This window comes from Hemicordylus capensis, chromosome 15, assembly GCF_027244095.1.
Source record: "Hemicordylus capensis ecotype Gifberg chromosome 15, rHemCap1.1.pri, whole genome shotgun sequence".
NCBI lineage: Eukaryota > Metazoa > Chordata > Lepidosauria > Squamata > Cordylidae > Hemicordylus > Hemicordylus capensis.
In genome coordinates this window covers 4,561,197-4,840,923 of record NC_069671.1, presented here as the reverse complement: position 1 = coordinate 4,840,923, position 279,727 = coordinate 4,561,197, and the positions used below count along the sequence as shown (strand labels likewise).

Here is a 279,727-nt window from a genome sequence, read left to right as displayed (position 1 = left end):
TGGAATAAGGACTGCTGGCAGGAGCTTCGAGTCTTATCATGGCTGTAAATCTTTGCAAGGCTCTATGATGTTAAATACAGCATGAAGTTTATTGTTGACATGCATGCCTTTATGTATCACGTTTGTTTTCTGTATCCGCCATTCCCAAAATATTAAAGCAAATCAATCCAGTGTTTACTAATTTGCCTCTGATCAATGAATCAACCAGCTGAAAAGTCTTTAATCTGTTGATGGGCCAAGGTGTTAGCAATGTTTTTTAAGAGGTTGAAATGTTCTTGCCCAGGGTTCAAAGGATGTTTCCTTTTTTTCTAGGTCCACCCCCTGGAACCGGGTTAAAAATGGTTACCCACTGCAGCCCATGAGCCAGCGTGGTGTAGTGGTTAGAGTGCTGGACTAGGACCAGGGAGACCCGAGTTCAAATCCTCATTCAGCCATGAAGCTAGCTGGGTGACTCTGGGCCAGTCACTTCTCTCTCAGCCTAGTCTACTTCACAGGGTTGTTGTGAAAGAGAAACTCAAGTATGTAGTACACCGCTCTGGGCTCCTTGGAGGAAGAGCAGGATATAAATGTAATAATAATAATAATGATGATGATGATGATGATGATGATCTGTCAACTTGGATGCCCTGTGTATACAAGCACCCATCTGACACCGGCGTTACTACAGATCACAGATTTGATTGCAAAACACAAAAGCACACAGACCAGGCTGAAGGCAGTCAAGAAATACCCCCATTTTCTTGGCGAGGAGCTCTGAGTGGAGAGAGAAGTGTTGACTGCAAGGTGGCCGCCATGACAGTAGACCTGTCATGGTGATTCTGGGTTTTTATTCACCTGCAATTTTACTTGTACCTGGGAGTCAGCAGTGGCAACTCAAGGCCTCGGTATACCTGAGGCTGGGTGCCAAATGTACCCAATCCCCTTGAACATAACTTCCTCCTTGTCCATCTTCTCCTTTAAAATATAGATATATAATGGCTGGCACCCCAAGACCTGAGGCCACTACAACCCGCCTCGCACCGCCTCCTAGCCTGGGAGTCAGGAACCTTTATTGATCTAGGGCAACTCAGCCATGGTCTTGTGGTCACAAGCATGACTGGTCCCCTCAGCTAAGCAGGGTCTGCCCTGGTTGCATATGAATGGGAGACCAGAAGTGTGAGCACTGGGACATTCTGCTTAGGGGATGGAGCCACTCTGGGAAGAGCATCTAGGTTCCAAGTTCCCTCCTTGGCAGCTTCTCCAAGATCGGGCTGAGACTGAGATTCCTGCCCGCAACCTTGGAGAAGCCGCTGCCAGTCTGTGAAGACAACGCTGAGCTAGATGGACCAAGGGTCTGACTCAGTATATGGCAGCTTCCTACGTTCCTATGGATGCTCTTAGGTGCTAAGCTGCCGCATGCAGCTCACTGGTCCCGAGCAAGAGGGAAGCAAAACATTGAGGGTACCTTGGAGCATCTTTCTCTGCAGGCCCCCAACTTTGGGTCCCCGGATGTTGGACCACAACTCCCATCAGCCGGATGGCTGTTGTGGCAGGGGGCGATGGGGGCTGTAGTCCCGGGGGGGGGCCCAACGCTAGGGACGACGGTTCTAAGTAGCCCCGTTCCTCACTTGAACTATGCCTGCTCATCCTATTAAAGCAAAGAGGGGACGATCCACTGGAAGCTATTTCCAAATGGGCTTCCCAAGGAGGATTTTCTCTTCTTGGTGAGGCCTGGGCGTCCATCTCGATTAGGAGAGGGAGATTGATCTGTCAGGTGGCTGGTATAAAGCAAATACCTTGACAAAGCCCCTCGGAAACAGGGCGGGCTGTCTGAGCTGCTTAAGGAGATTGGGGGCATGTATTTCTGGCCTAGAGGCTGGATGTGGTCTGAGCCTTTTGAGCCAGCCCTGCTGGAGGGCGCTGAGCAGGCTGCTGCTTGGGGACTGGATGCCAGGGTGGGCCCTTCCCCGAGGCCGGGTGATGTGTTTCAAAGGCAACATGGCGTGGGGGCGAGCGAGAGACATTTCCCTTCCAACTCCCATAACACTAAGCTTTGGGTCATCCCAAGCAATGGGTGGGCAGTACGTTCTGGGCAGACAAAAGACCAGACTTCTTCATGCAGTGCAAAATGGATCTGTGGGACTCCCGGCCACAAGATGTGGTGATAGCCACAGGCTTAGATGCCTTTGAAAAGGGGATTAGACAAATCCGTGGTCTGTGATGGGCTGTTCGAGTGGCTTACGGGGCATCTCCATGTCCAGAAGCTGAATAACAGCCTCTGAATAACAGAATAACAGTTACATAGGGACATAGGAAGCTGCCGTATACTGAGTCAGACCATTGGTCTATCTAGCTCAGTATTGTCTTCACAGACTGGCAGCGGCTTCTCCAAGGTTGCAAGCAGGAGTCTCTCTCAGCCCTATCTTGGAGATGCTGCCAGGGAGGGAACTTGAAACCTTCTGCTCTTCCCAGAGCGGCTCCATCCCCTAAGAAGGGGAATATCTTGCAGTGCTCACACATCAAGTCTCCCATTCTTATGCGACCAGGGTGGACCCTGCTTAGCTAAGGGGACAAGTCATGCTTGCTGCCACAAGACCAGTTCTCCTCTAGCAACAGCCATTGGAGGCATAATTTGCTGGGGACGGATAGGGCCAGTTGCCCCCCCCCCCCCGCGCTAAATGAAAGATCCACCCCTTGTAAATCTTTCTAAATGTAAGATCCGCACTTGGACCACTCTGCAGAGGTAATTCCCCATATGTGTGCCCTCAGAGGACCTGAAGATGGTTCCCTGTGCAAAGGGGCTCCCCATCTAAGAAGAAATACAAAGAAGAGCCATCATCTAAGGGCAGAAACTCCACGCTGAGCTGGGCTGAACAGAGACCCGGGCGCAAATCACCTTAAGAAACAAACCAGACCCATATTGGACATCTATCAAATAAAACCATTGGGAGGTTTGGCTTGCAAAATCAGATGACCCCCCCATGAAAACAACCCCTTAACTCAACTCTAATATGTGTATTTGTCCAAGGGTCAAATTGGAAGTTGTTGACAGGCTGTTAGCAACTCCTGGCAACATCCGGGGTCTCAGGGTATCCTCCCCTTTCATCCCCAGATAAGTGATCATGTGCAAACAGTTTCAGGGTTTCAGAGCTTGCTGCTTCAGGGTGGATCAAGCAGATCAAAGAGCCAACTTGTCCCGTTACGTGTTCCCAACAGTGGCTATCAGGTGCCCCCAGGAAGCCCCCCCCCAGCAGGACATGAATGCAATAGGCTTTTCCTGTAATTTGTGTCTGATATTGAGATATGCTGCCTTTAAACATGGAGGCTCTGTTTAGCTTTCTTGGTTATGACTAGATGTTGAAAATCATTTGCTACTTCGGGATAATAAGCAACTCCCTGCACCCGGCTTATTCTCAGATACAAAGGAGGCAAAGCTGGAGAAATTTTATCCCTGTCACATTTAGGATTCTACAAAACCGCAGAGAAAGGCTGCTGGTCTTATCAAGATGTCCCTCAAAATGCCCCAGATATTTAGCTAGAGGAGAAAACCCCAACTCACTTTGTTACATTCAGGTATACCCCACTTGTAAAAATATCAAAGGAGTTTTATGTTTTTCAGCAAAACAGCAGTATTACAATGAGTAGGCAGCAATAAAAACACACAGCAGAAGTTCAGTTTTTAACTTCAAACTGGCTGCTTTGGGGATGTGCGATCCCCTCTCCCTGAAATACTCGCTAAATTGAAAATTTCCATGCTTCTCTTACAACTCCTCAAATGGGTTACCCTCTTCCCTTTTCAGTTCCGGTGGCTACTCTAATCTCAAGAGTAATCTCAAGGGAGCCAGCATGGTGTAGTGGTTAGAGTTCTGGACTAGGACCGGGGAGACCCGAGTTCAAATCCCCACTCAGCCATAAAACTAGCTGGGTGACTCTGGGCCAGTCACTTCTCTCTCCGCCTAACCTACTTCACAGGGTTGTTGTGAAAGAGAAACTCAAGTATGTAGTACACTGCTCTGGGCTCCTTCGAGGAAGAGCAGGATATAAAAATTAAAAATTAAATTAAAATTTAAAAAGACACAGGGGGGAAAGCAAGAGCTGTTTCCTGACGTATGCGTGCATAATGCATCTTGCCCACATTACAAAATACATGGGTGTTCACTGATGTGCGCAGATGTGCCTCTGTGGACCAAAAGGAGGCAGACACTGGAACTATAAATGAATAAGCATAAACTCAGCCCCTTAACTCCAAAGTGGGACCTGAAGAGCCGGGAGTGGGGGTCTACCCCGTGGCCCACCACCCTGTTGCCAGGAATGAGGAGAGCTGGTCTTAGGAGAGCTGGTCTGGTGGTAGCAAGCATGACTTGTCCCCTTAGCTAAGCGGGGTCTGCCCTGGTTGCATATGAAAGGGAGACTAGAAGTGTGAGCACTGCAAGAGATTCCCCTTAGGGGATGGGGCTGCTCTGGGAATGGCATCTAGGCTCCAAGTTCCCTCCCTGGCAGCATCTCCAAGATAGGGCTGAGAGAGACTCCTGCTGCCTGCAACCTTGGAGAAGCCGCTGCCAGTCTGTGAAGACAATACTGAGCTAGATAGACCAAGGGTCTGACTCAGTATATGGCAGCTTCCTCAGTTCCTATGAGATGTGTCAAGTAGGACCTTGTGCAGCAGGACCTGCCTCGCTTTCTTTCCTGACTGGAAGTCTGGAGAGTGAATCAACAAAGCTGAGATCCAATCCAGGCTCTTCTTTAAGGCTGTGACAAGCATGGAAGACGCGAAGGGCAGTGGCTCTTGCAGAAGGGCATGCCAGTGGGCCGGCAGGCGCTTCCGGCCATGCTCCTGCACGCTTCTGAAAAAGGACTTGCTCACTTGGCGTTGGCCAGGACACAGGCTGATCTCCAAGGCAGTGTGCTTGCCCAGCCTCCCATGTGATGGAAACTGACCAGGAGCACCGGACCGAAAGGATCATTCCGGGAAGAATGACAAAGAATGGCGGAAAAAACCCCCAGAGGCAGAGGCTACTGGCAGCCACATCCCCGAGATGAATTCCTCTTTCAACGCCCTTTGCTGTACAAGCAGATACATCACGTCTCAGAGAGTTCCAGAGGGGAAATGGCAAAACAACAACAAACCCCTGCCTCCCTGCATGTCAAACAGCAGCGTACCAGGGCTGAACAAGGACTCTTCCCCCTGTTATGTTAGCTCTCTATGGGCATGGAGAGATTCCATTGTGTGGACCATACCCAAGGCCCACCTGCAGCCTGAAACGGCAGTATCTCAAGCTCTACCATGAACATATCGCACATCAGGTCCAACTAGCTCAGTATTGCCTACACTGACCATCCAGACTGTGGAGCGGGGAATCTTTCATGGTCCTAACGTGGAGATGAACCTCAGGACTAAACCGAAGACCGCCAGTGTGCCAAGCGGGCACTCTATGACCCCTGAGTCTCATGCCCTCCTTGGTTTGGCTTCAGTCGAGGAGAGCAGGAGAATATTAGGCTTGTCCCAAGCAGTGTTACCGTTTGCTTGGGTAGGGCTTGTGCAGGGCATAGGGACATAGGAAGCTGCCACATACTGAGTCAGACCATTGGTCCACCTAGCTCAGTATTGCCTGCCCAGACTGGCAGCGGCTTCTCCAAGGCTGCAGGCTGGGGTCTCTCTCAGCCCTCTCTTGGAGATGCTGCCAGGGAGGGGACTTGGAAGCTTCCGCATGCAAGCAGGCAGGTGCTCCTCCCAGAGCGGCCCCAACCCATCCCCTACGGGGAGTCTCTTCCAGTGCTCACACACATCGCCTCCCATCCAAATGCAAACCAGGACGGACCCTGCTTAGCAAAGGGGGGCGTTCATGCTGGGGGCCACCAGGCCAGCTCTCCTCACTTGTGCCCATGGCAGAGAGACTGTGCTCCACCACGGGTCGGATCTTGGGGACGGGGCGCAGTTCTGCGGAAGCGCATCTGCTTGGCGTGCAGGAGGGCCTGGCAGCATCTCCAGGCAGGTGCGGCCGCCAGTCAGTGTGGAGAAGGAGCCAAGGTCAGACTCAGTCGCTTCCCGCCTCTATAACCACCGCCTGCTCGGCTGCTGCCCCTTACGGGAGCATCGCAGGGGGGCCAAGTGTCTCCCCGCCGCGCGCCATGAATGCTTGTGCAGAACTCCCGCGGGCCACCCGTCGCCAGTCATGGGCACCGCCCGCTCCCTGCCTTGACGCTCCCGGGCATGATCCCCCCCGCCGCCGCCGCCGCCCCCCCCAGTGCTCAGGCCCACCTCTGGGCCCGCACTCCACACAGCCTGGGCTGGGGATGGCGCAGGCCTCTCCGGAGAGAGAGAGAGAGGCTTCGTGGGGAAGCAGAGCCAGAGGAGGGAGGGGGGCGCAGCTGCTGTGTCAGGCTGCCGGGAAGGGGGCGCGGAGGGGGGGGCGCGCGCGCGGGGCCATGATCATGTTTAAAGAGCCCCCCCCCCGCTCCCAGCGTGCCGGTTCCCCCTGGGGCGGGCGACGCTCCGCCATGTCACATGCGGGCTTATTGTTGCCGGTTGGGTGGCTGTTAACCCTTGCGAGCGCAGGCGCTCCCTGCCAGCCTGGGACCAGTCAGTGGGCAGCAGCAGCAGCAGCAGCCATGAGGTGCCAGGTGGTGGGCCCAGGAGGAGCAGGAGCAGGGAGGCCCGCCGCTGCCGCGTCGCCGCGCCCCTGACTATGGAGGCCTCCTTGAGCAGGTAGAGCGCAAGGCGCGGGCGGCGGCCCCAGGAGCGCTTCTGGAGAGGCGAGGCGCTCCCCGGCAGCCGCGGGGCGGCCGAGCGCGCGCCTGTCCGCCGCCTTCTTCTCGGCTGCCCGGCCGCCGCCACCGCAGGAGGCTCTCCTCCTCCTCCTCCGCCGCCGCCGCCGCCCCGAGGTGCTGCCGGGGCCTGAGCTGCAGCCTGCGCGCCCCGCGCCCGGCAGGGCTCCTCGGCCGAGGGCCCCTCGCCAGCCGCTCCAGGCGGCCCCCTTTGTTTCCCGGCGCGCCGCGAGAGCAGCCGAGGCTGCTGGCCCCGGGAGCGTCGGGAGACGGCGAGGAGGCGCCCTTGGGCCGGCAGGCCACGCCGGCGCCGGGTCGGTGCCTGGCCTCGTTGCCTCCGAGGGTCTCCCGCGCAGCGGCAGCCAGGCAGCCCCGGTGGCGCGCTCGCCGGCAGGCCGCCTTTTATGCTCACGCCGGCCGCCCGCCTGCCGGGGGTGGGAGGAGCCGGGCAGGTTGTCCCCGCCGGGCCCGGCCCTCCCCCCGCTGCTGCCGCCGCCACCTCCTCCTCCTCCTCCTCCCTCCTCTCCCCTCCTCCTCCTCCCCGCCTGGCTGAGAGGGGTCGGGGGAGGGGGCAGCATGGCCTGGCCGTCCGGCCCCTTTTCCAACGCTCAGCTGCCCCGGGAGTGTGGCTCTGCTCCTCGCAGGGAGAAGAGGTCCGAATGGAGACAGAAGCCAGCCAGCCCGGCCTCGCCTCCCCGGACTCTCCCCACGATCCCTGGTACTCGGCCCGCCCGGTCCCCGCTGGCTCGCCTGCCCGCCCAGCTCCGGTTCGGGAGCCGGCAAGGTCCCCGCCTCCCCGCGATGCCCGGCAGCTTCTGGCTGGCTGGCTGGGGGGGAACCGCCGCCAACATGGCCGATCCCCGCGCCGGGCTCCTCTTCGCCGCCTCCTCCTCCTCCTCCTCCTCTCCAGCGCCGCCTGCGCGCCGAGCCGGGCCGCCTGTCCCCGCCGCCTCATCCCGGGGGGCCCTCGCCCGCTTCCTCCGCCCCCGATCGGGCATTCCGAGCGCTCCGGGGCCGCACACGGCGCCTTTCCCCCTCTCGCCCCGCGCCCCCAGCCTCCCTCGCTGCGCCCCCGGCCCTGCCTGCTGCGCCCTGGCCACCTCCTCGCCTCCTCCTCCTCCGCTGCTCTCCTTTCTCGGCAGATCGAGGGTTAGGATCGATCGCCTTCTCTTTTTTTCACGCGCGTTTTGTTTTGTGTCTTCTTCTCCTTCCTAGCAAAATGTTCATCGGGGGACTGAGCTGGCAGACCACGCAAGGTGAGCGGGGCGAGAAAGCGGGGAGGCGGCGGCGGCGGCCGGGTCCCCCCGTCGGCCGGGTTCGGTTCTGGCCAAGCGGCACCTGCAGCCCAAACTTTCCCAACTCCTCCTCCTCCTCCCGCTGCTTGGCTTGGGTGGGAGCCTCGCGCGCGGGGGCGCCGGAGGGGGGGCTGCGAACCCCCCCCATGTGGGTCTTTGTGATCTGCTTTGGGGAAGCTGTTGTTCCTTCCTACTCGCTCGGGTGGGTTTTTATTTTTTGTTGGGGGGGGGAGGTCTGCTCTCAGCAGATCTTTATGGGAATGTATCTCCCCCCCCCCCCACAGCAGGGAGTGCTGTAGGATCTACTCCAGTGTTTGCCAGCAGAGGTCGAAGGATCCTCCCCCCCCACTCTCACACCTCCCCTCTCCCTCCCCCCCACAAGGCTTTGCAGAGGGAGGGAGGGAGGGAAGGATGGGGGCGGCGTGGGTGCCACCACCACCACCTGCCTGAGGACCCACGGGTGCCCTTGTCTTGTGCTTGCAGAAGGCTTACGGGAGTATTTCTGCCAGTTTGGTGAGGTGAAGGAGTGCCTGGTTATGCGGGACCCACTGACAAAGCGATCGAGGTGAGATGCCGCCAGCACCTTCTTCCTGGGGTTTCAGCCTTCCCGGCAGCCGCCTAACCCATTCTCTCTCTCTCCCCCCCCCCCCGTGCCTTCTCCCTGCCCCTCTCGTCTCCTCTCTGGGGGGCCCACAGGGGCTTCGGATTTGTCACCTTCATGGACCAAGCCGGTGTGGACAAAGTGCTGGCCCAATCCAGGCATGAGCTGGACTCCAAGACGGTGAGTCTGCTTCTCGGTGGAAGGCAAAGGGGTGGCCGGTGGTCTCTCGGGAAGTGCCGGCCAGTTGTCGGGGCTTCATCGGCTATTGATCCACTCTGGTGATCCACTTGGAAACGGGCTGCTTGGCCCTGACGGATGAGTTGCTCTCGGTTCCGGAGCGGTGATTTCTCTAAACTTTCTCGGGGCTGTCTTTGCAAAGCGGCTTTTGGGGAAATGTTGAGCTGGGAACTGGAGAGTTGGGTGGGGGTGGGTGGGGGGGTGGGTGGGTGGAGGCAGGGGTTCTGCTGGTGGATATTTGAAGGATGGAGTGGTTTTTCAGGGGAGGGGCCCCTCATGCCTTGGGAGGAAATGTGGCATCATCGGAGCAGCTTGGGCCAGATAGGAACCATCTTGGGAGATGCTAGGCCTCATCTCTCGGCCCTCGGATAGGCCTCGGCCTCGTGTATCCCACTCTTGAGCGGCTATTAGGAAGAGATGGCAGGGGCTTGACTCGGATTTTTCGTTCGGATTTTTCACCTTGGCCGGAAGTTGGGGCTTTGCCTGAAAACCGTTGGGACCCTTTCCCTCTGCAATGTACCCAAACGTATTGTTAAGGAAAAGAGCTCTTTGGGACATTTGCCGGTGTGGAATCCCTCCCCCAATCCCCTCAAGTTCTCCTCTGTAACCCCAGACCCTAGGATCTTCCGTGGCTTTTCAGCAGAGGCACGCGGTATGTGCTCAGAGGCATGCTTCAGATGTCCCAGGGTTCTTTGGACTCATTTCGTGTTCCAGAAAGAATGGTTGCTCTAGCAGTGATGGTCTGAGAGTCTGTTTTGAACAGGGACTCTTTGGTTAATCAACAGGTGTCTGTCCAGATGTGATTCTCCCTCTCAGGAATGCCCAGGGCTACCCTTCAAGCTCTAAGGGGGTCCACGCAAGCCATCGTTTTGGGTTTCAAAATGATTTTATAAAACTGGAAGCTTATTTCATGCCAGACACGTATCTCTTGCGAGTCTGGTGCTTACCTTTCACTCCTGCCTCTCTTTGCTGGCATTTATAGGCTTTGGTCAGAAAGTCAAGAGGAAGGTATTAATTTATATTGGGCAACCTCCCACCTGGAAGAGAGCTTTCCCAAATGCCCCCCACCTCTAGGGACAGCATAAACAATTTTATGGAGCCATCTGTGCATTTCTGGCCTCAGAGGCGATTGCACCAATCTCCAACTGCCCCTCAGCCCTATTTGCATGGCTAGCAAGCAACATGCCTTGCACTCAAGGATGGGTGGAAACACTGCCCTGCTTAACAGGCCTGGAAGCAAGGGTTCCACAATGAATGGAGGAATACAGAGGTCATTAACAACCAAAAGGGCTGGCCTGTTCATCTTCCCACCGTACAGCGGGCGTACCATACTAATGAGGCAACTGAAGCTGATCCAACTGATGGCCAACTCATCATTTTAGAGCCTCAAGTGGAAACCCAGATAAACCCCAATCGGAACCCCCCCTCCCATAATGCGATTGGGGAAGGCACTAAAACTAGTTGAATCTTTCCCTCCGATCTGGCAGCCTAAGCCATGACTGGAGCAAGAACTGAATTTGCAGACCTGCCGGGAATCTCTTCTTGTTTTGCTGGCCAGGTGCTTTTGTGTGTGAATCAGGGTATGTGTCTCAGTGGGTAGATGTCATTGATGTCCAAGCAAGGGGAGTTTTTTTTGTTTTTAAAGCTCCAGAGCAGGAGTTCCAATTCTTGGGTCCCCAGACGTGCCTGGACTACAACTCCCATCATCGCCTGCCACGGTGGCTGATGGCCAAGGATGATGGGAGTTGTAGACCAACGGCATCTGGGGACCAGGGTGCAGAACCCCTGATCTGCAGAATGAATGAATGAAATGGCCAACTGGGAAATTTTCTTGTGCATTGAGATGAATGGGAGTGTCCATTCAGTTCCACGGGACTTGCTCAGAAGGGTTGTTCTCAGTTGCTGAAATGGGGTTTGTGCAAGAGAAACTCCTGGCGGCTTCTGCTCTATTGGGTATAACTGAAGTCAGTTTCAGATTCAGGCTCCTAAGGTGAACGGAAGGAACCTAAGTGAGACCTTCTCCTTGTGGGAGTTGCTTGAAAGTCAGATCCGTTGTTGTTTAACTCTGCGGATCGTTGCCTTTGATGAGGACAGGATCTTCTCTTCTGTCCTCATAGGAAGCTGTAATTAAACTCATTCCAGCCTTTTCGAACACAGATGCCTTTGGGTTTTTTTAAGCAAGCAAGCAAGCAAGCAAGCAAGCAAGCAAGCAAACAAACAAACAAACAAACAACCTGCCCCACTTATTCTGAAAGTTGTGCACAATGCATGGTTTGTTTGTTTTTAAATTTAGTGCTGTGAAGCTTTTCTGCTTTTTAAGAGTCAAGTTGCTGTGTTAATATGTCTGCATCTGACGCTAACAAAGCGTGTGCCTCGTTTATTGTGTGAAAGGTGCGGTGGTTTTGGATACAGGCGGTGGAGACTGCTGTCTTCTGCCTGCTTTCTTGCGAGTAAGACCCACTGAAGATAGCGGGGACGGAGTTCAGAGTAAACATGCAGATGACTGAGCGCTAATGCTGCAATCTTAAACTCATGTACTAGGGGCAGAGCCTAGAATGGCCTGGGCCTCGTGGCACAACCCCTACGCATGTTTACTCAGAAGTAAGGCTGTAGTTGTCTAAATCTTTGGCCTGAGAGGCAACCCGGCTTGCTCTGGCGACTTCGGGGTAAACAATCCTAGGATCTGGCTGCTAAAATGGAAAAATCTCCCTTGTGATTTATACCTTTTTAGTTTTTGCCCCTGTAGGGCTGGCTGGATTCCGACCCCCCCCCCCCGCCCCCCGCCACTAAACTTTGCTAGAGTGCCTGATTGGCTCCCACCGTCTAGGATCTCTCTGGGAGCAAGGTCACCCCCACCCCAGCCTTTGAAAAGGAATGAGAGGTTTATGCCCATGGTGGCTCTCTTAATCCTGGGAGTGTTTCTGGGGGACACTGGAGAGAAATGAAGGACATGCGGTCTCCGGACGCCCGCCCGCCCCCTCCTCGCCCAGTTTCCCCTTTATCTCTTGTCTCTTTTTGAAAACCACGCCGTGGGCCTCCCCTGCGAGGACGGGGTGGGGGAGGGGTTAAGTGAACCGCGGGGAGAACAGAAGGGGTCTCATGCTATACAGAGCGGGGAGGGGCTGGCTGGCGATTGAAATCCCCTGATGCGTCTGGATTGCCGGATTGGGGGGTGGGGGGGGAGAGAAGGAAGTGGAGGCAATTTGGGCCGAGGGGAAAGCCGGCTTCTCTTTGTCTGGAGCTGAAATTGGTCTCCTCGCCCACCCCGTGGCCACCAGCCCAAGATATCGGGGTGCCTGGGGTCCGAAATGCAGGTGGTGTCTCCGGCACTTGCCGATGGACCCGGCGCGCGATCCGGGAGGAAGTTCTCCTGCCCGAGCCCCGTTGAAATGAATGGGAGCCGCAGGAGAGTTCGTTTCAAGGGCGCTTGCGCAGGAGAACGTCCCGCGGCCGGGATCCGGCTGCCTCGATCCCACCCCGCCACCCAGCAGTCCCAATTTTCCGCTTCCCCGCCAACCATTTTTAAAATTTGCTTGAAAACTTAGGATGTGGATTTACAACCTAAGTTGGCTCCTGTGGAGTTCCTGGTTTAATATGCCTATTTCTTTGTTCCTTATGGCGTTTTCCTAACTTGCTGTCATCCCGAAGGCATGGGGCCATAAACAGCAGTTGGGACTAGCGGTCCGTTGAGACCTGTGGAACATCAGCCCTCATGAAAATATCGAATCGTGCCCGCTGAATCCCGATCGAAACGGCCCTTGAAACTTCTCAGGCCTGCCCAATGAAAGGTCACGATGCTTGTGAGGAAATGCTTTTCAGGGCTGTTGCTGTGTCTCCTGGTAGGCGATTGGCCGGGGTCTTCGTAATACTCCAGTAGGACTTTGCCCAGACACAGCTACTCTCTACGTATGTTCACCTGCACAAAATTCAGGGAGAATAGAGCTATCGACGGCTACCAGCCGTGGAAGCGATCCGATTCCATCCGGATCAGAGGTTGCATGCCCTTGAATGCCAGGTGCCGGGGATCACCAAGGAAGGGGCAGTTGCCCAGTTTCTCTCATCACTTGCAGGTTTCCTGAGGGCCCCTGGCTGGCCAGTTTGGGAGGTAGGCTGCTGGGCTGGAGGGGCCTTGGCCTGATCCAGCAGGCCTGCTTTTAGGTCCTCTTCGGCGGTGTCTGGAAGAGCCACCAGCTACATGCCGAAGTCGTCTTGGTGTGTGTGTGTCCGGTGACACTTGCCCAGGAACATCTGAAATCGCTCCCGGGCTAGAACACTGGTGAATGTCCAGGGAGAGGAGGTTTCACAAGAGCCTCTGAGGACTGTCTTTGACTGCCTGCCACTTTAGTGTGGTTTACTTTGGCCTGGTTTGACCCTTCTTAAATGGAAAGGCTCCCTTTGAGGTGCATGTCTTGGGGTCCAGGAGGAGGAGCTGGTCTTGTGGTAGCAAGCATGACTTGTCCCCTTTGCTAAATAGGAGCCACCCTGGTTTGCATTTGAATGGGAGACGTGTGAGCTCTGTAACATATTCCCCTCTGGGGATGGGGCCGCTCTGGGAAGAGCAGAAGGTCCCCAGTCCCCTTCCTGGCAGTGTCCTCCAAGACAGGGCTGAGAGAGATTCCTGCCGGCAACCTTGCAGAAGCTGCTGCCAGTCTGTGAAGACAATCCTGAGCTAGACGGGCCAATGGCCGGACTCTGTATGTAGCAGCTTCCTAGGTTCCTGTTTCATGCATTCCTTTCATGCACTGGTCTTCAACTGGCCTGGGAGTGAGTAGTGGCCCGCGTCAACCCGACGTTTGGCCCCCACAGTGTTCCCTCTCGCAGGGATTCCCAGATGTTGTTGACTACAACTCCCACAATCCCCAAGCCAAAGCCTTTGCCGCTGGGGATTCTGGGAGTTGTAGTCCACAACATCTGAGAATCCCTGTTAGAGGGAACGCTGCCTCCTGACCAACTGTCTATTGGGCCTGTGTGAAGCTTTGACTGACTCCAAACCCTCTCCCCTGGCCCCATGTGGAGGCGGCCATCCCCACTGTGCAGTGCTGCCCTTTGCCCAGTCCTGGGGGGAAACGGAGCCCTCTTGAGCCCCGGCGCCATCTTGGGAGGCCTGCACGGACTGCTGGGAAATGTCGTCCTTCCCACAGAGCACTTAAGGGAAGGTTCCATCTCTCTTCAGTGGCCCTCCCAACGCTGAGGAAAGCACGGCACGGCACGGTGCGGAGGCCGGCCCAGTCGGGAGTGGCTCCTGCGTGGAAGGCTCCTTGCCAGAGTGGGCCCCGCCACTTGAAAAAGAGTGAAGACCACTGGTGTAGTGCTTGAAGAGGAGGGCTTTGCAGAACGTCGTGGGGGTAGAAGTAGGCCACAGGATGTCCGTGCTTTTCTCAGCCTTGATGTGACAGGAACATGTGAAGCTGGACAGGAGGAGAGCTGGTCTTGTGGCAGCAAGCATGCATGGCCCCCCCTTTGCTAAGCAGGGTCTGCCCTGGTTTGCATCTGCATGGGAGACTACATGTGAGCACCGTCAGATATTTCCCTTAGGGGATGGGGCCGCTCTGGGAAGAGCAGAAGGTTCCAAGTCCCCTCCCTGGCAGCATCTCCAAGACAGGGCCGAGAGAGACTCCTGCCTGTAATCTTGGAGAAGCCGCTGCCAGTCTGGGTAGACAATCTGGATTTAGGTGGACCAATGGTCTGACTCAGTAGAAGGCAGCATCCTATGTTTCTATGTAACAGTCTTCATACTGTTAGATTTGGTCACTGGGGAGGAGAGCTGATCTTCTGGCAGCAAGCATGACTTGTCCCCTTTGCTAAGCAGGGTCTGCCCTGGTTTGCATCTGAATGGGAGATGTGTGAACATTGTAAGATGTTCCCTTCAGGGCATGGTGCTGCTCTGTGAAGAGCACCTGCCTGCTTGCATGCAAGAAGTCCCAAGTTCCCTCCCTGGCAGCATCTCGAAGACAGGGCTGAGAGAGACTCCTGCCTGCAACCTTGGAGAAGCCGCTGCCAGTCTGGGTAGACAATCCTGAGTTGGATGGACCCATGGTCTCACTCCGTAGAAGGCAGCTTCCTACAGACTATTAGATTTGTTAGATGGGGATGATGGGAGTTGTAGTCCACAAACATCTGGAGACCAAGGCTGGGGTTCTCTGGGCTAAGCCAGTACTGTTTTTCCTGCAGCTCTCCTGGGTCTCTGACAAATACCCAAGACCCTTTAACTGGAGACGCCAGGATGGGGTCCAGAGACGATCTATGCTATAAGCAGGTGCTCTGTCATTGAGCTCTGGACCTTCCCAAGAAAAAGGCCCCCAGATTGAGGCAGCGTGGTGCAGTGGTTGGAGCGGGACTGGGGAGAGCCGAGTTCAAATCCCTGTCCAGCCACGAAACTCACTGGGTGACTCTCGGCCAGTCACTCCTCTTGAAGCCTGGCCTACTGCACAGGCTGGTTGTGCGGATCAACAGAACCATCTACACTTCTCTGGCTTCCTTGGAGGAAGAGCCGGATACCAATGTCGCCAATAAAGAAATATCCCTGCTGACGGAAGGGGTCTCCCGATGACGCCGGGCTGCTTCACCCGGCTTGTGGCCTGCTTGGTTTCCACAGGCTGGATGGCTCTTCTGAACCTGCGAGCCGACTCCGCGGACGGGCAGCAGGCTTGAAAGCACCGGCGCGGCGTTAGATCTGTGACGTCCCGTTCGCACGTGCAAGCGGTCAGTGGAGCCGAGAAGGGACGAAAGTGCCTTTGGGAAGCAGTCCTGCGGCTTGCTGACCCCTGCCCCTTCCCCCCCCTCCTCGGAGCGGGGAGAAGCTTAAGTGCCTTTCCAGAGACGTTCCGTATCTGTGAGCAAGATATCGGCAGGCCGGGCGGTCTGTTTATGGCCGCGGTTGCTTAATGGGCACTCTTCACTCGGCCAGGAGACGTCTTGTAGTGCTCCGGGAGCTGCAGGCCTTGAAAGGATTTTGCTCGCCCCCGGCAGGAGGGAGGGAGGGAAAGGGGGCACTTCGGATTGGGTCGGGCGCGACGGGCAGCTCAGCCGGGCACTGGATATCTGCCGGCGTGTCTTCCGTGGGTCTCGTTGGCGACGGCATGCATTTGGCAAGAGATGCCTTGAAGATTGATGCCCGCGGGTTTCAGTCTATGCGGTGGTGCTGATTGCGTGGTGGGCGGAGGGATATTTCAAGGCAGCGGTCTGTCTCCTTGGTTCCCCCACGAAGGTCACTAGGCCTCGTGAGCCGAACTGAAAGCAGAGGGTGTTGTCTCCAAGGCACCGTCACTGGTTTTATCGGGGATTCGCATACATTTATAGCCCATCTATCTATTGCACTTCTATCCAGCTTTTTCTCCGATGAGCCCAGAGCAGCGTGCATGGTCATGCTTGCCCTCACAACAACCCTGCGAGGCAGGCTAGGCTGGGAGCGAGAAGCAACCGGCCCAGAGTCACTCAGTGAGTTCCGTGGCTGAGTGGTGATTTGAACTCGGGTCTCCCCGGTCCTCGTCCAACACTCTTAACCACTACTCTATGGCACTTGAAGGCGTTTGGAGCAATTCATTTGTGTGACTCCTACGCCAACCTTATAAGGCAGGACAGGGTTGTCTTCAGTGTTTCCTCTAACAGGGATTCCCAGATGTTGTTGACTACAACTCCCAGGATCCCCAGCCAAAGGCCATTGCAGCTGGGGATGCTGGGAGTTGTAGTCAACAACATCTAGGAATCCCTGTGAGAGGGAACACTCGTTCCGATGGTCCTTCTGCTGCGCTCCAGTCCCTGACCCAGCTTTGGCTGATCGCGGTTGTTGGACAATTTAATGGGCAAACTGTTGCCGGTGACGCAAGTTGCAACCGAACAACAGCAGAAGAGCCACCCCTGGGCAAAACCACGAGCTCACTGGGAGGTCCGTAACATGCGGCGAATGGCGTGGTTGCCAGGATGACCGAGAGAAGATCTGCGAAGGCCTCTGAGCGTGTGCGGAAGCTGCCGTCCCGAAGCCCTCTTCAGACATGATGTGGTGCATGTGAGCGGATGTCCGTATACTTGTTGATTGTTCTAAAAGTGGACCAGGGTACAGATAGGAAGTGTCCCGCTCTACCCACATTCAGCATAACGTGTGAATCGCTGTACCCGTGTGCAGATTTGTACCTGAGTGCTCTGTACGAGTGTTGCATTTCAGATGTGAACAGGGCTAAATAGTTATTATTTGGGTTGTTAGCCTGGAGGATTTGAACGTCCCCCCTGCTGGGTTGCAGGAGGTGGCCTTTTGGGTGTTGGGGTGGGGGCAGGAGGGCAGGGGGAGGACTGTGGAGTGGGGTGTGTCTTGACCGAAGCGAATGCATCATTGAAGAGTGTGCACTGAACCTGTGGGATTCACTGCCACAAGGTGCGGGGATCAGGGTTCCCTATAACTGGGATTCCCAGATCTTTGTTGACTACAACTCCCAGAATCCCCAGCCAAAGGCCATTGCAGCTGGGGATTCTGGGAGTTGTCGTCAGCAACATCTGAGAATCCCAGTTATAGGGGACACCGGTGGCGATTGTCACTGGTGTGGCCCCCTTTGGAAAGGGACTAGTCTAGGGCTTCTCAGACTTGGGTCCCTAGATGTTGTTGGAGGACAGCTTTCCTCAAGTGACCCAAGGCCGTCGTAGCTGGGGGTGTTGGGAGTGGTAGTCCAACGCCATCTGGGGACTCAGGTTTGAGAAGCCCTGGAGTAGGCAAATCCATTTGGAGGAGAGGTCTAGCAGCGCTTGTTGGCTATAAGGGATAACCAGAACCTCCCTAGTCAAGGGCAGTATAGCAGCTGGTGGGGACAAAGAGGAGGCCTTCTGTTTAACCCACTTCTTGGCAGCTTCTTGGAGTTGTCTTTCTGCCGTTCCTCCAGTCCTGGCACTGGCTTCCTTTCCTCTCCAAATCCTGCTCAAGTGGCTTCAGAATCAGATTTGAACCCGGGTTGCGTTCGTGAACTCCGTGGCCGCGTTCCTGGCATCTCCCCTCTCTTCTGTCCAGTGTTCCCTCTAACAGGAATCCCCAGAGGCAGACGTTGTTGACTACAACTCCCATAACCCCCAGCCAAAGGACAGGGTCATTTCCCTCTGAACATGCAGTGCCGTACAGCAGCTTGAGTTCCAGTCTTGTCTCAGACACAGGGCTGGTTGAGTTGTTTTGGCCAAGTTTTGCTCTCTGGCCTTATTTTAATTTACCATGTAGACAAAGTGCCATTTCGAGATTCTGAACCTTGGGGCCAGTGTGTCCTCTAACAAGGATTCCCATACGTTGTTGACTCCAACTCCCAGCATCCCCAGCTGCAGTGGCCTTTGGCTGGGGATTCTGGGAGTTGTAGTCAACAACATCTGGGAGTTCCTATTAGAGGAAGCACTGCTTGGGGTCCCAGAGGTTGATGGACTACAACTCCCATAACCCCCCAGCCACAATGGCCCAAAGCTGGGGATTCTGGGAGTTGTAGTCCAACAACGTCTGGGGGCCCCAAGGTTCCGAACCCTTGCTGTAAGACATTTCGGGAGCAGGGGCTATAGGACGCTCTCCGGTGGCAAGGCCTGCTCCTGGATGTATTCAGGACGAAGCTTGTAGTCCTCTGAATATGTTGTTGGGACTTTGCTTCCAAATAAATAATAGGATTGTGCTGCACATTGTATGAAAAACAACAACAATGCCCCATAGGTGCTGTGGTTATGCCATCACACTTCTCGGTAGCCAGAGATGCAGAGGCTGCTGCTACGGTGTAACCACTCCTGGTCTGGATCCTGCCCTCTCTAAATGGCACCCCTGATAAGGCATTAATGCAGGGGTCTTCCACCTTAAGGTCCTGGTTGTTGTTGGACTAGAACTCTCATCATCTCCCTTTGGCTGTTGTGACTTGGGATGGGGAGCATCATCATCATCATCATCATCATCATCATTATTATTATTACATTTATATCCCACTCTTCCTCCAAGGAGCCCAGAGCGGTGTACTACATACTTGAGTTTCTCTTTCACAACAACCCTGTGAAGTAGGCTAGGCTGAGAGAGAAGTGACTGGCCCAGAGTCACCCAGCAAGTCTCATGGCTGAATGGGGATTTGAACTCGGGTCTCCCCGGTCTTAGTCCAGCACTCTAACCACTACACCACGCATCTGCTTTGCATACAGAAGGACCCAGGTTCAATCCCTGGCAGCATCTCCAGGTAGGGCTGGGAGAGGCTCCTGTCTGAATCCTTGGAGGAGCTGCTGCCAGTCAGTGCAGACAATACTGAGCTAGATGGATCAAGGGCCTGACTCTTGGCCAATTGACAAATGAGGCAGAGCTTCCTATGGTCCTATGTATGCCCTGCCTTAAAGCAGGGATGTGCAAATAGATTCGAACAGAATCAGAATCAGAATCTGATTCTGATAGATTCGAACCGATTCAGTTTGAATCTGGGCGATTCGAGTGATTCGAATTCGAATCAAATCACCCCCTAAAAGAGCAATTCGATTCAAATTCAAATCAGTTTTTCAAAAATCAATTCAGATCCAATTTGAGAGCCATTTGGCGCCTTTTAAAAATCATTCAGGTCCCCCGAGTGGTTAAAAAGGGCGCCCAAAGAGGGTCAAATCAATTCGAATTTGATTCAAATCCAAATTGAATTTTCAGACCGGATTCAAATTTGATTCGGATTTGGAAGAATTTCCAGAATTCGATTTGGATTCGAAATGAGTCGAGAACTTGGTTGCCTGCGCATTTCTACATTAAAGCGTTGTGACGCGCTTTGCAAGCTGAAGCCACGGAGAAAGCTTGCCGTCCGTGTTTGGGACGCTGCCGCTCTCAAGCAGCTCTGGATGACTTTGCCAAAGGAGTTTGCCTGTGGCTCTGGCCTTCTCCCAGGGTTCCTTCATGCCAGCCCGTAAGCAGAGGGGCCGTCGGGGCTGCCGCCGATTCCCGACTCTCTTGCTTCTAGTTGCCGCCTCTTGCTAGCCCTCAGTTGCCCGCGGTGTGGAAGCATTTCTTTGTGACCAGGGCTTCCGCTGCCCCTGTACGTTGGACAGTGCTGAGGGTGATTAGGAAGCAAGGCCTGGGTTGGCTTTTGCTGAAATATGGAAGGATCGTCTTGGCAGGAGCTGAAAGCCGCTGGCTGGGGATGGAAGAGAGAAGACAGGCGGGCAATTGTTCGGTGCTGATTATCTTCCATCAGCCTCCTGGGCTCCTGCTGTCCCACGTCCTCAGGATTCGCTTCCGATTCCTGCCAGAATGCAAGAGGGGTGTGTGTGTGAGAGACTAAATGCCAAGGTATGGGGAGCAGAGGTTGCCACTGTGAAGGGCAATATTGGAGGTCTGCCGACTGAGTCAGACCTTTGGGCCATCCAGCTCAAGACCGTCTACTCAGGCAGGCAGCAGCTCTCCAAGGGCTTAGAGCCGGGCTCTCCAGCCTTAAGTCTCCAGGTGCTGCTGGACTACAATTCCTATCCCTCCTATCGTGGGCAAAGGATGATGGGAGTTGTGGTCCAACGACGTCTGGGAACCCAGGATTGGGAACCTCGGTCTTTTCGAGTCCTGCCTAGGAGTGCTGTAAGGGATGGCCCCAGTGTTCTCTCTAACAGGGATCCCCAGATGTTGTGGACTACAACTCCCACAATCCCCAGCCAAAGGCCATTGCAGCTGGGGATGCTGGGAGTTTTAGTCCACAACATCTGGGAATCCCTGTTAGAGGGAACAGTGCATGCGAGGCTTGTCAGCAGGAGGTTTGGGGCTGAAAAAAGAAAGCACTTTTCTTTTTTTAATATGACGTGTATTTGGTGGGACTCATTGCCACAAGGTGTGGCTTTGGCTGCGAGCCTAGTTGGCTCGAACAAGCTAGGTGTATTCATAATGGCTGTTAGTCATGGTAGCTGAATACAGCCTCTACGGACAGAAGCGCTGGGCCTCCTAATACTTGATGACGGAGACGGAGAGCAAGGAGAAAGCAGTGCCTTTGAAGCCTGACTTGTGAGTCCCAGAAGCAGACAAAATGCTGGGCCCACAGAGGAAGGGGCCTTCTACCGAGCCTGACCCTTGGTCCATCTAGCTCCGTACACTGCATGGCAGCAGTTTCCAGAGTTTCAGAAAGGAGACCTTCCCAGCACCAAGTGGAGTTTGCACCCAGAACCTACTGCATGCAGAGCAGATGGTTCATCCGAGGAACATAGGAAGGTGCCATATACTGAGTCGGACCATTGGTCCATCTAGCTCAGCATTGTCTTCACAGACTGGCAGCGGCTTCTCCAAGGCTGCAGGCAGGAGTCTCTCTCAGCCCTATCTTGGAGATGTTGCCAGGGAGGGAATTTGGAAACTTCTGCTCTTCCCAGAGCAGCTCCATCCCCTGAGGGGAATCTCTTACAGCACTCACACTTCTAGTCTCCCACTGATATGCAACCAGGGCAGACCCTGCTTAGCTAAGGGGACAAGTCATGCTTGCTGCCACAAGAACAGCTCTCCTCTCCATCACTGAGCGATAGCCCCATCTGCAAAGAAGACAGTGAAATTCCATCGTGGCCTAGTGGTTAGAGTGCTGGACTAGGGCCGGGGAGACCCGAGTTCAAATCCCCCATTCAGCCATGAAACTTGCAGGGTGTCTCTGGGCCAGCCACTTCTCTCTCTGCCTAACCTACCTTACAGGGTTGTTGTGAGGAGAGACCTAACTAGGTAACCTAACTTCCTAACTTGTAGGAACCTAACTATGTAAACCTAACTTCCTCCCTGGAGGAAGAGCGGGATATAAAGGTAATAAATAAATAAACAAAACAAATACAGTAAGTCAGATCATTGATTCGTGCCGCTCATTATGGCCTGCTCGGACAGTCAGTGGCTCCCCAGAGTTTCAGAAAGGAGTTGGGAGACATCAGGGATTGAACCGGGGACCTTTGACGTGCCAAGGAGATGCTCTGCTTCTCAATTCTGGCTCCATCCTGTGTGGGCTTCTGACCTTGAGGGCACAATCCCCTGGGAAGATCTCCTGCACAAGCCCTGTTGAAATGAATGGGACATGTGCTAGAGCATGGCAGCATATTGGCGCTATTTTGGGTTCTACTCTGGGTACCGACTCGAAACACTGAGGGACGGGAAACGTGTTCTTGAGCTTGCTTCTCCTCGCTGTCTCTTCTGTGTGACTCGCTTTCACTTGACTTGTACACGTTGACACCTGCTTTTCCAGACAGCAGCCGGTCACTCCCTGAGCGCTTCACTTCTGTATGGTTCATCTCGCTTTTGCCGGCGGAGAATGGATTCCACTCTGTACCAAAAGAAGACTTGGCTGTTTCTCTTAGGGCTGCCATCTCTGATGCTATCCCTGGATATTGCTTTGCTCCCAACATCCCCCCCGCTCAGTATTTTTCACAATATTAAGCCATTCCAATCTCCAAGATCACGGGAGACTTCGGGGCAATTCTGGAGGGTTGCCAACTCTGGCCCCAAATGAGAGAAGACAAAACTTCTCATCTCTCCACACAGGTCTTTCGCTGCTGGTTTCCCACAGAGTGCTTTGAAACAGCCGTAACTCCCATACCATAGTATATATGAATGTGATGAATAGTTATATACCACTTTCCAACAAAAAGATCCCATAGCAGTTTACATAGAAATAAATAAATACATAAAATGGCTCCCTATCCCCAAAGGGCTCACAGTCTAAAAAAGAAACATAAGATAGACACCAGCAACAAGCACTGCAGGGATGCTGTGCTGGGGACGGATAGGGCCAGTTGCTCTCCTCCTGGTCAATATAAGAGAATCACCACTTTAAAAAGGTGCCTCTGTAGTACTGTAGATGTGACTTTTAGCTGTGCCTCTGAATGTGAATCAGAGCAATATTTGGGAAGCTAGGCATGGCTTCCTAAACTTTGCTGAAACTCAGTGCAGCCCTGAGCTCCGAGTTCTGGACAATAAAGGAAAGGAAGGGAGATGATTCAAGGTGGGAAGCAGAACAGCACTGAAGCGAAGGGTTGTTTTTCTCATCTTCTTGAGCTGGCTATTAGGGATGTGTGAATTTATTTGAATTCAAATTGATTCTACTCAAATCTGGGTGATTCAAATTTGACTCGAATCACACCTTAAAAGTGCAATTCAATTTGAATTCAAATTGAATTTTCAAAATTTGATTCAAATTTGATTCGAGAGTCATTTGGCACCTTTAAAAAAACCATTCAGGTCCCCCGATTGACTAAAAAGGATGCCAAAAGAAGGTCAAATTGATTCGAATCCGATTTGAATTCAAATAGAATTTTCAGACCGGATTCGTATTTGATTCAAATTCGAAATAAATTTTCGGAGTTCGTATTGAATTCAACATGAATCGAGAAATTCATTTTGTGCACATCTCTACTGGCTAAGCCGGTGGTCCGATGTGGGAGAAGGAGCCCAAGGGTTTCCCAAAAGGATTTCCCCAGAAGCCACTACAACAAGGTGGCCCACCTGAGGCTCTCTAGCTGGAGTTGGACTACGACCACCCATCATCTCCAGCCACAAGTAGAGAAAGATGAAACAAAACACTTATTCATACATTGCAGAATTAATTTGTGGGCTCTGCTACCGCAGTATCTGGTGATAACTTGCTGGCTTTAACAGAACACTTAGATCTCCTGCTCTATGCCTGTGTCTAAATGGAGCCTCCATGGACAGAGGAAGATAGGAAGCTGCCCTCTGCCGAGTCAGACCATTGGTCCATCTTGCTCAGTATTGTCTACCCAGACTGGCAGTGGCTTCTCCAACGTTGCAGGCAGGAATCTCTCTCAGCCCTCTCTTGGAGAAGCCAGGGCGGGAACTTGGAACCTTCTGCATGCAAGCAGGCAGATGCTCTTCCCAGAGCGGCCCCATCCCCTAAGCGGAAGATCTGACAGTGCTCACACATGTAGTCTCCCATACAAATGCAAACCAGGGCCGACCCTGCTTAGCAAAGGGGACCATTCATACTTGCTGCCACAAGACCAGCTCTCCTCCCTTAGAAGTGGCGTGTATCTGGGGACGAACAAGGAGGCACCGTTTTCTCATCATCTGTTTATGAGCTTCTTGGAGGCATCTGGCGAGCTGATGGTGGGGATATGTGCTTTTACGAGATAGACCTTGCTCTGGTTTGGCACGGCACTGCATCACTGCAGACAGTGCGGGGTCTGAGGAGGAGCAGGGGCTGACTGCGGGCTGGAAGTTGGGGCTTTCTAGCTGCAAATGTGTGCCTGGCAAGTGGATTTGTGAAGTCGTTGAGAGAGGAGAGCTGGCCCGGTGGTAGCAAGCATGACTTGTCCTCTTAGCTAAGCAGGGTCTGCCCTGGTTGCATCTGAATGGGAGACGAGAAGCGTGAGCACTGCAAGAGATTCCCCTTAGTAGGGGATGGAGCCGCTCTGGGAAGAGGAGAAGGTTCCAAGTTCCCTCCCTGACAGCATCTCCAAGATAGGGCTGGGAGAGACTCCTGCCTGCAGCCTTGGAGAAGCCGCTGCCAGTCTGAGAAGACAATCCTGAGCTAGATAGACCAAGGGTCTGACTCAGTATATGGCAGCTTCCTGTGTTCCAGATGTGGGCCACCACTCTCATCATCCCCAGCCACAGTGGCCTTTTGGTCCTTGTGACAGGGGATGATAGGAATTGTAGTCCCAACAACATCTGGGGATCCAAGTTTATGACCCCCGTGGCCTCAAGATCTCCAGCAATGGATTTTCCACATCCTCCAAAGACAACAGTTCTCAGGGGTCCTTGCGGGAAGTCAGGATGGTTTATGTTGATCTGAGCCCAGTTTGGATTTCTAGCCCAAACGCACTTCCACTCAAGCCTTCAACACAGGCTCAGTGTCTTGAGTGCGAGCTTCGTTGTTTTTCTGCTCTGGGTTTTTCTCCTCCTGTTGCCTTGGCTAAAACCTCTCCTGCATCTCAACAAAACCGGAGTGAAGGGACAAGCATTTCTCTCCCCCTCCGTTGAACATTTTAAAAATCGAATGTGCCCCAGTTGAGTGAAGAGAAGGTCCTCTCCCTGCAGTTTGTGTAGGAGAACTTCCCCATGGCTTATGCCTGCCGTTTGGGCAGACACGAAGGATGTCCCTTAGAGTGTTCCTGTGCAATTGGCCATAGAGCAGCTCTTGTGAATCATTTTGCGCCGGTTATAACCTGTCCATCTTCTGCTTTCAGATTGACCCGAAAGTAGCATTTCCTCGCCGAGCACAGCCCAAGGTAGGTACTTGGTACTTTTGTGTCTCCGAGAAATGGTTAATGTCTAGTCTTACAGACTTCAAGCTTCAGAACCCCGTTTCCGTAGCTAGCAGGGCACGCATGGAGTGATGGAGCTCCTCATCCTGCGAAGGTGGGGGTCAATTATGTCCCCCACTCGATCTTCCGGGTTGCTTCCAGCTGATACATATCGAGGCCATCCACACAATCAAAAGCTGAGTTCTACCCAGGTTTGGGAGCTGTGTGTACTCCCAGTTTTCGGTTGTGGGGAAGCAAGGTAGGAGGGAAACCTGTGAGGAAGTGATGGTGTGGAAGCAAGGTAGGAGGAGAACCTGGATGGAAGTGATGGTGTGGAAGCAAGGTAGGAGGAGAACCTGGATGGAAGTGATGGTGTGGAAGCAAGGTAGGAGGAGAAACTTGGTGGAAGTGATTGTGGGGAAGCAAGGTAGGAGGAGAGCCTGGGTGAAAGTGATGGTGTGGAAGCAAGGTAGGAGGAGAACCTGGGTGGAAGTGATTGTGTGGAAGCAAGGTAGGAGGAGAAACTGGATGGAAGTGATGGTGTGGAAGCAAGGTAGGAGGAGAAACTGAGTGGAAGTGATGGTGGGGAAGCAAGGTAGGAGAAGAACCTGGGTGGAAGTGATTGTGGGGAAGCAAAGTAGGAGGAGAACCTGGGTGGAAGTGATTGTGGGGAAGCAAAGTAGGAGGAGAGCCTGGGTGGAAGTGATGGTGTGGAAGCAAGGTAGGAGGAGAAAATGGGTGGAAGTGATTGTGGGGAAGCAAGGTAGGAGGAGAACCTGGGTGGAAGTGATTGTGTGGAAGCAAGGTAGGAGGAGAACCTGGGTGGAAGTGATGGTGTGGAAACAAGGTAGGAGGGAAATCTGGGCAAAAGTGATTGTGGGGAAGCAAGGTAGGAGGAGAACCTGGGTGGAAGTGATTGTGTGGAAGCAAGGTAGGAGGGAAACCTGGGCGGAAGTGATTGTGGGGAAGCAAGGTAGGAGGAGAACCTGGGTGGAAGTGATTGTGTGGAAGCAAGGTAGGAGGAGAACCTGGGTGGAAGTGAATCCCAGTTGCAGGGGAGCAACAGCAAGAGAGAGGGCATGCCCTCACCTCTTGCCTGTGGGCTTCTCGGAGGCACCTGGGGGGCCGCTGTGTGAGACAGGATGCTGGTCTACATGGGCCTTGGGCCTGATCCAGCAGGGCTGTTCTTATGTTCTCAACCATTCAGTCTCTTTTGCTGTCTAATTTCAACTGACATGGAAATAGCGTATTGAAAGGATAGCATCAAGGGTCTGTGTGCCGGTGTTTTGGCTTCCATATAAAAAAAACAAAAAACAAACCAAGCTTCTGGTCTTTGTGGTTGCGGGAAAGAAAGTTTGGATGTGCATGGACAGGTTCAGAACCTAGAGGTGAGCTGGCAAGAGCTTTCAGAACTTGGAGAACTCAACGGGTCACCTTCACATTTCCTCTGTCTTCTCTTGGGCTAATCTCCCCTGATCACCCACTGCCACTGAACTAACACTGCTTTGCATGTCCCTCCTCTCTGTTCCCCTCAATTTGACGATACGGCGCTCCAAATTCTTTGAAAACCACCAAGACTTGGTGGCAACTTTGCAAAGGAAATCCAGTTGCATCCACTTCTCTGTTTCGCAAATCCATTCTTCCAAATGTGTCCGGATCTGTAATGCGAACCGGATCATTCAGACTGGGGCTTCCTCAGTGCAGGAATTGGGTTCCTCGGTGAGGAACAGATACAGCCCTTCTTGGTCTATGTGCGAGCACTGTCAGATCTTCCCTTAGGGGATGGGGCCGCTCTGGGAAGAGCATCTAGGTTCCAAGTTCCCTCCCTGGCAGGTTCTTCAAGATAGGGCTGGGAGAGACTCCTGCTTGCAACCTTGGAGAAGCCGCTGCCAGTCTGTGAAGACAATACTGAGCTAGATAGACCCATGGTCTGTCTCGGTATATGGCAGCTTCCTATATTCCTATAATCGTGGTAGGACTTCTGCTGATGGATGGTCTCTAATGGACCGAGATGGGCTGTGTCTGTCTGTTCCTCACTGAAGAATCCAAATTCTGTGCAAACCTGTCAGGCACAGGTTGTAGCGAGGACTTAAGTCTACGGCTTATCTCGGCTTCTGCCTGACAGAAGGCAAATTGTGCAATAATTAGTTCTACTTTGGGAGTAGAGCCAAGGTGTTTAGGATGCATCCTCCCTCTTTTGAATTTCTTTCACATTTTAAAAGGAAGGTAATATAAAGAAAGGAGAGAGCGAAGGAGATGGGTGGGTATGAAGGGATGGATGTCCCTGGTGACAAAAATCAATTTATGCCACCACGTTGCAATTTGGGCCCAGGTCTGAAAAGACTGAGGATTCTAGGGTGGCCAGAGGCACAGAAAGAGAAGGATCCTGGTGTGTGTGTGTGTGTAGAAGAAAAGATGGGTTGATTTATTACTTAGTGCTTTTGCACCGTGTAGAAGAACAGGTCTCTGCCTGCAAGGGCATTGCAGTCTCTACAGCCTGATGACGTTACTGGAGGCAAGGGAAGAATATGCAGTTTGGTTGTAAGTTGAATTTCAGCGGGTGCAGCATTTCTGCCCTGGACTCAACGGTGGGGGGGGGGTCACCTGCTGAGACATCCGCATGCAAATGAAGCTGGGGGCGAGGCAGAGCAGGACGTGGGCCGGCAGCAAAGGGGATCAGGAGCTGAGAACAGCCAGTGCTCAGGTATCCCAAGTAACCAGAGCCCGGAAGCGCATGGTTGGAATTGGGTTAATTCCGTTAAGCAGTTTGGTGACAGAAGGTGCTTTAGTGTTCAGGCGGGCTGTTGTCCAAGGAGGAGAATTGCTGTGGATTAGCCCCGCGCTCCTTGGGGTTATTAAGAACACGAGTTCCTTGCAGATCAGGGCCACGGGGCGGAGTGGGCGGGGGGCAGGCGAGGATGAGCCGGTTGAAAGAGCATCCAGCCCTGGGACCCTTTCTGGATCGGTTAAGAACATAAGAACAGCCCTGCTGGATCAGGCCCAAGGAAGCCCATCTAGTCCAGCATCCTGTTTCGCACAGTGGCCCACCAGATGCCTCTGAGAAGCCCACAGGCAAGAGGTGTGTGCATGCCCTCTCTCCTGCTGTTGTTCCCCTGCAACTGGGATTTAGAGGCATCTTGCCTCTGAGACTGGAGCAGGCCTGTCGCCCTCAGAATAGTAGCTGTTGATAGACTTGTCCTCCATGAATTTATCTAAAAGCCATCCAGGCTGTTGGCTGCCACCACTTCTTGTGGCCGAGAATCCCATAGGTTAATTATGCAGGATGCTTCAGGTGGCTCTGTGGTTGGGCAGCTGTGAGACTTCTTGGAACCTGATTTTTTGCTCATGGACATTTCATTTGTTTGCTATTTATTTGTTTGTTATTTCTCTATGTAAGCTGCTTTGGAAACTTTTGTTGAAAAGTGGTATATAAATATTTTTTGTTGTTTCTTTCATGCACAGGGAAAAAAGATCTGTGCCTAGATTTTGCGTCAGAATTCTGTAAACTGTATGCATTATGCTGATTAAGCCCACTTACATAATTTCTCTTCGTGCATAACTGTGCGTAATGAATTCTGCATAGTTCAGGCCTGGCGGAGCTATGCAGGTGACCGAGACTCATGTGCATTGCCTATTTTTCTTTGGCTAACAAAGTTAAAGGGTTTTGTAGCTGTGGGGATGAGTCCTATGCTGCTGCCAACCATCACCCTTTCTGCGTGTTCTGTCTTCTAGATGGTGACGCGGACTAAAAAGATATTTGTGGGTGGTCTGTCTGTGAACACCACTGTGGAGGATGTGAAACAGTATTTTGAGCAATTTGGCAAGGTAAGTGCTCTGAGTGTGGTTGAATCCCTAGTGGTGTTTTTCCTGGGAGATTTTGGGCATTATAGACTTTAGAATGTAACAGCCATTTCCTCTTCCCAGGCAAACCTGGGAAACGTAGTCCTGGGAGGGTCTAAGACAGGCCTGCTCAACTTTGGCCCTCCTGCAGATGTTGGCCTGCAACTCCCATAATCCCTGGCTATTGGCTACTGTGGCTGGGGATTATAGGAATTGTAGTCCAAAGACAGCTGGGGGGGCCTATATTGAGTAGGCCTGGTCTAAGAACACCTGATGAAGTTCTCAGCCCCTGACTAAACTACAGTTCCCAGACTTCTTTGTGGGAAGCCATGACGATTACACTGGTAGAAAGCCTATATAAAAAGGGCCCTTTTTAGATTTCCAGAAGAAAAGGTATCAGGACAGGGCTTGCGCAACTGGCCCTCCAGCTGTTTCTGGACTACAACTCCCATCGTCAGGGATGATGGGAGTTGTAGTCCAACATCTTCAGGAGTGCTGCAGTTGTTCAGCCCCGGATTTGGCGATGGGCTGTCTCTTGGTAAGACTCTTGGGTTTCTGCCAACTGTCCAGAAAAAAGTAGTCCGGCCTGCTCTTCTGCCGGTAGCAGCGATTCAGAGTGCATCAACCAGCTGCGGAAGCTTTTCTTAGGAAGTGATGCGGCGATGAGGTGGCGGGAATGCTGCTGTTTGAGGCGTAGCGACTGTGGCTGGTTGACAATTCTAGCCTGCACGGAGGCTTTGAAAGGTGTTTTGTCTCTTGCCAGCAGCATGCGGGGCCTGCAGAAACCGGAGCTCCTGTTTCTGTCAGCGGCTTCTCCCGAGATGCGCTTTCAGCCGCCTAACAAGGGCCCCATTCATAAGGTTGCGTTTAAAGGCGGCTCCTGCATTTAATCAGGGTTCACCCAAGCCTGAAGTGGCGCAGCCCGTGACTACGTTGGATGTTCTGATCCAGATGCAAATCGTTCCTAACTCTTAGTTCTCAGCCTCATTCTTTGCACTGGATTCCTCTTCTCCAGCTAGTTAACATGGGGACCAATCCACCAGGAATCGAGCACTTACACACGCCCCATTCAGCAGCATCCCTCTTCTCTGCATCCCTCTTCTTTCCATCCCTTTGCCCCCCTCTTCTCACTCTGCATCCCTCTTCCCCTGCTGGTTAACATGGGGCCCAACCCACCAGGAGTTCCACCAAGAATCCGCCACCTGCACATGCTCCATCAAAGCAGAGGGGCGCTGCTCTTGTTGTGAATTATGCTCCGGGAAAGGGGGAATCGCCCTCTCCCCGCCTCTGCCCACCTTGACGACACCCATAGCTTCCTCCTGAGGTAGCCACCTTCCCCTTTGTTTGAGGTAGGACCTCCTCTGCCCCCCTGGTTCCTTGGATGCCTCCTAAACTGGATTCTGCATCGTTGGATGGCCTCGACTCAATCCCGAGGCCTTCCGTGAAACGGGCCCACCTTTTCGTGGGTTGGAATTGAATCTGGGGGCAGCATACTGAGGCCACAAGCGGTCTCATTCTTAGCTATTTGCCTTTGGAGAATCTGTCCACCTGTTGGCGGCATCTGGATAACCAATGTTTCTCAGCATGCAGGATGGGAGAACACTCTGTGGGCTTAACCTGGGAATCCTGGCGGGGTATCTTGGGCTCTTCTATAGCCAACACACAGGCCGCCCTGCGTGACAACATTGTCTTATTTTTAATTTATTTTTACACTTCTGTCTTCCTCCAAGGCGCCCAGAGTGTAGTCCTTTGAGTACATGGTTATGTTTCTCCTCCCAACAACCCTGTGAGGTAGGTTAGGGTGAGAGTTAACTGATTGGCCCAGAGTCACCCAGTGAGTTTCATGGCTGAATGGGGATTTAAAAACAAACAAACAAACGTTTTTTATACCGCCCAAAACGTACGTCTCTGGGCCGTTTACAACAAAATAAGAACAGAAAGTAAAATACTAGTTAAAACAAAAACAAAAAGTTTAAAACATTACAACAATTTAAATTTTTAAAAGCAATATTTTAAAACAGCATTAAAACAGTATTAGTTAGAAGCCTGGGTGAACAGATGTGTCTTTACAGACTAAAATTTTTAAAAGCTGTCAGAGATGGGGAGGCTCTTATTTCTCTAGGGAGCGCAGTCCAAAGCCTCGGGGCAACAACGGAGAAGGCCCGTCCCTGAGTAGCCACTAGATGAACTACAAATGCAAATGCAGACGGACCTCTCCAGATGATCTCAATGGGTGGTGGGGTTGATGACGAAGACGATGTTCTCTTCAATACCCAGGGCCCAAGCTGTTTAGGGCTTTATAGGTTACTAGTAGACATGAAGCCCGTTGGTTAACGGGCGCTAGTGGAGCTCTGCGCTCCAGACGTTCGCCGCCATTCCCTCTCCCGCCACCCCCCGGCGCCCGCGGCTCCGGCCGGGCCCGCCACCCACCGCGGCTCCGGCCTGGCCCACCGCTGCCCGGGCCCACCGCCGCATTGTTTTGTCGGCCGCCTCATTCGGCGGCCATCCTGGGCGGCCAGAAGCGGCCGCCCCGAAGAAGCCAGGTAAGCGGCGGCACGGCCAGGCCTCGGCCATGGCTCTGCCGCCTCCTCGGCCGCGCTGCCTCCTCTGGCCGCCGGGTGCTGGCGGTCCTGCCAAGATGGCCGCCGGGTGCTGGCGGTCCTGCCTCCCTGGCTCCTTCTGGCCATGCGCTTCGCGCATGCCCAGAAGAGGCCAGGGAGGCACGGACACACGCTTGGTGTCCGTCCACGGACGGACACCAAGCCTTTTATTAGATAGGATAACCAACACCTTGTACTTTGCCAGGAGACTTATTGGCAGCCAGTGTAGCTCCTTCAATACTGGAGCTATATGATTTGAACTCGGGTCTCCCCGGTTCCAGTTTAACATTCTTAGAACTCCACTATGCTGGCTCTCTAGAAAACAGCCATTGTCTGGAACCCCTTTTAGGGTTTTTAGGGAGGGAAGGCAGTAATTTGTAAGAATGGCGAGGGTGGGGGAATGCCCCCCTTTGAAACTAGCCCTTTTTACATGATATGGTCAATGCACATACAATCCGTGTACAGTTACAGAATACGCAGGTGCTGTTATTAATACGTTCTGCTGAATGCAGGAGCGGCAATCGGCGTCCTGTCTAAACCCATTTGAGAGGGTCTGTACCCAGGTTCACTTTGAATGAACACGTCATGTCACTCACACAAAGCCGTGTACATGTGTTCAGATGTCTGAACGCAGCGCAGTGGCAGGTCTCTTTAGCCAAGAGAGCAGCTGTAATCTTGAGCACGCTTACTTGGAAATAAAGCTCCTTCGGATCAGTGGGGCTGACCCCCGAGTAGTTGTTTTCAGGCCTTTGTGTTCAATTCTGAGATCTTTTTTGTTTCGCAAGGTTCAGAAAAAGATTGTGCCCCCTCGGAACACACTACTTCCCCCCTTCTTGCCCCCCTGACAAATATTTGTTTCCGGTATCACTACTTCCCCGATAACTGATCAAAGAGGCACCTTTTAAAAGTGGCGAGTCTCTTTTATCTAGCAGGAGGAGAGCAACTGGCCCTCTCCATCCCCTGCACAGCATCCCTCCAGTGGCTGCTGCTATCTTAGGTTTCTTTTTTAAGACTGTGAGCCCTTTGGGGACAGGGAGCCATCTTATTTATTTATTTTGGTGCAAACCGCTTTGAGAACTTCTGTTGAAAAGCGGTATATAAATATTCATCGTAAAAGAGATTGTGCCCCCTTTGGAAACGACTTTGCCCCATGGCAAATATTTGCTTCTGGCATCACTACTTTTGTTTAGGGGAGGGGTATGCGTGCATGCTGCTGTAATTCATTTAGATAGTTTAGAATTGTTCAACCTTGTATTCAAAATGGCCAGAAAATTAGTTCATTAGTTAGTGAGTTGCATTTCTATTCCTCCCTTCTTCCAAGCATCCCAGAGTCGTGGATGCATGGTTAAGTTTCTCCTCACAACAACCCTGTGAGGTAGGTTAGGCTGAGAGAGACATGTCTGGCCCAGAGTCACCCGGTGAGTTGCATGGCTGAACAGGGATTTGAACTCGGGTCTCCCCGGCCCTGGTCCAACTCTCTAACCCCTGCGCCTCGCTGACTCTAAAATGAGAGGTTCCGATACATTGGCGCGCTCTTTGTGTCGAAGCTGCAGATCAAGGGATGCAGAAGGAGCCCCTGCCTGCATCTGACGACAAGAACATGGGTAGGTATTAGGTAGCCAGTGGCCAGCTGGGAAGCCATGGCGTTGGAGCCATTGGCTCAGAGTGGAGGGCTGCCGCGTGGGCACGATCCACCAGAAATGCCTTGTCTGCGAGTGCTCCTGGCTGGGGATGCAGGTCACCCGAGGGTGCCAGCTTTGCACAGCTTCCGCTCCTTTGGGTGGAGTTGCCCGTGCAGGAGACGGTCTCCTCAGTGGCACACCTAGGCAGAACTGGTGCCCGCACTGCCCCACCTCTAGCCACGAGGCCGCCCCCCCTGCATTTTTTTGGAGGGCCCTCTGCTGCCACCCCATGCCCACCACAAACCGCCAAAATTAACCTTACTTTAGCTGCCAATGAGCGCGACCTGGGGGGTGTGCCGAGCAGGACTCCCCCTTCCACGCCAGACAGGCAGGCCCAGCGGCTGCTAATCCTGCCGTCGCCGCCACAGGGTGTGTGTGTGTGTAGGCCTGCTCAGCTCACCTCCGGCTACGCAGATTGGTGGCTAACCTTTTCGTGGTTCGGCGCAGCGCGGGGTGGTGGCAGAAGGCCCCTTGGAGCCCCCCCCCAGACCTTGGAGGCCACGGGCCGGGTCCCCAAGGTCCGGGGGTTAGAGCGCCTCTGGGTCTCCTTGCTGGGCTGCCTCCAGCGCCCTTGGGGTTCCCCTCTACCTTGACGAGCGGTTTCTGGCGGCTTCCTGGGAGGACGACTCGGGTGTCGAATGCTGGGTGGTCTTTGCCGCTGCGGCCTCCCGGCGTCTGCTCGGCCCGCACGAGCCGCTTGCTTTTTTTTGCCTGACTCGGCGTGTTGTGTGCCTAAGTTCTTTTCTATGACGTTGCTTCCACAGAGCCCCTCCCTAGGACTTAGGAGCCGGGCCAAGGATGCTCTTTGAGCTGTAGTTGGCCGTGAAGGGGGCACCTCGTGTCCCGGCATTCGATAGAGCAAAGGTACAAAAAACAACCGTGTGTAGTTCCTCCCCCTTCTGTCTTCCGGCGCGAGAATCACAACACCAGCCTCACCTTCTTCTTCTCTCTTCACTGTAGTGTGCCCAGGAGATTTCTCTAGCTAGACGATCATTCTCTGTATAGTTAGACTTCTTAGATGTAGGAACAATACATCTCAGCTGTTTAGTGGTTGTTTTATTTTATTTCCCCCCTCCTCCCCACCACCCCTACTCACTGTCGTGTTTAATCTTTCTCGTCCGTAGTTTTCGGAGGTTGCAGAGTAGAAGGTCTCGGTAGCAACTGTGTTTAGCCTCGCTCCATTTGCGTACCCCAAACTGTATGCCTCGCGCACTTGAACGTGGGACGTGCCCCATGGGGCTGGTGGGCCGACACTGGGAGAACTCCGGGAGACTTTCTCCCCATGAATTGGGTCTTGGCCTCAGCACCGTGGGAAGGGGAGTGCTGGGACACCCCAGGGGTGGGGGACGGAATCCAAAGCCCAGCTTGGATGGCCCAGAACTGGATTCATTTAGTTGTAGGCCGGGCTTGGCTGTGCCCACAAACACACCGTGGCGTCCTCTAGTCCAGAGCTTTTTTTAAAAATGTGCAACCGCACACAGAAGGGTCACAGAGCATAGACCAGGCCTGCTCAACTTTGCTGTTTTTGGACTACAACTGTGTTTGGACTACAACTCCCATAATCCCCAGCCACAGTGGCCAATAACCAGGGATTATGGGAGTTGTAGGCCAACATCTGCAGGAGGGCCGAAGTTGAGCAGCCCTGGCATAGACTAAAGGCACGAGTACAGCCCCCTTGCTGAAGTGAAGGGTGGGTAGGTGGTGGTCGGTGGCTGGATGCGAGGCCCACGTATGCCACTTTTGGGGATTAGGCCGTAGCTCAGGGTATGTAGGAGGAGGTCCCAAGTCCAGTCCTGGCAGTATCACCAGGTAGGGCTGGAGCAGAGTCCTTCCTGAAACCTTGGAGAAGCTGCTGCCGGTCAGTGTAGACAGGACCAGGCTAGATACTGGAGCAGAGTTGGCCTGATTCCGTATAAGGCTGCTTCCTGTGCTCCCAATACATTTATTTATTTAACATTTTATATCCCGCTCTTCCTCCAAGGAGCCCAGAGTGGTGTCCTACATACTTGAGTTTCTCCTCACAACAACCCTGTGAAGTAGGTTAGGCGGAGAGAGAAACGACTGGCCCAGAGTCACCCAGCAAGTCTCAGGGCTGAATGGGGGATTTGAACTCGGGTTTTCCCGGTCCTAGTCCAGCGCTCTATAACCGCTACACCACGTTGGCTGGTGCAGTTCCAGAATGGGTCTAGTTCCAAAACGTTACGATGTCGGATGTCGTAAAAGGTGATGGATAACGACGAGAAAAGATAGCCACGGGGAGAGCAGCCCAGGCTCCCCTCGAACTCAGACCCGGGTCAAGGGCCCCGGCCTCTCCTCCTGACAAAAGACCACTTCCCACAGACTCCCCTGCTGCTCCTCAAAGAGGCTCCGCCAGCGAATAGAACACGGTTCTGCCACAGTGCTTTCCAGTTCCCAGGCCTGAGGATTTTCTCCCACTCTATGGAGGCATGTCAAGAATGTGCCTCAAGGCCACAAGATATGTGGACGCGGGCAAGGACGGAGCACAGGGGTGTGTGGCAGTGATGCAGGCGGCATGCGCGAATGACACTCGGGCTGCCAGGGCTCCTCAGATCTGGGTCCCCAGCCGTGTTCCTTCAAACAGGGATTCCCAGATGCTGTGGACTACAATTCCCAGCATCCTCAGCTGCAATGGCCTTCGTTTGGGGATTATGGGAGTTGTAGTCAACAACATCTGGGATTCCCTGTTCGAGGGAACACTGCTCCCCAGATGTTGTGAGCCCACAACTCCGATCTTTCCCCACCACAGTTGTGGGGAACCCAGGTTGCACTGTTCAGGTCTGAATTATTCTTTTAAAAAGCCCTGCTCCAGTCTTTTTTTTTTCTTTTTTCTTTCTTTCTTTCTTTTTCTTTCTTTCTTTTTTTGCGTCTAGGGCATGCCTGCTCAACTTTGGCCCCCCAGCTGTGTTTGGACTACATCTCCCATAATCCCCAGTCACAGTAGCCAAGAGAGGAGAGGAGAGCTGGTCTTGTGGTAGCAAGCATGACTTGTCCTCTTAGCTAAGCAGGGTCTGCCCTGGTTGCATATGAATGGGAGACTAGAAATGTGAGCACTGGAAGATATTCCCCTCAGGGGATGGAGCCATTCTGGGAAGAGCATCTAGGCTCCAAGTTCCCTCCCTGGCAGCATCTCCAAGATAGGGCTGAGAGAGATTCCTGCCTGCAACCTTGAAGAAGCTGCTGCCAGTCTGTGAAGACAGTACTGAGCTAGATGGACCAATGGTCTGACTCAGTATATGGCAGCTTCCTATGTTCCTAGTAGCCAGGGATTATGGGAGTTGTAGGCCAGCATCTTCAGGAGGGCTGGAGTTGAGCAGGCCTGGTCTAGGGTCAGGAAATCTAGATGCTCAGTTAGCCCTTCCTTGCAGAATACAACCTGATGGCCCCCAACCAACACTTCCTAAGAGCTAGCTCAGCTGCAGTGAATCTACTTATAATGCCAGAAGCCATCTGATTGGCTGTCTCACTTGGGGCCTTGCCCAATCCATGAATAGGAATGGGTAACCACGCCTCCATCTCCGGCATAAGGGGCCTTGCGGGTGATTCATTTGTTCCTTGATCTTACCTGCCCGCCCTTTGGGAAATGGGACAGAGTCCATGATGGTTCTGTTCTTCCTAAACGGCCCAAAGACCCACAATGCACTGCTGCAGTTGAGCAGGCCAAGCCCTCTATCCTACCTGGATAGAAGCTCTCTAAGCTCCTTGGCAAAAAAGTAGGGTATAACGAATAAACCAAATAGGCATTGAGCTGCTGAGAGTAGGGATGTGCATGGAACTGGTTCGGAGGCCATTTATGGGCCTCCGAACCGGTTCGAACAGCTTCCGGTTCTGCCGGTTCGATGGCGGGGGGGTGCTGCTTTAAGAGCCGGGGTGGGTGCACTTACCCCTCTCTCTGATCTTCCCCTGCTGGCACTCCTTTTTTCTCAAGTCCATCGGGGCGGCATCATACCTCCCCGCCACCCCGATGCCCCCGTTTACCAGATACAACCGGAAGTATCCGATGCACCTACACAGGGAGGTACGCTGCCGCCCTGATGGACTTTAGAAAAAAGGGAGTGCCCACAGGGGAAGAGCGGAGGGAGTGGTCAGTGCACCCTCCTCTGCTCTTAAAGCAGCATGCCCCCTGCCATTGAACTACCCCCTCCCAGTTCTGTGCACATCCCTAGCCGAGAGCGCCAGTAAACTTGTAGCAACCCCCCAGCGGCAGTTCCCAACAACCACCCGACAACGTCCCCTTGCTTTTGCCCAGAAAAAATGCAGACCGCAGTGGGCAAGAAGTAGGTATGTTGGAGAAAGATGCGGACTCAGTAAGTGGCTTCATATTACTCGGGTGAGTGAGCCAGGCCGCATATTGCAAGGGATAATAAGCACATAGCAGGGCTTTGCAAATCCCAGGCGCCAGGGAGCCATGGGGCCTAGGAATTTAGCGGTAGTGCCTAGACTGGGATATTCAGAGGTAGAGTTCTTTAATCAGATCTTTATTTGTCCCAGGCAGCCTCGTGTCTGTTCTAAGCATGTTACTTATAAAGGGCATAAAGAGAAACCCTTTACTCTCCCATCCCATCATGTCCATCACTCAGTCTGGAACTACCACCACGGATATTTATATACCGGTCACAAAGCAGTTAAGATAGGGGGGGAAACACACACACAAATAACGTGGTAATTTTATCCATTGTCCATCGTCCAGCAGCCAAGATTTTGGGCTGGCTCCGAGATCCGTAGGAAATTTGTCAAGGTCTGGCTTACAAGCCGTGCGAAGTGAAGGATTCCGCCGCAGTCGCTCAGGCTTGTAAGAAAGTGCAAAACCGAGCTGCGGGAGACGCCCAGTTCTGGGGCAGCAGAGCGAGGCGCGCGGCGCGCCCATCCCCAGGATGTGCCCGCGGCATTCTGCCGTCATGACGGTGAGAGGGCGGCGTGGCCGCTTCCTCTCACGCGGGCGGGCGAGGGGACGGCCCATCTGCCCGCCTGGTGATGTCGATGCACCGCCCGGTGGGTAGACGGGACTCTTTCCTCTCTCGCTCGGACGCAGGACGAAACAGGCCAGCCAACCTCTTGCCGCCACAAGATGGCAGCCGCTGGCGGTAGGAAGCGGCAGCGGCAGCAAGGTAGCCGGCAGAGTGGAAGGGCAAGTTCCAGCCCCCACGTGACAATGGAGGCGCGAGGGGTTCGGTTGAGCAGCAGGGGGCTCCAGTGCTGTGGGGGGCCCCACTGGGGGATGCAGAACGTGGGCCGCCACAGGGCTTGGCGGGCCGTGGTTCATGTCTGCTAACCCCTGCTCACTTGACAAAGCGGCACCTTTTAACGTGGCGGTTCTCTTTTATTGAGCAGGGGGAGAGCAACTGGCCCTCTCCACCCCCAGCACAGCATCCCTCCAGTGTCTGTTGCTGGTGTCTGTCTTGTGTTTCTTTTTAGATTGCGAGCCCTTCGGGGACAGGGATCCAACTTATTTGTTTTATTATTTCTCTGTGTAAACCCGCCCTGAGCCATTTTGGGGAGGGCGGTCTAGAAATGAAATGAATAATGAATAATAATAAATAATAGCATCTCTGGAAAGGAGCTGATGAGGCGGGAAAGCTGTTTCTGGGGTGTGCCACTTGGAGCTCTAGCGGGGGTGTGTGTGTGTGTGTTTGCATTTAACCTAGGGGTTTCTAATCTTGGGGTCACCTGATATTGTTGGACTACAACGCCCAGCCACAAGGGAGCTGTAGTCCAACAACCTCTAGGCACCCAAGGCTGAGAGCCCCTGACATAACTGGGTGCTTCTTAAAGAAAAAGGCGGGGGCCTTGTGTCTGGGCAATGGCTGTGCTCGGACCCTTCTCCCTCCCCTCTAGCTTTCCATGCAGCATTTAAATTTTTGGACACATTTGGGTGGCACCAGGCTCCGCTCCCCGTCTGAGGTGGCACAGTCCAGAAACAGGTTTGCTTCCTAATCTCTTGTTTTTTTGAGGGCTAGGCCTTAATTACCCGGCGACTGCGGGTGGAGCTGGTCCCTCTGGGCATTGCTTTGAGCCTGCAGCTGGGCCCGGGGGTGGATGACGTGGTTGCAGGTGCTTAATTGTTCAAGCCGGCTGCTTCTCCCCCCCCCCACCGCCCTGCAAATCACCCCCTTTTCAGCAGAAAAGTGGTGGCCCACGTGCACAGATCTGCACATGCTTCTGGGTCTTTCTGGGATTGCCCCCCCACCGCCCCCCCCAGCCTGGAACATGTACACAAATGAGAGGTGGATGCATTCCGGGAATTCAGAGTTTTGTGCATCTTTTGCGCATCTCTTAAAAGGTACAGGGAGTCCTGTCTTCTTTCCCACATGGCTGCTCTATACACTGGGGTCAATAAACCTCTTCTGGAGCTAAACTGTTTCAGGCGGCACATTGGGGGCTCTCTTGATTGAAAGCAAACATTCTCTTGATGTAGGAAAGTTCCCATTTCGGGGCAAAGGTTTATAGCGGAGCCTTCCCCTGATACGTTACTTTTCTATGCACAGGGCAGGGTTGATAAAAATGGATGATTAAAAAAAAAAAAAAAGAATCGGATTTTTAAAAATTTAAATTGGTTTTTATTTTTAAAAAAGGAATTCATAAAAAAGAACCTAGGTCCAATATATCATCATGAATGTTAATCATAGCTTCTAATTATATTCTGTGAACATGTGAACAGCAGTATATCGGGATGAGAGATAACAGAACTGATCAGTCCTATTCTGCAGGTGGTGTACATGCAGCGTACACACACAGTCAAGCCTTTGCCCTCTCCTCTCTACAAGTGCAAAGACATTAGGTCCATTCACACATTATGTTCAACACTTGTACGAATGTACAGTATACACAAGTACAGATCTGTACACTGGTACAGACATTCACATGTTATGCTGAACACCGGTACAGAAGCATACTTCCAATCTGTACGATGCACTTGAAGGGCCTGTATCCAGGTTCACTTTTAAAATGCACCCAGGTACAGTCATTCACACAAACATGTGTACAAGTGTACAGACAGCATAATGTCTGAAACGGGCTGAAGAAGGTCAAAGAATGAACAGAGGATTTGGAGAGATGGAATAGATCTGAGCAAGGAGGAGAAGTCTGTCTGGAAATAAATGCAAGAGATAGGGGAGGAGAATAAAAAGTGAAACTGAAAATGAACAGAACAGATTCTTGCAGTTCTGAGGAAACATTTTCCGAGTGTATTCTCCATTGTGGAAGGGAAACACCCATCATGGCAGTGGGCTGCAAGAGAGACCCTATTTTGGAACATTTTAATGAAGTTCCTGTACCTGTGGGTACGACAAGGCACGCAAGTGAATTGCAGACCGTGAAATGTGGGGCCTGGTTGCCCGAACGAAGCAGCATTATGAGATGTGTGCACCTACTATAGTGTGTACCTACCTCCTATAAAATTAAATCTAAATCTATTAGATTTAGAAATTAAATCTAAATCCGTTCGATATTAGACGAGAATGCACTTTCCCTAGAAAATGATGATTCAATAGAATCTCCCTGACCAGCGATTTAAATTGTGATTTAAAGAATTAAAACAGAGTCCTCCGGTGATGCAATTTCAATCTTGATTTTGAATCACGATTTAAATCGATTTGATTTGAATCAAATCAACCCTGGCACGGGCGGGAGGGAGAGAGAGAGAGAGATTTTGGAATGGAAGAACATTCAGCCACGGAAACTTGCACCGGTACAGCCCAGAAAGAAGCCCGTGCCGCTGATTTCTCTCTCTGTGCTTAAAAACCGGCTGTATACCAGTTCTCTTCCCTGGTTGGCTCTCTTGCTGACTCCGGCGTCCGCCTCCGGATAGGATGTCTGCCGGTAGAGAGGAAGCGAGTGACGGGGAGGGAGCCGGCTATTTATACCCTCTGTCTCTAAATGAAGGCCTCGATGAATATGTGTGTGTGTGTGTGCCCACGCTCCTGAGCAGAAGCGTTCAGCTGGTGCTGCCTACGCCCCGGAGTGGCAGAGGTGGATTATTTGGGAGAGACGGCGCGTCACTGTTAGTCCACGGCTTCCTTCTCCTCCCTGCCCGCCCTCCCCAAACGTTGCATCATCTAATGACTGCACGACGCCCAGGCTTCAGATGTCAGCTGCAAAGGCAGCCTGAGACAGATGGCCGTTTCTGCATCACGGGATTTCTGCCTGGGCCGCGCCTGCTTATTTCCGTGGGGCGGATGTCCAGCCGGCTGGTACTCCGAGGGTCCGGCACCCTCCTTCTGAGGTTGGAGGTGGCTTATAGGAATCAGACCGGTGGCCATTGATAGACCTGTCCTCCGTGAATTTGTCTGAGCCCCTTTTAACGCCATCCAAGCTGGTGGCCATCCTCGCATCCTGCGGCAGAGAATTCCGTAGATTAATTCGGCCCTGTGTGGAAAAGTACTTCCTTTTGTCAGTCCATGTGATGTATAGGACCACCTAATGGCGCAGCGGGGAAATGCTGGACTAACAAGCAGAAGGTTGCTGGTTCTAATCCCCACTGGTACTATATTGGGCAGCGCAGCAGTGATCTAGGAAGATGCTGAAAGGCATCAGCTCAGACTGCGTGGGAGGAGGCAATGGTCAACCCCTCCTGTATTCTACCAAAAGAAAAACATAGGGCTCTGTGGGCGCCAGGAGTCAGAATCGACTTGATGGCACACCTTTACCTTTATGATGTATAGGGACTGCCCCACTTCAATTGGGGGGGAATGCTGCTGGACAGTATTGCCTAGAGGGCAACCTCTTCTCTTTCTCCTGCCTTTGCCATCCCATTTGCCACTTGCTGGAGAGGTGACCGTTCCCCTCTCTTGGCCGTGTTTTCTGACAGTTGTGCTCGTGTGCATTGCCCCTCAAGAGGCGTCACCAGGTGGGTTCCCCGGGGACAGGAGAGCCCAGGTGGGCTGGGCTGGCTCACACGTTTAAGGGAAAGGAGGAGGAGGTTCTTTCAGCCCAGCCAACCACTGGCCCTTCTTGGCTGGCACTTCTGATCGGCAGCATCTCCGGATAGGCCTGGGAAAGAACCCCCCGAGTCTGGGACTCTGGAGCGCTGCTGCCAGCCAGGGTAGGCAAACCTGTGCTGGACGGGCCAAGGGTCTGATTTGATTTGATCTAAGGCAGCTTCCTATGTTCCTGTTGGGGAAGGACCAGCGCTCCGTGGAAGAGCACCGGCTTTGCACGCAGGAGGGCAAAGGCAGCCAAGTAGGGCTGGGAGATCCCGGTCTGAAATCCGGAGAGAGTCGCTGCCGGTCAGTGAGGCGCTACCCGGGCAGGGCAGTGCTAGCCCTGGTGGGTCTGGTCGCGAGAGCCACCGGAATCCTTCCCTGGCACACCTCTGCCAGGTAGCCTGGGTTTGAAACCCAGCAGGGGGACCTGCGTTTGCCTCCCACCTCACTGCCCGGTCACGTGGCTGCCGGCAGCCATACTCACCATAGAGCCAGGGGGAAGGAGTGGCCCGGCAGCCGGGGGATATCTCAATGCACCGTGCTGCTTGTGCGGTGCATTGTGGGATATCTGCTCGCCAGGCTTCGCTCCCCACCTCTCGTTCACCTTGCCACTCCTGTGAGCATGTCAGCATTGGAGCCTTAGCCAGGCTCAGGCAGATGTGGGGGAAAGGAGGTGGTATTCTGCCTCCCTCCCAACCCCAGTTCCAACCCCAGTGGCCGAGTGAACACCCCTCGTGTCTTTGACAGACCCTGAAGCTGCTCTCCTTGGGGGGAGAAGCTCCTGCCTCGTCTTGAGCATTTGGTGTTGGTGGTGTTGGTGTTCCATGCTTACACACACACACACACGGCCAGGAAGAGCTCAGCTCTGTGACCTGCATACAGTACATCATGCAAATTTGTATGTTTTCTTTTCTTTTTGCATACTTGATTCTGCCTTTTCCTTTCCTTTCCTTTCCTGCATTGTTCATCATCTTGGGTCAACCAGCAGGGCCATCTGAGGCACTGGCACTGCACCCCTAACCCCGGAGGAGCCCCCTTAGACCCCGCTCTGCATTCTGAGATTTCAGCAGGCCCATCGCGGCCTGTATGCTCTGCACCATTAAGGACTAGACCCTTGATTTCCCTTTCCTGAATGGTGGCTGAGGTCCTGGGGAGCAGAATTCTCCACCCTGTGCGGCTTTCTCTAAAAGAGAGAAGCCCAGCACGTCTTTCTCTTTGGAGAATAAATGCAACCAGGTGCATTTCAAAAACCTGTGGGTTTGTTTTTCCCCCTAACTGTGACTGAAACTTTGAAGGCATGGGCAAGGTATAGAGGGTTTGCTGAGTGCTTTAGTTACTTCTTTCCTTCCTTCCTTCCTGGAAGAGATGGAGACCAGAAAGGAGTCGTGGTATTTGAGTGGCTGTGGCATGCTATTTTTTTCATATAGGAAGCTGTAGGGGGAATTGGATCATCTCCGCACCTTCCCTGTTTCAGGGTGTTGATCTTGCTGGCAGGCGAATGCCTCCTGAAGGACAGGATCATCTGGCAGGGCTCTGGGGGAGTGATTTGAGATGGGTATCCCTTCTCCCTCTCGAGCCCTTCTTAGCACAGGGGTCAGGTTTCCCTGTTTGTGTTCCCAAGAGCCATGGGAGGGCAGTGCCTTGAGGTGGAACCTTGGAGTTGCCAAAGGGGTGGCAGGCTTGGAGGAGGAGGAGGAGGAGGAGGAGGGGAAAAAGAACTGGATGGGAGGAGAGGGGACAAGGAGAAATGGAGCCACCTGGAAAACAAAAGGAAAACACCTGGGAAGCAAAGAAAACAAATCCTGCAGGTCTCGTGGTAGCAACTGACTCTCTGCAGGCCTTTCAAGATGGTGCAGGGGTTCAAAAGGGCTCTGTTTCCCTTAAAGGAGCCCCCCCCTCCGGTTGCTGGGCATAGGGAATTAGAGCTTCCCCTTCTCGGAATGTTTTTATGAAGGATCTAACAAAACATCCCTGTTTTGTCAGGCTTTTGGTTTATAGGCACAAACCTAAAACAACAACAAAAACATTTTTGGCTGTAGGCACAACCTAAAAAAAACATACCTGTTTTGTCAGACTTTGGGTTTATAGTTCATAAACCAAATGTTTTTGTTGTTGTTTATAGTTTATGGTTTTAAAGCTCCGGTTTTCGAGTTCTGACTGTATTTTAAATGGCTTTAATTATATTAATGTTCTAATGGCTTCTTACGGTGAACCGCCCAGGGACTTTTTTTGGTACAGGGCAGTATATAAATGTACGGAACCAACAGATAAGTAGCGCAGCCCTGCATGGGACCCACGGCCGCCTCCACATGGTGCTAGGAGGGCGGTGGGGGGGGGGGACTTGTTGCAGAGTATCCAGCTTGAGCTGAAGCCCCACACAGGCCCCACAAATCAGGGAACCACCCTTAGGTTGTTGGAGGCCGCCCCTGCTCCTTTGGGCCTCACAAGGGAAGAACCTGGGTGCGACTCGGAGCTCGAACCGGATCCGATACAGAGCTCAAACCGGGTCCGACTCGGTATAAGGCAGCTTCCTCTGTTCCTCTGGGGGACATGGCTGTGAGAGTGGCTCAGAGGGGCTCGGGGGAGACCGAGCGCCGCTTTGACCTTGCGGCTGCGCCGGTGGGACACGAGGGCCCCCCGCCGCCTCCCTCCAAGGGCGCGGCCTCGCTGCCTCCTCCTTTGGAGGCCTGCGAGGGCCGGCCGGCGCTGGAGAGAGGCAGGGAGCAAGGCTCCCCCCAGCAGGCCGCCTTTTGTGCGTCTGTGCCGAGGAGCGCATTAGAGCTGGTGCTAATCGGATCCAGCAGCTGGGATTGGAGGGGCCTGGGTTGCCAGGGCAACCCGGCCCCAAGAGAAGCCGTCCCCGGCAGCCTCTTTTGTTTGGGCCTAACTCGGGCCTTGGCAACGCCGGGGCGGCCTCTGGAGAAGAAAGGCTCCGGAGAGAATGGTCCCAAGAGCAGTGGGGACCCCCGGCAGGGGCTCGGCCCAGAGAGGCACCCAGTAGCCAGCTGTGACAATAGGCGCCCGCCGAGGGCTGCCACTCACACTTAGCGCTCAGCCGCCTGAACGCCGTGGCCGTGGCCGGCCGGCCCCACTAATCCCGCCTCCCCTGCCCTGGGTTTCCATGGACACGGGAGCCTATTGAGGACACACGTTTCCCGGGTGCGAGTTGAATGCCTGCCCGGCTGTCGAGAAGGGCCTCGGCCATCGGGGACGTGCTTGGCGCGCCCTGGGAGAGGCCGGCTGGCCGGCGGTTCCCACGAAAGCCCTCGCCACCAGGCTATTCTTCCCGGCTTTGCCGTCACCTTGAAGGGGTCAAGCCGGGTGGCGGGCGCCGGTTCTCATTGTTCGGCCTCAGTTTCCGCACACTCATGGCCCTCCTTGTGGGAGGCTTTCTTCCTGGTTTGGGCGGGTAGGAATAGCGTCTTTCCACGGCGCTTCAGCCCCCCCAGCGTCGCCCCTTGAACACAGCCCAGTCTTCATTTTGTCAGTCCCGATTTGCCTACAAAATGGCGCCTGCTTGACAGATCTGGAGCTGGGGCCATATTTCGGGGTGGGTGGGCTGGGGCTCCTTCTCCTTCATCCTTTTGGGTTAGTTGGGAGGAGAGCTGGTCTGGTGGTAGCAAGCACGACTTGTCCCCTTAGCTAAGCAGGGTCCGCCCTGGTTGGCTATGAAAGGGAGACTAAAAGTGTGAGCACTGGAAGAGATTCCCCTAAGAGCCGCTCTGGGAAGAGCATCTAGGCTCCAAGTTCCCTCCCTGGAAGCATCTCCAAGATCGGGCTGAGAGAGATTCCTGCCTGCAACCTTGGAGAAGCCGCTGCCAGTCTGGGTAGACAATACTGAGCTAGATGGACCAAGGGTCTGACTCAGTATATGGCAGCTTCCTATATTCCTATGTTCCTAGTTGTCTTTCTTTCCAGACAGTTGCAGACAGTCTTGTTCCCTTGTGGTGGCTTTTAATTTAGAAGGGTGGGGTTTGGGTTGAACCAGGGCCACATCCCACTTCTGCCCTCCTGCAGAGGTCGGACTACAACGCCCATCATCCTGACTATTGGTCACTGTGTCTGAGGATGCTGGGAGTTGTCCGGGATCAGCTGGTAGGCTGACGTCGGGCCCCCCTGGGTTAAACTCTGACAAGAGTGCTTTCTCTGTGTTCCTTCGGATGGCCTGCCAGGGCACTGACTTGCATTTTGTTGCCTGAACTGAACTTTTAATGGGTTTCCGGGGAAGCAAGAAGGTGGGGCCCTCGGCAAGCCACCCCACATTTAAGAAAGACTCTGTTTTTGCCTTCATGGGAGGAGCAGTAAGGGGCGTAATCCACAGAGCTGCAAGGGAGGAAACGCCTGCAGACGAGTGAGGTCTGATGTGTGTGAAGCCAGCAGAGAACGGAGCAAATTGTATTTTATTGTGTTTGTTTTAACACATTTGTATGCCGCCCCAAACTAACGTCTCTGGGCGGCTTACCACATAACAAACGAAGGAAGTAACTGCTAATGCCAAATGCTACAAGTTAGATTTTTACCCCTATGCTGAAATGTTATCGTAAAACAGATGAAAAGTCGGTCCAAGCAGTTATACTTCACTGAAGTGGTTTAAAAAATACACCTTGGTTGCCTGCTTGCCTCCATTCAAGTTCAGTGGGCATAGGAACATAGGAAGCTGCTGTATACGGAGTCAGACCATTGGTCTATCTAGCTCAGTATTGTCTTCACAGACTGGCAGCGGCTTCTCCAAGGTTGCAGGCAGGAGTCTCTCTCAGCCCTGTCTGGGAGATGCTGCCAGGGAGGGAACTGGGAACCTAGATGTTCTTCTCAGAGCAGCTCCATCCCCTGAGGGGAATATCTTCCCATGCTCACACTTCTGGTCTCCCATTCAGATGCAACCAGGGCAGACCCTGCTTAGCTGAGGGGACAAGTCATGCTTGCTGCCACCAGACCAGCTCTCCTCTTCCTTCATGCATGTGCCACACCTTGAGAACAAATCACGGCATCAAGGTAAAACCTCCCCGAGCCGACCGAGTTCCGGCGTTGCGTTCAGGAATTCCCCGTGAACTGGCATTTCCAGACAGGGCTGAGAAAGGATTCCTGCCTGGAACCCCAGAGATTTTGGAAACCCTGCCCGTCAGTGTAGGCTGTACAGTGCAAGATGGACCAAAGGTCTGACTCAGTAGACGGCAGACTCATATAGGTTTATGAGGATACAAGTGCAGCTTGGTGTCATTGTGTCTGCTGTGCATGTCGAAGGCCTCAGACTTGATCACCTAGGCAGGGGTGGGAGAGACTCCAGCCTGAACGGCAGCTTCTGGTGTTTTGGGGCAACCTGCAGCCAGAGTTAGTTGGTTGCTTGTAGCCTTTCCGTTAGTCCAGAGAGATTCCCCTGAGGGGTTGGGGCTGCTCTGGGATAAACATCTACAACTTGCTAACTTGGCCAAGAGGCAGCTTTTTCATGTGGTGATTCTCTTTCTTTATCAGGGGGAGAGTAACTGGCCCTCTCCACCCCCAGCACAGGACCTCCAGTGACTGTGGCTGGTGTCTATCTTGTGTTTCTTTTTAGATTGTGAGCCCTTCAAGGACAAGGAGCCACCTAATTTTTTGTTATTCCTCTGTGTAAACTGCCCTGAGCCATTTTTGGAAGGGCGGTATAGAAATTGAATAAATAATAATAATAATAATAATACATGCTTGCATTCAGAAGGCAGGTTCCCTCCCTGGCAACATCTCCAAGAGAGGGCCGAGAGAGACTCCTGCCTGCAACCTTGGAGAAGCCGCTGCCAGTCTGTGCAGACAATCCTGAGCTAGATGGACCGAGGGTCTGACTCAGTATATGGCAGCTGCCTCTGTTCCTAAGTTGTAATTGGAACTGAGAGAGCTTGCTGATGCCCCCCCTCCCCTTGTGCATTTTCATGCAAGATGGAGAGAGAAAGCTGCTTAATGCCTCTAGCCCCCTAATGGTGCAGCGGGGAAGTAACCTGCCTAGAGAGCAGGAGGCTGTGGGTTCGAATCCCCGCGGGTGTGTTCCCCAGACTATGGGAAACACCTCTCTCGGGCAGCAGCGATCTAAGAAGATGCTGAAAGGCATCGTCTCCTACTGTGCGGGAGGAGGCCATGGCAAACCCCTCCTGTATTCTCCCCAAAACAGCTGCTCTCTGTGGTCGCCACGAGTCGACGCTGACCCGACGGCACCACTTTACTTGACTCGCTGCCCTGGGAGGCGCTTGAAAGCCTCCGTCCCTCTGCCAGACGTCCCACCCCAGGCTCCTGCTAGTTCAGTGGATAATCTGCTTTTTCTTTCTTGCCGGGCATCGCCCAGCACATCTCAGTCCTGCAGCCCCACAGGCTGGGCTTGGCCAGGCCTGCCACTTCACGCTGGCCTTGACCTGGAGACAGAAAGCCCATTGTAAGCGCTTCCACACACACCCCCCCCCGCTTCGGTCTGCTGGGCTGCCACGATTCAAGCGTTCCCTTTTTTTGGCACTCTGCGCGAAGGAGTGTTGCGACCGGTCCAGCTGAGGTCCTCCTTGGCTCCCTTAACCCCCCTCGCCAACAGATGTGTGGGCTGAAGTTGGGCATTTGGTTTGTGGCTCACAGAGAGGGCCCCGTGCACTCCTGTCACCCTGCTAACGGAGCAAAGAGGCACCCTTTTAAAGCGGCAATTTTTTTTTTTTTTTGCAGGGGGAGAGCAACTGGCCTTTTCCGTCCCCAGCACAGCATCCCTCCAGTGGCGGCTGCTGGTGTCTCGCTTATGTTTGTTTTTTTAGACGACGAGCCCTTGGGGGACAGGGAGCCATATTGTTTTATTTATTGATATCGATGCAAACCGCTTTGGGGACTTTGGCTGACAAAGCGGTATATAAATATTTGCCGTTTCCGCCGCCGCCGTTCCCTGGCTGGGGCCAAGAGCCTCCACACTGCAGTCACCTCACAGTGGCGGCGTGCTTCCTACCCCTGGCCTTCGCCCAAAGCAGGCCCTGTTCTTTGCTCAGTCGAGTCAGTTTTCATAATAAATGCACGTATACACACACACACACACACACACACACACACACACACACACACACACACTTTCTCATCAAGCCTGTTGCATGAAGACAGGGTGAGTGTAGATAGCCATTTGCAAATGATAATGTAATAAGAACGGCTGTAGGATTTGAGCTTGTCTACTAGGGATGTGCACGAACCTGGAGGTGGGGAGTGTCCTTTAAGGGGTAGGGGGGGTGCTCTTACCTCCCCCAACGCTCTCCTCAACGGTTTTGGGGAGGGACACCCTTCCTGCCCCTTAAAGGACTCCCCCCCGGCCTCCAAACTGACTCGAATGCTGGACATCCGAACTGGTTTGGCACTCCACAAAAGGAATGCCGGACTTCCGAATCGGTTCGGCGCTCCACAAAAGGAGCGCCGAACCAGTTCATGCACATCGCCGTTGTCTGCCACTGATCTGGTTCCTCTCTGAACCGTCCTCCTTGAAATGTGCATCTGACCACTTAGAGAGGAGAGCTGGTCTTGTGGTAGCAAGCCTGAATTGTCCCCTTTGCTGAGCAGGGTCTGTCCTGGTTTGCATTTGAATGGGAGACTAAACATGTGAGCACTGTAAGATATCCCCCTTAGGGGAGGGGGCCACTCTGGGAAGAGCACCTGCTGGCTTGCATGCAGAAAGCCCCAGGTTCCCTCCCTGGCATCTCCAGATGGGGCTGAGAGAGACTCCGCCTGCAACTTTGGAGAAGCCGCTGCCAGTCTGGGTAGACAATACTGAGCTAGACGGACCAAAGGTCTGACTCAGTAAAAGGCAGCTCCCTATGTTCCCCTCTGGTTGCCTTGTGTTTTTTTGGCTAAGCTACGAGGAGATGTATCTTTCCTCTGCTGGTTCCCGGAGTTTTTATTCAGGTGCAGAGAGGCGTGGGAAGATTCTGCTCACGGCTTGGCAGGATGTTACAGATGATCCATGCATCGTGGTGGTTGTGGCCGTTGGGGGTGGGTGGGTTGGCCACCACTGGACCAAAGGCCACCCACATATACCCAGCGTGCCAGGCCTGTGAGATTTGTCCGGGTTCAGGCCTAGTGCAAGACCTGCATTTCTGGAGTGATGGATGTAAACTGAAGTCTGCTCGGCCAGTTGGGATTGCGATGACTTTGATAGCCAGCAGGAGGCAGTTCAGCGCCCCGTCCTGGTGGGAAGGGAGGGAGAGGCTGTGTAGCCATTTGGAGGCTGGCCCGAGAGACCTTGGCCTGGGCAGTGGAAGTCCTGCCTGCCCTCCTCCCTGTTGAACATACACAGTCATATTGAATGAAGTGGCTCAGGGGTTCTCAGACTGGGGTCCCCAGAGGTCGCAGGACTACAAAGCCCACCATCCCCAGCTGGGAGTTGCAGTCCAACAACATCTGGCGGTGGGGGGGGGGGACTAGTTTCTGAGACAGCGGCACTCTTTGGACCAGACTTCGGGGACGAAGTCTTTGGATCGGAATCCGAAGTTCGGGGACGAAGTCTTTGGATCGGACTCCGAAGTCTTTGGATTGGACTCCTCAGCACCAGGAGGGGCCACCCTGCAGCCCCTGCCACCCTGCCGCCACGCCTCTCCCTTTCCTTGGTACCGCCACGTGTGGGGCTGGGGGTGGGCGGATGGGAGCTGAGTGGGCCTCCGCCATGCTCAAGAGCGTGGCACAAAGGAAAGAAAGCAGCGTGGCAGTGGGGGACATGGTGGGGGACTTCTGGGGAGGCCCCCCCAGGAGCGCTACAGGCCCATGGTGCGCGCCATGCGAAATGCAGGGTTTTCCTTCTTCTTAAAAAGGAGTCTCAAGCTTCCCCTAAAGAAGGGCGGGGCGCTGTGCGGGGAGATGGGGGCCTCCAAAGCCCTTTACCTCCAGGCTTCCCAAATGCCTAGGTGTGCGCCGCTGGTTTTGAGAACCCCCGATCTGTGCCCGACACAGCCGCCTTGCTGTGCGTCGGAAGCGGCCTGCCTGCCGTTTTCGCCTGACCCAAACTAGCTCTCCTGCCCCCCACCCCGCCCCGTTCTCCGTCCAGCCCCTCACCCCAATCTTTTGTCTCCTGCAGGTGGACGATGCCATGCTCATGTTTGACAAGACGACTAACCGGCACCGAGGTGAGACCCCGAAATGTCGATGTGGAGGGCTGCCGCTCTGGGTGTCTGTGTTGACGGGGCACCTTGTGGGAGCCGAGCACCTCCGTCCCCCTGGGGCATGCCTGGGTCGGCCCTCCTCTCGGTCTCTCTCCCTCCCTCCTTCACCAGCCGTGTCCTTTGACGGTGTGTCCCCCCCGCCCTCGCACAGAGGGCTTTTGTCCACCGGCTTCCTGTGCCGCCCAAGACGGCCTCTTCCTTTCAGCAGCCTGTGTGTCTCTTACCTTGGCCGGGGTAATTTGAGCCCGGGGAAGCCGCCCGGAGAGTCGGGAGGCTTCCTCAACCCACTGCCGCGCCCCAGGGGCCGGCTGGTGCTCCCGGGTCTCCTTTTCCCAGAGTCCCCTTCTGGGCGTTTGGATGCCGACAGAGCAGGAGCTGGCTGGCCTCCGCAGGCTGAGGGGGCAAGGCGGGGGGAGGGAAGGCACATCCTTGGCAAAGCCTGACTGATCTGCTGCCGACCCCGATCCCAGGGGCTCTGCCGCCTCTGAATACCGTGAGCACTTGGGCTGTCCCGAATCCGCTTCGGACCCATCTTCCGGTCCCTGTTACGGTCCTGCCCCCTCACAGGCCCACCGACTTGTCCCAGGGCTCATCTTCCTGCTCTGGCGTTGCCCCATTTTCCAGTTGGCTTTGGTGCCCCCGGCAGCCACGGCACCCTGCAGCTCTCGGTCAGGTGATACGACGCCGGTTGCCTTCCGGCAGAAGCGTCACCTGATGCTTTGGGCACAAGAGCAGAGTAGGCATCCCCCTCCCTGGGTCAGTTGGCAACTCTGCCCTGCACTTCGGCAGCGGGCGTTTTGTGCCAAAGGTTAGTCTCGAAGCTTGGCCTTTGGCCTTGTACTGAGTCCGACTCTTGGGCCATCTAGCCCCATATTTCCTGCACTGACTGGCAGCAGCTCTCCAGGGTTTCAGGCAGGAGCCTCTCCCAGCCCTACCTGGAGATGCTGCCAGGGATTGAACCGGGGACCTTCTGCATGCCAAGCAGATTCTCTGCCACTGAGCTGTGGCCCCATCCCCAAAGGTGTCATGCCTGGGTCCCCATCCAGGCACTGATCATACCAAGACCCACTTAGCTTCAGCAAGGTGGCCGTATCATGTGCCTTTAGACCAGGCCTGCTCAACTGAGGCCCCCCCCCAGCTGTCTTTGGACTACAACTCCCACAATCCACAGCCACAGTGGCCAAAAGCCAGGGATTATGGGAGTTGCAGGCCAACAACTTGCAGACCAAGTTGCCAACCCCTGGTAACTTGGCAAAGAGGCACCTTTTAACGTGGTGATTCTCTTTATTTAGCAGAGGGAGAGTAACTGGCCCTGTCCACCCCCAGCACAGAATGCCTCCAGTGACTGTGGCTGGTGTCTGTCTTATGTTTCTTTTTAGATTGCGAGCCCTTTGGGGACAGGGAGCCATCTTATATGTGTTTGTTATTTCTTTGTGTAAACCGCCCTGAGCCATTTTTGGAAGGGCGGTACAGAAATCAAATCAAATCAAATCAATCAATCAAACGAACAAACATCTGCAGGAGGGCCAAAGTTGAGCAGCCCTGGCTTAAACTATGCTCTGGGACACTTCCCCATGTCCCCCCCGCTGTGCATTCAGAGGAGACTGGTTTTCTACGTGGAGCAGGATTATTATTATTATTTACCCCTTACTGCAGGGGTACTCACACTTGGGTCAAAGGCCCTTGTGGCTGGGGATGATGGGAGTTGTAGTCCAACAAGAACTGGAGAACCCCTGCCATGCTGAGTTGCACTCAGGAAACAGATCCTGCCCTTTCCCTCTTCTTCCTCTGAACTTCCTCTGGGCTTGTGGGTGGAAGAGATGTGGAAGGGAAGCTGGCCTGCATTCTGAGGTGGTAGAGGCCTTCCGGAAGGGCTGTGCCACATGCCCTTCCTGAATACTTGGACTGGTGCGAGAATGGTTTTTACTAGACTGGGCCAGCTATTTCAAATAGTTGTTGTGGCGTGGAGCCATCCCCACTTGTGCTGCCTTATGGGCTCCCCGATCCCAGCCTTCCTGCCCCCCGGAACGAGGGGCCTTGCTGCCCCCCAGGTCTTGTACAAGTGTCTGTACACATGCACGTGTTTTTTTAAAAAACCTGAGCATAGCCCCCCTGAAAATCAGGATGTGAAGAGGGAGAGACTGCTCTGCGTGTGTTCAGCCTGCAGAGAGGGCAAGGGTGTCCTTGCTGAATATGGTATCTGAGAGTTTGCAAGGGAAATGGGGCAGTGCATGTTTTGGGGTGCTCATTCTCATCCAGGGGCCTAGTTCTCATTGAGGTAGTCAGCCTGTGCCGCTTTAAGGACGGGCGAGAGCTCCCTTGGTTAGGTGCTTCTTCATACAAGGAAATGTGTATTCCATGCATATAGATGGGGTTGCCATATTCTGGCTCTCCAGATCCGGGTGCCTAATTTGCATATTATGTAAATTGCCTTGAAAATAATGTTTCAGCAAAACAGTGGCTGCACTTTTTGCTCCAGAACGCCGCTTCTACAAGGGAATTTAGAACTTAGCTTAAAAGAAAAGAAAAGAAAGCAAGCTGAAATCCGGGCGAATCTGGGTGGGCTAAGCAATCTGGGTGAGGTGCTTAAAATCCGGGTGAAACCCGGAATTCCAGGGAGGATGGCGACTCTACATATAGAAAACCAACATGTCAAGGTGCAGGCGGAAACACTTCTCTGTGCAGGGTGTGTAGAAGCAGTCAGGCAGACACTGATTTAGGCCTGTACTTTTGGTCTTATGCCAGGGCCCGGGGCGCAGGGCGGGAATCCGGGATGGCCACCTGGCGGCTTTGTGGCCTGCGGCCTTCCTGAGGCCCGACTTAACCTGGCCGGGCCCCTCTTTTCTCTCTCAGGGTTCGGCTTTGTCACATTTGAAAGCGAAGACATTGTGGAGAAAGTCTGTGAGATCCACTTCCATGAGATCAACAACAAAATGGTGAGAGCGAGCGGGGAAAGTCGAGGGGGGTGGGGTGGGGCGGGGGAGCAAGTGGCACAAGTAGGCTGTGGGGACAGAAGGTAGGGATGTGCTCGAACCTGTTCGGAGGCCCTTTTACGGGCTTCCGAACTGTTCGAACACGGGCGGTTCAAAGGGTTGAAGGGTTCGAAGGTGGGGTGGGACAACTTTAAGGGCAGAGGAGGGTGCACTTACCCCTCCCTCCACTTCCCCCCCACTGGCGCTCACTTGGAAACCAGTTCGGCGAGGTGGCAGCATACCTCCCTGCCGCCCCATCCACTCTTCGGACCGGAAGTAGGTGGAAGTAGCTTGCACGCGTGCACATGTCTCCTGGAGGACAGCGATGTGCACACGAGCTACCTACCTCTGCTTACTTCTGGAAGCATCTAGGTTCAAAGTTCCCTCCCTGGCAGCATTTCCAAGATAGGGCTGGGAGAGAGACTCCTGCCTGCAACCTTGGAGAAGCCACTGCCAGTCTGTGAAGACAATACTGAGCTAGATAGAGCAATGGTCTGACTCAGTAGATGGCAGCTTCCTGTGCTTATGCCACAAGACCAGCTCTCCTCTCCTCCACAAACCCCACAGGATCTGTGTGGGGCTGGGTGTCCTGCATGCCAGAAGGCTAGGTGCCTGCTCCGAACATGGCAGCACAACCCTGGGCAAAAGCGTGAGGGAAGGCCTGTGCTTCTTTCTGTCCTGGGGGAAGGAGGCGGGGAAATGTTGGGAGCAAAATGCACCCAGATCCGGGCAAGGGACCTTTTGTGAACGGAGTTTGGCTCAATTGGCCCGTTTCTCCACCGGGACCTCCGTCTCCTGGGGCTTTGCCTTGCATGTTAGCGCAGAGATCTGATGCCTTGTTTTGCATCCCCTGGCAGGTGGAATGTAAGAAAGCACAGCCAAAGGAAGTCATGTCCCCCACGGGCTCTGCAAGAGGTCGGTCCCGGGTGATGCCTTACGGGATGGACGCCTTCATGCTTGGGATCGGCATGTTGGGTAAGGATGGCGGCCCTCCCCTTTCTCTCTGCCCTCCCCCAGCCTGCCCGGAGACAAAACAAGCCCGCCACCTGGCCTCTGCCAAGTTGCATAAGGGTAGGATCCGATCCGTGATGTCAGCGGTCTCATGATAGGGAATCCATTGGCAGAAAAGCGGGGGCTGTTTCTCATCCTTCACTGCCCTCTTCTGGTAGAATGGGAACGCTGCAGAAATGCCGCCGCTGGAGCCGGGTTTTATTTATTTCACACATGTAAACCCTGCCTGTCCAATTCTCAGGGAAGCTCAAGGCTGTTGGCGAGAGTTAAAAACACTCCACTGAATGCAACTGAAAGCAGAAGGGGTGTGGGGGAAACTACTCAAACTACGCAGAGCAATAGAAAAAAAACCAAGGCAAAACAGCCAGAGTTTCCCCATGCATCTGATAGCTTGAAACTGAAAATGCCTCTCTTTACCTGAAAGTGTGTGTGTGTGTGTGTGTGTGTGTGTGTGTGTGTGTGTGTGTGAGAGAGAGAGAGAGAGAGAGAGAGAGAGAGAGAGAGAGAGATATTCTGATCAGGTCTGTTAAGGAGCTTAACCCATATGTCTAGCTGAAGATATAATTTGGCCCTGAGACCTATTTTTTATTTTTATTTTTCTGAATTAAAATGGGCTACATGTGTCACACTTACCCCTGAAAAGGATTCTGCTATAGCTTCACAGGAACATTACCAGGAACATTAACATATTCAGTCATACCTGATGCAGGGACGGAACGAAACAGCCTTTTCCCCAGAAGCCGTTGATTGGAAGAGGAGGCAATTCTGGAGCAGGCTATCACGCAGAGGTGCAGTGGTGGACGCTTTGCCCTCAGAGGAGCCTTTTAATTAGTGAACTAATTAGTGAATTAGTATTGCTTGCGGTTCCCTCCGAGCGTATGGTTTCATAGTTACTGGCTGGCATCCAGGCTAAATTTCTGCTTCTACCCAGGAGATGCTCTGGAGGATTACTAAATTTCAACAGGACTTCTCGTAGATTTAGTCAGGATGTCAGCTCTGCTCTAGCCCACTCTGTGGTACTCCGGGGACACAGACCCCACAGGAATTGTTATGGGAGCTTAATTAAGTCCATTGATTTTGGCTAGGTCCAAACCTGGACCCCGATTTTTTTGTGCATCTGTCGCCTGAATTCCATGAAGCGCCCAGAGACTTGTATTTTGGGCGGTATACAAATATGTCAAAGAAAGAAAGAAAGAAAGAGGAAGGAAGGAAGGAAGGAACGAAGGAAGGAAGGAAGGGAAGAGAGAGGTTCTTGGAGGGAACGGAGAGAATCCACCCACTCCCATCCAGAGTACCTTTCATAACCCCTGCTAACTGGGCAAAGAGACACCTTTTTAACGTGGTGATTGTCTTGATTTAGCAGGGGGAGAGTAACTGGCCCTCTCCACCCCCAGCACAGGACCTCCAGGGACTGTGGCTGGTGTCTATCTGATGTTTCTTTTTAGATTGTGAGCCCCTTGGGGACAGGGAGCCATCTTATTTATTTATTATTTCTCTGTGTAAACCGCCCTGAGCCATTTTTGGAAGGGCGGTATAGATAAATAATAAAATAATAATAAAACGCAAAGTGCTGCAGTCAAGACATGAGGGGCGGGGGGCTCACTTTCTGCTCTGGAGGAAGAGCCACTCTTGAATCATTCTACGAGTAGGAGGACAGGCTGCAGTGGCCCAGCGGTGAGGGGAGAAGCACTCTGTACATGCTCAGGGGACCTTTTCCTTGTTTGGGAAATATCAAGACAGGATAAGGGGGCTCTGTACGGGCTGGAGGAGGAGGGTGTAGGGACTTCGAGGCCAAGGCCCTACATCAACTGCATGTGGCCTGCTGCTTAAAGTGCTGGTGGTGTAGTGCAGGGTCTCCCAGTTTGCCAGATGTTGCTGGACTACAACACCCATCATCCCCGGCCACAGTGGTCAAAGAGAGTTGTAGTCCAACGTCAGATGGCCCCAAACGGAGCTCTCTTACCATAAGACTTATTGTATTCTTATTCTTTTTTCTTTTCTTTTTTTTGCGGTGTGTGTGTGTGTGTGTGTGTGTTTCTATCAATAGGCTACCCAGGTTTCCAGGCCGCCACCTACGCCAGTCGGAGTTACACGGGCATCGCGCCTGGCTACACTTACCAGTTCCCCGGTACGTCCATCTTTCTCCCTTGGCATGTTGCCTTGGTGCCATTGGGTGGGTTCCTGGCATGTCCTATGACAGTCCACGTCCGCCCCCGTTAACCTGCACCTGTTGGATTTCCCCGCTGCCCCTGAGGGATTTGGAATGGCTGAGAGGAGCTTAGATGAGGGAGAAGCTGCAAGTCTCAGCAACGCTTTCCCTTCCGGGGGCCAAGGAAAGCGGGTGCATCTCTGAATTAGACGACCCCCCCCTTGTCCCTAGAAAGATCCCTCTTGCAACCTCGTCTGCCTTGCTGCCTCTGGGCGTGTGCCGTGTGCACATCTGTCTGTTTCTTTCCCTCCTTTGCCTTTTGCTGAGCCGCCTCCCTGGAGCTGCCACTTTTCTGAAGACGGATGCATAACAAACCCCGAAATGGTGCCCTGGGAACGAAAGGTTTCTTGTCAGCAAGGCAAAGCCTGCTTAGCAAAGGGGACCATTCTTGGAAGCCTGGGTCTTCATCCTGACCGGCCTTTACAAACCGCCCGAATCCACGAAAACATCATAAAAGTAGAAACAAAATCAAACAACACAGAAGCTAACTTTCCAGTGGGGCCATTAGCCACCCCATAACAGATTGTTCTCTGGGCAGCTCACAAGAGAGGAGTAACGCCTACAATAAAAACACATCACACATGAAATCATAACAGGCCAGAACAAAACAAAACACCAAAAACAAAAACCCACCAACGGTACAAAGAAAATACAATACAAAACAGCTTAAAAATTCTCTTTAAAATTAGTTAAGTGGCAGCTGCCGGGCGCCCCTGCCTCTCGCCCTCTCCACAGTGTCTGTCTGTGTTTGCTGTTGCATCTCTGCTCTTCGCTGGCTCCTCCCTCCCGGGGAGGAATTGACCGAGTGTCCTAAGTTGTCTTGCCTTTCGTTTTTAGAATTCCGTGTAGAGCGGACCCCTCTCCCGAGTGCCCCTGTCCTCCCTGAGCTCACAGGTCAGTCCTGCTGATTTCCGAAAACCTTGCAGAAGCCGGAAGGGGGGAATTGGGCGGTTCCCGTGCCGTCACCGCTTTGCAGCCTTTTGGGGGGTGGCGGGGGTGGGGATGAAGGCTGGGGCCCTCATTAAAACTGGGAGGTGGGAGGAGAGGGGCGCAGAAGTGGTGCAGTGTCTTGTCTCAAATGTGGCCTTGCCCCACGCCCCTGTTGGGGGCCATCCCCGTTTTGAAACTGACCCAGTTTCTCCGCTTATTCTGCTTCACTCGTGCTGTGGCCCCTCACACAGTGAGCTTTGTGGCTGAGTGGGGGGTTTGAACATGCGTCTCCTCACTCCTACTCCCGTAGGAGTAACCATTGCACCACACTGCTTTCTCTTTCGCAGTAGAATGGTGTAGAGCAGGGGTTCCCAGCCACGGGGCCCTGGACATCGTTGGACTACAACTCCCATCACCCCTGCTATAGTGGCCGGGGATGATGGGAGCTGTAGTCCGACCGTGTCTGGGGACCCATGGTGTCGAAAACCTGGGTACTTGGGTGTGATGCCCATCCAGGATATGGCCAGGGATATGGGGGGGGGCTTAAGTTCTCTCCCCACTTTCCCTTTCCCTCCTCTCTCTGCCATGTCTAAGTGCTTGCTTCTCCCTGCTGACACCAGCCCTGCGGCCTTACTCTCGAGAGCGCTTTGTCGAGGTCACGGTGTCCCGAGCTTCCCTCTCTCTAAGTGAATCGACTGACCTGCTCCTGGCCCTGCCACCCCGCCCTCCCGTAACACCCTCTCGCTCTCGCCGCTTCCGTCCTTTCCTTCTGAGATCTGCAGGGGGTCTCTCGAAGCCTCAGGAGAGAAGTAGGGTCTTCCCTCTTCCCACCCTTCCTTCCCTTAGGGGCTCTCAGGGGAGGGGATGCTTATGGCGGAAGCAGAACCGGGGCGGGGGTCAGTCTTACCTGCCAGGAAATGGGTTCAAAGACTGTGGTTTACAAGAGTCCCCCAGTTGGCCCTTTTTTGGGGAGCAGGGTGGGCTTCCTCCAAAGCGCGCAGGCGTCCGGGGTCTGAAGAGGAGAGGAGGGCTTGTCCGTGGGCCGTTTCTGCCCACTTCCCCTACCCTAGTTGCCAGCCCAAGGCAGTATCCCCTCCCAACAGGATTCCCAGATGTGGTTGACTTCAACTCCCAGAATCCCCAGCTGCAGTGGCTTTTGTTTGGCGATTCTGGGATTTGTAGTCAACCACATCTGGGAATCCCTGTCCGAGGGTACACGACTCTGGGGCCAAAGAGAGGTGAGGAGGGAGCAATGGAGCTGTGAGAGCTGGACATTCGGGGGTCACCCCACACTCCCTTCTCAGAGGGCCTGTCTAGCCAAAGTAGGGCCCTGAAGGAAGATGGGAAGCCAGGCCCTCCCTCTGGGCCCTGCCCGGAAGTCCATCTACTTGTCTCTGGCCTTGCCCTCTAGGGATGGGAGGGACGGGCCCGAAAGAGGAAACGGGGCCACGGATGCCCTTGGGGACGTGGCTGGCTCAGGGCCGCTGCACTCAGCTGGGAGGGCAGAAAGCCGGCCTTTCAGAGAGGGGCAGGGGGCCCTGCATTTCGGGCGACCCCATCCCTGTCCTCGGGGGAAGTCGGAACCAGTCCCCTGCGGGAAAGCGCCTGGAAGCTAGCCAAAGCGCCTGGAAGCTAGCTAGGGCATCTCCGAGGTGCTAGTCAGGCCCGAAAGGGGAACTAGCTGGACCCAGAAACCGAGGGAGGGATCGGGGGTACTTCGTGTGACTGGATGCACACTCCGATGCATGCCGAAGAGGTGCGCTTCCAACCAGAAGGGCCTCTGTTTCCATCCCCAAACAGTTGTGTGTGGAGGTTTGAGGACTGTCCACCCAAAGCCACTGTTGTGCTCCCAGAGTAGCCCTTATACAGCTTCCGGGGGGCAGGGAGGGTGATTTGCCCTAGGAAAACGGCACAAGGCCAAAGAGTGACTTAAGCTCGGGACGTTGACGTCCCGTTGAGTTGCTGTCCGCGCGGGACGTCCTGCTCAGGATGAGGCCCGGCAACTGTTTTGGGTGAGAGAGGCACTGTCGGTTGGAAGTCTGTGGCCGGCTTCACACACTCCTTCGAATCTTGGCTCATTAATGTGGGCTACTGACATTAGCCCGATTGTCTGAACCCACGCCCAGGTGGGAATCTCAGATTCATCTTGGGCCGCAAGCTGCCTTGGCCTGCGTTCACACAATCGCGCGGATGCCAGTGACCCAAATTTAAACCTAGATTCGAATGGGTGTGTGAAGCAGGCCTGTTTCTTCCGTGGGCATTTGGCCGGAGCTGCTGTTCTCTGTGCGGGCCAGAGCAGAGTGGACGCACACGGCCTGAATTCCCCACCAGAGGTTCTTAGAATTGCGTCGCTGGTTCGAGACCCCCTATGAAGGTGTGGCCAAGCAGGGGCTCCCCACCTCACAGTAGCGGCTAGGGATGATGGGAGTTGTAGTCCAACAACAGCCCTACGACAAGCGCACCCTCCTGACGCCTCTCCTTTCCTTCTAGCCATCCCCCTCACTGCGTACGGACCAATGGCGGCAGCGGCGGCGGCGGCGGCCGTGGTGCGAGGGACAGGTAACTGCGGCCCAGCCAGCCTCCGAGAGAGTGTTGCCCTGGGATTGGGGGGGCGGGGGGAGGAGGGGCTGCCATTTTGGCACCTTCACTGGCTAGTCTTGCTTCCTCCGGTAGGTTCCACCCCGAGCCGCACTGGCGGTTTCCTGGGCACCACCAGTCCCGGGCCGATGGCGGAGCTCTACGGGGCAGCCAACCAGGATTCAGGAGTCAGCAGTTACATCAGCGCAGCGAGCCCGGCCCCCAGTACCGGCTTTGGCCACAGCCTAGGGGTGAGTGGGCATGCCTCGGGTCCCGGTTCCGACCCCCCGTTCCGGGTGGGAGAGCTGCCGTTGCCTTGCGCTAGTGAGGCGGTCTCGGTTCCCTCTCACGAGCCGAGCGGGGAAAGAGCAGCCTCGTGCCGTGCCATTTCACACCCGTGCATAGCTCGGACATTGCTCTGAGTGCACCGAGGGCCCGGGTCAGCAGGGTGAAGGCGGCAGATCTTGTCCCCTGCAGACATCGGCCCCCGTTGGACGGCTGGCCCTCAGCAACACTAGGAAAGACCTTGGAAGCTGCCATATAGCAAGCCATTCCCTTTAGCTCAGTGTCGTCTACACTGACTGGCAGCAGCTCTCTAAGGGTTCAGGCAGGCGTCTTTCCCAGGCCTACCTTTAGATGCTGCCAGGGCTTGAACCGAGGACTTTCTGCATGCAAGGGAGATGTTCCACCGCTTAGCGGCCAGCCAAGATAACTGGAGCAGCAGGCTTAGTATCATAACGCTGTATATCTTTACTAAGCATATATTATTTGAAGTGATGGGGGGCAGGGGGCTTCTTTAGGTAGGCGTCGAGAGTCCTAAGCACCGTGGTGCTGATAATAAGACAACCTTTCATTTTCTGCATTGCATTCCCAGTGGCTGAGAGGCCATAGATACACCCGGTGATTGTCGTGTCGTTCTCTTCTAGGGGCCTTTGATTGCAACGGCTTTTACTAATGGTTACCACTGAAGCTGAGGACCAAGAAAGAAGGAGGTAAGATAGTCAGGAGAGAGCAAGAGAGGAGAAGAGTCTCGGCTTGACTACTGTAATGTGCTGTACGTGGGGCTGCCTCGGTAGACTGTTCAGAAACTTCAGCTGGTCAATAGGGCAGAGGAGGAGGGCAGATGGCTTCTTGTCGTGCTTATAGGAGCCGGCTGATCCCGGCTGGACATGGGATGCTGTTCTGGTAGAACTTCAGAACTGTTCTTCGGGTTCTTATATGGCAGTCTGGCTGGTAGCCTGTCCATAGATGACCCATATCGCTAGAGAAACTCTAGTGGTTTCTGTGCTCCATCCAAATGCTGGTTTTCATCATGTAAACTCTATATAGCCTGCGATATCCGAGGGATCCCTTTCTCCCATACGTACCTCCCTGTGCTCTGAGATTTTGTGTTGATACCTTTTTGTGGACATCACCGCCTTTGGAGGTAAGGCTGGCCTTTACAGGCAACAGAGCCTTTTTGGTGGTGGCTCCCAACCAGAGGAACTCTCTTCTACCTGAAACGTGTCCGTTCCATCTGCACGATCCGTTCCCTCAGTCCGTGAAGGAGTTTCAGATGGATTCTCTCCCCCCCCCCCGCCCTCCTGTTCCTTGTATTGTGCAGATATTGGTTATCTTTTTAGGCACGGATGTGTTATTCTTTTAATGAAGTGTATTGTCTTCTTTTGCTGCTGTTTGCTTTGCAAAATGAACAAAGATGCCTTTGCAAATGATGGGGCGGGCAACCTTGGGTCCCTCCCTCTAATTATTGCCTCCCCTCCCCACTCCCCCTTTCTTCTTTCCCGCAGGTTCCCCAGTGAGCAAGGACCGCAAGCTGGAGAATCCGGCAAAACCCGAGGGAGGAGCCAAGATTTCATTTTCGCAAACAAAACTGCACACTTGTGGCTGTGGGTCCTGCCGGCCCGATCTCTCCCGTTGACCAGAAAAGCACTGGATTCGAACACAAGGAGATCTCCTCTCCTTTCCTTACTAACCGTAGACCGTTTACACTTCTCCCCAAACCCTCCGACCCACCGGTTTCTTCTTTTATTTATTTTGCTAGCTTTGTTAGGGTTTCCCCCCCCTTTCTTTTTTCCCTTTGTTAACCTTTGGGGTGGGGGTGGGGGGCGGGGGAGGGAGGATTTGAGACCAGTCCTCTCTTTTCGTGCTTGTTCTTTTTTGCTCTTTTTCGGAGCCTGTAGAGCCGTGTTACGGATTTGGATTTGGATTTTATTTTATTTTAATTTTAATTTTTTTTTTTTTGGTGATTGTGCGTAGGTAGCTTTTATTGAGGAATATTTTTATTTGGCTTTGAAATATTTTTGTTGTTGGTTTTTTTTTGTTTTGTTTTAGATATATATATATTATATTTTGGGGGGGGGCTGTGCGGGGGGGGCGCGGACGGGGCGGACTCGGTCACGAGAAAACCAAGCCTTTTGAAAGGACCGGTCGATGTCCAACGGAGGAAGTTCTGGAGGGAAGAGAGCAAGCGGAGAGGCGCGGACGCATTAGCTAGTTTCGCTCTCGCTCTCTTGTTTTTGAAGCATTTCCCCCCCCAGTTTTTTGAAATGCAGGATGCAAACGCTTTTGGGGGGAATCGGGGTGGAACAAATACAAACTGTATATTTTGCTAAGTGAAAAAGAAACACTATTCTTTATGACCGAAAGTTTTTTTTGTTCCCCCCTCCCCAGCTTTTCTGTAGTTTTTAGGTTACTGTGGGTTTACTATTGTTATTATTATGATACCACCCTCACCCCCCCCGACTTTCCTGTATCATATGTAAATACTGCAGGGCGCTCTTGCCCCTTTCTCCTTTCTCTCCCCCTAAACCCCCCCCCCCAACCTCTTCTTCTGGGCTTCGATGCCGTAAATGTGAGCAATACTCTCCAGTTGGACCATGACGAACCTCCTTTCTTTTTTATACCTTTTACTGTAAGATTTCAAGACCTCTGCTGAGACGAAAGTGTGTCGGGGGGCAGGAGGGCGTGGCGGGAGGCGGGGTGGGGGGGAGAGAGGCGGACGGATGCTGCTTTTGGGGGGGGCGCTCGACAGAGCGGGGGGGCGGCGGCGGGGAGCCTGCCTCTCGGGACACGTGCCTCGGTGCCTGCCCCCGCCAAAGGGCTGCGGTTCCCACCGTCTGTCTCTGGGACGCTTTGAACGGGCTTTGAACTCTCCCAATATTTGTCGCTTGCTGCAGGGGGGGGTGGGGTGGGGGGTCGCGTCCCGCGGGGGGCGCTGGGGATGCCGTGGCGTAGGTGCCTTGGCTACATCAGAGAGAGGGTTGGGGGGCGGCCATTTGGGCCCAGGGGAACTGCTGACCAGGGGGACGGGGGCTTCTCAGGGATGCTGCCAGCGAGGGGGACCCCGGGCCGCTCCGCTGGGCTCGATTCATTTGTGTGTGTGGGAGAGAGTGAGAGCACGGGGGTGAGCCCCTGCCTCTCTCTGGAAGCCGGGCTCCTGGGGGTGAGGCTGTCGCTCCGCCAAAGAGCGCCCGCTTTGCCCGCAGAAGGTCCCACGTTCAGTCCCTGGCAGCATCTCCAAGAAGGGCTGGGGAAAGACCCCTGGCTGAAAGCACAGGGAGCCGCTGCCAGTCAGTGTCGGCAGTCCTGAGCGCGAGGGACCAAGGGCCTGACTCAGTAAAAGGCCGCTTCCCATGTCTCTCGAAAGCAGGCAGGGCTCGGATAACAGTTCGAGCAGGAAGGACCGCAGCTCCGTGGCTGAGCGTGCAGAAGGCCCCACGTTCAGTCCCCGGCGGCATCTCCAGACAGGCTTGGCAAAGCCTCCTCCCTGAAGCCCCAGAGTGTTGCTGCTGGTCAGAGTAGGCAGTCCTGAGTGAGCTGGACCAAGGGTCTGACGCCGGCGGCGGCAGTTTCCGACTTCCTTAAATTTGGAGGTGGCCCGTGGTGAGCAAAGGGCACTCTGTGCATGCTCAGAGGGCCCCCCCAACCCCCTCCGAACATTGCCAGCTCCCTTTGCTCCGAATTATCTCTTTCAACCCTACTTTATAGCTGTGGGTCTGTTTCCTGTCTGGCTTGGATCACTTGCCCCTGGAGCCTTGGGTGTGGCTTGCTCCCAGGTTTGGTTTGGTTTTTTGCTCCGTGTCCGGTGGGGAGGCTCCCTCTCCCGGCAGTGGGGAGGTGCCCCAGGGGAGCTTTGGAGTGGCCCCCAGCAGCCAGGGTCTGGTTTCCGTGTCCCGGAGCCAGTGGGCGCAGCAGCAGTGAGCCCTGGCCCCAGCGAGACGTAGGGCGAGATTTGGAGTGGCGGCAGAGGAAACCGGCCAGGGCTGTGGCCGCTGCCGCGCTTTGGGCACTGCAGGCCCTCCGAGGGCCATCCCTGGTTCAGAGGAGCGGCTCACCGCAAGGTGGGCTGGACCCCCCTGGCAAGGAGCCACTCCTCTGGGGCCGGGCTGGGTCTTGGCGTGGCTGATTCCACCGCAGTGCCAGAGGCCATGGGCAGAAGAGCATCAGATGCCTCCGGGAAGCCCACAGGCAAGAGGTGAAGGCATGCCCTCTCTCCTGCTGTTGCTCCCCTGCCACTGGGATTTAGAAACGTCTGGCCTCTGAGGCTGGCATTGGCCCATAGTCACCAGACTAGTAGCCAGTGACAGACCTGCCCTCCATGAATTTGTCTCTTTTAAAACCATCGAAGCTAGTGGCCATCACCACATCCCATGGCAGAGAGTTCCATAGTTTAATTATGCACTGTGTGAAAAAAGTATTTCCTCTTGTCGGTCCTGAATTTCCCAACCTTCCGTTTCATGGAGTGACCCCTGGTTCTAGTGTTGTGAGAGAGGGAGGAAAATCTCTCTCTGTCCACCCTCTCCACTCCATGCATCCTCAATCATGTCTCCCCTTTGTTGCCTCTTTTCCAAGGTAAAGAGCCCCCGATGCTGTTGCCTAGCCCCATAAGGAAGGTGCTCCAGGCCCCTGGTCATCTGGGTTGCCCTCTTCTGCACCTTTCCCAGTTCTGCAATGCCCTCCTTAAGATACGGTGACCCCAACTGACGACCTGATCAGCCGCCCGCTAGCAGGCCATTGGGAACCCCCCCTTAAAAGCCAGACGAATGTGTTAAAAGAGCCATACATTTTATAAAAGCGACACTACTGTCCTGCTCCGTCCCCCAGCCTACGGCAGCATTTTGCTCCACAAGGCTAAGTGACATGTTGTGTGCGGCTCCCTCCTCTGAAAACCCCCCAAAGAAATGCTGCCAGTCAGTGTCTCCAATGCTGAACCAGCTGGACCAAGGGTCTGACTCAGTAGAAGGCAACTTCATGTGTTCTGATGTGGAAGGTTGCTTGTGGCAATGGCAAGTCACTCTGTACATGTTCAGAAGCCCGCTCAAGAACCAAAATCCCATCTACTTTTGCTCAAAAGTGTCCCCTTCCCCTAGGTTATACCACCAAGGGCTCATTTCCCTCACTGTCAAGGAAATGCTGCCAGGGACCGGATGCTGGGTGCTTTCTTTTCGTGTGTCTGGCTTGGCTCATTTGCAGCTTTTTGCCACATAGGGCCCATTTCTGAAAAGCAATGCTCTCCTTGGACATGGAAAAATCCGTTCTCTGGGGTCAGGGTCTTCTCTGCAAGATCTGCTCGTTTTCTATCGGCGAGGGTTTATTTTGTTTTGTTTTTTTAAGTGGACACTTAAAAATATGTTTTAAGTATACCAGTGTGTATGTCGCAAAGAGGCAGATCCTGCAGGTCCGTGGGCAGACGATACGCTTCGTGGCAGGCCCGGATGTCCGAATCAGCCTTTAGCAAGACTTCACTCTGGAACTGTCCCCGTTGTAGTCAGATCCTTGAAGGGAAATTGTTTTCGGGGGGCAGGTTTGAGTCTGAATTTTCTTTAAACTTGAACCAAAGACCTTGTTTGAGGGGAATGGTTGAGCCTTTCATTAAGATGCAGCTTAGACACGTATTCCCAGGGAAAATAATGCCGCTCCATCTTAACCTTTCAAATAATTGAAAATCATTTCCTCTTATCTCAAACTTCGCCCCTTACCAGCAAGAGAGGGAACACGGGGAGGGCCCCCATGGCTGGAGCGGGGCCTTTCTCTCTTAGGCGGACAGGCCACAGAACTTAAAAAGATGCTACGAAACAGCCCGCGCGACTCGCCGTTTCTTTTGCCCTGCTATCATACCGACTCGAACAGGCATTGCAGGTTCAGAAACCTGCCAAAGCTGTTTGACCGGAGACCGTAGAGGGATGGGGGGGGGGGGAAAGATAAGGCTCGGTTTATTCAATCGGCAGAATCAAATAGTGATGCTTTTCTGGACCCATATGTCTGCAGGCGGCGGAAAGGCCACACACTCCAAACGGTGCATGATTGAAGACTCCCTCATTGGAAGCCGAAAGCCCGCTTTCCCTCCACATAGAAAGCTAGCAGTCGGGGGTGAGGACGAACCCTCCGCTCCCTGACCTGCTTATTTTCTCTCTGCAGGGAGATCTCATTTCCATGCAGACGTGCACCTCCCTTCCGCCTGCAGTGGTACAGTCCGGGAGGAGCTTTACCACGCAGTGCTGCTTCTTGTCCAAACCGGCCCCGGAGCGGAAGCGCTTACAAGCAATGGCGGCCCCTTCTCGCCAATTCCCGCCTGACCCCAGCCTCCCTCCTCCTCGCCCCCGCAACATTGCTGCCTTGCTCCCGCCGCCCCCCCAAGTCGCACAAGCCTACTCTGAGCAGCCTGGAAATATTGGGAGAGTTCTTTTCGGGTGGGGGAAAATGTGGGGCGGGGCGGGGCGGGGTGGGACCGTAGCTAATTAGTACTGGAAACACAAAGCAATAATTTTTGTTACTGAGACGAGTCTGTATGTCTGTTTTTTTAAAAAAAGAAATTAAAGAGCAGCAGCAACGTATTGGGTTTATTTTTATTCTCTAGTCTTCAGCCTTGTGGGGGTGCGGGCTGCGGGTGGCCCTTTGGCCTCCTTCCCGGCACACGCTGCTTCGGGGCCCCGGCGCCCAGGGTCGGGACCCGCCTTCCGGCTCTTTTGGCTGCGGCCTCGACATCGGGGAGGGGCGGGCGCTGTGGTTTGGGAGTGGCCGTTGTGTGTCTTCTTTTTTTAAAAAAGGAAAAAAACAAAAACAAAAACCAATAAAGCTGTGTTTTTTATTAAGCCGGTTTTATGACACATCAAATGTTTGTTCTCTCCATTACCTGTAACCCCTTTTTCCAGATTTTCAGTTTTAAATTCCTAATAAATTATTTGAAAATGGCCATTTTTGCTTCGTGGTGGTCTGCAGCCGGCGGGCGTTTCGAAGGCGTCGCAAGCAGCGCGCCAAACTGGGGGGGCGGGGAGGAGGGGGCCTCGTGTCCCCCACCTAATAATGCTTCTGTGCTGCCGACCTGAAGTTAAGTTTGGCGCTTACATGCCCGAGTAACGTTGCACAGAGGTGTAGGGAGCGTGCCAGTGGCTGGGGGCAAGGCCGGGCAGCCCCCTCCTCAATTGCCAGCCGTGCCCCCTGTATCAACATCATATGTAGGGGGCTTGGCCAGTATCCCCCCCATCACTCCTCCCCAGCTGATGCTGCTTTCTCTGCCTCGCTCAATACTTGCAGGAGGAGGGGGAGCGGTGGCAGCCCCCCAACCCCGATGGCCCAGGGACAATTGTCCCCCCCGTCCAGGGGTGGCTACACCCCTGATTTTGTGCTAGCTCAAGCACATGTTGCACAACTTGTAAGGTTGTGCTGTCGAGTTGGAGTCGACTCGTGGCGACCGCAGAGCCCTGTGGTTGTCTTTGGTAGAATGCAGGAGGGGTTGACCGTTGCCTCCTCCCGCGCAGTCTGAGATGATGCCTTTCAGCATCGTCCTAGATTGCTGCCGCCTGATACAGGTGTTCCCCATAGTCTGGGAAACATACCAGCGGGGATTCGAACCGGCAGCATCTTGCTCTCTAGGCAAGTTACTTCCCCGCTGTGCCATTAGGTGGCTTTGCCCAACGTGTGGCACATCTCATCTGTTGAAAAGGAACTTTTGCAAAGAGTGCGATAGCCCATTACCAAACATCCTTGGGCTTTCACCCGAGCGGCATGGTTTGCTTGCTTTGCACAAATGAAAATTTAGTGTACCATTAGGATCTCAGCCCTTCCTATTCTTTCTAGGAGAGGAGAGCTGGTCTTGTGGTCGCAAGCATGACTCGTCCCCTCAGCTAAGCAGGGTCCACCCTGGTTGCATATGAATCGGAGACCAGAAGTGTAAGCACTGGAAGAGATTCCCCTGGGGATGGAGCCGCCACTCTGGGAAGAGCATCTAGGTTCCAAGTTCCCTGCTTGGCAGCATCTCCAAGATCGGGCTGAGAGAGATTCCTGCCTGCAACCTTGGAGAAGCCGCTGCCAGTCTGTGAAGACAATACTGAGCTAAATAGACCAAGGGTCTGACTCCGTATATGGCAGCTTCCTATGTTCCCGCCAAGGAGCCGAGAGCGGTGTACAGGGTTACATTGACCCTCGCAACAACCCTATGCGGTAGGCTAGGCTGAGAGAGACATGACTGGCCCAGAGTCACCCCGTGCATTTTGTGGCTGAATGGGGATTTGAACTCGGGTCTCCCCGGTCCTAGTCCAACACTCCAATCACTTCACGATCTCAGCTCTCTATTATGGCACCCTTAGCTACAGTTCTTAGAAGACTACAACATGTATATGTGTGTGCTGTGATTTGGCCAAAATGGGGGAAATTGGGGTGGGGTTTGTGGATTTAATTACCTTCCCCTCCACAGGTTGAGCACTGGGTTCAAATCTGCCTTTGGACGTCTCAAGTGGGGGCGGGGGGGGAGAGCGGGTGTCATCTGTAGCTAGGAAAAACCAGGAGGGCAGAGGCTCACAACAACCCTGGGAGGTAGGCTAGGCTGAGAGAGAAGAAACTCTAGGCAAGGAAGTTGGAGAGGAAAACACCATCCACACCAATGCTCTTGCACAGATCCTGTTCATTCCAATGGAGCTGGTGGAGGAGACCTTAAGAACAGCCCTGCTGGATCAGGCCCAAGGAGGCCCATCTAGTCCAGCATCCTGTTTCGCATGGTGGCCCACGAGATGCCGCTAGAAGCCACAGGCAGGAGTTGAGGGCATGCCCTCTCTCCTGCTGTTACTCCCCTATAACTGGTACTCAGAGGCATCCTTCCTGCCTTTGAGGCTGGAGGTGGCCCACAGCCCTCCAACTAGTAACCGTTGATAGACCTCTCCTCCATGAAGTTATCCAAACCCCTCTTCAAGCCATCCAGGTTGTTGGCTGTCACCACACCTTGTGGCAGAGAATTCCACAAGTTGATTATGCATTGTGTGAAAAAAATACTTCTGTTTGCTGGTCCTAAATTTCCTGGCAATCAATTTCATGGGATGACCCCTGGTTCTTCTGTGATGTGAGAGGGAGAAGAATTTCTCTCTATCCACATTCTCCACTCTATGCATGATTTTATAGACCTCTATCATGTCTCCCTGCAGTTGTCTTTTTTCTAAACTAAATAGCCCCGGGTGTTGTAGCCTTGCCTCATAAGGTAGGTCCTCCAGGCCCCTGATCATCTTCGTTACCCTCTTCTGCACCTTTTCCAGTTCTACAATGTCCTTTTTAAAATGTGGTGACCAGAACTGTACGCAGTACTCAAAGTGTGGCCACACCATCGTTTTGTATAAGGGCATGCATTCTCCTTCGCCTTCTCCATGCATTCTGGCCCAGGTAATCGATACTGGGGTGGGGCGGGTGGGGGCTGTTTGAAGCGGAATTCATGAGCCCCACAAATGCTTTGTACAATTCAATCTTTTTTTCAGACCAGAAACGAGAAAGCAAACATCTAACAATCCTACCACGTAACCAACCTACAAATCACAATTCAGAACCATACAAAATGCAGCAGTTGGTTAAGGTTAACCTAAAATTTATTTGAACATAAAACCAGATATAGACAAATCCGGGCTGATCTTGCCGGCCCCAAGCATCTCCCAGGTTGCAGGCAGGAATCTCACTCAGCCCCCTCTTGGAGATGCTTCCAGGGAGGGAACTTGGAACCTTCTGCTCTTCCCAGAGCAGCTCCATCTCCTAAGAAGGGGAATATCTTACAGTGCTTTTCACACATCAAGTCTCTCATTCATGTGCAACCAGGGTGGACCCTGCTTAGTTAAGAGGACAAGTCATGCTTGCTACTACAAGACCTCTTAAAATAACATGTTTAAATTAAAAGAACATGTTCTATTGAGTCCAATGCACCAGAGTTACGTGGACATAATCTTTGGTTAAAATGAACATTAAATATTTCCCAGATTAATATGGCTGAAGGCAAAGCGTGACATTGGGCCAAAGTGAATGCTCTTCTGTTACTTGGGACCATGAAATTAATAAGGTATTTTGCTGGTTTAAAACAACAGTTAATTCTTCCCAAATTGTAGGGGCAGGATTCATGTCAGCTCGACGTCCCATGTTTAATGTTTAATGGCAACCTTGCCACGGTCATATCCAGCGGACAATAAAAAGTCCAGGACAAAAAACATCATGCAAATGCTTAGTTTCTTTTTGGTGCCACGGTGATTTAATAGTTAAAACCATTTGGAGAAAAAATTACTTTAAGCCACAGACCAACTACAGCAAGCTAAATTCTGGTCTTACCCTTCAGGGTCACTTTCTGTAATCTGAAAAATGGCTCTCAGAAACTTCGACTGAATCGCCTCCACTAATGATGAGTATAGCCTGATCTGGGAAGAGCCCTGTTGGATCAGACCCAACACTCCTCCATCAGTGGTCCAGGAGATGCCTGTGGGAAGCTCCCAAGCAGGAGATGAAGGCATGCCCTCTCTCCTGCTATGGTTCCCTGGCAGCTGGTGTTTAGAGGCATCCTGCTTCTGAGGCTCAAGGTGGCCTATAGCCCTCAGACTAGTAGCCATTGACAGACCTGTCCTCTATTAATTTGTCTAAGCCCCTTTTAAAGACATCCAGGCTTCTGGCTGTTGCCACATATGGTGGCAAGGAATTCTGTAGGTTAATGATGCGTTGAGTGAAACAATACTTCCTTTTGTCAGTCCTACTTTTCCTGGTTTTTCCCGTGACACTCTATGGATGTGAAAGCTGGACTTTGAAGAAGCAAGATAGAGTTTTAACGCTTTTGAACTTTGGTGCTGGAGAAGACTTTTGAGGAGACCATGGACAGCCAAGAGAACAAACAAATGGATCATAGAACAAATCAATGCAGAATTTTCACTCAAGGCACAAATGACCAGGCTCAAACTATTGTACTTTGGAAACATTATGCAAAGACCCAGCTCCCTTGAGAAGTCCATAATGCTGGGGAAAGTGGAAGGAAAGAGAAGAAGAAGATGACCAGCAGCAAGGTGGATGGACTCAACAACGACATCAATGAATGCACCACTGAGAGACCTAAAAGGCCAAGCTGAAGACAGATCATCCTGGAGAGGATCTATCTATGTGGTCGCTAAGAGTCAACACCGGCTTGACGGCACTTAACCAACCAACCAACCAACCAACCAACCAACCAACCAACCAACCAACCAACTTTTCCTGGCCATCAGTTTCATAGGATGACCCTGATTCTATTGATGTGAGAGAGGGAGATCAATTTCTCTGTCTCCACACCAGCCATAATTTTCTAGACTATCATGTCTCCCCAGGAGTCTTTACAGACAGGGCTGTTACCCCAGATCTCCTTCGGAAGAGAGTGCGTGCATTCACACACCAGCCAAACGTACCCCGAAGTCCCTTCGAGATCCTTGGACCCACTCCACACACAAATCGGGCTTTGTCTTGTGAATTCTAGCTTATCTTGGTGTATTTCCAGGTTTTAAAAATGATGGTTTTAAGTGACTTTTTCTGAAAACGGTCGGAGCAAATAGGGAGAGGCACTGATGTAGAATCATTAGCATGATAGGAAGGAAACCGCATTGGGATTGTTTTAATGAAAGGCGGTATATAAATTTAACAATCAATCAATCAATCAATCAAGAATACTCTCTTTAGAAATGCAGATATCGCTCGTGTTATATATCCATATATCTCTATATCTATCTATCTATCTATCTATCTCTCTATCTATCTATCTATCTATCTATCTATCTATCTCTAAATATTTAATATATAACCTCCCTGAGTCATTTCGGAAGGGTGGTATAGAAATTGAATATAAATGAATGAATGAATCTTCCCCCACTGGCTAGAAGGAAAACACAGAGGCATGCCATGTGAACTTGCATCAAAACAAAACCCGAGGGCAGAGGGGAGGGGCTGCTTCCCTCCATGCCGCGAGTGTGATTCAAAGGGGCTTCGCTCACCATTTCCCCCGCAGCATGAAGCCATGTGCAAATCACTCCCAGGTGCTGTAGGGGAGAAAAATCCCCAGGTGCCTTAGCCTTGCCTCCTAAGGAAGGTGCTCCAGGCCCCTGATGGTTTATGCCCAGCCAGCTTACCCATGAGAAACTGAGATCCGATCAAACTGCTGGGCTGATGAGGTTCCACTTCCCCACTGCCCACATCAGGTTGGCATTTCCGTTAACAACCCTGAGATTTGGGTAGCAGCCAGCCTCCTGAGACCAGCCTCTCTGACCCCTCCAAAGTGTCTGTGATTTAGGGGAGGAGAAAGAAGAGCCGCCTGGGAACCAAGCAAAGCCCACGCAGCCCGCCTTCCCTTCCCACGGCCCCATCCTTTGGGGTCAATGGCCCTAGAGTTGGACCCCCGCCATAAGAAACTCACCTGTTCAGCCCAGAACGGGAGGCGTGTGGGTGCGAGGCCTCCTGTTCATTTGTCCCGTCGATTGATGAGCTTCCCTTCCTGTTTGCAACAGGAAACAGCTCGACAGGGCAGCGGGTGAGAGGCCTCGGTGGCCTCTCTTTTTGCGGGGTCCCCTGACGGCTCACGTCCTTCGAACACGTCCGCCCAACAAATTACAATTATTCTCCACAGGGGGAAACAGGATGCTGGACTAGATGGGCCTTGGGCCCGATCCGGCCAGGCTGTCCTTAGGTTCTTGCGACTTGTTCTCGGTGGCTCTTGAGGGCAGGATTAGAACCCAGGGCTTGAATGTACGAGGAATCAGATTCAGGGTAGTCCTTCGGAGGGATCTGTACGCGCCACTTGAAGACCCTGGAGACATACCTGAATGTTTTTCCAGGCTTTTAATTGAAACAGAAGATTTAATGTTTTTTACTCATCAATATTGTTTCCATCTGTTTTTTGTATCTGAACTGTTTTATATTGTATTTATATTATGGAGAGTTCTATATCAGTTACAACTAATTATGCAGCTGAAGGGTGGAAAAGCACCCGGGAACGATTACATTCCTCCAGAACCATTAAAGGCTCATATAGACTGGTGGGCCCCAGTATTGGCTCTCTTGTTCACCTATACAGACCAAACTGCACAATTCCCTCAGGAGTGGGGCTCAGCCATGGTGGTCCCGATCTATAAAAGAGGCAATAGGGAGGATCCCTTTAACTACAGGCCAATTCGCCTTTTGAATATAAGAAGTAAATTGTACGCCAAACATCTGTGTGTAAAACTTTGCTCTTGGATGGAGCAGGAGCATATAATCCATGATGAGCAAGCAGGTTTTAGACCGAATAGATCGGTTATGGACCATTGCTTAATTTTACAACAACTTGTGGACAAACAAGTTAGGGTCCATAAAGGACCACTGTTCGCTGCTTTCGTGGACCTTAAAATGGCCTTTGACTCAATTTCAAGGAGTCTACTATGGACTAAATTGGCTAGTACATCTATAGATCAAAGGCTTTTATTATTGCTCATCAAGCTCCATGAGAACTCCTCTTTAAGAGTACGTTTGGACACTGCCGGCAATTTCACCAATTCAATTCCAACAGAGAAAGGTATGCGGCAAGGGTGTGTTTTGGCCCCTTATTTATTCAATCTGTACATTAAAAATCTGATTAATCGGCTGCAAAATGTTGATATCCACGCACCTAAATTAGCCAACAAAAAGATCCTGATCCTGATGTATGCGGATGACGTGGTTATTTTATCTCAAACCAGGGTCGGGCTCAAAAGAGCTTTAGATGTTCTAACATCTTATTGCCAAGAGGAATACTTGAAGATCAATTATAATAAATCTAAAATTATGTGCTTTAAAAATAAACCAAGGATATTTACATGGACCTTGGATGGACATAAATTAGAACAGGTCAATCAAATAAAATATCTTGGGGTGGTTTTTCAACAAAATGCTGGGAAAGCGGCACATATGAGAATGGTAGCTGACTCAGCAAAACGCAGTGTGGTGGCAATTAGCAGATTTTTCAGAACACAGGGAGCAGGTTTCATTCCTGCGGCTTTAAAACTGTATTCAGCAAAGGTTATCCCTTAGCTGTTGTACGGGAGCCAATTGGGACCTTATGCGAACTTTGTTATGCTTGAAAGAGTTCAATCCGGTTTCCTGAGAGCTATCTTTGGGACTACAAGATGCACCGCAAACATAATACTGCGTATGGAGGCCGGCCTCATAAAGATCGAATCTCGTGCCTGGCTATTAATTATTTACTTTTGGTTGAGAGTCCACCTACGCCCGGTGGGCCTAATTCCTCAGTTTCTATCGTGAAACCCACAACCGCAGTGGTGCAAAAAGCTTGCTGCTCTAGGAATAGACCCTGAACAACGGCTGGAGTTAGACTTGTCAAATGCTAAAAGAATAGTAAAACAGCGTTTGACAGATATCGAATTGCAAAATAACTGGGCCTCTTTGACAGAATTCTATAAAGGAGTAAGAACTAGATGGGATCTTTCACCAGCAAATTATTTGTCCCATATTACACTCAGCATATTACACTCAGCATCTACAAGGGCAAGAACAAATTCTTTTCCCTCTGCATTATTAGCCGGGAGACACAATAGTGTTCCCCTGGAAGAACGCTACTGCAGATGCGACAGTGGGGAAATAGAATCTATTGAGCATATTCTATTATCCTGTAAAATACATAGGCAACGGAGGGAGCACTTAATTTTACCTCTGGTCTGTAAACAGGCAGATCAATCTGCTGAACAACTTGTTAAATTCTTACTCTCTGATGAAAATGTTTTAAATTTTAACTCCGTAGCCAAATTTTGTTATATTGCTTTTAAGATGTATAATGAGAACCTATAGAGTTTTCTATAAATTGTTCTGCTGTTTGCATGCATGGATTGTTTGGTCTAGGACCGTAAATAAAACTTGACTTGACTATATCAGTTGATATAGAGACAAAACAAAACAAAAGCCAGCATAGCGTAGTGGTTAGAGTGTTGGATTAGGACCGGGAAGACCCAAATTCGAATCCCCATTCAGCCATGAAACTAGCTGGGTGATTCTGGGCCAGTCATGTATCTCTCAGCCTAACCTACCTCACGGAGGTGTTGTGAGGATAAAAATAACCATGTACACCGCTCTGAGCTCCTCGGAGGAAGAGCGGGATATAAATGTCATAAACAAACAAATAAATAAAACAAATAAATAGCTCCCTCTGCCGTCTCCAGAGGTTTTCAGACTGAGGCTGGCCATCTGTCATGTATGCTCCATAGTTTCCTGCAGTGACCTCAGGGTTGGTCTAGATTTGTTTCTCAACCTTTTTGGAGTCAAGGGCTGCTAAATTCTTCATGCAGAGTTTCAAGGACCGCTACATTCTTCATGTGCATTTTCCTGGACCAGCAGTTAGTAAAGGGATTTCAAGTTTAAGTTTTTCTATTTTATTTTATTTGGTTTGTTTGTTTGTTTAATTAACAGACTTCTATACTGCCCAAAGCTTGCATCTCCAGGCAGTTTACAATTAAAATAATATAAGCATTAAAATAATTAAATTTGGAATCTTTTGCAAACATGGAACGTTGGGGGTTCTCAACTTTGGGTCCCCAGATGTTGGTGGACTTAAACTCCCATAACCCCCAACCACAATGGCATTTGGCCATTATGGCTGGGGATTATGGGAGTTGAAGTCCACCAACATCTGGGGACCCAATGTTGAGAACCCCTGAATCTAAAAGCCTGGGTGAACAAATATGTCTCCAATATGTCTTCAGTATGTGCGGGGTGGTGGTGCTTGTAATTACTCGATGGAGAGGGGATGTTGGGCCATCAGAAAAATTCAAAAGCTGCATGGGGCCAACGAACACAACACACAAGCAAGCTTTTGAATTCCCCAAAACTCTTCATCAGGCTGGATGTCAAGCAAAGCAAAAAGGAGGTGAGGAGAGGAGAGCTGGGCAAGTTGTCAGTAGAGCCCGAAGTCTATGGTTTAACCCTCTCATGATGGAGGTGGAGTTTTAGCCGGAGTTGTGTAGCCGCAGGGCTGGATCCAGCCTTACCTATCCACTATGTAGTCCTTTAGATTAGATATAGGTCTTTCCTATCCAAGTGTATTTAACCAATAAATATTTAGTATTTAGTTCTACAAGGATCTCCATGTGTTTTCTCTAAACAGCTGCAATATCCAAACCATCCTCTGCTACCTACTCTGTAACTGGAGTGCGTGCTCATTCCTTAGCGCTCGGCTGTTTTACCTATTGTGGGTAAAAATCAACTAATTTAGCCACCTCTCATTTGTGTCATTGCTGCTTGGTCACGATCACCTGGCTTGATCTGGATCCTGCTCTCAGATGTGCACTTTGTCAGGCAGACCTAACGGAACCCGCACAGCTCCTCCAAAACTCCTTAAAAACAGTTACACGGCAGGCGTCGGGAAGGTTTTTGTTTTTGTTTTGTGGTGAAAGAAAATGTGAAGAAGAGCGGTGGGGACCTGGCGTTAAAGGGAAGGGGGTGATTCTGAGATGGCGGGAGGGGGGAGCGTTGTAGTGGTGGATGCCTCGTCTTCTTCACTGGGGAGACGAGGCACTGTTTCGGGTGGGCAAGGCAATGGTACACCGCCAAGAGCTGCCACCGCTGTCTTTGTGCAGCGGAGTGTAGCAGGTGTTCCCCCATCCCTCTGCACCCCCTCCCAACACCCCTGCATGTGCTGATCACACCATCCCACCTTTGGGGCCATGCAGGCCCCATGGCCCCATATGCTGCCTGCACACCTGAGCAAAGGCAACCCTCCTCCCTCCCTCCACCGCCTAGTAGCCCTCACTGTGGCATGATCCCAGCCAGAGGTCATCCCCCCCCCCCGAGGTCATCAAGGGGACCGCCGTCTTCCACCAGCGGTGCAGACCAAGGGGTTATAGGGGTCCGAGGGACCACAACGTCCCACCGATGCAAGAGGGAAATGGCGTCCCCTCTCAAGGTGCCTTGGCCGCAACCGGCGAATCGGTTGGGATCGGATGTGAACCGCGCTGGGCGTCAAATCTCCAGGATCACTTCATTCCAGGGCCATTCATCCAATGACCCTTTTGCATGAATGCACAAAGCGGTCTCTTGCCTCTCCCCCGCACCACGCCGTCTCCCTCCTCCACTTAGCCCTCCTTGGCACGCGTGCTTGCTCCCCCTCCCCCGAGGAAGGTCCACCTGCACTCCCTTTCCGCCCAGCCCGAGCCGAGGCGGCCCTCCCCCCTCCCTCCCTCCCTCCGCCGCTTAGCCCTCACCATGGCATGATCCCGGCCAGAGATTCCACCCCCTGGCAAGGTCACAAAGGAGACTGCCGTTTCCCACCGGCAGTGCAGACCAGGGGGTTACAGGTGGGCTGAGCGGCCACAACGCCCCACTGCCTTCCCTTCTCCTTGATGTCCGCACGCCGCATACAGTTTGACTCTGTAAAGATAGGGAATGAGATGGTCCCACTCCTCCGTGATACTCCTCCTCTTCTGTGCCATGTGCATAACTGAGGAAGTGAGTGCCTTGATTGCAGTTGTTGTTGGGAGTGGGGGGTTGACTCCCAGCCAGGGACCGGCACTCAACCCTTGGCGGACCGGCAGCGGTCCAGGGACCAGTGGTTGAGAAACTGCGGTCTAGAAGACCTTTCGAGGTCCCTTCTCACTCCAAGAGGAAACCGAAAACCAAAAAAAAATAAAAAATAAATAAAATAAAATAAAATCCCTTCACTGGGGGAAAAAAAAAAAGATTCTTGGAAAGGAAGGAAACAGTCCTCCAAATGGCCTTGCCTGAAACAAGGCCACGTCACCTTGTGACGGGAAGAAGGGTGCTTATAGAAAGGCAGACGCTTCTCTCAAGAGGCTGGTGCCAAGGTGGGCCGTGCTCTAAAGAGGCTGGAAAAAGGAATTTCTACTTGAGCTGCTGGCAAAATGAACACGAAGGTCGACATTTTGCTCCTCCTGATGCTGGGTGAGTTGTGACGACCCAGGACTGGAGAGGGAGAATGCCCAGAATTCAGAGAGCATTCCTGGTAACACAGAGAGTGTTTTTGTGGAATTGATGAGGCCAGGAACTCATCCACTAAGGGGGTGCTGGTGCTGCCGCTTCAAATACCACCTGGATGGCAGGCTGAAACAACCACCTTGTGGCTGGGGTGGGGGCAGGCATTCTTGATGGCTCTGCTCTCCCTGTCTGCGGAACTCACTGCCGCCGCAGATTCACCGGAATCCCAGTTTGCCTGAGCGCCTTTTGGAAATGTTGTAAGACCCACCTTTGGCATTGAGGGTTGAGTCAGGACAGTGTGTGTGTGTGTGTGTGTGTGAAGTTCTGTGAATTTTTTTTAAAAAGGTCATTGTTTTGCCCGGGGGAGTGGGGTGGTGGTGTCTCTGCTTGTGTGACCTGCCCCTACTTACAGAGTAGAGCGGGCGATCTCTAAATTCATTCCTGGCCTGCTCTGTGCATAAATTTGTGTCCATATGGAGAAAGAGGTGTGCATTCCTGCGTCACACCCAAGGGAGTACCTCTCTTTGGCCACGGGGGGACATGCAGACAAACCATCCCAGAGGAACATAGGAAGCTGCCATCTACTGAGTCAGACCATTGGTCTATCTAGTTCAGTATTGTCTTCACAGACTGGCAGCGGCTTCTCCGAGGTTGCAGGCAGGAATCTCTCTCAGCCTTCTCTTGGAGATGCTGCCAGGGAGGGAACTTGGAACCTTCTGCTCTTCCCAGAGCAGCTCCATCCCCTGAGGGGAACATCTTTCAGTGCTCACACTTCTAGTCTCCCATTCCTATGCAACCAGGGCAGACCCTGCTTAGCTAAGGGGACAAGTCATGCTTGCTACCACAAGACCAGCGCCAGAGAGTTCTAACTTGGACTTTGGGATCTCTGCATGATAGAGGTCTATAAAATCATGCATGGTGTGGAGAAAGTGGAGAAAGAGAAATTCTTCTCCCTCTCCCATAACACTAGAACCAGGGGTCATCCCATGAAATTGATTGCCGGGAAATCTAGGACCAACAAATGGAAGTACTTTTTCACACAATGCATAATCCACTTGTGGAATTCTCTGCCACAAGATGCGGTGACAGCCAACAACCTGGATGGCTTTAAGAAGGGTTTAGATGACTTTATGGAGGACAAGTCTATCAACGGCTACTAGTCGGAGGGCTAAAGGCCACTTCCAGCCTCAAAGGCAGGATGCCTCTGAGTACCAGTTGCAGGGGAGTCACAGCAGGAGAGAGGGCAGAGAGAGAAGTTGCTCTTTCAACAACTGCCTGTGGGTTTCCCAGCGGCATCTGGTGGGCCACTGTGTGAAACAGGATGCTGGACTAGATGGGCCTCCTTGGGCCTGATCCAGCAGGGCTGTTCTGATGTTCTTATGTTCCTGCTTTGAACTGGGCTTGTCCAGATCATTGACAGTCATTCTCTGAAAACGGTGTGTGTGTGTGTGTGTGTGTCTTTCAGTGGGAGTGTGCAGGGTGCCCCCCTTATTAATTCAGTGCCAGAAACCAGCCGTTTAGGAGGGATTCTCCTAAACCTTCACGCTGGTCCCCTTCTGAGAAGTACACGTGTCTTGCTCTCTCTTAGTGGGCGCTGCCAATGCAGTCCTGCCCCGGAACTTATGGCAATTCAGGAACATGATCAAATGCACTATCCCATCCAGTGACCCACTGAGTGACTACAACCATTATGGCTGCTACTGTGGCATCGGGGGCAGCGGGACGCCTGTGGATGACCTGGACGCGTAAGTGGGTATCTTGTGCATGTGCACAGCAGCATCTTAATGGTTTTCATCTGTGTGCGGAACGAGTTTGGTTCTGGGCGGCAGTATCAAGGTAGTGTGCGCGCACAGACATTCAGAGTGGGACCTTCCTGATTCAGCCTGGGCGGGATCTAAAATTAACGGAGTGAACATCAGGGGCATATCTAGGGGTAGGGCAGGCAGGGCACGTGCCCTGGGCGCCACTTGAAGGGGGGCTCCATTTTGTAAATTTTTTTTTTTAAAAAAAATGGCTGACAAAAACAAAATGGCCACTGTGCATGCTCAAATGGCCTCTGTGAGGCCCTAGGTCATGCCAGGCCTTGCAGAGGCCATTTGAGCATGCACAGTGGCCATTTTGTTTTCAGTGGCCATTTTTTTAAAAAAAGATTTTTTAAAATGGCCACTGCACATGCTCAAATGGTCCCTGCGAGGCCCTAGAGGCCAGTGGGGGGAGGAGGAACCTTTGCAAAAAAATAAAACCCCAGCCTTTAGGAAGCCCCCCGAAGGGGCTACAGGTAAAAAAATAATAATATATAATATAAGTCACTGTACACATATTCAGATTGGCACTATGTACAGAGAATCAGGGCTTGTGGATACTGAGCTGATGCTTATGAGCTAGGATTGTATTCATTTGCTCTTACTTTGCTTCTTGTGATAAGTGAGTTAAATGTGATGTCTTGCTAATATGGCTATTAATGGTGAGTTTGTCTTTGAATCAGTGTGAAACCCTTAATATTAAGGCCCACTGGGAGTTTCTTGCTCTCTTTCTCTCATTTTAACTGTCTTTCTGAAAGACTAGAATATATTCCAAGCAGTGACACAGTTTACTCTGCATATCCTTTAATTATTTACAGAGTATCTGGGGAAAGTCAAATTCTCCATTTATTTAAAAAACTTATGTAATGGTGATGCTACAATACATAGTAGAGAATTAGACAGGCACTTCTGTTTAGTTTTCCAAGTACACCTCCACATAGTATTTGAGTATTTCATGAGCCCCAGCATACTGAAATTTGTAGTTTTTCAGCATTTTTTGGTCTGGCTAAGTCCACTGCTAAAATAGTTTTTGAAAGATTAAAAGATTAACGAGCCTGACTTGTATTTTTCAGCTGATATTATGGTAAAGTTATCTCAAAGATGGGTGTCAGATGCTTGGACAGGGGGCACAATTTCAGTGTTTGCCCTAGGCGCTATTTTCCCTAGATACGACTCTGGCAGACATCAAAAAGGAACACTGGTGAATTCAGGGGATGTGGGATTTGAATGAGGGATACGGATCGAGGGATTCAAATGAGGGATTCGAGGGGATGAGGGATTCAAACGAGGGATTCGAATGAGGGATTCAAGGGAATGAGGGATTCAAATGAGGGATTCGAATGAGGGATTCAAGGGAATGAGGGATTCAAGGGAATGAGGGATTCAAATGAGGGATTCGAATGAGGGATTCAAGGGAATGAGGGATTCAAGGGAATGAGGGATTCAAACGAGGGATTCGAATGAGGGATTCAAGGGAATGAGGGATTCAAGGGAATGAGGGATTCAAACGAGGGATTCGAATGAGGGATTCAAGGGAATGAGGGATTCAAGGGAATGAGGGATTCAAACGAGGGATTCGAATGAGGGATTCAAGGGAATGAGGGATTCAAGGGAATGAGGGATTCAAATGAGGGATTCGAATGAGGGATTCAAAGGAATGAGGGATTTGAATGAGGGATTCAAGGGAATGAGGAATTCAAACGAGGGATTCGAATGAGGGATTCGAGGGAACACTGGCACACACTCACCCACACCCTTTAGCCCACCTCCCGAGTATCTCCCTCTGCCTTGCATTTTTTAAAAAGCTACTATGAAATGGGCCAGGCTGCAGAAAGTAGGAAAGCGCATGCACTCAAAACGAGCTTTTAACTCTAGAAGGCAGTTACTGGGCACTCCAAGTAATCCAGAGCCTGGTGTTGCTAGAAACAACCATGGAAGAGAGGTTTATTTGTCATGATAATGGAGTAGAACCTCCATGTTCAGAGACAGTATACCCCTTGAGTACCAGATGCTCCAGACAAGCAGAAGGGGGAAGGGAGGGTGGGGAGTGGGAAGAGAGACATGTTCACTTTCTGGGAAGTGTCTTGCTTACATTTCTGTGGGAAGGTGTCTTGCTTGTCCTGAGGTGTCTTGCTTACTTAAATAGGATGCTAGATAGAGGTGCATCAAATGAACTGGTGTGGACGGGAGGGCCAGGAACACTGACCTGAACTCTTTGCAGGACCTCAGGACCATAGTCGTTTGCCCAGCTTTACTGTTTTTCTCCATGAGTTTTATTGTTCTCTTGATTTATTTCCTCCATGTCCTATATTGCAACTCAGGGGCACCCGGCAAGGTTGACAGCAGTAGGCGGAGAAGGAAAGTACTTGTTTGTGCGACGCTTAACTTGTGGAACTCATTGCCACAAGATGTGGCGATGGCTCCTCCTTCAGAGTTTTAAAAGGGCTGGATGAGATAGGTGTTACTTAGCAATGGGTGCTAACTGGACAGAACCCACCCACCCCCTGTGAAGAGGCAGGAGAGCAGGGCGTCTCCACTTCGAGTCCTCAGATGTTGTCGGACTACAACTCCCATCGTTCCCCAGCCACAACGGCCTTCAGCCATCATTCGGGATGTTTCTGCTTTTTTATCAGGTGTTGTCAGATTCATGACAACTGCTACACTGCGGCCCAGAAGCACCCATACTGCAAATCCATCCTGGATGAGCCTTACCTCAAGCTCTACTCCTACAGCTGTTCCGGCAGTAAAATCACCTGCAATGGTATTTGTTTTATTCTTTTCTGTCCCGCCCTTCCTCCAAAAGGTCCAGGGAGGATGGGCATGGATCTCCCTCACCCCCATGTTATCCTCTCAGCAATAGGAACATAGGAAGCTGCCATATACTGAGTCAGACCCTTGGTCTATCTAGCTCAGTATTGTCTTCACAGACTGGCAGCAGCTTCTCCAAGGTTGCAGACAGGAATCTCTCTCAGCCCTATCTTGGAGATGCTGCCTGCGAGGGAACTTGGAACCTTCTGCTCTTCCCAGATCAGCTCCATCCCCTGAGGGGAATCTCTTCCAGGGCTCACACACCGAGTCTCCCATTCATATGCAACCAGGACAGACCCTGCTTAGCTAAGGGGACAGGTCATGCTTGCTCCCACAAGACCAGCTCTCCTCCTGTGAGGTAGGCTATGCTAAGAAATAGTGACCGGTGAGCTTTGCGGCTGATGAGGATTTGAACCTGGCTCTACCTAATGGCACAGCAGGAAATGACTTGACTAGCGAGCCAGAGGTTGCCGGTTCAAATCCCTGCTGGTATGTTTTCCAGACTATGGGAAACACCTATATCGGGCAGCAGCGATATAGGAAGATGCTGAGAGGCATCATCTCATACTGTGCAGGAGGAGGCAATGGTCAACCCCTCCTGCAGCGTCTCCAGGTAAGGCTGAGAAAGACTCCTGCTGAAACCCGGGATCAGCTGCTACCAGTCAGTGCTGACTATACTGAGCGCATGGCCCAGAGGTCAGACTCATTAAAAGGCTGCTTTTCATATTCTCATATAGTTCCAGTGCAATGCTCTAACCACTCTGCCATCCCACACTTAAGAGGCCGGGCAGAGAATTAGCCAAGGCAGGGCTTTGTCCATTCCCTGGCCTCGCCAGGCGAAATGCATAGCTGGCCACGGTGGGCAGGTCTCCCTGCCTGAGGCTTCGCAGAGCAGCTGAACCCACCGGTTTGCCTCTTTGACAGCAGCCTCGTGTCAGAGATCCAAACAGTCCAGTAGCCCAAGTGTTTTTGTGGGGCTAAGGGGTGGAGGGGATCATTGCAGAACAGCTGGCGTCCCCTGCGAACTGAGCAAAGAGGCCCCTTTTGAAAGTGGCGATTCTCTTTATTGAGCAGGGGGAGAGCAACCGGCCCTATCCGTCTCCAGCACAGCGTCCCTCCAGTGGCTGTTGCTAGTGTCTCTCTTATGCTTCTTTTTTAGATTGTGAGCCCTTTGAGGACAGGGCACCGTTTCCTTCCTTCCTCTCTGCCTCAGTTTCCCTCCAGCTGCTTTACCCACCCTTCTGCCCCCCCCCGGACCACTTTGGGAACTTTTTGTTGAAAAATGGTATATAAATATCCATTGTATCCATATCCATGCAGGTTGCTTCAGGATCCACTTTCCCATAACCCTCAGTGTTATGAGAAGTCCTTGGCCCTGATGTACTTGGTTTTTCTTGGCTAAATGGTGATGGGTGTGCAGGTGTGATGATCCCAATCACTACCACGCTTCTCCCACACCACGGTCCCTATCTGGATCCCTCTCCAAGAAGGTTTAGCCAAGAAACTGTGTCCTGATCGGACCAGCCACACAATGCAGTGCGGCATAAGAGATCTCTCGAGTTTTACGACTCGAGTGGACCCTGCTTGGAAACAACGCCATGTTCCCACAAACAGGGAATCCCAGATGTTGTTGGCTACAGCTCCCAGAATCCCCAGCTGCAATGGCTTTTGCTTGGGGATTATGGGAGTTGTTGTCCACAACATCTGTTAGAGGGACCACTGGTCACAAGCCTACCTCCATCCCGTTTCCTTAAGTAAAAGAGTTTGAGGCCGTAGGGTTGCCATATTCTGGCTTTCTAAATCCGGGTGCTTAATTTGCATTGGAAAGAATTTTGCATATGCAGATTAGTAGCTGCACTTTCCAGCTGATTAGTATTTGCTCTGGATATCTACCAACAATAGTTGGGGAAGATATCTTTGCCTGACCATTTTCCTTGACATATTAACAGCAGCAATGGGGGCGGGGGAATCGCACAGCTTTTAAATTAAGGATACAATTCTGTACACACTTCTTTGAGAGAAGATCCGATTGAAACCAATGGCGCTTATTTTTAAGTGGGCATGCATTGAATGTAAAGCCAAGAAAGACCTTAAACATTACAATGCACAGCCTGGTAGGCAGGCAGAGATTTACATCAAAAGCAAGCCAGCCTCTCAACTGCCTGATAGAGATCCCCTGCTGATAACATTCCTCAGGTGATTACTGTATCTGTGAGAGTCAAACCCTCCCAGCTAGCATCCTGTGCTTTTCCTCTCTTAATCCATGTCCAGCAGTTGAGCAGAATACTTGCACATTTTGTTCCATAACTCCGCTTCTACAAGGGCTAGAGCTTAGCTTAAAAAAGAGAGAGAGAAAGAAATCTGAAATCTGGGCGAATCCAGGTGGGCTAAGCAGTCTGGGTGGGATGCTTGAAATCTGGGCGAAACTCTAGTTGAGGGGTCCTTTGTCACTGCAGCGGACCATTCAGGGAGAGAGGAGCCAGCAATATTCCACATCCTCCTGTGTAGCTACGGCCCTGAGCGAAAACGGAGAAATTGAGGGACGCCAAAGCAATCCACGAGGTGGCAGAGAAAGGGTCTGGGAACCCTCAGAGGGATGGAGGAAGCAGCTAGTCCACTTTTGATCCTGTTGGTAAGGATGTCTACCCTTTGCCGCATTTGCCAATACAATAGTACCAGAATCAAAGGAGAAACAACCAAGTGCCAATAACAGAAACCAAGCAAAGGCAGAAGAAAGAATAACCAACAGTCAGAACAGAGTCCTCAGGGGCCCTTGGACCAGTGTGTCTGCAGCAGGCCGCCTGAGTAGCAGAGGAAAGCCGCATGGATGGGCACAGGGGTGTGTGTCCCACCACCGCCGGGTGACAACAGAGAAGGCCCTATCTCAGGCTGCCGCCGGATGAACCAGTGGCACCCGAAGACGGAAGAAATATGTGGGATGGGAAGTTGTTAACAACAACAAAATATTTATATCCCGCTTTTCAACCAAAGTTTCCAAAGTGGCGTGTTGAAATGTTCCTGCTGCTGCAGATTTGCAACATTGGCAATATTTATCTACAACATTGGCAGTATTTATCTACAACATTTGCAATATTTATCTACAACATTTGCAATATTTATATACTGCTTTTCAACAAAAGTTTCTGAAGCGGTTTACATAGTGGCGTGTTGAAATGTTCCTGCTGCTGCATATTTGCAAAATTGGCAATATTTATCTACAACATTGGCAATATTTATATACAACATTGGCAATATTTATATACCGCTTTTCAACAAAAGTTTCTGAAGCGGTTTACATAATGGCGTGTTGAAACGTTCCTGCTGCTGCATATTTGCAGCAGATTTTACTCAGGATCCAATCACATGGGAGGGCAGAGAAGGAGGAGAAAGGATGCAGATCTGTCCAACCAATCAAGGAGAGGAGAGTTGGTCTTGTGGTAGCAAGCATGACTTGTCCCCTTAGCTAAGCAAGGTCTACCCTGGTTGCATATGAAAGGGGGACTAGAAGTGTGAGCACTGCAAGAGATTCCCCTTGCCATCCCTCCAGGGGGATGGAGCTGCTCTGGGAAGAGCAGAAGGTTCCAAGTTCCCTCCCTGGCAGCAGCTCCAAGATAGGGCTGAGAGAGATTCCTGCCTGCAACCTTGGAGAAGCCGCTGCCAGTCTGTGAAGACAATCCTGAGCTAAATAGACCAAGGGTCTGACTCAGTATATGGCAGCTTCCTATATTCCTAAGAAGCAAAATGCAAATCAGTTGCCACACAATCTGCATAATATGCAAGTTAGGCCAGGTTTGGGAAGCCTGAATGTGGCAACCCTCGTTGGATTGTCCTGGGATTCCGGCTGGAGGAACAGCCTCTTCTTTTCGCCTCCCTGCAGGAAGAAACAAGGATTGCGAGGCCTTTGTGTGCTACTGTGACCAAAGTGCTGCCATCTGCTTTGCGCGGGCCACTTACAACAAGGACAACAAGAACCTGGACACCAGCAAGCACTGCAAGTGATGCGTCAAGGGCCCCTCTCTGGCCCCTCTTTCCTGAGTGGGGCGGGGACCCCCGGATGGGGACCCCCAGCTTCTTCTTCTTCCTCTTCTTCTCCTTGGGCAGCAGGGAAGGCGGAGGCAGGCTGAAGGAAGAGGGCTCCTCGGAGGGGTTTTCTGCTGCCCACGGGCTGCTTCCTGAGCAATTAAAACCAGCATTGAAATAAAAATAAAAAAGAAACAGAGATTTTTGTTTTTTAAAGAAACACACACACCCCTTCTCCCTGTTTCAGGCCAAAAGCTGGGAGTGTTCCTTGGAATATCTGGCCAAATGCAACTCCTCAGGACTGGAAGATCTTCCCCTGAGCGGAGGGAGCCGCTCTGGGGGGAGCATCTGAGGCCCCAGGTTCCCTCCCTGGCAGCATCTCCAAGATAGGACAAGATTTTTTTTTAATTGAACCAACAAACTACCAAAGCTGAGAGAGAGAGACTCTTGCCTGTAACCTTGGAGAAGCCGCTGCCAGTCTGGGTAGACAATACTGAGCTCGAGGGACCAAGGGTCTGACTCAGTATATAGCAGCATCTCATGATGTAAGCAGCAGCGGCGCCTCAGAGCACGTGCAAAGTGCTCTCCCTCTTCCACTGAGTCGCCCTGCCCTGTCATGGGGGAATGGAGGGGGGGGACTTCTAAAGCCCCCAAAGGAAGACTGGCCTGAGCCCTGGAGTCTCTCCTTTGAAAGCAGCCCCCACGCACCAGCAGTTTCCCCCCTAACAGGCATTCCCAGATGTTGTGGACCACAACTCCCAGAATCCCCATGCAAAAAAGCCTTGGCAGCTGGGCATTCTGGGAGTTGTAGTCCACAACCCTGGGAAACCCCTCTTAGAGGGAACGCTGCTCCCTCCCCAGATATTGCTGGACTACAACTCTCACGGACCCCAGCCCCGATGGCCAAAGGGCATGATGGGAGTTGTAGTCCAGCAATGTCTGGGGAGGGAGCAGCGTTCCCTCTAAGAGGGGTTAGCTTTTTAGCTATTAGAGAGAGAGAGGCGGGGTGATGATGATGAGGAGGAGGAGGAGGGGGTGCCCCCCAATTATTCCTGCGGTTTGCTGAGTCTACAAGCCGCTGCCCGGCCCTGCGTCCTTTGGGAAGGGGCCGCCCGCAGAAAGGCGCCGGGCGGGGGGAGGCAGCGGGGGGGGGGGCTCCACTCCTGGCCCGCCCGCCTGTGTCACAATGTGGGCAGCCGACGGGGCGGGCGCCGCTGCAGGGAGGCAGAGGACCAGAGGCGCAGCGCCCATCAGCACCACCCAAGGCAGCGCCAGCCAGCCGGGGAAAGTAAGCCTCGCCCACTCCCCGGGGGGCGGGTCAGGAAGGAAGCCCCGCCTCCTTGGGCCGCAAGGCCCCGCCCACTCCCCCTGCAACTGAGGGTTCCGCCCCAGCGTCCCCTGCTGGCCCCTAAGGCCCAGCTGGCTCTGGATATGCTAGAGCCATGGGGTCCAACGTGGGGTCCCCTTGTGGCTGAGGATGATCTGGAGAACCCCCCCTTACTCCCCGGGTTGGGGACCCCCTGAACTAGAGACACCTCTAATTCTCCCTGAACTACGATGCCTCCAGCCCAGGCAGGAGCAAAGGCAATGGAGCATGTGCAGAGGGCATGTCCCAACCACCCCGTGCACGTTTTAAAGCACTTCTGCTTTTCAGCATCTCTGGTCGCCCGTTCGGACAGGTGGGGGCTGCTAGGATGTGAGCGGAGTGCGCTCTGTGGGTGCAGGCATGCCTGGTCTCTGTGGCTAAGTAGGGTCCGCCCTGGTTTGCATTTGAATGGGAGACTCCCTGTGTGAGCACTGGAAGATATTCCCCCAAGGGGATGTGGGGGGGGGGTCGAGCATCTGCCTGCTTGCATGCAGAAGGTTCCCCCCCGGCAGCACTTCCAAGATTGGGCCGAGAGAGACTCCTGCCTGCCACTTTGGAGAAGCCGCTGCCAGTCTGTGCAGCCCGTCCTGAGCGAGAGGGGCCCAGGGTCTGACTCGGTATGTGGCAGCTTCCTAGGTTCCCATGCTCAGAGGTATCCTTTTCTTTGCTGTTGTTTTCCATGCTCCAGAGCTAGGGTCCGGCAACCCCCAGCCAGATCAAGCCCCACTGCCCCCCCACCGCACTTTCTTTGTTCAGCACCTTGGCCTCCACAGGAGTGGCCATGGGGTGGCCTCCAAGTCCCCTTGAGCCTCAGCAACTCTCTTAAGATATTAATTACTTCCCCTAAGTTCGGGCTTCTCCTGCTTGAGTCTTCAGATGGACTACAATTCCCATCACCCCCCATCTGGGGACCCAACACCATCCTTTCTCCTGCCAAAGAGACACATTTTCCTGCCTTTCCCACCAACAGCCTACAGGGGCACTTCCTAGCGATTCGGTCATCTGCCCAGCCCCCTGACAGGCAGACATTCAACAGGTCACGGCTTTCCCAGCTCTGTCTCTCCAGGCCAGGAAGAAACAGCATCTTTTCAACTTCTCCCTGTCCAAGGGGCTGCCCAAGGCACAAGAGCCCCACAGAGAAAGAACGGCAGCTCCTATCTGGCCATTTCAACACTTTCCACAAAGAAGACACAAACAAACAAACAAACAAACAAATAAGTGGCAACTGGGGATGATGGGAGTTGTAGTCCAACACCCGAAGAGGCTCAGCTTGGCCACCCTACAATGTCACTTTTCTAGCTGCTTAACAGGGTTACATAGGAAGTTGCCCTACACTGAGTCAGACCCTTGGTCCATCTAGCTCAGTATTGTCTTCACAGACTGGCAGCGGCTTCTCCAAGGTTGCAGGCAGGAATCTCTCTCAGCCCTATCCTGGAGATGCTGCCGGGGAGGGAACTTGGGACCTCAGATGCCCTTCCCCGAGCGGCTCCATCCTCTACTAAGGGGAATATCTTACAGTGCTCACATTTCTAGTCTCCCATTCAAATGCAAACCAGAGTGGACCCTGCTTAGCTGAGGGGACAAGTCACGCTTGCTACCACAAGACCAGCTCTCCTCTCCCCAAAGAATCTTGGGAATTTTAGTTTGATGAGAATTAGAGGTCCCTAGTTCAGGGGGTCCCCAACAATGAGGGACCCATCCTCAGCCACAAGGGGGCCCCAGGCCGGACACCTAGCATGCCAAGAACCCACCTTAGTGGGGAGATTCTGAGCCCCATTAAGGCCAAGAGGGCAAGAGATGGATCTGCCCCCTTGAGTCACACCCACCTGGGAAGTTCTCCTGCACACTTTGCCCTTAAATGAACAGGGATGCACAGCTCCCCTCACCTCTGGTGCCTCTCCTGTATTCACTGCCACAAGGTGTGTGTGTGTGGTCAGTACTGCCCCCTGCTAAGTGGGGGGGGGGGCGTGGACATTTAATAGTTAATTGATTTTAGTTTCGTTTTAATGTAAGCCATTTTGGAAGGGCAGTATAGAAATCAGTCGATTGATTGATTAATGTGGGACATGCTGGACCTCAATGACGCCGCATCTGTTGCAGGCAGGAAGAAGGCCCTGAGTTCGAGAACTCTAGATAAGTCTGGGGGAAAACTTTTCTCTGCCTTAAAGGCTGGAGAGTTGCTGCTGCCAGTTAGAATAGATCAGCCCCCGCCCTCCAAACTTGGGTGCAGTGTTCCCTCCAACAGGGATTTCCAGAGGTTGTGGACTACAACTCCCAGAATCCCCAAGCAGAAGCCATTGCAGCTGGGGATTCTGGGAGTTGTAGTCCACAACGTCTAGGAATCCCTGTTAGAGAGAATATGGCTTGGGGACCCAGATGACGTTGGACTACAATTCCCATACTCCCCAAGCAAAAGCCATTGCAGCTGAGGATTCTGGGAGTTGTAGTCCACAACATCTGGGAATCCCCGTTGGAGGGAATACGGCTTGGAGGCCCAGATGATGTTGGACTACAATTCCCATAATCTCCAAACAAAAGCCATTGCAGCTGGGGATTCTGGGAGTTGTAGCCCACAACATCTGAGAATCCTCGTTAGAGGGAATACAGCTTGGCGGCCCAGATGATGTTGGACTACAACTCCCATCATCCACAGCTGGCCGTGGCAGTCTAACCACCTTTGGGGGCTGAAGGTTTGGGATGTCTAAAGTATATGAAACTTTGCTAGATGGACCACAATGGGTTTGACTTAGTGGAAGGCAGCTTCCGTTAGTAATTTTGATTTTGGGTCCAATGCCTGACCTTCTGCCTCCTCCTTGCCCCCTCCTCTTCTGCCTAAGTGCAGGATGGAGACCCTTGATGAGTTTGACAACGAGTATCCGCTCATCATTTCCTTCTGCGAGCGGATCTCCCCCCAGGATTTCGAGAGGCAGGCTCTGAGCTACACTCAGAAATCCCTGCAAGACCTTTTTATCCAAATGGAACAGAACCCAAGGATCTGTGAGAAGGTGGTACGCAAGAGGAAACAAGCCGAGAACGAGGAAGCTGGCTTGGTGCAATATCTGAAGGTAAACCCACCCTCCGAGGCTCCCCAAGACGGCTGGTGAAGAGGGTTGCCAACTGACCAGGGACCAACTGCTCCCATATCCTTTACAGCAGCATAATCTGCGGGAACTGGCAGGGCGTTTTTCACACAGGGCTTTTAGCTTGCGTCTCCTCCAGATTGGAGATGTGCGTTCACATATCGGCCCCCAAGTCCCTGCCGGCTATCAGGGAACACTTCACACAGGATTCGGGTTCTTCATTACGCATTAGAGTGTTGCCCGATTTGTTTTGGAGGGTTAAAAAAATTTGACTTTTTGTGTCAGGTTTTTTGGGCAATTTCGAACTCGCAGTAAACTTGGGCTAAAGCCTTCTGTGTGAAAAAAGCCCAGGTGCAGCTGTTGGAGGTGCGAAAGAAACATCACCAGGGCGTTTTTCACACAGTTTACTCACAATTTACGGCGAGGCTTTACAGCGAGTAAAGTACTATTTAGGGATTTATAGGTTATAAGCAGCACTTTGTATTTTGTCTGGAAACATATTGGTAGCCAGTGTAGTTCTCATAACATAGGAATAAAATTGTCTCTTCGAGATGACCAAGAGACCAAACCGGCTGCTGCGTTTGACACCAATTGCAGTTTCTGGACTAAGTACAAAGGCAGCCCACATAAAGCACATGCACTATTGTTCTGAGGTCATTTATCTCAAGATAAATGCAGCTGGCATATCAGCCGGAGCAGATAGAAAACACCTCTGGCCACTGTCTCAAACTGAGACACCAGAGAGAGGTTTGGATCCGGAAGTGCTCCCAGACTCCACACCTGTTTCTTCTAGGGGAGTCTGATCCCATCCAGAACTGGCAGATCAAAATTGTTTTGTGAGTTCTGACCCCGCACAAAAAGTACCTCTGTTTTATTTGGATTCAGTTTCAGTTTGTTATCCCTCATCCAGCCCATCACTGCCTACAGGCAGGCATTTAGAGAGATTATGCCTTTTCCCGATGATGCTGACATGGAGAAATAGATTTGGGTGTCATCAGCAGACTGATAACACCCTGCACCAAATCTCCTGACGATCTCTCCAGTGGTTTGATGTAAAAAAAAAAAAAAAAAAAGCAATGGAGACATTATTATGTTAAAAAGTAATGGAGACATTATGGAGCCTTGTGGGGTTCAGAAGCTCTCATTTTGAAAAGCAACCGTCTCCAAGCGACACTGTCTGGAATCTGCAAAGCTGTGCCTCCCCCTTCCACAGGAATGGACCAGACAGCCATGTCTCTTGGCTTTATCCAAGTCTAGGAGTTCATTATTTATTATATTTAGTTTTATGTCCCTACCCGTATCTTAAGATCTTCCTCGGAGACCCTCCTCCGGGTGCTCCTGCCAAACGAGGCGAGGTGGGTGGCTACCAGGGAGAGGGCCTTTTCGGTAGTGGTGCCCCATTTATGGAATAGCCTCCCCAGTGAGGTTCGCCTGGCTTCATCACTTTGTTCTTTTAGACGCTAGGTAGAGACTCTTTGTTCATTCAGGCCTTTTAAATTTAAAAATTTAAAAATTGTGATCTGATTGTAACTGATATTTAAAAAATGTTTTAGAAATTGAATTTATATTGTTTTTTGTATTCCCCCCTCCCTTTCCCCCCTGTAATGATTTAATGTGTTTTTATCTCATGTTTTAATGTTGTGTTGTTGTTTGATGATGATGATGATGATGATGATGATGATGACCTGGAAACTTTTTGCATAAGATCTCCCCCACCACCGCTGCCCAGTGGGTAGATTCTCCCCTCCCCCAACATGTGGAAGCATTTAGAAATGCTGCCTCCAGCACCGATCCCCGCTTTGAGATCCCACTGCTTCATTTTCCAGGGTGCTTTCCAGATTAAAGGCTGAAAGAGCCCTAAAATGCTTTGGCTTGGTGGGATTGAATGGAAAACATAATTATAGGGAGTTGCGCAAAGCCACCAGCAGGGGGAGCAGTCTAGCTTGCGCAAAACTTTACAACCCGGAAAATACAGCTATATTTTGGCGTTGCTCATGCAGCATTATAGGACCGCAACACAGCAATAAAATCTGAAAATGTGGACATTTCCGTTACGGACATCTGGAAAGCGCCCTGCCTGGCCAGACCAGCCTCGCATCAACTTCCCTCTGTTTGCGTTTTCCAGGCCAAGTTCTTCTCCATGCTTCAGGGAAATGTGAACTACAGTAACACGCCGAGCGAGGTGGAAATGGAGGAGAAGGTGGCGCAGCTGAAGCGAGAGATGGAGAGGGCCAGCAAATATGCTTGTGGTCAGTCCTACCTTCCTCTAATAAGGACCCAGGGAAGATCATGGTCGGGTGTTCCACCCCATCCCCAGAGCATCGTCTAAGGCAGGGCTTCACAACCTTGGTCCTCCTGCAAATGTTGAACCACCAAGCCCATCATCCCTTACGATTAGCCTCTGTGGCTAGGTGATGGGAGTTGTAGTCCAGCTCGTCTGGGGGCCACTCAGAGGCGGGCCTTCTCTAGAGCTGCTCCGGGGCTGTGGCATGTGCTCCCTGCAGAAATCCCCAATTTGAATTCTCAATTAGCCTTCAGGAGAGCCCTGTAAAACGTATTTGTTTGGCCTGGCTTTCCAGGGTTTTTCTAACCGGTTTTCATATTTTCACCCCATTTCGGGTTTTTTTAATCACTGTAGTTGTTTGTTGTTTTAAAATGTTTTTAAATGGTCAGTTGTTGTTATATTGTTTTTAATTTGTTGTAGTGGTTTGTTTTAATTGTAAACCACCCTGAGCCAATCTGGAAGGTGGCATATAAAATAAATAGACAGATAGATAGATAGCAGGTCTAAGGGCACACAAAACAGCCCCCTTGCTGAAGCTAAGCAGGTCTTGGTGGGGTCAGGGCCTGGATGGGAGAGACCCATGTACGCCACTTATGGGGGTGAGGCCGTAGATCATTGGTAGAGCGTCTGCTTTGCAGGAAGTCCCAGGTCAAGCATCTCCGGGTAGGACTGGGAAAGACTCCTGCCTGAAACCTCGGAGAAGCCGCTGCCAGTCAGTGTAGACAGTACTAAGCTGGATGGGCTCAATATAAGGTGGCTTCTGATGTGCATTCTTCCTTCCACCTTGACTCCCATGACCACCTCCTCTGGTTCCCTTTTGCATGACCAAAGCTGAAGACTTCTGTGCTGCCTCTTTAAAAGGTAAGCCCAGAAGGCCTCAGGATGAAAAGGCCATGTGAGTGACTCGGGGTGGTGGTGGTTTCATTTTTGCAGCAGAAGCCTGTGTGTGTGGTTGGGCTTGTTTCAGCCTGAACTAGCCCCAGCTGGATCAGAAACTAGAGACAGAGATGGTTTTTAAAACAAAACAAAACAAAACAAGCCCCTTCACCAATCTAAGTTTAGTTCAGTGGAAGTGCATTTGCGTTGCATGCAGAAGGTCCCAGGAACAGACAGTCCGGAGCTAGATGGACCAATGATCTGTCTCCGTATCAGCCGGCTTCCTATGTTTTTTGGGAAGGGGCTGTAACTCTGTGGAAGAGCATCTGTTTTGCATGGAGAAGGTCCCCGGCTCAGTCCCCGGCAGCATCTCCAGGTAGGGCTGGGAGAGAGACTCCTGCCTGAATCCTTGGAGGAGCTGCTGCCAGTCAGTGTAGGCAATGCAGAGCCAGATGGACCAAGGGTCTGACTCAGTATACGGCAGCTTCCAGTAAATTCTAGTGTGTGCTGATGGGCAGATTTTGCAGACGGGGCCTTTGACGACTGACCCTTCCTGGGTGTGTCGGCATGGCCTTCCGTTTTTCAACCCTGGGGCCCTCCTGCAGATGGTGGACTCCAGCACCCACCAGCCCTGACTATTGGCCACTGTCTCTAGGGATTATGGGAGTTGTGGTCCAAAATACAGCTCCCGGGCCGAAGTTCTGCAGTCCTAGATTTGCAGCCGGATACCATACCGCAAGCCCCATTTAGAGGATATTCTCCTGTTTGTAGAATTTTCCCAGAAGACATTCCATCAGCTCTGGCATCCAGTCTTGGAGCAGCAAGGTGGGCTTGAGGCTCCAATAAGGAAAGACCACTTCACGCTCCCTCTGCATGCCGCCCTTCACCACCGCCCGGGCGCAATCTTCCTTGGAACTTGGGGTCATGGCGATTTTGCCCCCCACTTGCTTCATGGCAGTGTCTGCGGGAGAGAGAGGCCGAAAGACGTCAGCATGGCGTAGTGGTTAGAGTGTTGGACTAGGGTCAGGGAGACCCGGGTTCAAATCCCCATTCAGCCCTGAAACTCACTGGGTGACTCTGGGCCAGTCATGTATCTCTCAGCCTAACCTACCTCACAGGGTTGTTGTGAGGATGAACATAACCATGTACACTGCTCTGGGCTCCTTGGAGAAAGAGCGAGACATACATGTAATAAAAATTAAAGTCCTGCAAGGAATGTGAGGAGAGGCACTCCTTGCTACGTTTGCAAAAGTCACAGCAGTCCCAAAGAGCTGCTCCCAGGGAGGCAGCGGGGATGTTTTGCCGCCCGCTGGTATCCCAGCAATATGCCGCCTGAGGCAATATCCCACCTCACCTTGCCTCATGGCAGGACTGCCCTTGGTGGGGCTGGGGATCAAGGAAGGCCAGGCGGCCATAGAAGAGCAGCTTGGCTTACCTGTGTCGATGTACCCCAACACGGCGATGGTGATGGCCAGATCGATTTTCCGAAGGCGCAGCTCAGTGCGGAATCCACTGTAGAATCCTTCCAGTGCAAATTTGGCTGCGGCGTAAGGGGTTTGGAAGGGAGATGGCACACGGCCTAAAGTGGAAAGAAGAAAGCAGGAGTACTGAGGAAATCAGGAGTGGAGAGGAAAGCAGGAGTAAGGAGGAAAGCAGGAGTACGGAGGAAAGCAGGAGTAAAGCAGGAGTAAGGAGGAAAGCAGGAGTACTGAGCTAGGTGAACCAATGGTCTGACCCGGCATAGGGCAGCTATATTCCTTTTTTCCTTCTGTGCTGGTAATGATTGCTTTGGAAGGATGCGTGGACCCTTTTCTTCAGAGTCGTATTACAGTCTGTTTACTTGGGAGCCAGTCCCTCTCAGTTCAGTTAAAGAATGGGTGCTCCAGCTTGGGTCCCCAGATGCTGTCGTCCTCCAACTCCCCAGAGCCTTTGGCCCAACGTTTGGGGACTCACGTTTGAGAACTGATGCTTGGAGGCTGACGATTCAGTGAGGCTGCAGGCAAGGTATGCGTCAGGATGAAGCATCTCTCTCATCCGTGCTGGGTTCTGAGTTTAGAAACCCAGCTCAGGCAGACCAAAAAGGATTTCAGAGTTTGAGGAGCCAGACCTCTCCATAAAGGGCTACCATATGTTGAAAAATGAGGACACCATTTCCACCACCTTGAAAAGGAGGAGGAGGAGGAGAAAGAAGAAGAGGAAGCGGAAGAAGAAGAAGAAGAAGAAGAAGAAGAAGAAGAAGAAGAAGAAGAAGAAGAAGAAGAAGAAGGAAGAAGCGGAAGGAGGAGGAGGAGGAAGAAGCGGAAGAAGAAGAAAGAAGAGGAAGAAGAAGGAAGAAGGAGGAAGAAAAAGAAAGAAAGAAAGAAGAAGATGATGCAGGAAGAAGGAAGAAATAGAAGAAAGAAGAGGAAGAAGAAGAAGGAAGAAGGAGGAGGAAGGAGAAGAAAGAAAGAAGAAGAAGATGCGGGAAGAAGGAAGAAAAAGAAGAAAGAAGAGGAAGAAGAAGGAAGGAGGAGGAGGAAGAAGAAGAAAGAAAGAAGAAGATGATGCAGGAAGAAGGAAGAAAAAGAAGAAAGAAAAGGAAGAAGAAGAAAGAAGAAGAAGAAGAGGAAGATGCAGGAAGAAGGAAGAAAAAGAAGAAAGAAGAGGAAGAAGAAGAAGAAGAAGAAAGGAGGAGGAGGAGGAGAAGGAAGAAGAGACTCCAGGCCTGCCAATGGACTGGGGTGTATCAGTGGCAGCAGGAGTCCTTTTGAAGGTCTGGGCGGCCTGGTCCACCCATCCTTTGGGGGCAAGGAACACCCAGCTGTCACCCACCTGGCCAGTAGATGTGTCACCCACCTGCAAGCGGCAGATAGACTTGGACTACCACGCCAGGGTAGCCCCGACTGCTGGCACAAAAGGGGTGAGATCTACCTGCTGGCTTTCCTTCTTGGACTGGGAGGCTTGGCCCCTGGGTAGCCCTGGTGGCCACTGTAGGGGTGGGCAAACACTAGCCGGAGGGCTTTTTTTCCAAAGAAGAAGAAGCCAGCCAGCCAGAAGGCCTTTCCCCCCAGGACATCCCTCTTTCCCCTTGAAATGAGGACACCTCCGGGGAAAATGACAACGTATCATAGCCCTGCTTACATGATTACAAAATGATATTGTGCCACCTATTTCTGAAATAGAAAATTTAGGATTTTTTTTTAAAAAATAGAAAGTTTAGTAATATCTTCTGCAGTGCTCCCTCTAACAGGGATTCCCAGATGTGGACTACAACTCCCAGCATCCCCAGCTGCAATAGCCTTTGGCTGGGCATTTTGGGAGCTGTAGTCGACAACATCTGGGAATCCCTGTTCGAGGGGATGCTGATCCTCTGTCGTCATATTTGTGGGAACAGTGGAAGCTCAGTAGATAATCCCACAATCTACTTTGCTCTCTCTCTCTCTCTCTCTCACTCTCAAAGCCAAGCTAGATTTATAGACGACTGTATTATTGCCAAGCTTCAGAGACCCGGAACACAGAAACCCTTCCTGCAGAGGGTCCCCGGGCTTGGTCCTGAGATGTAGTAGGACTACAACTCCCATCACCCCCCACCACAGTGGCCTTTGGGAACGAGGGGTGTTGCAGTCCCACGACATTGGGGATCCCCGACACAGAGGGCATCTCTCTTCCTGAAAGCTGGAGGCGGAGGCAGCCGGGTGAAGAAGATTTAGGTGAGGAAGTTCAAAACAGCTGGTGGCAGTTCTAACGTTTTGGCTTCGGCAGAATGTGGAGACACCGCAAAAAGAAGTTGGTTTCTGTACCACTCATGGAAGAGATGACGATGATACCCCCGTGGGACTCTTGCAGCATCTTCATGGCGGAAACCGTTAGCTGGACGTAGCTGAGGAAGTTGACGGTCATGGAGCTGATGACGGCTTCCATGTCCCCTTCGAATGGACCAAAGTGGATAGACCCTCCGACGTGGTTTAGGACCAGGTAGTCAAGGCTGCCTGAGGGAGGAAAGGGACAGAGAAGTTTTAGGAGACCTTTTAGGAGATGAACCTAAACCTGTCCTGGTCTCGAGATGGACAGAAGTCAGTTTTCCTCCACCTCCCCCTACAGGCTGGGCTTTACAACCTCCTCTATCGGAGACCTTCCCTTGCACAGATCTCCCTCGCGTGGCACCCAAAGCGATGCTTGCTGCTAATGGCAACTTTCCTGCCACTGCTCTTTGGTCTTGTGAAGAAGAAGGAGAAGAAGAAGAAGGAAAAGAAGAGGAAGAGGAAGAAGGAGTAGTAGTAGTAGTAGTAGTCCCAGTGCTGGGCCGTTGGTGCCAGAGCACACGAAAGCACAGATTCTGGAAGGCCTGGGGCAGACCCCGCTGGGAGACTGACGCAGGAGGACTAAAGAGGCAGGGGTGCGTTTAGGCTGTGGAGGAGATGTAGGATGGGGGGGGGGAGGAGGCAGGGGCCCGGAGCCACGAGCGATACAAAGCATTTTGCTGCTCGAGGCAAAGGACGATATTTATTTACCCACTAAGTTTGGAGTGGATGGTGACAAGGTGAGGGGCTCAAGGTAAAGGTGGGTGTGGGGAGGCAAAGATGGGGCAGAGGCCAGGGCAGCCAGAGAAACGTGGACCCAGCTGCAGGCGTCAGTATCTTCCCAGTTTGTTCTCCATTTCCTCAATGACCCTCGTGGCCGAAGTGAGGTTATGCATGTCCGCGGCGATGTACCAAGCTGAGCTGGCCCCCAGCTGGAGGCACTTCTGGACCACCTGGGGGGAAAGAGAAGGAAGGCAGAAGAAGACCCTCGGACTTTTGGAAGAAGACCCTCATACTTTTGGAAGAAGACCCTCACACTTTTCCTGCACTGGCAAAATATAGCCCCCCGCCTCGCTGCTAAGAAAGCACATCCCAGAAGGAGCAGATGTGTGATTTGGGGGCAGGAAAAAGAAAGGACCTTAAAGGTGAATGCTTTTTGGGTTGCAGAAGCATTCATAGACACGGCGCCCTCCTTTGGCATCTATAACAGAATTCTCTACACAGGCACAGAGAACAGGACTGGAGCCCTTTGTGATGGTTTGAGATGGTTCTATGGACAGTCATTCCCAAGAGCATTGCCGCTGCTGCTGCATTTCTAGTGGTGCTGAGCTATGCTGATGCGACGCCTGGAGTGAGGATGAAATCCAAAGCCCCCACGGAGGAAAGCCAGCTCGGGAGTCCTGGGAATGCTCCTGTGGACACTGTGGGGAGGAAGAGCTTAGAGGTGTGGGTGCAGAAGGCCGGGAGAGAGGCGGTGGGGCATCTCTGTGCTGAGAGCTGAGTGGGGCCTCTGGCAACTTGATTGTGGTCAGACGGTCTCTTGGGGATTCAGAGCTTACCTCCTGGAGCCTTTTCTCCCTCCTGGCCGTCACCATCACGTGGGCCCCCATCCGCGCATACTCGTAGGCGATTTGCTCCCCGATCCCCGAGCTTGACCCCGTCACCAGGACACGCTTCCCTCGCACCGTTTCTGCGGAGGAAGGGGAGATGGTCTGAAAGATGCTTCCCTTCCTTACCCTGAGTGTCTAGTATAGTCAGAGCAGCTCAGAGGACCACAGAGGACCCACCTGTGATGTCTGGGTTCCCTCAACTGAGCGCCGCTGCACTGTTTGTGGCGCGAGTGTTGCATTTTCAGTGGGTTGGCTTGGGTTCAGATGCCCCATGAGCCACGCAAGTCACCGGAAATTCGTAGATGGAGGCGGAATAATTGACCTCATGTCGCTCAAAGGACTGATAACCCCTTGGGAATTGCCCTGAGCCCCCCCAGCAATGTAGAACTCTGTGGATTGTGACTGACCTGATGAGGAAAATTACTCAAAGTAGTCTCATTGAAATTAAAAGGACGTGTTAAGCCATGCCTAACTTGTCCTTTCAATAGTTGACCTTCAGAGTTGGTTTTGACCTTCAAAGCCTTGCGGGGTTTGGCGCCTGTCTACATACAGACCTGCCTCTCCCATCCTGTTACATCCCGTCTGGTCAGATCTTCTCAGATGGCCTTTTTGTCGGTCCCTGATTTCCGAGAGGTTTGGGGCGCTAGGACCCGTGAAAGGGCCTTTTTGGTTGCTGCCCCACTTCTCTGGACCTCCCTTCCCCTTCAGATTCATTTAGCTCCTTCCTTTTTGATTTTTAAATCTCTGTTGAAGACAGATCTTTTTCGCCAGGCTTTTGCCCTGTAGTTTATTTATTTGGATTTTTTGTTTTTGTTCGTTACTTTCGTTTTTAATTCAGCATATAGTTTTAATGCTGTCTTGCTTTGCATGTTTTTGAACACCTCCCAGAGTCTTTGGAGTGGGCGGTATATTAAATGTTTCAAATAGATAGATAGATAGATAGATAGATAGATAGATAGTTTGAGTCATTTCCCTCATCCTGTGGGCATCTCTCCTTGTAGGCGTTTGGTCCTAATTCTGGAATTGAGGGCTTCTTAAGCCCTGGTTAGGTTATGGGATTAACCCATGGCTAATCCATGGCTACTAGTCTGAGGGCTACAAGCCACTCCAGCCTCAGAGGCACAATGCCTCTCAATACCAGTTGCAGGGGAGCAACAGCAGGAGAGAGGGCATGCACAGACCTCTTGCCTGTGGGCTTCCCAGAGGCATCTGGTGGGCTGCTGTGTGATACAGGATGCGGGACTAGATAGGCTTCCTTGGGCCTGATCCAGCAGGGCTGTTCTTATGCCAAATGCAGGAGGGTCATTTTCACTGCCTGGAGAAGCAGGACCCATTGTATGAAGGGGGGGGGTGCTATGATCCTTGCAAAGTTTCAGTGCTCCTGGGCGGCATATCCTGCTTGGCTTATTCCGCAGGTGCTTGTGCCTTGCCCCAAAGCCCTTGTGACTTGCTTGCTGCTCCTGCTGCTTGGTTTGTTCCTGGGGGCTCCCTCCAACTTCGGCCCACCTCCAACTCCCACACTGGTTCCCGGCTTGCCCCGCAGACGTTTGACCTGGTTCCTCCTTCACCCAACTTCAAAGGCAGGCGACAGGTGGGGCAGCAGTGCATCTCAGGCAGGCTCCGGGAACCAGTGCAGGAACCGGTTTTGAGAAGGAAAGGTGTGCCCTTGGCTTCATACTTTCATCGGGGCTGTCATTTCCACACTTGGCCCAGGATGCACAAACGCCTTGTTCCAGCTCTGGTCCTGGGACAGGAGTTCCCAACCTTAGGTCCCCAGATGTTGCTGGAGATGACAACATCTGGGGCCCTAACATCTGCGGCCTGGGCCAGGCTGGCAGACGCTCCAGGGCCCCAGTTCTTGGGGGCAGGTGCAGCTTCCTAGGTGAACGTTGAGTGGGCAGGGCCCAGGCTGGCTTTCTGGCTTGCTTCCTTCCTGCTTTTGCTCCGTGCTTTCCCTCTGGCTTGCTTATACATAGGAATATCGGAAGCTGCCACCCCATCCCCAGTCTTTCAGACAATGCGTTTGCATTTTGCAACTGAGCTAAGGCTGAAGAGAGAGGAAGGTGCCCGCTGGACAGGTACCACACCTGGATGCCGTGCTCCTGGCTGTTCCTGCGTATCTCGTAAATTAATATTAATAATAATGTGGTTGTCTTTGATAGAGTACAAGAGGGGTTGACCATGGCCTCCTCCCGCGCAGTATGAGATGATGCCTTTCAGCACCTTCCTATATCGCTGCTGCCCAACAGAGGTGTTTGGGAAATATACCAGCAGGGGATTCGAACTGGCAACCTCTGGCTTGCTAAAGTCATTTCCCCGCTGTGCCATTAGGTGGCTGTGTTTGGCATTTTAGTGATGTCCTATTGCCTTCTGCTGTGGTTCCTCCACACCACACATTTATTTATTTATTTATTTATTTGTTACATTTTATATCCTGCTCTTCCTCCAAGGAGCCCAGAGGAAGTACTACATACTGAGGTCTCTCCTCACAACAACACTGTGAAGTAGGTTAGGCGGAGAGAGAAGTGGCTGGCCCAGAGTCACCCAGCTAGTTTCATGGCTGAAGGGGGATTTGAACTCGGGTCTCCCCGGTCCTAGTCCAGAACTCTAGTCATAGTCTACTGAAAACCTTCAATGTAATGCCTGTGACTTGAAGCATCACAAAAGATGTGGTTTTACAAAATGCAAAAAATATAGCCAGCACGGCGGCGTGGTTAGAGTGTTGGACTAGGACCAGGAATTTTCTGATCTTAAAAAGGGTGAATTTTCTGATATTAGAAATGTTGATTTTTAGTGTTGAATTTTCTGATATTAGAAATGTTGATCTGAATATAGTTCAAACCAATCTTTATTACGGTCATGGACCAGCATAAAGTACAGGGAAAGGATATAGTCAATAAAAGTCAAAAAGGCATGAAAGCCATGAAGGCATAAGAAGACATAGAAGGACATAAGGGTGAGGATTGCATTAAAAAGTTATATAAAATTGCATTTTATATGTTGTTCAGGGTTGTGAGAGGGCTAGTGAGTACCCTCCCTCCATTGAATCAGAATTTGGAAACATCTATTACCTGCTGTGACATGTTTAATGACTTTTTTGTGGATAAAATCTCTCACATTCGGGCCGAGTTGGATTTAGACCCACAATTACTGCAGTGTCTGAATCGAAGGTATCCAGCAATTCCTCTTATGTGGTTAGGCTGGATCAGTTTCAGTCTGTGACTCGTGAGGACGTGGACAAGCTGCTTGGAGTGGTGTGACCTACCACCTGTTCTCTTGACCCTTGCCCGACATGGCTAATATCTGGCAGGGAGGTTGTTGTAGAAGGCCTAGCAGAGATCATAAATGCTTCTCTGAGGGAGGGCAGGATGCCTCGCCTCCTTGACTCAAGGAGGCAATTATTAGAGCACTTCTGAAGAAGCCTGCCTTGGATTCCTCAGAGTTGAGCAACTATAGGCCTGTCTCCAAACTTCCGTGGTTGGGCAAGGTAATTGAGAGGGTGGTGGCCTCCCAACTCCAGGCAATCTTGGATTAAACTGATTATCTAGACCCATTTTGGACTGGTTTTGGGGTAGGCTGTGGGGTGGAGACGGCCTTGGTCGGCCTGATGGATGATCTCCAATTGGGAATTGACAGAGGAAGTGTGACTCTGTTGGTCCTTTTGGACCTCTTGGTGGCTTCCGATACTATTGACCATAGTATCCTTCTGGAGTGTCTGAGGGGGTTGGGGGTGGGAGGCACTGCTTTGCAGTGGTTCCACTCTTATCTCTCGGGCAGATTCCAGATGGTGTCCCTCGGGGACTGTTTTTAAAAACCTGAACTTCGGTATGGTGTCCCTCAGGGCTCCGTATTGTCTCCGATGTTGTTTAACATCTGCATGAAACCACTGGGAGAGATCATCAGGAGATTTGGTGCAGGGTGTTATCAGTATGCTGATGACACCCAAATCTTTTTCTTCATGTCAGCATCATCAGGAGAAGGCATAACCTCCCTAAATGCCTGCCTGGAGGCGGTGATGGGCTGGATGAGAGATAACAAGCTGAGGCTGAATCCAGATAAGGTGGAGGTACTTATTGTGCGGGGTTGGAACCCGGGAGATGATTTTGATCTGCCCGTTCTGGATTAGGTCATACTTCCCCAGAAGTCTGGGGAACTTCTGGGGTGTGCAGTCTGGGGGTGCTTCTGGACACAAAACTCTCCCTGGTGTCCCAAATTGCGGCAGAGGTGCCTTTTATCAGCTTCGGCTGATACACCAGCTGCGTCCATTTCTCGAGATAAATGACCTCAGACCAGTAATGCGTCTGCTGGTCACCTCCAGACTTGACTACTGCAATGCACTTTATGTGGGGCTGCCTTTGTATATAGTCTGGAAACTGCAGTTAGTCCAGAATGCGGCAGCCAGATTGGTCTCTGGGTCATCTGCATTTGCCACCTGCTTGTCTGGTGGCTACTCGGGGACGGACCTTCTCTATTGCTGCCTGTTGAAACACACTTCCTGCTAAAATAAGAGCCTCCCCATCTCTTACAACTTTTTAAAAGGCAGTCAAGACGCATTTCTTCACCCAGGTTTTTAATGAGACATTGAGGCTATTCACACGATGGGGCGAAATCGAGCTAGCGGAGGCTAGCCCAATTTTGCCCCATCGTGTGAACCACCAGGCTCGGCTGCGAGCCCATGGTTCCTAGGCGGGTAACCCGCCTAACTACCCCTGCCCTAAAACCAGGTTTGCAGAGCGAGCGCTCAGCAAACCTGGTTTTCAAGATTGTGAGTAGCCGCGGCGCAACTCGTGGTTACTCATGAGTAGACCCCCGGAGGGGAGGTGAAATACCGCCTCCTGGCTCCGGGGGTCTCCCCAGTATGCCCTGCACACTCACGCAGGGCATACTGGAGCTTCCGGGGGCCGCGCGGCCCCTGAGCTCCCCAGCCCCTGCCGGCTCCGTCACGGAGCTGGCAATCGTGTGGTCAGCCAATCCGGCCTCCCAGAGAGGAGGCAGTGATCATCTGCGGGGAGAGCGGGCTTAGCCCGCTCTCCCCGTTCACTCTTACGAACCCGTTCACTCTTACTGATCGTGAGACCTGGCTCAGTGTTTTAACTGTGTTTTAATTGTGTTTTAATAGTTTCAACACTTGCTGGCCTCTAGGGCTTTACAGGGACCATTTGAGCATGTGCAATGGCTATATATATATATATATATATATATATATATATATATATATATATAATGGCCACTGAAAACAAAATGGCTGCCATGCATGTTCAAATCGCCTCTGTGAGGCCTGGCATGGCCTAGGGCCTCACAGAGGCCATTTTGTTTTCAGTGGCCATTTAAATTTATTTTTAAAAATGGCACCCCCTTCAAGTGGCGCCCGGGGCATGTGCCCTGCCTGCCCTACACTAGGTATGCCCCTGTCTGCAGCCCAAGAAGAAGAAGAAGCCCCCTCTCTGCCTGATTCAGAAGAAGAAGAAGCAGAAGCAGAAGAAGAAGAAGTAGTCAGTTTTCTAACTAGGTTTTAGTCCCAACTACTGTCTGGTGTGGATACACACAGGAGACAACTTCCAAGATAGGTTACCCTCCTTTCCTGAGTAAAGGTCTGTTGGGAGTGGTGCCTACAGCGTGGTGGCCTCGGGATTTACTCTGTGATGGTCTCACCAGGAGGCTTTTCACACAGGGCTTTTATTTCGAATCCACTCCTGATTGGAGTGTGCCAATCCACATATTAGCTGGATTTTACCCGACCTCCCTGTGGGCTATCAGGGACCAGGACAGACAGGACTTTGTCCCCTCCCCCCCAATGGAGGCTGCAAATTCTGGTACATCCAATTTTTTAAAAATCCTCTAGTTTTGGAGGCTTTTGAAAAAACAACAACTCCGGGGCTTCTGTTTTGCCCCGCAGTTTTCTCTGTTATGTTTGGGGGTGTCATGCCAGTAAATCAACGTTTTTCAAAACTCAATGAAAGGGAGTTTGACCGCTGTTTTGGATGTGGTCTGCTATGAGTGATTTGCAATTGTAAGCGCTCTCTCTCTGTGTGTGTTGTATTTGCAGAAGGGCTGAAACGCTGTTGAGGGAGGAGTTGGGAGAAATTGTTGCGGGAGGGAGAAATTCCTGAGCTAAACACAAGCACAGATTGCAAAATGTGTGTCTTGCTATGGCTGCAAAACGTGTGTCTTGCTATGTTCAGGTTACATCCATTCTGCTATGGCAACTTGTTATTCTGGTTTTGCGCTCTTAGTTGACAAACTGTTTTTTAAAAAGCTCTCTCGATAATAATAATAATTTGGTGCAAATTGTCACTCTTGAGTGGGTGCTGACAATCCCAAATCAATGTTCTGAGTGCCCCAAATCTATTGCTCTACTTTTCTAACATGTTGACAATCACATTTAAGTGACTGTAGACATCCACCAGTGTATCAATTACTCATGAGTAAGTTTAGGCCCCGTATTTAGGCCCCGTATCTTCCTCTGTGGTGTGGTTTCTGACTGGTTGCAGAAAAACCCAGACCTGGTAGGTGCAAACGCACGAGGAAAAGATCTGCCAGGGAGTGCAAGGAGGAACCAACAGCTATGTGAAGTGTCAATTTAATCCCCTGAAGTAAACATCTTGCGACTCTGCTGCGAACCCCCAGGCATAAAGCCACGTGTGAATAACCATGAGGGAAGTTTTTCACACCCGGCTTTTCATTTGCATTTCCTCCAGAATGGAAGGTGTGCGTTCACATATCGACCGGATTTATCCCCAAGCTCTCGGGGAGCACTTCACACACAATTCGGGTTTTTTCATCGCATTTTAGAATGTAGCCTGGTTTATATATGGGGTAAAAATGTCCACTTTTTTCATTTTTGTTTTTGGCAATGTCAAAATCACAGTAAGGCCTCTCAGTAAAGCTGTCTGGGAAAGCGCTCGCTTATCTTCAACCTTTTGGTCTGGTTCTCATGAACGGTTTCCCAGGAATCTATAGATTTCCACTCCGTACGTTCCCGCAGAGCATGTCATATGAACTCAGAAAACGACAGCGATCTCAAGTAAGCACCATGCCCGCAGGAAATCAAGATTTCAGACTCGGAGGTTTGAACTTGGCTTGGTGATCTCAGTTTCATGTTGCTTGAGTGCAATGCCAAGCTGAGATCGCTGACATTTTCTGAGTCCCCCCAGCATATTCTGCGGGAGTCCGTACGCTGGGGTGGGTGGGGAGGAATCTATAGATTCCTAGGAAACTGACCTTGCATCAATGATGGGCCTTTTGAGTCTCCGAGCCTGCAATACGGGGCCTAAACTTACTCATGAGTAATTGATACACTGGTGGATGTCTACAGTCACTTAAATGTGATTGTCAACATGTTAGAAAAGTAGAGCAATAGATTTGGGGCACTCAGAACATTGATTTGGGATTGTCAGCACCCACTCAAGAGTGACAATTTGCACCAAATTATTATTATTATTATTATTTCTTGTTTACACAGTCAGACAGGTGTTATTGACTGGTTTGTTTTATCCAGACATCGAGTCCTTCCCAAGGACCTGGGATGCCAGAATTTTATTGTCAGTTGTTATAGATATCATCGCAGAATATAGGCTGTTCCCAGTGAAGTTGCTTTTTGTAATTGGCTGATGGTGATTTCTGTGGCCCCGATGGTGTTGAGGTGCTCTTCAAGGTCTTTTGGAACTGCACCCAGGGCGCCAATGACCACTGGGATTATTTGGGTCTTTTTCTACCACAGCCTTTCAATTTCAATTTGTAGATCTTTGTATTTGGTGATTTTTTCGGTTTCTTTTTCTTCTATTCTGCTGTCCCCTGGTATTGCTGCTATTATTGTAGTAGTAGTAGTAGTAGTAGTAGTAGTAGTAGTAGTAGTAATAATAATAATAATAATAATAATAATAATAATAATAATAATAATAATTCGATTTCTATGCCGCCCTTCCAGTAATGGCTCAAGGCAGCTTACACAGAGAAACAATAAATAAATAAGATGGATCCCTGTCCCCAAAGGGCTCACAATCTAAAAAGAAACATCAGACAGACACCAGCGACAGTCACTGGAGGGATGTTGTGCTGGGGGTGGAGAGGGCCAGTTGCTCTCCCCCTGCTCAATAAAGAGAATCACCACATTAAAAGGTGCCTCTTTGCCAAGTTAGCAGGGGTCCCAGACATTTGCTGTGCCCTAAATACAATCCCCACTCCTCAATCCAAGAGTTCTCAAACCTGGGCCCTTAGAAGTTGTTGGACTACAACTCCCATCATCCCCTGCCACAATGACTGAAGGCCCTTGGGATCTGTAGTTCACCATCTGGGGACCCAGGTTTGAGAACTCTCGCCTTACTCCATGCATTTAAAATAGCTGTGGGAATAGAGGAATAACTATCAATGGAAATCGCTACCTTTTCCTCCTGGTCATTTCCAGATGGGTCTGTGCATCTGTAACCACATTAAAAACACCTTAAAACACACCTTTGTAAGGAGGCTCTTGAATGCTCCATTTTTATTTCGTTATATCTGGTAGGTTCTTTAGCTTTTTATAATTTTCAGTTTTCATTGGAACCTAATAATTGTTTCTAATCTGACTTTTTAAATTTCTGTTTTATTACTTGCATCTTGTGTCTGTCTTATTGTTGCAAGCCGCCCCGAGAAGTAGTGCACTGGAGAGGTGGGGTATAAATATTTGAAAGAAAGAAAGAATAAATAGATAAAGATCCCGCTTTTGACACGGGAAGGATTGCAATAACATATCAGCCACGGGTAACTGCTGACGAGGCTACTTTGGGAGAAGAGGGCCGAGTCACGCTTGGGTTTACTTACCTGCAGAGAATGTGTCCGGTCTGTAGATATAGTAAGCACAGAGGCCAATGAGGATGGAGGCCAGGATCTTGAGGAATGCCATAGTTTTCTCCTGGTCCAGACAGCAAACTCTTGACGTGCCCCCCTTCTGGATGAAGCAGGCCCACACAGAGCAACCTCTCAGTTTCACCTTACAGGGTGGAACTTTTCTACCTCCAGTGAGCAAAGTTATCAGAGGAATGGGGCGGAGTGTTCCCGACAGATTCTCTTTCACTTGCCGCTCACACCAGGTGGAGGCGAAGAAGAACCAAGCACTGCCAGTGCCAAGAAGTTCCCTCAAGGAGGCATCTTGAAAGTCATGCAATGCTCCTTACGTTGCTCAAAGGAGACGCCTGCAGCGATCTCCTCTTCAAACAAAGCTAGAATCCAGGTAGTGACCCCCATGTGCCTCTGGAACATCCTGCCACTTGAAGAAGGGTGGTTGGAGCCCTGTGGTTTTCTTTTGATGGAATTCAGGAGGGGTTGACCATTGCCTCCTCCCGCACAGTATGAGATGATGATGCCTTTCAGCATCTTCCTATATCGCTGCTGCCTGATATAGTACCAGTGGGGATTTGAACTGGCAGCCTTCTGCTTGTTAGTCAGGCATTTCCCCGCTGTGCCATTAGGTGGCTTTAATAGAGCAAAGAGGCTGCTTTTTAAAGTGGTGATTCTCTTTATTTAGCAGGCGGGGAGCAACTGGCCCTATCCATCCCAAGCACAGCATCTCTCCAGTGGCTGTTCTTATATTTCTTTTAAAGATTGTGAGCCCTTTGGGGACAGGGAGCCATCTTTATTTATTGATTTAGATCTATGTAAACCACTTTGGGAAACTTTTGTTGAAAAATGGTATACAGTATAAATATCCATCCATATTTGTATTCGTGAATGTTCTGGCATGTGTAATATGTTGCTTTATTACGCTCTTACAATGTGTTTCTTATTTCTGAGCTCTTCAGGTGACAAGCCACGTTCTCACCATTGGGTCCTCAGATATCATCGGACTACAGCTCCCATCATCCCCTGCCACAAGGCTATTGTGGTGGGGGATGATGGGAGCTGTAGTCCAGCAACATTTGAGGACCTAGGTTTGAGAGTCTTTGCTGTAGCAGTTTCAAGCCCTGAACAGGAGGTTGGATGAGAACCTTGAAGGTTTCCTTCAGATTCTAAAATTCTATGAAATCCCTGAAATAAAAGTGGATTTTTTTCTTACCCTGGATATAAAATGAGCGACACTCGATGTGCAAAGGGTTAGAGCTTAGGAGAGGCGTACTGGTCTTGTGGTAGCCAGCATGTCTTGTCCCCTTTGCTAAGCAGGGTCTGCCCTGGTTTGCATATGAATGGGAGACTCCATGTGTGAGCACTGGAAGAGATTCCCCTTAGGGGATGGAGCCGCTCTGGGAAGAGCAGAAGGTTCCAAGTTCCCTCCCTGGCAGCATCTCCAAGATAGGGCCAAGAGAGACTCCTGCCTGCAGCCTTGGAGAAGCCGCTGCCAGTCTGGGTAGACAATACTGAGCTAGATGGACCAAGGGACTGACTCAGTATATGGCAGCTTCCTAGGTTCCTATGTTCAATAAAACCCTAAATTGTGTGTGAAGTGCTCCCTATTAGCTCGCAGGGACTTTGGGGTAAAATTGTCCGATATCTGAATGCACACCCAGAGGAGATGCGCAAACCAAAAGCCAGGTGTGAAAAACATCCAGGTAAGCAAATCATAGGAACATAGGAAGCTGCCATATGATTGCCAATCCAGAGGTGACAGGCCCTCTTCTCCCCCAAAGTAGCCTCCGTCGGCAGTTACACATGGCTGGCATGTTATTGTAAGCCCTCCGGGGCCAAGACCTGACCAACTTCCTCCCTTTGCAGCAGCCAGGAAAGCATCCCAGCAGGCGTCGGAGATGAGGCTCTGGAAGAGCATCCCATTGGGAGGATTCTGCCCCAGCCAAGCCAGAGTGCCTGACCCCGGTGCTGTCGCCATGCCGCAGATCTTTGCCTCTTTCCCCAAGCAGGTGTGTTCTTGCCGCTTATGCGAATCTCCCCCGATTTCCGGCGGTTTCGCCAGATCTTTGCGCCGGAGTCGGATTGCCTGCTGCAATCCACACCCTTGCCTGGACGCTTTCCAGACCAGCTGCTCAACAGCAGCAAAACGCCTCCGTTCAGGCAAGTCGCATTCGGAACATAAATAAGTGTCCAGCAGGGGGAGCAGTCCCGCAGAAACTAACCACCCGAAAAAACAGCAACTTCCTTACGCCGGATATACGACGTCCTGGCTCTATATCGCAGCGATTAAATCCGAGACAAGGCATTGGCAATGTGAATCGCACTCTGCTATCCGCGTAGGAAACATACTCCCGAGATCCGACGTGACCCTGTTGCAGGGTCTAATCTAGAAAGCACCCTGGCCTGCAAGGGGCGGGGCCAATTTGGGTCCAAGGGGCTGACAGCGGCTGACCCCTTCTTTACAGCTTAGATGCCCACTGCAACTGGAGGTTCTCTGATCCCTACTTCTCCCTGGAGGGAAACGAAGCTGAGACTAAAGAACTTAGCAAGAAATCGTAGCATGTTAATAAGCTGGAAGGGACCTTGGAGGCTATCTAGTCCAACCCCTGAGGAGTGCAGGAAACTGCTCTACCAACAAGGGAGCAGCCCTATATACAGTGGTCCCTCGACTTACAAACTACTCGACATAAGTATTTTTCGAGTTACAAACGGCAGTTTTAGATCCGGTTTTAGATGCGGTTTCCTCGACTTACAAATTTTTAGATGGGGTTTCCTCGACTTGCCTGCCTGTTTACTGCCTGTTTATTCTTGAAAAGAAATGTTCCTGTGCAGTTTGCAAGCCTTACTGGGGGTCTGGGTCTTTTTTCTAGGCTCCAGAACGCATTAATCCGTTTCCAATGCATTCCTGTGGGAAACCGCTTTTCGACTTACGAATTTTTCGACTTACAAATGTGCATTCGGAACGGATTAATTTCGTAAGTAGAGGGACCACTGTATGGGGACCCAAGGGAGGAGTTGTAGCTCAGTGGGAAAGCCCCTGATTGGCATGCCGAAGGTTCCGGGTTCGAATCCCAGGCGGCATCTCCAGGTAGGGCTGGAGAAACCGGCCCAGTTTTGCACGCATGTGTGTACTACCGGGATCGGGTCCGATCCCGGTGGCATCGCGGCGGCCAACCTGCCTATGGAGCCTCCCTCTAAAACGAGGTTAAACGAGCAAGCTCTCCCTTAAGCTTTGTTATTTTGGTTGTCTGTGTCAGCCGCGGTGGCAAGCAGACCTCAGCGCTCTCGGGGGAAAGAGGGGGGGGATCCGGGCACCCCAATCCTCAGCAGCCGGTGCTCGTCTCGGAGGGCGATCCGCCTGCCCAAGGAAAGGGAACTGCTTGTCTGTGGGGAAGTAAATTCTTCAGGGCTTCCTCTCTGCAAACCAGTGGTGAGAAAGAGCTCAAAGCGTTCATTCACACAATCAAAAACTGTTCTACTCGGGTTTGGGAGCTGTGTGTGCTCCCAGTTTTCAGTTGGGTGGAAGCAAGGTAGGAGGACAAGCTACCTGGGTTTTCCTCCTATCTTGCTTCCACACAATCACTTCTGTGTCTGTATGTACACACATGGACAAATGTGTTGGTTTTTCTACGAAAAAAGAAGAACCCACAATGGTCTCTGAAATAACTTGAAACTGATCAACACAATTGGCACCCATCATTGTTTGTTGCACAACTAAAGGTTGTGCAACAAAATATTAGGTTCAGGGTCCCATCATTTTTGAGCATGCCATTTTCATTGGTGTTATTGTTTGAAATATTCTGTTGCATCAAAACTCTAAAGCAAAGTCTGATTTTGGTTAAATGCAGAATAAACAACCATGGGTGCCAAATACGTTTGTCAGTTTCAAGTTATTTCAGAGACAATTGTGGGTTCTTCTTTTTTTGTGGAGGGGTACCAACACATTTGTCCACGTGTATGTGTATGTATGTATGTAATTTTTGTACCTCCCTTCCAAAAATGGCTCAGGCCGGTTTACATTAAAATAAAACTAAAATCAATTAACTGTTAGCATCAAAAACAACATAAAACCATTATTAAAACATTTAAAACCGTTTTTAAAACCCTGGAAAACCAGGCCAAACCTTTACGGTTTAAAAACAGTTTAAAAACCCTGGAGGGCCAGGCCAAACAGATAGGTCTTAAGGGCTCCCCTGAGGGCCAATAATGAACTCAGATGACGGATTTCTGCTGGGAGTGCATCTGCCCAGCTTTCCCTCCTACCTTGCTGCCACTCAGCTGGAAATTGGGAGCCCACACAGCTCCCCAGCTCGGGTAGAACACTGTTTTTGATTGTGTGAACAGCCTCGAAGAATTACCACTAAAAAGCCTCTCTGAAAAGATGGGTCTTTTAAGTGCTTCTTAAATACCCCAAAGGAGGGAGCATAACAAAGCCCTTCTGGGAGGGCGTGCCAAAGTGGAGGGGCCACAACCAAAAAGGCCCCGTCTCTTAGTCAATGGTTGGCGCCAAGAGCAAGGCCTAAGATACTGAACAGAGGGGTCCTGGCAGATGGGTACAGGTGAATGTGGTCCAACGGATACCTCAGTCCCAAACCATGGAGGGCTTTAAAGGGCAGGAGCAACACTTTACATCTAGCCTGGGAAGAAGCCAGTAGCCAGTGAAGCTGCTGCCAGATGAGTGTAGTGCTCGAGAAATGGTGAGAGCCAACAGGCATCCTTGTGGCAGCATTCTGGACCAGCGGAAGCTTCCAAACTGTCTTCAAAGACACCCTCAGAAGGAGCCCTATGCAGTAATTTACGAGATACGCAAGAACAGCCAGGAGCACGACATCCAGGCGTGGTATCTGTCCAGCGGGCACCTTCCTCTCTCTTCAGCCTTAGCTCAGCTGCAAAATGCAAATGCATTGTCTAAAACATGGATTCTCAACGTTAGGTCCCCAGATGTTATTGGACTTCAACTCCCATAACCCCCAGCCCCAGTGCCCTTTGGTTGGGGATCATGGGAGCTGAAGTCCAATAACATCTGGGGACCCAGTGTTGAGAATCCATGGTCTAAAAGACTGGTGATGGGGTGAGGGTGGTCTTCTATAGGCTTTGCACCTTTCTGGGAATTGGGGTATAGTTGTGAGGCCAGCAGTACTACTTGGAGCAGCTTCGCTTTTGGAGAGATCGTGACTTTCGATGCAGAATAAACCTTTACTTCTCCCCAACAGATGGAGAGGTCCAACGTGGACCTGAAACAGCTGTGGGCTGGCATGTCATCTGTCAATCAAAAGAGGTGAGAGGTGGGAGGGCCCAAATGGAGGTTACTTTAGAGAGCGCCGCCTTCTGCATGATCCCCACTGCATGTTAAGGCCATCTGAGGAGGTCTGCCTCCAGTTACCACCAGTTCGTCTGGTGGCGACTCAGAGGCGGGGCCTTCTCTGTGGCCGCTCCGGGGCTGTGGAATGCGATCCCGGCAGAAACCCGCAATCTGAATTCATTATTGGCCTTCAGGAGAGCCCTCAAAACCTATCTGTTTGGCCTGGCCTTCTGGGGTTTTTAATTTGTTGTAAATGTTTTTAAACTTGCTGTAACCTGGTTTCCCAGGGTTTTGAAACTGTCTTGCATGTTTTAATGTGTGTGTGGTGGGCATGGGAGAGGTCTCGGGTGGGAGGAGAAGCTAGCTTGCCTGGGACCAGCAAGGTGGTTACGAGGTCTGATGGTGAGACCGTCCCTCCACCACTTCATGCAGAGGAAAAGTTCTTGATGGATCTGTTAAGTTGGTCTTGTGGTTGCCCATCTCTGACTGAAACCATTGGCCAAGATTTCCTCCGCAGTGTTTCTCACAACACTGACCATTAACTCTCCCAGGATAGCTCCCAATGGCCGTCACTTGGAAACTGGCTCGCTTCTTGTGGGCCCAAACTCACAAGATCGGGCAGATCTACCTGAGAAACATATTACATCAGGGAAATTCAAGTGGCCACTCCGGCTCTAACACTGCCTCTGTTTGTCTTTCAACAGCATGGTGGACCTGCGTCCCTTGATGCTGAACCCTGGGGGTTTCCATTCCTCGTTCCTGGGTACTAATTCTGTCACCAGGCTGAAGTACTCGAGTTTTACAAGGTACCAGTTCCTTTTGAGGTTGCATTTTACCCAGACAGAAGACAATTCTGCATTGCGGTCAATCCTAGAAAAAACACACAACACAAGTTAAATACAAGTTAAATTCATTTACCCGGAAGGAAGAGGACTCTACATTTAAAATGACTCCCTAATTCCTACCACCAAAGAACTTGGAAAAAGCCTAGAGCCCTTTCTCACGATCCGTGAGAAGGTTATGAAGGGGCGAGGGGAGGAAACCTCGAAAAACTACCCTCCCCTGCAGATGATCCTCTCCTTGTTCCTGTGCAGGCAGATTGCCCACCTGGACAATAGCTAGCTTCCTCTGGCAGCAAGGAGGTGTGGAGACTGGGAGGAACTCCCATAATGCACTGCACAAGTTTCTTGGCACCGGCCAGGAGGCTGCTGGTGTGTGGGTCCAGGTGCCTGATTTGCATTGGCTTGAAGATATTTTTTGAGCAGAATTGTGACTGCACGTTTTGCTCCATAACTCTGCTTCTACAAGGGCTAGAGCTTAGTTTTTTTTTTTTTTAAAAAGAAAGCTGAAATCCAGGCGAATCTGGGTGGGCTAAGCAATCTGGGTGAGATGCTCAAAATCCAGATGAAACTCATAATTTCAGGGGGCAGGGCAACTCTACATGTGGAACAGTTAGCCTGGGCAAATGGCGTGTTTGTGCCCTTAACCTGGGCTAACAACTGGGCCCCCATTGTGGGTTTGCTGCTGTGCCACGGCCAGGAGGAGACACACACTCCGGCCAGTTCTCCTGCACAGGGAAAAACCGGGCTGGGCTTCCCTAGCCATTTTGCCTGCACGTGAAGACCTCCTCCTAGTCTTGGATTCAGGTAAATATGGTATAACCATGGTTTCCGTATTTACCATGGTTACCATAACCATGGTATAACCATGGTTTCCGCAGCAAGCAACATCCTCATGCAAGGAGGTCTTTTGTTTAATAAAGGGCATGAAGGACTGAGTCATCTCTTCTAGAAGTTTCCACATTTTCTAGTCAGGCCCTAAAGCTTGATTTCAAGAGCAACCTTATTTCAAGGAGGCCTTGGGTGCAGGGGAGGGGGTATGGCTACATGGCAAACTTATGTTGGCTATATAGCAACTGACATGGTTTCCTCCAAAGGGTCCGATGAGGGTGCTGATCAGTATTCTTTTTTCTTCTTCATTTTTTCTAATTTTTTTGGAAAATTTTCTAGAAAAATTTCTAATTTTTAAAGTGGGTATCTTGCGCATGCGCACACCGGCATTCTAATTGTTTTCGCCTGTGTGCGGAATGAGTTTTGTTCTTGGCGGTAGTATCAAGGCAGTGTGCGCACACATATATTCAGAGTGGGACTTCCCTGATTCAATCTGAGTGGGATCTAAAATGAACATCAAAAAAATTGTGTGCGTGTGCGCATGCACACACCTTAGAGGGCACACGGGACTGCTGATGATTCTCTGACAGAGTATCAAATCCTCAAAATTTCTTGGGAAGAGGGCATGGCCGCTTCCATGGTCAAGAGAGGTCTTCGTAGGTTGGCTTGGCGTCTTCACCAGAAACGTTTTCTGCTTCTAGGACTCCTGGCAGTGAGCCCACCTCATCTTCCCAAAGTGCCGGCCCCTCCAGCTCCGCCTCCTCAGTTTTCAACACTCCAGTGCTGGCCAAGTTCAAAGGCAACAAAGATGACGGGAAGGATAACGAAAACCCTGGCCCAGGTTCTCCCCCAGCAGGGGCCTAAATCTCTTTTCGTGTATGGGAAGATGCTACGCAAATTAAAGTGTGGTGCAAGCTCCAAGTTTGTGTGGTGACGCTGACACCAAGGTGGCTCGAATCGTGATTGAGACGTCTCGAATCGTGACCGAACCGTCCTCAATCTCAGGGGTCAGAAAGTTGGGTGAGGCGATTCCTTCCCTCATTGCATCTGAGAATGGCAGTGTGCAGATAAGCAGCATTTCCCCCTCTCCCGGGGTGTCTGGAGAGGCAGTCAATGCCTCTGGGATGGACGGGAGCCATGTTTTGCCTAGGGTGGGCCCATAACCAGCAGTGTGCTAGGGTTGCCCACATCCCATTGCCTGAATAAGGGACATGAGGCAGGGAGCCTGAGTGCTCTATATGTTTTTACTGCTTTCAACTTAACTTAAACTACAGTATAACTCAGATTGCTTCTCCTCTGCTTATCGCTATAACCATGGCTAGCCAAATTGGGTGTGATGTAATTCTGTTTTCTAGAAACAGAAGCGCCGTTAGCCGGTAAAATTAGGTTTCACACATGAGTACGATTCTGTAGTCATCCTTTGCATGATTTTCATGACCCTGATACCTGGAGCATGCAAAGTTGGCCAGTCATTGATGGCTTTTCATGTTAATGCACATTATGTTGATGTCCCCCATACGGAACTGTTGGCAACCCTAAACCTGCAGCCCTCCAGAACCGCAGAGTACTCTGGGAGGGAGGGAGAAGGGAAAGGAGTTGGGGCCCATTAATTATGTCATTATTAGTGAAAATACAGGTTGAGTATCCCTAATCTGGACATCCGGAATGCTCCGAAATCCGGAAACCACCACAGTGTGCACCTGTAGCACCGACAAAACAGTATTTTCACATGAAATCTGAATTTCATCTCCACCTAAAATGCCATGTTTGAGTCTAACATGACCAGCAAGATTATTGCTTTGAAAATTTTCTCGCAATTAGTTTTCATTACATTTACAGCTGCCTGTAGTTCTCGTAAATTCAGTGCTTATTTGTTTTTATACTTTAAATAAAACCCAAAACAATAAAATACAGCTTACAGTAACCTTTTGTGTTTAGACTTAGATCCCACGCCCAAGATATCTCATTACAGTATGCAAATATTCCAAAATCCGGAAAAGTCCAAAAAACGGAACACTTCTGGTCCCAAGCAGTTCGGATAAGGGATACTCAGCCTGTAACTGGTTTGGTCTAAGCCATTGATTCTTCCCATTAGCTGAAGATAAGGGAGAACTGGCATCTTCTAAAGGACAAACAATTTTGGGCTGAAATAAGGGACGTCCCTGCTAATACGTCCCGTTTTAATTGTAAACCGCCCTGAACCATTTTGGAAGGGCGGTATATAAATCAAATCAAATCAATCCATCAATCAAAAATAAGAGGCAGTTGGTAACCCTTTTGGGCGCTTTCCAGACTTGTCCCTACAACGGGGTGAAGACGTATCTCGGAAGTGTGCTTCCACACTTTCCTGCGTCACAACACCGCGGTCCCTACGCAGACAGCAGGGGGCCGTTCACATTTCTAATGCCTTGTTTCGGATTTAATGGCTGCGATACAGAGCCAGGATGCTGTCTATCCGGCCTGAAACAGTTGCTGGGTTTTTCCCGGGTTGTTCGTTGCTGCGAGACTGCTCCCCCTGCTGTTTACGATCCGAATGTGAGTTGCTCGAACCGAGGCATTTTGCTGCTGATGAGCAGCTTAGCCCGGAAAGTGCCCTGATGGCATCACTCTCTCAGACTCCTCCCGCCAAACATTGCCAAGGAGATCTTAAGGCAATTTGCGCGCTAGTTCAGAGGATAAGACCAGTGTCCAATTTGGAGAGCTGAGGGCGCACCCAATTTTTGATTGTGTGCTAGCAAAGACTCCGATAGGAGGATCAGGCTGTGACTGTCTGTGAGATGGGGGGAAGAGCAAGCTATGAACCACTCATCAGGAGAGTCTGAAGGCAGAACAGGAGGAGATAGCTCTCTGGCTTGGCACCTGCCTTCTAAATGGTTGGAGTGCAAGAAACAGGAGAAAGAAGCGAGGAGGAGACAGAAGAGCAAAAGTTGGTTGTGAAATGCCTAGAGCTGTCAAAGTCAGGTATTAGAGTGAGTGAGTGAGTGAATACTTTAATTTAATTTTATTTAAAATAGCTCTACACCTCCCAGCGCTTGGGTCTCTGGGTGGTTTACAATTAAAATAATTCCACACACCAAACCAATTAATTAAATTCATTTAAAACATTAAAAACATTTAGTCCTCTGCCAACTTGACGAAGAGGCACCTTTTAACGTCCCCCACGCCCCCAGGGGGTGTGGAGGCCTCTGCCTGAAGTCCCTGCGAGCTATCAGGGAGCAGTTTCACACACAATTCGGGTTTTTCGTCGCACGTTAAAAGTGTAGCCTGATTGATATCCAGGGTTAAAAAAAAAAATCCACTGTTTGCACCGGTTTTTTTTTTGGGGGGGGCAACTTTGAACTCACAGTAAAGCCTCTCTCCAGAAGAGAGCAACAGCTGTCTGTGCAGCCTGGGAAGAGTACAGAGCAGTGGTTGGAGCTCAGGGTCTTTTTACAAGCTCTTCCTAGAGGATATTCTCCAGTTTGTAGAAATTGCCCACTACACTTTCCAAGAGGCCTGGCACCCAGTCCTTGAACAACAAGACAGGTTTCAGAGTCCAGTAAGGATAGACAACTTCTCGCTGCCGCAGCACGCCACCTTTCACGATCTCCCGGGCACAGTCTGCTTTGGGACTTGCTGTCATGGTGACCTTGTCTGCGATGGCCTTCACGGCAGTGTCTGCAGAACAGAAAATGAACAGGGAGTGGTCCAGTTCTTGGGTCAAGGAGGGCCCCCTGCTAACTGAGCAAAGAGACACCTTTTAAAAGTGGCGATGCTCTTTACTGAACAGGGGGAGAGCAACTGGCCCTATCCGTCCCCAGCACAGCACCCCTCCCGTGGCTGTGGCCGGTTATCTTATGTTTCTTTTTTAGACTGCGAGCCCTTTGGGGACAGGGAGCCATTTTATTTGTTTATTTAGATCTATGTAAACCGCTTTGGGAACTTAAGTGGGATATAAATATCTGTGGTATTTGTATTTGCGAGGGGGCCGTGAAACCGCAGTTCCGGTGAAACTGTGCTGGGCGTCTTACCAGTGTCAATGTAGCCCAACACAGCCACTGTGACATCCAGGTGGATCTTCCGAAGACGCAGCTCGGTACGCAGACTGCTGTAAAAGCCCTCCAGTGCGAATTTGGTTGCAGCATACGGGACAGAGAACGGGGAAGGAATGCGACCTGGGGTGGAGAGAAACAGATTGCTTTGGGGAGGCTGTAGAATCTTTTGCTGTGTCAAGAATCTTACAGCCTGATCCTGGGCTTGTTTACTTGGCAGTAAGTCCCTCTAAATTCAGGGAAGTTGATTCCCCAGTTGGGGCACAGAGGGCTTTTTGCACCGCTGGAGGACAAAACATCTTTCAGAGTTGGTGCCAGGATCCAAATTTAGAAGCCTAAATAGGACTGACTCAAATGGTTCCAAAATTTGAGGAGAGGGGATTGAATGGGGTCCTGGTTCTGACCTTCAAAGCCATGGAGGCTTGGCGCCTGTCCACCTACAGACCCATCTCTACCATCCAGTTACATCCCATCCGGTTAGATCATCTCAGATGGCCCTTTTGTCGGTCCCTGATTTCCGAGCGGTTCGGGGCTCTAGGACCCGCGAAAGGGCCTTTTCGGTTGCTGCCCCACTTCTTTGGAACTCTCTCCCCCTTCAGATTTGTCTAGCCCTTTCCTTACTGATCTTCAAACCTCTGTTGAAGACTTTTCTTTTTCGCCAGGCTTTTGCCCTGTATTTGTTTTTCTGTTAAGTTACTTTAGTTTTTAATTTAGAATGTAATTTTTAATGTTGCCTTGTTTGCATGTTTTTGTGCACCGCCCGGAGTCTTCGGAGTGGGCGGTATATTAAATGTTCCTGGTCAATAAACAAACATTGAGGGGTCTGCCCTGGTATTAAAACATGATTATGAGCCAGGATCAAATGGAAAGTTTCCTTGTTCTGAGCCCAGGGTCTGAAAACCCTTCGGTGGGATGTCATCATGAGGAGCAAACTTTATCGCACAGGGATTTGGCTAATTGGTTGGACCTTAACCAGCCATGGATCAGAGGCAGAATTGCCGAGGTGAGAATCGATATATTGGGTCACCAGGAGGCTTTACAGACAGGGCTGTTACCCCAGATCTCCTTCGGAAGAGAGTGTGTGCATTCACACAGCAGCCAAAGCTACCCTGAAGTCCCTTTGAGATCCTTGGACTCACTCCACACACCAACTGGGCTTTGTCTTGCGAATTCTAACTTATCTCAGTATATTTCCAGGTTCCTTAAATGCTGGTTTTAAGCGGCTTTTTCTGAAAAACGGCCAGAGGAAATAGGGAGAGGCACTGACATAGAATGATTCGCATGATAAGAGGGATACTCTCTTTAGGAATGCAGATATAGGCTTCAGAAATCTCTCCGCCACCCTGATAGCTAGAAGGAAAACCCGGAGGCATGCCATGTGAACTTGCATCAAAACAAAACCCGAGAGCAGAGGGGAGGAGCTGCTTCCCTCAATGCCGCGAGTGTGATTCGAAGGGGCTTCGCTCAACATTTCCCCCGCAGCATGAAGCCATGTGTGAGTAATTCCCAGGGGGCGTTGGTTCACAACTCCTTTGCCGTTGGCCATTGAGGCATGGAATGGTGGAAACTGTGGTTCAGCTGCAAATGGGGTTCTAACTTTTTGAATCCCTTCAGTATATTATTTGAGCCAAAGATATTTCCCTCTCATTTCTCTGTTATGCCGACCACTTTTTCTTGAAAAGCAGTATGTAAATATTCTAAAATAATACTAAGAATGTGAGCGGTGAAGCTATGTGGCCACGGAGAAGCGACAATTATTTATCCTCAACTCCTCTTCAGCAATACTTCTTTTTTGTGGGGGTAATACAGACCTGTGATGTGCATCAAGTACCCCAAGCACTACAAAGGTGCTGTAGAAATGCTCGGCAATCATAATACTTGAGCAGTCCCCTAATGGCGCAGCAGGGAAATGACTTGACTAGCAAGCCAGAGGTTGCCGGTTCGAATCCCCGCTGGTATGTTTCCCAGACTATGGGAAATGCCAATATCGGGCAGCAGCAATAGAGGAAGATGCTGAAAGGCATTATCATCTCATGCTGTGAGGAAGGAGGCAATGGTCAACCCCTCCTGTATTCTACCAAAGAAAACTACAGGGCTCTGTGGGCGCCAGGAGTCGACATTGACTCGACGGCACACTTGACCTTTAATAATAATACTCATTCCCATTCTTCTGTAAAGAGCTTTTGTGGCAGCAGCTCAACAGCCGAAGAAGCAAGTCTTTTAAAGCAGAAATGTTGCTTGCCTCTTTGGCTGCAGGAACTACTTTGGTGTAAACACGAGAAAGAGCTGTGATGATAGTTTCTCAACTACCTGCTCAGCTATCTCCTTTAGATCAGTTGGGTCTCCAGCTGTTATTGGACTTCAGTTCCCATAATCCCCAGCCCTAGTGGCTTTTAGTTGGGTATTATGGGAGTTGAAGTCCAATAACATTTGGGGACCCAACTTTGAGAATCTGTGCTTTAGATTACGGATCCGAGAAAGCAACCCTCAGGAAAAGAGGGGAGCATATCTTCAGGAGTGATGAAAGGAAAAGCTTATTCACACAGCATATAATTATCCTATGGAAATAACTACCACGGGGTTTTTAAGTTTGGGCCCTCAGATGTTGTTGGACTACAGCTCCCATAATCCCCACCACAACTGCCAAAAACATCTGGAGACCCAAGGTTGAGAACATCTGAACTACAATAATATGTTGCAATGGCCACTAGATTTGGCAGATCTATTTTTTTAAGCTATTAACAGCTATTAGGTAAGCTAAACAGAGCCTCCATGTTCAGACATGGTCTACCTGTGAAGGTCCAATGTTTGGGGCAAATAAGAGTGGAAGTGTATTGCCTACAAGCTTGAGCTCCCCAGTGGTGTCTCGCGGCTGCTGTTGGAAACAAAATATTGGAATAGATAGACCTGATCCAGTCAGGTGGAGGAAGCCGAGTTTGGAAAATGTAGGTAAGTGCCTAATTGCTGGCTTGAGCAGGATGTGGGTGTCCCCCTCCAAGGAACGTCTTTCCATACCAGCCAGGGAAGAGATGACGATGATACCCCCGTGGGACTCTTGCAGCATCTTCATGGCGGAAACCGTTAGCTGGACGTAGCTGAGGAAGTTGACGGTCATGGAGCTGATGACGGCTTCCATGTCTCCTTCGAATGGACCAAAGTGGATAGACCCTCCGACGTGGTTCAGGACCAGGTAGTCAAGGCCGCCTGAGAGGGGAAAGGGACAGAGATGCCTACAAGAACCTAGACCTGTCCTGAGGCGAAGGAGCAAAATGGGGACAGCCAAGCTCTGACTTGCCCAGAGTGGGGTCCAAAGCCACCCTCCCCCAATCTCACCCCTCCCACATGCTAGTCCCCTTGCTAACTTGGCAAAGAGGCACCTTTTAACATGGCGATTCTCTTCATTTAGCAGGGGGAGAGTAACTGGCCCTCTCCACCCCCAGCACAGCATCCCCCCAGTGACTGTTGCTGGTGTCTGTCTTATGTTTCTTTTAGATTGTGAGCCCTTTGGGGACAGGGAGCCATCTTATTTATTTATTATTGCTCTGTGTAAACCGCCCGGAGCCATTTTTGGAAGGGCGGTATAGAAATCGAATAAATAAATACATAAATAATAAAGAGTTCCGCCAATGGTCTTCCCCAGTGCTTGTCAGACCCGCTAAGTCTGGAGTGGGTGATGAAAAGGTGCTTGGATCAAGGTAAGCAGGGAGGCAAAGTTGGGGCAGAGACCAGGAGGACCTTGGACACAGAGGACCTCACAGAAGAACCTTGGACCTGGCTGCAGGCGTCAGTATCTACCCAGTTTGTTCTCCGTTTCCTCGATGACCCTCGTGGCCGAAGTGAGGTTATGCATGTCCGCGGTGATGTACCAAGCTGAGCTGGCCCCCAGCTGGAGGCACTTCTGGACCACCTGGAGGAGAAAGAGAAGGAAGGAGGACTTTGGAAGAAGACCCTCAAACCTTTCCTGCACTGGCAAAATATAGCCCCCCGCCTTGCTGCTAAGAAAGCACATCCCAGAGGGGCAGAAGTGTGATTTGGGGGCAGGAAAAAGAAAGTGCCTTAAAGGTGAATGATTTTTCAGTTGCAGAGGCATTCATAGACTCGATCAGGGGGGCTGCCCTCCCTTGGCATCTATAACAGAATTCTCTGCATGGGTACAGAGAACAGGACTGGAGCCCTTTGTGATGGTTTGAGATGGTTCTATGCACTGTCTGAGAATGGAACACCCCATTCCCAAGAGTATTGCTGATGCCGCTGCATATCTAATGGTGCTGAGCTATGCTGATGCGATGCCTGGAGTGGGGACGAAATCCAAAGCCCCCACGGAGGAAAGCCAGCTCGGGAGTCCTGGGAATGCTCCTGTGGACACTGTGGGGAGGAAGAGCTTAGAGGTGTGGGTGCAGCAGGAGGGCGGAGAGGCTGTGCTGAGATTGTGGATTGAGACAGTTGATTGATTGAGATTTGATTTGAGATTTGAGATTTGATTGTTGGTTGAGATTTCACATGATTGTAGACTGAGGATTGAGATTTCACGTGATTGTAGACTGAGGATTGAGATTTCACATGATTGTAGACTGAGGATTGAGATTTCACGTGATTGTAGACTGAGGATTGAGATTTCACATGATTGTAGACTGAGGATTGAGATTTCACGTGATTGTAGACTGAGGATTGAGATTTCACATGATTGTAGACTGAGGATTGAGATTTGAAATGTGAGATTTTTCGATTTGAGATTTGATTGTCGATTGAGATTTCACATGATTGTAGATTGAGGATTGAGATTTCACGTGATTGTAGATTGAGGATTGAGATTTGAAATTTGAGATTTTTCGATTTGAGATTTGATTGTCGATTGAGATTTCACATGATTGTGGACTGAGATTGTAGATTGAGATTGTGCTGAGACTGAGGTCAGATGGTCTCTTGGGGATTCAGAGCTTACCTCCTGGAGCCTTTTCTCCCTCCTGGCCGTCACCATCACGTGAGCCCCCATCCGCGCATACTCGTAGGCGATTTGCTCCCCGATCCCTGTGCTTGACCCCGTCACCAGGACACGCTTCCCTCGCACCGTTTCTGCAGAGGAAGGGGAGATGGTCTGAAAGATGCTTCCCTTCCTTACCTTGAGGGTCTGATGCAGGGGCGGACCTTTCATGAGGCAAGGTGAGGCAGGGGACTCAGGAGGCGGATCCCTGGGGCCCCACAGCAGGTGTGGTGTTCTATGAAACGGCCAATATTTTAATCAAGTTTCAGCCCCAGCGTCTGCCTGCCTGCACTACAGAGCTCCCAACGCACAAGAGAGTGCATGAACTCCTGGGACGCTCTCCAAAAGGAAGGGAGGCAAAGGTGGCTTTTTGTACTCTGCCCGTGGGGTGGTTGCACCTAACCAAACACCACCTGCATGACGGTTTAGAGGCAAACCTCATCAGGGAACTGTATGCGGGCCTGAAGGAGGGTTGGTGGTGATTTCCCTGCTGGGGAAAGTCATTCTTTCTACAGCAACCAGTGAGGAACTGCACTTCAATGCTATTGCCCAGGCATCCAAATGTACAGTTAGCTTCGGATCCTCAGATGTTGACGAACTACAATTCCTATCATCCCCAGCTGGCTATTGTGGATGGGGTTGATGGGAGTTGTAGTCCAGCATCATCGGGGGATCCAAGGCTGGGAACGACTGATTCAGAAACGTGGGCCCTCTTTTAACGTCCATCCTGAAGTGCAGGCCCCCTTAGTTTCTCGCTTTTTAGCACATTTCTTTCTCTTTAAAATATCGGGCACAATGAGTGTCCCTGCCTCAAGCTGGGTCATAGGGATCCCTCCATACGGAGAACTGGTCAAGCATGGATTGTCCCCTTTGCTAAGCAGGGCCCACTTTGGTTTGCATTTGAAAGGGAGACCACATGTGAGCTCTGTAAGATATTCCCCTTCGGGGATGGGGGACACTCTAGGAAGAGCATCTGCCTGCTTGCATGCTGAAGGTTCCAAGTTCTCTCCCTGACAGCTCCAAGATCGGGCTCGGAGAGACTCCTGCCTGCAACCTTGGAGAAGCCGCTGCCAGTCTGGGTAGACAATGCTGAGGTAGATGGACCAATGGCCTGACTCAGTAGAAGGCAGCTCCCTATGTTCCTCCCCAGCAATTAAACCATGCTCAACCCACATTTTGCTCTATTTGTGTTTGGAGGTGGGAGGTGTGTCTGTGTGTGTGTGTTCTCTCAGCTTTCAGGATGTTGATTTTGTGTTTCCAACATTCCACCTCAGGTCCACAGATGAAATCAGGCTACAACTTTTATCTTTATCTTATCTAATTTGTATACTGCCCCAAACTCTCATCTCTGGGTGGTTAACAATAGCATAAAACAAGTTAAAAACATATACAAAAACTACAAAAACTAAAAGCAATTTAACAATTTAAAAATAAATTGTTTTATTTTTAATAAAGAAATTAAAAAGAAATTAAAACCTAAAAATGTAGGAAGCTGAGAAAGCGCGGACGAAAAGATGAAAAACTGCCATCCCCCGCGGCCACGGTGGTTAAAGGCTGTGGGTGATGGGAGTTGTAGTCCAGCAACAACTGGGGCCCTGAGTTTAAGCTCTTGCCTGTTCCATGTATAACGGTGGGAATTGCCACCTTGTGTTGGTTTCTAACCTAGGGCTGGCTAGGAGCCCCATGCCGGACCCAGCTTTGACCAGTGTGCTTCTGCAATGGCTGATAACCGACCCCTGTGCATTACCGCAGGTCTTTAGCACCAGCGGGGATGCAGCCGGTCGCTTAGGGCCACTTCATCGTGTGAACACCCCTAAGGGTGGCAGAGCACATGCGTGGCTGCAGACAATCAAAGCTACTCTTGGGAGAAAGGTGGTTTTCCAGCCCCCACCTCTGGCTTTGCTTACCTTCAGAGAAGGTTTCCTGGCTATAGAAATAGTAAGCGCAGAGGCCAACGAGGAGAGAGGCGAGGATCCTGAGCGCGGCCATTGCTGCCTCGGGAATAAATCATTAAACTCCACGAGCTGCAGTTTCAGCCTGATGGTATCTTGGAGCAAGGTGAGTCCCACCCTCTTGTTTGACTGGGGGAGGAGTTTTCCTGCTTGGCCTCTGTTCATTTCTCCTGGGGTTCTTCAGCAGGAACTCACTTTCAAGGCTTCCAGGACAAATTTAGGAACATAGGAAGCTGCCACATACCGAGTCAGACAATTGGTCTATCTAGCTCAGTATTGTCTTCACAGACTGGCAGCGGCTTCTCCGAGGTTGCAGGCAGGAATCTCTCTCAGCCCTATCTTGGAGATGCTGCCAGGGAGGGAACTTGAAACCTTCTGCTCTTCCCAGAGCGGCTTCATCCCCTGAGGGGAATATCTGACAGTGCTCACACTTCTAGTCTCCCTTTCATATGCAACCAGGGCAGACCCTGCTTAGCTAAGGGGACAAGCCATGCTGACTACCACAAGATCAGCTCTTCACCCTGGTCAATTAAAGGGGGAAACAACTTGCCTAGAGAGCAGGAAGCTGTTGGTTCAAATCGCCGCCAGTGTTTCCCAGAATATGGGGAACTCCTATATTGGGCAGCAGCGATGAGAAATTTACTTGGAAGTAAACATGTTTAGGATGTTTACTTCCTATTTTGGGACTATTGCAGACCAGCATTCCCTCTAACAAGGAATCCCAGATGTCGACTACAATTCCCATAATTCCCAAAGGCCATTGCAGCTGGGGATGCTGGGAGTTGTAGTCAACAACCTCTGGAATTCTGTTAGAGGGAGACTTGCTCCTAGGTAGGAGTGCCTATAACTGCTGCCTCAGCAGTACTTTTCTAAATATGCTTATTCAAAGTCAGTCCCACCAAGTCCAATGACACGCACGCCTTAGCAAGCGTACCCAGAAATGCAGTCTAGATGTGTTGTCGGCTAACATGCAGACTCAATTCCTACCAAGTAGTTATACTGAAATTAAATAGTCCTTGAGAGTAACACCCGATTACTATTACGTTAGTCTGGGTACCAGCCACTAGATTTTGTTTTACATTCGGGGAAGGAACTTGCCTAGGGAGCGAGAGGTTGCTGGTTCGAATCCCTGCTGGTATGTTTCCCACCTATATCAGGCAGCAGTGATATAGGAAGGTGCTGAAAGGCACCATCTCATACTGCGTGGGAGGAGGCAATGGACAACCCCTCCTGTATTCTACCAAAGATGACCACAGGGCTCTGTGGTTGCCAGGAGTTGACACCAACTCAACGGCACAATCTTTCCTTTCCTTCCAACGGTTGCAGGCTTTCTTTTGGTATGAACTTGGAACACCTAGGAAACATGAGACGTTGAGTGTGCAGCCCACATGTAACTGCAGTTAGGGACACTTCCTGTGCTGTGTTTCCTGGGAATCCAAATGAGCCGCAGGGCATATCTGAACGAACAGCTGGAGTAAACCTGCTGTGATAGAATGTGCAAAAATGTGCAAAAGGGCAAACCTGACGTGAACGCCCTTCTCTTTAAGCTGCCAAGGGACGGGTATGTATCACGGCAGCTCTTCGGGTTGGGAATTAAGCAGAGCGTTGCACTGGGAGAATTCTGCCCCAGTGAGACTGAGTTACAATCGGTCAAGAGTTACAATCAATCCATCCATCCCTTCTCACATTACAAAATAATGATGGAACTAAGGTGCAAGGGTCTCCTATGCATGATGTTTGCCTGCAAAAGATCAGCCACATGCTTCTTGCATTGGGAGCGAGGGGTTTCTCCGGCTCTCTCTGCACACTCCTCTGGAGCGCAGCTGGAAAAGTTCTTACACAAAGGAGCACGGCCTTCCCCCGTGAGTCTGCCCGCTTGTTAAGATCTTCAGTGGAGGCTTTGCACTCTGAAAAGTGCAGTGTCTGGCACTTGGGACAGGGTGCTCGCAGGTGTGACGCCTAGATTTTGCAACTCTAGGAACTTAAGGAGCGGTCTTATCCTGAATCAGACCATTGGGCCATCTAGCTCAGGACTGTCTACACTGACTGGCAGCAGCTCTCCAAGGTTTCAGGCCGGAGTCTTTCCCAGTCCTACTTGGAGATGCTGCCAGGAATTGAACCTGGAATCTTCTGTATGCAAATAGATGCTCTACAACTGAACTATGGCCCCATTCCTTAAGGATCATGTTTTGATTGTTTTAATGTTGTTTTTAGAAGATGGTTTTAAAATTGTAAATTGTTGTGTTTTAAGTTTCTTGTTTTTAAATTTCTTGTTTTTGTTTTTAACTAATGTTTTACTTTTGGTTTTATCTTATGTAAACTGCCCAGAGATGTAGGTTTTGGGTGGTATAAAAATATGTTAAATAAATAAAATGCTCACATGTGCACTCCAAAGAGACTTGGTCTTGTGGTAGCATGCATGACTTGTCCCCTTTGCTAAGCAGGTCCTGCCCTGGTTTGCATTTAAATGGGAGACTAGAAGTGTGAGCACTGCAAGATCTTCCCCTCAGGGGATGAAGCTGCTCTGGGAAGGTTCCAAGTTCCCTCCCTGGCAGCATCTCCAAGACAGGGCTGAGAGAGATTCCTGCCTGCAACCTTGGAGAAGCCACTGCCAGTCTGTGAAGACAATACTGAGCTAGATGGACCAAGGGTCTGACTCAGTATATGGCAGCTTCCTAAGTTCCTATGCATCCATCCAAATACAAATACGGCGAATATTTATAATCTGCTTTTCAACCAAAGTTCCCAAAGTGGTTTACACAGAGAAATAAAAATAAAGATGGCTCCCTATCCCCAAAGGGCTCCCAACCTAAAACAAACAAACATAAGGTAGACACCAGCAACGGCCACTGGAGGGGTGCTGTGTTGGGGATGGAGAGGGCCAGGTGCTCTCCACATGCTAAATAAAGAGAATCTATCCAAATGCATTTGAATTCCATCCAAATGCAAAACCAGGGCAGGCCTGGGGGACCATTGATGCTCCTCACGGGTGCTCTCTGCACCTGTGAAGGCCCGTCTGGTCCCTTCACTTTGGGCTTTCCATCGGCTGACAAAAACGGTGACATCCCAACGCCCCCTGTGGGAAGTCTTTCCTGCTTGTTTGGAGATTTGTTTCAAGGCTCTCATTTTATTGCTACTGTTCTGCCGTGTGGGGTTCCCCCCCCCCCCATCTGTCTTTATGCTGCTGACATTTTGAACTCGCCTACTGTTAATGTTTTGTTTGACTGCTAGTTTTTCATTCTTTTAAAAAATCTGGTTGTATGCTGCTTGGCGGGGTCCTGAGTAGAAAGAGTATAAATACAATACAATAAATTACTAAATTAGAGCATAAATTACTCTATTGTATAAATACAACCTCCCCCTTACCCCCCAAGTCCTGCTATGCTCCCTCATCGTGGCGGGGCGTTATGCAAAGACCCAGCTCCCTTGAGGAGTCCATAATGCTGGGAAATGTTGAAGGAAAGAGAAGAGGATGACCAGCAGCAAGGTGGATGGACTCGATTATGCCAGCAATGAATGCACCACTGAGAGACCTTCAAGGCCAAGTTGAAGACAGATCATCCTGGAGAGAGAGCTGGTCTTGTGGCAGCAAGCATGACTTGTCCCCATAGCTAAGCAGGGTCTGCCCTGGTTGCATCTGAATGGGAGACTTGATGTGTGAGCACTGCCAGATCTTCCCCTCAGGGGATGGAGCCTCTCTGGGAAGAGCATCTAGGTCCCAAGTTCCCTCACTGACTTCTCCAAGATAGGGCTGAGAGAGACTCCTGCTTGCAACCTGGGAGAAGCCGCTGCCAGTCTGTGTAGACAATACTGAGCCAGATGGACCAATGGTCTGACTCAGTATATGGCAGTTTCCTATGTTCCTATGAGAGAATCTATCGATGTGGATGCTAAGAGTTGACACCAACTGGATGGCACTCAATTAATCAATCAATCAATGCAATACAGCAAGGGTATAAATTACTCTATTGTTCAATATATAAATAGAATAGAGCATAAATGCAAATATTAAATAAACGAGACACAAGCAGCCTCATTGCCTGCAGGATTATAACCCCCTGCTGTGTAATGCCACCTTTGCAGTGGCACCCACGTTTCCCTCTTCACCCTGCACCTCAAAACTCCCGTTGGACTTCCCATGGCGTCCAGTTTTTCTCCCTCCTGCACAGCCGAAGCTGGAAGGGAAGAGGCTATTTGGAGGAGACAGGCAGCTTTCTGAGGATCTTCCGCCCTGGCATTCGAGTGAAAATGGAACGGTTGATGGCGGTGAATGGGAGGGAGGATCCAGACCTTCCCAGTTCCTCTATCTGCACCGCCAGCACATCACAAGAAGAAGCCGAACCAGGCGGTGTTGGAACCCTCGAGGTTTGTAGAGGAAGGGAAGAAGTCCCGAAGCGGTGTAAGGATGAGGTAAGTAGACTGGGGCCCTCGGAGAACTCGTTCTCGAAGTGTCCTCCTCTGATTTGTCTCTGGCCGCTGAAACAACGTTTTGGGCACCATCTGTATCAGCAGGGACCTGTAAACAGCTGAAGAAGCAGGGGTTTAGTTGCTAAGACAGGATCAATTGCAGTTTAAAAGTCCCTCTTATAAATAGGATTTTTCACAGAAGCCAGCTTTCCGAGCATGGTTTCCTTTCTCTCTTAAAAAGAGCATTTCTAGCCCTGAAAACACACCTGGAAGGGTATGGATACTGCCTGTGACAACGTCCGAAGTCAAGCAAGAGCTACCTGCAGGCCCTTTTTCTGTCACAAGATTCTGCCCAAATCCTTCCTCAGAAGGTCTCCTCATCCCGTTCTAGGCTGGGCAAGGACTGGAGACAGGGCCTCCTTGGTCATGGCACCCCTGGAATGGGACATACTTCCCAGAGAAGCTTGCCTGGTGGGAACTTTGTCATTTCAGTGCCAGGTGAGGACTTTTTCTTTCTTTCTTTCATACTGCACGGGAGATGGCAATGGTAATCCCCTCCTGTATTCTACCAAAGAAAACCACAGGACTCTCTGGGCGCCACGAGTCGACACCGACCCGAGGGCACAACCTTTCCTTTCTAACTATACCCATTGCCTCCTCTCGCCCAGTATGTGGTGATGCCTTTCAGCATCTTCCTAAATCACTGCTGCCTGATATAGGAGTTTCCCGTATTCTGGGAAACACCCCAGCGGTGTTTTGGCCCTATCTACCCCCAGCCCAGATTTGGCCCTATCTACCCCCAGCCCAGATTTGGCCCTATCTACCCCCAGCGCAGTACCTCCAGTGACTGTTGCTGGTGTCTATCTCGTGTTTCTTTTTAGATTGTGAGCCCTTTGGGGACAGGGAGCCATCTTAATTCTTTATCATTTCTCTCCGTTTTTGCTGGTCGAATGACCGTAACAATAAAGATTTTGATTTTGATTTGATTCCTCTCCGCAAACCGCCCTGAGCCATTTTTGGAAGGGCAGGATAGAAACTGAATAAAGAAATAATAAAGAAACAAATAAACTACTAGCTTTGCACCAACAACTGGTATCGCGTTCCTCTAGTTCTGGAGGTGTCTGCTGGGAGTACTTACCACTGAAGTTTCCCCCCCTGGCTGCAGGCTTTGGTCACTGTGGGTCAATCAAGGGCAGTATCTCCCCACAACGAGCACTGAGTTTCAAAGAGGCCAGGGCATCTGACCTTGTGGGCCCGATGTTCACGATGGCGACCGGCAGCTTCCTGTCGCGGGCTGCGAGAGCAAACTTGTAAGCGGAGTACACCTGTCGGGACACAACCCCCCCCAGCCTGTCAAGCGGGTCGTGAAGGCGTCACCGCAAGAAGAGAAACGGAGCCAGCCAGCGGTGAGTTCAGAACTCAACTTGGATTTCAACTGGGGGGGTGTTTGGGTTTCGGCACCCCATCTGTAAGAGTCCTTGCCACTTCCCAGGTTGTCCTAAGGACAACAGAGAGGTGGATGTGAAATGCATCTGACGACAAAAGCACCTGGGCTAGGAGCAGAGCTGGTCGGTCCGGAGTGAGCCTGAATTGTCTCCTTTGCAGAGTTCACCTTTGCCAAGCAGAGTTCAGCTAAGCAGGGGAGGAGAGCTGGTCTTCTGGCAGCAAGCATGAGTTTTTCCCTTCGCTAAGTAGGGTCCGCCCTGCTTAGAGAGAAGGTCGCCAGCAGCCCCTCTTTGCAAGGAGACGAGGCCAGCACGGCGTAGTGGTTAGAGGGCTGGACTAGGACTGGGAAGACCCGAGTTCAAATCCCCATTCAGGAGAACTGGTCTTGTGGCAGTAAGCATTAATTGTCCCCTTTGCTAAGCAGGGTCTGTCCTGGTCTGCATTTGAATGGTAGACTACATGTGAGCACGGGAAGAAATTCCCTTTAGGGGAAGATGCTTGCATGCAGAAGGTCCCAGATTCCCTCCCTGGCATCTCCAAGATAGGGCTGAGATTCCTGCCTGCAACCTTGGAGAAGCCGCTGCCAGTCTGTGGAGACAATACTGAGCTAGACGGACCAAGGGTCGGACTCGGTATATGGCAGTCGCCTATGACCCTAGGTTTGCATTTGGATGGGTGCCTACAGGTGAGCACCGTCTGCTGTAAGATATTCTCCTTAAGGAATGGGGCCATAGCTCAGTGGATAGAGCATCTGCTTAGCATGCAGGCCCCTGGTTCAATCCCTGGCAGCCAGTGTGGTGTAGTGGTTAGAGTGTTGGACCAAGACTGGGGAGACCTGAGTTCAAATCCCCGCTCAGCCATGAAACGCAGTCACGTATCTCTCAGCCTGACCTCGAGGAAGAGCGGGATATAAATGTAAAAATAAAATAAATAAATAAACAAACAAACATAACCATGGACTCTGGGCTCCTTGGAGGAAGATCAGGATATAAATGTAAAAATAAATCTCCAGGTAGGGCTGAGAAACACGCCTGCCTGAAACTTTGTAGAGCAGGACTGCTCAACTTTGCCCCTCCCCTGGCTGTTTTTGGACTCCAACTCCCATGATCCCCAGCCACAGTGGCCAATAGCCAGGGAGCATGGGAGTCGTAGGCCAAGATCTGCAGGCGGGCCGAAGTTGAACAGCCCCGTTGTACAGCCACTGCCATTCAGAGAAGAGAACAGTGAACGAAATGGACTAATGGTCTGTCTCCATATAAGCCAGTTTGCCCCCATGAGGCTACGAGCCAGTGTTTGAACAGGCCCCGCCCGCAAACTGCACCCAGCACCAACAGCCCGTGGGCTCACTTCCGGATACCTGCAACGAAGAGCCGGCCACAAGGACAGCGTCCGATTCAGCCAGGCGCTGGTACACAAAGTCCACTTTCTCTTTGCTCACGGTGTCTCCAAAGAACGTCACGTCCGGCTTGAGGGGCCCGCTGCACTTGCGGCAAGGGGGGACGCGGAAGCTGCGCACCTGCTCTTCCGTCAAGAAGACATCCCCATCGGGGGCCACTCCGTGAGCCGTGGCTCTCCACGCGGGATTGAGGGCCTCAAAGCGCTCCTGGAGGTCAGCCCGGGGCGTCTGGTCTCCACAGCTGAGGCACAGCACCCTGCACAACGAGAACGTCTCGAGAAACCTCGCCTCTTCACTCATATCCCCTCGTCTCTGGGGTATCCCCAAAGCATCTGGGTAAGAAGACCGATTCGACATGATCCTCTCCCACAAGAAGTATCGGTTCCCCGATCCAATGTTTTTCGTTTCGCCCAGCGGTTCCCAACCTTAGGTCCCCAGTTATGGTTGGACGACAACACCCGTCATCACATTCCCTCTCCAGCCACAAGGGCTGAAGATGGGAGTTGTAGTCCAGAACCATCTGGGGACCCAACCTAGGTCAACACATGACCCAACACACATGAAGGCTGTTTACATGACCAACGAATCCAGGCACTTGGAGGCAGGTTCCTACCTGCCTCCTTGCACACAAGCATGAGGCGTCCCCACGCTCTGCTGCTTGCACGCCCGGCGAGTGGCGTGGGGGTGAGCAGCAGAGCCGGGATCCAGAGGACTTCCTCCTCTAGCATCACACAATGAGGAGCAGCATGATGCATTGGAGGATTTCCCCATTTCCGGTTGTTCCTGCCACCCAACTCTATGGTCAATTGGGCTGCAGGCAGTCCGAGCTTCCACCCGACTGGGATAAGTTACGTAGATGGGTGCGTGCCTTCTAGAAATTCTGGGCTACCCAGCTGAAGAGCGTCGGGATCAGGACCAGTGGTCCCTCTAGCGGCTGCCTGATACAGTACCAGTGGGGATTCGAACTGGCAACCTCTGGCTTGCTATTCAAGTCATTTCCCCGCTGCGCCATTAGGTGGCTACACCAGCCGTGTGAACCAGACTGATTACTATTATTTATAGGCCTAGTTCACATGATCGTTTGAATCTAGGTTCAGTGTGGGTTACCGACATCAGTGCGATTGTCGGAACCCACATCAAGCCAGGAATCTCACATTCATCTTGGGCTATATATCATCTTGCCGTGGGTTCTACACAACCATGCACACGTCAGTAACTCACATTATAAATCTAGATTTGGACAATCGTGTGAACCAGGCCTTGGTGTTGAAGTGCGGAGAAGCAGTAAACTGGCCAGAAACTGTACTGAGAAAAAACAGTCTCAGCAGGAGGAGAGCTGGTCTTGTGGTAGCCAGCATGACTTGTCCCCTTAGCTAAGCAGGGTCCACCCTGGTTTGCATTTGAATGGGAGACTAGAAGTGTGAGCACTGGAAGAGATTCCCCTTAGGGGATGATGGAGCCACTCTGGGAAGAGCATCTAGGCTCCAAGTTTCCTCCCTGGCAGCATCTCCAAGATAGGGCTGAGAAAGGCTCCTGCCTGCAGCCTTGGAGAAGCCGCTGCCAGTCTGGGTAGACAATCCTGAGCTAGATACTAGCTAGACCAAGAGCTTGACTCAGTATATTTATTTATATATGGCAGCTTCCTCTGTTTCTATAGTCTGAAATGCAGGACTGTGGGGTGGTGGGTTGTTCCCCCCCAACTGCAAAGCCACCCCCCCCTTTTCGTCAGACTTCTTGTCCCCTTCCCCGTTCTCTCCCCACCTGTGTATGCAGCCATGTAACTCCGTCAGCCGCCGGTTTCCCGCCTTGGTGTGCAGGGCGTCCACATTCTGGGTCACCAGCCAGTGGAGTTTCCCCAGCGCCTCCCAGTTCTTCAGAGCGAGGTGTGCTGTGTTGGGGCGATGGGAGGAGAACTGGGGCCAGCCTACAAAGTTCCGGGCCCAGTACTTCTGGCGGGCCTTGGCGCTACGGAGGAATTCGGCGTGCTGGACGGGCCGCCTGTCCGTCCGCGCGTAAAGGCCCACGCCTTCCGAGCGGTAGTCCGGGATCCCCGATTCGGTGGAAATCCCGGCTCCAGTCAGCACAAAGACTCGGTTGGAGCACGAAACGAAGCCTTGCAGCTTTTCAACCTCCCCAGGGTCCGGAGGAGGGCTGGCTGGGACGAAGGCCAGCATCTGGACGGCGGTGGCTGTGGAGCGGGAGCTGTGCCGGTGTAGCCCCCAAACTCTGCATCCTTGCCAGGTCTTCCGGGCAGAGTTAATGCTCATCTAGGTGAGGAGAGGGTGAGTAAAAGCTGGCGCTTCAAATCAGACAGCCCCGCTGCAGCTCAGTTAGCTACAAGGACAGGCTCTCTTGCCTGCTTAAGGCATTGGAAGGAGAGTTAGTCTGGTGGTAGCAATAGCATGACCTGTCCTCTTAGCCCGAAACCCTGGGAGAAGCTGCTGCCAGTCTGTGTTGACAATCCTGAGCAGGATGGACCAAGGGTCTGACTCAGTATATGGCAGCTTCCTATGTTATTTATTTAGAGAGGCGAGCTGGGCTTGTGGTCGCAAGCATGACTTGCCCGCTTATCTACGCAGGGTCTGCCCTGGTTCCATATGAATGGGAGACTAGAAGTGTGAGCACTGGAAGAGATTCCACTCAACAGGGGATGGAGCCACTCTGGGAAGAGCAGAAGGTTCCAAAGTCCCTCCCTGGCAGCATTTCCAAGAGAGGGCTGAGGGATATTCTTGCCTGCAACCTTGGAGAAGCCGCTGCCAGTCTGTGAAGACAATACTGAGCTAGCTAGACCAATGGTCCGACTCAGTAAATGGCAGCTTCCTATGTTCCTATGCCCTGGTTGTGTATGAATGGGAGACTCCATGTGTGAGCACTGTAAGATATTCCCCTTAGGGGATGGACATAATAAAGATTGATTGACTGAAAACAAACAAACAAATAAAATCTCGTAAGGGACAGACAATTTTGGGCTGAAATGTCCCTGCTAACCAATATCCTTAGTAACCCAAAGGGGGTTCCCAACCACAGATGTTGTTGGATTACAACTCCCATCATCCCCCGGCACATCTGGGGACCCAGGTTTTGAAGCAAGTCTCTAAACCTCCACTTAAACCCCACCCCCAAATTTCTTCTTTGCATGTACTGTGCAATCCGATGCACGTTAGAGTTGCCAGAATTTCGGGTTTCACCCGGATCTTAAGGATCTCACCCAGATTGCTTAGTCCACCCAGATCTGCCCGGATTTCAGCTTTCTTTCTTTTCTTTTTTTAAGCAAAAAAAGCTAAGCTCCAGCCCTTGTAGAAGCGGAGTTATGCAGCAAAACGTGCAGTCCCTATCCGGTTCAAAAATTAGTTTCAAGCCTATTTACATAACAGGCAAATTAGGCACCCGGATTTGAAAAACCAAAATCTGGCAACCCACCTTTACTTAGGAGTAAGCCCCGCTGTAATCAGCTGGGCGGACTCCCCAGCTAGTAGGCGTCCGCGTGAGCGATTTCTCAAGGCTGCTGCGTGGCCGTGGCCGCATCCCTGCGAGCTGATCGTGAGAATGCACCTGATTCCGAGGTTGCACATGCAACGCGAGCGAGTGTGCCAGTGTCAGCAACTACTCGATACTAGGCTCGGTTGGTAAGGGGGGGGGGACACGCAAACTGCACAACTGCGTCAAGGTGAGCGTGTGAAGTCCTTTGCAAAAGACACATATACTATTCCGTTTGCCAGAAAGGCCACCCCTCCCCTCCAGGATCCCACTCACCTCTCATTACAGACCGAAGTACGTTGTGCAATCGACCGCCACCCCCTCTAAGGGGCAGCAGAGGTTGCTGGGAAATGCAGTTCTCCCCGGAGGGAGGGCGGGGAGGGCTCTCGCGGGGGAAAAACTACAGTTCCCACAATCCCCCTGGCGATCAGCTGCGGCTGGTTATAGCGGCACAGTTTGGGATGCCTGACAGCTGTTTGTATTATTATGGCGATTTCTCTTTTTCAAGAGGCGATTTGGGAGTTCTGGGGCAGAAGGCGCATTGTGAGAGCAAAGAGGCTTCTGCGTTCTGTAGGATCCTGGAGGTTCTGGAAAGCAGCCAGTGAGCGCGGCCGGCGCACCGACCGAATGCTCTCCAGCGACTGGACTACAACCGCCATCACCCCCCTGGGAAGCGGCAGGGGGCTGATGGGAGTTGTAGTCCAACAACGGCTGGGGCTGATGGGAACTGTAGTCCAGCTACAGCTGGAGAGTGTTGGCCACTCCCTGGACCAGGAGGGCTTCCCTTGAAGTGGCCTTGAAGGAGGAGAGTGGGTCTGGTGGCAGCAGGCATGAATTGCCCCCTTTGCTAAGCAGGGTTCACCCTGATTTGTATTTGAATGGGAGACGACGTGTGAGCCCTGTAAGAGATTCCCATTAGGGGATGGGGCCGCTCGGGGAAGAGCATCTTCAGGCTTGCATGCAGAATATATATATATATATATATGATAAATAAATTAAAAAATTATATGTGTGTGTGTGTGTGTGTGTGTGTATATATATATATATATATATATATATATATATATATATATATATAATTTTTTAAAATTTATTTATCATATTTTATACCATCTGATATGTACATCTCTGGGCGGTGTGCAAAATTTAAAATATTTAAAAGTCACAGATTAAAATACATAACGTGATAAAAACAATAGCATAACATAGTTATTAAAATAAAATCATTTAAATTATTTAAATTAATTCTCATTAAAAGCCTGCGAAAACAAGGAGAGTCTTGAGGTTCTTCCTGAAAACAAACAGAGAAGGAGATGCTCTTGTTTCCTTAGGGAGCGTATTCTGAAGCCCTGGAGAAGCGACAGAGAAAACCCGGTCCTGGGTCGCCACCAAACGAGCTGGTGGCAACCATAGCCGGACCTCTCCAGAAGATCGTAACAGGCGGCAGGGTTGATGACAAAGGTGGCGTTCTCTTAAATTGCCTGGACCCAAGCCGTTAAGGGCTTTATAGGTAATAACCAGCACTTCATATTTCAGCCGGAAACATTTGGAGCAGAACGTCCAAAGTTCCCTCCTGGGCATCTCCAGACAGGGCTGAGAGGAGAGCAGGGAGAGGGCTGATGGGAGGAGAGCCAGTCTTGTGGCAGCAAGCATAAATGGTCCTCTTTGCTAAGCAGGGTCTACCCTGGTTTGCATTTGAATGGGAGACTCCATGCGTAAGATATTCCTCTTAGAGGATGGGGCCGTTCTGGGGAGAGTATCTGCATTCATGCATGCAGAAGATTCCAAGTTCCGTGGCATCTCCAAGACAGGGCTGAGAGAAACTCCTGCCTGCAACCTTGGAAAAGCCACTGCCAGTCTGTGTAGACAATCCTGAGCTAGATGGACCAAGGGTCGGACTCGGTATATAGCAGCTTCCGATATGCCTATGCAAGACTTACTCCTCACTAGCAGTACACATAGTATGCATCCAAGAAGGCCCCAAATTCAAATCCCCAGGGGTCTCAATTTAAAAGAACACCAGAAAGTAGGGCAAAAATCTTTGCCTTAGATTTTGCAGAACCATTAGGATTGCTTCCCACCCTCGGGCGCCCTGATACTGTTGAATTCCCGTGATCATCTCCAATGGCAAAGGCCACGGTCTCTTCTTTCGAAACCCACATTTTGAATGGTGGTGGTGGCGGTGGTGATGGAAGTAACGTCTGAACCAGCCTTCTTGGGTCGGGGGCTGCAGAAAAACCAAGCTCTGTGGTACAGAGGAGGGCACAGATGTTGGACGAGGAGAGCTGGTCTTGTGGTAGCAAGCATGACTTGTCCCCATAGCTAAGCAAGGTCTGCCCTGGTTGCATATGAATGGGAGACTTGATGTGTGAGCACTGCAAGAGATTCCCCTCAGGGGATGGAGCTGCTCTGGGAAGAGCAGAAGGTTTCAAGTTCCCTCCCTGGCTTCTCCAAGATAGGGCTGAGAGAGATTCCTGCCTGCAGCCTTGGAGAAGCCGCTGCCAGTCTGTGAAGACAATACTGAGCTAGATAGACCAATGGTCTGACTCAGTATATGGCAGCTTCCTATGTTCCTAACTCCTAAAAGCGCACTCTGGATCGGGAGAAATCCACTTAAAAATAGTGTGGGGAGGAGCATTTAGACCAGAGCTGGTCTTGTGGTGGCAAGCATGACGTCCCCTTAGTTAAGCAGGGTCTGCCCTGGCTGCATATGAATGGGAGACTAGAAGTGTGAGCACTGGAAGATATTCCCCTCAGGGGATGGAGCCGCTCTGGGAAGAGCAGAAAGTTCCAAGTTCCCTCCCTGGCAGCATCTCCAAGAGAGGGCTGCGAGAGACTCCCGCCTGCAACCTTGGAGAAGCCGCTGCCAGTCTGGGTTGACAATGCTGAGCTCGATGGACCAAGGGTCTGACTCAGTATATGGCAGCTGCCTATGTTCCTAATTGCTCCTCCTCGGTTCCCCTGCAGCAGTGAAGCAAGAGTCAGTTCCCTGGCCCATCCACAGAGGCTGCCATCCGAGCAACGGCCTCCCGTGTCTTGTCAGCCAGCGAAGGGGTGGGTGGGGGTGGAGGTGGCCCAGCTGCCTTCTTGCAGGTGCCTTGAAGTTTCTGGCAGAGCTGGACTTGGCTGCAGCCGCCGAGCAGCGGTGGTGGCTCAGGGAAAGGGCAGCTGAGGCCGGAAAGAAGCGCTGAGGCATTCTTGCCAAGTGGGCAGTCTTGGGCTGTGTTTTATCAATACTGCATGCAGTTGACGGAATTGCTGGCTGGGCTACCTTGCTGCAAGCACCCTCTGCTGCACCCTCTCCCAAGAAGCCTGCATCCGACAGCAGCTGGTCCGGGAAGATCTGCTTTGGAAGCCCCTGATGTGCTTCTTGCATGCCTCCTCTCTCTCCCTGCTCCGGTAAGAAGCCCTCCTTGCTGAAAAAGAAAGCCAGGCAGGTTCGCAGAACAGAGCCGCCTTCCCCGGTGTTTGACTTCTGTTCTCAGCTGAGACAGCATCGATGGAGAGATTATTTTCTTTCTTCCCCCTTCCCCAAACCTGGTGGCAATTTCAGCTGTTTTTACATAGCGGCCGCTGTGCATTTGATGAGCCTGTAGTGCTCTGATCAATTTCAATGTGGTTTTTTAAAAAAAACAACACACAGATTTCTGTGTGGCTTTGAGAGACTGCAGCTCTGATCTTCTTGCTAAAAATCCCTGGCTGTTTGGCCCTTTTGCTGAGAGTAGCTCTGCCACAAAAAAAGGCAAGCATTTTAATTGGACTTTTTATTTTCTCCACTCCCCGCCCCCTCTCCCGGTGACTGGGCTCTCATCTTCCTTCTCTCTCTGCTGGGCTTGGACCATCCAGAGACTGAACAGATCTCTCTCCCCTGTTATTTATTGTGTGGTGCCCACGCTTAAAGAAATCACTTCTTGGGATGGAGGTTGGCCATTTGTCCCGTCACTGGGATGTTGCAGAGGTAGCCCAAACAAGTTGAAAGTCAGTAGGGGGGCGGGGGAATAATTTTTAAATTATTAAAAAAAACACACACCAAAAAAACCACATCAATTTCTTGGGCGTTGGGAGAGTCCAGGTTCCCAAATGGTGGTCCCTGCAGCCTCTGCTTCAAGACAAGAGGCTGCAGGGACCTCTTGTGAAGTGGGTTTAATGCTTTTTTGTGTGTGTGAAGTGCTTATTTTGTGCTTATAATGCTTGTGCTTATAATGCTTTTTTGTGCTTATAATGCTTATTTTGTAAAGTGGGTATAATGCTTTTTGTGGGGACACGTGCATCATCAGCCACTCAAAATACATGACCTAATTTTTTGAAAATGTGCTGAACTCTTCCCTGTATCCTTCAGCATCCAAGATGCTTGTGTGTGTGTGTGTGTGCGTGTGCGCGTGCTGGACTTCTGGGGCTCTGGCTGGCTGTTGAGAAGTTGAAGAAGTTCTTCAACTTGGAGGAGAGCTGGTCTTGTGGTAGCAAGCATGACTTGTCCCCTTAGCTAAGCAGGGTCTGCCCTGGTTGCATATGAAAGGGAGACTAGAAGTGTGAGCACTATAAGATATTCCCTTCAGGGGGTGGAGCTGCTCTGGGAAGAGCATCTAGGTTCCAAGTTCCCTCCCTGGCAGCATCTCCAAGATAGGGCTGAGAGAGATTCCTGCCTGCAACCTTGGAGAAGCTGCTGCCAGTCTGTGAAGACAATACTGAGCTAGATGGACCAATGGTCTGACTCAGTATATGGTAACTTCCTATGTTCCTATGATCGTTTGCCTATCCACTTCCCCAGGAAAAGAATCCTTTGCTAGATAGATGTGCGTAATGGGGTGAGTGGGGTAAATCTGATCTCTTGGGGAGCAAATGCATTTCGGGCTAATTGGAAGTGGGGTGGGTCTCTCTTTGCAACAGTGATGATCTCCAAATAACAGTCCATATCTATTTAGACCAGGACTGCACAACTTTGGCCGTCCACTGTTGTTCGACCAACCATCCCTGATCCCACCACCCCTGATCATTGGCCACTGTGGCTGTGGATGATGGGAGTTGTAGTCTAGTAACAGCTGGCGGGCCAAAGTTGTGGAGCTCTAGTTTAGACCCAGTGTGCTTGAATCGGACTGACCAAGGACTGACCCTTTCATCTGTAAACACAGTTTTGTTTTACTCGCCCTGCTCCCTCTCTCAGTGTTTTTAAGAAACAACTAAAAACACGTCTTTTAAAAGAGGCTTTTTAATGTTCCAGCTGTTTTGTGTATCAGGTAGGTTCTTTAGTTGTTTTAATAATTCTTCATTTTTAGCTTGAAGCTTTTAAAAGCTAATTTTGATTGTGGCTTTAGCTTGGATTTTTAAAAACCTGTTTGATTTGGTTAATTTGGTTAGTCTGATTTTGTATTGTAACTGTCTTATAAATGTGAGCTGTCCCGAGCAGTAATGTACTGGAGGGGAGAGGTATACATGTTTTAAATAAATAATAAAAAATTTTTTTTGTAATGCAGTGTGCTAGATGTTGTAGGAGGAGGAGAACTGGTCTTGTGGCAGCAAGCATGGATTGTCCCCTTTGCTAAGCAGGGTCTGCCCTGGTTTGCATTTGAATGGGAGACTACATGTGAGCACTGTAAAGAATTCCCCTTAGGGATGGGGCCGCTTTGGGAAGAGCATTTGCTTGCTTGCATGCAGAAGGTTCCAAGTTCCCTCCCTGGCAGCATCTCCAAGTTAAGGCTGAGAGAGATTCCTGCCTGCAACCTTGGAGAAGCCGTTGCCAGTCTGGGTAGGCAATACTGAGCTAGATGGACCGATGGTCTGACTGATTGGGCAGACTGATATGGCAGCTTCCTATATTCTTATGACTACAACTCCCATCATCCCCTGCCACAGTGGCCAATGGCCCTTGGGAATTATAGTCCCAACAATATCTAATGGCGGCGAAGGTTGGGAAGAGAACCCGTGATGTAGTGTCACTTGGAGGGGAGATCGTGGGGGAGGAAAGGGTAGTTTCCACCAAGAGGAGCAATCCTGTTATCTCTGTGAAACAAAATAAAGGATATATAACATTATAAGGCATATATTATAAGGCATATAATAACATATATAACATTATAACATTGGGGTGTAGTGGTTAGAGTGTTGGACTAGGACCGGGGAGACCCGAGTTCAAATCCCCATTCAGCCATGATACTTGCTGGGTGACTCTGGGCCAGTCACTTCTCTCTCAGCCTAACCTACCTCACAGGGTTGTTGTGAGGAGAAACCTAAGTATGTAGTACACCGCTCTGGGCTCCTTGGAGGAAGAACGGGATATAAATTTAAATGTAAAAAAAAAGTAAATAGATAACATCGTATTCAAGCATCATAATTCCAGCAGTGCAAACTAAACATTTTATGGAGGAGAGCTGGTCTTGTGGTAGCAAATCTTGTCCCCTTAGCTAATTAGGGTCCACCCTGGTTGCATATGAATGGGAGAATTGAAGTGTGAGCACTGTAAGATATTCTCCTTAGACAATCGAGCCACTCTGGGAAGAGCATCTAGGTTCTATGTTCCCTCCCTGGCACCATCTCCAAGATAGGGCTGAGACAGATTCCTGCCTGCAATCTTGGAGAAGATGCTGCCAGTCTGTGCAGACAATACTGAGCAAGATGGACCAATGACCTGACTCAGTATATGGCAGCTTCCTATGTTTTGAAAATTCGATTCGAATTGAATTGCTCTTCTAAGGGGGTGATTCTATTCAAATTTGGATCACTCAAATCACCCAGAATCAAGTCGAATCAATTTGCACATCCCTAATGAATATTTCTGTTGCACTAAGTCTGAGATGTGCATGTTATACCAGGGCTGTGGTAGTGCAAATGTGTGTGTGAAAAAGGTTGTGCAATGTGTGTTGTTGGGCAAAGAGGCACTTTTTAAATGTGGCTATTCTCTTTATTTAAGAGGGGGAGAGTAACTGGCCCTGTCCACCCCCAGCACAGGACCTCCAGTGACTGTTGCTGCTGATGTCTATCTTATGTTTCTTTTAGATTGTGATTCTTTTGGCGACAGGGACCCATCTTATTTATTTATTTGTTATTTCTCTTTGTAAACTGCTTTGGAAACATTTGTTGAAAAACGGTATATAAATATTTGTTGTTGTTGTTTGTTCTGTGCCATATGTTTTGCAGGGAACCTTTGCACAAAAGCGCAATTCCAAAAGTCCCCCAGATTTCGCACAGCTGTGCAATCTTCTTGCACTTTTTCAACTTTGTTCGTTGCAAAAGTGCAGTGTTAATCAGGATGGGGCTGCGTGGCCCCATTTGGGTGGGAGATCGATTGGCCCTACTGCGTTGGGAGCGAGACTAGGAGCGGCGCTCTCTGCCTTCCATTTGAGACCAAAATAACACCTGCCATGTCTGACATCAGACACGGGGCGTGTGTCTGGGCCCGTACTTGTGGCCCCTGATCGGTGGTGGCCCGGGTTCTTTGAACCTGTTCGCCCAATGGTGGCTCCACCCCTGGAGTTGGAGTTGGCAGATGCAAGGGGTCTATCAATCTGTCTCCAGCACTTTCCTGACAGCCTCCCTAGAAGTGAGCCTTGATTCTTAGCACCAGGCACATTTTCCTTATGTTTTTCTTGGACAGCCAACAATCAATAAAATCAAGAAAAGACTCCTCAATAGTGACTAGAAATGCTTCCAAAACAGCACAGCAAGTGTTTCCCATGTTTCGGACAGAAGAGAGCAGGGGTGTGACTCTAAAACAACTGGGTTGGAAAGGGGTGTCAACGGACATGATTAGGGGGAGTGAGGATTTTGCTAGTCATGAAATACTTATAGAGGTAAGGCAATGGATGGTGTTTATTTGCCTTATTAATGAAGCCTGCTTGACCTTTCCCTCTTAGAAGGACTCGGCCAAACCTGTACAAGCTGGGCAGTGGGACGGGGGTGGTGGTCAAAAAATGAACCGCGGGTACAATGGCTTGTTCCTCACCTCTTCACTCCCTCCCACAGTGGCCTCACTCTCCCTAGTTTTAGCCCGGTGCCATGTTTTCTCCAGGCACATGGGTTGGTTATTCCCCCAGCTAGGAAAGTGGGTGGATAACTAGCTTGTGCACCCGAGGTTAACATGACAAGTGGGCAAAACTAGGAAAAGTGAGATGGGTGAGGAGAAGTGAGCAGGAACCAGTTGCACCTGTGTCTTATTTAACGCCTCCCCCGCCCCATCCAGGCCACTCCTGGTAGAAATGCATCCTCGGGCCTCGGTGGTCATCCCAGGGAAAGGATGCTCTCTAGGATAAGGGCATCACAACCAAGAAGGGATGAGGTTTTTTAAAACCTCATGTAACTATTCTTTAGCGGCTGTGATGCCAGAATATCCAAGAATGTGAGCTATTTGGGGATGAGGTCATAGCTAATTGGTAGATCATCTGCTTTGCCCGCAGAAGGTCCCAGTTTAATAAAAATAATAATGTTGACAGCTTGACTGGTGTCGTGCTGGTGAACAAGGTTAAAAAAAAAAATGTTAAAAGGGTGTGCAACCTGTAGTGTGCCTCCTGCTGTGAAATGCCCAGACACACTCTTCATCTGTCCTTGTGGTGCAAGAAACTGCATAATTTTTGAGCATCCCTGCAACTTTGCACAACTGTGTGTGTGTGTGCGTGCGTGCATGGGTGTGCACACGCTTGTTCGTGCACACAGCTTTGCTCACTGCACTAGCGTAGTGTTAGTCTTGATGTCGGCCTGTGTATCGAGCAGAATCGCCCTGATGGATCGGACTCGAATCCTTCCGGTTCACCATTGCCAACTGCTATCTCTGTCTGCAGTATCTGCTACTCGGAGGTACGCCACATGGCAGGGGCATAGCTAGGGGAGAGGGGGGCCCATGTTCATCCCTCTCTCGGGCGGCCTCCCAGAATGAGGGAGATAATGAAGAAAACAGGGAGGGATGGAGCTGGAGGGCCCTCAGGAGCTGGTGGCCCGTGTTCTTTGAACCCTTTCGCTCAATTATAGCTACGCCCCTGCTGCATGGAGGTTCTGCTTTGCCACCTTGGCTAGTAGCCATGAAGAGACCCATCCTCACCGCTTCAAAAGCCAGTTGTCCCCACTGCAACCTGTGCCCGGGTCTCCTTCTGGCCTGTGACTCCCTGAGTCCTTGTGTTGTGTGTGCAGGAGTTACCAATGCTTGCAGCCCGGTCTCTCCCAGCGACCTGTGATGACTCGAAAGCTGTTCCGTCCCTCTCCTGTGTTCCTTCTCTTACGTTTCTGTGGCTCATCCTTTTCCCGTTCGGCGCAGTTCAGCACCCACAAAGCTTATCGGCATTTTTATGGAGGCACCTTTGAGATCTTAATGGTGCCTCTTGTTTAATTATTAATTTTGGGGGGAAGGTTGTCCGTCCAGCTTGCAATGGGAGATTAAGGGCATGCCCAGGCTGGCTCGGGTTGAGCCCGTCTAATCTAAGGGAGGCCGTAATGTGCTGCATCAGCAACGGGGTGAGCTTGAAAGCGCTGTTTGCCCTCTAATCGCTTCATGGGAGCAGCTTCCGTAGCCAACTCGAGCCCTTTTGGTGCCTGGGGCAGCAGATCCAAGTGGGGTCTCTCCTTCCTCCTAGTAGGATGTAGTCAGGGGGGAGTTCTCCTGCACCAGCCCCAATGAAATCAGTGGGGCTGGTGTACTTCCCACTGGATTGCATCCCATCACACAGGAGAACTTCCTGGTAGGTTGCTTCCTGTGGGTCAGAGCTATCAATCTCCTTCTCTCCCACCCCCCACTTTAAACCCCCCCCCATCCCCCGGAAGTCATGGTCTGAGGCTGTTATGTGTCACAAAAGCAACGGCCTGTCCTCTGGCTCTTTTTGTTCCTAACACCGATATTTAGATGTAGACTGCCCCTGACCATGAAGGCTCCACTTAACGATGGCTGTCGACAGCCCATCCGCCTCCATTGATTTGCCCCATTCTTTCCAAACGAGATCACGATGCAGACAAAATATCCCACGGTGCCTTAGCTGCTGATGGGGCAGAACTCTCATCTGTAAATGGGTCTCGTCTCTTTTTAAAGCCACCTAAAGTAGTGGCAGCCTCCCACCTGCCCCCAGGCTTGTGGCAATGAGTCCCATATGTTAAGTGTAGGATGTGGTCCTGCGGAGGTGTGAGCCTTGATCCTGACCTGACAGCTAATTCCACTGGGTGGCTGCAAAGAATGCCTCTGTTTTCATGAATTTGTCCTGAAGTCAGTTAAGTTTAATTTTATTTATTTATTTATTTACATTTTATATCCCGCTCTTCCTCCAAGGAGCCCAGAACAGTATACTACATACTTAGGTTTCTCTTTCACAACAACCCTGTGAAGTAGGTTAGGCTGAGAGAGAAGTGACTGGCCCAGAGTCACCCAGCTAGTCTCATGGCTAAATGGGGATTTGAACTCGGGTCTCCCCGGTCCTAGTCCAGCACTCTAACCACTACACCACGCTGGCTCTCTGGCTAATTGTCTCCTGGGGCTTGTGGTTTCTCAGGAGTTGGCTGGCAACAATTCAGTAAACCCCTTCAACAGCTCAAGGGAGGCTGAGCAGCAGTTGAGGAGGCTCAACAGTCCTTATATTTTATACACCTCAAGAGTTTGTACACTTCCTTAGCTACACAGCACTCTTGCAGCTTTTCAAAGCTTCCCCCAATTCTGGGGGAAAAAATCACTTTGGCAAATGCAACGGAAGGCACTGCAAGGAATAACAGAAAAGGATAAAAGCAGTTAGAGGAAAAAGTTTATTGTGGAATTTCAGTTCCTGCACTTTGATAAATTTTATTGGATTTCCCCAATTTGAAAGCGGTCCTTAAAAAACCACATTTTGAAGGGCAAGGTAGACATGGAAAGAATAAATAAGGAATTAACTTTTATTGTCCAGGAACTCCTGATGAGCTTGGTTCCCGGCAGTATCACTTGAAAAAAACTAGTCCAGCACTCTCCTCGATCATTTGACCTGGCAGCCCTGGGTCAAAGATGCTTTGGAAACTTCTTGCAGATCTCGGAATTGTCTACAGGAGCTTTTATGAGACTCTGACCCCTTCTATTTGTTCCTGGTAAAGATAAAGGTGTGTATAAATGCTTGTCTCAAAGACTGCTGAGAAAAGCACAGAAGGTGGAGAGGATCTGGTCACAGAAGCCTGAATCCCAAGGCTCAGAAAAGCCGACACACACAGCAGAGACAAGAGAAATGTGGAAATTGGATTTCCACAGGGATGATAACATCAGAAGATTTCCTGCTGGATTAGATCCAAGACAGGGGCGTAACTACCATTAGGCAAGGGGAGGCAGTCGTCTTGGGGCCCCACTGCCTTGAGGCCCCCCCCCCAGAGGCACATCACATGACTCCCCACCCACCCGTGTTGCACCCCCTATGAATTATGTTGTGTCTCTTGGAGATCGGCAGGAGCAGAGAGTAAAAGAAACTCAATTCAATGTGAACTAGATATTCAATGTATTCATAATGGGGATGTGAGTGTGAGTGCACTATATATTGTGAAGTGTGTTTGTGTGTGTATATCAGTGGGGGGCCCATTTTAAAACCTTGTCTCTGGGCCCACTCCAACCTTGCTACGCCCCCTGATCCAAGATCTACAAAGGTTAGCAGTTTGTTTTCAGCCACAATGAGTAAAATGCCCCAATCCAGGGGTCCCCAGGTGTTGGACTATAATGCCACAGCCATGATGGCCTCTGGCAGTTGTAGAGGTCATCCACACAATCAAAAACCGTGTTCAACCTGGGTTTGGGAACTGTGTGTGCTCCCAATTTTTGATTGTGTGGAAGCAAGGTAGGAGGGAAACCTGGGTCGCTTTTCCTCCTCCCTTGCTTCCAGACAATCACTTCTACCCAGGTTTTCCTCCAGTCTTGCTTCCACACAACCAAAAACTGGGAACACACACAGCTCAAAAACCTGGGTAGAACACAGTTTTTGATTGTGTGAATGACATCATGGTCTAGCAACATCTGGAGACCCAAGAGTTGGACCCCTTTTTTTAAAAGCGTCAAACACGAGCTTGGTTATCCTGTTGCACATGTGAAGACGGTACCTCCATATCAGCATGGGAACAGGGAAAAAGATAACCTATTTCATTAAGAGAAACAAAAAATCTTCTGTCAATGCCCTTAGTTTCAGCAAGCAAAGGCATTTTTCTTACTCTTTTTCTGCTACCACATGGGAAAGAGACACGCCTTCGGAAATAAACACAAAATTACAGACGGCTGGTCATTTTCAGAGAGGCACTGAACACATGAAATGTGAACAATGCAATCCTAGGCAAGTTTACTTATAAGTAAGTCTCTACTCCCTAGCATAAGTCTCCAGGTGTGTATGTGTGTGTGTTCTCCTTCCCCCACAATTTTAAATTTATTGCCAATTTTAAATTTAGATTCTCAGCTTACTGGCTCACAACCAGACTAGGCAAATAAGCTACTGCAAGGGTATTTAATGCGTATCAGGAGCTTGTCGTCCAGGTTAGTGTTGTGCAGGGGAGTTGTACGGCAGGGATGGGCAAAGATGCGTTCCTGGTATTTCACACACACACACACACACACACACACACACACACACACACACACACACGGTCTCAGCAGGGATGCAAAGCCCTTGGCTTTCTAAAATCAAATAAGGTGCTGTTCTTGCTATCTGTTGCCTTAAATGGCATAGCAGGGAAATGCTTGACTAACACTTGACTAAGTGTGATTAAATAAACAAATAAATAATAACAAGCAGAAGGTTGCTGGTTCGAACCCCCACTGGTACTACATTGGGCAGCAGCGATCTAGGAAGATGCTGAAAGGCATCATCTCATACTGTGTGGGAGGAGGCAATGGTCAACCCCTCCTGTATTCTGCCAAAGAAAACCACAGGGCTCTGTGGGCACCATGACTCGACACCGACTTGACGGCACACTTTACCTTTACCTTGCTATTCCAACCATTTATTACCATTCTTCCTGTCTTAGGAACTTAGGCAGTTGCCATATACTGAGTCAGACCCTTGGTCCAGCTAGCTCAGTATCGTCTACACTGACTGGCAACAGCTTCTCCAAGGTTACAAGCAGGAATCTCTCTCAGCCCTCCCTGGAAGTTTTTCACACGGGGCTTTTAAAGCCCTTTAACTCGCATCTCCTCTGGAACTTTGCTAGCATTCTATTCTATTTCTAGCATTCTATTTGCTAGTCGGGATGCACTGGTTTTTATTTTTATTTTTGGGCAGACAGGCCTTAATAAGAAGTCAGAATGGCTTCCTTTCTGACGACAGCGTGGTGTAGTGGTTAGAGTGCTGGACAAGGACCGGGGAGACCCGAGTTCAAATCCCCATTCAGCCATGAAACTAGCTGGGTGACTCTGGGCCAGTCACTTCTCTCTCAGCCTAACCTACTTCACAGGGTTGTTGTGAGGAGAAACTTAAGTATGTAGTACACTGCTCTGGGCTCCTTGGAGGAAGAGCGGGATATAAAATGTAAAATAATAATAGCGCAAATTACCACTGGGATTATTTTGGTCTTTGTCTGCCACAGCCTTTCAATTTCAATTTGTAGGTCTTTGTATTTGGTGATTTTTTCTATTTCTTTTTCTTCTATTCTGCTATCCCCTGGTATTGCTATGTCGATTATTTTGACTTGTTTTTCTTTCTTTTCAACTACAGTTATATCTGGTGTATTGTGTGGCAGATGTTTGTCTGTTTGTAGTCAGAAGTCCCATAATATTTTTATGGGACTTCCGACTACAAACAGGCAAACATCTGCCACACAATACACCAGATATAACTGTAGTTCGTTATTGTCAATGTATAACACTGATAATAAAATTCTGGCATCCCAGGTCCTTGGAAGGACTTGATGTCTGGATAAAACAAACCAGTCAATAACACCCGTCTGACTGTGTTGTTGTTGTTAATAATAATAATAATAATAATAATAATAATAATAATAATAGTTCTGTTTGCTTCGTACTACTTGATATGAAGTATGTATCCTTAAAAGGTTGATTTACCTCAGAGTGTCTTATTGGGCTGATCTTGAAAGCATGCATCATTAATCTTTTTTTAATTATTTTTAATTTGATGCAGGTCCTGAAGGAAGGCCTCCGGCTGCAATGATGGATGTGAAGGCCAGTGGCCACTTAACCAGAGTTTAGGCTGCTGTTGCCGCCACAATGGCAACCGTTTGTGGGTCCTGATTGATTGCTGGCCGGCCGGGAGGTCCATGCCTTCTGGAAATCGGGCCGAAGACGCCTTTGTGGACGCACCCCAATTCCCCCTCCGAGACTCCTCCCTTCTGCTTCGCTCACCATGGGCGGCTGCTTCTCCAAGCCAAAGCCAGGTGAAACGGCTTTTTTTGGCGTCCTCCGCCCTGTTTGCCCCACGTTTGCTTCTTCGGTTTGGAGCGGTGCTTAAACTAGGTCAGGCATGTAACACTCTGTGGGGAGAGCTCTGTGGAGAATTTTAATTCTCCCTTGCTTTTACACGGCTGGGATTAAAGCCATTGGCTAATCTTCAGGAAACTTTTGTTTCCCGCAGGCAAAAGGAATTGGAATGACTCTGAAAAAGGAACATTCAGAGCTTGGAGGCTGTGGGAGGTAACCCCAGAAGCACCAGAATCTCTCTGAGGTGGGGGGTGCAGAGACAAAAACTCTTGCTGAGATAATCTTATGGTAATTGTGTGGGAGGGTCTCCAAGAAAGGAGAATTTTAAATGTGAATTCGGACTCTGGGATGAACACAGTTTAGAAATGAGCAAGAATGTGATTGACTATTTAGGCCCTTGGATAGTCTTGGGCAAGCAGGACCCTCGGGAAAAAGGAGGTTTTTTTGCTCCTGTCCCTGAGTTCGTTGTAAAATCCCTGATACGTTTGCATTATTACTATATTATATTACATCTGGTCACAGAGTGTAGTGAAGGATTTACTTGCTGATAAGTTTGTAAGGGCAACCGGAGAGGTAAAACTAGCTCCCCACTACTCTTTGCACATAAAAGAGGGAAAGGGAAACTTTTTACTAGTCTCACTTAAAAGTAAATCCCAGTTCCCTGTTATGTCTGGACTTGAGGATCGTGGCTTACTTTAACCCAGGGTTAGTGGAACAAAGCAAGATCTGAAACGGTGATTTGCTTTCCTTTGCTTTGCCCCGAACAGTGGTTTGAAGTCAGTTTGGGACGCGTGGAGTGTGGCTTCATTCGATCACTGCCAAGTTAGGAAGTGGGGAACCAGAGGTTCTCAGCAAGCGTGCCCGTATGTTGCATGAAGCTGCCAGCTGCCAGTTCCCATGCTGAATTATCAAGATTCTTCCGACTTCTGTAGCCAAAGTTTGACATTTGGCGGACAAAGTTAGTCGACTCTCGGTAGTGAGGTAGAGGAGCCAGTGGTTGGTGGCTCCACATGACGTGCCCGCTGAGAACGTATACTCGCAAGGAACCTCTGGCTCCCCACTTACTGACTTGGCAGTGATTGGGTGTCTCTGCCTGGTGTGGAACTGCACCTTAGGGATGTGCAAACAAGTCCGACGTCGAACGTGCTCAACGTTGAACCGGTTTGGTTCGACCGTTTGGGGTCGAACGGAACCATCCCCTGTTGGGCCCGACCACGGACCGAACACCAGATTTTTTGCAGATTTTTTGCAGATTTTTTTTTTTTTAAAATAGGTTTTTTTAAACTTACCCCCTCCGGGGGAGTTTGTTGGAGGTGGCGGGTGTGTGTGTCTGCGGAGCTTCCTCCCCCCCCCGCTAGCCTCCCTTGATGTCCCTGCTGGCCATCCAGCTGGCTCTTTGGCCGGCCATCCATCTGACCCAGGCCACACAGAGGCCAATTGTGCAGGTGTGGCAGCTTCCATAATGGCCACCGTACTGGAGGGGGACGGCCTGAATGGGCCAGTGAGCTGTCCAGATGGCCGGTATGGACATCAAGGGAGGCCGGCGGGGGGGAGGGGGATGCTCCGCAGACCCCCCACCTCCTCCAACAACTCCCCCAGAGGGGGTAAGTAATTTTTTTTTTTTAAAAAGGTTTGTGTACCCCCTCCCCCGACCGGACCGGACCGGCGAGGGGGGCGGTTTCAACTGGCGTGGTCCAGATTCAAACCGAACCGGACCAGCCGGTTCTGTGCACACCCCTACTGCACCTTGCTTCAAAGTGGAAAGAAAAGCTTTCCAGCTCCTCTCAACGAGGAGGGGAAGGGGGAGTGCATGAGTCCAGTCCCCTTGTGGCGACAATTTGCAGTTTCCCATTACATCTGAACCGAGCCTATATCATGACCAAGCAGGATGTTCGAGGGAACTCTGGGAGAGGAGGCACCAAACAGTGTTCTCTGCATTTTTTTTTCCATCTGTGTGCAGAATGAGTTTTGTTCTGGGCGGCAGTCTCAAGGCAGTGTGTGTGCATGTGCATTCAGAGTGGAACCTTCCTGATTCCATCTGAGTGCAATCTAAAATTAACTGAGCGGACATCAAAAATTGTGTGAGTGTGTGCACACGCACACGCCTTAGAGGGAACACTGGCGCCAAATGGTCCCGAGCCAGGCCGATGGAGGGGTCTCGTTTCTCTCGTTTCTCTCCTCCCTCTCTGTTGCTGTCAGGGGAAGGGCTCCAGCTTCATGAGGCCTGGCCTTTTTCACATCGGGCTTTTCGCTCGCATCTCCTCCACTTTTTGCGTTGTTTTTTGGGGCAACTTCGAACTCGCAGTAAAGCTTCTCAGTCAACCCTGCTGTGTGAAAAACGCCTTGGAGAGCTGTTGCTCGTCAGAGCAGACAGTGCTTAGTGGCCTGACTCCATAGAAGGCAGCTTCACATCTTTATTTATTTAATTTATTACATTTATATCCCACTCTTCCTCCAAGGAGCTCAGTACATGGTTATGTTTCTCCTCACAACAACCCTGTGAGGTAGGTTAGGCTGAGAGAGACATGACTGGTGCAGAGTCACCCAGTCAGTTTTCATGGTTGAATGAGGATTCGAACTCAGGTCTTCCCAGTCCTAGCCCGGCACTCTAACCACTGCGCTACGCTGGCTCTCTTCGCGGGCAAATGTGAAAACCATGGATTTAAGGCATCCCATTATTTGTGTAGGGGACTTATTTTATTTATTTTTATTTATTTTTGCATTTTTATACCGCCTTTCGTTAAAATATAGCCCCAAGGCGGTTTACAAAAGTTAAAAACATACAATAAAAACACAATAAAAACAGCATGCTAAGAGTATAAAAACATATAAAAACAGGCATAAAAAAATACAAGAAATAAAGAAATACAAGAAATAACGTTGGTCAAGCTAGAGATGCATCTCCTCCTTGACTCTACGAAATGCTTTTTAAGAGTCCCACACGACGCCCAGCCCGATGTGGATTTAGAGATTCCTGCCTTCCAAAATGGCCTCTGGAATTCCGGAGACCCAGGGGGACGTCCACATTCGTTCCTGTCACTTCTTAATGACCAAGAACAGCTCAGCAGCTGGCTTTGATGCTGGCTCTCAGCACCGTTGGACGGCTGAGCTCTCTTAATTTCGCTCCAAGCCACCCACAACAATGACCTGTCCCCTGTGGTGTCAACTCGCCTGGGCCTCAACGTGGCCTCTTGCAGCTGCGGCACCACTGCAGAGCGCAAAAGGAATTCGAAGGGCGAATTGTCATAATTCCGTAGGCAAGGGTGGCTTGGGCGGGGAAGGTGAACAAGCGTCCCCTCAGAAAAGAAATTGCCCCCTGGCTTCCCCTCATTTCTGTTTCAGAAATCTGGCGTGCTTTTCCACCCAGGGCAGAACTAACTACTATCTACAGCAAACGCCCAGTAGCTGTAGCTGACCATGGGAAGGATCAGTGTACACCAGGTCCCCCCCCGCCTCACCTGACTTTGAGTTCACATCTCAGAGAGAGATCTCAGAGAGCCAGCGTGGTGTAGTGGTTAGAGTGCTGGACAAGGACCGGAGAGATCCGAGTTCAAATTTCCATTCAGCCATGAGACTTGCTAGGTGACTTTGGGCCAGTCACTTCTCTCTCAGCCTAGCCTACTTCACAGGGTTGTTGTGAAAGAGAAACTCAAGTATGTAGTACACCGCTCCAGGCTCCTTGGAGGAAGAGCGGGATATAAATGTCATAATAATAATAATAATATCTAATAACAGCAACAACATTGATAATAAAATCCAGCCATCCCAGGTTCTTGGGAAGGACTCGTTGTCTGTATAAAACAAACCAGTCAATAACACCTGTCTGACTGTGTAAACCATCATCTCCTCTGGAATGGAGGCCACATATTATCCAAATTTATCCTGAAATCCCTGAGAGCTGTTGGGGGGCACTTCTCACACAATTCGGGTTTTTCACCGCATGTTAGAGTGTGGCCCAGTTTTTTTTTTTAAAATCCACTTTTTGTGTTGTTTTTTCGAGTCAACTTTGAACTCGCAGTATGCCTGGAGTTCCACCACTGACAATCTGCACGAGAGCACCTTATTCCAGCCCTCCCTTAAAACCTCACCTTCCATGAATCCTTGGGCTTACCGCTCTTGGTAAACGAATCTAGAGTGTTGGGTTGCAGCCCTGGCTTTATGCTGTTACTTAATCATCTTGGTGGTTGTTATTTATACATCTTAATGTTTTCCTAGCTCTGTTGGCACTCTGTGGGAACACAGCGCTTATGTACTCATTGCCCAACACTCGTATTATTATCCAGTGGCTGCTGCATTACCCCCCGACTCACCCCCCGCTTCATCATAACCCCCCCCAAACCCTCTACCAGAGTTTTGTTCTATTTTTGTTCCACAACCCACAATTTCTGTGCCGCCTCCTTTAAGGGTTCCTCCTTTAATTGGGGTTCCTGATGTTGATTTTGGGGTGTGTGGACAGAGGTGGGAGGAAATGCAGCTTTATAGGGCCTTGAGTCACCCCTTGACCCGAGGGGGTGACCCAACCCCCTCATCCCCTGCCTGTGGGCTTCTCAGGGGCATCTGGTGGGCCACTATGTGAAACAGGATGCTGGACTAGATGGGCCTCCTTGGGCCTGACCCAGCAGCTCCTTTCTTCTGTTCTGCTGGAACATAAGAACAGAGGAGAGGTGGCACTTCAGAAGTTGGCCCAGTTAGGAGGAGGATGTCATGGATATGGCAGCTGGTGTGAGTACCACCGGGTGGGGGGGGGGGCAGCGGGAGGCATCTTTAAGTGTAAATTAGTAAGTGCCGCTGCTGGGGAGAGCTTTCAGATGCGGTGGCTCAGGAGGTGATTGATTGATTGATTAAGTGACATCAAGTCGGTGTTGACTCTTAGCGACCACATCAACGGGTTCTCTCCAGGATGATCTCTCTTCCATTTGGCCTTGATGGTCTCCCAGTGGTGCATTCATGGCTGTCATAATCGAGACACTTTTCAGGTCTCTCCGTGGTGCATTCAGGGCTGTCGTCATCGAGTCCATCCACCTTGCTGCTGGTCGTCCTCTTCTTCTCTTTCCTTCCACTTTCCCCAGCATTATGGACTTCTCAAGGGAGCTGGGTCTTTGCATAATGTGTCCGAAGTAGGATAGTGTGAGCCTGGTCATTTGTGCCGGTCTTGTGGTAGCCGAGCTGGTCTTGTAGTAGCAAGCATGACTTCTCCCCTTAGCTAAGCAGGGCCCACCCTGGTTGCATATGAATGGGAGACTCCACGTGTGAGCACTGTAAGAGATTCCCCTCAGGGGATGGAGCCACTCTGGGAAGAGCATCTAGGTTCCAAGTTCCCTCCCTGGCAGCATCTCCAAGACAGGGCTGAGAGAGACTCCTGCCTGCAGCCTTGGAGAAGCCGCTGCCGGTTTGTGAAGACAATACTGAGCTAGATAGACCAAGGGTCTGACTCGGTATATAGCAGCTCAGTATATCAAGTATGTTCCTATGCTTGAGTTGGCCTGGAGAGGTCCTCTCCTTGGGTAAGGAAATAACTCTTCCCCCCCCCCACTGCTAGAGAATAAGATTCCTAACACGTAAGAGGTTTATAACAACCAAGGTTCTTAACTTTTCCACAATCCGCTTGGCAGCATGCAGTCGTTGTCCTTGGACTGTGCTCTGAAAGGTGAAGCCCTCGCTGGAGCAGGGTTGACCCCGGTGTGAGTCCACCTGGGAAGCTGTAATCCATAGCATGTGACTGCTTTTTGGTTATTGCTGTGCTTGTGCCACAGTCCGACTGCCCAGTGGGAGAAGTGGAGCTGAGGCTCACCTCTTCCCAGTGCCAGGATCCAACTTTTCAAATGTGTGTACCAATTGTAAATGTCTCTGAGGACGTGCAGAGAGCCTCCTTAGTCCCCTTGGAGGAGCGCCGTCCCTACCTTGAATTGTGTGTTCTTGGGTTTTGTTTGGTTTTTAAGTCCAGGTGGGTTCAACGGCTGAGTGACAAGCCCACGAATTGCTAGGTAGCCACCCCCTATTTCTAGGAGCCACTGGAAATACAGAAAGTACCCAAACCAATCGTAGAAAAACAAAAATCGTAGTCCATTCGAAGAAGGAATGAACCCAAAGTCACAGGAGGGTAATACTCTCATTGTGGCTCTTATTAAGACCCGTCTAGCTTTTGAATTCTCCAGAACGCTTATTCAGTCTGGCTGTCGAGCAAAACAGTGAAGGCTGGGCTGGAGGGGGAGGAAACTGTCGCAAGCTAAATTGGGCAGTGTTACCTAGTAGGTGGAGAGCATGTACTCTGTGTTCCCCCCCCATCCCAAACGTGCCTGAAAGAGGTTAATTTGTACACCAACATAATATTCGGCTTCTTCTGCGTCTAGTGTTCAAATCCTGCTTCCAGTGCTTAGTCGTTCATATTTTTAGCCTACATTCGGCACAGAAAGTACCCTTTGCATAGTTAGACCCTGCCAACAAGACCTGCTAACTGGGCAAAGAGCCACCTAATGGTGCAGCAGGGAAATGACCTGACTAGCAAGCCTGAGGTTGCCAGGTATGTTTGCCAGACTATGGGAATCACCTCTATCGGGCAGCAGCGATGTAGGAAGATGCTGGAAGGCATCATCTCATACTGTATGGGAGATGGCAATGGTTGACCCCTCCTGTATTCTACCAAAAGACAAACCCAGGACTCTGTGGTCACCAGGAGTCGACACTGACTCAACGGCACACTTTACCTTTAACTGGGCAAAGAGGCACTTTTTTAACATGGTGATTCTCTTTATTTAGCAGGGGGGGAGTAACTGGCCCTGTCCAACCCCAGAACAGCATCCCTTCAGTGGCTGTTGCTGGTGTCTTCTTCTTTTTTTTAAGTTTCTGAGCCCTTTGGGGACAAGGAGCCATCTTATTCATTCATTCATTCATTCATTCATTCATTCATTCATTCATTTCTCTGTGTAAACCACTTTGGAAATTCTTGTTGAAAAGCAGTATATAAATATTTGTTGTTGTTATTGTTGTTGTATATAAGTATTGATTGTTGTTGTTATGAGATTGCCCTACTGTCTGTGTCTGTCGGTGTGTGTGTCCCCCACCCTGCCAACTACTCTGTGATGCCTACACTGATTTGCGTTAAATTTGGTACAGATGTGCCACATAGCAACACCTGAACGGCACAGTTGGTGATGACGTCATGCACCCCAGTCCAAGATGGCGGCCCCATGGAAAGTAGGTGCATTAGTTTGTACCTGAACTGCTTGTTTTTTCCACGCCACACTGTCATCCAAAAGCATTCCCTGCAAGTAAAGGTCTAGCACATTTGGGAGAGCAGGTTGGGCCTAAGCCTTTCTCCCTGATGTGCTGCTTTTCTTTTTGCAAGGGTGGTTCCCAGATAGCGAGCTTTACACCTCAAAAAGTGGTGTAAACAGCGACATTTTGTGGTGCCGATTTAAAACTGCAGTTATTATTGTTGTTGTTATTATTATTTCTTGTTTACACAGTCAGACAGGTGTTATTGACTGGTTTGTTTTATCCAGACATCGAGTCCTTCCCAAGGACCTGGGATGGCTGGATTTTATCATCAATGTTGTTGCTGTTGTTACAGATATCGTCGCAGAATATAGGCTGTTCCCAGTAAAGCTGCTTTTTGTAATTGGCTGGTGGTGATTTCTGTGGCTGATGGTGATTGGCTGATGGTGATTTCTGTTGTTGTTGTTGTTGTTGTTATTATTATTAAATAACTAGTATTTTTAAGCCAATTAAAATAACGGGTGCTAGTACCTTTTTTTTTGTTTCCTTTATTCCTTCTCCCTCTCTCTTTTGCCCTCCTTTCCTTTTATCTTTTTCTCTCTCTCTCTTTCACTCCTTCCTTTTCTCTCTCTCTTCCTCTCTCTCCTTTCCTTCCTTTCTTCCACCTCTTCTCACTCCCATCTTTCTGCTTTCTTGCTCTTTTCCTCTTTTCTTTCTTTATTTAATGGGCTTGCTCTTTGGGGCTGGCTGCTCCTCCCTCCCTTCTGTCTTTTTTTTGTCCTTCTCCCTCATTTCTTTCTCCTTTTTCTTCCTTCCTTCCTTCCTTCCTTCCTTCCTTCCTTCCTTCCTTCCTTCCTTCCTTCCTTCCTTCTCTCTTTCCTACTTTCCCTCCCTCCCTCCTTGTTTCTTTTGTCCTTTTCCTTCCCTTCTCTCTCTTTTCTCTCCTTCCTTCTTTCCTTCTTTCCATCTTTCTATTGTCCTGTCTCCCTTCCTCCTTTCTCTCTCTCTCTCTCTCTTTCCCCCCTCGCCGGTTTCTGCTTGAGAATGTTTGTTTTTGCGGCAGGGCTGGTTCCGCCGCTGCCGTCTCTGCCTTCCCCTGGACTCTTCTGCTTCTTCGCTGCTTCTCAATCAGGCTGGTTCCGCTTCTGTTGCCTCTGCCCTTCCCGGTCCCCGCCTCTCTTTCTTTTGCTTTTTGTCGCCATTATGTTTCCGCCGCTGGTCGGGCCGGTCTCTTCTCCCCGCTCTATTCTCCCCACCGCTTCAGTTTTTAATTCCCGCCATTGCCATCTCTGCTCTCCCGGTCCCCCTGCGGGCCCATCTTTTTACTCTTTTCTTCCCGCCGTTTTTTTTTTTTGGTTCCCCGCTGCCGCCTCTGCTCTCTCGATCCCCCCGCTGCTGCCTCTGTCCTCCCGGACCCCCTGCTGTTGCTTTTGCCCGTAGGCAACACGTCCTCAACATGGCCGCCCGTGTCTGGGCGGCCGTATCTTTCTCGGACGTTCTGGGCATGCGCTCTGCGCATGCCCAGAACGGCCGAGAAAGACACGGGCTGAAGAAAGACATGGGCACACACTTTACCTTTTTATTATAGAGGATAATTTGATTTCTATACTGCCCTTCCAAAAATGGCTCAGGGCGGTTTACAAAGAGAAATAACAAACAAAGAAGATGGCTCCCTGTCCCCAAAGGACTCACATTCTAAAAACAAACATAAGACACACACCAGCAACAGCACTGGAAGTACTGTGCTGGGGGTGGATAGGGCCAGTTACTTTCCCCCTGATAAATAAACAGTTGAAATCTGTTGCCTCTTACAATAGGCAAATACAGCTTTTGGGGGTTTTTTTTTGCAATGCAGATGCGACGTTATAGGGCTGTAACGCAGCAATGAAATCAGAAAGAAGGCATCGGAAATGTGAATGGCACCTTGCTTACAGCACAGAGATTGCGGTGTCATGACACAGGCAGTATGGAAGGACACTTAAGGGATATGTCATGACATTGTGGTAGCTTGCAATCTGGAAAGCACCAAGGAGTACTATCAAGTCTCTCTCTCTCTCTCTCTCTCTCTCTCTCTCTCTCTCTCTCTCTCTCTCTCTCTCTCTCTCTCACACACACACACACACACACACACACACACACACACACCCCTCTACCTGGTGCTGTTTGCTCCAGGGTAGGCTATGGACGGCAGATGAGGTTGTCTATGTGTCAGAGAACTGCTGATTCAAGAGCAAAGGCCGGTCTTGCAGCCTGGTCTGGTGACTCAGCCGGTGGAAAAGTGGCCTTTATGGCAAGGTGCTGGGGAGAGCTGTTCCTTACAAGACAGCAGTTCCTGCTTGCTGGTTACTGAGTCCCACTCATGAGGAGCAGGACCGGCACATCAGTGGCTGGGTTTATGGCCTTGTGGTAATGAAGTGCCAAAAGCCATGGCTGCTCCTCAGGGAAGCTCAAGCTTGTCTGCGTGAACCCGCCTGTGAAGTCAAGCCTGGGAGGTGGAAGGAGCGACCCTACCTTGAGCAAAAGGTAGGGCCACTCCTGCCTTAAAGCAAGGTGGCAGTTAGGAGCAGTGGCGGTTAGGAGCATTGGCAGGAGCAGTGGCTGTTAGGAGCAGTGGCAGGTCTGCAGTGCCTGAGATAAGGTGCCCAAATATGGTCTTGCTTCACATCCCTGCTGGGGGGGTCAGCCCCCTTTCAAAACTAAGCCTTGCAAGCTTTGGAAGTGGCATGGAAAGCGAGGAGGAGGGAACCTTGCCAGTAGTTTAGTCTCCTCTCCACTCTTCCAGTGGGGGCTGCTTCTTCTTGGGGCTGGGTGTGTGTGTGGAGGGGAGGGGAGGGAGCCAGGGGTAACCATAGGTGGGGCTAATAGTAAGCAGGTCCAACCCGAAGTTAAAAAGAAGTGAACCACCAAGGCGCTTTCAAGACCACATGTGACAACAGCGGTAGTTGACTTTGGCTTGGCAGGATTGTATTGAAACCGTATTGATTGTCTTGAAAAAATTCTGGTTATTTTGTGTGTTACCTTTATTTATTTGTGTATTTATTTTTGAGTGGTAGTATTGAATGGAGAGGTCTTCAGAGTAAGTTCTTTGGACAGGTTTATGATTTATAAGGCTCAGTTTTCAAATCTGATAAAGGATTCTCGCAAGTAAATGTTGCATAGTACTGTAGCCAATTCTATAAAGTTTATTCCAAGCAAAGCCTTAATTTTTGAACCCATTGGGGCTTACTCCCAAGTAACTGCTGTGTGCATCGAATGGCAGCCAAGGACATACCCCTGAAATATTTATTTTGGGAGAAAGGGAGAAGTAAGGCTTGCTTTTTTAAAAAGTATGTATGTCCATATTTGTGAAAAGAAAGGAAATTAGTGTGTTCTTCTGTGTGTGGCCAAATACATTGCAGTAATCAGTGGTGCACCTAGGTAATTTTGGAGCCTGAAGGTACAGCCTTGGAATGCAGCTCAAGCGATGGGAAAGTGCAAATCCCAACTGAGAGTTGATGATGAAAGAATTAAGGGGCTCATCCTAATGCTGGATTATTGTTACGCTTTTTGCCCTTGCAGAAAACTCTATAGCCCAGGAATTGAACGATTCGAAAATCTGGGTAGACAATCGGCACGCAATTCAGGGAAAGGTTAAGGCGATCATTTTTAGAAATGATCTCCTCATAACTTTATGGCTAGGGTGGAGTGAGGAAATTTGGATACAAGAGTCCAGAGTCCAGATCAGATGGCCTCTTTGTTCCACTACGGTATATGCCACTCAGTTCATAATATAGGAATAAAGGTCTTCGGAAAGATGTCGGTGGATTTTAAAAGCGCAACAGGTAACAAAGGTGGGGTACATTTGGCTGTGGTTTTGCGTGCATGGCTGTATGCTTGGATTTAGAGGGAGGAGAGAGAGTTAGGGATGGGGGATGGAATCTGGATTTTGGGACCATAGCCACGGTGGAGGTGGGAAGGGAGGGTCTAATCTTTTGCTCCACACCCATGCTTTAACTCAGGGATTTCCGACTTTTACAAACAAGAATAGCCCTTCTGCTGCAAACCTTCAGCTCAGGTACCCCATAGAGACACTGTGTGTGTGTGTGTGTGTGTGTGTGTGTGTGTGTGTGTGTGTGTGTGTAAGCACACACAAATTTTAATGTTCTGAGATGGGCGACTCTACTCACTGGCTTACTTCCAGTCTAAGGTACTCGTGAGCAGTCCTTTCTCAAATAAACTTGTCTCATTACCTTCAATAAGGCTGCTTATGAGTAGCTTAATTTGAGTGCAAACCACTTTACTTGACCCATTCCTTTCAATGGGAATATTCAGTACTAATTTTCTGAAGCCTGTCAGTCAGGCTGAGGGGAGGGGCAAGCTGAGCTCCAGCACAAAGCCACCCAATGGGAGTGGAGGAGGAGGGTCTTCACCCTTGTCCTCCCTCCCCTTCTCCAGCGGACACATCACTGAGGATGTGTCTGCTTCAAGCTGGTGATCCTCAGATGGGCAATAAATAGCGCAGCTGCAGTGTGGGGAGGCAGGAGTGTTCTGAGCACCCCCGAGTCCCTTCGGGTACCCCTAGGGGTACTGATACCCTCTGTTGGGAACCCCTGATCTAACTTAAATGCCTACCCCCCCATTGCTGCTAGCTGTAGAGGGGAAAACGTCCGGGTGCAAAGATGTTTACGACTCATAAAAAGTCACAAAAGTAATAAAAAGCCATGGGAGATGTTCCCTCCCTTGCTTGATGGGAGTTTTGTGGGGAGGGATCTTTGCCCTGGGGCTGCCATGTGGGAGGGAAAGGATTGGCTCCCCTTCCCCCTGTATTGCAACCCTGACCTCCTATTCACAGCCCTCCTATTTTTTTGAACGACGCGAGCCGTTTCCACAGAAGGACTCCCCTGCCGTGTCGTGCTTCCGTGGAAATGTGTGTCGTGTCGCACAGCTCTCTGCTCGTACGATTCGGTTTATCATGCGAATGCTTTGCTTCATGTGGCAAACAATCATACAACTGTGCATGAATAAAGGTCTGTGATATGCACTGTTTCCTCCTGCAGTCTGATTTTTTTTATCTTTTCATCCAGTTAAATGTCTCTCAGGGCTGGGCACGGGCAGCCAGAAGTGCAGAGTGCCGAAGGTAGAAGTTCTACTCTAAGCCTGACCTGGAAGTATTTGTGGCCAGTTAAAAATAGGGTGGCCACATGTCCTCTTTTATAGAGGACAGTCCGCTTTGGGGGGTGGCTGGGGGTGGGGACCAAGTCCTCATCTTTTAAAATCCGTGACCTCTCTCTCTCTCTCTCTCTCTCTCTCTCTCTCTCTCTCTCTCTCTCTCTCTCTCTCTTTTTTGGCAATGTGGACCTGGCCACTCTACTGACAATCAAGTCAGGGAACACATCTAATATAGCATAAGTCAGGGAACACATCTAATATAGCGTCTATTATTGCATCACTATATAGCATCTAATATAGCACATCTAATATAGCATAACATATCTAAGATAGCATAATGCTCCTATTTCTCTGGGATTGGAGCAGCTTGTGTGTTTCTTTTCTCTTCTTCTTCCTTCTTTTATCCAGCTCTTCTGGGAATGGAGGTGGCAAAAGGATTAGAAAGCTGTTATATGCTTCAATGCATTTTTTTTAAAAAAATGTTGCCATTGGAAAAGTTTGGACTCTTACATGTTAATTTATATGTACAGACGGACATATAAATTAACTGATGCAGATTTTATGCAAGTTAGTATCCACTTTTAACCCTCTTTTGTCTAGGGGAGTACAAATTGATTTGAATTGATTTGACTCAAATCTGGGTGATTCGAGTGATTTGAATTCTAATGGATTCATCCCGTAAAGGGCAATTAGATTCGAATTCAAATTGAATTTTTAAAATTTGATTTGAATTCAGTTAAAGAGCTGTTTGGCACCTTTTAAAAATCATTCAGGTCCCCTGGTTGGTTAAAAAAAGGCCCCCAAACAGGGTTGAATTGATTCAAATTTGATTCAAATCTGAATCAAATGTTTGGACCAGATTTGAATTTGAAACAAATTTTGGGAATTTGATTCAAATTCAAAATGAATAGAAAAAATCATTTTTCATGCACATCTCTACTCTACATTTCTACACCTCTTTTTGGCAAAGATTGCCATATATTTTATATATATATATATTTTGTGTGCTCCTCATTATTTAATTTGCGGGTGGGTGGGTGGGCGGGACATGGACTTGGCCACCCTAGAGGATTCCAGAAGCTGGAACCTGGGAGAATCAAAATGTGTGTCATTGAATTCTGTTTTTCTTGTCTTTTGAGTTTATCCTGATGCAGAATTTTAAGTTATTTTACTTAGTGCAAACTACGCAGAGCCCCAACACTGTTGGATGAATGCCAGGACTTTGACTTGATAGCGCAGTGGTGTCTCTTTGGAAGCAGACCCTACATGCTCCGTTCAAACTCACCTTTTGTTTTCCCACAGTAAGCTCTCTTGTGCAGTTTTTCCCCTGACTGTTGGTGGAAGGAAGGAAAGCCACCTGTGAGTGTTGCTGATTGGCTCGTGCCTGAAGTATTCTGCAGTAACATTCCCACTCCCAAGCATGGTTTTCTACAGCTTTTAAAAGAAAATTCTTTGTGATGAAGAATGAACAGATAAACATACATGCAGTGCATTATAAAAAAAGATTGATGAAACACCAGGGGTGTAGCTATAATTGAGCAAAAGGGTTCAATGAACTCAGGTCCCCAGCTCATGAGGGCCACCCAGCTCCACCCCCTCCCAATTTTCTTCATTATCTCCCTCACTTTGCGGGGCGAACACGGGGCCCCCTTTCCCCTAGCTACACCCCTATGAAACACAGAGTTACAAGACTGATGCTTGAATCAACATTCAGTTGCCTGGTAGGTGCATCTGTCTTCTAACTTGCAACACTGTAGGTGTTTCCAGATGGAGAAATGCTTTGCTTTAAAAGGGCAGTTCTTACAATTTTTCTATTGGCACCCCGATGATGTCCTTGGCTGTAGTGCAATTTCACAGCGCCATCTGCTGGCCATTTGCTGCCTATCTGGGTTTTGTTTTTTTAAAAATATTTTTAAAATGCTTTTATTAGTAATATAAGTAAAAAAAACAGAAATGTTATATTTTTGAGAGTTTGACAAAAATACAAGTTTACAAACAAGATCTTATCCATCCAAGAAAAAAAGACTCCCCAATCATAAGAAAGATACAAAGGTAGTGATATTTTATATAAAAGTAAAATAAATGTAATTAACTAGCCACGCAGAGTCTAAATCTAGGCATCCATATAGAGTTTTTGGCCTCCCAGGGAACCAGCTGGACAGAGAAAGGAGAACCAACCATGACCTAGGTAAACACCCGTTGTGTTGTGCAGTAAAAATACCTATCACAAAAATTAAATTATAGTCTTTATTCTTTAGAAAGAATATAAATTTCCCCACTGCCAATTCATCCTTCATCTGATTTAAACCCTATATGAAAGAAAAGAAAAGAGAGAGAAAGAAAAAGAGAAGAAAAGAGGGAGGGAAAGCTTAAAGCTATTCAGAAACTTTCAAAATCCTAAATCTAATGAATCTGATTTTTAAAAAAGGTAAATTTAATTTTTTTTACCATACTAAATAATAATTTTCTAAATAAACCGAGAGATTTTTAAAAGGTCAAGGATCTTTTTCATCCCAACTTCTCTCTGAACAGCAAATAAAGGTTCCATACAGAGTGATGAATGATTTATGCAGTGAATATAAGTTCCTTTAATTATGCTGTTCATTAAGTTGATGGGCGAATGGAATCCTAAATAATAAAAAAAGAATCCGAAAATCTAGAGGGAAACTAAAGTACTTCAGAAACTAACCTTGATTCTCACCACAGATTGGCAGCAAATGGCCAGCAGATGGCGCTGTGAAATTGTATGACAGTCCAGGATGTCATCTTGATGCCGAGTAGAAAAGTAGTAAGACCTTTCATTTCAAAATGGGGAATTTCTCCATCTGGAAACACGGTGTGTGTGTGTGTGTGTGTGTGTGTGTGTGGCTGCAATTGTGAAAAGGAGTACAAGTATTTAGAAGTTATTTCTATTCAGTGTTGGGGAAACAGGATGGGAGATATATGCATATTCAGCACTACATATATAATATTCCTACTGAAGAGGATAAAACAGCCATCAACTAAAGCTGACCATTTTTAAATCTGCAGGACCGGATAACTTGCAACCACAAGTTTTAAAAGAATTGGCCGAGGAGCTCTCTGCACCGTTGAGGCTGATTTTTAGTAATTCTTGGAATACTGAGGATGTTCCCGAGGCGTGGAAAAAAACTGAAGCCAATATGCCAATCTTTAAAAAGAGTAAACGGAGAGAACGGGGTAAATATAAGTCAGCCAGGTTCAGGCTAATCCTGGGTGGAAATCATGGACGGATTCAATGAGGATTCAATCACCAAAGAATTACAGAGTCTTAATATTAATAATTAGGGCTCACACCTGATTAAAAGAACATTTCCTTGATTTAATCATCTGCATTTTGGCCAATTAATGACATGATTGCATTTCAATGCATTTTTCATACCACAAAATCTCAGTGACTGACCTCCTGAAGAATGCGGCGCTAGTGCAGTGAATAGACATGTGCATGAAATGAATTTTCCAATTTGTTTGAATTCGAATCGGATTGCAAAAATTTGTTTCAAATTTGAATCTGGTCCAAAAATTGGATTTGAATTCAAATCGCATCCAAATTGACTTGAACCTGTTTGGGTGCCTTTTTTAACCAACAGGGGACCTGAATGTTTTTTTTTTAAGTTGCCAAACGGCTCTCGAATTGAATTTGGATCCAATTTCAAAAATTCAGTTCAAATTGGAGTTGAATTGCCCTTTTAAGGGGTGATTAGATTTGAATGTCATTCGCTTGAATTGCCCAGATTTGAGTCGAATCAATTTGAATTCGAATCGATTTGCACATCTCTACAGTGAACAAAGATGCCCCCCTCCCCACGAGAAAGTCACGTGGCTGGGCGGACGCTCAGAATGGCTGTTTCTTGCACTCTTGCTCTGCTTGTGCATGCATTGCGTTTGTGCAACAAGGACAGCAGATAGCTTTGCATCATCCCCTGCAACGTTTCTGGGCTGAGGCAGAGGTTTCACGGCAGGAGGCACGCCACCGGTTGCCCCCTGCCGCCCCAAGACAACACCCGTCTGGAACGCAAGTTTCCAACTTAGTGGAGCTCTTACAACAGCACCGTGTTCATCTGGATGTCAGCCACTCTACGTGCGTTTTTGAGACACCGACGTGTGCAGACTTATCAATGAGCCATTGATGGTTTGTGGCGTTCCGTACAGTGAGCTTTTGCAGTTTATTTGTTGGGACTTTTGTCCCAAGGGAGATCCGGTAGAGAATGTGGGAGTGGAGTCAGAAAGGAAACAGGCGGGGGGAAGAGAAGGAGAGAATGGAGTTGTTGCTCAATCAATAGTTACATCCGATTTCCTTGTGCGTGTGAGAGGAGCAACTATAAAACAAGGACTATTGTTAATATTGCCCGGTAACACACCTGCACCAAAATAGCCCCAAAAGATGATTGGGGGATGGCTAGCCTAACAACGACCTCCTATTTACAGCACAGCTAGGGCTTGGCGGGTTTGGGGATTCCGACACATTAAACACAGACCAGCAGTTACAAAATCAAAAAGTTGCTAATTTTACCCAAGTGGTAAGGGCCTGGGTTTGAAAAGGACTGGGGCGGAGGGGGGGAAAGTTCCAAATCTGGGTGCCTAATTTGCATGTTATGTAAATTGGCTTGAAAATAATTTTTGAGCCGAATAGTGGCTGCACATTTTGCTCCATAACTCCACTTCTACAAGGGCTAGAGCTTAGCTTTTTTCTTTTTTCTTTTAAAATGAAATCTGAAATCTGGGCGAATCGGGGTGGGCGAAGCAATCTGGGTGAGATGCTTAAAATCCGGGTGAAACTCAAAATTCCAGGTGGCATGGCAAATCTATAAAGTTGCCTTGCCTGGACAACCAAATCCTTGTGGACTACTCCAGGAGTCAAGGACGATCGCGTGCAAAATCTCCAAGTTCTATCAGGGCATTTCTCACACAGCAGGCTTCCCTGAGCATTTACTGCGAGTTTGAAGTTGCCCCCCAAAACAGATGGGAAAAGTGGATTTTTAAAACCTCGAATATAAATTGCACCATGCTCTAACGCACAATGAAAACCCCGAATCATATGTGAAGTGCTCCCCGATTGCTTGCAGGGACTTGGGGGGTAAATCTGCCCAATATGTGAATGCACCCCCCTCCATTCCGAAGGAGATGTGAGCTAAAAGCCCTGTGTGGAAAACACCATGGCAGCAGTGTTCCCTCTAACAGGGATTCCCAGATGTTGCTGACTAAAGTAAAGTGGTGCCCTCGAGTCGGTGTCGACTTGTGGCGACCACAGAGCCCTGTGGCTGTCTTTTAGAATACAGGAGGGGTTGACCATTGCCTCCTCCCACGCAGTATGAGATGATGCCTTTCAGCACCTTCCTATATCGCTGCTGCCCAATAAGGGGATTCGAACCGGCAACCTCTTGCTCGCTCGGCAAGTCATTTCTCCGCTGTGCCATTAGGTGGCTAAAGGTAAAAGTAAAGTAAAGGTAAAGTGTGCCACCGAGTCAGTGTCGAGCGGGCCTTAAATGAAGCGTGGGGGCCATCAAAGAACCAGGCAAAGCTTTCGTCCAAGGGTTCCCAATCTTGGGTCAATCAATGACGTCAATCAAGGACAATGATCGATGTCATAGGATGGCATCATTCCAGTCATTGATGTCATCCAGTGACTGGATGACATCATCCCGTCATTGGTGGGTGACTGGAATCCACCGATGTTGGCGGATTCCAGTCATCCCCAGACTTATGCCATTGTGGCTGGGGATGATGGGAGTTGTAGTCCAGCAACGTCTGGGGATCCAAGCTTGGATCCTCTTTCAAGTGGGTTTGGGATCTGCCTTTGAAAGTGAAATGCAAAGATGCATTTGCATGTATGCAAATATTGGCAAAATAGACCTTTGCATGTTTGAAATTGAAATGCAAATATGCCTCTGTCAGGGGGTTCAAAATAGTTTGGATCCCATCCGAACGAATGAAGATGGCACGCAAATAACGTAATGTGCACCCCAGGGGTTGAAAAACACTGCTGTGTAATCCTGGACGAAAGGGCACAGACTGCTGCCTTTAACATCAAGGCTGCTGCTTTGAGTGGATGCAGGCTACGGGATTTCCATGGGCAATCTCTTGAAGTTTCGTGGCAAGGGGGCGGGGTTCATCTACTCCAGCATCTTGTTACTAACCAGAGGCCTTCAGAAGCCCATCGGCAGGGGGTATGGAAGCAAGTGCCCTCTTCCCAGCACTCGGTATTCAAAGGTATGCTGCTTCTGAACATGGAGGATCCATTTAGACCGGGGATTCTCAACGTTGGGTCCCCAGATGTTATTGGACGTCAACTCCCATAACCCCCAGTCCCAGTGGCCTTTGGTTGGGGATTCTGGGAGTTGAAGTCCAATAACATCTGGGGACCCAACGTTGAGAATCCCGGATTTAGACAATATGATGGGTTTATTTATTTAGCATATTGGCATTGATAGGCCCCCTCCTTGATAGGGTTGGCGTTGATAGGCCCCTCCTTCATCATGAATTCATTGGATTCTCTTTCCAAGCTCTCTGAGCCCTTGCGGCAGGGGATGATGGGAGTTGTAGTCCACCAATATCTGGGGATCCACGTTTGAGAACTCTGGGTTAACCTCCCGCGGAGGCCTACCTTCCTTTGGGGGGCTGTTCAACGGGAGCACACCAGCCCAGCAGCTGCACTATCATCCTTTTCCGTCCGGGTTCAGTATGATGTGCCCGGTGAGAACCTAAACGCTTTAAACCCCATCAGCCGCCTGATCCTGACCAAATCGGAGCGTCCCTCTGCCCTCATGTCCCAGCACTACCATTAGGACTGGCTGGGAATGTTCCATTACATCGACTGTCTATGTACCAAAGGAAGTCTCCGTGACTGCAGAGCACATTTGGAATTCTCTTCCTTTGGAGTGCTTTTTTGGTGTGTGTGTGTGTGTGGGGGGCCGCTAAAGTTGGAGACTGCATATTCTGGAAGTGGAGTGAGATGTTTCTAATTCAAAATATCCTTGGGTGACCAGGAAGGAGGAGAAAGCATTGCCTTAACACTTGGGTCAGTCCAATAGAATCAGTAAAACAACTGAAACATGGCAGTGCATAATTTTATCCAGGCTTTATTTCGGTATTAGTCTCCGATGCATGTGTGCGTTCGCTCTCTCTCTCTCTCTCTCCTCAATTTGTATTTTGACCTTTGTTTGCATAACAGCACCCATCACATCTCTTCAAAATAGCTGAACTGCAAAAGATTTCCCTCTCGGCAGTTTTTTGTTCTGCAGTCACTGTACAGATACAGACATAGTTCAAAGTTCATGGCAGCAAAGTCGAGCGGAATGGGAACGCTTCTTCTTTCCCGAAATTCCCGTGTCGGCCGTGAGCTGAGTCGTTGCAACATGCGGAGATGAGCTCTGGATGAGCGTTTTTGGAGAGTGGCGTAGTTTATACTTGGTGATATAAATGGAATTCTTGGTGATATAAACGGAATTCTGCCCTAGCTTCTTATCTGGCTGGAAGCAAAGGCTCTTGAATCTTGGATTGCCTCCAAACACACAGTTCTTTGAGAATGAACATAGGAAGCTGCCATATTCTGAGTCAGACCATTGGTCCATCTCTGTTATTATGTAAAGATGGAAAAAGTCTCCACCCTGAGGAATGTACATTTTAAAGTTCCACACAAGGGACACAATAGAGGGAAGGAAGGCAAACACAAGGAAGAGGTGATCACTTTGGCTGTGTATACTTTGGCTTAATTCTAGGCCATAGAATCTGCCAAAAATATTGGCTTGGAAAGCTGAAGAGAGGAGGCATCATGCAAATGTTCTGGATGTCAAAAGGGGGAAGAAACTCATCTCTTTGTCGGGGCTTCCCTTCTGCAATATCTGCAATATCGGTTAGCATCCTCTGCAAACAGAGCAAAGAGGCACCTTTCTAAAGTGTGGATTCTCTTACATTTCTCAAGGGGAGAGCAACTGGCCCTCTCCATCCCCAGCAAAGCATCTCTCCAGTGGCTGTTGCTGGTGTCTGTCTTATGTTCCTTTTTTTAAGATGGTGAGCCCTTTGGGGACAGGGAGCCATCTTTATTTATTTATTTTTATTTCTCTCTGTAAACTGCTTTGGGAACTTGTCTTGTAAAGCGGTCTGTAAATATTCATCATACTCATAATAATAATAATCCTGGCTTACTACACAAAAGGACTTACTACACACTTGTACTACACTCTTACTACACTCTTGTACAACACTCTTACTACACTCTTGTACGACACCCTTACTACACTCTTACTACACCCTTACTACACTCTTACTCTACACTCTTGTTAGGGTTTGAGAGTCTTAGTCTGAGAGAATGCATATGAAATGCCTAGAAGTGCTCAACACCCACCTTAGAAATCTATGACAGTTGCAATCTGTCTGTATTCTGATCTTTGGGATATGTTGTTCACTACAGTTTTATTTATCTCTTCTGTTCTGGTTATGAGACTAATTCTACACTTGCCTTCACTTTTATTGCCAGAGGAGCCTCTGGTTTCTGCTGCGGTCAAAACCTTCAAGAGGTGTTTGTATGTGTGTGTTTATATCTTTTGGAATCCGGAAAGGATGTTATCTCATTTACCCTTTGATGGCTAAATACCCAGGTCTTGATTCTCCTCGGATGATTGGCAGGCTGTTGGAAAGAAGTAATTCCAGCACCACCAGCCAGGTAGCTAAATTTTGTAGCGCAGCCCTCCGTTTGGGTAAGAGCTTAATAACAGGAAAATAGGTGATGGATTTAAGGCCAGAGCAACTTTTGCAACTACAGTGTGGCTACCGCAGGTGGGGACATGCAGGTATTGGGATCACTAGTATATCATCAGTAAATCTAACAACAAAATTTTCCCGAGCTCCTGAATTGTTCAACCCCTCTCAGATTCAGGAGTCGGGAAAGCAACTGTTTAAATTTTGATCTGTATGTAATAATCTCATAAGTATGAAATACTGCTGTCTCCTTTTATTCTTAGTTATGTATTTTTAATAGTTCTGGTTGGTCCACTTTCAGTACCTTGATCAATGTTCAGGAGGACTTTTAAAAATTTATTTGGTTTTATGGTTTGTAGCAGAAGTTTGATTGTTTTCTCTTCTACATTTGTTTTAATCTCATGCTGGTCGCTGACCGAAATAAAGAGATTTGGATTTGGAAAGGATGTTTCCCAGTATTCAGTTTCATGGACTGGATAAATAAAAGTGGGAATTGAGGGCCATCGGAAAGAAACTATCCACACCAGATTGTAGAGTCCTGTTCTTGACCGCTGGAAGCCTCACCCAGTTTAGGAAAAAACTGTCTATAGGTGTGCAGGTTTTCCTTAGTAATCTTAGGGGCTAGAAACTTACTTCTGTATTTAATGAATGCTGCTCCTCAAGATCCCATGAGAATAATTAGATTTTGCATTATGGGAAGATAAGCAACACAGTTGCTGTAATGCATGTTCCTGTCTGAAGTCTTTTGAGCATTTGTTTGTTTGTTTGTTTATTTGATTTCTTGGTCAATTTCCAATAATCATTCTAAGGAAAGCCCCCCAGCCATGCGGATATTTTGCCCATTTGTTAAGTTTCCAGAGGTTCCGCTGAAGATGGATGTAACCTCTCAAGAGATCATCCACCAGTGACTGGAGCCATGTATGCAAAGGACATTTTGTCCGCTATAAATCATGAACATTTGTGTTTGCTCGTGCAGTTGAAGTGAAGATTGAGGTGGTGCTGCCGGAGAAGGAGCGAGCCAAAGAGGAGATGTCACCCAACGGGAAAGCGAGCCCCATCATCTACAAAGCCAACGGGACTTCACGGCATTACCAGCTGGAGGAACACCCCATGGTCATCTATCCATACCGGAACCTGAAGGATGTGGTTGAAGCCTCCGTCTGCCACGTGAAAGACCTCGACAACGGACAGTGAGTATTCAATAACATCGGCATTTTGCATCCCCAAGTTGGGTGTTTCGTATTGCACAGAGGGTGGCCGACTTGAGGCTCTCTGGCTGTTGGACTACAACTCCCATCACCCCCGCTGCAGCAGGGGATGATGGGAATTGTAGCCCAACAAAGCCAGAAAGCTGCAGGTTGGCCACTCCTCCTATTCCACTTAATTATTATTTGCTAGTAAATTGACTGTCGATATGAGAACAAGAGGTTTTGCCACAACCCACCATCGTGGGCGCCTCTTTTTGGAGCTGACATTATGGAGTTAGTGTCCGTTTTTTGGAGTGATGTCGTCAGGTGTTTCAGGCCCATTCCTATTGTTCTGTGGCCCATTCCGAGTGTCCTTTTCAGGTCCCGTTTGGACAAAGAGAAAGGGATCCAAACAGAACATGGGATAGGTGAAGCCACCACCATCTCCCTTCCATGTCTCCGGTGCCTCTTTAGTATGGCTGGAAATGTTCTTATCTTAGTCCCTCCCTGTGAAATCTTGTTTGTCATGTAACAAGAAGTGCAGGTTTGGCCAGGCATGTAGCCTGTGGAATGCAGACAGACCAGTTTCCTGAGAGTGGATTCATGGTGTCTCATTGAAAATCTCATTTGCTATCATAGAATCCACACTCAGAACACCTCAGAAACAATAGAACCCTGTACCCCATGGGTTAGAAACCCATGGGGGTGGTTGGCACCCTATGTGCACTACACTACCACTCACTCTGGGCCACCCCATCACCCCCCAAGTGCACTTATGGGGCTGCTGAAACCTCCATTATACCTTATGAGGAAAAACCTTAAAGATGCGTAAACTTCAACAAATCACCAAGAATCAGCCCTCTGCCCAAATCCTTTGAAAAAATTCTGGTAACTTCCTTGCCCCCCTTGGGCACTACCAGAAACCCCACACTGCTCTAGGCCACCGCTTTCCCCCTGATGTGAAGCGATACACCTCCATTATACCTTATGGGGGGAAACCTTAAAGACGCATAAACTTCAACAATTCACCAAAAACCAGCCCTTTGCAATTTGGGAAGTAGCCTCCACCCATTAGGCACTACCACCCCACCCCCCTCTTTTGGCCCTGGGACCCGAAATTCAAGTAGACGTCAGATCAGACCTTTTTGCATTGAAGTCAAAGGGAGGCAAAAAGGTGGGAAATTCAAATAGACGTCAGAACTCAAAATGGAGGAGGAAGAAGAAGCTCTTTATCGGCCACAAAATGGAAGGCTGAAACTCCAAATAATTCAGAGCCAGAATGGGGGTGATTCGTTTCGACTCCAAAACATTTTGGGAGGGCAAAAGGGTGATTCGTTTTGGCAACGAATCACCCAAAATGGGTAGTTTCGGGTACAGATCGTTCTGTACCTGAAACGTTTCACACATCCCTAGAGCTCATAGCTTAAGGACAGAGCCCCTAGTTCACGTGCAGAAGGTCCCAGGCATCTGGGAAAGACCCCTGCCTGAAAATCTGGAGTGCCGCTGCCAGTTAGGGTTGACAATACTGAGCCAGATGGATCAAGGGTCTGACACAGCAGAAAGCAGCTTCATGTGTTCAGTAATTTTGGAGAGTTGTGGCTTACCTTAATATAAGAACATATTTATATGAGAACATATTAAAGCTAGATTTTTATTTCATTTTTTAAAATTGTCTCTATCTCTCTAGGATGCGAGAAGTAGATTTGGGCTGTGGCAAGGCCCTGCTGGTGAAGGAAAATGGAGAATTTTATGCTATGGGCCACAAGTGTCCTCACTATGGTGCTCCATTAGTCAAAGGTCAGTTGGTCCTCTCTAGAAGAGGGTATGGCGTTCGATAAACGTTTTGTATACCTGCAGGAATAACTCTCAGGCAGGGGTTCTGAAGCCTGGGTCCCTAGAAGTCGTCGGACTACAACTCCCATCACCTCTAGCCACTATGGACAAAGGCAGTGGATGATTGGAGTTGTAGTTGCACTGAAGACACATTTATTCACCCAGGCTTTTAATTAGAGTTATGATTTTACATTTTTAACATTGGTTTTAAATGACGTTAATGTTGATGATTTTAATGCTTAAATGGTTTTAATTGTTTAGTTTAGATAAGATTATAATTGTTAATTGATTTTAATTTGTTTTTTGTTTTGATGTAAACCGCCCTGAGCCATTTTTGGAAGGGCGGTATATACGTCAAATGAATAAATAAATAAATAATCCACAGCATTGGGGGGCCCAAGCTTGAGAACCCCTATTCTGCAGAGTTTGGGGAGAATCTGGTATGAAGGGAGGAAACAGAACTAGTGCAATAGAGCTTATTAAAGAGTAGATCCCAATGCATTTTGAGTCTGGGATACCCTTTAAACCTGTTGGTTTCTTTCCATTGGAAGTTTCTCGTATTCCTTTTGGAATGATTGGCTTTTCCAACCTCCTCTCTGCAGGGGTTTTGTCCAAGGGCCGCCTCCGCTGCCCCTGGCATGGGGCTTGCTTTAACATTGGCACCGGCGATATTGAAGACTTTCCCGGCTTGGATAGCTTGCCCAAGTTCCAGGTAAAGTTTCCAGTGCCCATGGATGTATTGAGAAAACCTCAGCAGGATCATATTCCTGGCTGTACGTGCCGTGGGAGTCTCCAACGTCTCCTCTCTAGTGGCACCTGCAGGGTTTTGGTTTTTTTTGGAGGGTGAGCTTTGGGATCCGTGCCCCCATTGGGCTTCCGTTAACCCAGAAGATGTGGGGCACACAAACAGAGCATTCTCTCCTGCAGAATCTGCATAACATAAGGACACAAGAAGAACCCTGCTGAATCAGACCCAAGGACCATCTAGTTCATCGTCGTTTCCCGCAGTGGCGCACCAGATGAATCTGGGAAACCCTCAGGGAAGAGATGAGGGTGTGCCCCTTTCCCTGCTGTGCCTCCCTTGCAACTGGGATTCAGAGGCATCTTGCCTTTGAGCCTGGAGAGAACCTCTAGCCATCCAAATTAGTAGCCATTCATTGCCCCGTCCCCCATGAATTTGTCTAAGCCCCACTTAAAGCCACCCAAGCTGGTGGCCCATCACCATGGCAGAGAGTTCCATAGATTAATTTTGTGTGGTGTGAAAAAGTACCTCCTCTTGTCGGCCCTAAATTTCCCGGCCTTCAGTTTCAAGGGATGACCCGTTTCTAGTGTTGTGTGTGAGAGAAAAACATTGCTCTCTGTCCAACCCATTCCACTCCCTGCTCAGAAGCCACTTGTCTTGTGTTGTACTCATAGGGCCCCCCAATGTATTCTTGTGTCCAGACCGAAGCACCTCTGGGCCACTTAATTCCCCCCATGGGAGTGTTCTTTGAAACTCATTATTCATTTTTAGAAGAGGAAAGACAAAACCATAAAATGTCAAGCTTCTTACGAAGCCAATTTCTAATCCTAGGTGAAAATCGAGAAGGAGAAGGTATACATCCGAGCAAGCAAACAGGTGAGTTGGGATCTTAAGCAAGATGCTGGGAACCTTACTCCATAAACCTAAGCATGTTTACACAGAAGTCAACCCCACTGAGTCCAATGGGACTTGCTTCTAAGTAGGAGTGTGTAGGCTTATATTGGGGTCCTCAGCCTTTGGATCCCAGATGTTGTTGGACTTCAGCTTCTATGCTATGCTATGCTAATATGCTAAATCATTGTAAACCGCTTAGAGAGCTCCTGCTATAGAGCGGTATATAAATGTAAGTGCTATTGCTATTGCTATTCTAGTATCCCCAGCCACAATGGCTGAGGGTAGATCTACTGGTACCCGTTGATCCACTCTCTGCCCCTCTCGTCCCTTATGAACCGCTGGTTCATTTTACTGTAGGAACTAGTGAAAGCAGAAGCTCTGGTGCCTTGTGTTTCTGATGTGCCAAATGGCCTTGGAGGATCTTGTCCGTAGTGGGAACCATCAACTCCAGGCAATCTGGAGCAAGTTGTCTGGAATTTGTGACTCCTAGTGTGGCTAAGAAGCACAAGTCTCCACGTTTTATTATTATTTTATTTTTACGGTTACGGTAAAGTTGTGCTGTCGAGTCGCTGTTGACTCTGGGTGGCCACAGAGCCATGCGGTTTTCTTTGGTAGAATACAGGAAGGGTTGATCATTGCCATCTCCTGCACCGTATGAGATGATGCCTTTCATAGGAACATAGGAAGCTGCCATATACTGAGTCAGACCCTTGGTCCATCTAGCTCAGTATTGTCTTCACAGACTGGCAACGGCTTCTCCAAGGTTGCAGGTAGGAATCTCTCTCAGCCCTATCTTGGAGAAGCCAGGGAGGGAACTTGAAACCTTCTGCTCTTCCCAGAGTGGCCCCATTATCCCCTGAGGGGAATATCTTCCAGTGCCCACACATCAAGTCTCCCATTCATATGCAGCCAGGGTGAACCCTGCTTAGCTAAGGGGACAAGCCATGCTTGCAACCACAAGACCAGCTCTCTTCCCTTTCAGCACCTTCTTATAACGCTGCTGCCCAATATAGGTGTTTCATACCAGCAGGGATTCGAACCGGCAACCTCTTGCTCACTAGACAAGTTACTTCCCTGTTGTGCCATTAGGTGGCTATTTTTATGGTACTTGACCAGATACTTGACCAGATTTCAGCATTATAGTACCAAGTTAACGTTCAATGCAATTGGTACAGTCTGTAAGAGATCACATTTACATTTAGGCAGAGGACGTTTACCCAAAACAGGGGCATATCTTTACCGAACTGATGGGGGCGGGGCTCTGCCATTGCTTGACAAATCTTGTATGCAATGGCACAAAATTTAGCAACACAAGAAGTAACAAATACAGTCTTATCTGCAAGGAGATAGGTTACATAAAAACCCATTGGTCTTCCCTGTAAGTTCTCTAAAAGGGGTCAAATCAGTTTGCTACGGGGAGTGCGATAAAATTTACAATGAAGCAAAATATGAGCCAAATTTTCAACCTCATCTGATCCACAAGAAGATCTGCTCAGGTGATAGGGTATCTTTTTATATCTCCCCTCCAGCCAAGCTGATGGGAAAACATTATAATGTGCTCTCCGATGGGTTGGACATTTCAAATTATAAAAATAACTTGCCGCAGCTAAAATCCTTCATTCCTTCCTTCCTTCATTCATTCGATTTCTATACCACCCTTCCAAAAATGACTCAGAGAAATAATAAATAAATAAGATGGATCCCTCTCCCCAAAGGGCTCACAATCTAAAAATAAACATAAGATAGACGCTAGCAGCATCAGTCACTGGAGGTCCTGTGCTGGGGTTGGATAGGGCCAGTTGCTCTCCCCCTGCTAAATAAAAAGAATCACCACATTAAAAGGTGCCTCTTTGCCCAGTTAGCAGGGGTTAATGCAATTCTTAATGCAGTTAGGGAGTTTACTTCTCTCTTCTTGAGAATTGATATCTAGAAGATGTTGTTCTAGAGTTCTGTTGGCTTGATCAAACCCCACAGCAATTAAAGATTCATAAGAGAGTCCGACTGTCTGAAGTTTTCCTATTGACTTGGACAACCACTTAGAGCGGGAGTCTCCACGAGGTACAATGAAGCATCACCCTTTGCGCTTTCACAAACAGGAAGGCCAGCAGAAATGCACATGTTGTCTTTTTCTCCCTCTCTCACATAATGTGTTGAGGCATTTACCTTACTAAAAACCAAAACAAAGGGAGGGAAAATCATAAATTGAGAACTGTTCCAAGGATTTTTGGAGTCGGAGTGGGGAGAAGGTAGGTGTGTTGGTGATGGCACAGGTACTAGCCAACAGGTGCTGCCTACTCCACAGCCCCTTTCTGCCTGATTCAAACTGGCCCCACTGGAAACTCACAGAAACCAGTTTTGAAAACGTGCCCTTGCAGACAAAAATGCATGTATGTACTGAGTGTGGAGAGGGTGCTTTTGAACCATCCTTCAGGTGACATGGGTCTTTACTCGGAAGCACGATCCCGAAGAAAAAGCCCAGGGCAAAGAGGCACCTTTTAGAAGTGATGAGCAAGAGGAGAGCCATTGTCTTCATCCAGCCCCAGCACGGCATCCCTCCAGTGGCTGTTGCTGGTGTCTTGTGTTTCTTTTTGGGCTTGCGAGCCCTTTGAGGGCAGGGAAGCATCTCATTTATTTATTATTTCTCTTTGGATCGCAAACCACTCGGGGAACCTTTTGCTGAAAAGTGGCACATAAATAGTTGCCGTAGTGGCAGGAGCAGAATGGCCTTCCCCAATGCTGGGCCTTCAAGGAAACCAGCCCTGTGGCAGCCTTGACCCACGAGGTCAAGCAGGGACATAAGGCGAGGTTGTTGGCAGCCCGGAGGTGGGAGTTGAGGATGGGGCCCACCTTGGCTGCCTCCCCTCCCCTCCCCTGCCACGCCCTGGCCACCCCTTGCCTTCTGCCCTTCCTGGCACCGATGACGTCCCCACGAGAAGAAGCCTATCTTAAAGCGTCCGCCTGTCCTCACTCGGAAGGGGGGGTCAGCAGTGAGCTCAGGCTGGAGGGGGCAGCAGGCCGGCCCTGGAGACCCACCGCCCTGGCTCTGTTGCATCACCCCACCCCGTCATGGCTATGCCACTGGGGCAAAGAGATGTGAACACCTCAGGCGTCGCATTTGGGGTACCTGCGTTCATTATGGGAGGGGTGTGTGCTGCTTGGCCTTTCTACCCCAGAGGCCAACATGTGAGTGGGCAGTGCAGCGGCGTCTCTGAGCGAAGGCTGATGCCGTCTCCTTCCTGGCCTCCAGGTTCTTCAGTCACAGCGACGGACCAAGGTGATGGCCAAGTGCATCTCCCTGAGCAACTACAGCATCAGCAGCACAAATGTCCTCATCATCGGGGCAGGTACGACGAGCCACATCCCAAAAGACGTCGATGCTGCTTCACTCATCTATGAATGGTCATGTTTCTCATTGTGTCCCTCACTCCAAGGGGCTTGCCTCATGCACATTAAAGGATTTGGTGAGCCACATCCTGGATGGTGGCCCAGCCTGGCTCAATTGAAGTTTTCAAGGACATATCTACACTACTCTGCTTAAATAGATGAATAGGCTAACAGGGAATCCTGGGGACTGTAGTTCTCTGAGGGAGGCCTCGGGGATCTCAAACAGAGAATCCTCGGCATCCTCACCAAACCACAGTTCCCAGGATTCTATGGGGGAAGCCGTGGCTGTTCGAGGGATCCAAAATGGAGCAACTTTGCAGTGTTGGTGACTTAGAAAAAGTGAAAAGCAATGCCATCTATAATAGGTGGGAAAGTGAAAATAAAAAATAGGTGAAAATAAAAAGGCGAAGATAAAAAGGTAGGCAAAAAGAAAAAAGGTGAATAGGCGAAAAACAGAAGAATAAAAAGGCGAATAGGTGAAAATGAAAAGGTGGGTGGAAATTAAAAGGTAGGCAAAAATAAAAAGGCAAATAGGTGGGGGGGGAGAATAAAATGGTGAATAGGCAGAAAGAAAAAGGTAGGCAAAAATAAAAAGGCAAATAGGCGGAGGGGAAAAAGGTGAATCGATAAAAACAAAAAGGCAAAACAGTGAGGATAAAAAGGCAAATAGGCGAAAATAAAAAGGTAGGCAAAAATAAATAAATAAGTGAATAGGCAGGAAAAAAGAATAAAAAGGCAAATTGGTGGGGGAAAGCTGAAAATAAAAAGGTAGGTGAAAATTAAAAGGCTAATAGGCAAAAATAAAAAGGGAGGTGAAAATAAAAAGGCAAATAGGTGAGGGGAAAATAATAAAATGGCAAATAGGCAAAAATAAAAAGGTAGCTGAAAATAAAAAGGTAGGAGAAAATAAAAAGGCAAATAGGCAAAAATAACTGAAAAGCAATCCCATCAATAAGCATCTTCTGCAGGTCCTGCTGGACTGGTCTGTGCTGAAACGCTACGGCAGGAAGGTTTCTCGGACCGAATTGTGATGTGCACGATGGATAGAAATCTGCCCTATGACCGGCCCAAGCTAAGTAAGGTTTGTACAGTCCACTGTGTTTTCTGTTCTCCCAAAGCAGCCTCTGCCACTGTGCTGAAGCAAGGCATACAGTTTGCCAGTCTGACTCTCTCTTAAACTGGAGCATCACGTTGAACAAAGAATTTGGCTGACTAGCTGCTTTTGAAGTGACTCTGTGGAAGATATCCTGTAGCCTCTTCAAGTTTCCATGCAACCTACCTCTTGGGGGCTGTGTAGGAGTCCCTTGGGAAGCACACAACTTTGCTCATGCCCAACAATCTAGGTTAGGGTTAGTGTGGTCTACAAATGCCTCTTCCATTTTCAGATCAGCTGCCATGATAAAAACTGGAGGGTGCAGTTTTGGGGGGCAGAGGGCAATGTTTCTTGTGCCAGTGGGTTGAAACTCACTGGTGGCCACAGCAATCCTTCCAGTGATCATGGTCTGGTGGCCACCATTTTCTTTTCTCTCAGAAGGTCTCATGTGATGATGTCCTGTGATTCCATAGATGATGGAATCAAGACAGCTGTGTTCAATGATGTCCTGTGATTCCATAGCATTGCTCTAGTGGGTGCTTCTGGCGGGGTGGGTGGGTGATGGTCCTGATGCTAGGAATGCGCCTGCTTTGTGACAGAGCTGGGGCAGTGAAAAAGGGAAGGCTGAAGGGAGTAGATTTGGCCTCCTTTTTGCCTCCCCACATCTGAATGTTTTCAGCTGAGAACTTTCCAGTGGAGGTAAAAATGGGACCTAGAACGCCGCAACTCTTTCTGTCTCCACGGAGAGTCTCTGGGAATGTATAAAGAGCTCTTGAGGCCTTCAGTGTGCAAAATGGCTTCTCATTTCAGTCGATGGATTCCCATCCGGACCAGATTGCTTTGCGCCCCAAAGAATTCTTTCGTACGTACGACATTGAGGTCCTGACGGAAATGCAGGTAAACGTGTGTGTGTGGTGTTTGGGTTTGTGGTGGTGGCGGTGAGAAAGAGGAGGAGAGGGTGGTAAAGAACTGTTCCTATGGTGGAGTGGTGGGGTGGGTGGTGGCAGTGGGAGGCAGGTGAGGTGGCTGGGGGGGGGGAACCCTGCTGGCATTCCAAGAATCTGCTGCTAGAGGTGAATGCCTCACCTTGCCTCGTGGAAGGACAGCCTCTGGTATAGTTTGATTTTGACCGTTAACTTGTTTTAATTGTTCTTATTGTGCTTTAAAGGTCAAAGGGCTTTAAAGATCAAAACCAGCACCTTGAATTGGACCCGGAAACACACTGGTAACCAGTGCAGCTCTTTCAAAATAGGTGTGATGTGATCACACCGGGCAGCTCCAGATAGAACCCTAGCTGCCGCATTTTGTACAAGCTGCAGTTTCCGGATATTCTTCAAGGGCAGCCCAACGTAGAACGCGTTACAGTAATCTAGCCGTGACATGACTAAGGCATGAGTAACTGGGTTGGTGCACACGCATGGACCTTAGAGGGAGGTCTGGCAGCTACCATGCTTTTGCGATATCCTGGTGTTTGGCCCTTCGAGGAGGACTTTGTGGGCATTCCTTTGGCCGTTCCCGTTCATGAACCCGAGACCCCCTTTCAGGTTGTGGCCGTGGACGTCAAGAACAAGACAGCTGTGTTCAAGGATGGGTTTAAGATGGAGTATAACAAACTGCTGCTGGCAACTGGAAGCACGTAAGTGGCAAGCAGAAGGTTTTTCTCTGCCCCCAAAGCAGGTCTGTAGTTTGCAGTGAGAGGCACATGGGAAGGTATTACCTCCGCATTGCCATGACATTGTGTGACCGGGAACACAATGACCTGTTAGGAACATAGGGATATAGGAAGCTGCCTTATACCAAGTCAGACCCTTGGTCCATCTAGCTTAGTATTGTCTACACAGACTGGCAGCGGCTTCTCCAAGGTTGCAGGCAGGAGTCTCTCTCTGCCCTATCTTGGAGATGCTGCCAGGGAGGGAACTGGGAACCTAGATGCTCATCCCAGAGCGGCCCCATCCCCTAAGGGGAAGATCTTACAGTGCTCACACATGGAGTCTCCCATTCAAATGCAAACCAGAGTGGATTCTGCTTTGCAAAGCAATTTTTATTTATTTATTACTAGCAATAAAGCAGTTTCTAAATGGAAGTACAGTAAACCAGCGATTTTCAGCCTTGTGTCCCTAGATGTTGTTGCACTATAGCTCCCAGGGTGACTGGGAATTGTGGTCCAATAACTTCTAGGAACCCAAGTCTGAAAATACCTGCATTACACAACAAAATAGAAACCAGTAATGGAATGCAGGAAACTGATACATGGTCTACTTGCTTTGAAAAATCAGAACTTGTGTGTGCAGAAAAGGTTGTGTAGTTGCTTTGCCCACATCCAAACCAGACCATGTTCCTGGCTGCAACCCATATTTCAGTCTGGTTTCGGCTGATGATAGAAGAATAATAACAATTTGATAACTTGAAGCAGAAGAAATGTAGGTAACTTGATCATAGTTCCACAAGCACCGTCAGCAGCTATAATGTAGTCAGTATAATCCAGCGGCTCGCTATGTTATGTTATGTTATGTTATGTTATGTTATGTTATGTTATGTTATGTTATTCATTCATACATACATTTATTTATTCGATTTCTATACTGCCCTTCCAAAAATGGCTCAGGGCGGTTTACATAGAGAAATAATAAATAAATAATATGGTCCACTGTCCCCAAAGACTCCCAATCTAAAAAGAAACATAAGATACACACCATGCTGTGCTGGGGGTGGATTGGGCCAGTTACTCTCTCCCTGATAAATAAAGAGAATCACCATGTTAAAAGGTGCCTCTTTGCCAAGTTAGCAGGGGTTTTCCTTCCTTCCTTCCTTCCTTCCTTCCTTCCTTCCTTCCTTCCTTCCTTCCTTTCTTTCTTTCTTTCTTTTTCTTTGATTTAACATTTGTATACATCCCACTATCAAAGTCTCTACGCAGTTTGAAACAATAAAATGAACTAAGACATTTTAACAACAAACATAAATTCAAATTCAAATTACAGTTGTTGGACCAGGCTGGAGAAACCTGGGTTCAAATTAAAACAAACAAACCCCAAAACTGCTACCTGGTTTTGGGCAAGTCAAGCTACCCATCTGTGAAATGGGCAGAATAGGAATCAGGACAATGCAAATCTGTGATACGGCGTGCAGATTTCAATCTCAGCATTCAATCTGTTTGCTGGGTTGCGGCATTTTTAGACCACACAGTGACCAGGCAAACCTGAGGAAGCTATTTGACATATGCAGGAGTCAGTATTTGTTAGGGACGTGGGAGCCGGCTAAAATTCAAACCACAGTTTGAATTGAACCAGCCCAGTTCAGCCGATCCATGTTCGAACTGGATCAGGCCTGGTTCAAACCAGTTCGGGGTTCTACTGGTAAACGGGAATCTGGTGAGGATTCCCTTTTATCAGTAAAGGGGCAGGGGGGGCTTCCCTGGGGCTAGAGAGGGGGCGGGAGGGGAGTCAGGGCGGGAGTTAAGTCAAATTTTGGCAGCAGCAGACACAGCGGCATTGGCTTCCCCCTATCCCTACTGGCCTTCGCCAGAGCAGCTTGGGCCATCCTGGGCCTTCTCTGGACCATCACAAGAATGGGCCAGAGGAGGCCTGAACTGAGCCGCTGCTGGCCCAGCTACTCTAGAGGAGGCCAGCGGGAGTGGTGGGAGCCTCTGCTGCCCCCACTGCCACCAAAAATTGAGTTACGTACCCCTGACTCCTCTCCCGCCCCCTCTCTAGCCCCCTGCCACTTTCCTGTAAAGGGAATCCTCACTGGATTCCCTTTGACCCGTAGACCCCCAAACCGGCCCGTTAACTGGTTCAAACCGGTCTGGCAGTTGAACCAGACTGGGTCTGGTTTGACCGGAACCGAGCCGGGTCGAATCTAGTTCAATTTCGAACCGGCAAAACCGATTCCGTGCACACCCCTAGTATTTGACAGCTGACTTGCAGAAGCCGTCCATCTTGGACAGCATCCGATAGATGGAAGGCGGGCAGAAGGTAGATTGGGGTCTCTTGGTGAACCCCTGAGTGGTCTCTTTCGTGGCTTGTCTTCTACTCAGCCCTTCTTTTGCAGCCTCTGGGTCCCTTGCATCTGAAACAGGTGCCCATGCAACTCTGCTAGCCAATTTAGCAGCCGTGTATTAGAATTCCTGACCTATAGTCACGGGGATGTTGATTTCTGCTTGTATATTATCCCAGGGTGTGGCTCATGGGGCGGAGAGGGTATCTGGCTCCACCTTCGGAGCCCCCTTTTGCATCTGGCTCCTCCCCACTACAACTTTGCACCTTGTTCCTTTAGTAAAAAGAATGTAGGGCCCACACAGTCTGTTGATCTCTGCAATCGATCACTTGTCATTGAATGCGTTACATTTTACGTTGACTCTATTCATGCTTTCATCCAGTCACAACAGCCACACAGTTTGGATTTTATTGTCAAACGGAATGCCAAAAACCATCCACATTGTGAATGGAAAGATCTACCAGATTTCCAGAAATCCCATCTCAGCTCTTGTCTTTCTTGGCACTCATCTCTTCTCAGGCCCAAACCCCTCAGCTGTAAAGGCAAAGACGTGGAAAACGTTTTCAATATCCGGATGGTGGAAGATGCCAACCGCGTGGTGAAGCTGGCTACTAGCAAGAATGTGGTCATTGTGGGAGCCTCTTTCCTGGGTAAGCGTGCCTGACTGTCAGAAAGCTGAGCTGTGGGCAGGGTGCACCAGTCGAAAGCCAGGACTGGGAGAAACGAGGAGCACAGCAGGGGTCACACCAGGTAGACAATCAAGGGATGGGATGGGTTGGTCAATTAGGCGTCAAGGGGCCAAGAATCAGAGTTTAGGAGTCATCAGGAGCCAGACAGTAAGACAAAAGCCAGGAACCTAGAACATGCCAAAGGTCAAACTGGATAGTCATCAGGAATGAGAAGGTCAGACAGAAGGCAGGAGTCAGGGAGAGTGAAGGATTTCACCAGGCAAACCATCACGAACACAAGAAGACCTTGAGATTGAGGCAGCCTGGAAGCCTTTTGTATTTCCTGCTACAAGGAGAGGCCAATGAGTGGTTTCCTAAAGTGGGACTTGCTGAATGGGAGCCCACATGGGAGCAGTGTAAGATATTCCCCTCAGGGGAGGGGGCCGCTCCGGGATGAGCACCTGCCTGCTTGCGTGCAGAAGGTTCTAAGTTCCCTCTCTGGCAGCATCTCCAAGATAGGGCTGGAAGGGACTCCTGCCCGTAACCTTGGAGTAGAGATGTGCACGAAATGAATTTTTCTAGGGATGGAGGTGGCGGCCTACTTGACTGAGAAGGCCCATTCGGTCTCTGTGGTGGAGCTGGAAGAGGTCCCTTTCAAGAAGTTCTTTGGGGAGAGGGTTGGACGCGCTATTATGAAGGTAATGGCGGCTTTGTGAGAGAGATCTTGGGGGCTCCAAAGACCAACCGGGAGGGGGAAAGGGGTTGACTCCTCTTTTGATTGACAATTCCTTGAATGTTCTCCTTAGGCCAGTTGCCACCGAATCAACTTCCTTCTCCCTTTCTTTTCTTCTCTGCACAGCTGTTTGAAAACAGCCGGGTGAAATTCTACATGCAGACTGAAGTCTCGGAGCTGCGGGAACAGGAGGGCAAGGTAGCGTTTGCGCCAAGATCTCTGGGCAAAGCAGCGTCCTCCACGAAGGTTGTGGGGTCTTGCTCAGAGGTGGTGATAGGACGATGCTTGTTCTTTGGCTTATTGCTTTTTCCTTTCTCCCTCTTAAAGCTAAAGGAGGTGGTACTGAAGAGTGGGAAAGTCCTCCGTGCGGACGTCTGTGTCGTAGGCATAGGTATGTGGCTGTCCTTCTTCACACAATGGCCAATCTATTGATTGATTGATTGAATTTTTATACCGCCCTACCCAATTCGGCTCAGGGTGTAAACCTGAGAAATTCAGGCAAATTCAGGCAAATTCAGGCAAGATGTGGAAATTCAGGCAGGATGTGGCCATTCGGATGTGGTCCCCCCCGCCCCCCCATCTGGATGTGTTCACAGAATGTCTTCTACAAGTCACCCCCTAAATGATGGGGAGTATGTTGAAGTTGGCCAACTTCAAATGGCTCAGAAAGGCAGGGGCAAAGACTTCCTGGGGTAGGTAGGTGGGGCTCTCAAGTGTGGGTCCCCAGATGCTGTCGGACTACAACTCCCATCATCCCCGGCCACAGTGACCAAAAGCAGGGGTGGTGGGAGCTGTAGTCTGACGGGACAAGGGGAGTTAGAGTCCAACAGTCTTGGGGGACCGAAGACTGAGGACCTTTGCTTAGTGAGTTAGCCCCTCCCACTGAATGTATTTCTTCTAATTTCCGGGCAGGTGCCACACCAGCGACGGGCTTCTTGAAGCAGAATGGCATTAATGTGGATTCCAAGGGCTTCATAGTGGTAAATAAGGTACGCTCGTGGGTGGGAGGGCTGTTGGAGCTCATAGGAACAGAGGAAGCAGCCATATACCAAGTCAGACTCTTGGTCCATCTAGCTCAGTATTGTCTACCCAGACTGGCAGCGGCTTCTCCATGGTTGCAGGCAGGAATCTCTCTCAGCCGTATCTTGGAGATGACGGGGAGGCAAGCTGGAACCTTCTGCTCTTTCCAGAGCAGCTCCATCCCTTAAGGGGGATATCTTACAGTGCTCACATGTGGTCTCCCATTCAAAAGCAACCAGGGCGGACCCTGCTTAGCTAAGGGGACAAGTCATGACTGCTACCTCAAGACCAGCTCTCCTCCCTCAAAAAAGAGAATCGCCGCTTTTAAAAGGTGCCTCTTTACTCAGTTAGCAGGGGTCACCTCAGTTAGCAAGGGTCAATGCCACCTTGCTCAGGCCTGACCCCAAACACCCCACACCCTCTCCTGTCATCCTGCATCACCCACCCCCTTAAAATACCGGAAGGGCTGTCAAACAGAGGGAGGAGCGGGCTTGTTCGCTGTTGCTCCTGAGGGTGGAACTTGAACCGATGGGTTGAAATGGCAAGGAAGCTGATTCAGGCAAGACACGAGGAAGGATTTCCTCACGGTAAGAGCTGCTTGACAGTGGAACAGTCTGCCTCATGCTGTGGTGGGTTTGTCTTTGCTGGAGGTCTTCAAACTGAGGCCAAACAGGGATCTTCCAGGGACGCTATAGCATCCTTCCTACCCTTTATTTGATGGTTGTGTGAATGGGCCGAGTATGTACGGTTTAATAGTAGACTTATAAAAAGTATCTCCCTGGAGAGAGTTGCGGAGATGTGGTGCTGCCACTGGAAAGACCCTGCCATTCGTGCCCACCAAGCCAAGATTCCTTCCTGGACTCATGAACAGTTGTGTCCTAATCCACAAGCAGAGGTGCTCTTACCCCTGGACCTTGGGGCCCTAATCGTGGCCTCCTGAGTCCAGGGGGTCCTCCAAATGTCCTGGGGGACCCTCCTGCTACCACCCCGCGCCCACCACTGCCCATGAGCGCCGCTGCTCCACCGTGCCGCTCCTGCCCATTTTTGCCGCTGCCATGTGTGTGGCCAGGGGGTGGGGGGTGAGCCGAGCAGGCCTCGGTCTCCCCCACGGTGGCGGCAGGAGGTGCAGTAGCTGGTGGGATGCGAGCATACCTATGCAACGTGAGTTTCAGGTTTCACAAACCCGTGACGACATGGGCGCCCAAAACTCACACTTCGCAGGTGCGCGGGAACGGCACTCTTGTGCTTGGGCCTCCAGCAGGCCCAACGAGGATCACCAGCCCAGCCAAGTCTTGGCCGCCACCACTGGCAGCATGGAGGAGGCCCGCTCGGCTCCCGCCCACCTTGGCCGTGCATATGGCGGCACAGGAAAGAGAGCGGTGGGCGGTCATGGGGGCAGGGGCGTGATGGGGGGCTTCAGGGAGGAGGGGGCCCCCTTGGGAGCCTCCCTAAAGTGTGGGAGATGGGGGGGCCTCCCTAAAGCACGGAGCGGGGCCTCATGGGAGGCTTGCAGGGGGAGGGGGGCCTCACTGGGGGGGTGCTTTCCAAAACCCTCCAAGTCCGGGCTTCCAAAATGCCTGTGTGCCCCTGTCCACAAGCCCATCTGCCGAATCTTCCCTTCTCAATGGCATTGAATGGATCGCTTTGCAATGGGAATTCCTGCTTCACCACTGGGATCTCTGCTTTGTTCCAGATGATGCAGACCAACACGCCGGGGGTTTTTGCAGCCGGTGACGCGGTTGCATTTCCGCTGGCACTGCGGAATAACAAGAAGGTGAACATTCCTCATTGGCAAATGGCTCATATGCACGGTGGGTGCCATTCGGACTGTTAACAAATCCCCCCCTTACAGCCAGAAGCTGCTTCTGTGCAAGCAGGGGGCGAGATGGAAGAGGGGCACTGAAGAATTTGTAGCCTGGAGGATATCTTTGGCCAGGATCAAAGTGGGAGGTGGAGGGAAGTGATAGCTGCTGATTGCCACGTTGTTCTATTTTGTTCTACATCATCACAGGGCAGGTCCCTGCCCTGAGGGGCTTGCAGTCTAACATTCTGTATAGGGGAGGCAACAGAAGAAGAGGAGGGAGATTGAGGCAGGGAAATAATATGTGATATAGGAGGACCCCGTTATTCATGGGGGTTCTTTTCCATGGGCGGGGGTTGTGGATAGCTAATCCACTCATAACAGGGCATTAAAGTCTATGTAGATTGGAGGTTAGGTTCTCGCACCGCCCCAAATCACCCCAAATTGGGCCAAATAAAGTAACCTACCATGCTCCACTATTTTTGAGGAGTCCAAGGATGCCCCCCACAAGCATAAAGGTTGTCAAAAATCAGCTGAAAATCACATGACCCCCGTTGTTTAAAAAACGGAGCCATAAAATGGCTCCTGAACTCAAAATGGCGGCCGGAAATGACCTCCGAGTTCATTTCTGGCCATCCCCGATCTGCTGATATGCAACTTTAATCCTTTTAATGCCAATTTGTATTCATGTAAACCGAGGTCGGGTGTTCATTACCTGATCGCGGATACATGAATCCTCCGATGGTGAGTCCGCAATTAACGAGCTTCTCCTGCATTTCAGTGACACGTAGAGTAGAGCTTAGTTACAGCACAGTGTGGGGCTGGGAGTTGTGGGCCTCATGGAAACGGAGAATTCTGAGGAAGCAACTGAAGTCAACTGGAGAGGAGGCTTCCATAAGGAAAAGCCACCGAGAAAAGGGCTAAAACATTTCCAGCTGGCATAGTTGCAACTGGTTTTCCAGACAACTGTGCCTCTGAGGTTGTGCAGAGAGCTTCCCCCCTCAGCCCCAAATAGCCTCAGCTAACCTCCATACCTCTGGGGCTCCTACGCAGGACAGCTCAGCTTCCAAGGAGATGGGAGTCTTGGTATATCCTCCCCACCCGGCTTTTTGAAAATTAGCTCCGGTCATAAGGTGGCCATGTTGGCCGCAGTTTATATATAAATATAAATATATAATAAATATAAATAACCAGGTTAGTTAACCTGGCACAGAGGCAGGCTGGACGGGGCTCCACCCCATAGGGCTTGTAGTAAAATCTCAGGGTTCTTTGAGCTGGAAGGTCTCTTGGTGGCTGTATGTATGATAGAGGAACCTTCATGCCCTGGAGCAGTATACCTGTAAATAGCAGGTGCTGGGAGACATATCTTAAAAGATCTACACTGGCTGCCAATAAGTCTCCTGGCAAAATACAAGGTTTTGGTTATAACCTATAAAGGGCCCAGCCTAAACAGCTTGGGCCCTGGGTATTTATGAGAACCTCTTCTTCGTCATGAACCCCACCACCCATTGAGATCATCAGGAGAGGTTCGTCTGCAGTTGCCACTGGCTCGTCTGGTGGCTACTCAGGGACGGGCCTTCTCCGTTGCTGCCCTGAGGCTTTGGAACACACTTCCTATTGAAATAAGAGCCTCCCCATCTTTTACAACTTTTAAAAAGGCAATCAAGATGCATTTGTTCACCCAGGCTTTTAATTTGATACTGTTTTAATTGTGTTTTAATAGTTTTAACGTATTAAATTTTAATTGTTGAAATGTTTCAATCGTTTTATTGGTTGTTTTTTAAAATTGTTTTGTTGTAAACCGCCCAGAGGACTTGCGTTTCGGGCGGTATAACAATGTGTTAAATAAAATAATAAATAAAATAAAATATCTGCCCGATTTGTAACCTACTCAGAGTCAACTGGCTGGCTTGGGAAGACACAGCTGTATGGGATGAACTTTGGGTCCAGAACTGTTGTCCTCAATCAATGCTTTCCCTCCATTTCCCAGGACGCATTGCTGCACTCAACATGTTGGCTCACGGGACAGAAATCAGCACCGTCCCTTACCTGTGGACAGCGATGTTTGGCAAGAGCATCCGCTATGCAGGTAAGGGAAGACACAGGCCAGCAGTGATACATCTTCTTCATTAAAATGACGTCAAGGTCTACGGAACTAAACTGGGGGAAAAACAGGCTCCCGCAGTGCAAAATACTGACCAATGGAACTGTCTTCTGCTGAAGCCATCTAGCTCTTCAGCCATCTAGCTCAGGGTGCCCAATGCCGATTCCCCAGATATTGTGGGGCTTGCCATCATCACTGACCACCATGGCCAAAGGGATGTTGGGAGCTGTAGTCCAACAACCTCTGGGGACCTAATGTTGGGCACCCTTGAGCTTGCTCACTGTGGTCTGCATCAGGGATTCTCAAACGCTTGTTTTCATGGACCACTGTTTTAATAGTTCGAAGATTGATAATAGTTTTAATGTTTCAGATTTTAAAATGTTGTAATGTTTTAACCTTTTTATTTGTTTTTTTTTATTGTAAACCACCCAAAGACTTGCATTTTGGGCAGTATATGTTATATAAATATGTTATTTAAATATGTTAAATAGAAGGGGGGGGAAACAGCTTAGCCACTAAGCTCTGTCACTCTCCTCCCATCCAAGGTTTGGATAAACCTAGATATGAATCATATCCGGGGCTGAGTGTATGTGGCAATTCTGCATAATCACAGAAAAACCTCAGAAAGGTTTTGGTCTTGGAATTCTGCTTCCTGAGAATTTTAGATTTCTCTCCCACCCCCATACCCAAAGGTCCAGTTTCTAGTCTTTCTGGCCTTGAAATTAAATTTGCCTGATGTGCACAATAATTCAAAATCTGGGTTAAATGTGGGTTACTGACATTGGCATAATTGTAAGAACCCACACCAAGGTGATTTCACCTTGAATGTATCTGGAGGAATCTGAGATTCCCACCTTGGTGTGGGTTCACACAATTATGCCAATGTCAGTAACTCATTTTTAACCTAGATTGGAATGATTGTGTGAATCAGGTATTGGCCTAATTTGGGGGCAGCAGGGTGCTGGAACTGCATCTCTAGTGGATGGAGGAATGACTTGAATGCCTTTGCCCCCTTCTCAAGGCCAGCAAAACCAGAATAAATTAGGCAGAAATGGTAAATCAAGGTCTGTGTATGTGTGAATATTCACATTGGTTTAATTTGCCAGTTGATACAGACTGTAGGAATTGTAATTGCCTTCCACATTTTTTAGTTTGCATATACACATAAGCTGCTCATATCTTCTTGTAGATTTTTGCTTTCTTTCCCCTTTTCCCAGGCCATGGAGAAGGATTTGATGATGTGATCATTCAGGGGGACTTGGATGAACTGAAGTTTGTAGCTTTTTACACCAAGTAAGTATCCTTTACACTCTTGGAGACCCTTGTTACGCTAGCAAGCTAGGGATGTGCACGGAATGGGATTTGGGTTCTGCCTCTGAGCTTGGAATGGAACACAAATGCCCAGAACGTTCCCTCGGAATAACCCGTCGAGCTGGTAGTTCTGATGGAACAAGCTCGGAATGTTTTGAGTGTTCCCAGCACCAATTTGGACACCTGGTGAGCGAAAATCATTACCTGGTTACCGCTCACACCTGTGAGCCCCAGCAAGCAGCAACATATAACACCCCACCCAGGATCTCACGCTGAGGCTGCCCCACCTATGGTGCTCTTCCGAACTCTGCGCAAACGTGGCAGACATTTGCATGGTGGTGCTGACCAAGCAAATAATAATAATAATAATAATAATAATAATAATAATAATAATAATAATAATAATAATAAATAAGATGGATCCCTGTCCCCAAAGAGCTCACAATCTAAAAGAAACATAAGATTCTTATGTTTATAAGATAATAAGATAAAGAAACATAAGATCCTCCAAATGGCCTCCAAAGATCCTCCAAATGGTTTATAAGATAATAAGATAAAGAAACATAAGATCCTCCAAATGGCCTCCAAAGATCCTCCAAATGGTTTATAAGATAATAAGATAAAGAAACATAAGATCCTCCAAATGGCCCCTGTGCATGCGCAGATGCCGGCGTGAGATGCCGGGTGGGGTGTCGTTGCTTGCTGGGCTTGCAGGTGTGAGTGGCAACCAGGTAATGATTTTTAAAGTTACTTCCTGCTGCCCCTCGCTGGGAGTCCAAAATGGCACTGGGGACACTCGGAACGGCCCGTATCAAGTCGGAACGTTTCGAGCTCGATACGTTCTGCACATTCCTATAGCAAGCATTTTAAAAAGGACTTTCCCTGTTTGCTGGACTCCAAAGCAGGGTGGTGAGTGGTACCCTATGATTCTGTGACTGCCTTGCACAAAAACACATGGATTACTACAGGTAGCTGAAACTGGAATCTTCAAAACATCCGCTTTAGTGAACCCAGAAATCAAGTTTCTAGCCCTTAGGACTGTGACTTTAAAATGCATGGTCAATGCCTGTGGAAGATGTGCCTTCCTCTGGGGAATTTGATGTGGCTTTTAGCCAGGGAATAAATGTACCATGTGCTTGAGCATCCAATTGCTGCATTAAAAAAAAAAATTCAAAACATGCATGCACAATGATGATTCACACCTGCATGGAGATCCAAAGCATTGTGTGAATGTCTAAGACCTACATATAGGAGTGTGCATAAAACTGGTTCGCCCAGTTCGGTTTGAGGCCAAACTGGACTCGAACCGAACAAAGCATTTTCGGTTTTGTCATCCCATACAAAGGGGACTGCCTTGGCTCAAATTCGAGCTGGTTCGTGGGTTCTAGAGTTGTTTTTTAAGAAAATGATCATGACCCAGCCATGCAAATGGCCAGGGTGCATGTGTGGTGGCCTCCAGAATGACTGCTGCCATAATCAAAGGGCTGAAATGGTCAAAAAGTGGGCCAAAATGGCCCTTCAGACACTGGGAGAAGGCCAGTGGGGGGGGAGGGTGAACAGCCTGTGAGCTCCCTGTAGCCATGGCAGCAACCCCTGAGGTGGCTGCTGAACTTGGCAGTAATTTAAAATAATTTTTAACCCTAGAATCCCTGAACCAGCCCTGAGCTGGCCCAGGGGGTTCGGTTCGAGGGCGATCCGAACCTGGCAGTAAGTTAATTATAAAAACAACAACTCTAGAACCCCTGAACCGGCCCTGAGCTAGCCCGAGGCGGGGGGTTCGGCTCGAGGTCAAGCCCTCAAGCCGGACCAGTTCGGAGTTTGCTGTGGCCTGGTTCAGACAATCTATGATTTATGGAACTGCTAATGAGCCCTAATGCATCCCCTTCACCTTGCCCTCCACTTCCCTCTGCACGTTGGGAGAAGAGCTGTGACAGCAGAATCCCTCGTTGTTACTGTTGCGTACGCTCTTGTTTAAGTTAACAAATAGCTCCAGAGTTGCAAGTTCTATTACAGTCAATAATAATAATAATAATAATAATAATAATAATAATAATAATAATAATAATAATTCGATTTCTATAACACCCTTCCAAAAATGGCTCAGGGCGGTTTACATAGAGAAATAATAAATAAATAAGATGGATCCCTGTCCCCAAAGGGCTCACAATCTTAACATAATTTAACTTATTTACTAAGCCTTTTGTTCCCTACCAGTCTCTGTTTGTGCTGCCACTTCCTGTCTCTGCTGCACAGACCACTGGGATCTGTAGGACACTCTGTAAGCGGCTACACCGTACTATCACAGCTCTGCAAGTCACCCAAACCTGGAAATTTAATTTTACATTTTTAATTTTACATTTTACATCCCACTCTTCCTCCAAGGAGCCCAGAGTGTACTACATACTTCGGTTTCTCCTCACAACAACCCTGTGAAGTAGGTTAGGCGGAGAGAGAAGTGACTGGCCCAGAGTCACCCAGCAAGTCTCATGGCTGAATGGGGATTTGAACTCAGGTCTCCCCGGTCCTAGTCCAGCACTCTAGCCACTATACCACGCTGGCTCTGGTGGTGACTTGGCTGTAGCTCACCAACAAGTGTAGGCCGTAGGTCACAACTGCCAAGTGATTTCAGTGCCTGAGGCAGGGTGCCAAATGCAGCCTCGCCCCATGCCCCAGGTGGGGGCCAGCCCCACTTCACAACTGACACTTGCCTGCTGCCGAGGGGTGAGGTTGCCTGCAGCCTCCTCTTCTCTTCTCGTGCTTCTGGCACATTTTGCAGGAGTGTGAGGAAGAGGAGATCCTTGCAAAGCTCACAAGGGTCAGATTGAGCTGCTTGGATGGTGGGGGTGGAAGGGGGGCATTTTACCACCCTGCCACCTTCTCAACAATCCGCCACCTGAGGCTGCTGCCTCACCCTGCCTCATGAAAGGGCCGCCATGCCTACAATCCAGGATGTGCTCTCCATTTCAGACCCTGGTTTGAAAACTATAGCTAAGCCACGGCTTGCAAGCTTGCACAGCATGCAGAGCTGTGGTTTGGCAAACCAGGGTTCCTCCCTTGTAGCAGGGCATGGGAGATGAAGAGGGAAGGTGTGGGGCGTGGGCTCAGTGCTCCTTCAGGTTGTCTTCTCACACATGGCCGTTTCTCCCACAATTTGCAGTAGCAGCAGCAAAGGGGTGTGCCCTGGGCATGATCCCAGTATACACAGGTCAAGGAGGGAGGCCAGGCTGGCTGGGCCTGCAAAGCAGTGCGTGCACCTTCAAGCATGTCTCAGAATCTTGTGCAATGCATCTGGATCTCCTTGGCAGATGAATTCGTCTGGAAAGTCTAAAAGCCAGTTTGTTAGATTAGAGGTTCCCAAGCTTGGTTGGGTCTCCAGATGTTGTTGACTACAACTCCCATCATCCTCTGCCACAACTGTAGTCCAATAACGCCGGGGAACCCAAGCTTAGGAAACCCTGTGATCGATCATAACAGGCTGGGGGTGTGTGCCCAGGTGAGTGCTGAGACTGTGTGTTTTCCTGCTGTTTAGGAGGGCACCCAAGAGATGGTCATTATACAGTCAGGTGATACCCTGCATAGAATCCTGGAGGTAACTTTGAACCATGTAGGCCAATGAGGACTAATTGGGGTCCTGTTCTTTCAAACTGGGACTTTTGGGTTTCTCCTTTTCTCACCAGAGGTGCTGAGTGAAGGGATTCCCTCTGGATTCCTCACTGTGTCCTCCTCACTAGATCTTGGATGCAAACTCGGTCAAATTATTTATCTTTCTTTTGGACCCATCTTGGAGTATGCAAGCTTCTGTGCTCTCCAGGACTGAAAAGCAGCACATTTTCAGGAGAGTGTATACAGACAAAGCTGGTTCCAAGTGACTTGCCAAATAGTTGGCACCACTTTGCTTTTTAAATATTGTTCTCAGCAGTATCAAGTGTTTTTCTGTCCCTTGTCTAGCTGACATTTGTGCTCCCTTTTGGTTCAGCCTGATGAAGAGCCCTTCGAAACTCAAAAATAGGGATGTGCAAATTGATTCAACTCGAATCTGGATGATTCGAATTATAATCAAATCACACATTAAAAGGGCAATTTTATTCGAATTGGAAACAAATGTTTGAAATTTGATTCAAATTCTATTCAAGAGCCGTTTGGGATCTTTAAAAAACCATTCAGGCCCCCTGATTGGTTGAAAATGTGCCAAAACAGAGTCAAATCAAATTTTTGGACCGAATTGAAATCTGAAAGAGCCCCTGGTGGCGCAGTGGTAAAACTGCCGCCCTGTAACCAGAAGGTTACAAGTTCGATCCTGACCAGGGGCTCAAGGTTGACTCAGCCTTCCATCCTTCCGAGGTCGGTAAAATGAGTACCCAGAATGTTGGGGGCAATATGCTAAATCATTGTAAACCGCTTAGAGAGCTCCGGCTATAGAGCGGTATATAAATGTAAGTGCTGCTGCTACTGCTGCTGCTGCTGATTCTGATTCAAAACACATTTTTGGAATTCGATTCGAATTCAAAACGAATTGAAAAATTCATTTCGTTCTTATCTCTACTCAAAAAGCTTGCATGCTCTGTGGCTAGCTTAAGATAGTCCAGAGTAGCACATTACACACTCCAACTCCTGTGCTTCGGGACCAGTGTGGGTTGAATGTTATTGAGAGGGCAACTCTGCTCATTAATTCTCTGGTTGAGTACTTTTGGAAGTAAGGGTGCTGTCTTTTCTCTTCCACCACTGGTAGAATCTGGAAAAAATGTGTCTAGAGAGATGTTGCCCTCTGCCCGCCTCTCTCCTCTGTTTCAGTTGGTGGACCATCCACTGGTGATGGGACATTCTCTGTTTCTACTTTTAACCTGCTCTGACAAGTAGCAACCCAATTATAAGCCATTTCCCAATTTCTGAGCTGCCCAATTTCCCAACCGGAAAAATAAAAAGCCAACAATGGTACTCTCAACGGGAGGATAGATGCCTGTTACTCATAAGTCAATCCCACTAAGTTCAGTGGCATTTACTCTCAGGAAAGTGTGCGGAGGATTGCAGCCAAGTCATTAAAGGGAAACATCCTGGGAGAGGAAATTGTTTCAGGAAGTGATTAATTTAGGAGGCAACAATGCCCAGAGAAATAGGTACATCCAACTTTTGTTGCTTTTGATTGCTGGCTTGGGAGATTTGGTGTGAAATTGGGCAGCTCAGTTCAAACAGGAAGGCTTGCTTGTGGGATTTTGCAGCCCAGCTGATTATTCTCTCCTCCCTATTTGGGACGGGGTGTGTGAAACTGACGACCTCATTTGAACTTTGCAGCTTTTGCTGTGATTAACTGTGATTTTTGCTGAGTCACCCATTTTAAGGGGCCTTTGGTCCTCCCCGTCCCCCATTTTTTGAAAGCAAGGCAACAGCAGCCTTTATGCAGTTACTTGGGCTCATATGCAAGACCCGTTCCAATTTCCAGTGGGAAATTGGGGTAGTACTATTGTGCAACGGTGTTTGCACAAAGAGCACGTGCTTGCACAACTGTGCAAAATGTATTGTTAGTTTATTTATTTATTTATTGTTAGATTTTTATACACCTCCTTTCACTCAAACAACCCCCAGGCGGTTTACAAAACATTTAGAACAATATAAAACTATTAAACAGTTAAAACAATAACAGTATTTATTTTTTAATATATGAACCAGAAATTCACAGAGCTTTAAACAAATGCCCCTCTACAAGGACTGGCAGAGCATTGTGCAATATGTTAGCCGAATTTCTTTTTACATTTCAGGTTTGTTTGTTTTTTTGGAGGGTGGGTTATTCTAGTGCAATACTGGTGCAAAAGCATTCTTGTGCTTTTGCCATGACAGCAGGAATGTCCCTCTGCTCCGCACACAATGCAGTTAGGAACACAGGAAGCTGCCATATACTGAGTCAGACCACGGGTCTATCTAGCTCAGTATTGTCTTCACAGACTGGCAGCGGCTTCTCCAAGGTTGCAGGCAGGAGTCTCTCTCAGCCCTATCTTGGAGATCCCAGGGAGGGAACTTGGAACCTTCTGCTCTTTCCAGAGCGGCTCCATCCCCTAAGGGGAATATCTTAAAGTGCTCACACATCAAGTCTCCCATTCATATGCAACCAGGGTGGACCCTGCTTAGCTAAGGGGACAAGTCATGCTTGCGACCACCAGACCAGCTCTCCTCTCTATTCTGTTGGATTTAAGATTCTATTGGATTTAAGGGCTTCAGAGAAAGACATAGCATTGGGAACAGCCGCCATACAGATTTAGCACCCCGCTGCAAAAAAAGAAAAGAAAAGAAAAAGAAAAGAAAAGAAAAAAGAAAAGAAAAGAAAAAAGGGCAGAGGGTTCTGCTTTTGGAGAGAGCAAAATAAGTGTCCTGAAAAATGGACTTTTGAGTTTTAAAATGGGAACATTCCACAAGCTGAAATGTCAGCTTTTAATTAAAAGAAAGAAAGAAAGAGCAGGGTTCTTAGCCGGGGAAGAGAGCTGGTCTTGTGGTAGCAAGCACAAATTGTTTCATTTGCTAAGCAAGGTCCACCCTGGTTAGCATTTGGATGGGAGACTACATGTGAGAACTGTAAGATAATCTCCTTAGGGGATGGAACCGCTCTGGGAAGATCAGAAGATTCCAAGTTCCTTCCCTGGCAGCCTCTCCAAATTAGGGCTGAGAGAGACTCTTTCCTGCAAGTTTGGAGAAGCCGCTACTAGTCTGGGTAGACAATACTGAGCTAGATGGACCAGTGATCCGACTCAGTATAAGGCAACGTCCTATGACATCACTGGGAAACAGCCAATCAGCACCATGCACTGATTGACTTCTGCTTCAAGCTTGCAGAACCACGATCCCTGCAAAAGGTAGGTTTGGACTGAACACAGGGAGAGTGTTTCCTGATCAGCCGTTTTGCTCCAGGAATGCTGCCTATGTACTATTTGTGCTATATATGTAAATAAATAATAAATAAATAATATTTGCCCTAGGAAAGACATGTATGGGTAGGAACCAGTGGGAGGCATGTGGTCTGTCTCTCACAAGAACTGAGCACTACAGAGTGAGACAGCATCTCCATAGGCACAAAGAGGAAAAGGATGCTCCGAGTTCTGCTGGGTTCTCCTACAACTACGAATATTTATATACCACTTTTCAACCAACACCCCCAAAGCGGTTTACACTGATATAAATAAATAAATAAAGTTGGCTCCCTCGTCCCCAAAGGGCTCGCAATCTCAAAAGAAACATCAGATAGACACCAGCAACAGCCACTGGAGGGATGCTGTGCTGGGGATGGAGAAGGCCGGTTGCTCTCCCCATGCTCTATACAGAAAACCACCACTTTACAAGGGTGCCTCTTTGCTCAGTTAGCGGGGACTCTTCAACTGGTTGCCCTGTGAGAGCCATCCCTTCTCCGTGGCCTCGACTGCCTCCTGTGCTCTTTCATTTCAGAAACGAAGAGGTGGTCGCTGTGGCGAGTATGAACTACGACCCTATCGTCTCCAAAGTCGCAGACGTCATGGGGGCTGGGAGAGTGATCAGGAAGCGAGATGTGGAGTAAGTAGACCCTCATTTCAGCTTGCCTTGCCCCTTTTCTGTTTGCAAAATGGATGGACTGCCGATCAACTGCTAATTCGGAATTGAACCGGTTCGACATCAAACTGGTTCGGTTCGATGACTCGATATCGAGCTGAAACCAGCCGACCCCCGCAACCTGTTTGGAGGGTTCTAAGTTTAAAAGTTTTTTTAAATCAACTTACCCCCCTCTGGGGGGCATGACTACGGAGGGGTCTCCAGAGGCTTCTCCCCGATGGCCTCCATTACAGCCCCAAATTGCCCAGTTTGGGCAGTCTTTGGCCTGTTCTGGGCCTGTCCTCCATCGTGGCAGCCATTTTTGGAGGCCACCATGAAGCTGGGGAGGCTGGATTTCCAGTGGTCAGTGGGGGACTATCTTAGTGCCCTCTTGATGGTCGTGCTTTATATCATCCCTTCCCATGGCCAGGGATTACCTGAATCAATTTTGCAACAAACAAAAAAGAGCAATTAATTTTTTCAAATTAAGTTGTGCCATCCCTAGAGGCCGTGGAACCTTGCTATGTTTTGGCTCAGTACTTGGGAGACAATCCTGATAACTTCAGCTTCCTTTCCTTTTTCCTAAACCAAGCCCTTACGGTTGCAAAGAAATGTGTGACGGCATAGGGCCGATGCCTGTTGAAATCTCAGAAGCCAGGGGGATGCGGTTTCTTCTAAGCACCGAGGAAAGACTGTAGTGGTGCCGAAGCTAGTTGCTGGTGGCAGAACCACCCAGTGGGTAGAAAATACTGATTCTCTTTTCTCTCTCTAATCTCTTCCCCCTCCTTTTCCACTCTCTTTATTGCTGCAATTTAAGGCTCTTCATCCGTTTTGGCAAGTACGTATATTCTAGTCGCTGGCCTGAGCTTGCTGAGAAAGTGGCAACCCTTGAACTCTGTGCATTCATCTTTGAGGGGTGTGTCTGAGGTGCATTTGTGCGGAAAGAGGCCTGGGAATTGGCAGGCCTTGTCTCAGGTGTGCAGAGGCAGGTGTTTAAACAGCCACTCACCTGGTTGGCTTTGGAGGGTAAGGCCGGCTTCTCATGAATGCCCGGAAGTACAAAGAAGGAGCAGGGGCGGATTAACTTTTTTGCCGCCTCTAGGCTAAAATGCTTTTGCCGCCCTTTTAAAAAAGTACTGGGGGAGGGAGCAAGAGGAAAATCTTGCTCCTGCCTCCTTCATTTTATTTCAAAGCCGTGGCTGCAGCAATAGCTGCGGGGAACGGGGCAAGAGGAAAATCCCCCTCCACTGAAAAACAAATGCATGATGTTGCTGTTGCGGGGATTGGGAGGGGGTGTGACCGGGTGGTTAAGGGAAAGTTAATTGCGAAAAAGACCGCCCAAGGAAATGAAGGAGGCAGGAGGAACGGGACTTTCCTCTCGCTCCCTGCTGCCTCCGACAGAGGCACGGCAAAATTTGAGGAGCGGTCACCCCTCAAATTTTGCCGCCATAGGCAGATGCCTCCTCTGCCTCTGCGTTAATCCGCCAGTGAGCAGGAGGCAACCGGAGGCTCCTGGAATCCGGAAGAGTCCTACCTGAAGATCTTGGGGGGAAGTCAGTAACTGGGAAAGATGGCGGGTTTGGATGGTATGCCTGCTGGGAGCACATGCTTCTCAGAAACCTCTGACTCTCTCCTGCTTACTGTGTACTTACTTAGGGGCGATCGTGAGAATCTGCCGTAAGTCACCTCCAGGTTGCCGAGAACGGAGGGTAGCCTGTGTTGGTTTGTTCTTCCTCTCCCCCTCACTCTGGTTGCTTCTGCACTGGCTGTTTCCACGATCCTTGGTTCACTCACATTCTACTGAGGATCCAGATGACAACATTAAGAACCTGTTGCAGTCTATTTCCGGGTTTCTCTTAGGAACATAGGGAGTGGCCTTATACTGAGTCAGACCATGGTCCCATCTAGCTCATTGTGGTCTACACAGACTGGCAGCGGCTTCTCCACAGTTTTGTGCAGGAGTCTTTTCCAGCCCTGCCTGAAGATGCTGCCAAGGATTGAACCTGGGGCCTTCTGCATGCAATTGTGCAGATGCTCTTCCAGTGAGCAGTGGCCCAACCCCCAGTTTAGGGACATATGCAAACCACTCAGAGATGCATATGTGAGGCAGCATAGAAAGAAACAAAATAAATACATAAATGGGAAGCTGTTGCCTACTGAGTCAGACTGTCAGGCTATCAAGTCAGTACTGTCTGCATTGACTGGCAGCAACTCTTCAAGGTTTCAGGCACGGATCTCTCCCACCTGGGAATCATTTCCAGGGACTGAAATGGGGGCCTTCTGCACACAAAGCAGATGCTCTGCTACAGAGATGCAGCCCCGTACCTCTTCAGATCTGTTGTTTGGGGTTGGAGTTTGTTTGTTTGTTTTTTATTCAATAAAATGCAAGTACAGCGCCAGCACACGGGTCACCTCTGAAGCACAACATGATGTCTGAGACAAGACTCCATCCCACTCTGGCAGCCAACAATAATTTAATTTAATTTAATTTAATTATTCAATTTCTATACCACCTTTCCAAAAATGCTCAGGGCGGTTTATACAGAGAAATAATAAATAACTAAGAAGATGAATCCCTGTCCCCAAAGGGCTCACAATCTAAAAAGAAACATAAGACAGACCCCAGCAACAGTCATTGGAGAGATGCTGTGCTGGGGGTGAAGGGGGCCTGTTACTCTCCCCCTGCTCAATAAAGAGAATCACCATGTTAAAAGGTGCCTCTCTGCCAAGTTAGCAGGGGTTAATTTTGGCCGGCTACCAAGGCTTGCCAAAATGTGTGGTCCAGAACATAAGAAGGGGCCTGCTGGTTTGGACCAGCACATCTTTCTAGTTTTAACTTCTGGCTTCCAGCAGTGGCCAGCCAGGCTGCCCCCCACCCACCCCCAAGAACTCACCAGTGCAGCTTGTAGTCCTGTCTTGCGTTCTCCATTCTGCTCCGTTCTCCAGGCTGTCGATCACACAGGAAAAGAGAACCCAAATCGGGCGACTTCATCTGCCCAGAGGCGTATCTAGGGAAAATAACGCCTAGGGCAAGCATTGAAATTGTGCCCCCTGTCCAAACATCTGACACCCATCTTTCAGATAACTTTACCATAATCAGCTGAAAAATACAAGTCTGAAGGTCACATACAAGTCACATATCTGAATATGTGTACAGTGACTTATATTATATTAATTTTAAAAATAATTACCTGTAGCCCCTTCGGGGGGCTTCCTAAAGGCCGTGGCTGGGGGTCTGAAAAGGTCCCCCCTCCCCCCTGCTGGCCTCAAGGGCCTCACAGGGACCATTTGAGCATGTGCAGTGGCCATTTTTTAATTTTTTTTTTAAAATGGCAGCTGAAAACAAAATGGCCACCATGCATGCTCAAGTGGCCTCTGTGAGGCCTGGTATGGCCTAGGGCCTCACAGAGGCCATTTGAGCATGCACGGTGGCCATTTTGTTTTTGGCAGGCTTTTTTTTTTAAATTAATTTTAAGAAATGGCACCCCCTTCAAGTGGCGCCCGGGGCACATGCCCTGCCTGCCCCACCCTAGATATGCCCCTGCATCTGCCCTATGCTTGGCTGCATTTGGCAATGGCTTTTAGGATTGCTGAGATTGGCTGGAGAGAGCCTCTGAGAATGTACATCGAGGAGGTGGCAGCGGAGGTGAGGCAGCAAATGCCGCCTTGCCCCACATCCCTGGTGGGAGCCAGCCCCCTTTCTGAACTGGCTCTTGCAAGCTTTGGAAGTGGAGTGAGGAGCCGGCAACAGCCTCCTCTTCTCTCCCTGAAAATCCCAAAGAGATGCTCTGACCTTGCCAGCTGGGGGGACATCTTGCCAGCCTGCTGGTGCCCCAATAACCTGACGCCTGAGGCAAAAGCCTCACCTGACCTCATGCAGGGCCGCCCCTGGGTGCCTCGTTGCTCCACTGTCGCTCTTCAGATTTTCTGTACTCCCTTCAGCCCTGGCGGGACAACGGGAGAACCGAAGGGGGCTGGTATGAGGGTCATATTCCTCACCCCCCCCACCGCTGCCGCCAGTGAACGACTGTTTTGTACTTCCAATGCACTTTTAAAAAGTCCACTTATTTGTTGAGGCTCAACAAATAATAAATATTAATAACTATCATTAATAATAATAATAATAATAATAATAATAATAATAATAATAATTGCCATTAATAATTAATAACCATTAATGATTAATTGTAATAATTATTGCTATTAATATCAGTTAATTAATATCATCATTATTATTAGTCACTAATAATATTGATGATGATGATAATAATAATCAATAATAGACATAATTAATCTCCAGCCTAAGATTAATTATGTTGGGTAAAAGTGAAGGAAATGTTCCCCCACTGAAGCTGCATTTCGTCTTTCCTGCAGAACTGGAGACATGTCCTGGCTAAGTGGGAAGGGCTCCTAACAGCCCATGGGAATGGCTGGCTTTCTACAGACTCTGCATCAGCCAGAGGGGAGATGCTTGCCGCACGCCCATCGGTGACTCTGACCACTTCAGCATCAGCTTCGTCCCCTACTTCTCTCCCCCCCCGCCGGCTGTTCTCCCCCAACCTGCACCCCCAGGAGCCTCACCTTGGGTGCCTCCGTGCCCAAAGCAACCTGCACTTTACTGGCCATGGCGTGTCTTCGAACGTCCTGTGGAGCCACCAGAGGGGAAGGGGTCCCTTTGGAGCTGGTTGGCCTCCTGGGGCCAAGCGGGCCATGGACTTCTGGCTTGCTCCCCCACGAACGGAGCAGGACCAGAAGGAGAAGAGGGGAAGCGGGTCATTTGCACTTTCTTTGGATCCGTGTCAAGAGCTGTTTCCGGAAATCGACCACAAAGACTACGTGTTCCTCCCAGGGCAACCTCTCTATGGGTTGCCGTGAGCCGCGTTTCTGCTTGCGGCCCCTCGCCAACCACAGTCTGAGTTCTCCGCCTCTGCACTCCACGCCTGCCACAGCCCCCTCGCAGTCCGAGTCACGTGCCCGCATGCTCCCCGCCCCCCGTGAAGCAGCAGTGAATGTGGCCATGCCTGCTCCCATCACGTGGGCCAGTCGTCACAGCGGTCCTGGAGGGCGCCTCAGAGCAGCTGGGGATGGAGAGGATCAGGGCTGGGTGGAGAAGGGGCCGGCGTGACGCTTCAATGCGCATGCGCAGAACCCGGACTGGGGGACGTGTAGAAGCGGCACTGAACGCGCTGCTTGATCATTCTGACTTTCATTTAAAAAACGAAGCAAGACCCACGTTTGTTGCCTTGACAGTGGCAGAGACCTGCTTGAAAAGCTGCGGGCAGGACCTGTTGAGATTTCCCAGGCCAGAGGGGCGGCGAAACACCTTTTGGTGTGAGGAGCATTGGGGCTTTTCATCTCTTCTGTGACCAGCCAAAGCAGTATGAATTGTGCCCACGAAGATTGATGTCGATCTGTCCAATATGCATAATTCCAGTTGTGAGACGGGATGGTTTCGATTGGGACCCCAGTGCAGGGGAGGGGACATATCCTTTGCCCTCCATGCTGATTCCCTGACTTGAATAACCTGCTTATTAACCACGGAGGGCAAAATTCAATGGTGCCCCTTCCCCAGCGAATTGCAGCTTCATTCAGGGTGGTGGTGGATCGAGGCCTCGATAAATGAATACCAACACGACAAATATTTATATACCACTTTTCAACAGAAGTTCCCAAAGTGGTTTACGTAGATATAAATAAATAAAATGTCTGGGATGGTGTGCTGGGGATGGATAGGGCCAGGTGCTCTCCCCCTGCTAAATTAAGAGAATCGCCACTTTTAAAAGGTACCTCTTTGCTCAGTTAACGGGACTGGTCCCAATCCAATCACTCTTCCCCAGTGCATGGCTGGTTGGGGGAAAGATGCCAAGAGTTCTGATCATGAAATTCCCCGGAAGTGGTCCTGACTTTGCGTTTCCCAGGCTTTAAGATTTACTGGACATGGTTTTTTCCCCCACCTGGCCACTGCAGGGAATGATTTAGGGTGGTGTTTCTTAAACTTGGGTCCCCAAATGCCACAGGTGGTGATGGGAGTTGTAGTCCAACATCCTGGGAGCCACGTTTGAGAACCCCTGACTCAGAGAAAATCAGAAGTCCTACCTTCCAGTTACCGTTACTGGTGTCTGTCTATGGTGTTTGGGGTTTTTTTGGTTTTTTTTTTTTAAGATTGTGAGCCCTTTGGGGACAGGGAGCCATCTTATTAATTTTTTATTTTTCTATCTAAACCATTTTGGAAACGTTTGTTGAAAAGCGGTATATAAATATTTGTTGTTGTTGTTGTTACCCCCATGGACAGTGACCCATAGCTTCAGTGACAACATTTTTGAAATCTAAAATACAACATTCCAAGTGTGGGATCTGTATGTGGCTGGGAGGAGCAGAGGATTGGGGGCAGAAAGTTTCCTCTTCCCAAGTCAGGCGTTCAGTTTTAGGAGGAACAGCAGCTGTACTCCCTCCTCAAACAGGACTAGCCACATTCCCAGTCTCTGATGCTCTCCATCTCCAATGCATAGACCGTAGGGCTGACACCTTCTGTCTTGACAGAGACCCTTTTCCTATTGCTTGGTGCATCTGTTGACTTTCTCATAAAGGAAGAAAGGGGTGATTTCCCCACCTTGTATCCCACCTGCCACACAGCTACAGCAGGATGATCTGAAATTCCCACAGTGTCGTACAAAATGAGCCCATCTCACAACTCACCCTATTTTTCTAGGTTGTTAATAAACTAATACAATAAACCACACAACTTCTGTCTAGCATGACATTTTGTTGTAACAGCTGGGGAGGAGGTGGGCTTCTTCTGGCATTGCCACCTGGAGGGTGTACAGTGAGGAGGGGGTGTCAGTTATGAGGATGCCCCTCTCTTCACCACTGTGCCCTGTTGGAGGGCCGGGTGGTTGAGGCCTGACGAATGCAGGAGCAACGCTTGTACCACTACCAGGAGCATTGCGTTCTGGATCTAAGGGCTTTGAAACGGAGTGGAACCATATTGGTTTAAAACACTCCTTCACAATGTATTTTGCGCAACACTCCCCAAAAGACAATGAGGTTCTGCACACAACCAGTGGGTAGAATCTAATCGCTCTCTCCTTGCAGATGAGCGGGGAGCCATCTCCCGGATCAGTCACCTGCATGATTACTGGCTCCATCATGGAGCCAGTAGGGATGGTGGGGATTGGGGGGCCGCCTGCCCCCCGGAGGTCCCAGAATGCCCCTTGCAAGTGTGCGGGGCATTCTGGGCAGACGCCCGAGGCTGAGAGGCTTGTTGCCTCCCGGTTGGGGTTCTGCTTGGGAGCCGCTGTGGCGTGGAGCCGTGCCGTGCCGACTCACAGTCGCCAAAAGGGGGTTAGCAGAGCACTCTCTCCACTAACCTCACTTGGTGAGGGGATTAAGCAGGCTAACAGCTGTGCGGCTCCCGGCGGTTCTCACAGCCGCTCGAAAGCAGGCTGGGCTCCCTTCGCCCGCTTTCGAGCGGTTGTGTGAATAGACTCAATGAGGCTACTCTCACAGGCAGGCAAAACTAAGGAAGCCTGGCTCGGTTTTGCCTGCGTGTGAGAACTTCCGGGCCTTCAAAATGAGGTTAAGGAAGCAAGCACGCCCTTAAGCTCATTTTCCCCATCCTCTTCCAGCTCCGGCTGCTTGCAGCTGGGTCTGGTAGACAGCGGGGCTTGCGGCCGGTATCGGGGGGATCCCCATTGCACGGTGCATTGTGGGAGTTCTGGGGACCAGGGCAACATGTCCTGGTTCCTGACCCTCCGTGCTGCCCGGGGAGGCAGCTGCACATGTGGGCGCACGATCTCCACGCCCAGACCCGGGGTAAGGATCATCTGTGGGGAGATAAACTTTTTGAGGAGAGCTGGTCTTGTGGTAGCAAGCATGACTCATCCCCTTAGCTAAGCAGGGTCTGCCCTGGTTGCATATGAAAGGGAGACTAGAAGTGTGAGCACTGGAAGATATTCCCCTCAGGGGATGGAGCCGCTCTGGGAAGAGCAAAAAGGTCCCAAGTTCCCTCCCTGGCAGCATCCCCAAGATAGGGCTGAGAGAGATTCCTGCCTGCAACCTTGGAGAAGCCGCTGCCAGTCTGTAAATCAGCCAGATTTACCCTGAAGTCCCTGCGATATTTCTGAGAGCACTTCACACACAATTCGGGGCTCGTTATGCCCCAAACCCGCATCAAAGCCTCGCGGGGAAGCCTGCTGTCTGAAAAGCCTCCTGTCCCAAGCTGCATACAGGGTTGGGGTGAGCAAAAAGGTGGAGGGTGAGTTTCTCCCGCCTGAGCCCCAGAATGAGCACAGCAGGATTAATCCTCAGTCGAGCAGCAGCATGTGACAGCTGGACTGTCCAGCCTTATAATGCAATTAACCGATCGTCTTTGTAGCATATCCAGGTCAGGAGCAGGTGGCAGGGGGGCAGAATGCGATCCGTGTCAGGGGCGATGGCGTGGCAGACCCCGTTGCCTCCCAGCCTCCGGAAGGGCTTGACCAACTTCAGCGGCTCCCTTTTCATTAACAACAAGACCGGCGACTGTGGTGTGGCCCAGACCTACAACCCAGGTATGAGATTTGCGAGGGGGTCGTGGTCAGCATGCCAAGAGGGTTCAAATCCCTGCTCAGCCAAGAGGCTCGCTGGATGGCCTGGGGCTACTCGCTGTAGAATTGTTGCACTGCAGAATGTTAGAGTGGAAAGGGGCCTTAGAGGCCAGCTAGTCCGTCCACCCCCCCTGCTCAGTGCAGGAAATTGCGACAACAGCCCTGACAGATAGCAAGGAACACACAAAGCTGCTGTATACTGAGTCAGACCCTTGGTCCATCTAGCTCAGTATCGTCTTCACAGACCGGCAGCGGCTTCTCCAAGGTTGCAGGCAGGAATCTCTCTCAGCCCTATCTTGAAGATGCTGCCAGGGAGGGAACTTGGAACCTTCTGCTCTTCCCAGAGTGGTTCCATCCCTTAAGGGGAATCTCTTCCAGTGCTCACACTTCTAGTCTCCCATTCATATGCAACCAAGGCGGACCCTGCTTAGCTGGGGACAAGTCATGCTTCCTACCAGAAGACCAGCAATCCTCTCGCCACCCCACCTCTGTTCGAAAACCTCCAGGGAAGGATTCCGCACAAGCCTCCCACTGTTGAACAGCTCTTACAAATATCTAGCCCGAACCGGCTTCCTTGTAATTTCAACCCATTGATTCTCCTTCAGCAGGAGCAACAGGGAAGAAACCTGCTCCTTCAGGGACTTCCAACCTTGGGTTTCCAGATATGGTTAGACTACAACTCCCGTCATCTCCAGCCATGATGTCTAGGGATGATGGGAGTTGTAGTCCAACAACATCTAGGGACCGATGGTCAGAAACCACGGTGCTGTGTGAGAGCAACACAGAACGAGTCCGTTTCTGTGCGACAGCCCTTCCGATAGTGCAAGCTGGCTATCATATCTCCCCTTGGGCTTTTCCAATAGGCTCTGATCTTTTAACTGTTCCCCATAAGATCTTCTTGCTTTCTCTTGAAGTCTAACCTATCCCCCAGAGTTGTTCAGAGGATATAAGAGGGGATGAGGAGAGGGCCCCATATAAACCCTCTTGCTTGGTGGAGAAAGGGTGAAATAGTTTTAATAAATATTGTTATACACTGCCCAGAGCCTTTGGATGGATAGGGCGGTATAGAAATGCAATAAATATATCAAAATACAGCAGGGGCTCAGATGGGCAGCCCATTTGACATCTCACCCAGGGACGCTGGGACCGTAATGATAATTTTAAAAAATTGATTTGCACTTATAATGCTCCCCTTTTTGGACACTGGATTCATTTCCTGCAAATATGGTCGCTTATACAGTTACGGACAGCTTAGGAACTTGTGTTCAAGTGTTGGGAGACCTGATCCCAGAGTGTTTATTTATTAATTATGTCATGTCGTGCATGTATATACCACCAAACACAAACCTCTCATGGCAGTTTACAGTCGGCTAAAAAGAACTGCCAACAATAAAAACCAACCATTAAACCCAGGTGATTAAAATTTAAATGGACACGAAAAATGTATATCAGGTGGTATAAAAATATGGTAAAATAAAATCAGGAGGGAAAGAGAAAGAGAAAGAGAAAGAGAAAGAAAAAAGAAAGAGAAAATATATACTTGCTTGCCTGGGCCAGCAAGTATATATATATATTTCCCTTCCTGTTCAGGCCACGAAGTCCTCTCCAGCCTGCCCCTGCAAATGATGCTCTATTTCAACGCCTTCTACCTCCCCTTCTGGTGCCTGTCGGAGGGCGTCATGTTGGAACTCAAGGTACGGAGGGACCGCCGCTTTTGATTTCCCCCCAGAGGGCGGTATTCACTGCTGCCGATGCACAGGGGCATCCCACGGATGGGGTGCACCGGGAATATGCCCTGATGCCCTGTGGAGCAGTCCGAGGCTGCAGAGAGGGCTTATGAGGAAAACTGGGTATCCGGGGACATGGCGTATGGGTGGGTGTCTGCTTTTCAAAATCCACTTTTGGAGGCCGACATGATGGAGCCCAGAGTGGCGTACGGGGTTGTGTTTATCCACACAAACAGACCCGCAAGGTCGTTCGGCTGAGAGGAGTGTGACTGGCCAAGAATCGCTGACAAACTCAGGGCTACATGAATTTTCCGGCAAAGAAGTTCTCCGAGCAGTTGACATTGAAAAGAAGACGAAGAAGCGGGTTCCCTGCCCGTAAGGAGCTCACAATCAAAGGGAGACACTAGCAACGGTCACTGGAGTGTGGTATTCAGGGTCAAATGTAAAGAGAGGCACTTGGAAAAGGTGTCTCTTGCCCAGGTCGCAGAGGTGATTTCTGAACTGCGTGCCTGAAGATGGCTCCCTGTTCCAAAAGGGCTCACAGTGAGGCCTGGAAAGCTAAAGTGTGATGTCGAGTCGGTGTCGACTCCTGGCGACCACAGAAAAGCCCTGAGGTTGTCTTTGGTAGAATACAGGAGGGATTGACCATTGCCATCTCCAGTGCAGTATGAGATGATGCCTTTCAGCATCTTCCTAGATCACTGCTGCCTGATATAGGTGTTTTCCATAGTCTGGGAAGCATACCAGCAGGGATTCGAACTGGCAATCAGATTCGAACCGGATCCGGGGATTAGAACCAGATCCGGGGATTAGAACCAGATCCGGGGATTCAGATCTGGCTTGTTAGTCAAGTCATTTCCCCACTGTGGCATTCGGTGGCTTATACCCAGCTTAAATGTTAGGGGGATGCCAGAAAAGTGGGGGGGGCAGCTGATGTGGTCCCCATCAGTACAAGCAACATTCCCTGACTGGCTGCACAACATCTTACTGTCTGCGAGCTTCTGTTACTGCTCAGTCAGCCTTCTCATGGCTTACGTCCATGGCTTCTTATCTTATCCTCTGTAGAAATGGCAGAGCATCGCCTCTGCTCTTCTTCCTTAGCAGAGTGAGTCAGGAGAAGAACAAAAAGTATGCTTAGTAGGGATGGGTGGGCAACAGGCAGCATGGAGAGGAAATGGTGAATGATGGAGCTGTCCAGTTGCATTTAAGCCCAGTCATGTTGATTCGGACACATTATGTGTCCGAAGCATACTTCGGACACATGATACGAAGACCCAGCTCCCTTGAGAAGTCTGTAACGCTGGGGAAAGTTGAAGGAAAGAGAAGAAGAGGACAACCAGCAGCAAGGTGGATGGACTCGATGACGACATCCATGAATGCACCACTGGGAGACCTTCAAGGCCAGGTTGAACACAGATCACCCTGGAGAGAATCTATCAATGTGGTTGCTAAGAGTCAACACCACCTTGACGGCACTTAATCAATCAATCAATCACGTTGCTTTCCCCTATGTCTCCTTCTAAGCCACGTTTCCTTCTTACAGTATAGTCTGCTGCCCACGTACTATCAAGTTCTCCTTGTCGCTGCATACCTGATGCTCATTGTCATGGAAGGTTTGCGTCTATTCCTGGGATACATCGGAAACTTGCAAGAAAGGGTAAGATTCTGGGGGACCCAGGTGCCATCCTTCACCTAGCTCAGGGATTCTCAAGGTTGGGTCCCCAGATGTTATTGGACTTCAACTCCCATAATCCCCAACCAAAGGCCACTAGGGCTGGTGTGATTGAGAGGGTATAAAATTGAAAGTGGTGTAAACCACGACGTCTTATGGTGCTGGTTTAAAACCGCAGTTGAAATCTGTCGCCTCCTACAATGGGCAAATACAGCTATTTTTTTGCAACACAGATGCAACATTATAGGGCTGTAACACAGCAATGAAATCAGAAAGAAGGCATAGGAAATGTGAATGGCACCTTGCTTACAGTGCAGGAACTGTGATGTCAAGACACAGGCAGTAAGGAAGGACACTTAAGGGATACGTCGTGACACTGTGGTAGCGTGCAATCTGGAAAGCACCCTGCAGCCATCTGCAAATATTTGAAATGTGCTCAGCATTTCCAGTGCTGACGTTGTGGATCTGAAGTGCATGGCCCGAACTTGAAGTTCAGGTTTGCAGTTGAATGTGACATTTGATCCCAAAGTCTAAGTGCCTCTTGGACTTCTGGGCCCTGCTTGATGAATCTCATTTTAGCAAGTGTTAGAACAGGAGATTTCATAAGCTGCTGGCCATCATAGGAACATAGGAAACTGCCATATACTGAGTCAGACCATTGGTCTATCTATCTCAATATTGTCTTCGTAGACTGGCAGTGGCTTCTCCTAGGTTGCAGGCAGGAATCTCTCTCAGCCCTATCTTGGAGAGCCTGCCAGGGAGGGAACTTGGAACCTCGATGCTCTTCCCAGAGCGGCTCCATCCCCTGAGGGGAATATCTTGCAGTGCTCACACATCAAGTCTCCCATTCAGATGCAACCAGGGCAGACCCTGCTTAGCTATGGGGACAAGTCATGCTTGCTACCACAAGACCAGCTCTCCTCTCCTCTCCAAGACTAGCTCTCAAATATGGTCAAAAGGCTTCACACCCTTGTATGTCAACTAGGAAGTTTCCAAATACCTAACATTGAAATTGGAAATCTAAGTAAAATATTGAATCTTGCATCAAATGCAAAATGTTTGGTAAATATTTATCTTATTTTTCACTTTATATTCTGCCCTTCCTCCAAAGCAAGGATTCTCAAATTTGGGTGCCAATTTTTTTAGGAGTACAACTCCCATCATCCACAGCTGCATCAGCTGAAGGCTGTGGATGATGGAGCTGCAATCCAACAACAATACCTGGAGACCCAGGTTTGAGAAACATGCTCCAAGAAGTTCTGAGCAGTACGGATCGCTTGCTTGCCTCATTTTATTCTCACAACAACCCTGTGAGGTAGGTTAGGCTGAGCGGTAGGCTCAGGGGAACCCCGTGAGTTTTGTGGCTGAGTGGAGATTTGCACCCAGATCACCCCGGTCCTCGAGAACCCTCCACCTTTTACTGTGCTCTTAAACTCCGTTATCCAAAGCCTGTGAAGATTCAATATTTACAAATTTGGGGAGCAAATTGGTTTTAATAAAGAATTGTTTCCAATGCAGCCTGGAAGGTGGCTTCTGGGAGCGATTTTAGGTGTGAGATTTGGGCCATGGTAGGTAAAGCTGAGCTGAAATTATTATTTATTAATTATTATTATTTATTTTATTTCTATGCCCTCCCCTTTACCACCCCATTTGCAGGCAATGGAAATGGAGGTGCCATTTAGGTGTTTTTAAAGGAGGCACGAAATAGAGCGGCAGGGAATTATTCACACATGGCTTCATGCTTCGGGGTAAATGTTGAGCGAAGCCACTTCGAATCACACTCGTGGCATTGAGGGAAGCAGCCCCTCCCCTCTGCTCTTGATGCAAGTTCACATGGCATTCCTCTGGGTTTTGCTTCTAGCCAATAAGGGGGGGGGAGTGATTTCTGAAGCCCATATCTGCATTTCTAAAGAGAGCATCCCTCTTATCACGCTAATGATTCCACATCAGTGCCTCTCCCTATTTGCTCCGGCCGTTTTCAGAAAAAGTCGCTTAAAACAGCATTTTAAAAACCCGGAAATAACTCGAGATAAGCTAGAATTTGCAAGACAAAGCCGGATTTGTGTGTGGAGTGGGTCCAAGGATCTCGAAGGGACTTCGGGGTAAGTTTGGCTGGTGTGTGAATGCACACACTCTCTTCCGGAGGAGATTCGGGGTAACAGCCCTGTCTATAGAGCCTCCAGGTGAAATAGAGCCACCAGTTTATAAACGATAGATTGGAAGCCTTCAGGAAGACTGTCCTCACTGTTGCCATGAAACTAAAAAGGTGGCTAAAAAGGTACACTGGTTTCTCCCTGAATTCATTCCCTGACGCTCTCAAAAATGTCCGGCTGATGTTCCCCACTGGGCTTTGTCGAGGCCCGACTGGCTTTGCCCTAGAAAAGACTACCGCTCCTCTCTCGGCTCCTGCAGGTTCCGGAGCTGGCCGGCTTCCTCCTCATCTCCTTCCTGATAGAACTTCCCATCCTGCTGTTCATCCTGACTGACGAGCACACCATCAGGTTGCCACTGGAGATGGCCGTGCACGGGGTCCTCCTCCTCTTCCTCGCCTCGGAGATCACGGCAGCTTTCTTCGCCCTCAGAGCGATGACCAGGCAGCTGGCGATGCAGTTCTACCTGAAGCAATTTGAAGAGGCACCCAAGAGGCCTGGGCAGCTGGTCATGGGTGCGAGAGGCAGGCCATGGGGGGAACCCAGTCGGGGTAGCCAGCTGTCCGTGAGCCCTGGGTCCGTCCCTCTCCCTGCACCGTCTCGCTAGGGGACCCGTTATAGCGAAAAGCACTGTTTTCTGCAGGACGCTTTGTTGAAGCTGTACATCCAGTGGCCATCTGGGAAGGCGGGCTTAGACAAACGCCCACAGAAACCGAAACAGCCTTTCCGGCTCTCGTTTCTGTTGGAAGTGAAGGTCTGTGCACTGTCTCATGTCTCAATGACAGAGGGGAACAGACTAGTGAGTCGGAGGGCTAGAGGGGTCAAGACATTGGTCATTCCTCCTCTCTATTGCTCTGAGACTATCCCTTTGATATGTAGATTGCTACTCTCAGGGACTTCCTTCCTGCCTGCCTGCCTCCCTCCCTCCCTTCCTTCCTCTCTTCTCCCTAACACACACGCTCGCCTCTCTCTCTGCACCATGTGTGCAGAGATGCATGCAGCATCTCTCTGCATCCAGCTAGCTAGCTAGATCAGAGATTCTATCTCTCCACTTTCCTATCTAGAATGGAGTTCTCCAATAAAGACTCCTCATATTGATTTGAAACTATGAACTGGCTCCAAGTTTCTTTTGGCTCTTAGCTGACACGCATGCCTGGGCAGACTCCGCTGTGTTGTGCCTCTGTGCACTCTGCTGTAATAGAAGGGTCTCTCTTACCAGAGAGAATTCCCAACAGTTTCCACGACGGGAGCAAAAAATAAATGGTGATGAGAATACGGCACCCAAGAGCCTTTCATTCTGATCGTGCTGATTGACTTCAAGGCAGCTTGTCCAATTGTGCTGACTTTTTATCCTGAGCCGGACCAGTGGTCTGTCTACTACAACAACAACTATTTATACACCGCTTTTCATCAGAAGTGTCCAAAGCGGTTTACATAGAGAAATAATAAAGAAATGAGATGGATCCCTGTCCCCAAAGGGCTCACAATCTAAAAAAGAAACATAAGATAGACCCCAGCAACAGCCATTGGAGGGATGCTGTGCCAGGGACAGATAGGATCAGTTGCTCTCCCCCCTGCTAAATAAAGAGAATCACCACATTAAAAAGGTGCCTCTTTGCCCAGTTAGCAGGGCTTACGCCAAGAGGCAACAGTTCCCCAGGGCTCTGGGAGAGAGAGAGGCCTTGCTCGACTCTGCTCCCTGAGAGCCTTTAAAGCAGGGTGTCGCAATCTTGGGGTGATGAGACTACAACTCCCATCATTCCCAGCCACAATGGCCAAAAGGGAGTTGAAGTCCAACACGATCTGGGCACCCAGGATTGAGAACCCCGGCTTTAACATTTTTATTTATTACATTTATATCCCACTCTTCCTCTGAGGAGCCCACATGGTTATGTCTATCCTCACAACAACCCTGTGAGGGTCAGGCTAAGAGAGAGAGGTGACTGGCCTGGGGGTGTCCAGTGAGTTCCGTGGCTGAGTGGGGATTTGAACTCGGGCCTCCTCGGTCCTAGTCCATATGACAGCTCTGCTTCCAGAAAAACGAAGCTTATCCAAAGAGCTAGTCCTCTTGAACATCCGTCATGCATCAGGCCTTGCTTTATCATCTGTCCACTCTGTGGTACTGTACTAGGTAGCCACATTCCCTTTGTCCTTGGGGGGCTTTGCCTGCGGAACAAGAGAGAAGAACATTCAAAATTCTTCCTCCCTCTTAGTGGAAGCAAAGTGTCTTTGGGGGGCACCGTTGGAGAGTGAGGCTGCTGGATCAGTGTAGCGAGAAGCTGGAGGGGGGGAGGGAGGGAGCTGCACCGATGGGGGAGGGAAAGGATCACCAGAGGGAGAAGGGCTGGAGGCTCCCCCCAGTGATGTGGTCACAAATTCAAAAGTGCAAGCGCTCCCCATGATAGCCCCCATAGCCACACCCACCATGACAGCCACGCCCCATAGCCATGGCCACACCCCTCACTTACAGAGATGCAATTTTGGAGGTTCTGTTACAAGATGTCGAGAATCATGACGACTCCAGGAATGGACTAAAATGAGTGACAGGGAATGCCCTCTGAGATGCACCAGTCCCTTCCAAATGGCTATAGGATAGGAATGCATGGAATTTCCGGATGGTCATTGGCCATTCAGAAACGCAATGCATTCCGTGGCCATTTGGAAGGAACCAGAGCATTTCAGTGGGCATTCCCTGTCATTCGTCTTGGGATGTCCCAGCAGTAGTCCAGTGTAGGATTTGCATGCTGACGGTTTCCATGAGAAGGCAGCATCTCCAGGTAGGACTGGGAAAGACTCCTGCCTGAAACCATGGAGAGCCGCTGCCAGTCAGTGTAGACAATACTGAACTGGATGGACCAAGCGTCTGACTTCAGTCAGCTTCCTATGTTCCTGAGACAGGAAGAATGGTAACAGCTAAGATCATGCTAAGATCCAAATACAAATACGATACGGATACGATGATAATATGAATACGATACGAATACGATGAATATTTATATACCACTTTTCAACAAAAGTTCCCAAAGCGGTTTACATAGATACAAACAAACAAACAAACAAACAAACAAACAAACAAACAAACAAACAAACAAACAAAACAATTAAATGACTCCCTGTCCCCAAAGGGCTCATAATCTAAAATTAATTGCAATCCAGTATTCAGTGTTGTAACAAACTGTTGGAAGAGCAAGAACGCCCCCGCCACCCTGTCCCCATGCAATTGCCTTTGTGCACAAAGCATGAGCCTCAGCTTCGGGCCGATTCGACACTTCTCTGCACCGGAATGTGAGAAGGAGTGCCAAATTACAGGGCAGGATTACAGCATGCAGGTACGACAGAAGCAATGTGTTTGGGATGCAGGAGGCTGTGGGAGTAAAAATCTGTGCAAAGGCAGCCATGTTATTAAAAATAAAGTTCTAAATGGGCATGTTTTGCCAAAAAAATAAAAGGGAGTTCTAGATTGGCGCGATCTGTCAAAAAGCCAAACCAAACAAACAGAACCCCAAAGTTCTGAAATGGTGATACCTCCTCGTACTTCTCACTCCGATAGAATTCTGCTTTCGTATCGAGGTACAGCAGAACCAGGTCGCAAACGACGGTGGCCTAAAAGGGTAAAATGCTTCCTTTATTGTTGAATGTGACATAATTCAAGGTAGGGGTTCCCCAGCTTGGGTCCTCAGATGACTACAGCTCCCATCATCCATAGCTCCAATGGCCTTAGTGGCTGGTGATGATGGAAGTTGCAGTCCAAAAACACCTGAGGACTCAAGGAGGACTCAAGCATTTTTGAAAAGTGAAAGTAGTCGGTTGGAGTGGGGGAGACCGCTTGTGCATATTCATAAAATATTTAGGGGGGGCAAAGAAAAATTTAGGAGGCGGGCCTGGCCTAGCCCCCACCCACACCCCCTGGCTACAGGCCTGCATCTTCCTGGCATGGTTCCTCCACATTCTGAAACCAGGGCCACAACGCTGTGTCAGGGGGTCTTTCCAGATGTTGCATTTCTATGTCAGGGATGCTTGCCTCATCCAGCAGGCTGGGTCTTTGATCAGCAGAGATTCTGGGGCTGGGCATACTTACAGCGCCCAGGAGGGCAACTCCGGTTCCCAAGTTGATAGCTGTGGGAATGATGCTAAACTTCCCAGCCTGAGTTAGAGGATGGGAATGAGAGAGAGAGAGAGAGAGAGAGAGAGAGAGAGAGAGAGAGAGAGAGAGAGAGAGAGAGAGAGAGATGTTACTGGAGCACTGCTACATTTAATTATTTATTTCATTTCATTTTATTTATATACCCTTCCAAAATGGCTCAGGGCAGTTTACAACAGACTTCCATTTAACATTTGAAAACAAATTTCACTCAACATATGAAAACAAATTTGTGATTGAAGTTCATTACCAGGATAGGTCTCTTGTGCGATTTGGTAGCAACACACCTTCCACATAGCATGTTATGAGGGGAGGGTTGTCAACTGACCAAAAGAAACCAACCTGGACCACTCTTGTGCTTTTAACAGCAGGGGTCGGCAGGAACCAGCAGGGCATTTTTCACACAGCTGGCTTTACCGTGAGTTTACTGTGAGGCTTTACTGCAAATTCGAAGTTGCCCCCCAAAACCGACACCAAAAAAGTTGGGGAGGGGGTTTGCCCCGGTTATCAATCGGGCTATACTCTAACGTGCAATGAAAAACTCGAATTCTGTGTGAAGTACTGTCTGATAACTCGCAGGGGACTTGGGGGTAAATCTGGCTGATATGTGAACGCACCCCCTCCATACCGGAGGAGATGCGAGCTAAAAGCCCTGCGTGAAATACATCCTGGTGAAGGTTTTCATAGCCCAGAGAGAAGCACTGTAGCCCTTCTTAACACTGAGGGGCCGTGTTCCTGTTGAAAACACAGGAGCAAGGCCCACTGGAAAGTTGGCATCGCTGGGCGGGTGCGGCTGGTCTCTTTCTAATTCTCTCCTCTTCGTTCTTTGCTTATATGAGGCACATCTACCTAGCCAGAATATCTGGGAGGCAGTAAAGAAAGGAAAGATCGTGCCACTGAGTCGGTGTCGACTCGTAGCAACCACAGAGTGGTAGAATGGTACCTACCACATGGTAGAATACAGGAGGGGGTTACCATTGCCATCTCCCGCGCAGTATGAGATGATGCCTTTCAGCATCTTCCTATATCATATGAACATAGGAAGCGGCCATATACTGAGTCAGACCATCGGTCCATCTAGCTCAGTATTGTCTACACAGACTGACAGCAGCTTGTCCAAGGTTGCAGGCAGGAATCTCTCTCAGCCCTATCTTGGGGATGCCAGGGCAGGAACTTGGAGCCTAGATGCTCTTCCCAGAGCGGCTCCATCCCTTAAGGGGAATATCTTACAGTTCTCACATCTAGTCTCCCATTCATATGCAACCAGGGCAGACCCTGCTTAGCTAAGGGGACAAGTCATGCTCGCTACCACAAGACCAGCTCTCCTCCCTTAGACCACTTCTTGCTGCTGCTCGATATAGATGTTTCTGGGAAACATACCAGCGCCGGGGATTCAAACCAACAACCTTTTGGTCTTTCGACGGCTGGAGCACAATGAATCACTTTAATTTTTAATTGCACGGTTTTGTATGCTGGAAGACACACGGCCCAAAGAAAGGGGGTTCCGAATGAAGGCCTGAGCAAGGTTAATGGAGGTTGAGCATCCAACAGAGATTTGCGACAAAATGAGGAGGGAGGGAGGGAGGGAGGATGCTGAGCGGATCAGGAGGAGGAATCAGCACAGCTGGAAGGCAGGAAGGGAAGTGTGCTGAGAGCAGGGCCTGCCATTCAAATCGACCCCCCAAGGGGGCTCACGCACTTTTCTGGGGCCATTCCGGTCCGTACCTGGCCGTGGACGGAAATGTCAAAGCGGATGCCGTAGAGTTTCAGCAGGCTCCTGTAGTGCCGGTTCAGGGGGCCCCAATAATAGGACGCGGTTCTGAAAAGAAACCATGGAGATGAAAAACACACCTGTGTTTGGAAATGGGGTAAGAAGATGAATACGTCTGCTGCAGAGGACGTGACATCTGCTGCAGAGGACCTTCCCTTGGGTAGCAGCCATCAGTGAACTCTCTGCCCCACTCTTCTTCGCCGGGCAACACCCTCTCAGATAGGGTTGCCGTGTTCTGGCTTTCCAAATCCAGGTGCCTAATTTGCATATTATGTAAATTGGCTTGAAAATAAGAGCCAGCGTGGTGTAGTGGCTAGAGTGCTGGGGAGACCCGAGTTCAAATCCCCATTCAGCTATGAAACTAGCTGGGTGACTCTGGGCCAGTCACTTCTCTCTCAGCCTAACCTACTTCACAGGGTTGTTGTGAAGAGAAACCTAAGTATGTAGTACACCACTCTGGGCTGCTTGGAGGAAGAGCAGGATATAAAACGTAAAATAAATAAATAAAAAATAAAATAAAAATGTTTCAGCAAAATACCGACTGCACATTTTGCTCCATAACTCCACTTCTACAAGGGCTGGAGCTCAGCTTTTTCTTTTTTCTTTTTAAAGAAATCTGAAATCTGGGTGAATCTGAGTGGGCTACGCAATCTCGGTGTGGTGGTTAAAATCTGGGTGAAACTCAAAATGGGGGGTGGGCATGGCAACTGTACACTCAGACGACGTAGTGAAGTCTTTCCTGGCAATGTATCTCTTGTCACACACACACGCACCTGCATCACACACACACGAACAGGCACCTGCATCTCTCTCTCTCTCTCTCTCTCTCTCTCTCTCTCTCACACACACACACACACACACACACACACACTCCATGCTCAGCATCCCAGTCAGTCTCCTTTACTAAGGTCAAAGCAACTGTTGCTTGTCCTTCTCTTCTTGACTCAGAACTTGGGTTATGGTCCTGAGAACCCCAGCTTTCATTCAAAATAGAAACACGGTCCCTGTTGAAAATGAACATGATTCCTCTCCAACAGGACGTTCAAGCAAACGTTTCCACAGGACGTTTCTATGGGAAACTCAAAAGAACACGATTCGGGTTGCTGTTGAAAAAGAACATCCCTTACGGTTCCAAAAAGATGCTTGAAAGTAGTCAAAATCTCAGAAGGCAGAGAATTTGGTGCATAGGTTTGGATATATGTTTCTTGCGCTGAAGAAGGATATGCAGGAATTGAGAGTTCAATAAAATGGCTCCCTGTCCCCAAAGGGCTCACAATCTCAAAAAGAAACAGGAGATAGACACTAGCAACATCCACTGGAGGGATGCTGTGCTGGGGATGGAGAGGGCCAGTTGCTCTCCCCGTGCTAAATATAAGAGAGTTGCCACTTTTAAAAGGTGCCTCTTTGATCAGGGGACGTTATTCATGGAGTTACTCATGAGAACTCCCACTAAAATTAATAGGACAAGTAAACTTGATCCATTAATTTCAATAAGACTGCGTATGCATAACTTAATCTATGCTAACTGGGTAAAGAGGCACCTTTTACCGTGGTGATTCTCTCTATTTAGCAGGGGGAGAGCAACTGGCCCTCTCCACCCCCGGCACAGCATCCCTCCAGGGACTGTTGCTGGTGTCTGTCTTATGTTTCTTTTAGATTGTGAGCCCTTTGGGGACAGGGGACCATCTTATTTATTTATTGCTTATCCATGTAAACCGCTTTGGAAACTTTTGTTGAAAAGTGGTATATAAATATTTTTTGTTGTTAATCTGGATGTAAGCCACTGATTGGAGTAGCCTGTCTCCTTAACGGTAACACTTAAATGTGTGTGCATGTAATTCATAAAAACAAGATGTAAACAAGTGTTACTGGCTTACCTCCAGATTACGTTACTGATAAGCCATTTTATTGAAATTAATTTGAACTAGCTGGCCTGGCCCAGAGCATCTGCACCCCTAGTTCTCTCTGACTCTCCCCCCATTCAGCCCCATTTGGTTCTGCCCCCCCCAGTTCATTCCCACCCCCACCCTCCCTTGGCAACCAGGATTCTCCTTTCCCTTGCTTCCAAAAATAATCCGTTTCAACCACTATTTGCTGCCGCCGCCGCCTAGTTCGTCACCACCTTTCTTCTTTGCCCGTCTCCACTGCCGTTTCCTCGCCAGACCAGCCTCCGCCACCGTTTCCACCTGCTTTGCCTGCCCGCCGCCATTTTCTTCCCGTCCGCCCTCTTCCCCCCACTCGCTGGCTGTGCCGCCGCTCGCTGGCGTTTTGTTTCTCCACTGGCCAACTGGCCAGCTGCCGCCGCCACCGCCATTTCCCCCCTCCCGGCCATCCCATCACTATCCCGAACTCTCGCAAGAGCTGCCACACATGGGATTAGTGACAGGTACGCCTAGGAGAATTAAATATATACATTGGGAGTACTCAGTACTAACTTCCTGAAGCCTGTCACTCAGGCTGAGGGGAGGGGTATGCTGAGCTTCAGCATATAGTCAGCCAATTTGGAGCAGCCTAATTGGATAATTATGTGCAGCCTAATTGGGGAGAGGGTGTCTCCTGCTAACTGAACATTCCCTGCTAGCTGAACAAAAGTGGCACCTTTTCAAAGTGGGGATTCTCTTTATTGAGCGGGGGGGGAGCAACTGGCCCTCTCCGTCCCCAGCACAACATCCCTTTGTTTAGCTTATGGTGTTTTTTTTAAGAGTGTGAGCCATTTAGAGGAGGCTCACATTTAGATCTGTGTCAACCGCTTTGGGGACTTTTGTTGAAAAGTGGTATATGAATATTCACCGTCTCCGTCGTCTCCCTCTCTGCAGCCGACACATCACTGAGGATGCGTCAGCTTCAAGTGGGCAATCTTTGGTCAGGGAACAAATCATGAGGCTGCAACGAGTGTCAGCTTTCATTCACACAGTCCCACCTGAAATTGTATTTCTTATCCAGCAGGTGGAAGGAATAGCGCGGCTGGCATTCTGAAGGAGGCCGGTCTAGGTCGCAGTTCCAGTCGATGCGCAGGCCGATGGCTCCCCCCTGTGTGGGAGCCGCAAAACGGATTAATAAAGCCGCAAGGACAGAAGGACAACTTGTTGGAGATGCAGCTCCTGAGGGCATCAGCTCTTAGCGCCAGCAACCCTGTCGACCACGAGTGGCATTGGGGGTAGAGATAATGAACGAGGGAATCCCCTCTCTGATCATGCTTTCTCTGCTCTGATTACCCGTTGTTAGACTGATAGTGTCAGATGTCATTCTCTTACCTGGAGGCTTTATACACAGGGCTTTTATTTCAAATCTCCTCCAGAATGGAGTGGGCCAGACCACATATTAGCTGCATTTACTCCAAAATCCCTGCGGGGTATCAGAGACCAGTACAGACAGGACTCTGTTTCCCCCCAAATTGAAGCTGCACATTCTGGCTTAGCCCGAAGTATGTCTGGCTTTAAAAAGTCCTGTGGAGCCCTGTGGTCATCTTTGGTAGAATACAGGAGGGGTTGACCATTGCCTCCTCCCTCACAGTATGAGATGATGCCTTTCAGCATCTTCCTATATCGCTGCTGGCCCATAGAGGTATTTCCCATAGTCTGGGAAGAAACACACCAGTGGGGATTCGAACCGGCAATCTCTGGCTTGCTAATCAAGTCATTTTTCTGCTGTGCCTTTAGGTGGCTTATAAGATAATTAGGTTTATTTTCTATGGCTGAATCCTAGCAGGGACATACTGGCTCCTCCTGGTGGTGAGCCCCCAGGGACCCCTATGCCTCCTCCATGCACCTGGCCCTCGAACCCGTGGCATACACCCAACAGAGTTGACGCTCTTCCTGTCCCACAATGCAGGAAAAGGGACCTACCAAGAGCGCCAGGTCCTCAAAGCTCTCTCCAGCGGCTCTGACCATGTCACGGACATAGAAGATGGGGCAGAGAGGACTATCGAGGGCGTCATATCTACATCCTTTGAAGTAGGAGTCATCGGTGGTCTTCAAGGTGTTGGTCCTAAGAGAAACCCAAAGGAGAGTCTTTGGAAAGCCTGTTCTCTGAGCAACGTGAAGCTATCGGTAGCCACACGGCCTTTCCTCCCAGGCAGCCCCAGCATTTGCCTGACTTGACTATATACCTACCACCGCCCCCAGCCCCAGAACTCTTCCTGCCTATTCTACAACCTGATCTGTATCCCCAGCTTGTCCTGTTCAGCAGAAGTCCCTTACAAACTGAACTAGTCTGGATGTCCACCACTATTGTCTGTCTCCAGTCCCAAAGACCCTCGGCCTAAGGACATAAGGAAAGCCCTGCTGGATCCGGCCATCTCCTCCAGCATCCTGCTTCATGCAGTGGTCAAGAAGTTGCATCTATCTGGGAAGCCTGCAAGTGTGGGAAAGAGGGCAATTCTCTCTCCTGTTGGTGCTCCCCTCTAGTCCTGAAGGAAATCTACTGCTGCTCTCCTGTATTCTGCCAAAGAAAACCACAGGGCTCTGTTGGCGCCAGGAGTCAAAACCGGCTTGACGGCACACTTTATTTTACTTTATCCAGGCTAGTAGCCCTCGATAGCCCTGTCCTCCATGAATCTGGCTAATCTCCTTTTTAACCCATCCAGATCTGTGGCCATCACCATGTCCGCAAATGCCATAGTTCAACTACACATTGTGTAAAGGAGGTACTTTACCCATTTAAGGATCACAACCCTTACCTGGAAAAGTTAAACTTGGTAAAGTGGACAGCGTTTTTGATAAAAAGAGTAAAATTCTCTGCTTCACCCAAGAGTGGTTTCCTATATGGGAATCAGAAGAGATGAGTCAACGAATGAAGGATTCCTGCACGCAACAAGGGGTTGGACTAATAATAATGAATATGTTGTTAATTATTAATAATAATTAATAATACACAACTGTATTGGTTAGCTGCCCCATAACAAGTTGTTCTCTGAGTAGTTCACAACACACCATTAAAAAATCCAGTAGTTTTGTATAAGGGCATTATAATATTAGCAGGGTTTTTTTTTAATGATTCCACGCATGGAATTGGCCCTTTTCACAGCGGCCACACATTGAGTTGACCATGTCAACAAGCTGTCCATCAAGCCCAAGATCCCTCTCCTGGTCAGTCAACGACAGTAGGGGTGTGCATGGAAACAGCAGTGGCAGTTCGATTCAGATTCGAACCGAATTTGAACCGAACTGCCGGTCTGTGAACTGGTTTGTTAGAACTGGCTGGCGGTTCGGTGAGTATCCAATAAAAACACACGAAATGTATCAAATCATCACACACGCACACCAAAATACAGTACAAACCAATGTAAAACAATTTTAAAACTTGGTGGGGTTTTTTTTTACATTAATTTAAAAAATCAAGTTTACGAACTAGAAGGTACAATAATCAATCATGTCGGTGGGCGGTAATGTCGGGTGAGGTACTGGGAATATGATTGCCTGCTGCAAGCCATCCCAGTTGGGTGGTACAAGCAGCTGACATCAGTGGTCTGAGATCGGACGTAGGGTGGAGGAGATCCACCACTCAAGCAGCCTGGCCAGGATTGCTCCCAGCAGATGATCGTTTCCTGGCCCTCCACCTGACATGACCCCTGCCCTCACCATCGATTATCAGGAGTGCACACAGCTCCGAAATCAAAACTGGCCTCTCCTCCATCTTATATTGGATTGTGAGAGCCAGCCGAGATTGGCCCATACTGGCGAAACTTGGAGCAAACAAATTTACTGGTGAAAAACCCCCAAAACCTTGATAACTGCTGTCCTGGATATGTTTCTCTCCGAGGCTGGAGACAGGCAATTGTGTGTGTTTTTTGCTTTGGATAGTTAAGACTTGAAGAGAGGCTGCTGTCTGTGCCTTGTCCCACTTTTACTTCTGGCTAAACAGGTCCGGTAGGTTTCTGCATTGCTTAAAGGAAAACCTGGAACACCTGTCTGACCAAAATTGCCAGTCGGTACACTCCATGGGAAGTTAAACCATTTCCAGCTCTTTAAAAAATGCCTGTTTCCAGCCTGAGAGTTCCGACTGATGGTGGAGATTTAGCCCTAATGCTGGGCTACTAACAGAGACGCATCGTGTGTCACGTTGGCGGCTGAAATGAGAGCAAGGCCAGCTTTTGTACCTGGGCAAGGTCTTGTTTTCCACGGGACACCACCCGTAGATCTCGCAGGTGCTATGGGAGGTGTTGTAGCTGACACACTTTCCTGTTTTTATTCCTGCAAGAGAACAAAACCCTGTCTCAGTTCTGCCTTCTTCCCTGCAGTCTTTGCTTCTACCCATAGCATCGCTGCCACCTCCTCAAAAAGAAAATTAGGGTCACCAGATATCCAATGGAACCCAATCGCTCCAAAGTCAAATTTCCTAGAATGGTTGGCTGGTGGTCCTCTTTATGGCAGAGGTTGCCAACAAGAGGGGTCCTGCATTTCAAAAAGGACCAGAGAAGAAGGAAGCTCAGGGGGGAAGCAGATGCGTTGCATGCAGGAAGGTCCTGGGTTCAAATCCCCGACATCTACAGTGAAAAAGAGCACAGGTGGCAGGACTGGGAAAGGCCTTTCTCCGCATGAGTTCCTGGAGAGCTGCTGCTGGTCAGAGTAGATAGCAGCAAACTAGATGGAACAAAGTCTGGCTCTGGTTAGGCAGCATCCTATGAAACACAGGGAAGAGGAACAATTTGTGACTAATTTCTTTTTATAACTCTGGGGCGCTTTCCAGATTATTTGCTACAACAGCGGTAAAATGCTTCAGCTTGGCAGATCACATTGAAAACGTAAAGAAAGGGTCAAGAAGTTGTTTATTGTGCAAAGCCACCAGCAGGGGGAGCAGTCTTTTCTAGCTTGCACAAACTCCGACAACGGGGAAATACAGCTCTTTTTTTTTTTGCAACGTACATGCGACGTCATAAGATTGTAACACAGCAATAAAACCCGAAAGGAGGCATCGGAAATGTGAACGGCACAGTGCTGACAGCGCAGGGGCTGTGATGTCAGAACACAGGCAGTATGGAAGCATGCTTGGCGGACACGTCATAATACTGTTGTAGCCGGTAATCTGGAAAGCACCTGAGCGAGGAAGAAGTCTGGGAAGGATGCAGAGGAAACCTACAAAAATGATGGTGTGTCTAAGCAGGCTGTACCTGCAGGGCAAACTAAGGTCACTGGCGTGGAAAACGACAGGCAAGATGCACGACGGAAAAGTGTCTGCGGTGCATACCATTTCCATGGGCTACCGCCTGTCCTGCGGTGCAGTCCAAATCCCCCTTGCAACGTCCATCAGGAACAGAAGGGTGCTGCAGAAGTTGAAGCGTGAGAACAAGGAAAATGAGTGACTCTTCTTACTCCAAGAGAGCAGGTATAAAACGCCCCCCGTCCTGGCTTCCTGGAAGCATCCTGGGAACTGCACACATTTATTTATTGATTGTTCAATTTATTTACTGCTTTTCATTAAACTAATCGCAAAGCGGTGTATAATATAATTAAAGCAATTTCATAACTAAAATACAAAAGTACAGGTCATATAAATATACACATAATATCAGTCAATCAATCATCTTTAATACGGTCCAAGACCAGCAGAAGAGAAAGCAGCAGAGCATGATGAAAAACAAATTATGAAACCATCAAACTATATTATTTTAAATATGCTACTCTAATGCTATAAAGCTATAATATAATACTAAAAGGCTGCTACCCTTACAAAAGAGGGTAGCTATAAGAGTTTTAAAATCATAAGCGTATCAAATGTGGAATATATAAAATGCAAAAAGCAGTGGCTAAAACAGAGCATATAAAATAAAACATTTAAATAGGAACTCTAAAAATAACAGTATAATCAGGAGTTTAAAAGTATGCAGAGCTGATGCAGGGAATGGTCCAGCAGTCACGACCTGGCAGATTCTACACGCTGCCATGCAGAATTTGGCGGTGTTATACGTCTTTATGAGGAGACACTGTTGGGAGATGCAGCCAACTGGATCTCTATTAGTGGGTCTCTGTTAGGCCATGAGCACTGACCAACGACTGGCAGAGGAAGAGGGAAAACAGGTGACGTACCTCTGGGCATGATCCTTGCTCTTGCTTTGGGGTAGCAATGAGATTAGTCACCAGAAAGAATACATTTTCTCCCTAAGAAGTTTGGGGGGGGAAACAACATGTCTTAGAAAATAGATATATTTCTATAAAGTGTCATCCGCTGGAGAGAGCACACTGGGTGTGATCTGAAGACATGTAGGTTAAAAGTCCTATTTGCTCATGACTTTGCTAGGTGGCCTTCCCGAGGAAGTGACACTCACGGAGCTGGCTGTACTGTGAATAGGATTGCAAAGTCCCCCAGAATTTAGGGCAGTCCCCAGATTTTGGTTCCTCCACCCAGCTGCTAGATTCCACCCAGATTTACACGGATTTCAAATGCGCTGCCCGGATTGCCCGGATTTTACTCTGGATCCGATCACATGGGAGGGCAGAGAAGGAGGGGAAAGTATACAAATCTGTCCAATAAATAAACAAGCAAAATGCAAATTAGTTGCCACCTAATTTGCATGATATGCAAATTTGCATTATATGCAAATTGGGCCACCTGGATTTTGGAAACTTGAATGTGGCCACCCTAACTATGAGGAAGTTCAAATCGGCCACTTCAGAAGGCAGAATAGCCACAAAGGGCAGTGAGTGGGAGACAGGGTGCTTTGATCCACAGGGCCCAATCCACCGAGACATTTGTTCACACCCACACCGTTAAAAAGAACAAGAGTTTGGTAATTGCATCACCATCTGCAAAAGTTCTGGGCCCATTAAAAAAAAAACACCCAACATTTGCATGCAAATATTTCGATTCTCTTTGTTGCAGTGTACACGTTTAATCGGCATTATTACTACCCATGAATTAGCAACGATAACAAAACATGTCTGTCTCCACGGCTTTGGAAGCAGAATTCCAAATTGGGCCAGGCAAGCAGCAATTCTTACGCCATTGTGGAGCGACAACATACCTGAGGGGGCTTGACGTAATCTGCCACATCCCACAGCCTGTCTCCCAGCTCCCTGATATGGATGACTGAAATCCCTTTCAGTTTGGTGATGACAGATACATGAGGGTCTGTGTCCTTTTCTTGGTAGCCCTTTTTGGTTAGGAGCACCCATCTGCGGGGAGAGAGCACGGGGTGGGTGTGTATGTGTGTGTGTGTGCATTTTTCACCCAGCAGGCTTTACCCACCAGGGAGTTATTCGCACATGGCTTCATGCTGCGAGGCGAACGTTGAGCGAAGCCACTCCGAATCACACTCGCGGCATTGAGGAAAGCTGCCCCTCCCCTCTGCTCTCGGGTTTTGTTTTGATGCAAGTTCACATGGCATGCCTCCATGTTTTCCTTCTAGCCAATAGGGTGTGTGTGGGGGGGGAGTTCTCTAAAGCCTATCTCTGCATTCCCAAAAGAGGGTTTCCCTCTTATCACGTTAATGATTCTACGTCAGTTGTGCTGGTCAACGACCGTAATAAAGATTATTATTATTATTATTCTACGTCAGTGCCTCTCCCTATTTGCTACGGCCATTTTCAGAAAAAGTCACTTAAAACCAGGCATTTAAAAAACCCGGAAATAGATCGAGATAAGCTAGAATTTGGAAGACAAATCCAGTGTGGAGTGCTTTTAAGGATATTGAATGGACTTCGGGGTAGGTTTGGCTGGTGTGTGAACACACACACTTTCTTCCGGAGGAGATTCGAGGTAACAGCCCTGTCTGTAAAGCCTCCAGGGCATTTTTCACACAACAGGCTTTACCCACTAGGGCATATTTCACATAGAAGGCTGAATTGCGAGGCTTTACTGTGTCCGAGTTCGAAGTCGCAACCACAAAACCAACACAAAAAGTGTATTTTTTCATAAACTGAGTTACACTCTAACGCACAATGAAAACCCCGAATCGTGTGTGAAGCGCTCCCCGAGAGCTCACCTTGCAGGGACTCCGTGGGTAAATTTGGCCAATATGTGAACGCACCCCCTCCATTCCAGAGGAGATGCGAACTAATACTGGGTGTGAACGGCTTCGTTCCCTTGTCATACACTTTCCATTGACTCCCTGGCAGTTTCCAGGTGCAATTCAAGGTGCTGGTTGCCACCTTTGAAGCCCTAAACCAGGGGTCTCAAATGGCAGCTCTTCAGCTGTTGGGACTAAAATTCCCATCATTCCCAGTCAGAAAAGTGGGTAGCAAGGATGGTGGAAGCCGTAGTCAACATCTGCAGGAGGGCCACAGTTTCAGTCCAAGGACCAAGCACCTGATCGCACATTACCTTGGTGCGTGTTTTTCAGGGAAATCTCTCCTCCATGTGGCAATGCCGGAAGGAGAAGGAGAAGGAGAAGGAGAAGGAGAAGGAGAAGGAGAAGGAACAACTTCCCTGTGGTTGTGCCCAGACTCTGAAACTCCTTCTCCTGGGAGGTTCATGCTGTACCTCTACTTTATGATTTTCAGCTGTTATTGTTTCTTTAAACAACATATTACATTGTTGCACTTTTGGGCTAAATTGAGAGATTGTCTTGTGGTAGCAAGCATGACTTGTCCCCTTAGCTAAGCAGGGTGTACCCTGGTTTGCATTTGGATGGGAGACTACATGTGAGCACTGTAAGATATTCCCCTCAGGGGATGGAGCCGCTCTGGGAAGAGCATCTAGGTTCCCAGTTCCCTCCCTGGCAGCATCTCCAAGATAGGGCTGAGAGAGATTCCTGCCTGCAACCTTGGAGAAGCTGCTGCCAGTCTGTGAAGACAATACTGAGCTAGATAGACCAATGGTCTGACTCAGTATATGGCAACATCCTATGTTCCCTATGAGGGAGTCAGAACTGACAATGAAGACACTGAAGTGGTGAATCGCTTTGGCCTTTTAGGATTGACCGTCAACAGTAAAGGATCCAACAGTCAAGAAATATGTCGCAGACTAGCACTTGGTAGGGATGCAATGAAGGCCTTCGAAAGGATATTTAGATGCCGTGACGTGTCTACACCTACAAAGATTAGAGTCGTTCGGACAATGGTTTTCCCCGTGACACTCTATGGATGTGAAATCTGGACTTTGAAGAAGCAAGAGAGAAAAAGTATTGACACTTTTGAACTTTGGTGCTGGAAAAGACTTTTGAGGAGACCATGGACAGCCAGGAAAACAAACAAATAGATCATAGAACAAATCTATCCACAATTTTCACTCAAGGCACAAATGACCAGGCTCAAACTATCCTACTTTGGACACATTTTGCGAAGACCCAGCTCCCTTGAGAAGTCCATCATGCTTGGAAAAGTTGAAGGTAATAGAAGAAGAGGACGACCAGTAGCAAGGTGGACGGACTCGATGACAACAACACTGAGAGACCCTCAAGGCCAACTGGAAGACAGATCATTCTGGAGAGAATCTATCTATGCGGTCGCTAAGAGTCGACACCGACTTGATGGCACTCACTCAATTAATCAAATAAACAGTAGAGCTAAACATGCACAGTTGTTTCAATGGCACCTGTGCCACAAGGGCCTAGGTGAGTGGTATATGGTATTTTTCTTAAATTTCCTGCCTAGTATTGCGGTCGGGCATGCTTTAAAGCGAGCAAGGGTCACAGCTCTCCAGAATTTCAATGTCGATTGGACATTATTGTTTCACTATGTTTTTATTGGCTGACATGCTGCACAGCACCCAACGTGCGCTTCAACACACTGTGCCTGCAGCTGAGCAAGAGTGCTCCAAATAATTGCCCAGGGGCACGGCAGCCATGGCAAATGCTTGCCTTTGCATAACAGCTCTCCTGTACCACTGTGTGCACGTTGTGTCAAAGTGTACGTGGGACACTGTGCAGAAGGCCAGCCAGTGTACGCCACCCAAAGCAGCAGCGTGCTGGGGGCCGTTGGGATATACATGTTTTAAATAAAGAAATAAATATCTCCCTTCCTCCAGGGGCGGAATAAGCTTTTTGCCGCCCTTTTAACTTAAACAAAAAAGGTTTGCTAAAAAAAAAAAAAAAAAGGAAAAGGCGGGTGGGCTTTCTCCTTGCCCACGCCACCCTTTTCGCAGCTGCCGCTGCCCACAGAGAGGGGCGGCAAAATTTGTGGGGCAAAATTTGCCGCTCCCCAAATTTGGCCACCCTAGGCAAATGCCTGCTCTGCCTCTCCGTTAATCCGCCACTGACTTCCTCCCCTGGATGTACTGAATATCCCTCCTGCTCCTGCAAAGCCTCCTGCAGAGGAGGAGCCACAATCTCCGACTGCAGGCTGTCCCTGATGGACCTCAGCCGGGAACCTCACAAGCAACACCCTCGAGCATCTGCCTATGACTTGCAAATGGGACACTGTCCAGGGCCCCCTTCCTTCCTTCCTTCCCCTCGCCTCTTACCCAAGGATGTACCCCAAGATCCCAAGCTGGACCACGCGATGCAAGAGGCCGACCTTCCTGTTCCTGGTCAGGGCAAACTTCTCCGTTTTATAATCCAGGAGGCCGAGGCAGGCGCTGCTCCAGACCTCCTCCATTGCCGGTTGGCTGTGAAAGAGCAGAAGCGGCAGACAGCTGAGCAGACTCACACACCGCTGCCTGCCTGGCCCGCTGCCCAGACGGAGCTGAAAAGTCCAGCCAGCCGCTTTTCAAAGCCTGCCCAGCAAGGCATCTCAGTCGGGGTCGGCAGCAGGAGGTGGGAGAGAGGGGCTGAAGGGGGCTTCCTTCGCCCTCAGGAAGGGTGGTGTTGACATTGGCCCTCTCTCCTTGACACACAGGTCTGCAGTGCGCAACACACGGCAAGGTGCAGGCCATGCACGGATTTGCACTTCCATGTACAGAGACAACCTTAAAAAACAAAACCAGGGTGCTTATACTGAATCAGGCTCTTGGTTCATCTAGGTCAGTTTTGGACACTGACTGGCAGCAGCTCCCCAGGGCTTACATAGGAAGCTGCCATATACTGAGTCAGACCATTGTTCTATCTAGCTCAGTATTGTCTTCACAGACTGGCAGCAGCTTGGAGATGCTGCCAGGGACTGAACCTGGGTTTTAAATCTGGGACCGGGGTGTTCACTCTTTAACTCCACATAATACAACCATGTAAAGCTGCCTTCCGAGTCAGAACATTGGTCTATCTAACTCAGTACTGTCAACTCTGACTGGCAGCAGCTCCAGGCAGGTTGTTTCCCCTTCATCCCTGCTTGGAGATGTCAGGAATTGGACCTGGGGTCTGTTACATGCAAAGCAGATGTTTTACTCACCCCCAAGCAAAAATAAATCACTCAATTATATGTCATTCATGCATGCAGCACTTTAAATGCACATCTGATTTCTCCTCACAGGACTGCTGTGAATACTTACTCTCTCACAGTAGGTCAATACTTACTCTCTCACACACAGCGTTATTCGGAAGAGAAAAATTGGATTTTTATCTGCCTCAAGGCCCTTGGAGGAAAGAGGCAGGATACATATATTATTACTATTCCCATTTCACAGATGCAGAAACTGAGGTTTAGAGACAGGATCACTGGAGCCCTCACATTTGCTTTAAATACTGTTTTCTGCAAAAGGAACTGTGATGGGAAAAGAACTCAAAGGTGCGAAAGAGGGGAAAGAGAAATATTCCAAGCTGAAGACACAACCCTCTTATTTTTTCTAGATTATATTTTGAAGCAGACTAGGACTTGTGGAGGTTTCTAGCCCTCATGTGGAGGTTTCTAGCCCTCCTATCCCACAAACCCTGGGATGCATTATTGCTCCAGGATGTCCACCCAAGCAAGACCAGCATGCCCTCATAAGAAAAACAGAAACTAGATGTTTTCTGTGGTAGACTGCCTTTGAGCCTGGAGGTTCCATTTTGCTATGTTCATGGCCATTGCTGGACCTCTCTTCTTTTATGAATCTATCTACACCTGTGGCCGTACCCACATCCAGCAGTCTGCAAAATCCTGCATCCTATATTTGAGCAGGCTTGAATCCCTGAATATCTCATTGTGTGTGTGTGTTTAAGCATTCTAGCTTTTTTAAAAAAAAGCATTCTGGGGGGAGAAGAACCAAAGGAGACTAACCCAAAATTGGGTTTTATCCTGGAATAGGAAACACAATATGCTTAATTCATAATAAGTGAGGCCAGAGTCGTGCATTATTTTCTTTATCATGTATTTGTTTATTGTATTTCTATACCGCCTGATATAGAAATCTCCAAGGCGGTGTATGAATTAAAACATAACATATAACAGTCAAAATGCATAAAACAGATAAAATCTCAAATCAATTTAAAACACATTAAAATCATTATAGTATGCAGGTGACCTTGGAATTCTAGCTTTGCATTGTGGAAGAGAAGAAGGGGGGGGGGGGAGTTTGAAAGTTTGGATGTCATTCTTGGGAGGACTCGAACCCGTTACTTCAGGGGGGCTCCGGTCCAAACGCTTCCCAAGGACAAACCGGCCCCGCGCCGTAACGTAAACAAGGCGGGCACTGACGTTGCCTATCACCCCAACGGAAAGACCTAATAGGCTCCCTCCTTAATTGCGCCGCCTCCAAGGCGTCTCGAAGGCAGCCCGCCTCTTCCGCTCAGAGCCCCGCCTCCTCCCCCCGGCCTGCGCGACGCCGTTGCCATGGCAGCCGCAACTCTGAGCAGGCCGCAGCCGCGCTGATGCTGAAGTTGCCCCTGTCGCCTGTGCCCGAGCAGGAGAGCGAGAGCCGGCCTCCGGGCAGCAGTTCTCCCTCCGATGTCAGCAGCAGCAGTAGCAGCACCAGTGGAGGTGGCTCCCGAAGCTCAGTGGTGAGGGGAAGAAAGCCGAGCCCGAGAAGGGGCGTTGGTGGCTGGGTTGAGACTGGCGAGATGGGGAATGGAGGATCCTGGGAACTGTCGTGGGGAATCCTGGGAATTGTAGTTCTTTAATGCCTCCCTCTCTGCATCTTCCCTGGAACTGAATGAGAAAGGTTTGCAAGCCGCAAATAAGGAATCAAGAAGACTCTAAACAGGCCCTTGCCTGTTTAGTGCGGTATGGTGTCTTCAGAGTGCTTTGTGTGGATTGTCTGGTTGTGATCCTTACAACAACCCTGTAAGGTAGGGCAGTATTATTATCCACTCCTTGCTTGCTTGCAACATGCACACATCTTGTAAGCCATCCTAGGACTTTCTCTGAAGGTACAGAATGCTTGCTATTTAACAATGCCACCTAATGGCTCAGCAGGGAAATGACTTGCCTAGCAAGCCAGAGGTTGCCAGTTCGAGCTGGTCTGTTTCCCAGACTGTGGGAAACACCTATATTGGGCTATATTTATTTATAAATATTTACCTATATTTAAAATATTTATATTCCACCCCTCAGTGCTTTAGCCACCTGATGGTGCAGCGGAGAAATGACTTGATTAGCAAGCCAGAGGTTGCCGGTTTGAATCCCTGCTGATATGTTTCCCAGACAGCGATATAGGAAAGATGCTGAAAGGCATCATCTCATACTGTGCGGGAGGAGGCAGTGGTCAATCCCTCCTGTATTCTACCAAATAAAACCGCATGGCTCTGTGGGTGCCAGGAGTTGACACCGACTCGACAGCACAATTTTACTTGACTTTCTTTAACAACGTACAAAATGATAGTCCTCTGCCTCAAGGAGTTTACAATCTAAACGTGGCTTTTGATGGTTTTTAGTGCAGTCGAATGAGTTTTAAATGGTTTTTAATGGGGTCTGTTTGATTTGATTTCTTTTCTACTGCCCAGTGTTTTGTTTTACTGTTTTGTTCTTAATTTTATGCTGGTTTTTATTGTCTTGTTGTTGTGAGCCGCACCAAGCAGTAAAGGTAAAGTGTGCCGTCGAGTCGGAGTCGACTTGTGGCGACCACGGAGGCCTCTGGTTGTCTTTGGTAGAATACAGGAGGGGTTTACCATTGCTTCCTCCCGAGAATACAGGAGGGGTTTACCATTGCTTCCTCCCGTGCAGTATGAGATCATGCCTTTCAGCATCTTCCTATATCACTCTCTTGGAAACATATCAGCAGGAATTTGAACCGGCAACCTCTGGCTTGCTAATCAAGTCATTTCTCCGCTGTATCATTAGGTGGCTAAAGCACTGAAGGGTGGAATATAAATAATTTAAATAAATAAATGAACAAAAGTTGACAGGGGAGGCAAAAGAGGAACCAAACTTGTTTTGTAAAGGTTTTAGTAGATGGATTTCTTCTTGCACGTTTTTCTCAGAGTAAAGTGTGTGTACAAACACATCTTGACTGTGTGTTTCCTCAGACTGTTTCCAGATCCTCTGGTGATCTCCAGACTGTGCACGAGGGTAGCAATGCCTCCTACCCCATCGAGAATACAGGGAATGATTCGGAAGGGGAGGAATCCGAAGAGGAGGCTGAGGAAGATGATGACGAAAGGCAGGAAGATTGGGACACAGACCTTGAACTGGAAGGTACAGAATTAAAGTTTCATGCTGTGGAAGTCGTTTTGCTTGCTTGACCATACCGAAGCCATTTTGTTAGTTCGATGCTAGAGCTGTTTTGAGCAGAAATGCTTTGCAAGGAGAAAACAAGACAACGGGCTTAGCACTGCAGGCAGGAAATGGCTAGTTTGGGGTTTTGGCTTGAAATAGATTTTGGGAGAAAGGTCTCTGGAGATTTGAATAACACTTTAGAAGACAGCTAAAGTGTCAGCTGCACTTTGCAAAACCATGTCTGGAGCATTCTAATCATGCATGGTAGATATGGTTTGTTACTGTAACTTTCTTGTTTAGTATACATGTGTAAATGTCCAGCTAACTGACTGAACATGTTTAAGCAACTTGAGTCCAATTATGACCAGATCAGACAGTATCATGTACTTTGCAAGTGGTCTTTGGGGTCTGATCAGGTCTATAACCTGCACGGGCTCTCTCTGGCCCATTTTCAGTTGAAACTGTCTTTGTATCAATAAAAACAATTACTTGGATTATCAAAACCACGGTGTGAAGGTGGAGTTTCTTCCGCCATGCCAATAGCCCCCAATGTCTTGAAGATGCGAATGCCGCCTCTGAATGTGGAGGTTCCTTCCGCCAGCCTTTCATAGGCCTACCCTCCGTGAATGTATCTAGTCCTTCCTTAAAAACCCATCCGTACTAGTGGTCAACACAACATTCTGCTCCTGTTCATGTCAAAGACGCTTTCATGGCAGAACGTCCTTATGGCTTCTTGTTTTGACTGGAATAGCTGTTGATTAAGTGATTTATTGCTTTTGAGCTGGGATGCTTAAGCTTATGATGCCCTTGGTTGCAAATGGAAGACCAACAGGGAAGACCAACAGGGTTGCAAATGGAAGACCGCAACTTATAAAGGAGCGGACCCTTCGAATGCTATCCTTCCTTTCTCTTTTCCCTGACAGCTTCTAAGACTACTTACGATCCAAGTGGAAAAGCCAAATACCTTCATGCCTGCCAAATGTTTGGTGTTGTCCCAATCTCATATTTTTTACGGCACATGAAAGATCCCGAATTGAGTCTGAGGCACCGGGGCCTTGGCCCAAAGGTAAGAGAGGGATAGCATGGCTTTCCTGCGGTCTGGTTATTGCCCTCTTGTACTGGCGAGGAACCATTGTGGGACTGGCTTGGAAGATGAGTTAGATGATTCTCAACGTTGGGTCCCCAGGTATTATTGGACTTCAACTCCCACAGTCCCCACTGGGGCTGGGGATTTTGGGAGTTGAAGTCCAATAACATCTGGGGACCCAACACTGAGAATTCTTGTGAGTTTGGATTTTTGTTCTGGCCCTGAATGCTAGTTGGCTGGAGGCTCCTCTCCTTTCTCAGCAGCTCTTACCCTGCTCTTCAGCCTTTCCACTTGCAGTGGGGTAATGAGATTGACCTGCGTTACACGGTTGTTGTACGGACTGTAATCTGAGCATCTTAAAGCCCTATAGAAATCACAGTGGCTGCACCTGCCCCCTCTCTGCCCTTGGACGGTGGAGATACTGGACTCTTTGGTTCTGGTGGAAGGGAACAAGGGGTGTGCAGAGAATGGGCCACCCAAATATTGGAGGACTGCAGTGGGTTGAAAGGTGATGGGAGGTCTGTCCACAGTGACCTAAGGAGAACAGGACAGGCAAGATGAGGAGATGGCCCCATCCCAATGTCCCATGTTATTTATTTATTCATTTGATTTATAACCGCCTATCCCAAAATGGCTCAGGGCGGTTTACATCAAAACAAAAACAATTAAAATCAATTAACATTCCTGCCAGAACGGCAAGATTGAAATAGTGGAGCATGTGTTTTTAAATAGTAAATTTCATTTCAAGTTATGTGAACTGTTAATTATTGCACTCCCCAGATGATCTGAAACTTGTCGTGTTAATATACTTTTAGCCGGGGATAATGATGCCTTTTCAAGTGGCCAGGTTTTGTGCCGCTGCTATCTATATTAGGCACAGTCAGACTCGTTTTGATTAAGATGTTTTTTTAATTGCTTTTGTTGTATATGGTACTATGTATTATGTAGGCTGATATGTAAGATCTGTCTGTATTTGTAATGTGTCTGCATTACGTTTGAATGGTTATTGTTGGTCTATGACCGAAATAAACTTCTAGACACGTTTGCCGCTTCATCTGCTGTTTATATGAACGAGCTGGTCTTGTGGTAGCAAGCATGGAATGTCCCCTTTGCTAAGTGGGGTCTGCCCTGGTTTACATTTGAATGGGAGACATGTGGGAGCACTGTAAGATGTTGTCCTCAGGGGATGGGGCCACTCTGGGAGGAGCAGAAGGTTCCAAGTTCTCTCCTGGGCATCTCCCAAGATAGGGCTGAGAGAGAGACTCCTGCCTGCAACCTTGGAGAAGCCGCTGCCAGTCTGTGAAGACAATACTGAGCTATATGGACCAATGGTCGGACTCAGCTTCCTGTGTTCCTAGGCCAGAGTTCTGGACTAGATGGACCCATGGTTTGGTCCAGAGTAGGCCATTCGTATGTGCTTACAAATGGTTTTCTCTTTTCTATTTCAGGGGGCGAAAGCTCTGGCTCTTTCCTTGACAAACAACACATCGGTGGTGAGGTTAAACCTGAGTGACAACGGGCTGGACCAGGATGGATCAGCCGCAGTGGCAGAGATGCTAAAGGAAAACTGCTACATCTTAGGTGTGCTGCAATAAAATTCTCTTGTACTGAGCAGGGGGAGAGCAACTTGCCCTATCCGTCCCCAGCACAGCATCCCTACAGTGGCTGTTGCTGCTGTCTATCTTATTTTATTTTATTTTATTTTATTTTATTTATAAGGATTAGGAGCTCTTTGGGGACAGGGAGCCCTCTTTCTTCTATCTATCTATCTATCTATCTATCTATCTATCTATCTATCTATCTATCTAAGCCACCCATCCAAATTTATCTATGTAAAACGTTTTGGGAATTTTTATTGAGAAGGGGTATATAGCTGTTCATAAAAGTAGAAGCGCAGCGGGGAAGTTACTTGCCTAGAGAGCAAGAGGTTGCCTGTTCGAATCCCCGCTGGTATGTTTCCCAGATTATGGAAGACACCCATATTGGGCAGCAGTGTCATAGGGATGAAGTCTCTCAGCAATTGAGATCTTTCTGTACTTGCCTTCCAGTATGGCAGAGGGAAGGGCTGGCAACGGGCGAGGGTATAATCCCTCCCGTGGCTTGGGATTTCTAGCTGTGATAGGTACGCAGCAGGGGAGGCAGAGTATCTGAGCCTTTCCGAGGACAGGAAGGATGGAACCCTGCCTAGGTCAGTCTGGTGCTTGGTGCCCATTAACAGTCTGATGACTGTTTTCACCTGCTCAAGTAGGAGAGGGGTCGTGTTCCCTCTAACAGGGATTCCCAGATGTTGCTGACTACAACTCCCACAATCCCCAGCTGCAATGGCTTGTGCTTAGGGATTCTGGGAGTTGTAGTCTACAAAATCTGGGATTCCCTGTTAGAGGGAACTTGGGTGGTGGGGGTGGTCATAATGTCTGGATTGGGCTTTTGTCCTGCTTCAATCTCTGCTCAAGGGCGTTAGCCCAGGGATTCTCAACCTTGTGCCCCTGGATGTTGTAGGAGTTGCAGCTCTCATCACCGCCAGCCATCATGGCCATGTAGACCAACAATATCTGGGGACCCAAGGTTGAGACCCCTCTGGGTTAAATGAAGGGCAAGGAAACCTGAAGGTCATGGGATCTGGCACCTGGTTGTGAGGAGCGTGGAGTGGAGACCTTCTTGTGAGGGTTTCAGAGCTTGTGGTCTTCTTCTCTCCCAGATGTGGATTTATCGGAGAACAGAGTAGGAGGGAAAGGGGCAAAGGCTTTGTCTGCCATGCTTCGGGAGAACACAACTCTGGTGACGGTGAAACTTTCTGGAAACGAACTGAACGACCATGCGGCCAAATACCTGGCAGATGCTTTCGTGACCAACAAGAAAGTGGAGTCCCTTGATCTGAGTCACAACATGCTTGGCGAGCTGGCAGGTATTTTGTTTGAGTGATGGGCTGCAAAGATGTAAGCCACCTAATGGCGCAGAACTTGCCTAGGGAGCAAGAGGTTGCCGGTTCGAATCCCCACTGGTATGTTTCCCAGACTATGGGAAATGCCTCTATCGGGCAGTAGCGATCTAGGAAGATGCTGAAAGGCATCATCTCATACTGCACGGGAGGAGGCCATGGTCAACCCCTCCTGTATTCTACCAAAGACAACCACAGGGCTCTGTGGTCGCCAGGAGTCGACACCGACTCGACGGCACACTTTACCTTTAGTCCCACTGAAAGGGTCACAACTCACTGATGCCTGCTATTGCAATGGGGCTACACATCAATACTTTAGTCTGAACAACTCTCATGTTTTATATTTCCAAAATATGGGGGTTTTGGAGCCATTTCCTGCTTCCTTTATCACAGCAGCCCTTGGGTGGATTGAAACGATCTCACGCCTTTTGAGAGGACAATCCAAACCCACATAAAGTGGGTAACCCGCTTTGGGATTTTTTAAAAATGAAAAGCGGTATACTACTAATACTACTGAGGCCACCTAATGGCACAGCAGGGAAGTGACTTGCCTAGGGAGCAAGAGGTTGCCGGTTCGAATCCCCACTGTTGTGTTTCCCCGAATGTGCGGAACTCCTATATCAGGCAGCAGCAATATAAGAAGTGCGTGTGACTGGAGCAGCCAGCCCTGATCCCAGACGCCTCGATGCTGGAGGTGCAAATACAAGGTCCTCCCCCAATCCTGGCAGTTCTGCTGCGCTCCTGCCCTCCCTCTTCACGGGGCCTCGTTCCCGGGGAGCAGAAAGCGGAACCTTTCTGGGCGAGCTCCCTTGCGGGAATTGGCTCGAGGCATTTGCGCCACGCACACATTCGCACAGCGCACTTTCCCTCTCTCTCGCAGCTCTCTTAATCCTCATGCTTTCCCCTTCCAGCTCTGTGGGGAGAAATCTCAAGCGTGTTTTGAGCTCGGAGGCTGAAAAAGGCTAATCCTGTTGCTGCAACGCGAGGCATTCTCAGATGGGGGACACTTTGGGGGAAATCCAAAGGGGTCTCTTCATTGTTTCTGACACTCTTAGCAAGGCGTCTTTCCCCTGCCCCCCAAATCACCCCAAGCCCCTCCTTAATTCCCTGTATTCTGCTGCCGTTGTTTTGTTTTTTGTTTTGACCCTGCCTATATTTAACCAGGTGAAGTTCTTGGGTCAGCAATTGCAGAAAACGCTGGCGTGAGGAAGCTCAACCTCAGCTGGAATTACTTCCGGGGCCATGGAGCAGTTGCTGTCGCCAAAGGGTTGGGGGTAAGTCGGAGCTGCTGCGTTCTTTCCCAGATTTTCATCCCGCTAAATACTGTACAATGTTGCGTGTGCAACTGGTACTCAGGTCCCCTGCAACTGGTACTCAGAGGCATCTGGCCTTTGAGGCTGGAGGTGGCCCACAGCCCTCCGACTAGTAGCCGTTGATAGCCCTCTCCTCCTCCAGTCTAGCTCAATACTGAGCGAGATTGGTCTGTCTAGCTCAGTATTGTCTACCCAGACTGGCAGTGGCTTCTCCAAGATCGCAGGCAGGAATCTCTCTCAGCCCTATCTTGGAGATCATAGGGGAGGAACTGGGAACCTAGATGCTCTTCCCAGACCGGCTCCATCCCCTAAGAAGGGGAAGATCTTCCAGTGCTCACACTTCTAGTCTCCCATCCATATGCAACCAGGGCGGACCCTGCTTAGCTAAGGGGACAAGTCATGCTGGCTACCACAAGACCAGCTCTTCCTCCATGCCTGGTATGGCCACAGGGCCTCCGAGTTCTCTCCCAAGGCTGCCTCTCTCTCTCTCTCTCTCGGCCCCTCCAGGCGAACTTCTTCCTGCGGGTGCTGGATCTTTCCTACAACGGCTTTGGCAACAGTGGGGCGGCTGCCCTGGGAGAGGCCCTGAAAGCCAACAACGTATTAGAGGAACTCCATGTCAGGTAATGAGGCTTGGTGTTCATGTAGCCCTCTCTGACCACAGTTCTCCCCCGGCCTCCTCATTCAGCCTGGTCTTGAATGCGTCTGTCACTATCTCCATACTGTAGATGGCGGGTTGTGGAGAAGCAGTGGGGTCCTCAATCTTGGATCCCAAGATGATGTTGGACTACAATTCCCGTCATCCCCCTCCACAGTGGCCATTGTGGCGGGGGATGATGGGAGTTGTGGTCCAGCCAGGGCTGGAGAGCCTCTGCTTGGCCACTTCTGGCCTGGGCTTTCGTGGCCAGCATCTTCTTGCCTGGGATTCTCCCCCACAGCCTTGTCTGCCTAGCCTCTTCGATTCGGTGAATCGGAGGCAGCGAAGGGCTTGAGTGGTTCTCTCGTCTCCCTTGTCCTCAGCAACAACCGCATTTCGCTGGAAGGAGCTCTCCACCTTGCTTTGGGCCTGAAAGAAAACCAGACTCTGAAGAGCCTCAGCGTGAGTAGCTTTCTGGAGGAGGCCAGACCCCGATGCTCTGTGTGTGTGTGTATGTGTGTGTGTGTGTGTAAAATGTTTCTGTTTTCTAAATGTTTTCTAAATGTTTGTTTGTTTCTGTTCTCTTCTCTGCAGGTGTCCAGGAACCCCATTCAGAGCGAAGGCTGCGTGGGGATCCTCAAAGCTATCCAGGCCAATTCTGGCACCGTCTTAGAAGTTCTGGATCTCTCCGTAGGTGTTCATTGGTGGGAAGCAGGGCGGGATGTCTGAGAGGGAACAGGCCATGTGGGACTGGCAGTCGAGATAGGAGGGCTAAAGGCTCTGTTATAGATAAGTTCATGGAGGACGGCTCTATCTGTGGCTACTGGTCTGGTGGCTATAGGCCACCTCCAGCCTCAGAGGCACGATGCCTCTCAATCCCAGTTGCAGGGGAGCAACAGCAGGAGAGAGGGCATGTTCTCACCTCTTGCCTGTGGGCTTCCTAGAGGCATCTGGTGGGCCACTGTGGGAAACAAGATGCTGGACTAGATGGGCTTCCTTGGGCCTGATCCAGCAGGGCTGTTCTTACGTATAATGGAGAACAGTGCTGTAGCTGAGAGTCTGCTCACAGCTTTTTCTTATTTACACAGTAAGGCTATTCTCATGACTGATCTTGTGGGGGAGAGGGCGGTGTGTGTGTGGGGAGCGGATGCGGATCTCCCAAGGCTGGGACAATGCGTCCTGGCCTCCAGATATCCCACAATGCACTGTGTGATGATGTGTGAGGTGCATTGGGGGAATCTCCCCGTGAGCCGGGCTTTCTAGAGGCCCAACTCTGTGTGCGCTTGGGCTGCCCACAGCCCAAGCACACACACGGCCCTGGGGTTGAAGGCACGTTCGCGCCCTTCAACCCTGGCTAAAGGCCGTGGTAAAAACCCGCGCTGCCTGTGAGGGAAGCACCGGAATCGGGCTCGATCCCGGCACGCGCACAAGCAGCCCAATCTAGGCTGGACGTAATACTTAACAGACTTAACTAACCTGTAGAAGTCACTTCCCTCACCTCAGGCTCGGTTTGGAGAGGAGCATCCAGCCACGCCTCTTCCGCTGGGGTGCGAAATGGAGCTTCCATATACAGGAGCAGTCTACCTCTGAGAGCCCGAGACTGCCCCCGGGGGAAGGCTGTTTCCCTCACTCCTTGCTTGCGAGCTTCTCGGAGGCATTTGCCTTGGGAACAGAAGGCTGAAAGGACGAGTGAGAGGAAGCCGCCTTCTACCGAGTCAGACCCTTGGTCCAGCTAACTGAGTATTGTCCGCACCGACAGACAAGAGCTCTCCAGGATATCACAAGAATAATACAGAGCTCAACTTCTGTTGTAGGCAGATGTTGGCCTACAACTCCCATAATCCCTGGCTATTGGCCACTGTGGCTGGGGATTATGGGAGTGGCAGTCCAAAAACAGTCCCTAAGTTGAGCAGGCCTGTTCTAGATTCGGGCATTCCTCAGTAACTAAGCCTGCCATTACTGTTGAAGCTCTGCTCTGCACCAGTGGGAAAGGGCCTGCCCTGGCTGGTCAGCTTGGATTAATGCAGGGTTTCTGAACAACAGCTCCCAGCATCCACTCCCGTTGGCCCTTGTAGCTGGCTGATGGGATTTGTAGTCCAGCTGCATCTGGGGATCCAAGGCTGATGACTGTATCACTCCCCTGCAGTTAAGAGAGCCAGCATGGTGTTGGTTAGAGTGCTGGACTAGGACCGGGGAGACCCGAGTTCAAATCCCCATTCAGCCATGACACTAGCTGGGTGTCTCTGGGCCAGTCACTTCTCTCTCCGCCTAGCCTACTTCACAGGGTTGTTGTGAAAGAGAAACTCAAGTATGTAGTACACCGCTCTGGGCTCCTTGGAGGAAGAGTGGGATATAAATGTAAAAATAATAATAATAATAATAATAATATTTCTTCTCCGTATTGAGGTTAGTTTGTGTTTCACTGTCTTGGAGACAGTTGGGTGGCTGAAGGAGTCGGGAGAAGCAACGCTGCCCGAAAGTGTCTCCGCTCTCTCGAGAAGCCTGATGTGCATGCGTAATTCCCCCCCCCCGTCCCACTTTTCAGGACATTTTCGTGAAGCAGGATTTTGCCACACTCTGTGATGCTCTCCAGGAAGCTCTTCCGGGCCTTCAGATCAAACACGACCGAACCAGTCGCCTGTTCAGAATGGACCAATCAAAGGTGCGGATATGCTCTGGTGAGAAAGTGGTTTTGTGTGTGTGTGTGTGTGTGTTTTTTACAGTGGTCAAGAGAGGCATCGCTGTATTATCTGTATATTTTGGGGAAACTATGGGCATTCTGGAGCTCTGAATGGTGGCAGGGATACAAAACTGAGTCTGTATCCCACCCACACCTGCCCCGGATGGCGGCTGACGGGGCGGGCAGGGATCCATTTTCTGCCATCTGTGTGCTTATCTGCTCCATCATCTGCCCATGCACTTCTTTATTTATTTAGCCGATTTACTCAGACATTTAAAAACTCGGGTGTCATCACTTCCCCTGTGGTTCTCAGATGTTACATCCCTTTTCTTCCCCAGTTTTCAGATGCGAGTACAATTTCTGGGTTACTTTTAAACAAATTAATTTAAAAACAATGGATGGTCAGATTTCACTTTAAATGCATGGAGTCCTGACATCCTCACCTACTTCTTTGCTGACTTTCAGGCTTGTCTAGGCTTAAAAAAACCAAAAAATATTTCTCCATAGACTTCTATGAAGTTTTTCGACAAAAATTACCATTTTTCCAGGAGGAAATCCAATACTGAATCTAAGGCTGGAATTCTGAAGGTTCCAAAGGACCCGAAACCGATACCTACAGTATCGGATTGGATTTGGATCTGACCCGGAATTTGTGATCATGTACAGACCTAGAGTATATATTCTTTTCTGCAGGTTTCCTGAGAAGATGCTGAACTCTAGATGGCCCAATGGAATCTCTGGTCTCCTTTTCTGTGGTTTCTCATCTAATGCGAACGGACTCCTCCACCTACTTCCACGGACACTCAAGGAAAGTGGCTGTAGGCCCTGCAGTTCTTTTCGTATCTTTAGTTTGTTATAATGCTAATTCTGTTTCGGCTTTTAACACAGCATTTTCCAAACATCTGACTGCTGAGGCACACCTTTTTTTTGTTTTTCCTTAAAAAACAACAACCATGCATTTAAAGTGGAGACACTTCATGCTTGTCCCCGAAAACGGTTCAAGTAGGGATGTGTCAGATTTCCCAGTGCAACATTAATTTATGGAATTTGCTGTCACAAAAAAATGTGCTGATGGCCACTAGTGTGGCTTTAAAAGGGTATTAGACCAATTCATGGAGGAGCAGAGGCTTATCAATGGCTGTCAACTTATAGCCAAATAGAACCTCTATGCTCAGGGTCAGTATACCTCCAAATGCCACTTGCTTTAGGGTAACAGTGGCAGAAAAACTGAGGCTGTTCTCACACACAGCCTAACTCAGGCTAGGAAAACCCAGCCTGGGTTAGGTAGCGAGGGAGAACAGCCAGGATCAGACCTGATCCTAGAGGGGTAGCACCACCTAGCCCCGCTTTTAGCCTGGCCCTTACCCCAGACTCTGGGATCATGTGTTCACTGGGGCTATGTTGAGTATATTTAGTGGGCCACACTCTCAGAAACTGGCAGCAGTTAACTGGGGCGAAGGTTAGTTAAACCAGCCTGGCCGCCTGCCCGGACATGTGAACGACTACGTTGTCTACATCATCACCTTTAATGTGAGCTTCTTGGAGGTATCTTTTTGTAAACAGCATTGAGAGCTAGTAATTGGTGGTGTATTAATGTACTAAATAAATAAATAAAAACCTGATTGGTCACCATAGGAAGCAGGACATGGGGGTCAGATCTGGGGACCCAAGATTGGCAGCCCCTAAACCAGTAGATCCCAAATCTACCCACCTTCCCTCCCTTCCTGTCTGTTTGAATGGTTCCTTGCAGAGGTTTTTGGGGCAGAGGGTTGGTTTTTCTTGCAAGACCCTGGGGCTATTCTCACCAGGCAAAATCGGGCTAGGGGAGCCTAGCCTGATTTTACCTGATTGTGTAAACTACCGGGCTCGCAGGCAAGCCCGGTGGTTTATGAGTGGCTAGCCCGCTTTAGTAGCCCTCCCTGAAGTCCGGATTTGCGGAGCGAGCGCTCCACAAACCCGGGCTTCCCGATCGCGAGTAGCCGCGGCGCTTCCCAAACCCGGGTTTCTCAATCGTGAAAAGCCGCCTCCCGGCTCAGGGGGTCTCCCCAGTATGCCCTGCGCGCTTGCACAGGGCATACTGGAGCTTCCGAGGGCCATGCGGCCCCCGAGCTCCACAGCCCCTACTGGCTCCGTCATGGAGCCAGCAATCGTGTGGGTGGTCGATACGGCCGCCCAGGGCTCCCCCCACCCCCCGCTCACCGTGCTAAACCGGGTCTCACTGATTGTGAGACCCAGCTCCATTTTTTGTTTCTCCTGGTCAGTTTTTCTATGCTACTAAGTTGTTGTTTTTTTAACAGATTATTTTTATGGTGTTGGGTTAAGAACATAGGAACAGCCCTGCTGGACTAGGCCCAAGACCTATCCAGTCCAGCATCCCATTTCACACAGAGACCTACCAGATACCTCTGGGAAGCCCAGAGGCAAGAGGTGAGGGCATGCCCTCTCTCTTGTTGTTGCTCCCCTGCAACTGGGATTGAGAGGCATCTCTGAGGCTGGAAGTGGCCCATAGTCACCCGACTAGTAGCCATTGATAGACCTGTCCTCTATGAATTTGTCTCTTTTAAAACCATCCAAGCTAGTGGTCATCATCACACTCTGTGGCAGAGAATTCCATAGATTAATTATGCACTGTGTGAAAAAGTACTTCCTCTTGTCGGTCCTAGATTTCCTGGCCTTCAGTTTGATGGGGTCACCCCTGGTTCTAGTGTTGGGATAGAGGGAGGAAAATTTCTCTCTGTCCACTCTCTCTACTCCACGCATAGCTCAACACACCTCCGTGCATAGCTTGTCTCCCCTTAGTCGCCTCAGTTTCCAAACTAAAAAGCCCCTGATGCTGTAGCCTAGCCTCATAAGGAAGCTGCTCCAGGCCCCGATCCGCTCGGTTGCCTGTCTCTAAGGCAGTGCTTCCATCAACTGCTTTGGATGTGAAATGACAATAAAGTGATGCTGTGTAAGCCCTCCGTCTTCTCCGTGGCCTGTCTGAGCGAGGCAAGCAGGCGTGCACCAAGACCACAGGGACGCCAAGCCAAGGAAAGACAAATCTTTATCACTAGAGCAGCTCCTTTGCCACAAGCCGTTGCACAGAGTGGAAGTACACTGTTAGTAAGGAGGCCGACGGGCGCGGCCGGCTACAAGTGGTGAGGCAGGAGGGGGCAAGCGCCAGGCGGGACGCGGGGCAAAACAGCTGGGCGCTGGGCGCACGGCACTCCTGGAACTCACCGACGACGGCACAAGTATGTACAGACAATCCACCCCAGCTGCCCCCCATCCTTAAAGCGGAGTTGCAAAGCGGCGGCAGTTGTGATGAGACATCTATATAATGAGAGCCGTGGAAAGCAAGAGGCCTTTGTGTTCCTGTCCCCAAAAATGCAGCCGTGACGTGCCACAGGTGCTAAAGAGAAGGAGAATGACCAAGGGTGCTCATTGTGACGTGCCACAATTGTAGCAGCGGATTCGTGTATCTCTCGAGCGTATCTCGCACGTATCGTATCTCTCGAGCGTATCTCGCACGTATCGTATCTCTCGAGCGTATCTCATTCGCGTATCTCGGGAAGCGTGCCATGATTGTGGTGGCGGATTTGTGTATCTCGGTGGTGGGAGCTTCCTGAGACACGAATCTGCCACTACAATCATGGCACATCATGATATGCACCCTTGGTCATTTTCCTTCTCTTTGGTAGAGGCAGACCTCTCCAGGCAATGGGGTCAGGGACGGGGTCAGCTACAGCGTGGGGCAGCCTGATCCCACTATTTTAATTGGAAAAGACTGGCTCCAACTTATAGGGGAGGGGACAGGTAGCTGCCTGCCTGGGATAGTTCAGTTTCTGGGGTACATCTGTGCGTGTGTGTCACTCACACAAGTTAATTGGTGCAGCCCCCTTCCCTGTGGCCCCCACGCTGACAAACCGTGCCTGAAAGAGCTGCACGGGGAAGCTGTTTGTGCTCTGATGCATGGCAAGCCGCTGTGCATTTGGCAAGGTTCCTCTGGGCACAGAGGGCAGCTAAAGGCACATACAGTAAGAGCAAAGGGGCCATTTGGCATTGCCAAGCAGGGCTACTGAAGAGCTGGACTTGGTAGCTTCTTCAGGGTTTTAAGCCTTCTGTGGCACAGGAGCAGGTGGGTGGCAGTGTGTATGCTCCTCTTAAAACCAAAAACCGATATGTCCCATTTCATGTGGGGATCCGATGCAGGAGTCTAATCTCAGTGGTTGTTGTTCAGAGTATCACTCTGCTTGCGCAAGAGTGTTGCGCACCTGCAAACAGGTTACACAGCTGCAGGACGGTGCAGGGATGGGTGAAGCTGAGCTCCTGCAACGGACGTAGGAGCAGATGGAGCTGCCTTTATACTGGCCTGATTCACACAAGAGTTCAAATCTAGGGTTAATGTGGGTGACCAACATGAGCGTGATTGTGTGAACCCATGCCATGGTGGCTTATGGCCTAAGATGAATCGGCATATCTCACAACAACAACAACAACAAAATACTTATACACTGCTTTTCAACAAAAGTTTCCAAAGTGGTCTATACAGATAAATAATAAATAAATAAATAAGTTGGCTCCCTGTCCCCAAAGGGCTCACAATCTAAAAAGGAACATAAGATAGACGCCAGCAACAGTCACTGGAGGGATGCTGTTCTGGGGGTGGGTAGGGCCAGTTACTCTCCCGCTGCTAAGTAAAGAGAATTGCCATGTTTAAAAAGTGCCTCTTTGCCCAGTTAGTAGGGGTTCACCTTGGCACGGGTTCACACAATCACAGTGGCAACCCACACTAAACCTAGCTCCATATGGGGGGGGGGCTGGTCCAATCTTAATAGAACCCAGAACATGCCCGCCAGTGGGCTTTGTCTCATGTCTCGGCAGCCTCTGTAAGCCGTGGGTTGGGACAGCCTCTGCTCTGGGTCTCCTGTAGCCAGAGGTGCTCTGATCCCCTGGATTTCCGGGCCAAAGTCCAGGGGCCCCCACAGCCCCTGGGGGCCCCCAATCCTCTTGTAGACCCAGGTGGTGTCACCCGGCTGATGATGCTTAATTAAGCATGATGATGCTTAATTTGCAGGGGAGGGGGGCCTCCAAAAGCTTTTAGGTCCAGGCTCCAAAATTACCTAGATGCACCTCTGCCTGCAGCACCTAGAGAATATTGGCTCTTATTGTGCTGTGTAATAATGGCATAGGAAACCTGCCTGGGGCACCCAATCAAATGTTCTTGCACGTGAACGGCAGACAAGCGTTAGCGAGAGAGGGGCCCAGAGAGTGGAAACACCCAGCAGCTTGTACTGTCTAGAGTTGCCATTCCCACTAGCCAGACTCCCTGTGTTTGCGGAAGACAGAGGGAGACGTCAACTCAATCAGGACAGGTCCTTGTCTCAGTGTCACTTGGAGCCCAGAATCCAAACTTTCTTTGTGCCCCTGCCCCCCGCCCCGGGCCCAAAATGGTGAAATGGGTCTTCCTGGGGCTGCTGCACCCACCACCCTAGCATAACCCAAAGAGACCACTTTTCTCCATTTTTCGTGATGTCCAGGAAACAACAGGCAGAAGAATGGCTCTAGAAGGGCAAGATCTGGGAGAAAGAGAACAGGAAGAGTTTGGTAAGGGGGCGATGCAATGGGTTCTTGTGGGCGGGTTGGCCACCGAATGGGAGGGAGACACTCTACAGATTGAGCCCCAACTGCCAGGTCATTGTGCTCAGCGACAAGATGTGTGCAGCCTTCCAGCAACGGAAACTGGGGTCTGGGCAAGAAAACAGAAGCAGGGAGCCTCTGTTCCATTGGCAGTAGCTTGCCACGCCCACAGGGTTCCTGGCGGGCTGGGGTGAGGGCGTCCCTCCCCGGCTGCTCCCTCTGGCAAATACTGGAGAGCGGCGGAGTGGGTGGGGGAGCGGGGAGGGAAGGGTCTCCTCTGTGTTGGCCTCCCTGCATCATCTCTTCGCTTCTTCTTCCACTGTTTCCTCCAAACCCTGAGAGGGCTGGGTGGTGGGCTGCACGGTCTGCACCGTCTCTTCTAGACTGCTGCTTGGGAAGACCACGTAGCGGGCGCTGACGGCATGGGCCTGAGATTCCCGCAGGTTCTCCTTGCTGTGCCAGATGCCGTAGCCAAAGTAGACCAACAAGCCTAGTGCAGAGAGAGCAAGAGAGAGAGAGAGAGCACATGAGACCAGCAAAGGCCCTAATCCCACCACAGCCAGCATGTTCCACAGCAGATGCTTTCATCTCTCAGCGCGGTGGCAAGACAGAATCGAGTTTGTTCTTGTCCTGCAGAACAACTGCTAGCGGGAGTGTGGAATCCAAGGGAAAGAGTTGTCTGCAAGGACAAGGCACTGGAGTGGAATCAGGAATATCAATAGTTTAATGAAATAGATATTCTGTACAGAGAGGCAAGTGCAGGCTGCTTTTCCGTGCTCTTGCTGCTGGCTGTTTGTTAGCTCCACCTCTGGTTTGTCAGCCCCACCTTTTGCTGCTGGGTGTTTGTTAGCCCCACCTCTTTTTCAGGGCTCTTGCTGTTGGCTGTTTGTTAGCCCCACCCCTTTTTCAGGGCTCTTGCTGCTGGCTGTTTGTTAGCCCCACCTCTTTTTCAGGGCTCTTGCTGCTGGCTGTTCGTTAGCCCCGCCTCTTTTCAGGGCTCTTGCTGCTGGCTGTTCGTTAGCCCCGCCTCTTTTTCAGGGCTCTTGCTGCTGGCCATTTGTTAGCCCCACCTCTTTTTCAGGGCTCTTGGTGCTGGCTGTTTGTTAGCCCCACCTCTACTCCAGGATTGGAATACAAGTAACTAAAGCCCCACTCAAAAGCTGGCCTGGATCAAGGAATGGATTAACCAAGGACTACAATACAAGTAACTAAAGCCCCATTCCGAAGCTGGCCTGGATCCAGGAATGGGTTAACCAGAAACCTCACAGAGAGGCTCTTTGCCAGTGTAAGATCCAGCTTGCTTGGTCCATAAAGAGGAGCAGAGCAAATGCTTTGCTTAGCAACACAGATGCTAGACCAAAAAGCCTTAAGAAATATAAGGCATAGGAATAGCAAGGAGGTTTCCCTAGGGGCAACTTCCTAATGTTGGTGCTCAGAACTGAAGGATTTTTGCCATTTCCAGAAATCTGCTAGACCAAAACGCACACAAAAAACTTAGACTTAGAAATAATACATATGAATTCTATGAAAGCAGATTTCCGTCGTTCTTATAACACACACATTCAAATGAAATGTCACCATGGTGAGACCCTCGCAACATCCTAATTTTGATGCTCCAAATTAGGGATTTTTAAAAAATCATTTCCAGAAATCTGGCAGACAAAACAATGTCTGAGAGATATCAGGAATAGGAAGAGGTAGGAGATTTTCCTTGGTCTTCACTAACACATCCTCAGCTATGTGAGAAATGATCTTCCCTCGCAATGGGACCCCGTGCTCTGCTCATATAGATGTACAGAAATCCTGGAAAATGGCAACATTCTCTAGATAAGTGCAACAATCAATGATGGGTATGGTGCGCGGATCCCAACATAATGAAATTTCACTTGCCACATAGTTGAGGATGTGTTTAGTATCCTAGGAAAATATTCTTGCTATTACTGTCCCTTATATTTTTGGGACTTTTTTTATCTCCCAGATTTCTGAAAATGAGGGTAAATAACCCCAAGTTTGGGGCATCAAAAATATTTTCAGGTTGAAATTTCATCTGCCACGTAGCTGAGGATGCATTTAGCAAGAGCTAGGAACCTTGCTATTCTTATCCCTTATATTTCTAGAACATGTTTTTGTCTGCAGATCTGAAAATGCCCCCCAAACCCCCAATTTGGAGCATTAAAACCAGCTTCTTGCAAATGCTGCATGTTTTCAACATGATGAAAGTTAACTTGTCCCATAGCTGAGAATATTTTTAGCCTAGGAAAATCCCCTTGCTATTCCTGTTCCTTATATTTTTAAGAAATTCCCTTTTCTGCCAGATTTCTGAAAACTGAAACAATTTCCCAGTTTTCCCCACCAAAACCAGAATCCTGAGAATTTCCATCATGTTGAAAGTTCATGTGCCACACAGTTGAGAATGTTTTTATTGTGTCCTAGGAAAATCCCCTTGCTATTCCTGTTCCTTATATTTCAAGACTTTGCTTTGTTTGCTAGCATAGGAAGCTGCCTTATACTGAGTCAGACCATTGGTCCATCAAGCTCAGCGTTGTCTTCCCAGACTGGCAGCGGCTTCTCCAAGGTTACAGGCAGGAGTCTCTCTCAGCCCTGTCTGGAGATGCTACCAGGGATTGAACCTGGGATTTTCTGCGTAGAAGCAGATGCTCCCACTAAGTGATGGCCCCATCCCTTAAGTGGAATTCTTACAGCACTCACATGCAGTTGCCCATCCAAATGCAAACCAAGGTGGAAACTGCTTAACAAAGGGGACAAATTCATTCTCGCTACCACAGGACCATGCCACCTAATGGCGCAGTGGGGAAACGACTTGACTAGCAAGCATGAGGTTGCCGGTTCGAACCCCCGCCGGTATGTTTCCCAGACTATGGGAAACACCTCTATCGGGCAGCAGCGATCTAGGAAGATCCACGTTCTCACCTGCGACCAGCCAGACCGAGAAGCGTAGCCAGGTCATGTAGTTGAGCTTCAGCATCAGATAGATGTTGATGAAAATGCTCAGCGCAGGAGTCAACGGCACCAGTGGTAACTACAGAAGAGAGATGGGGCCGGGTGGACAGAATAGGCCAATTTAGCGGGGACTCATAAAAGGGTTGGGGTCTGTTGCCTGCTGCAGTTAGGAAATTCCCTGGATGTACCACATGACCTTCTCCAGACCTTTTGCATATGTTGCTATCTGAATGGCCATCCATGACTACTGGAAGTATCTACATCTTACGTGTTGGGTGGAGGACTGAAGGAAGCAACTCAAGGAATGGAGGAAAATATTTTTTTCAGTTGACTAGCAAGAAACTAGTTCAGGGGGTGGGTGTCATCAGTCATTAACTGCGTCCATTTGGGACGTGGGGGTCTCCAAGTGCCTGCAGCTAGCTTTTGGAGAAACTGGGGTCTGCTTTCTCATGACCAAGTTCTGGCATGACAAGAACGATGGGGAAACGAATGACTCCCGACTGCCAGTGAGGAGGAGGGAGAAAAGGTAGCAAGGTGAAAAGTCACCACTGCCACCTCTGTCTGCAATGGCTTTTCAAGATGAAACGATTATTATCGATTATAGATTTTGAAGGGTCTGTGCAACATAATGCCAAATGTCTCGATTACCTACAGGTACCAAATTTTGCATGAACAATCCTGCCACTGAAATTAGCAGAATGCACTACTATTGGGACATGCTGGGTGAAATAATTTAAACCATTTTAAATAATTTTTTTGGTTTAAATTATTTTTTCATCTTTTTTAGCAGAAATTTTGAATCGTCTTTTGAATCATATTGAATATTGAATATTTGAATCATATTCTGAAGCATCCCATTTTAACTGCTATTGTTAAAACACTCGATAATCAAATCAATAATTCAAAAATGACGTCATGTCCAAGAGAAGATGTTTCTCAGATACAAATTTACCACGATTCAAATTGACTGTGTATGATCATTATTCAATCCAACGAATAACGTTTGACGTTGAAATCCTACAAATTTCAAACTGTTCTTTGACTTCCCTTTTGCAAGCACGTTAATTTTAAAAATCCATAACCTATAATTAATCTCTTGAGTTCCCACATCAGTGTAATCAACAGAAAATGACTTTGTCTGGTGTACGACGGGCCTCACCTCCTAGCATTTTATATTTGTATGATGTTGTACAACGCCTGCAAACTGCCTTGGAAAGAGGAGATAGAAATACAGTAAACAAACTGATACTGGCTGAGTTCTGCTTGGAGCAAAGCTCTTCTGTACGGTTGCCCCACCAGCTACACAACTCCCCCGTTGGCAAGCTGCCTTTCCCATGCCAGCACTATGGACAACTTTTGTGGTGTCCCATTGCTGAGCCCACATTCCCAGTACACCCATTTGGTTCTGCGAATTGGGTCGTTGCAATCCTGAATTTGCTAAGAAATGCAGCACGGTGTCGGAAGGCCACCGTGTGTGGGGTCAGCTAGCCCCCAGATCCCTCTGGGCCCGGTTACCTGAAATGTCTGGGTGCTCTGCTGTTGCTCATGAATGCTGATCAAGATCAGACTGACCACCAAAGCCAAGCTGAAGAGCACTACCAGCAAGACGTAAGTCCAGGTGGGCAGGTGAAGCTGGCCCGTCCCAAACACCAGGATGGAGGACAAGCAGAGGGCCGACACCATAAGGATGATGACGGCCACTGTGACCACTTCACCAGGGTAGAAATCACTGAGGAAGTCCAGGTAGGGCTCAAAAGCCGCCTTGAGTTGGCCTGGTCCTCGCTGGCTTTTGGCCTTCTCCTTCCCCACCAAGTGCAGCTTGTCGGAGAAAGATTCGTACTCCTTCGGCTCGCCGGCTCCGATGCTCTCGGCGGATGTCGGGGGGTGCTCAGTCCCCTCGGGGGGGTTGGGGGCCTCCACCTTTGCCCGCTGGAAGCGCAGGATGATCACGCTCGCCGCCACAAAAGTGTAGGCCAAGAGGGTGCCGATGGAGAGGAACTGGACCAGCGCCTCCAAGTCGAAGATGAAGGCCAGGACCGCCATGAGGATGCCAAAGACGATGATGGCCACCACGGGGACCTGCGTGCGGGGGTGGACCCGTGAGAAGACCCGGAAGAAGAGCCCGTCCTCTGCCATGGCGTAGACGATCCGGGGCAGAGAGAAGAGGTTGCTGAGGAGAACGGTGTTCATCGCTAGCGAGGGAGAGGAAAGGCACACAGTCAAGGAGAGGGACTAGCGTGTGAGGTGTCTGGGGAGGAGCAACCCTATGGTGGTGTGGTGACAGGTTCAGGGGAGGGCAACCCAGGTGGAGGTGTGTAGGTGTGTGTGTGTGTGTGTCTGGAAACCAAGTCTTGTGAGGAATGGTTTGGAGGAGCTGGGTGTGTTTAGCCTGGAGAAGAGAAGATGAAGGGGGGATATCACAGCTGTTGTCAAATATTTGAAGGGCAGGGATGTAGCTATAATTGAGCAGATGGGTTCAAAGAACCTGGGGCCCCCAGCTCCTGAGGGCCCCCCAGCTCCACCCCTCCCTATTTTCGGCATTATCTCCCAAACTCCGAGGGGCCGCCAGGGAGAGGGGCAAAAACGGGCCCCCCTCTCCTCTAGCTATGCTCCTATTTAAGGATCACCACCCAGGAGAAGGAGTGGACTTATTTCATGTTGCTCCTGAAGGAAGGACTAGAAATGATGATGATGATGATGACAAATACGATACATATATTTATATACCACTTTTCAACCCAAGTTTCTCAAAGTGGTTTACAGAGGAAAAGATACATAAAGTAAATAAATAAATAAAAAATGGCTCCCTGTCCCCGAAGGGCTCACAATCTAAAAAGGAAACAGAAGATAGACCCCAGCAACAGCCACTGGAGGAATGCTATGCTGGGGACGGAGAGGGCCAGTCTCTCTCCAACCCTTCAGAAACCAGAACCTCTCCAAGTTACCATTGTTTCTCCAGAAACAATGGTTACAATGGCAAGGAAGCCAATTCAGGATAGGTGTCAGGAAGAATTTGTAAGACCATGGAACAGTCTGCCTCATGTGATAATGAGCTCTCTTTCTCTAGAGATTTTAAAACAGACTGGCGTTCCATCTGTCCAGGGATGCTGTAGCAGTTTCCTGCACTGAGCAAGGGGTTGGAGTAGAGGACCTTTAGGATCTCTTCCAACTTTGTAGATCTATGATAAAATCTGCTGGAGGGATCAGACCAAACGGAGAAGTCTTAATTTGATTCTCAATGTTGGGTCCCCAGGTGTTATTGGACCAACTCCCACAATCCCCAACCAAAGGCCACTGGGGCTGGGGATTATGGGAATGGAAGTCCAACAACATCTGGGGACCCAACGTTGAGGACCCCTGGTCTATAGTATCGAAAGCCGCCGAGAGATCCAAAAGGACCCACAGAATCACACTCCCTCTGTCAATTCCCAATTGGAGATCACCCAGTCTCCACCCCATAGCCCACCTGAAAGCCAGGAGCAACATCATGCTCTGCCAGGCAACCACACCAGTGATTTGTGGGGCCCCACGGGCTGTGGAGGGTAAGAAGTCCAGTGGGGGCAGGTGGCCCTGCTGGGGGTCATCCCCCCCCCCCCACCGTTCGGTGGTGTCCAAGTCGCTGGTGGTAACGTTTATTGTCCTTACTCTAAATTAAATGGGGACGATGGGGTGGAAAGGGTCGTCAACCAAGAAGTAGGGGAATGGAGACTGAGCAGGGGGTTAGAGTAGAAGACCGTGGAAATGGGGGCCCGAAAGAAGTCTAAGGGACATGAGACTAAGGTGGTTTAGGGGAAACCCCAGTCCAGACTTACCACAAATGGAGCCTGCGGCCACGATGAAACCAGCCCAGGAGTAGCCCCTCCGGTAAAAGGCGTCCGCTAGGGCAGAGTCGGGGTTTAAGGAATGCCACGGCACCATCAGCGTCAGCACCATGGAGACCAGGATGTAGGCCCCCGTGGCCAAGCTGAGGGAGATGGCGATGGCTCTGGGAATGGCCCTCTGGGGGTTCCTGGCCTCCTCGCTGGACGTGGCGATCACGTCGAAGCCCACAAAGGCATAGAAGCACGTGGCCGAGCCCGCCATGATCCCCGAGATGCCGAACGGGGCAAACCCCCCTTCCTCAGCCCCCCAGTTTTGGGGCCTGGCCAGAATGAACCCCATCACGAGGATGAAGAGGATGACGCCCATGCTGATGGCAGAGAAGACGTGGTTGAGCCACGAGGAGACGCGGGCACCAAAGGAGATGAAGGCCGTCGCCACGAGCAGGATGCCGGCCGCCAAGAAGTCCGGGTAGTGGGCCAGGAACGGGACCTGCCAGGTGCCCACGTGGGTCTCCGTGAAGTTCTTGATGCGGTGGTCAAAGATGGCATCCAGGTAGCCGCTCCATGCCCTGGCCACGGCCGCCCCACCAATCATGTACTCCAGGATGACATTCCAGCCAATCAGGAAAGCCCAAATCTCGCCCATCGAGACGTAGGTGAACATGTAGGCCGAGCCCGTCTTGGGCACGTGGGCGCCAAACTCGGCATAGCAGAGAGCGGCTAGCAACGAGGCGATGCCGGCGATGATGAAGGAGACCACGATGGCCGGCCCTGCGGTGTCTTTGGCGATGGTGCCGGTGAGGACGTAGAGGCCAGATCCTACCATCCCCCCGATGCCAAGCAGCGTCAGGTCCACTGTGGTCAGGCAGCGGTTGAGGGAGGTCTCCATCATGTCCTCCTCCAGCGTCTTCACGCGGCTGAGCTTCTGGCAGAAGCGGGTCAGGTCCGCCACGCGAGGCAGGCGGCTGACCATCTTGGGGGCGGAGGTGGGCACCCTGCCCTTCAGCGGGAGAACAGAAGAGTCTCGTCTGGTGAGGGATGAAAAAGGGCCTGTCACCACACTTGTCCAGCTGTACAAGCCAGGGTTTCTTAACCTTGGGCCCCCAAATGTTGTTGGACTACAACTCCCTTCATCCTCAGCCACAAAGGCCATGTCTGGGGATGATGGGAGTTGTAGTCCAACATCATCTGGGGGCCCAAGGTTAAGAAACCCTGGTATAAGCAACCCAAACTGTTGCTTGAAGCAACAGAAATCTCTGAGGGAATCAGACAAAGAGAAGGACGTGGCCTTTAAGAACGCACCTGGCCCTTCTCCCTGATGGGCACAAGCTGTGCTGTTCCAAAGACGCCTGCACAACAGCTTCCATTTAAAAAAAGAAAAGAAATCCTGTTTAGCTAGCTGCCCCGGTTTTCTTTTCTTTTTATTGATTTATTTGACTTCGATACACCACCCTTCCAAAGGTGGCTTAGGACAGCTGACATTAAAATAAAAAATACATAACAATGAAAATCAAAATCCAATTAAATCCAAATTAAAACCAATTAAATCCAAATTAAAACCAATTAAATCCAAAATCCAATTAAATCCAAATCAAAATCAAATTAAATCCAAATTAAAACTACAATTAAAACTAGATTACATTAAAATGTAAAGGTAAAATTACGCCGAGTGCGTGTCAACTCCTGGCGCCCACAGAGCTCTGTGGCTGTCTTTAGTAGAATACAGGAGGGGTTTACCATTGCCATCTCCCATGCAGTATGAGATGATGCCTTTCAGCATCTTCCTATATCGCTGCTGCCCAATACAGGCGTTTCCCATCGTCTGGGAAACATACCAGCAGGGATTCGAACCAGCAACCTCTTGCTTGCTAGGCTATAGCATTAATTCAATATTTTCATTTTGATTGTTAAATGTTTATACCGCCTTTCATTAAAACAATCTCAAGGCAGTTGACAAGACATTTCAAGCCCCTGCACAATAAAAATTCCAAATTCCAATTTCAAATAACCCCTGCACAATAAAAATTAAATTGGAACATAAAAATGCAAATCTAATTGTATGGCACGTTTCTCCAAGCTGGTTAACACACACACACACACACACACACACACACACACACACACACACACAAAGAGGTTTGAGCCTTGCCAGGGGCTCATGGCTGGAAGCTGTTTTAATGTCAAAGCTCACCCTGGGTATGCACAAATGACAGGGCACCTCTGGGCATGTTCAGAGTGTACATGGGAAACACAGGAAGCTGGGTGAGCTTGGATCAGTTGCTGTCTGTCGGCATAGCCTACCTCACATGGCTATGGATAAGAGAGGGATGATCTTATCCCACTTTTCCACCAATTGTGTGGAGCACGAGAAACGCAAATGATACACAGCTCAGTGTCCGATCCAGACAAGAGTTTTGGTTTGGGTCTGCTCCTCCGTCCCACCTAGGAGTCCACTACTGATCTGGAGGTGGGCTTCTAGGGGCAGTTGGTCAAGCTGAAGGGACCCATCGAGGGCGAAAGGGAATCACTCTCCCTCCTCTGCTGATGTTTTACTCCACATGGGATTTATTCCTCTAAAGCCGTCGTGGTTGGACTACAACTCCCATCATCTGGAGCCACAATAAAATTGTAGCAAAGATGATGGATGTTGTAGTCCAAGTCACTGGAGAGTCTCAAGTTGGCCGCCTCCTCTGCTGGGGATGATGGGAGTTGTAGTCCCCAAACAGTTGGAGAACCTCTCTAAGGCATCTGAACCTTACTGAAACATCATGATTACGATGGTGTCATTTTCTTGGACTTAATAATTATTGAATCGCTTTTAAAGGCTTTCCCCCCTTATGCATAGACATGTTCTGATATATTGATGTGGATGCTAGTTTTGCTCTGGATTATGGGTTTTGTGGTTGAACTGTTTGTTCTAGATAGATAGATAGAAATATGTATGTGTGTGTGATGTATATATGTATGTATATACATACATATACACACATATTTCTATCAGTCTATCAATCTGCTTTGGGCACAATTTTGTGGCAATACCATACAAATAAACAACTACACAAATCCATCAATGGAGATTTCTGGTTATTATGAGGCAGAGAAAAGGAATCAGAACAACCCCTTAAGTTGGACTACATTTTTTTTTTGCAATATATTCTCTCTCTCTCTCACTCTCCAGGATTACATTGCAAAAATATGTGTAAAATTATACACAAAACGTATACCATACACACACACATATATCAATGATATACATTTTATGTAATTTTAATTTTTATACATCACCCCGCATATGAATTCCCTCAGCCGCATTAAAAAGGGACCTCTGGAAACGCGTTCTAAACCCATCTCTGGAGAAATCTCTTTCAGTGATCATAGGAGAAGGCCACTGCGAAAAGGATCCCTTAGCAAAGGCAAGCTATGCCAGGCTGGGGGGTGGGTGGGTGGATTTTTGGAACCGCTAAGGATGGCAGAAGTGGGGATTGCTCCCAGAAGAGGGGTGATGCAATTCAGCGGGAGGTTCTCCTGCACAAGACCCCTTGTGGTGCTGTTGACGCCAGTGAGACATGTGCAAGAGAACTTCCCCACTGGATTGGGCTCCATGTGAATGCACTGGGGTTATGGATGCCTTTTGCACAGCCCACCTTGGGCACCAACACGTCTCCTCCCACAGGGGTACGCTTGATCTGGGGTGTGTGTCCTCTCTAAGGACTAGCCCATCCAGACCCCTTCCTGAAAATCAAAGGCTGGGCAGGCCACAGGTCTATTCCCCCAAAGAGGTGCCGCGGCTTAGGCCTTCCTGGGCCTCCTGCTGCCTTGCCCAGGAGCCTTTCCCCCTTAACCCCAGGTGTGTGGAAAGAGCGAGAGACTCTCCTATCATGAGTCACCTTTTGCCACATGTTGCCACAAAAGAACTGAGAACTGGTTCTGGAGTTCAATATCCCACCACTGGAGTGGAGTGGAACCTTATGCTGATCACAACTAATTGCTTTTATATTTCTCTTTATAGTTAATTTTACTGCAATAACCAATGCACTGAAAATTGACTTTGCGGCCCCCCCCCCATAGTTGTTTCTGACCCACTGGGGCGTTTGAGTTGTGCACAGAGTTGGTCTTGTGGCAGCAAACATGAATTGTCCCCTTTGCTAAGCAGGGCCTGCCCTGGTTTGCATTTGAAAGGGAGACTATATGTGCGAGCACTGTAAGATCTTCCCCTCAGGGGATGGGGCCGCTCTGGGAAGAGCAGAAAATCCCAAGTTCTCTCCCTGGCAGCATCTCCCAGACAGGGCCGAGAGAGACTCCTGCCTGCAACCTTGGAGAAGCCGCTGCCAGTCTGGGAAGACAACACTGAGCCAGATGGACCAATGGTCTGACTCAGTATATGGCAGCTTCCCGTGTTCCTAAATGTATAGATGGGACAGCTGCTAGGGCTGGTGTTCAGCTCCACAAAAGGGACTTGTAATGACCTCCGCTCTGCCTTCAGTAGGGTAGGGGTCACAGCGATATGGTTTCATTGAGCTGGGTGGAATATTTATTCCCTTGATCAAACAAACAAACACACACACACACACACACACACACATCCATCCATCCATCGCACGCTGCCTTCTATTGAGTCAGAGACCCTTGGTCCATCTCGCTCAATTGCCGCTGCCAGTCTGGGCAAACACTCCTCAGCTAGCTGGACCAAGGGTCTGACTTGGGAGACGGCCGCTTCCGATGTAAGAGGTGGCCACAATTCCGGCTGGAGGCGGGCTGGGCGCGGGAGAGGCACTGTGAGAATGGAAAGGGCGCATGGCGTGGGGGCTAAAAACACGGGCTTTGCGGAGGGTGGGGGGGCAAGAAACGGGAGGAAGAAGAGCTGGCAGCTGAAGGATGCTCTACTGTTGACAGGCAGCCCGGCAGATACATCAGCACACACGCCGCCCTGGACAGCTCCCTGCCCATCCCAAGGGAACTTGGTGCAGCAGCCGTGCGCCGTGGGGCAGAGGCGCTCTTGCCCCTGGATTTGCCCCCTGCCCTGCCCCCCACCCAATCCTCTTTCGTCTGTCCTGGGCGGTGGGGCTGGTGCCCTCCAGAACCTACCTGCTAAAAAAACGAGGCTTCACTTGCAGCGGTGTGTGCGCGCGCGCGCGCATCCAAAAGCCTTTCGCTCCAGGCTCCAAAATTACCTAGGCGCACCTCTGCCCAGACGGCCGGGCCATTGTGCATCCGGCCCCGGGCGGTGGCGGGCAGGTGGCCTCCGCCTGGCCCAACCCGATCCGTGGCAGGCAGGCTGGGGGCGAGCAAGCCGCGGCTCCCCACTGGGCCTCCTGGGGTCCACTTACCTGCCGGGGCGGCTGGCCCAGCTGCCCACCGGCGGATGCCCGCTGCGCACACACCGGGCCTGTCCTGCGCCTCGCCCGGCTGCTGCGTCACGGCCTTATTATTTAAACATGAGGGGAGGAGCAGTTGCCTCTAATCTCTCCCCCCCCCCCCAGGCGAATGAGCCAGATGGTGCCTGCCGGCGAGCAAGGAAAAGTGCAGGAAGGTGCCATCTGGCAGGGGTAGCTCTAATGGAGCGGATGGGCTCAAGGAAGCCGCCCCCCCACCCTATTTTCTTCATTATCTCCCTCGCTCCAAAGAGGGAGGGAACAGGCCCCCCACCTCTCCCCCACCCCTTCCACAAACTCCCTTCCACCTCTCCCTCCGCTTTGCATAGGGCGCCTAGACCTCTTACTAGCAGGCTGGACCGGCAGAAACTCAACAGGTGCAGTTCCCTCCAGACGACAAGGGCGATTCGCTTCCTCGCTTGCTAGGATTTCTGCCCGGGTTCGACGGGGCAGTGCTGGGTAGGGAGTGGGTGCAGCAGGCAGCAGTTACTCCGGAAATTGGCCCATCTTTTTTTTTTTTTTTTTGAAATCCGGATTTCTTTCGATGTAGATGCAGTGACATGGGTTCAGGCGGGGGGACCCTGACCAGCGGAGGCGTGCTGCCTGGGGAAGTGGGTGGCTCCCTGAAGCTGATAATTCAGTTTGTAGAAAGTTGTACTACAGGTCAAGCCTGATTCTGTCCAGCTGGATCTGGAGAAGTGTGTGCACAGGTACATGCACACACCTTTAGATCAGACATTTGAAGAAAGCCTGTAGCTCAGACATTGCACAAAATGAAATGTCCTTGTTCTGTTCGTGTTTAACAGCACCTGTTGCAAATTGGCTCCTCTAGTCTATTTCGAATATAAACCCTATTCTGAGATTATACCAGGATTGTTCTCAGAAATGTTGCCTGTTCGAACTTGACACGTCACTTTAATTCCCAACCTTGGGTTCTCAGATGCTGTTGGATTACAAATCCTATCAACCCCAGCCACAACAGCCTTGGGGATGGGCCATGAACGGTAGTTTAGGAAGCCGAAGTTGGGAAACCTTGGGCTAAGGAGTATCCCCCCCAAACACACCTCTTCCCATGTTTACTTTTTCTAATTGATAAAATTCATGGAAGAGGGTAGTTCTATCACTGTGTAAGCAGGAGTTAGATGGAGCCTCCCTCTTCAGAGGCAGTATATCTGATGCCAACAACGGGGTGGGGAGCCATCCTCCTTTGTGGCCCGGTTGCAAGTTTTCAGAGGCATCAGGTTGAGTTCTGGTCAGAAGCATAACACTGGACTGGACAGTCCTTTAGGCTGATCCAGCACAGCTCTTCCAATGGCCGTCTTGACTACTACCAGCACTGCTGTAAAGGGGCCCATCCTTCTCTAGCACCAGGTCTTCATTTCAGGGGAGCCCCTTTCCCCTGCTTTTGAGTTGCCCCCTTCTTACTTGGCTCACCTCCCGCCATGAGTCTCAGTGAGAGACCACTGCGATCACCACCCCCCACAACAAGGGTGTGGGAAGCAGAGTGCTGGAAGGGATGGTGCGGTGGGACTCCTCCCAGGTAGTGTTCCCTCTAACAGAGATTCCCAGATGTTGTGGACTACAACACCCAGAATTCCCAGCTGCAAAGGCTTTTACTTGGGGATGTTGGGAGTTGTAGCCCATATCATCTGGGAATCTATTCCCACTCCTGCTTCTGAGACAGTCAGTTCCCAAACTGTGCTCTGCCAGAAACCAAATTCACCCATTCAAGGCTCTGGAGTAGACCTGCTCAACTCACCACCCCCCAGCTGTTTTTAGACTACAACTCCCATAATCCCTTGCCAAAGGGGCCAATAGCCAGGGATTAGGGGAGTTGTAGGCCAACATCTGAAGGACTGAAGTTGAGCAGGCCTACCTGAAGAACCCCAAGTATGCATACTCATGGGAGCCAGGCTGCTGTGGAACCACTCTTACAGAGGAAGCTGCCATATCCCGAGTCAGACCCTTGGTCCATCTAGCTGAGTGTTGTCTTCACAGACTGGCAGTGGCTTCTCCAAGGTCACAGGCAGGCGTCTCTCTCAGCCCTATTTGGAGATGCTGCCAGGGAAGGAACTTGGGAACCTTCTGCGTGCAAGCAGGCAGGTGCTCTACCCAGAGCGGCCCCATCCCAAGGGAACACCTTAAGAGTGCTCACACATGTAGTCTCCCATCCAAATGCAAACCAGGGTGGACACTGCTTAGCAAAGGGGACAATTCATGCTTGTTACCACAAGACCAGCTCTGCCCGCTCGCCTTCTCTCAAGGTGGGCATCTATAAACCACAGCGCTTCCTTCTGTTAGCAACGGCAGAATGTCCCTCCCCGCCTCTTGGCCCACGTATTTCAGCATATTGGTTTCCTTTCCTCCCACCTCTGCAAACGGAAGGAGTGTTCAGGAAAGATAATGCATTGTGGAAGACAGAGAGCCAAGCTCTTCCGCTTCTGGTTCACACCAACGTCTCACTCTCCCCCCCCCCGCCCCGTCACTTCAGAAACACAAAAAGTGTCACAGATCTTAGGAATAAAATCAGCTCACGTCTTCCCCGACTTCCAGTTGATTCAGTTAGACCTAGAGACGATGACCCACTCTGAATCTTTTCTACCTTTGCTCCTGCAACTCAAGTTTTGTTTTTAGAACCTAAATCCTCTTCCTTTTGCTCGGGCTATGGAGTGAAAAGGTTAATTAGAAATGTGAGTTCAAATACTAATAGATCAAAGAAGAAAGAGTAACAAAAAATAAAACTGTACAGGTTTCCCATTAAGGGAGGACAGGAATCTCTCCAAATTATGGTTTTGTAGAATCCTGAGAAATTTTTAGGATTAAAAAGGTGAGAATTTAGATGGAAGTTAGGCTGCCATCAGGTCACAGGAAGCTGCTGGATACTGAGTAAAGACCATTGGAGTCTCTCTCAGCCCTGTCTTGGAGATGCTGCCAGGGAGGGAACTTGGAACCTTCTGATGCTCTTCCCAGAGGAGCTCCATCCCCTGAAGGGAATATCTCCCAGTGCTCACACTTCTAGTCTCCCATTCATATACAACCAGGGTGGACCCTGCTTAGCTAGGGGGACGAGTCATGCTTGCGACCACCAGACCAGCTCTCCTCTCCCGAGAGAGTCCCTCACTGGACTTTCCCCCCCTTTCTTCTCCTGGGCATTTTTCCTTTACAGTTTGTAAGTAAGCAAGTACAATGTTCCTTGGACGCAGCTCCTTCGAACTAATTTTCGGGAACGCCTCTGCAATCGATGCTGCTTCTATGTCTTCAGCTTTGCCTATGCCAAAATATGCTGGACCGTAGTCTTTTTCACTGAAGCTTTTCTCTGGAGTATTTGTCTTTAGATGTGGTCCTTAAAACGCCCTTGTGAGGAACATGAATCCACACGCCGTGTCATTTCTGGACGGGACAGTACCGTTTCCCAAATTATTACTTACATTTTATATCCCGCTCTTCCTCCAAGGAGCCCAGAGCGGTATACTACAGACTTCAGTTTCTCCTCACAACAACCCTGTGAAGTAGGTTAGGCTGAGAGAGAAGTGACTGGCCCAGAGTCACCCAGCTAGTCTCATGGCTGAATGGGGATTTGAACTCAGGTCTCCCCGGTCCTAGTCCAGCACTCTAACCACTACACCATGCGAGCTCTCCAACACAAGTTAGCTTACAGCTAATCGAAATACTGGGGTGTAACCAGAGGGGAGAGGGTTGCCCCACCCGCAAGGGGTGGGGAAAAACCAAACCACCATCCACGTTGTGCCTTGGCAAAATTGCCGCAGCATTCTTCCGACCCCGACCACCCCCAGGTCTGGAGGCTCTTCCTTCACCCGTCTCGTCTCCCCCGAGTCCGAACACAACTGTACCCAAACTCATGCTTAGGGGAATTACCCGCAAGGCTCAGCTTCTGCCTAGAGGCTTTGAGGACAAGATACTCACAAAGGCCCTGAGGTCAGGGGGTCTCGATCCTTCCGTTGGACTACCACTCCCATCACCGACAGCCACAATGGCCACCAGCCATTGAGAACCCTGGAGCTAGGTTCCAATGATCCACAAACAGCCCAGTTCGGGTGGCCTTGGCCTCACCTCCGTGGCGGCGGCCATTTTGGAGGCCACCACGCCTGCCCAACGGGCCTGTGTGGCCTTAAAAAAAATACCAAACAAAAAACCCCACAAACCCCCGAACCGGTGGGTGTTGGTCCGAGAGCGGGCCGAATAGGGGCCGGTTCGACATCAAACCGGCCATGTTCGATGTCGGACGGGTTCAAATTTGAACCCACTTGCAGACGCTGGGAGGAGCGATACAGAGTGCCTTTGCTTGCTGAGGAAGCTTGTGGAATATGGTTGAGTTACAGGCAGGGAGGGGACACCCTGGCTACCTGCCTTGAGGTGATGCTATAGCACATCCCCCGGGGCGCCAAGATCTTCGCTATTTTCACAGCGGGGACTGCTGCTGGAGGCACAGCCCCTCTCCCCAATTCCGGGGCGCCCTGGCTTGACTGCACAGTGGCAGGGAATGCAGGAGGAGTGGGCGGATGTAGGGTGGGTGGGGAGAGAGACAGCGAGACTGTGAACATGGCGGTGGCAGCAGGAGGGGGGAAAGAGCACCCGGCCATCCGCCCCCCGCCTGTGCACCAAGGAACCCACACCCCGATGCTCAAAAAGGGGCAAGGAGCAACCTTTATTGTCTCACCTTTTCATATGCCACGTCCTCCAAACACCAACCCCTAGGGTACGGGGGACACTCAAGCCCTCTAATTTAAAACACACCCCTAAGAGGGCGCTAAAATAAATAATTGAAACAAAAATGAAGCCAAACTTCTGGCCGTGGGCGAGAGAGCCACCCTTCCTGGCCCCACGGAGGCCTGTCCTTGGCCCCCTTTCCTTTGGCACTCCGGCAAGGCATTTGGGGTGCCCCGGTCTTCTCGGAAGCACAATGTGTGTAGCCTGCCTTAATACGACCTCCCGAGGCAGAGAGCAGCGGCCGTGCCCTACAACCCTCCAGAGAAGGGCTTTGCAGGCTGCAGTTCCTTTTGCTGCAGCCTTATAATTAATTCCAGCAAGTTCATCTGGAGAGTCAGTTCCTGCAAAAAGAGGGGGGGGGGGGAAGAGTATTTTTCACTTAGGAAGAGAATACACTCACGAGGTGAAAGAAATGCCACACCACTGATAAGATTAAACCCACCCATGCAGAATTCACAAAATGCATCCCTCTCAAAAAGCTCCTGAGAGCAGTGGTGTTCCTTGGAAGAGGGGCTCCCAAGTTTGGGTCCCTGCATGTTGTTGGACTACAACTCCCATAATGCCCTGAACAGCTACAGATGATGGGAGCTGTAGTCTAATGACATCTGGACTACAAACACGGGAGCCTGTGTTCCAGTTTTCAGTTCCTGAATTACTTTCAGACATTAAAAAACCCATCGGAATATAGGATGCTGCTTTATACCGAGTCAGACCCTTGGTCCATCTAGCTCACTATTGTCTACACAGACTGGCAGCGGCTTCTCCAAGATTGCAGGCAGAGGAGTTTCTCTCAGGCCTAATTGGAGATGCCAGAGTGGGAACTTGGAACCTTCTGCTCTTCCCAGAGCGGCCCCATCCCCAGAGGGGAATCTCTTACAGTGGAACATAGGAAGCTGCCATATAACTGAGTCAGACCATTGGTCTATCTAACTCAGTATTGTCTTCACAGACTGGCAGCAGCTTCTCCAAGGTTCCAGTGCTCACACGTCTCCCACTCAAATGCAAACCAGTTCAGACCCTGCTTAGCAAAGGGGACAATTCATGCTTGCTACCACAAGAACTGACTTGATTAGCAAGCCAGAGGCTGCCGGTTCAAATCCCCGCTGGTATGTTTCCCAGACTAAGGGAAACACCTCTATTGGGCAGCAGCAATATAGGAAGGTGCTGAAAGGCATCATCTCATACTGAGCAGGAGATGGCAATGGTCAACCCCTCCTGTATTCTTCCAAAGACAACCGCAGGGCTCTGTGGTCACCAGGAGTCGACACCGACCCGACGGCACACTTTACCTTTACCACAAGAACAGCTTTCCTCCCAACCCAACTAGTGTTCTCTCTATCAGGGATTCCCAGATGTTGTTGACTACAACTCCCAGAATCCCCAGCTGCAATGGCTTGGGCTTGAGAATTATGGGAGTTGTAGTCCACAACATCTGGAATTCCCTGTTAGAGGGAACGCTGAACCCAACACTCTATCCCTTCCTATACCAACCTGTGGGTTGGTGGTAATGTAAAACCCCGAGACGCCCGCTTTCTCCAACGTGCTCTGCTGGTCGACCACTTTCTGGTCCAGTTCCAGGACGATTTTTTCATCCATCATCTGCTGCTCTTCATGGATCCGGTGCTCCAGGGCCTGAGCAAGGGAAGAGGACAACTTGGATCAGAAAAAAAAAAAAATCTCATAGAATCAAGAGGGATCTGCTCCAGCTTCCCAATGCAGGAAAAGGACCTCCAAGGCCTGGAAAAGGACATTGGGCAATGCAGTAGTTAGAACTGAAGGGGATATTTCAGAGCCTCATTCCCCCATTCTATGAAATGCACTGGAGAGATCATCTCAGACACAGCACATGCCTCGGGGAATGTGAGAAGGGTACAGAAAGATGCTTGGAGCTTGTGGTGACCTGCGCAAGTAAGCCAAGCCACAGACGACAGACGACAGCAAATGCACATCAGGCCTACTTGATGGAAGAGGAGGCCACAGCTCAGTGGTAGAGAATCTGCCTTGCATGCTGAAGGTCCCAGGTTCAATCCCTGCCGGCATCTCCAGTTAGGGCTGCGAAAGCCTCCCGCTTAAAACCTCGGAGAAGCCCCTACCAGTCAGTGTAGACAATACTGAGCTAGATGGACCAAGCGACTGACTCAGTATACAGCAGCTTCCCAGGTTCCACGTACCCGCTGTACACGGGGGTCAACTGCTTCCCAACTAGCAATATAGAGATCAGTCCTCTTTATAGGACCCAGAGCAGTCGACCTAAAGCAGAGCTGCAGAACTCTGGGCCTCCTGCAGATGCTGGACTACAACTCCCATCACCCCCCACTATTGGCCACTGTGGCCGGGGATGATGGGAGCTGTAGTCCAACAGCAGCTGCAGGGCGGAAGCTGTGCAGGCCTGGCCTCTCCTCTGCGGTTGTGGCAGCAGTTAGGGTGCTCTCTGACCCAGGCACGACGCTCACCGAGTTATCTTGGCCCAGTTACCATCACATACACACACACACGGATGCACTATTGTTCTCGAAGGGGGATCGAAACTTTCAAACTGTTAGGAGGTGGGGGGAAAGATGTTAGAATCGAAACAGAGTTGACAAGAGAAATACAAGAGAACCTTGCGATCCGCGGATCTAGCATCAGTGGATTTGCATATCCGCAGTTGGGTAATGGTCACCTGACCTCGGTACACGTGGCAAAAATCTGGCCAAAAAAGGGGTTAAACCCACGTATTCAGGGGTCAGGGGTGGCCAGAACTGACCTTGGTGGTCGTTTCCAGCCACCATTTTGAGTGCAGGAGACATTTTATGGCTCATTTACTTGAGAAAAAAAACCACATAAAATGCCCCCAAAGGGAAGATTTCTGGCTTCAGGGAGCACTGATAGATCGTTAGAGGCCAGCAGAGTACAGCAGGGCATTTTTGCCCCTTTTTGGCATCTGGGGAGCAATTTTCGTGCCTCCAGGAACCTAACCCCCACAATCCCATGGCTCCAATGACTCACTCTTCGCGGTTTCCGTAACAGCGATAACTGCGGAGACCAGAACCCTCGCAAATATCGAGGTCCTCCTAGACAGCATGTTACTGCAACAGCTGCCGTTTTGATTTTCAGTTGGGCCTGTGTGCCACTAGTCTCCTTGCTCTTCGTAGCTTGCTGTTATTATATTATGTTTCCTTACTGTCGTTCTGCTATGGTCTGATGGCTAATGCAAATAAAGATCAAGCTACTCAAATAACAGGGGAGTGATCTTGGCTATTTGGCAAGTGGGAGGGCCATTTCCTCTGGCGCTGACCAGTGTTTCCTCTTACAGGGATTCCCAGATGTGGTTGACTACAACTCCCATAATCCCCAACCAAATGGCCACTGGAGCACAGTATGAGATGGTGCCTTTCAGCATCGTCCTATATCGCTGCCGCCCAATATAGGAGTTTTCCAATGTCCACTTGGTTCATTTTAGATCCCGCCCAGGTTGAATCAGGAAGGCCCCACTCTGAATGCACGCGCACACCCACTGCCTTGATACCGCCTCCCAGAACAAAACTCATTTATTTTTATTTTTACATTTATATCCCGCTCTTCCTCCAAGGAGCCCAGAGCAGTGTACTACATACTTGAGTTTCTCTTTCACAACAACCCTGTGAAGTAGGCAAGGCCGAGAGAGAAGTGACTGGCCCAGAGTCACCCAGCCAGTATTATGGCTGAATGGGGATTTGAACTCGGGTCTCCCCGGTCCTAGTCCAGCACTCTAACCACTACACCACGCTGGCTCCCATTCTGCACACGGCGGGTGGGGTGGGGAATTAAGAGAGAACGCTGCTCACACTGCAATACAGGGAGGCACCGCCCCACCAACCCAGCTCCCTCCAGGGCTGTCGAGGTCTTACCTCCAACTCCCTTTGCTGGGCTGCCTTGAGGAGGGGCCGGTTGTGCGGCTTGCAGCTCTGTTGGGCCTCTTTGTGTTTCTGGATGAGGTCCTGCTTGAGAACTGGAAGCCGAGAAAAGCAGACGTTCGTCATGCACGGTTAGGGCCCTACGGGATCATACACAGCTGCCGCCGCCCTGCGGAATCGGTACTAGATTCCCTGCCCCGAGTGGACCAGGGTGGAGCTAGAAGAAGGCAGGCTTGAGTCAGAGCATCGAGCCCAAGCCTGCTACATATCTAAGTAGCATCCTTAATTCCAGAGTTTAGACGAGCTCCCACACTTGCCCGTGGAAATGCTCTCCCAGCAGCTGTGCTCCATGGGAGATTCCAGGGTATCTCATATGCATCAGGATCATGCCCGTGTGGATCTGGTAACGTTGAAACAACTGCTCAAGTTCTTCTGTACTGTGATTATTACAGAGACATAAGACACCAACTAATTGTCCTACTTTTGATTAATTTTCCGGGTTGTGGAGATGATTTTTATTTAAACTATTTGCTCACTAATCTTAATTTGGATGTTATTCATATTGTGGCCAAATATTATTATATAATATGCCCAATGCATATAAATGTAGTCTGGTTTTATATTATTATTGTTTTCTTATTTGTTTTATATATTGTTGTATTGCTGGTCTACGGCCGAAATAAAAGTTTTACTTACTTACTTAGAAGAAGGCTGCTCAGCTTTGGCACTCCCCCGCAGACGTTTATTTCATTTTATTTATTTAAAATATTTCTATGCCGCCCAAAACTTGTGTCTCTGGGCGGGTTTACAATTAAAATCATTGAAAACCTCAAATCAATTCACAATTAAAATGATTTAAATCACTGAAAAGATTTAAATCCCAATATTAAAAACTATAAATCAAATTAGAAGCCTGGGTGAATAAATGTGTCTTCAGTGCCTTTTAAAAAGTTGCCAGAGATGGGGAGGCTCTTATTTCTAGGGGCAGCAACGGAGAAGGCCGTTGGCCTACAATTCCCATAATCCTGGGCTACTGGCCACTGTGGCTGGGGATTATGGGAGTTGTAGTCCTAAAGCAGCTGGGCGGGGGGCGATTAGGCCTGAGCAGGCCTGAGCTAGCCCCATAGCAGTGGCTCAGGGCCAGGCCCAATTCCCAGCCAGACCCCATGAGTGATAGAAGCCTGCGACGTTCTGGAAGGTCTTCTTGGAGGTCACACCTTGCTCAGTGCAGGGAACCTGCTACAACATCCCTAACATCCAGCATCTGAAAACCTCCACTGAAAGAGCCCCCCACAAAATTCTGAAAACAGGATTAAAAATTGGGGGGGTGGGGGGATTGTGGATTTCTTTCTTTTAAAGATCATTTTTACCTACCTTGCCACAAGCGGTTGGGCAGAACCTCCTTAGGGACCAACAGAAGCCTCCTTTCCCTCTACAGCAGAGAGGTTCTGCAAGGAGCGATTCCTGCTCATTTCACTGGGCTGCTATACCAGGACGAAACCAGAGTCACCCCCGCCCCCCATGCAGGTTCTAATACCCGCAAAGTGTGTGGCGTTGTTCAGTTGTGTGCATGTCTGTGGACGGGGTGGAGAGCCGTCTTGCAGGAGCAAGCATGGATTGCTCCCTTTGCTAAGCAGAGTTCACCGTGGCTTCCATTTGGATGGGGGACTACACGTGAGCACCCTTAGGGGAGCTAAATTCAATCCCTGGCAGCATCTCCAGGCAGGGCTGGGAAGGACTCCTGCCTGAAACTTTAGAGAGCTGCTGCCAGTCAGTGTTGGCGTGAACTCTGTATAAGACAGCTTCCAATGTTTCTATGAGGGGGGAACCTCTTGTCATTCACATCTCCTGCTTGGTGTTAATTTGGAATAAGGTCTGGTTCTGTAATCTGGATTGGAATCTTCCATTTCACTCAATAAGTCTACAATCCTATGAACACTGACTTGCGAGTAAGCCCAACGGAACCCAGTCGGGGCTTACATCCAAGCCAACGTGCACAGGATCGCACCACACCAGTGAGTGGGGGTGGAGAACCCATGCTTTTACTGCACAAAGAGGGGTGACCAATCATACAAGCGATCGGGAGCTCGGATCGCTTCCGAGAGGCGCCTCCGTCTCGGATCTCTCCTTGCCTCGGTGTTCGCTGTGCAGCTTGAGGCGCTGGTTGTAGAGGTTTCTCTCCGTCAGATGCTGGATTTCGAGCAGGCCCTGGACAATCTCAAAGACTGTCCCATCGATGAGAGCCAACGCCAGGTCGCTAAGGGTGGTGTAGGACAGCCTCTGTTGGGAGCAGCTGCAGAGAAAACAGAGGGCAGAGTCAAGGTGCTTCCCTGACAGATGAGAACAGTGTTTAAAAAAGCACTGTGTAGTGGTGTAGTGGTTAGAGTGCTGGACTAGGACCGGGGAGACCCGAGTTCAAATCCCCACTCAGCCATAAAACTAGCTGGGTGACTCTGGGCCAGTCACTTCTCTCTCAGCCTAACCTACTTCACAGGGCTGTTGTGAAAGAGAAACTCAAGTATGTAGTACACTCTGGGCTCCTTGGAGGAAGAGTGGGATATAAATGTAAAATAATAATAATAATAATAATAATAATAATAATAATAATAATAAAAAAGAGATCTGAATGGCCTTGGAAGTTGATTACAAGCAAGGATTCTTTATTTGCATGTGTGAATGCACACATTTGTGAGGAAACACACACACTCACTTCTATACAATAACTATTAGGCATAAAGTATGGCTTGCTTTAATGAACTTGTTTGTGCTCTGAAGAAAGTATCCTTAGGAGGTTTTTAAATAGATGCCTTACTTCTGAAAAGAAGATTTTGAGGTTTTTAAAACAATATTTATGGATTATGTTAGTAATTGCTGATTGTATTAGGTTAACAAGTGCAGTTTGCTTTTCTTGTTTTTTATTAGGTTATGTTGCATCTTATTTTTTAAAAAAACTGAAGGTAAATTTTAAAAAGGAAGAAAAACCAAAGCTTGATTTTGTTCTGTCTATATGGGAGGAGAGCGGGTCTGGTGGTCACAAACATGGACTGTCCCCTTTGCCAAGCAGGGTCTGCCCTGGTTTTCATTTGAATGGGAGACAACATGTGTGAGCACTAAACAACAACAAATATTTACAGAACACTTTTTAACAAAAGTGTCCAAAGCAGTTTACATCAACAAACAAATACAAACAACAAACCAACAAGATGGACCCCTATCCCCCTCCAAGACCTCACCACCTAAAAAGAAACACAGACACCAGCAACAGTCACTGGAGGGGTGCTTTGCCGCCGGGTGGGGTGGACAGGGCCAGTTGCTCTCCCCCTGCTCTATAAAAGAGAATCACCATGTTTAAAAAGGGGCCCTCGCTTGGCCTAGATACTGGGAAGAGCCCCTGCCTGCTTGCAGAGGTCCCAGGCAGTGGCAGCCTCTCCTGCAAGGCAGGGCTGAGAGCGACTCCTGCTGCTTGCAACCTTGGAGAAGCCGCTGCCGGCCTGGGCAGGCGATCCCGAGAGCGAGATGGGCCAAGGGTCTGACTCGGTTCAAGGCAGCAGCAGCTGCGTCCTCGGTTATGTTACTCTTGCGCCTTGAAGCCCCAGAAACGGCTCAGAGAAAGGGGCGAGGATCCGGCAGCCCAGAGGACCCTGCCCTGGCTGCGCCCCCCTACCCAGCGCGCCTCCTCTCCTCCAGCCCAGCCCCGCCCCGCCCCGCCGGCCCCCATCCTGCCCGCTCTGCAATGCTGCGTCCCCCCCACCTGGGCAGGTCCTTGACGAGCGTCTGCAGCTCGGAGAGGAGCCGGTAGTGGCGCGCCTGCTGCCGGGCCTCGGCCGCCTCCGCCTCCTCCCCGTCCCCGCCGGCAGCAGCAGCAGCGGCGGCGGCGTAGAGCGAGCCCGCCACCCCGAAGCGCCGCTCCATCACGCCCGGCCAGGCCTCGCTCCGCCCCGGGACCCGCCCAGCGCCCAGCCTCCCGTCTGCGCGGGGCGGGACTCCGCCTCGAGGCGTGCCTCTGAGCGCGTGCAGAGCGCGCCCCGAATGCGCCACTTTTAGAAAGGGCAGCAGCAACTACCCACACACCCGCCGCCCCCCCCCCCACGCCCGCGCGCTCCTCGGCTCGCTGCGGGGCCCCCGTGTGTGTGTCTTTAACCCAGGAATTCTTCCTGTGAACCAACCCTTAAAATCAGAGGCGTTGGAGGGAGCAAGTGCAGAATGCCGCCTCCTCCTCAGCGAAACCATATGGCCTGAATGTTCCTCTGAGCATGTGCAAAGTCCACCCACCCACACCTCAGCAGAACAGTTGAAAAAGGATATACAGGTGAGACTTTATTTATTGGATTAATTTTCAAAAATCTCCCTTTTCATCCCAAAATGCAGAATGCTGTTTGGGGATGGGGGATGTTCCCATTTGCAGCTGGATCCGGGCATGAGGGAGAGATTCAAGCCTCTCCCAGTCCTTGGCCGCTCAGCTCTGCATGCAGAGGGTGGTCCTGGGTCCCATTCCCTCGCCTCTCCAGTCAAAGAGGGGCTCACAAGGCTTGGGTCCTCAGATGTGGTTGGATTACAACTCCCATCATCCCCAGACTTAGGCCACTGTGGCTGGGCATGATGGGAGTTGCAGTCCAGCATCTTGGGAACCAGGGTTCCCTCTAACAGGGATTCCCAGGGACTGAGGACTACAACTCCCAGAATCCCCAGCTCCTTTTGCTTGGGGATTCTGGGAGTTGTAGTCAACACTGCTGGGGACTGACGTCTGGGTCAGGAAAGGCGACAGGGAAAGACTGCTTTTTGTCTAGGGTTGCCATGGCCAAGCTTCCCAAAAAAGAGTGGTCTAATTTGCATATCATGCAAATTATGCAGCAACTAATTTGGATATCATGCAAATCATGCCGCAACTAATTTGCATCTTATTTATTTATGTATTTGACAGATTTGTATACTTTCCCCTCCCATGTGATCGAATCCAGAGTAAAATCTGGGCAATCCGGAGCCAAAATCCGGGGGCTACCCTAAATTCTTGGAGACATGGCAACCCTATTGTTGTCTGAAGGCTTGGAGAGCTGCTGCCAGCCAGTGTCTGACTTCCTTTGAAGCTGTGGATTCCTTGGTGCCATTGCAGCAGCTCCTAGGAAGAAGGGACAGCCTGTGGGGAGGGGAACTGGAAAAATCTCCCTCCACTTACCCCCAGGGGAAGAGGGGAAAAAGTATTTTTGCCAGGCTTTCACATCGCTGCTCCTAGGCCTCAGTGCTGGGATTGCACGCCACTTCCCTAGCACCCACCAGAATGCGGCCGCCCCAGATGTGGGTCGTCCTCCCTGCCCCCCCCCCCCCCGCGCGCCTGGCACAGCCTCTGCTGCTGGGCCCCGAACATTCCTCTTGCTCGCTTCTGCGCCACAGCCCGTCTGGCCTCCCCCACAATCCCCGGCCCTCTCTCAATCGCTACCAGATGTCGGCCCCGGGCGTCCGCTAACCAGCCTGGCAAGCCCTTCGCTCAGGAACCTCCAGCTCTCGGCTGCCTGCCTGTCTCCGGGAAGGGCCGGCTTCCTTGTGGGAACGGTGGCCGTGCCCAGAGATGTTGTACTTGGCAAGGGGCATGCCGGGCACCGTGACAGTAACACTGCCCCTCTCGGCACAGGCGGGAAGGAGCGGGCTTGGCTGGCGTCGCAGGCGGGGAAAGGAAGGGGGGGGGGTCTTGTGGTGCAAGTGGGGTCTGCAGAGGGGAAACCGTGCGCAGCCTTCAGGCCTCGTGGACATTACTGGCCAGCCCAAAGCTGGTGGCTAAGCGCTGCTAACCCTTTAAGCAGCAGAGAGCGCATCATGGGCTTCTTGAACTCCTTAGCAGCTCGAGTTGCCATGCCCTCCCGGAATTCCGGGTTTCACCTGGATTTTAAGCATCTCACCCAGATTGCTTTGCCCACTCAGATTTGCCCGGATTTCAGCTTTCTTTTCATTTTTTTTTTTTAAAGCTAAGCTCTAGCCCTTGTAGAAGTGGAGTTATGGAGCAAAATGTGCAGCCACTATTCTGCTAAAAAATTATTTTCAATAAGCCAATTTACATAATATGTATTTTTTAAATATTTACATATTTACATAATATGCAAATTATTATTATTATTATTATTACTACTACTACATTTATATCCCGCTCTTCCTCCAAGGAGCCCAGAGCGGTGTACTACATACTTGAGTTTCTCTTTCACAACAACCCTGTGAAGTAGGTTAGGCTGAGAGAGAAGTGACTGGCCCAGAGTCACCCAGCTAGTTTTATGGCTGAAGGGGGATTTGAACTCGGGTCTCCCCGGTCCTAGTCCAGCACTCTAACCACTACACCACGCTG

The 279,727-nt window shown here is 49.9% G+C and overlaps 11 protein-coding genes and 1 pseudogene across 26 annotated transcripts; 6 read left to right on the top strand and 6 right to left on the bottom strand.

The window, feature by feature from the left end:
- The first annotated feature begins 6,469 nt into the window (after window positions 1–6,469).
- MSI1 (musashi RNA binding protein 1) lies at window positions 6,470–63,903 on the top strand. Of its 6 annotated transcripts, none has more exons than XM_053279854.1 (15): window positions 7,211–7,462; window positions 7,960–8,000; window positions 8,523–8,604; window positions 8,736–8,820; window positions 24,985–25,026; window positions 28,774–28,866; window positions 51,146–51,194; window positions 54,084–54,166; window positions 55,060–55,177; window positions 57,261–57,341; window positions 58,260–58,316; window positions 60,843–60,911; window positions 61,008–61,180; window positions 61,856–61,921; window positions 62,717–63,903. In XM_053279854.1, exons 1-14 carry the CDS (start codon window positions 7,404–7,406, stop codon window positions 61,895–61,897), a joined length of 1,074 nt encoding a protein of 357 aa, XP_053135829.1. In that variant the 5' UTR covers window positions 7,211–7,403; the 3' UTR covers window positions 61,898–61,921; window positions 62,717–63,903. The 6 variants fall into 6 exon arrangements, with proteins under 6 accessions (XP_053135833.1, XP_053135828.1, XP_053135831.1 ...); XM_053279855.1 differs by having other exon boundaries at window positions 7,214–7,462; window positions 61,026–61,180; XM_053279856.1 differs by lacking the exon at window positions 58,260–58,316 and having other exon boundaries at window positions 7,208–7,462.
- Window positions 63,904–79,297: 15,394 nt separating this feature from the next.
- Window positions 79,298–87,746, top strand: PLA2G1B (phospholipase A2 group IB). The gene is made up of 4 exons (XM_053279898.1): window positions 79,298–79,346; window positions 80,728–80,872; window positions 83,563–83,690; window positions 87,615–87,746. Exons 1-4 carry the CDS (start codon window positions 79,298–79,300, stop codon window positions 87,734–87,736), a joined length of 444 nt encoding a protein of 147 aa, XP_053135873.1. The 3' UTR covers window positions 87,737–87,746.
- A 1,197-nt stretch (window positions 87,747–88,943) lies between these two features.
- On the top strand, window positions 88,944–117,462 carry LOC128338023 (uncharacterized). The gene is made up of 7 exons (XM_053279881.1): window positions 88,944–89,045; window positions 91,961–92,188; window positions 94,329–94,452; window positions 111,436–111,578; window positions 114,783–114,847; window positions 115,576–115,677; window positions 117,243–117,462. The coding sequence occupies exons 1-7, from the start codon at window positions 88,944–88,946 to the stop codon at window positions 117,403–117,405; spliced, it is 927 nt and encodes a 308-aa protein (XP_053135856.1). The 3' UTR covers window positions 117,406–117,462.
- LOC128338167 (hydroxysteroid 11-beta-dehydrogenase 1-like protein A) lies at window positions 96,110–109,633 on the bottom strand (annotated as a pseudogene).
- Window positions 117,463–119,527: 2,065 nt separating the features above from the next.
- On the bottom strand, window positions 119,528–127,713 carry LOC128338073 (hydroxysteroid 11-beta-dehydrogenase 1-like protein A). The gene is made up of 6 exons (XM_053279960.1): window positions 127,461–127,713; window positions 125,515–125,645; window positions 124,368–124,479; window positions 123,588–123,776; window positions 120,552–120,695; window positions 119,528–120,198 (listed from the first exon to the last, which is right to left on the bottom strand). Exons 1-6 carry the CDS (start codon window positions 127,540–127,542, stop codon window positions 119,984–119,986), a joined length of 873 nt encoding a protein of 290 aa, XP_053135935.1. The 5' UTR covers window positions 127,543–127,713; the 3' UTR covers window positions 119,528–119,983.
- Window positions 127,714–131,454: 3,741 nt separating this feature from the next.
- On the bottom strand, window positions 131,455–138,834 carry SIRT4 (sirtuin 4). Of its 3 annotated transcripts, XR_008312498.1 has the most exons (6): window positions 138,508–138,834; window positions 136,516–137,021; window positions 134,716–135,010; window positions 133,051–133,237; window positions 132,751–132,948; window positions 131,455–132,031 (listed from the first exon to the last, which is right to left on the bottom strand). XR_008312498.1 is itself a non-coding variant. In XM_053279958.1 (5 exons), the coding sequence occupies exons 2-4, from the start codon at window positions 137,019–137,021 to the stop codon at window positions 133,085–133,087; spliced, it is 954 nt and encodes a 317-aa protein (XP_053135933.1). In that variant the 5' UTR covers window positions 138,508–138,829; the 3' UTR covers window positions 131,455–132,031; window positions 133,051–133,084. The 3 variants fall into 3 exon arrangements, 2 of the variants coding, with proteins under 2 accessions (XP_053135933.1, XP_053135934.1); XM_053279958.1 differs by lacking the exon at window positions 132,751–132,948 and having other exon boundaries at window positions 138,508–138,829; XM_053279959.1 differs by lacking the exons at window positions 132,751–132,948; window positions 138,508–138,834 and adding an exon at window positions 138,175–138,495.
- On the top strand, window positions 138,287–208,682 carry AIFM3 (apoptosis inducing factor mitochondria associated 3). Of its 5 annotated transcripts, XM_053279956.1 has the most exons (21): window positions 141,230–141,630; window positions 152,265–152,517; window positions 174,615–174,828; window positions 176,513–176,622; window positions 177,261–177,370; window positions 178,232–178,276; window positions 181,542–181,638; window positions 182,647–182,759; window positions 183,582–183,668; window positions 184,316–184,407; window positions 187,284–187,414; window positions 188,015–188,130; window positions 188,292–188,363; window positions 188,493–188,556; window positions 189,078–189,154; window positions 190,879–190,996; window positions 192,977–193,075; window positions 194,308–194,383; window positions 201,827–201,931; window positions 202,764–202,784; window positions 206,321–208,682. In XM_053279956.1, the coding sequence occupies exons 2-21, from the start codon at window positions 152,487–152,489 to the stop codon at window positions 206,358–206,360; spliced, it is 1,818 nt and encodes a 605-aa protein (XP_053135931.1). In that variant the 5' UTR covers window positions 141,230–141,630; window positions 152,265–152,486; the 3' UTR covers window positions 206,361–208,682. The 5 variants fall into 5 exon arrangements, with proteins under 5 accessions (XP_053135929.1, XP_053135928.1, XP_053135931.1 ...); XM_053279954.1 differs by lacking the exons at window positions 141,230–141,630; window positions 202,764–202,784; window positions 206,321–208,682 and adding exons at window positions 138,287–138,421; window positions 202,539–202,742; XM_053279953.1 differs by lacking the exons at window positions 202,764–202,784; window positions 206,321–208,682 and adding an exon at window positions 202,539–202,742 and having other exon boundaries at window positions 141,228–141,630.
- A 1,695-nt stretch (window positions 208,683–210,377) lies between these two features.
- Window positions 210,378–216,701, top strand: LOC128338022 (transmembrane protein 17B-like). The gene is made up of 5 exons (XM_053279880.1): window positions 210,378–210,495; window positions 212,122–212,225; window positions 213,802–213,915; window positions 216,343–216,595; window positions 216,688–216,701. Exons 1-5 carry the CDS (start codon window positions 210,378–210,380, stop codon window positions 216,699–216,701), a joined length of 603 nt encoding a protein of 200 aa, XP_053135855.1.
- Window positions 216,702–217,356: 655 nt separating this feature from the next.
- Window positions 217,357–234,462, bottom strand: P2RX6 (purinergic receptor P2X 6). Of its 2 annotated transcripts, XM_053279129.1 has the most exons (12): window positions 234,329–234,462; window positions 230,952–231,102; window positions 230,017–230,088; window positions 229,178–229,253; window positions 228,090–228,183; window positions 226,671–226,751; window positions 225,838–225,979; window positions 224,913–225,022; window positions 221,947–222,040; window positions 220,159–220,224; window positions 219,606–219,683; window positions 217,357–218,246 (listed from the first exon to the last, which is right to left on the bottom strand). In XM_053279129.1, exons 1-12 carry the CDS (start codon window positions 234,460–234,462, stop codon window positions 218,208–218,210), a joined length of 1,137 nt encoding a protein of 378 aa, XP_053135104.1. In that variant the 3' UTR covers window positions 217,357–218,207. The 2 variants fall into 2 exon arrangements, with proteins under 2 accessions (XP_053135104.1, XP_053135103.1); XM_053279128.1 differs by having other exon boundaries at window positions 217,357–219,683.
- A 2,056-nt stretch (window positions 234,463–236,518) lies between these two features.
- Window positions 236,519–249,980, top strand: LRRC74B (leucine rich repeat containing 74B). Its single transcript, XM_053279848.1, has 11 exons — window positions 236,519–236,714; window positions 238,179–238,347; window positions 239,292–239,434; window positions 240,904–241,036; window positions 242,154–242,360; window positions 243,558–243,667; window positions 244,214–244,329; window positions 244,727–244,805; window positions 244,938–245,033; window positions 246,889–247,005; window positions 247,717–249,980. Exons 1-11 carry the CDS (start codon window positions 236,586–236,588, stop codon window positions 247,723–247,725), a joined length of 1,308 nt encoding a protein of 435 aa, XP_053135823.1. The 5' UTR covers window positions 236,519–236,585; the 3' UTR covers window positions 247,726–249,980.
- A 69-nt stretch (window positions 249,981–250,049) lies between these two features.
- Window positions 250,050–267,381, bottom strand: SLC7A4 (solute carrier family 7 member 4). 4 transcript variants are annotated; one of them, XM_053279846.1, is made up of 5 exons: window positions 267,332–267,381; window positions 259,416–260,452; window positions 257,119–257,795; window positions 255,574–255,682; window positions 250,050–253,132 (listed from the first exon to the last, which is right to left on the bottom strand). In XM_053279846.1, the coding sequence occupies exons 2-5, from the start codon at window positions 260,395–260,397 to the stop codon at window positions 252,939–252,941; spliced, it is 1,962 nt and encodes a 653-aa protein (XP_053135821.1). In that variant the 5' UTR covers window positions 260,398–260,452; window positions 267,332–267,381; the 3' UTR covers window positions 250,050–252,938. The 4 variants fall into 4 exon arrangements, with proteins under 4 accessions (XP_053135821.1, XP_053135818.1, XP_053135820.1 ...); XM_053279843.1 differs by lacking the exon at window positions 267,332–267,381 and adding an exon at window positions 264,510–264,876; XM_053279845.1 differs by lacking the exon at window positions 267,332–267,381 and adding an exon at window positions 264,752–264,842.
- Window positions 267,382–269,443: 2,062 nt separating this feature from the next.
- LOC128337767 (protein DGCR6-like) lies at window positions 269,444–277,415 on the bottom strand. Its single transcript, XM_053279062.1, has 5 exons — window positions 277,151–277,415; window positions 275,532–275,692; window positions 273,394–273,494; window positions 271,016–271,156; window positions 269,444–269,865 (listed from the first exon to the last, which is right to left on the bottom strand). Exons 1-5 carry the CDS (start codon window positions 277,309–277,311, stop codon window positions 269,773–269,775), a joined length of 657 nt encoding a protein of 218 aa, XP_053135037.1. The 5' UTR covers window positions 277,312–277,415; the 3' UTR covers window positions 269,444–269,772.
- Between the last annotated feature and the right edge of the window lie 2,312 nt (window positions 277,416–279,727).

Bases quoted from the DNA above. Each gene is read 5' to 3' on its own strand.
- MSI1 (XM_053279853.1), top strand. From the start codon at position 7,404: ATGGAGACAGAAGCCAGCCAGCCCGGCCTCGCCTCCCCGGACTCTCCC. The intron at 8,001-8,522 runs GTGAGCGGGGCG...TTGTGCTTGCAG, and splicing joins GAGCTGGCAGACCACGCAAG to AAGGCTTACGGGAGTATTTC. The intron at 51,195-54,083 runs GTGAGACCCCGA...TTTCTCTCTCAG, and splicing joins GACGACTAACCGGCACCGAG to GGTTCGGCTTTGTCACATTT.
- PLA2G1B (XM_053279898.1), top strand. From the start codon at position 79,298: ATGGCTCTGCTCTCCCTGTCTGCGGAACTCACTGCCGCCGCAGATTCA. The intron at 79,347-80,727 runs CGGAATCCCAGT...TGGGCGCTGCCA, and splicing joins CACTGCCGCCGCAGATTCAC to ATGCAGTCCTGCCCCGGAAC. The intron at 83,691-87,614 runs GTATTTGTTTTA...GCCTCCCTGCAG, and splicing joins CAGTAAAATCACCTGCAATG to GAAGAAACAAGGATTGCGAG.
- LOC128338023 (XM_053279881.1), top strand. From the start codon at position 88,944: ATGTGGGCAGCCGACGGGGCGGGCGCCGCTGCAGGGAGGCAGAGGACC. The intron at 94,453-111,435 runs GTCAGTCCTACC...CTCCCTTTGCAG, and splicing joins GGCCAGCAAATATGCTTGTG to CAGCCAGGAAAGCATCCCAG. The intron at 115,678-117,242 runs GTACCAGTTCCT...TTCTGCTTCTAG, and splicing joins AAGTACTCGAGTTTTACAAG to GACTCCTGGCAGTGAGCCCA.
- LOC128338073 (XM_053279960.1), bottom strand. From the start codon at position 127,542: ATGGCCGCGCTCAGGATCCTCGCCTCTCTCCTCGTTGGCCTCTGCGCT. The intron at 125,646-127,460 runs GTAAGCAAAGCC...CTTCCTCTGCAG, and splicing joins CCAGGAAACCTTCTCTGAAG to AAACGGTGCGAGGGAAGCGT. The intron at 120,199-120,551 runs GTAAGACGCCCA...TCTGTTCTGCAG, and splicing joins GTTGGGCTACATTGACACTG to ACACTGCCGTGAAGGCCATC.
- SIRT4 (XM_053279958.1), bottom strand. From the start codon at position 137,021: ATGAGCATTAACTCTGCCCGGAAGACCTGGCAAGGATGCAGAGTTTGG. The intron at 135,011-136,515 runs GTGGGGAGAGAA...CTCGTTGTGCAG, and splicing joins TTACATGGCTGCATACACAG to GGTGCTGTGCCTCAGCTGTG. The intron at 133,238-134,715 runs GTATCCGGAAGT...GTGTCCCGACAG, and splicing joins TGGCCGGCTCTTCGTTGCAG to GTGTACTCCGCTTACAAGTT.
- AIFM3 (XM_053279954.1), top strand. From the start codon at position 152,487: ATGGGCGGCTGCTTCTCCAAGCCAAAGCCAG. The intron at 188,364-188,492 runs GTAGCGTTTGCG...TCCCTCTTAAAG, and splicing joins TGCGGGAACAGGAGGGCAAG to CTAAAGGAGGTGGTACTGAA. The intron at 190,997-192,976 runs GTGGGTGCCATT...TCCATTTCCCAG, and splicing joins GCAAATGGCTCATATGCACG to GACGCATTGCTGCACTCAAC.
- LOC128338022 (XM_053279880.1), top strand. From the start codon at position 210,378: ATGGCGTGGCAGACCCCGTTGCCTCCCAGCCTCCGGAAGGGCTTGACC. The intron at 210,496-212,121 runs GTATGAGATTTG...CTTCCTGTTCAG, and splicing joins GGCCCAGACCTACAACCCAG to GCCACGAAGTCCTCTCCAGC. The intron at 212,226-213,801 runs GTACGGAGGGAC...TCCTTCTTACAG, and splicing joins GCGTCATGTTGGAACTCAAG to TATAGTCTGCTGCCCACGTA.
- P2RX6 (XM_053279128.1), bottom strand. From the start codon at position 234,462: ATGGAGGAGGTCTGGAGCAGCGCCTGCCTCGGCCTCCTGGATTATAAA. The intron at 228,184-229,177 runs GTATGCACCGCA...GTTCTCTTGCAG, and splicing joins GGCGGTAGCCCATGGAAATG to GAATAAAAACAGGAAAGTGT. The intron at 225,023-225,837 runs GTAGGTCCCTTT...GCTCCCACACAG, and splicing joins TTGAGGACCTGGCGCTCTTG to GGGGGAGCCATCGGCCTGCG.
- LRRC74B (XM_053279848.1), top strand. From the start codon at position 236,586: ATGCTGAAGTTGCCCCTGTCGCCTGTGCCCGAGCAGGAGAGCGAGAGC. The intron at 236,715-238,178 runs GTGAGGGGAAGA...GTGTTTCCTCAG, and splicing joins GTGGCTCCCGAAGCTCAGTG to ACTGTTTCCAGATCCTCTGG. The intron at 242,361-243,557 runs GTATTTTGTTTG...ATATTTAACCAG, and splicing joins CATGCTTGGCGAGCTGGCAG to GTGAAGTTCTTGGGTCAGCA.
- SLC7A4 (XM_053279843.1), bottom strand. From the start codon at position 264,562: ATGCGCGCGCGCGCGCACACACCGCTGCAAGTGAAGCCTCGTTTTTTT. The intron at 255,683-257,118 runs GTAACCGGGCCC...TCTCTTCTGTAG, and splicing joins AGAGCACCCAGACATTTCAG to TTACCACTGGTGCCGTTGAC. The intron at 253,133-255,573 runs GTGAGAACGTGG...TCTCTGCACTAG, and splicing joins CTCGGTCTGGCTGGTCGCAG to GCTTGTTGGTCTACTTTGGC.
- LOC128337767 (XM_053279062.1), bottom strand. From the start codon at position 277,311: ATGGAGCGGCGCTTCGGGGTGGCGGGCTCGCTCTACGCCGCCGCCGCT. The intron at 275,693-277,150 runs GTGGGGGGGACG...TTTTCTCTGCAG, and splicing joins CTCGTCAAGGACCTGCCCAG to CTGCTCCCAACAGAGGCTGT. The intron at 271,157-273,393 runs GTAAGACCTCGA...TCCCTTGCTCAG, and splicing joins CCCAGCAAAGGGAGTTGGAG to GCCCTGGAGCACCGGATCCA.